At 48.3% G+C, this 279720-nt stretch overlaps 13 protein-coding genes, 1 non-coding gene and 4 pseudogenes across 41 annotated transcripts in view; 10 read left to right on the top strand and 8 right to left on the bottom strand.

Moving 5' to 3' along the window:
- TIMM50 (translocase of inner mitochondrial membrane 50) overlaps positions 1-7738 on the bottom strand; it is a 9316-nt gene extending 1578 nt beyond the window's left edge. The window contains exons 1-10 of the mRNA XM_059666563.1: positions 7582-7738; positions 6528-6684; positions 5870-5901; positions 5617-5638; positions 2962-3020; positions 2750-2869; positions 2334-2438; positions 2136-2234; positions 897-1053; positions 480-586 (exon numbers count right to left, since the gene is read on the bottom strand). Of these exons, the coding sequence (XP_059522546.1) occupies positions 480-586; positions 897-1053; positions 2136-2234; positions 2334-2438; positions 2750-2869; positions 2962-3020; positions 5617-5638; positions 5870-5901; positions 6528-6684; positions 7582-7689 (966 nt within the window). The 5' untranslated portion in view covers positions 7690-7738. The remainder of the gene's footprint in view (positions 1-479; positions 587-896; positions 1054-2135; positions 2235-2333; positions 2439-2749; positions 2870-2961; positions 3021-5616; positions 5639-5869; positions 5902-6527; positions 6685-7581) is intronic.
- A 3548-nt stretch (positions 7739-11286) lies between these two features.
- Positions 11287-48819, bottom strand: SUPT5H (SPT5 homolog, DSIF elongation factor subunit). 4 transcript variants are annotated; one of them, XM_059666559.1, is made up of 30 exons: positions 48705-48819; positions 48381-48458; positions 39967-40132; positions 34297-34362; positions 33735-33746; positions 33202-33271; positions 33010-33078; positions 32833-32898; positions 32512-32542; positions 32127-32195; positions 26948-27199; positions 25728-25817; positions 25551-25621; positions 23595-23700; positions 23057-23150; positions 22830-22966; positions 22224-22379; positions 21971-22117; positions 19940-20086; positions 19736-19861; positions 15867-15951; positions 15454-15573; positions 15268-15370; positions 15049-15176; positions 14849-14954; positions 14262-14420; positions 13983-14151; positions 13662-13865; positions 11786-11881; positions 11287-11704 (listed from the first exon to the last, which is right to left on the bottom strand). In XM_059666559.1, exons 2-30 carry the CDS (start codon positions 48453-48455, stop codon positions 11561-11563), a joined length of 3264 nt encoding a protein of 1087 aa, XP_059522542.1. In that variant the 5' UTR covers positions 48456-48458; positions 48705-48819; the 3' UTR covers positions 11287-11560. The 4 variants fall into 4 exon arrangements, with proteins under 4 accessions (XP_059522542.1, XP_059522543.1, XP_059522544.1 ...); XM_059666560.1 differs by having other exon boundaries at positions 48726-48796; XM_059666561.1 differs by having other exon boundaries at positions 48381-48463; positions 48705-48768.
- LOC132216899 (PRELI domain-containing protein 1, mitochondrial-like) lies at positions 42995-43620 on the top strand (annotated as a pseudogene).
- A 7786-nt stretch (positions 48820-56605) lies between the features above and the next one.
- On the top strand, positions 56606-59137 carry RPS16 (ribosomal protein S16). Its single transcript, XM_059666574.1, has 5 exons — positions 56606-56668; positions 56801-56902; positions 58552-58648; positions 58759-58806; positions 58937-59137. The coding sequence occupies exons 1-5, from the start codon at positions 56621-56623 to the stop codon at positions 59080-59082; spliced, it is 441 nt and encodes a 146-aa protein (XP_059522557.1). The 5' UTR covers positions 56606-56620; the 3' UTR covers positions 59083-59137.
- Positions 59138-64806: 5669 nt separating this feature from the next.
- PLEKHG2 (pleckstrin homology and RhoGEF domain containing G2) lies at positions 64807-76567 on the bottom strand. Of its 8 annotated transcripts, none has more exons than XM_059666573.1 (19): positions 74617-76567; positions 73873-73960; positions 72760-73028; positions 72583-72683; positions 71474-71540; positions 71314-71360; positions 70974-71124; positions 70517-70654; positions 70123-70323; positions 69633-69725; positions 69458-69544; positions 69068-69101; positions 68876-68977; positions 68707-68754; positions 68589-68627; positions 68408-68424; positions 67828-68004; positions 66813-67731; positions 64807-66729 (listed from the first exon to the last, which is right to left on the bottom strand). In XM_059666573.1, exons 2-19 carry the CDS (start codon positions 73937-73939, stop codon positions 65165-65167), a joined length of 4122 nt encoding a protein of 1373 aa, XP_059522556.1. In that variant the 5' UTR covers positions 73940-73960; positions 74617-76567; the 3' UTR covers positions 64807-65164. The 8 variants fall into 8 exon arrangements, with proteins under 8 accessions (XP_059522556.1, XP_059522554.1, XP_059522549.1 ...); XM_059666571.1 differs by having other exon boundaries at positions 72760-73031; XM_059666566.1 differs by having other exon boundaries at positions 72760-73031; positions 73831-73960.
- TRNAI-UAU (transfer RNA isoleucine (anticodon UAU)) lies at positions 75759-75852 on the top strand. The gene is made up of 2 exons: positions 75759-75796; positions 75817-75852. It is a non-coding gene; the product is annotated as a tRNA-Ile (tRNA).
- Positions 76568-82627: 6060 nt separating the features above from the next.
- On the bottom strand, positions 82628-95020 carry LOC132216905 (mediator of RNA polymerase II transcription subunit 29). 2 transcript variants are annotated; one of them, XM_059666584.1, is made up of 5 exons: positions 94763-95014; positions 94184-94242; positions 93812-93896; positions 85032-85121; positions 82628-84255 (listed from the first exon to the last, which is right to left on the bottom strand). In XM_059666584.1, exons 1-5 carry the CDS (start codon positions 94976-94978, stop codon positions 83317-83319), a joined length of 1389 nt encoding a protein of 462 aa, XP_059522567.1. In that variant the 5' UTR covers positions 94979-95014; the 3' UTR covers positions 82628-83316. The 2 variants fall into 2 exon arrangements, with proteins under 2 accessions (XP_059522567.1, XP_059522568.1); XM_059666585.1 differs by lacking the exons at positions 82628-84255; positions 85032-85121 and adding an exon at positions 91069-91383 and having other exon boundaries at positions 94763-95020.
- Positions 95021-95285: 265 nt separating this feature from the next.
- PAF1 (PAF1 homolog, Paf1/RNA polymerase II complex component) lies at positions 95286-108140 on the top strand. Of its 5 annotated transcripts, XM_059666581.1 has the most exons (14): positions 95289-95571; positions 95889-95918; positions 104352-104444; positions 104766-104887; positions 104980-105046; positions 105138-105239; positions 105322-105427; positions 105516-105584; positions 105670-105773; positions 105859-105975; positions 106062-106190; positions 107119-107224; positions 107332-107422; positions 107502-108050. In XM_059666581.1, exons 1-14 carry the CDS (start codon positions 95525-95527, stop codon positions 107915-107917), a joined length of 1599 nt encoding a protein of 532 aa, XP_059522564.1. In that variant the 5' UTR covers positions 95289-95524; the 3' UTR covers positions 107918-108050. The 5 variants fall into 5 exon arrangements, with proteins under 5 accessions (XP_059522561.1, XP_059522566.1, XP_059522563.1 ...); XM_059666578.1 differs by lacking the exon at positions 107119-107224 and having other exon boundaries at positions 95286-95571; positions 107502-108140; XM_059666583.1 differs by lacking the exon at positions 95889-95918 and having other exon boundaries at positions 95286-95571; positions 107683-108140.
- On the bottom strand, positions 100423-103730 carry LOC132216907 (intraflagellar transport protein 20 homolog; annotated as a pseudogene).
- SAMD4B (sterile alpha motif domain containing 4B) lies at positions 103998-151679 on the bottom strand. 3 transcript variants are annotated; one of them, XM_059666576.1, is made up of 13 exons: positions 151551-151679; positions 137905-138304; positions 122804-123274; positions 116989-117228; positions 116574-116683; positions 116332-116418; positions 115245-115590; positions 114482-114567; positions 113953-114071; positions 113189-113387; positions 112877-113000; positions 110590-110673; positions 103998-110378 (listed from the first exon to the last, which is right to left on the bottom strand). In XM_059666576.1, the coding sequence occupies exons 2-13, from the start codon at positions 138098-138100 to the stop codon at positions 110350-110352; spliced, it is 2091 nt and encodes a 696-aa protein (XP_059522559.1). In that variant the 5' UTR covers positions 138101-138304; positions 151551-151679; the 3' UTR covers positions 103998-110349. The 3 variants fall into 3 exon arrangements, with proteins under 3 accessions (XP_059522559.1, XP_059522560.1, XP_059522558.1); XM_059666577.1 differs by lacking the exons at positions 122804-123274; positions 151551-151679 and having other exon boundaries at positions 137905-138261; XM_059666575.1 differs by lacking the exons at positions 113189-113387; positions 151551-151679 and having other exon boundaries at positions 137905-138260.
- LOC132217759 (U6 spliceosomal RNA) lies at positions 112596-112713 on the top strand (annotated as a pseudogene).
- A 356-nt stretch (positions 151680-152035) lies between the features above and the next one.
- GMFG (glia maturation factor gamma) lies at positions 152036-160756 on the top strand. Of its 5 annotated transcripts, none has more exons than XM_059666586.1 (8): positions 152039-152350; positions 155657-155724; positions 156150-156246; positions 156367-156416; positions 157193-157242; positions 159839-159921; positions 160350-160423; positions 160569-160756. In XM_059666586.1, exons 2-8 carry the CDS (start codon positions 155722-155724, stop codon positions 160638-160640), a joined length of 429 nt encoding a protein of 142 aa, XP_059522569.1. In that variant the 5' UTR covers positions 152039-152350; positions 155657-155721; the 3' UTR covers positions 160641-160756. The 5 variants fall into 5 exon arrangements, with proteins under 5 accessions (XP_059522573.1, XP_059522569.1, XP_059522570.1 ...); XM_059666587.1 differs by lacking the exon at positions 152039-152350 and adding an exon at positions 152487-152509; XM_059666590.1 differs by lacking the exon at positions 156150-156246 and having other exon boundaries at positions 152036-152350.
- A 6393-nt stretch (positions 160757-167149) lies between these two features.
- Positions 167150-180568, top strand: LRFN1 (leucine rich repeat and fibronectin type III domain containing 1). 7 transcript variants are annotated; one of them, XM_059666598.1, is made up of 6 exons: positions 167150-167276; positions 169825-169857; positions 172292-172346; positions 172755-174197; positions 176194-176280; positions 178837-178974. In XM_059666598.1, exons 4-5 carry the CDS (start codon positions 172792-172794, stop codon positions 176237-176239), a joined length of 1452 nt encoding a protein of 483 aa, XP_059522581.1. In that variant the 5' UTR covers positions 167150-167276; positions 169825-169857; positions 172292-172346; positions 172755-172791; the 3' UTR covers positions 176240-176280; positions 178837-178974. The 7 variants fall into 7 exon arrangements, with proteins under 7 accessions (XP_059522581.1, XP_059522578.1, XP_059522575.1 ...); XM_059666595.1 differs by lacking the exon at positions 176194-176280 and adding an exon at positions 171393-171453 and having other exon boundaries at positions 167151-167276; positions 178837-180568; XM_059666597.1 differs by lacking the exons at positions 167150-167276; positions 176194-176280 and adding exons at positions 167323-167572; positions 171393-171453 and having other exon boundaries at positions 178837-180568.
- A 36975-nt stretch (positions 180569-217543) lies between these two features.
- On the bottom strand, positions 217544-218033 carry LOC132216910 (translationally-controlled tumor protein-like). Its single transcript, XM_059666599.1, has one exon. The coding sequence runs from the start codon at positions 218001-218003 to the stop codon at positions 217572-217574; it is 432 nt and encodes a 143-aa protein (XP_059522582.1). The 5' UTR covers positions 218004-218033; the 3' UTR covers positions 217544-217571.
- A 17063-nt stretch (positions 218034-235096) lies between these two features.
- On the bottom strand, positions 235097-237259 carry LOC132216351 (interferon lambda-3-like). Its single transcript, XM_059665515.1, has 6 exons — positions 236941-237259; positions 236658-236839; positions 236040-236117; positions 235652-235795; positions 235467-235550; positions 235097-235379 (listed from the first exon to the last, which is right to left on the bottom strand). The coding sequence occupies exons 1-6, from the start codon at positions 236948-236950 to the stop codon at positions 235281-235283; spliced, it is 597 nt and encodes a 198-aa protein (XP_059521498.1). The 5' UTR covers positions 236951-237259; the 3' UTR covers positions 235097-235280.
- Positions 237260-251547: 14288 nt separating this feature from the next.
- Positions 251548-253579, top strand: LOC132216352 (interferon lambda-4-like). The gene is made up of 5 exons (XM_059665516.1): positions 251548-251715; positions 252103-252174; positions 252261-252404; positions 252632-252706; positions 252875-253579. Exons 1-5 carry the CDS (start codon positions 251548-251550, stop codon positions 252971-252973), a joined length of 558 nt encoding a protein of 185 aa, XP_059521499.1. The 3' UTR covers positions 252974-253579.
- A 5389-nt stretch (positions 253580-258968) lies between these two features.
- LOC132216353 (interferon lambda-3-like) lies at positions 258969-261098 on the top strand. The gene is made up of 6 exons (XM_059665517.1): positions 258969-259367; positions 259469-259650; positions 259975-260052; positions 260297-260440; positions 260542-260625; positions 260713-261098. The coding sequence occupies exons 1-6, from the start codon at positions 259358-259360 to the stop codon at positions 260809-260811; spliced, it is 597 nt and encodes a 198-aa protein (XP_059521500.1). The 5' UTR covers positions 258969-259357; the 3' UTR covers positions 260812-261098.
- Positions 261099-271088: 9990 nt separating this feature from the next.
- LOC132217350 (interferon lambda-1-like) lies at positions 271089-274538 on the top strand (annotated as a pseudogene).
- The last annotated feature ends 5182 nt before the right edge of the window (positions 274539-279720 follow it).

Consider the following 279720-nt stretch of genomic DNA (forward strand, 5'->3'; position numbering starts at 1 on the left):
GTCATGTGCCCTTGACAGGGATTGAACCCAGGACCCTTCAGTCCGCAGGTCGACACTCTATCCACTGAGCCAGACCGGTTAGGACAATCCATACTCAGTCCTACTTCCAAGTCACCGGGATCACAACAGACCACCCGAACTCAATCCCTGAACCCTGGGGCCAAATGTTCATGGATCCCTTTCCAGACCTGATCCAACCCATGGTCCACAAAACACTGGGGCCCCCAGAGCAGTTCAAGACCACCAAGCTGGCATGAGCTCCCAAATCTATCACAAATGCTTGGTGTTTCCTGCCTCCTTTTCTCAGAGCAGGTGCAGAATCAATTTGTCCGTCATTACAAGAGCCCCACAGGACAGGTGGTATGGAAGAGAAGGCATCTGTTCAGGGTCACAAAGCCCAGAGCAGAGCCAGGCTGCTCCAGGGCTCCACCTTCAGGAGCTGCCATGTCCCCCACCTGGGCTGGGATCTGAGCACCCACCTGCTCTAGCCGGCTTTGCCGCTGTTTGAAAGCCTCCAGCGGGTCATCCTCCAGGGCATAGTGTTCCAGCACGGTCCGGACATCCTCCACACCATTCAATGCAATAGCTGGGGACACAGCAGGCAGGAGTCAGCCAGGCTGAAGGCCAGAGGCAGGCAGGCCCACAAGCATAAAGGTGAAATACTAGGGGATCAGTACTACATGGAACACTTCTCAACAATTTAAAAGGGCTCCCCTAAATATTCCTGAAGAGCACCCCAAACATTCTAAGCTTCTAAAGACTGCAAGATGCTCATGGACCTTCCACATCTCAAGTACCCAGTTTTACATGAAAAACAAGTCAAAATCAAGTGACTATCATTCCTCTTGAGGATCAAAGGCTCTGGGGTCAGAAGTCAGGTCAGGGGTCAGCCTCACTCTTGAGGAAGGCGGACAGGTCCAACAAGACCCGGTCATCAGAGTTGCCGTCCCAGGGCCGCAGTGCGACACCATTGTAGGGCTGTAGGCGGAAGGCTTCCTTCTTGCAGTCCACAACCACCACACGGGCTGGGTCCCGATTCAGACAGGAAATGTCCTAGGAGTGGGGAGTAAGTTAGTTAAAGCCTATGCCCCTTCCCCTTCCACCAAGAACCCACAAAGAAAGAGACAGACACAGACACACACACACCATTGCACATCAGGATCATCATGATGGAGCCTCCCAAAGACCAAGCTGGGAGGATAGCATCAAATTCCCCAGGGAGCTAGTCACACTGATTCCTGGACCCAGGGCCTGGTACACGGACAGGTTGATTTGGGAGGAAGCCAAGCACTTGTGTGTTCAACCACTGCCCCAAGTGACTGTGACATGTTGAAAGTTTGTGAACCTCTCGCCCAGATTAAGAAGTACAGATCGCACTAGCCGGTTTGGCTCAATGGGTAGAGCGTAAGTCTGCGGACTGAAGAGTCCCGGGTTTAATTCCAGTCAAGGACACGTACCTCGATTGCAGGCTCCATCCCTTGTCCTGGTCAGGGCCTGTGCAGGAGGCAACCAATCGATGTGTCTCTCTCCCTGCCTTTCCCCATTCCTTCCACTCTCTAAAAATCAATTAGGTGAGGATTAACAGCAACAAAAAAAGAAGTGCGGACAGATCTGTAGCCACACTGGGACTCACTCAAAGACAGGCACCCAGACACAGGCCCTTCAAACCCTCAATCACAGTTCACATCGTTCTGAACCTTGAAGAACTACGTAGATCCACCAACATACAGTGAGAAAGCCAACAGGCACCTAAACATATGGGAACTTGGACCTAGAGTCACAGAGACCCACGAACTCCTGTTTCCATGGGTATGTTGCTGGTGACAGCAACAGACCCAGGTCAAACAAACCCCAACAGGATCTCAGATAAGATACTATAATTACACAATCCCAGAGACACTCAGTTCCAGACACAGAGAAATAAAAACAGCCTCCTTTCCCCCCCACTTCCATTGCCAGATTCTGGGGAAGGGAGAGGACCCAGAGGCCCAGTCTAGGCTGGGGACAGGATCAGACCTGGAGCAGCCCCAGAAGCAGGACTGACACTAGGGTCAGAGCTGGGTCCTCTTTCCCTCAGGAAGTGCCAACTCCCCACCCCCATTCCCAGAGATACACCCATGGCCCCGATATGGCACCTTAACATGGTGCCCATCCATGTATCGTGTAGCATCCCGGAAGAGGCGGTAGGAGATGAAGCCGTGGGGGTCCACACTGTCGATGAGTGGAAATGCAGTCTGGGGTACAATGGAGGAGGAACGAAGTCAGGCTGAGCCCTGGCCCTGCAGCTCTCATACCTCCCACACGACCACCCCTCCCTTCCTCCAGGGCCTCACCATGCCAGTCTCTGATGTAAAGATGACGATTTCATATAAAGGGGCAAGCTGTTGGAATAAGGTCTCTATGCCTGGACGCTTCTTAAACCTCCAGCCAGTGGCCAGCTGGGGAGACAGTGAGAAGAGTAAAGCACTGAGACCCAGAGGTCCCCAAAAGAACAAAGACCCAGCCTGAGGGGTTCCCAGAACCAGCCTGCTCTTCCCCTGTCCTTATGGCTCTTGAGGGGTTCATGGTGGGGAGCATCACATTGAGGATAGAGGCAATTAGACAGAGTGACACCTCCTTCCCAAGATCACACAGTGGAGCTTGGGCTGAATCCAGACTGGCTCCAGTCTATGCTCCTAACCACATCATCAGGATCTGGCCACCCAGGTCTATCCAGTGTCCCCAACCTGCTGCCTTCCCCAGGACACACCGACCACTCAGGGTGCAAGAGGACGCCAGTGAGCTCCAAGACCAGCGTGTAGGGCGGCTGATAGTACGGCTCTCGCAGAGGGTCTGGGAGAAGGCAGGGGCTAGTGGGCTCGATGATCATCTGTGGTACAGGGACAGAATGGGGGCATTCAGACAAGGAGCAGGGGGCTGGGGAATGGAGGGATAGGGACTGGGCCCAGGGCTCCTGCTCACCTGTCTATAATCTTTGAAATATTTGTATGTCCGGCGCAACTGCTGTACCAGAATTGGATCTAGAACACCGGGGCACAAAGGGATTCCAAGATAAGCCACTGTTCAATCTCTGGACAAACCATGGCTTTACTTACGTACCAGATCTGTTTTGAACCAGCTCATTTCTAAGTCCAAAGGTAGTAGGCAATGACATAACCAGACAGGAACAAATATATTTATTCACCTGCCCAATTTTAACTTAAATACTTCTATCCACACACCACCCCAGGTATAAAATAGAATATTTATACATCTGCCCACTTGAAGCCCACCTATAGCTCTGCTGACATGATGCCATTATAATTACTTAATTTGTAAACACTAGGCTTCCAGATCTGCCTGCTTTAAGTCAGTATGCTGAGTCTAGTTAAAAAATGATGGATAGACAGTCCGGCAGGTGTTGTCCAGTGGTTGACCCATGAATCAGGTCACAGTTTGATTCCCAGTTGGGGCACATGCCCGGGCTGCAGGCTCGATCCCCAGTGTAGGGCATGCAGGAGCCAGCCAATCAATGATTCTCATTGTTGGTGTTTCTATCCCTCTCTTCCTCTATGAAATTAATAAAAACTTTTTTTTTTAATGATAGCATATACACACATTTGTGTACTTTAAACCAGTGGTTCTCAACTAGGAGCAATTTTGTCTCCCCCTCTCCCCAGGAAATTTGGCAATGTATGGAAATATTTCTGATTGTCAGGATACTAGCATCTAGTACAGGGGTGGGCAAACTTTTTGACTCGAGGGCCACAATGGGTTCTTACACTGGACCGGAGGGCCGGAACAAAAGCATGGATGGAGTGTTTGTGTGAACTAATATAAATTCAAAGTAAACATCATTACATAAAAGGGTACAGTCTGTTTTGTTTTTTGTTTTTTTAGTTTTATTCATTTCAAACGGGCCGTAGTTTGCCCACGGCTGAGTATGTTGAGGCCCAAGAAGCTGCTACACATCCTACAATGCACAGGACACTCCCCCACAACAAAGAATTATCTGATCCAAAATATCAATGGAGCCAAAACCGGTTTGGCTCAGTGGATAGAGCGTCGGCCTGCGGACTGGGAGGTCCCCGGTTCGATTCCGGTCAGAGGCATGTGCCTGGGTTGCGGGCACATCCCCCGTGGGGGGTGTGCAGGAGGCGGCTGATCGATGTTTCTCTCTCGTCGATGTTTCTGGCAGCTATCTCTCTCCCTTCCTCTCTGTAAAAAATCAATAAAATATATTTAAAAAATAGAAATAAAAAAACAAAAAACAAAATATCAATAGGGCCAAGAATGAAAAATCCTGGTTTAAGTGGATTTACTGAATCCAATTAAAAGTACAAACTTACATAACTGCCTACTTCAAAGCAGTATTTTTAGTTTTAAAAACCAAAACATTGGAACCAATTGTAAATACAAATTTTATTCTTTTTAAGTATATTTTTATTGACTTCAGAGAGGAAGAGAGAGATAGAAACATCAATGATCAGAGAGAATCATTGAGGGGCTTCCTCCTGTATGGCCCACCCTGGGGATAGAGCCCACAACCTGGGCATGTGCCCCGACTGGGAACTGAACCTTGACCCCAGGTTCATAGGTTGACACTCAATCACTGAGCAACACTGGCCAGGGGTAACCAAATATTTTAAATCTGCTTGTTTACCTAACCAGTGAAAATCAGTATACTGATTTGTTTAAACCAGTATGATTCTGTTTCTACCCAGTTAAAACATTATATTTATCCACCTGCCCAGTTTAAAATAAACAATGTATCAACATGCAAGTGTGCAAACTTCCCCAGCACAAACAGGTAACTTTCTGCACCTACCAACTTTACTTTTCTCCTGGGAAGGGCCAGGTGTGACAAAACTGACAACTGCTCTAGTCAGTTTGGCTAAGTAGATAGAGCGTCCACCTGTGGACTCAAGGGCCCTGGGTTCAATTCCCTGTCAGGGCACATGCCTGGGTTGTGGGCTCGATCCCCAGTAGGGGGTGTGCAGGAAGCAGCCAATCCATCATTCTCTCACATCATTGATGTTTCTATCTCTCTCTCTCCCTTCCTCTCTGAAATCAATAAAAAATATGTTAAAAAAAAGAAACAGAAAAAAAAATAAAACCATGAATATGATATATTCTTTAAAAAAACACACAACAAACCTGACAACTACTCTCTACTGTCCAATCTGTCAGAAACTCCCCACCAAAAGCTAACTAAAAGGGGGAGGGAGGAAGGAGGCATTGTTTTGGAAATGAGGAGCTCCATGAGGTAGAGGCTTGGGGAGGGGGTGGGGGTGGCGAGAAGAGGCTGTTATAAAGTGGAGGGACTTAGAGGCTGCATATGTTCAGATCTAAGGCACAGAAAGCCATGTGTGTCTGGCAATAGACAGAACCTTCTCCCAACGCACTCCCACCCCAGACTCCCCTCCCCCCATCTGTCCCTGACCATCTGCTCCTGGGCTGAGGGGCCAGAGAAGGGGACTGGGGCTTTGTAATGTCCTTCCCCCAAAAGCCATCCAGCTACTGACTCCCCTACCCCCAGTAGAAGGAGGAGGGGCACCATATGGACAGGGCAACATCCCTACAAATGGCCGAGTAGGGAGGTTCAGGGGACCACGTATTTTATGATTGTTTACTCACCATTGTCGAATTCATCGGGAATCTATGAGGTAGAGAGAAAAACAGAGAGTTTGAGATAGCAGAGGCAAAACCCCATCACACCCAGAAAAGGAATCTCCAGGGCCCTGGAAGGAGTAGGCAAAAGTGCCTGGGGAAGGAGCGACTCACCCCAGATCAGAAATGAGCCTAAAACAACCAAGGGGGGCGGTTGGGGGAGGGGAGCATCCACAGGATGAGACCCCTGGCAAGGCCTCTGGGTGTCTTTCCCCCTTACCTTGGCACCAGTTTCATCCACAGAGTTGTTTCCTGCAAGGAAGACAGAGATGAACCAGAGGAATTGGGACCCCCATCTCTTGGGTCTTGAGGGAGAAAAAAAGCAGGGGGCCTGGATTCTTGGGTGTACGGGAAGAGGGCTTGAAACATGGTCTCCTAAGACTGAGAGAGGAGGGGGCTTATAGCCAGGATGCCGGGTCTCTGAGAAATGAGGGAATGGGGCCACATCTCCTGGGCCTGAGTGATAAAGGGACTAGTGGAGGGCTGGAGTTTTGGGTGCAGAGGAGGCAATTTAGGAGGCTGATGCAGGCCTATCCTTCCCCATTTTCCCCTCTTCCGACTTCTTCCCTGTAGACTAGTACAAAAACCAACTAAAAACAGTGGAACCTTGAGCACAGGGGATAGAAGAGAGAAGAAAGGAGATTTCCCACTTTCCAAGGTAGATGTTCTAGTTCAGCGGCCGCCAACCTTTCGGACCTCAGGGACCACCAGCGGTGGGCGGTCCACGGGTTGGCCACTGCTGTTCTGGCTGACTGTCCTACTGTAGGAGGAGCCATGGGATGATGATGGGTGAAGCCCTGAGGGTAAAGAGGGGAAGCTTCTGCAGGAGAATAAAGAGCCAACAGAACAAAACTGCAGGACAGGAATATGTCCCTCACCGAAGATATAGACGACACTCACGGTTCCACCAGCCCCAAGCAGCCCAGCAAGCCAGAGTGCGACTTTTTTGGCATAGCTGGGACCCTCCGCGCCCTGCTGCTGCTGGGACCCCTGCGCCTGGGCCTTAGTGCTCGGGCGGCTCCCAATCCCCTTGGCCTACAATGAGAAAGGGGTGGTTAGCCAAATGAGAGAGAGAGATGTCAGGATGGTTCGGGCACCCTGGTCAGGTGAGAATCAAGGCCCGGAGCCAGGAGGCAGCCACCCACAGAGCCTCTGGGGCTGTGTCCCTGGAGGGGCAGCCAGGAGTTTGGGCTCTCCGAGGGGTCAGGAAATGCTGACCGAGATTCAAGAGCTGACAGGCCTGGTGCCCAGACACTGCAGGCAAAGGCCGGGAGAACCTGGAGCCCAGAAAAGCAGGGCAGGGGAGTGAGGTCAGGAGCCTGGCTGGACACTGGGAGGCCGGGAGCAAAGCAGTGGAGGGCACAGGGGATCGAACGGGCAGTTAAGGCATCCTGACGCCTGGAGCTCAGGCTCTGGCGGGGAGAGGTTGCAGCCGGACGGGGAGCTGGGGGTGGGGGCGCTGTCGCTTGTCGGGGATCGGGGAACAGGGCACGGAAGTGATGGACCTGAAGGTCAGAGAGGCTGCTTCTCAGTCACATGGACGCAGGTCGGATCAAAAGCCCGAGCGTCTACTTCACCGCTATCACCACCGGGGGAAACACCGCCAGGCCAGGCAGCGAGTCCAGCGCCCCAGGTCCCCTCCCCTCAAGTTATTCCCTGAGCGGCCACTGAGTTGAGGAACAGGTGACCCTCCTCCCCGGCACCCACGTGGTGTCCAAAGGAAGTGGAGTCCAGAGAATGTCCTGGAGGCCCGAGCCCACCCCACCCCTGGGGAGCAAGTGTTGGTCACCCCGAGAGGCTGGGAAAAGCCGAAACACGGGCGGCGTTCCATTCAGCACGCTGAGGTGCCGCGTCCCAGAACCCTGCAGCGGCGGTGCGCCCGGAACTCCAGGAAGGGCCTTCGCAGCCGGAGCCCGCCACCGTCCCGCTCACCTGGTCCGAGGCCCGGGGGGGCGGCGTCACCAGCCTCGCGCACAAGCCCCGCGCGCCGAGGGAGAGCCCGCTCCGCCAGCGCAGGGCCAGCGCCGCCGAGGTCGCCATCTTGCGCTGACGTCACGCGGCCTCCGCCCACTCGCCCCTCTTCCCTCCTTCCCGGGCGGGGCTCCGGCCAATGGGGGCGCAGGGGCGGGGCGGGTGGACGGCAGCCCGAGAGAGACAAAGGGCTTCGGGCGTAGCTGCGGCCGTGCTCGCCTGCAGCGGCCCTTCCGCCGCCCCCGCGCGCCCACAGGGATGGAGAGGCAGCCCGCTCCACCGCCCCGGCTACAGGGCCTGCTCAGAGGCAAAGCTGAGCCCATACTGAAACCCTGAGGCTGCCAGCCCTCACAAACTCGCTTCCTCAACGTGGAGGCCATCTGTCTCCTCTCCTGTTCTCAGACCCCTTTCTCGCCCTTCCTCCCATTTCATGGGAACCTGCCAAAGGAAGGAGGCCGCTTCGGGCGGGCTCGGGAGTGTGCGAAATCAACAAATTAGTGGCCACAGGTAGCCACAATGGATCTCCTTCAAATTAGTTTGAGGGGAAAAAGTCTGGTAGTATTTATGTGACCTTTAAAACATGCCAAACGACCATATAACATTTAGGGGTAAATACTGTGGTGGTAAAAGTAACAGAGTCAAAAGACAAATGGGCCCTGGCCGATGTGGCTCAATGGTCAGAGCATCAGACTGCACCAAAGGGTGGCGGGTTCCATTCCCGGTCAAGCACCCACTCTCAGTACCTGGGTTCGCTCCCGCCCACCCTACCCCTGGTCGGAGCGTGCTGGAGGCAACCAAGCCATGTCTTTCACATGATTCTTTCTCCCCGCCCCCCCTGCAAGGCAATGGAAAAATATTCCCAGGTGAGGATTAACAAAAGATAAATGCAATTAAGGGTTGTGGATACCTATGGAAGGGAATGAACTGTGGGTGCTGCTAAAGTGGGTGCTATTTGGTACATACTGTTTCCTAAACTGGGTGGTGGCGACACAGGTGTTCCTGGTATATCTTTTTGAAATATAATACATTGTTACAGTTGTAAAAAGACATGAATACCAAACGAGGAAGGTGAAGGAAGGCCATAGTATTACTAGTAAGCTCCATTGTCTACATGCCCATGCCATCAGACAAGCTAGAGTTCTGGGGTCACCACTATGTAGGCTCAAGAGAAAGGACAGCACAACAGGAGGAACTTGGGTTTCCTGAGTCAGGATACTGACTGATTTTCACATAGCTCAAACATGAGTAAGACGTCACTTCATCAATCGCATGGCAGGTTTTGTTCTAATAACCTCTTTACCATGTTTTCTCAGACATTCCTCTCAAGTGCCCCCTGGGGTAGGCAGAATCATTTTCTACATGGGGAAACGGAGGCTTAGATAGGACCTAGTTATCTGCCCAAGACCACACACTATGGAAGCAAGTGGGATCTAAAAATGACCCCACTTACAAACACATTAAGGATGAAAAAAAAGGCCACATGCTAACCTGACAAGCTCAGGGAAGGCCTGCATGGCGGTTTTGCAAACTCAAAGACATAAAGTAACTACAAAGGATGGTCTGAAATTAACACTTTTAACTAAAAGCATTTATGGTAGGTAGTCATGTCCTAGACCAGTGTCTTCCCTGACAAAGTCACTCTTTATCTTAACTGAGCCTATTGTCTTTTTGCATCTTTGATAACATATTAGAAACATCAAGTTTACTTGTACCCTCCTTTTTTTCCAGACCCCTTAAGGCACAACCAAATGCACCTGGGTGCCAGGACAGAGACCATAAATTCCTTCACTGTTATTGTTATGTTAGTCATTGACTGTTAACTATCCTGCACCCACCTAAAAAGTATGTGTCTATCATTTTACTTTTTATCCAATCCCCAGAGGGTCTCCCCCCCGCGCCCCCACCTCTTTGCTTTCTCCCGCCTGTCACCAATGGATTTCATGTAACCCACTTACATCTCCTTTGATTATCTTACCTAATAATAGACAAACATGGTAATTGACCATACCTTCGCTACACCTCCCATTGGCTAATCAGTGAGATAATGCAAATTAACTGCCAACAAAGATGGAAGCTGGAACGAGCAGGAGGCTTGCTTGCTCCAGTGATGGAGGAAGCCAAGGTTCCCCGCCAGCCGCGGCCGGCTCTAAGCTACACTCAAAGCAACAAAGTTTCAATTATAGAAGGTAAATAATTCCAGATACCTGCTTTCAGCAGGCCGTGGCCACGGAGCTGGAGCGCAGGAGGCTTTCCCTCCCACCCGACCTGGCCATCTCTGAGCTGCACTCAGGCAACAAAATTTCAATTATAGAAGGTAAATAAACCCCAGATACCTGCTTTCAGCAGGCCGTGGCCATGGAGCTGGAGCCTTGGGTTGCCCCTGGCGATGGAGGAAGCCAAGCCCTGAGCCGGCTCTGAGCTCCACTCCAGGCTACAAACTTTCAATTATATAAGGTAAATAAATCCCAGAGAGAGAGAGAAAAAAAAAGGAGAGGCTGGGAGCTTCTGTCGCTGGGGAGGTTTGGCCAGCCTGAATACAGCCCTCAGCCCTTCACCCAGACTGGCCAGGCACCCCAGTGGAGACCCCCACCCTGAAGGGCAAACCAGCCGGGCCCCACCCATGCATCAGGCCTCTATCCTATATAATAAAAGGGTAATATGCAAACTGACCCTAACAGCAGAAAGACTGGGAATGACTGGTCACTATGACACACACTGACCACCAGGGGGCAGATGCTCAATGCAGGAGCTGCCCCCTGGTGGTCAGTGCGCTCCCACAGGGGGAGCTCTGCTCAGCCACAAGCCAGGCTGACAGCTGCCAGTACAGTGGTGGTGGTGGGAGCCTCTCCCATCTCCTCAGCAGCACTAAGGATGTCCGACTGCAGCTTAGGCCTGCTCTCCACTGGCAAATGGACATCCCCCAAGGGCTCCTGGGCTGCCAGAGGGATGTCTGATTGCCAGCTTAGGCCCAATTCCCCGGGGAGCAGGCCTAAACCTGCAGGTGGTCATCCCCCGAGGGGTTCCAGACTGCGGGAGGGCACAGGCCAGGCTGAGGGACACCCCCCACCCCCGTGCACAAATTTTTGTGCACCAGGCCTCTAGTCCTATATAATAAAAGGGTAATATGCAAATTGACACTAACAGCAGAATGACTGGTCGCTATGACATGCACTGACCTCCAGGAGGCAGACGCTCAATGCAGGAGCTGCCTCCTGGTGGTCAGTGCGCTTCCAAAGGGGGAGCGCCGCTCAGCCAGAAGCTGGCTCATGGCTGGCCAGCGCAGTGACAGTGGCAGAAGCCTCTCCCGCCTCCTCTGCAGCACTAAGGATGAGGGCTCCCGGGCTGCCAGAGGGATGTCTGACTGCCAGCTTAGGCCCATTCCCCCGCAGGGAGCGGGCCTAAGCCGGCAGGTGGACATCCCCCGTGGGTCCCCGACTGCGAGAGGGTGCAGGCCGGGTTGAGGGACCCCCCTTGAGTGCACAAATTTTCGTGCACTGGGCCTATAGTAATGTATAAAACAAGGTGAAGAACTGCCATTCTCCAGAGCATTATCCCAATCTGTTGAGATTCTGCTTTCCGGCAATTGTCAACACTGTGGCTCAAATAAACTCACAAAAATTCTTTACAGGTTTGAGTTTTTACATTAGCACACACATACACACGCAGGACTTTTGACAGCTTTTTATTGAAAGACCCTAACATAAAAGCAAGCTGAGGAAGGGGGGATACAGGATGGGGACCCTCCCCCAGACTCTACTCTGATTCCCATAAACATCAAGGAGAAAGATAGGAATCCTGAAAGGAAAACAAAGAATACTGAACAACCAGGCTAGGGTGTGCTCCATGCCTGGATCCTATGTCTGAACCAAGGACTAGGGAAGGAAGAAGGGACACCCTCTATCTGCCAGATGTCTGCCAAAGTTCACCAGCCCTGCCTGCCTCAAGCCTCCAGGAGCTTCCCCAGGAAGCGGAGGTTGAGGATCTTGAACTGTTCATCGAGATCCATGTGTACGATGCCATCCTCACCATCGATGCTCAGCAGGACCCCTGTGGCTTCCCGATCCTCGCCCAGGATGACCTTCACCTGGAGAGTGGGCATGGTGTCAGGTCCATGTCCACAGCCCGGTGCCCGAAGCCCAGTGCCCACAGCCATGCCCTTCCTTACCTTATTGTTCTTGGTGGGGGTGATGGGCTCCAGGTGCTCACTGGAGATGCTGACAACCTTCTCACTGTCTTTCAGGTACACAGAACACATGCCTCCCTGAGGGTGGGGACAGCCTGGTTAGCCTGACCTGCTCCCAACATAGGACTGATGCTCACAGGCAGGGGACTCAGGCTCAGTGCTCATTCTGAGAAGTCACTTTTCCAAGGTGACACAGGGCAGGAAAGGCCACAGCTAGACCAGGTTCCAAGGCCTAGACTCTGTGGTATGTGGGGGCAGGGTGACCAGATCAGCAAGGCAAACACCAGAATGAAGCCACCTTAGGCCACAGGGACACTGATTCTCAGGCATTTAACTCTTCATGTCCTAAAATGTCTTCAGATTTTTCCATACACTTGCTCCTCCTGGGCCCTGTCTCAGGGATGGCCCTACAATCCCTCAGTCCCCAGCCAGACTCTGAACCTTGTCTTGGCTCCTTCACTGACAGCCTCCAGCTCTGAGGCCTGTCCATTCAGCCTCCTGAGCGTGTTCCCCCACTCTCTCCTCCTACCCCCCCTCTTCCGCAGGCCCTGTTGTGACCTTCCCCCAGCTTCCAGCCCCAGGCTCACCACCCATAACCTATCCTTGATAGAGCAACATAGTGAATGAATCCCAAACAACATATCTGATCCCTGCTTAGATTCTTCTATGACCTCCATGTCCTCAGCACACAGTCCACATTCCCCAGGCTGACACATGACCTGGCCCCAGCCATTTCTCTGGCTTCATCACCTTCCAACTTGGTTCTTTATGTTCCAGACATGATGAACATACTTCAATTCCCCAAAATGTGCCAGGCCTTCCCTCACCTCTAGGCCTTTGTGAGTCCTCTCTGTTTGAAACATACTTAACCCCTTCTCCAGCCACTTATTCCTATGCATTCTTCAGGTCTCAGTACAGATGTCTCCTCCAGGAAGCCCTCCTTGACCCCCTCCAAGTAGGTAAGGTGCCTTCTCTGAGTTTGCATAGCTCCCCTTGCCCTCTGGGCTTCCCATATTCCAGCTCTGGACACTAGGGCAGTGACAGGGGCATGTCTGATAACATGTCCCACTAGAATATGAAATCTGTGAGGGCAGAGCCAAACAAGGTGCCAGTTCTTCATCTAAGAACTGGGACTACTTAGTAATAAAACACAGGATTAGTAATTGAAGAATCACCAGGGCAAACTTTAAGCTTTTAGGCAGAGGTCCATGAGGAAGAATTATGGGGACCTCTAAGATATAGACCTGAAATAGCCTAGGTGCTTTCCTGAAGTAGAAGTTAACTAGACAAAGAATGAAAGGAAGAGAGTTCTAGACAGAAGAAAGTGATGAGCAAAGGTCCTGAGGCTAGAGCAGTGATGGCGAACCTATGACACGCGTGTCAGAGGTGATACGCAAACTCATTTTTTGGGTTGATTTTTCTTTGTTAAATGGCATTTAAATATATAAAATAAATATCAAAAATATAAATCTTTGTTTTACTATGGTTGTAAATATCAAAAAATTTCTATATGTGACACGGCACCAGAGTTAAGTTAGGGTTTCTCAAAATGCTGACACGCCGAGCTCAAAAGGTTCGCCATCACTGGTCTAGAGGGAACTCAGTGACTAAAAAATGCAGAGGCCAGTAGTGCTGGAGCAGGGAGAGCCCAGGGGCTGTGGGTGCCTAGGGCTGTGGGTGAAGCCAGGCACAACGGAGCATTCAGTCCATGTTACTTGAAATGATCTCAGAAAAGTATATCACAAAGTAGCCATACTCATAGGTGTCAATTATTCCAGGCAGCGGGAACCCCAGTCATGAACACAACAGGCTTTATGGAACATCCAAAGGAGAGGATGCCGGCCTGGGCCCCACTTACCATGACACTGCGGATGACCCCCGTCTGCCCCACCACTTGCGTATCCAGATAGGTGTCCCGCACTTTCACCTGGATGTCAGTGGTTACCCAATCACTAGAGTTCTGCTCAATGCCTGAGCCTGGTGTATGTGGGTTGTAGCCACCAGGGGAGGGGGCTCCAGGTGTCATCGGACTGTAGCCAACAGGGCTCGGACTGGGGCTGGCCTGTAGGGGAAAGAGGGGCAGTACTGTTGGGAATAGGTCATCTGAGCTGGTTGTCCTTAAAGGCCTGAGACCCACCCTAGGCCACCACCCTCAAGGAACATGCCAGCTAACCAGCACCTGATAGGCCATGGGCGAGGGTGTGGGGTGGTAGCTGGCCGGAGAGTGGGTGTTCTGGTAGCCAGCTGGGCTTGGTGCCACCTGGTGGTAGCTCTGGGGACTAGGGCTGGGCTGGTAGGAGCCTTGTGGAGAGGGGGCAGCATAGGGGGAAAACTGGTCTGTGTTGTACCTGCAGAGAAAAGGAGCAAAGGGGTCATTTGTTGGGTCCAGGGAAGAGGAAGTGATGGCACTGGGGAGAGTTTGGGCAGGGGTTAATTAGGGCTACCCCAGTGGACTCACATGGCTGGCGTGCCTGGCGTCTGTGGGTTGTACTGCGGGTTAACCTGCGGAGATGAGGGGTCTGGGTAGCCAGGTGTTTGGGGATTGGGTGTACCCCCATAGGCCTGTGGGGATGGAGTAGGTTCGTCGTCGAAGGCATACTCATATTCTTCCTCAGCCCTGTTGGAGAAAGAAGTCTGTTTAAAATGGTGATCCTAACAATGTAGCCAATGCTTCCAGAACAGCACTGTAACCAGACAAACTGAGGCAACTTCACCCTCACAACAGCCTCATCTGGAGGCCTCCATTTCATAGCTGAGGAGAATGGAGTCAGAGATTAGGTTGCCCAGAGTCACACAACCTGTCACATGACCAAAATCACACACACTGTCTCCAAACCCAGGTTTTAACATGTGCTACTATTGGGTCGGAAAGATTATTTTGCCACAGCCATGCCTACTCCTTCACAGACCAGCTGGGGCTGGAAGCAGAGAATTCAGGGTGAGCTATACAGACCCCTCTACTCCCCAGACACCCAGCATAACTCACACATGGCACACACTCCCATTAGCTCAGAAAACCTTGTGCCCTCAGCAACTGGTCCTCACCGTGATGGCGTATTAGGGTTGTTGGGGTCCCAGGCCCCACTCTGGGCAGGAGTACGGCTGCCATCATGCAGGGGTGTCTGCGAGCCATAATGCGGAGTGCGGCTGCCTGTAATAGGAGGGATGTATGTGTCCTTCAACTCTGTCCTATCTCCAGTTCCCCCCATATCACCCCTCCTCCCTGTCCCCTGGGGAGCACTCACCATCCTGAAGAGGTGTCTGAGAGCCATACATGGGTGTGCGGGAGCCAGAACCATACATGGGTGTCTGGGAGCCATACATGGGCGTCCGCCCATAGGTTGAGTTCATGCCACCCGGGCGCCGTGAGCCCCTGTGGACAGAGACAACTAATGGGATGAGTAGGCCTTCTCACCACGTGATAACCCACTCCCAGCCCTGCCCTACTCCGTCCCAGCCCGTACACTGTGGTGAGCCGCTGACGGTCTACAGAGATGGTCTGGCAGGTAGAATGCAGCTCCACTCGGGCTGTAGACTCTGTGGCATCCTTCACCACACCAATGTAGCCTGGTGGAGAGTAGGTCAGACTGGGTGGGGCTCTCCTTCACCATGCCCCCTCCCCAGGCCTCCACATGGCCTTCGAAGATCACCTTTATAGGGCCCCTGGGAGATGCGCACAGTCTGGCCGATGAGCTCATTGTCTCTTCGCCCCCGGCCCCTGCTCATGCCACCACTGCTGCCACCTGGGCTACCAAAGCCACCACGCTGACCTGGGGAGGGAAAAGAACATTACCATGCCCTCGCCTCACATTCTGTGCCACAGCTAGGGTACCCACAAACCCTCTCTTTAGTTTGACTCTCCTCCCCTGTTGGGTTAGAAGCCTTCTCTGGGGTTCCCATCACAGCCCTGACCACCCTGGGCTGTCACTAGGGGGTGAGGCCTGGTCTCCAGTAGCCTGTGAGCCCCATCTGACTGAGCCAGCCCAGAGCAGGCACTCAGTGACTAAGAGCTGAACCTCCCTCCACAATCCCCAGACACAGCCCCATCCTGACTCCCCCTCACCTCCAGCACTGGGGTGCATGGGGCTGCTGATCCGGGGACTCATTGGGGCAAAGCCACCCAAGGTGAAGTTGGTCACATCTCGTGGCTAGAGGAGGAACAAGAAGTGAACTGACAGGCAGGGTCTGGGTGACAGACTCCCAGCCCCCTTGCCAAACTGCCTGCCTGCATTTGAGAACAGTTCCTACTTGAACCTTCCAGCCGCCATCCCTACCTCCTCCTGGTGACAATGCCTCAATTTCCCTCTGGGGAAACTGCCACACCCCTATGCCATTATGGGCCTGTTAATCAAGAGGCTCTAGTCAAGGACTAGTCAGGAATTTAAACCCCTAGTGACACAAAAACTGCATGCCACGGACTTCATCATCCCACTGACAGGGCCCAAAGGAAACCACCTCCTAGTCCCAGCTACCCAGATCCCAGGCCTGATTTTTTTTCTGATACCCGGTTCTACAGAACCTTCCTGCAAATACCACCTCAGGGCCTTTGCACTTGCTGTGTCCCTGAGATATTCATGCGGCTCTCCATAAATATATTCAGGATCTGCTCAAATATAACCGAAGGCCTTTCCTTAACCTCCTCTATCTAAAGCAGCAGCCCCCATCATTCTCTATCTCCTATCCTTATCCTTTATAGACCATAGTAGTTAAAAAAAAAAACTAAGGAAAAAGCTAGGAAAACTTTCATTTATAAATGCCTAGACATTTTTCTCTTCAATGCCAATAAACTTCCTTTGGGTTTCTCACAAACACCAAGAAAGTAATGTAAGATGAAAATGAAATATATCATGTTAACAATGTATTAATGTATATGTTACCAGTAATATTTCGCCTTTAAAACTTACAGGTTTTTAAAAAATCAGAACCACTTTTCATTTATTAATGGATTAGAGCAGCAGAATAAATTTAAATTTCAAATTCCATCATGAAATTTTGTATTACTTTGAAAATAAACACACCTTGCCCTAGCTGGTTTGGCTCAGTGGATAGAGCATCAGGGTCCCAGGTTCGATTCTGGCCAAGGGCACATGCCCTGGTTGCAGGCTCGATCCCCAGTAGGGAGCGTGCAGGAGGCAGCCAATCAGTGATTCTCTCTCATCATTGATGTTTCTATGTCTCTATCCCTCTCCCTTCCTCTCTGAAATCAATAAAAATATACTTAAAAAAGAATAAATAAAAAATAACCACACCTCTGGCAGAGAGAATCCTCTCCTTTGTAGTCCACCTCCCTTTCCTGCCTCCCACAGGGGCAGCATATACACAGTTCTAGCAGAAAATATGCAAGTTAACCTAAACAGCACATATAACTCTCTAAGGAAGGAAGCTCTGTTCCATTGACAAGGACAACTGCAACAAAATTAACTACTTTTGTTTTTTCTTAAGGTTTTTTGTTTGTTTTTTAAATATTTCTTTTTATTGATTTCGGAGAGGAAGGGAAAGAGGGAGGAAAGGGGGGAGGGAGGGAGGGAGGGAGGGAAGAGAAGAGAAGAGAAGAGAAGAGAAGAGAAGAGAAGAGAAGAGAAGAGAAGAGAAGAGAAGAGAAGAGAAGAGAAGAGAAGAGAAAGAAACATCAGTGAAGAGAATCATTGATTGGCTGCCCCCTGCACAGACCCTACTGGAGATCAAGCCCACAACCACAACTCGGGCATATGCCCTGCCTGGGAATCTGAACCATCACCTCCTGGTTCATAGGTCCATTCTCAACCACTAAGCCACACCAGCAGGGCAAAAATGAAATACTTTTAGATAACTAGTTTTGGTAACCAGATTTTCTGAAATTTAAAATAGGTATTATGTTGCCCCCAAACTATTTTGGATCATTTTACAACATTCCTAAACGAAATAGTATTCTAAATGTATATTATTATATTGACCCAGGATAAAATTCACTTAAAGAAAGCAAGCAAATTAGAGTAATGGAGTCAAGGGAAATGAAGCAGGGATTATTAATAGCACCATCAAAACTCATACTGTTACCTCAGCCATACACCCAGAGTAAAGACTATTGCAGTAAGAAGTTCTATAGCAGTCACAAATATCAACTATATAGACTGTGGAACAAAATCAAATACTTATATTTGAATATGTCTATGTTTGATCATCTTAAAACAAAAGTTATTTAGATATACCTCATATTCAATGAAATCCTAAGAGCCTCCCATTAGATCAGCGGTTCTCTACGTGTGGGTCGCAACCCCTTTGGCGGTCGAACGACCCTTTCACAGGGGTCGCCTAAGACCAGTGATGGCGAACCGTTGGAGCTCGGCGTGTCAGCATTTTGAAAAACCCTAACTTAACTCTGGTGCCGTGTCACATATAGAAATTTTTTGATATCTGCAACCATAGTAAAACAAAGACTTATATTCTTGATATTTATTTTATATATTTAAATGCCATTTAACAAAGAAAAATCAACCAAAAAAATGAGTTCGCGTGTCACCTCTGATACGCGTGTCATAGGTTCACCATCACTGCCTACGACCATACTGCATATCAGATATTTACATTACGATTCATAACAGTAGCAACATTACAGTTATGAAGTAGCAACGAAAACAATTTTATGGTTGGGTCACAACATAAGGAACTGTATTTAAAGGGCCAGAAGGTTGAGAACCACTGCATTAGATGAATGAATAGTATCACTAACCAGATTAATGAAAAGTATAAACCAGCAGATCTATCCTCTCCCTGTCTGAACCAATCCTTCTTTAAAACACAGAATTAAACCTGGCCCTGTGTGGTTCAGGGGTTGAGCGTTGACACATGAACCAGAAAGTCTGGTTTAATTCCTGTTCAGGGCACACATGCCCTGTGGGGGGCATACATGAGGCTGCCAATCAATGATTCTCTCTCATCATTGATGTTTCTATATCTCTCTCCCTCCCCCCTTCCTCTCTGAATCAATAAAAATGTATTTTTTAAAAACACAGTAATAAATAAAATGATTACATTTCAAAAACCTTCCCTGTTAAGTCAGCAGGCAAAACACAAAATTATCACATTTACTAAGGAGATATCTTAAAAGTGAGGTATATCTTGAGCCTTGGTGTATTGGTTAGAGCTTCATCCCAATACACCAAAGTTGCAGGTTCGATCCCTGGTCAGGACACATATTAATGAATACATAAATAAGTGAAACAACAAATATATGTTTCTCTCTCTCTCAAATCAGTAAGTAAAAAAAAATTTTTAAAGGTGTATTTCTAAAATATAAGAATAAAGATAAAATTTAAAAATAAACAAAATAGCCGAGACCGGTTTGGCTCAGTGGATGGAGTGTCGGCTTGCGGACTGAGGGGTCCCAGGTTCGATTCTGGTCAAGGGCATGTGCCTGGGTTGCGGGCACATCCCCGGTGGGGGATGTGCAGGAGGCGGCTGATAGATGTTTCTCTCTCATCGATGTTTCTAACTCTCTCTCTCTCCCTTCCTCTCTGTAAGAAATCAATAAAAAAATAAATAAATAAATAAAAAATAAACAAAATAAAAATAAAGCAGCACCCCCCCATTATCTCCTTTTCCTGTTTTATTTTTCTTCCTAGTGCTTGTCATCACTCCATATTGCATGTTGTGCCATGTATGTACTTATCTATCTGTTCACCTCCAAAGTAACAGCTCTAAGCGGACAGGTTTGCCTCTTAGCCACTACATCTGGCACTTAACAGGTGCTCAATAAAACCAAATGAATGAATGATTTGGTAAACAGCTCAGACACCCAATAAACCTTTTTCTTCACACTTTGCTGAAGACCTGACACTGACATCTGCCCCTCTAATTCTCTACAAGTCCATTCTTTGTCTCTCCTGGGGTCAGTGAAGGCTGGAGAGCCAAGTCAGATACCCATTACACAAGGTGCCACCATGCCCACCTTACCTTCGAGCCCCCAGCCAGCACCAGGTGACGTGTCTTGCAGACAAACATGCCCCCGTTCTCCACCAGCTTTTTGCAATGCAGGAAGGCAAAGCTGCGGAAGAGATGGCGAATCTCACCTTCCCGGCCCTGGAGAAAAAATCATGGTCACTCACGGCTGTCTCCCACCCCTACTCTTTCAGACGCAGCTGATGGGCTCATACTTACCGAGTGAGGGCCGTCAATGACCTTGACGATGTCTTTCACATGGATGTTGTTCTGTTCTGAGTCCAGGGCCACGGCAAATCGGTTGTCCTTCTTCCGAGTCACAGCCTGGTGCCTGACAGTCACCACCTTCCCATACATATTAAGCACCTACAGAGGGAGAGGGGGGATACTGAGGGGTAAAAGTGGAAATGGTGGCCTGGAGTAAGGCTTCCCTTCAGTGGGATGATCCTTCCTTGTGGGAGACTGCAGGATATCTCGGTTCCCTGGCTCTGGGTCAACCAAAATGTCAGAGTGCCAGCCCCTTGGTACTGGGTCAACCAGTAATGTTCCCAATCAGACTCCAGCCCCTTGACTGAACACTGGGAACTGGAGAGATGGGCAGAGTAGATCTAATCTAATAAAAGAGAAAGATGCATATTGACCGTACCTTTGCTACGCCCCCAAGCCACGCCCACCAGCCCATCAGAGCAACTATATGCAAATTAACCCAACCAAGATGGCGGCCGGCAGCCATGGAGCTGGAGCAAGCAGGAAGCTTGATTGCCCCGGCGACGGAGTAAGCCAAGCTTCCCACCTGCCCTGGCCGGCTGTGGCCTCTGCTAATGGCAACAAAGTTTCAATTATAGAAGATAAATAAATCCTAGATACCTGCTTCCAGCCAGCCTACACTGGGAGCTTGGGTGGCTGGGGGCCGTGGCCAGCCTGCAAACAGCCATCAGCCCCTCCCCAAGGCTGGCCACACCCTCAAGGGGTGAGGTTCCCTGCTGGGGGGGCTTGACCAACCTGCAAACAGCCCTCAGCCCCTCACCCAGGCTAGCCAGGCACCCCAGCAGCGACCCCCACCCTGAAGGGGGTGTGGCCAGCCTGAAAATAGCCATCAGCCACTCACCTAGGCTGGCCAGGCACCCCAGCGGGATCCCCACCCTGATCTGGGACACCCTTCAGGCCAAACCAGCCAGCCCCCACCCACGCACCAGGCATATAATAAAAGGGCAATATGCAAATTGACCCTAACAGCAGTAAGACTGGGAATGACTGGTCACTATGACACACACTGACCACCAGGGGGCAGACGCTCAATGCAGGAGCTGCCCCCTGGTGGTCAGTGCGTTCCCACAGGGGGAGCTCTGCTCAGCCACAAGCCAGGCTGATGGCTGCCAGCACAGCAGTGATGGCGGGAGCCTCTCCTGCCCCTCAGCAGCACTAAGGATGTCCGACTGCAGCTTAGGCCTGGTCCCCGTTGGCAAGTGAACATCCCTCGAGGGCTCCTGGGCTGCCAGAGGGATGTCTGACTACCAGCTTAGGCCCAATCCCCCCCAGGGAGCAGGCCTAAGCCAGCAGGTGGACATCCCCTGAGGGGTCCCAGACTGCGAGAAGGTACAGGCCGGGCTGAGGGACCCCTCCCCCCGACTGTACAAATTTTTGTGCACCGGGCCTCTAGTATTAACATAATAGCTCATGTTTACCTGTCATTCTGTACCAGGCAGGCCCCTGCTAAATTCTTCATACAAGATTTTACTGAAGCTTCAAAACTTCCCTCTGAAATGGATGCTGTCATGATTCCCATCTTACACAGGGGGTGTCTCAGGCCAAGAGAGGGCAAGTGAGCAGCCCAGGGTAACATAGCACCAAAGTAACAGCTGAGATGTGAATCCAGAGTGCAGGGTTCTAAGCACTATGCTGTGTGGTTCCCACATCCATGAGGATGGGTGAAGGGGAAGAGGGTACCTGCAACACCCCTTACTTCAACAAGCACCGAATGCCAGGGTGCATATCTGACTTCAGAAATTCATGCACAACTAATTAAGTAGATGCTGCCACTGTCTCCATTTTACAGGTGGGAAGCTGAAACACAGAAAGGGTAACGGACTTGCCACTTGCCTAATCTCACATAACCAGCCATGGGTGACAGAGGCTGGTCTACAACACACAGCCGTCTGGGCTCTTACCTGCCATATTCTGCCACCTCCCAGGATGAAAAGAGAGGAAGCCCCTAAAAGTAAGTCCTGCCAATGAGTGCAGCACACACACCTGGAAGGTCTCCCGCTCCAGTCGCACGATGACACCCACGGTCTGAGGGTCCAGCTGTACCAGCTCCCCCCATTCATGTTGGCCCCCAACATCCACACCTGATGCCGTCTCTGAGCAGAGCTGCAGGTCCCGGGGGAGCACTTTCAGCTGCCAAGAGAGGGAAAGGAGTGAAGCAGGGCCCAAGTGGCTGGCCTGCCTTGCCTGGGTCTTCTCTTCTGAGCATATCCAGCCAGCTCCCACTCTTCTGACCTACCTCATGCATGGTGAGGTCAGAGAAGAGGATGACAAAGTTCTCCTCCACTCGCACAATGAGGCCCGTGTCACCCTCGAATCGGCCAGCAATCACCTTCACGTGATCCCCCATCTTGAAGTACTTCCTAAGTTCCTGGGCCGGGAACTCTAGCATGTCCTGGGGATTGGGTGTGGGACAATGAGCAGTTAAAACCACCACAAATCGCCTGCCCCACCCATCTTCAGTATCCATTCAAGTTCTTGAAAAGATCCTGGCCAAGACCTACTCCAGGCTCACACCAGACTACCTTAGGCCAGCGGGACAACCCTCAGACTGACCCAGAGACAGTTGAACTCAGACAGGATATCAGCGTAGACAACGCTTATCCCACAGAGCCAGCCTGTCTCCAGACATGACACCAGACTCGACACTATCTCAGACCCACCTGGAGACAGCCTCACCCTAAACCCACCATGCTAGCCTAGACAAGCCCTCGGACTCACGGATAGACACTCACATACATACACACTCCTACGCAAACTAAACCCAGCACCCACCTCAGGTTACTCATGGTTACAATGTCATGCCCTCATCCCAATATATACATGTGGACAGTAGGGTACCCACCTTGAGGTCCTCATGCTTGGGCATGATGGTGATCTTGTTGCCGTCCACACTGAGAATCTTGCCCTGCAGGTTGATGAGCTCACCCTCACATACCTCCACATTGTCCCCAGGTTGGAAGTTATGCTCCCTTTCCTTCCCTGCAGGGGTAGACATGGGGCTGACATGGGGGCTGCCCGCCATGAGCCACCTGCTCCTCCTTGGCCTTAGTTACAGACAAAAGCAAATACCTGTGCTCTCAGTCACCACCTCCAGGTCAATGCCCTCCGGCTGGTCCTCAAACTTCTCCAGCTCAGAGAGTGTGGGCTTCACACCCTCCGTGATCTGAGCCCCAAGAGACAAGGGGAAGAAGAGGACGTTAAGTGTCACAGACCAGCTGAGTGGGCTGAAGACAGTGGGAATTATTCCCCTAGAGCAGCCGTGGGCAAACTACAGCCTGCGGGCCGGATCCGGCCCATTTGAAATGAATAAAACTATTGAAAAACAAGACCGTACCCTTTTATGTAATGATGTTTACTTTGAATTTATATTAGTTCACACAAACGCTCCATCCATGCTTTTGTTCCGGCCCTCCGGTCCAGTTTAAGAACCCATTGTGGCCCTCGAGTCAAAAAGTTTCCCCACCCTTGCCCTAGAGACACTCCCGACTTGAGGGTTACCTGGACAGAACTGGATAACCCACTGCTCCAGGGCCTGGGCTGCAGGAGGGAAAGCTTGGCCTCCCCACTCCCCACTGCCATTTAGCACGACCCCCTCTGGGACCCTCACCACAGCAGACATGGCGAAGCTCTTAAACAGAAAGCCCTTCCGGCTGTAACGGTTCCCCTCGAAGATGAGGAAGTCACCATCAGAGGCAACATCACCCCCAAGGGACCTGGGATTTTGTGAGGGAGAGAAGATTGGAAGGGAAGGTTAAGAAGAGAATCTGCTAAAAAGGGACATATGTAATACTTTCAACAATAACGGTTAAAAAAAAGAACCTGCTGTACCTGTCTCCTCCACTGGCAAGGGGTTATAAGAAACTTCAAGATGACCATCCCATGCCATCCCAACACATACCCTCTTGGAGTGATCTCTCACAGAGAGGGGCACACAGCCCCCACCTTCCTGCACTCCACTGCCCCTTCCCTGCTCTGTTTGTCACCACAGCCCATCATGCTCTGATGAACTACTGTTTGATTAATCTCCCTAGCCAGAATGGTAGCTCCAGAGGGGCAGGAACTCGTCTTTTTTTCTACTTTTTCCCCTCTAAGTGTCTGCACATCACAGACACACAGTAAATACCAGTTGGACAAAATTTCAGAGTTAACATTCATGGAGCACTCAGCCCGTGCCTGGCCTGGACACACTATCTCACTGACTCCTCCCCAAAGCCTGTGACATCAGTAATATGCTCTTCATTTTCCAGGGAAATGAGGAAATGAGGCTCAGAGAGGCCTACCACATGGCCCAGCAATGAGCCGGAGTCAGGATTCAAAGGCAGGGGGAGGGACAGTGAAGCCTGTTCCTTAATTCCACTGGCCCTGCATGTGGGGTGGGAGAGACTTAGTTCTTGTTCCATGCTTCCGGAGTGGAGAGGGAGAGCCTCTCCCATTCCCCAAAAGGGAAATGTATGGATGAGCAGGCTGAGCTCCTCCTGCCATTCACTCAAACATCTGTTCATTCACATGGTGCATTTGGGAGAGGGACAAGCATGCTCTGCTGGGTATGTCAGGGCACTGTTGCCTCAGCTCGCTGGGGGGCAGGGAGGGGTCACTCTGGTTTGCTCTCTCCTACACAGTAAAAGAAGGTTCAGTCGGGTGGAGACCAGTGGTGTAAATGTGTCAAATTCACTCATGGGAGGTATTAGCCAGGTCCTTGGATCCAGATGAAAAGGCACATTCTAAAATGTAGATGATGCCCTGACCGGTTTGGCTCAGTGGATAGAGCTTCGGCCTGCGGACTGAAGGGTCCCAGTTTCGACTCCAGTCAAGGGCATGTGCCTTGGTTGTGGGCACATCCCCAGTGGGGGGTGTACAGGAGGCAGCTGATCGATGTTTCTCTCTCATCAATGCTTCTGACTCTCTATCCCTCTCCCTTCCTCTCTGTAGAAAATCAATAAAATATATGTAAAAAAAATAAAAAATAAAATGTAGATGATGAAAAACTGTCTGCCTGATTCACAATGGGTTCCAGAACAAGATCAGAGGGAAACTGTCACTGGCACCTCTTGTTTTCCCATATGCTCCTCTCCTGTCCTTCCTGTTGGAAATCCTGCTAGACCTGGAATGCTGGAATCCCTGAGCTGTTCTGAGTTCCATCCAGCTGGGGAGGGGGAGTGGGAGGAAGACACCCTGAGGGGTAGGGGCTCTATACCCTCATCTTGGTTGCCAGGATATCAGGGAGAGAGACTTTATAAAACCTAGCATGTCGATAAATCCCATTTCAATATATGATACCATTAATCATGCTTACTACATGCAAAGTGATACTCTGGGAACACATGCATATTAATTCATTCATTCTCCCTACAATCCAAGGAAGCAGGGGTTGTTATTATCAATGTTTGTAAGCAGAGGAAACTGAGGCATGAGGATGTTAAGTAACTTGGCTGAGGCTATACTCGCAGCTAACCACTCCCAAACTAAACCTGTCAGGGCTCCATCCCTGTGAGGGAAACTGCAAAGGCACATTCTGCACCACAACTCTGGGGACCCAACCCAGACAGTCCCCAAGGACACTCACCTAATCTTCTCAGCATCAAACAGCCTCTGTGGAGGCCGTTTAAACTTCTTCCTTTTAGCAATCCAGTCTTTCTGTGGAAGAAAAGGGGCAGGGGTGGGAAGGTGAGGTAGGAGGGCTTGGCCACCAGCTGGGATAAAGCATTCCCTCTCCCCCAGAGGCATCACATCCCCAGGGTACCAAGCTCATGCGGGCCTTGATGCGGTCATAGTCAATGCGTGGGATCATCTTCAGAGAGATGGTGTTTTGGCTGGGCTCCACATAATCCACCTGAGAAGAACAGGTGAGTGATCAGGAAAGGCCCAGCCCTCCCTCCCTAACCCTAGACATAGGAAAAAAAAGATATCAGGAAGGATAGGGATAGAGGGTGATGGGAAACCAGATTCCTGACAACTCCCAAATTCTCTCTCCTGCCTGTCTCCCCTCAACTCTAAAATTGACTATGCTTGCTTGACACCTCCACTTAGATGGCTAAAAGGTCCCTCAAACCTAACACAATGACAACTCACCTCCTGATTTCCCCCAAACCTGCTCATCTCTCTCTCTCCTCCCATTCCATTCTTCCTTCTGCTCAGGCACACCTAGGAGTCATTTTTAACTCCTTTCTTCCTCCATATCCAATCTGTCGCAAATCCTGTCGGCTCTGCTTTCAAATACTCTGACCTCTTTCCCCTCCTCTACTACTCTCACCTTATTCCTGAACCACCGTCATGGCCACCTCCACCGTGGAATCACTAGTCTCCTCACTGCCTCCCTGCTCCTGTGGTTCCATATAGTCTATTCAAGGGTAAATTTTTTTTTCATTAAATTTATTCAAAGGTAATTCTTTATTGTGGAGGGGGCTGTTCCATGAATTGTAGGATGTTAGCAGAATTCCTGGCATCTATCCACTAGATGCCAGAATCAACTCTGCAGTTAAAATAACCACAAATGTCTCCATATATTGCAAAAACACCCCTGGGGGTAACGTCCCCCTGCTTGAGAAAAGGTCACCTGAGTAATCCTATTAAAATCAAAGTCATGCTGTGTCCCTTAGAGCCCTCCCATCTTACTCCAGTAAAAGCCAAAGCCCAATGGGCCTCCCTGAGCTCATGACCTGCCACTCTGCTTCAGCTAGAGATGGTCCTATCTCACGTCACAAAACACTTCCCCAATAACTCCACATGCCTCATTCCCTCACCTCCTTCAGATCTTTACTCAACATGCTTTCATCACACACAGAATTGTCCTCCATTTCCCGTGTGCTCATGACAAAACCCAGGCTCGGCTTCACCTAATCTGAGTGGGGTGCTGCTCTCTGCACTAGGAAAGGGGCTGGAAAGGAGGAGGGGACAACAGAGGAGCAGAAGTGTGAACATGAGTCCTGACCCCCTTGGCCACCCAACCCCATGCAGAGGCACCTGTGCGATGTCATCCTTATAGATGCCTCGCTTGAGGCGGACCCAGGATTTCGGTTTCAGGTTGGCCACCTCCTTCACCACTTTGAGCACATCTGTCATCTCCTTGATGGGCACCATCTGCTGGTTCCAGTAGCCAAGACGCAGGTTGCCCACGCCCTCGATGGCCTGCTTCACGTGGGTCTGCTTATAGGCCTCCACGTAGATGTAGCCCTTCACATGCTCTGGTGCCACTACCGATTTAATCTGCAGGGGCTACAAGGCCGAGCCCATGGAAGAAAACAGTGAGACACAACTGCTAATAACAACTGTCACCTAAGCAGTCTCTCTTCCAGGAATGTATCCAACAGAAACATGTTGGCCCAATGACATGAATACAAGGATGTTCACTGCAATTGTATATTATAGTAAACAAATAAGACTGGAAACAAAACATACATACTAAAAACTTACTAGAATGTGAAGACAACCATGCTCAGAAGTTTACAGCTGTAAATGCCAACTTAAAAAAAGGGAAACAGCACTGGCTGGTTTGGCTCAGTGGATAGAGCATCGCCCGGTGGACTAAAGGGTCCTGGGTTCAATTCCGGTCAAGGGCACATGCCTGGGTTGCAGGCTCCAACCCCAGTGGGGGTCATGCAGGGGGCGCAGCTGATGGGTGATTCTCTCTCATCGTTGATGTTTCTATCTCTCTCTCTCCTTCTCCCTTCCTCTCTGAAATCTATAAAAAAATGTAAAAAATAAATAAATAAGCGTAACGCAAATAAACCTATTTAAAAAAAAAAGAATGGGGAAAAAGAAAAGATTAGAATGGGAACAAATGAAATAGAGAATAAAAAAACCAATAGTGCCACCCTAACCAGTTTGGCTCAGTGGATAGAGCGTCAACCTACAGACTCAAAGGTCCCACGTTCGATTCCAGTCAAGGGCATGTACCTTAGTTGCGGGCACATCCCCAGTAGGGAGTGTGCAGGAGGCAGCTGATCAATGTTTCTCTCTCATCGATGTTTCTCTCTATCCCTCTCCCTTCCTCTCTGTAAAAAAATCAATAAAATATATATATATATTTTTTAAAAAAACACAAAAAACAATAGTGCCCTGGTCGGGGAGTTCAGTTGGTTAGTGTCATCCCAATATGCCTAGGTTGTGGGTTCAATGCCCAGTCAGCCCAGATATAAGAATCAGCCAATGAATGAATAAGTGGGACAACAAATTAATGTTTCTCTCCCTCTCAAATCAACTTTTTAAAATTTTAAGAAAAACAGCAGTGAAGCCCCTACAACCAAATGTTGCTTCTTTGAAAAGATCAAAAGCTTTGACAAACATTTAACAAGAATGACCAAGAATAAAAGAGAAGGCTCAAATGACAAATTCAGAAATGAAAGAAATAACAAGGCAATACCATGGACAACTGCCTGCCAACAAATTAGATAACCTAAATGAAATGAACGTTTTCCACAGAAAGACAAACTACCAAAACTAACTCAAAAAGAAATAGAAAATCTGAGTAGGCCTGCAAGAAGCAAAGATACTGAATTAATAAAAAAAAACAAAAAAACCTGCCCTAGCCAGTTTGGCTCCGTGAATAGAGCATTGGCCTGAGGACTGAAGGGTCCCAGGTTTGATTCCAGTCAAGGTCAAGGGCATATGCCCAGGTTGCGGGCTCAGTCCCAAGTGGGGGGCGTGCAGGAGGCAGCCAATCAACAATCCTCTCTCATCATTGATGTTTATATCTCTCTCTCCCTCTCCCTTCCTCTCTGAAATCAATAAAAATATATTTTAAAAAACCCTTCCACATAAACACAAAAAGCCCAGAACTAGATGGCTTCACTGGTAATCTACCAAACTTTTAAATGATTAACATCAATTCTTCAGGAAACTCTTTTGAGAAGAGAAGGAAGCATTTCCCAATTCATCCTATGATTCAGTATTACCCTGAGATCATCATAAAAAAAACTACAGTATCCCAATATCCCTTATGAACATAAATGCAAACATCTACACTAATAATCTTCTATACTAATAAAAGGGTAACATGCTAATTAGACTAGATGTCTTCTGGACATCCTTCCTGACAAAACCTGGGCATGGCCGACCTGCAAACTGCCCACGGCCCCTCACCCAGGACAGCCCCTTCCCCAGCAAAGAACCCCCCCCCACCCCAATGGGGAGCATGGGTGGCCTGCAAACCACTCCAGGCCCCTTGCTCAGGCCGGCCCTGACCCTGAGCAGGGACCCCCCACCCTGATCAGGGGCATGGCCAGCCTACAAACCCCCGACGGCTCCTCACCAAGGCCAGATCCGCCCCCCAGTGGCGACCCCCCACCCCATCGGGGGCGTGGCCAGCCTGCAAACCCCCAGCAGCCCTTCATCTAGGCAGGCCCCGTCCCAGCAGGGACCCCGACCCTGATTGGGGGCCCCCTTCAGGGCAGGCCCCCACCTATGCACCAGGCCTATCCTATATAGTAAAAGGGTAATATGCAAATTTACTCTAACAGCAGAATGACCAGAATGACCACTGGACCAGTCACTATGAGGCACACTGACCCCCTCTTGGTCCCTTTCCCAGGCCAGCAGGCTCCGATCGCCTAATGGCCACCCGCTGCAGGGGTGGGGCCGGCGAGCGGGCAGAAACAGCTGACCTCTCAGTTCCTTCCCCCGGCCATCAGGCACCGGCCATCAGGCACCGATCACCCGATGGCAAATGCAAACCAAGGGTGCATGGCAGTGGGGGGGCAGGGCCAGCTGCGGGCAGCTGGGGAAGATAGCCCTGATCGCCAGGTCAGGCCTAGGGACTGTACACGTGCACAAATTTTGTGCACTGGGCCTCTAGTCTTTAATAAAATAGAACACCAAATCCATCAATAAATAAAAAGGATCATCCACCATGACCACAACTTTTATGGAATGTAAATTATATCTCAATTTTTTAAAAATACGTTTTTATTGACTTTAGAGAGAGGAAACATCGATGAGGGATAGAAACATCAATCAGCTGCCTCCTGTATGCCCCCTTTGGGGATAGAACCCACAATTTGACAGGGAATTGAACTGGTGACCTCTTTGTTCATGCTCAACCACTGAGCCACACCAGCTAGGCTACATCTCAATTTTTAAAAAAACACACAATTAGCCCTGGCGATTTTGGGTCAGTGGTTAGAACGTTGGCCCAAGAACCAAGGGGTCAGAGGTTCAATTACTGTCAAGGGCATGAGTTGTAGGTTCCATCCCCAGCCCCGGCTGGGGGGTGTGCGGGAGGCAACCAATCGATATGTCTCTCTCAAAGTGATGTTTCTCTCTTTCTTTCTCTCCCTCCCTCTCCTTTCCATTTCCTCTAGAAATCAGTGGAAAGAATATCCTTGGGTGAGGATTCATAACAACAAAAAACATACAATTAATTTATTTCAGCATCAGTTGTGACAGTGAAAAATGGGAACAGCCTTCTATTTACTGGGCATGGAAAGATGATTATGGCACTGCCAAGACCGGTTTGGCTCAGTGGATAGAATGTTGGCCTGCGGACTAAAAGGTCCCAGGTTCAATTCCGGTCAAGGGCATGTACCTTGGTTGCGGGCACATCCCTAGTGGGAGGTGTGCAGGAGGCAGCTGGTCGATGTTTCTCTCTCATCGATGTTTCTGACTCTCTATCTCTCTCCCTTCCTCTCTGTAAAAAATCAATAAAAATATATTAAAAAAAAAAAAAGATGATTATGGGACTGACAAAAGGCTTGCTGCAGAATTATGTGTACAATAAAACACCATTTTGTGTTTTTTAAAAAAGCAAGACGTATTTTTCAACATGCAGAGAAAATGGTCTGGAAAGACATACAAACCAAAAGTAATTAGTGAAAAATGGGACTCAGCTATGGAAAGATCTGAGCTTTAATAGTACCTGTGTACTATTTTGCTCATTAAAAACAAAAACAGTCCTAGTTGGTTTGGCTCAGTGGATAGAGCATCGGCCTACAGACTGAAGGGTCCCGGGTTCGATTCTGGTAAAGGGCACATGCCTGGGTTGCAGGCTCAATCCAGTAGGGGGGATACAGGAGGCAGCCAATCAATGATTCTCTCTCATCACTGATGTTTCTATTTCTTTCTCCCTCTCCCTTCCTCTCTCTGAAATCAATAAAAATAAAAACAAAAACAATAATCAGAGTCATAACTCAAACAGGGTCACTAGAATTTTGCCCAGAGCACAATGTCGAGGTTTGTGCACACTTAAAATCATAATTTACAAATCCTGCAACTGTCCACTTAGCCTCACTAATGCACACCCACAGCTTCGGCAGGTAAAGCAATGCACTCATCCAAAACAAAGCATATTAAATAAGAAAGTTACTACACCATATGCAGTTAACAGTAACCCCAAGTTTCACAAATTTTGAGGACACTCTTCATAAGGTTTATCCTGGTTCCAAAACTGAGAATTATACCTGTGACAACAACTACATTTATTGAACACAAGCTGCTGGACAAGTCCGCTGAGAGTTGGACATGTCCCCAGCTATTTAATCCCAATGATGCTGAGGCACTAGCAGGGCCCAGAGAGGAAAGTGATTTGATCAAGGTCACAAAGATAGGAAGTAGCAAGGACAGGATTCAAACCCTGGCAGTCTGAAGAAAGATCTGTGCCCTTAATGCAGCATTTGCTGCCTTGCATGCAGATGGCATTACTTCATGTTTTGTGCGCTGAGTGAGCCCTGGAAGGGCAGGGATCAGCTCTGGCATGGTTACCACTGTATCCTCAGCATCTCCCAGTGGAAGGACCAGCCCAGAGGAAAAGCTCAGCAAATGTTTGATGACTGTGTGAAAGGAAGGAATTCTCAAGACAGGCCTGTTCCCTGACCCCCTTAGTCAAACTGTCCCACGGTAGGACTCTCAAATAAGAGATGACAGCTACCCAACAGGGTTGGTGAATAGGCAAAACTCACTCTCAGGTAGAAAAAGCTCAGGAAGCTAAATGGCTGACTTCCAAAGGGCTACAGGGGCTTGGGAACCCAGCCAGAAATGCAGAAAGAGAGAAGACAGGGCACATAGAAGAACGCTTCAATTCAGGGAGTGGTTTTTTTTCTAGCTGAAGCAACTCACTTAACAGGCAGTGGTACCCTTGAATCTATACTCTCCCTCCCTCTGGGCTTGCACCCCGCCCACCTGCCCCCCAAAACTGCCTGCCTACACGTACCGTGTCTGTGAACTGGTAAGCAATGAACTTGCGCATCAAGGAAATGGCTGTGGCGCGTTCCTCCCCAATCTGGAAGAGAGGCAGACTTATGAGACAAGATGAGTTGGAGGGCAGGACATGGGAAAGGGGACAGGAGGTAACAGTAAGAGTCATCAGGCAAGAAAAAGTAGGAGAGGAACATGAGAGATGGAGAAATACAGAGCGAGAGGGATGAACAGCCTAAAAGACAAAGGTGGGAGATAGTGAGGCGGAGGGGAGAGAGAAGAGAGGATGGAAAGGCAGACAGGCCAAGGAAATTCAGGACAGACATATGGACAGTTCTCCCAGACAAAGCCACCTCCCTCATTTCCCTGTCTCCCCTAAGCCATGACACCAGAGCACACACCTTACATTTGACAGTCCACAGATTTGGATCCCTAGGTAGGAGAGGGAAAGAAAGCCCTTAAGTGAAATTGTCTCCTCATCATGAAGCATACAAATAATCACACCCATCCTTCCTCTTGCTCCACACCCTCTCCTTTCTCCATTCTTCCATACATAAGAAGGAGAGAGAAAGGTGCCATCTCAGCCCTCCCTCCCTCCTCCTCTCATCCACCACTGCCTGTGTGGCTGTGTCCTGATTTATTTTAGGCAATGACCTGTATGGGCACATCACCCAAGTACAGTACAGGAGTTCCACCTCAGCCCTCCTGTCCCACCCTCTTACTTGACTCCTGGGAGCAGCTGCTGCTGAGTGATGTCATCAGAGAGCTCATCAGACCCTCCATATACTCTAGAGAGAGAAGGGCAGTTGGGAAGAAGAGGTGAAGCTCTGTCAGACCCCTGACCCTTCCCACAGGGGACCACCTCTCCTGTCCCCCAACCCCCCATCCCATGCTCTTACGTCTCTCCCACAGATGACTTGGCATATTTCTTCATGTAATACTCCCCTAATTCTTCTTCTCGCTGGTCCCTGGGGTGCGTAGGAAGAGGGGGGGATAAACATGAATGGAAGGTTGAGGCGAAAAGATGGGCTGACCCGTCCCTAAAACTCCCCGTGGGAGCCAATTTCACCACTTTCCCCCTCCCTGCTGACCTCCAGAGGTTCTGTAGGCGGCGAGCCCCAGAACGATCTTCGTCCAGGACAACATTATCGATATTGGAGGCTGCAGAAAAATGGGCAGGTGGGTAAGAGAAGGTGAAGAGCAGGGCCTAGAGAAAGTAGTGGGGCTAAGAGGGCCAGAGGTGGGCCTTGGGGAGAACATACCTCACTGAGGAAACCCCCAACTCTCACCCCCCAAATCCTGCTCAGGTTTCTGCTTCTCATGAAAAGACTGTCCAGCTGTTCTCCATCTCACAGCCACTGACTAAACACACCCTGAATTCCATCCCTCACCACCCAACCCTGCATCCCTGCCTCCTACAATACTCATACACAAATGTACACCCACTTTCCCCGGCCAACCACAGCTAGAGGCCGGACTCAGAACCCCCTTACTCTGGACCCTAACATGAGAGAAAGACCCCAGGGACGAACAGGGATGAGGGATGAGGGAGGGTGTCAAGGGCAGGAAAGAGATGTCAGGATATGGGAGGAGGATTGAGGAATCACACTTTTCAGATTCTTACCTTCAATCTCTTCTACTTGGAGGAAGAGGAGGTGGTGGTGGTGGTGGTGGTGGTGGTAGTGGTGGTGGGCGAGGGCAGACAAAGTATGAGCCAAATTATAGCAGCAAAATCAACCAATGGGTTGGGGGAAGGGGAAGGGAGGGGCACAGAAGGTTGAAAATCAAAAGTAAAGGCCAGGCACCAGGTGGTTGGGGAAGAAGCCGAAATGTATGAGGCGCACAAAACGGAAAATAACAGGGAAGGGGGGCACTGGCCCAGGAAGTGGGGGGTATCTTGGGACAGGGAACACCCACCCTATAACCCCCAGAAAGGATTTACTGGGGCCCTGGGATCCCAGAGTCCTCTCCCCACAACCCTACCACTCTATAGCCCCCGCCCCCCAACTCATGGGCCTCAAAGGAAAAGGGTACGGAGCTAGCTGATCTCTCTGGCAAGGACAGAAAGAAGCGAGGTGAGGAGGGTGGGGGTTGGGATGTTGCAGGGCATGGGGGTGCAGGACGGGCTCTCAAGACCCCCTGGGTCACATCCCCTAGTGGTCTTCTAGAGGGGGGCCCACACACACCTTTCTCTAGGATGTCCTCTGCTCCATCTTCCCATTGGTCCTCATCCTCATACTCATCGTCCACATCTGAAACAAGGCCAAGTGGTCAGGGGCCAGCAGGGGGAACCTCATGACAACAGCTTCCAGGAAAACTCCTTTGGGAGATGGGCACAACAAACCCCCATCTTCCAGGTCAGGATACTGAGGCTCAGAGAGGTGAGATACTCCCTGAAGCCATAGGGCTGCTCCAAGCAGCAGGGTCAGGTCTCCTTATACAAATCGCCCTGGCTCTAAACCACCCCTCCCCTCAATCCCTCCTAGAGATCTATCTTAAAAAGAAAGATCTAAGTAAGCAAGCAGAAAAGTTTCCTCTCAACTATCAAGGGAAGACAGGTATGTCATTGTTTTTTAAAGACAGAATTCATGGTTGATTTTATTATTATGCTCTTACATTATAATGGCTACCACTTATTGAGATTGTACTATGTGCCCTGCCCTGCTCTGCATACCTGCTACAGATTCCTCACTGAATCTTCCTGGAAACCCTAAGAGAGTTATCATTGCTCCAATTTTATACGGGCTCTGAGACCCAGAGAGGTTATCTAACTTGCCCAAAGACTCAACTGGTACCTGAGAGGCAGCCTAGCTTCAGGGTCTATCTATGCATTTAATCACTTCAATACATTACAAATACTCTTCTGTATGCATCAAATTATTACACTAAAAACTTCAACAACGGCGATACTAGCACATGATGAAAAAACACAAAGTGTACAGATGACGTAAGTGTAAAGCACGTCTCCCTCCCATTTGTAACCCCCACCATCTCAGTCTTCTTTTTCAGAGGTAATTCTGTAATACTTCTTGTCCAGAAATAATTTGTGCATATATAAGAAACCCCCATCACTATTCTTTCTCTCTCTCTCTCTCTCTCTCTCTCTCTCTCTCTCTCTCTCACACACACACACACACACACACACACACACACACACAATTTTTTAAAACACTGTTCTGTACCTTCCTTTTTCTGAGCAGTAACACTACCTTGGACCTCTTGCATAGCAGCACATGCCTCATATGCTGTCTGATTTCTGCTCCATAATTTGTTTTTCCAGGCCCTTATCATCAATGAACATTTACATCACCAAACATTTGTAATTGCAAATAGGATTGCAGCAAGTGTCTTTGTCTTCATGTCTTTATGTATCTCTGTGAGTTTAACTGTAGGTGAATTCCTAAAAAGGAACTGCTGGATCAAAGGGACCCTGCATGTTAAACATTAATGAGTACAGCCACGCATATAGCCTTTTAATAGGCAGTGACCGCCCTAGCCAGTTTGGTTCAGTGGATAGAGCGTCAGCTTGTGGACTGAAGTGTCCCAGGTTTGATTCCGGGTTGCGGGCTTGATCTCCAGTTAGGGGGCACTCAGGAGGCAGCCGATCAATGATTCTCTGTCATCACTAATGTTTCGATCTTTCTCTCCCTCTCCCTTCCTCTCTGAAATCAATACAAATATATATTTAAAAAAGTCAGTAACCCAAACACTCCCATCACCTACGCATAAGTATCCCTACTGGCCCACATCTTGGTCATATGGCATATTATCCATTCTTTTCTCTTGATTTGGGCCCATCTGCTATCTAAGACCGTTTCTCTAAGCAAGGACTCCCTGCCCCTCAACCTTTGAGAAAGGACCGAAGCTCTCCGAGAACAGGAACACCCAGAGCCTCTTCTGCCCCTCTGCTCTGTTTTCCCCTGGGGTAAGAGAGTCCCCAGAAAATGGAGGGTGGTGTTCCAAGTCACTCCCCTTTACATGGGTGTGGGGAAATCAAGTATTCTCATGTATGGCTGGTGGAAGCATCAGCTAGTGACTTTTTCAGAGGCTGATATTTGGCCACAGATATCAAAAGCTTTAAAAACATATGCCTTCTCTTTGCCCAGCAATTTGACTTGTAGGGATTTACCATGTAAAAATCTGTGAGGTATGTGTTAGATGAAAAAATCATTTTCACTAACTGAAACTTAGCATTTCCCATCAATTATAATAATGACAACAAACCACAGTAGTATTGGCAGTGAAATCTGGTATTACAGCTACAGATATATCAAAATCATTCACTCATTGTTACTTCAAAATTAGATTCTTACCAGACCCTCCCTCCACTAAACATAGTTAATTAAATGTGTTAATGATGTTCTTTTAATAGTTCGACACTGTGTTTTAATATAGTTGTTCTCTTTGGAAACCTATGTACTTTGCTTTACACATTTTAAAACATAACTCTAAAAACAGATCCATAGACTTTATCAGACTGCAAGAGGCCACAATAAAATTTAAGACCCCTGATCTAGATAATAACTTGCATATGTGTGTCAAAATACATGAAGATGCTCACAACAGTGCTACTTAAAATTCTGACAAATGGCCCTGACCAGTTTGGCTCAGTGGATAGAATGTCGGCCTGCAGACTGGGGGGTCCCGGGTTCAATTCCAGTCAGGGGCATGTGCCTTGGTTGCGGGCACATCCCCAGTGGGGGGTGTGCAGGAGGCAGCTGATTGGTGTTTCTCTCTCAATGCTTCTAACTCTCTATCCCTCTCCCTTCCTCTCTGTAAAAAATCAATAAAATATATATTCAAAACTAAAAATACTGACAAATGTAAACTTCAATGTCTAACAAGAGACTGGTTAATAAATAAAACACATTATGAAACACTATGCAGCCAGTGGAAAAAGTAGCTATTTCAGTGATAATGATAGTAGCTAACATATACTGAACACTTAGGTGTTACAGGTTGTTCAGAAAACTTTAACACCAATTAACTTTTTTTTAAAAAAATATATTCTATTGATCTTCCACAGAGAGGAAGGGAGAGAGACAGAGAGCCAGAAACATCGATGAGAGAGAAACATCGATCGGCCGCATCCCGCACACCCCCCACTGGGGATGTGCCTGCAACCAAGGCACATGCCCCTGACCGGAACCGAACCTGGGACCCTCCAGTCCGCAAGCCAACGCTCCATCCACTGAGCCAAACCAGTCAGGGCCAAATTAACTTTTCAACCTAAATTATTTATGTTATATCCACCGCCACAAGCATTGAGAAAAGCAGTTTATAGAACAGCATATATAATGTGGGCCTAAATAAATGTAAATAAAAAACCACCCTGTTGTCTAAAGGCCCACTCTAGGCTGGGCATTACACTTTGTGTTGCCATCAACCTTAAATGCTTTATATGCATGGTCTCCCAAATCCTCAAATTATTCCTGCTGAGCCCTAGCTGGTTTGGCTCAGTGGACAGAGTCAGCCTGCAGACTGAAGGGTTCCAGGTTCAACTCCGACCATGAGCACATGCCTGGGTTGCAGGCTCGATCCCGCTTCCCCCCCCCCCCCAGTAGGGGGCGTGCGGGAGGCAGCCAATCAATGATTCTCTCTCACTGATATTTCTCTCTCTATCCCACTCCCTTCCTCTCTGAGATCAATAAAAAAAATTTTTTTTTTTAATTATCCCTGCTGAAGTAGGAAGAACTGTGTGTCCCCTTTGTACAGAGGGGACAAGAGGCTCAGAGAGACATATAGCAACTTGCCCAGAGTCACATGGAGAAAAAAGCAAAGCCAGGCCAAGAGGGACAAAGATCTGTTGGCCTCTACTACACTGTCCTGTTGTCTATCTCTAGATCATCTGAGCTTTCTATGACAAGCACAGAGTATTTTCAGTTTTTTAAAGGGTAATAATGGTATTGTGATTGTGTGCGTGTTTTGTTTTATATATATTTTATTGATTTTTTTTACAGAGAGGAAGGGAGAGAGATAGAGAGTTAGAAACATCGATGAAAGAGAAACATCGATCAGCTGCCTCCTGCACATCTCCCACCGGGGATGTGCCGCAACCCAGGTACATGCCCTTGACCGGAATCGAACCTGGGACCCTTCAGTCCAGAGGCTGACGCTCTATCCACTGAGCCAAGCCGGTTTCGGCTGTGACTGTGTGTTTTAAAAGGACCTACCTAGCCCTGTGTAGGTAGCTCAATTGGCTACAGTGTTATCATCATGACAAGGTTGCAGGTTCAATTCTCAGGGCACATACAAGAAACAATCAATGAATGCATAAATAAGTGGAACAACAAATCAGTATCTCTCTCTCTAAAAAATTTTTTTTTAATTATTTTAAATCAATTCATTTTAAAAATAAATTAAGTCTTGCCCTGACCGGTTTGGCTCAGTGGATAGAGCGTCGGCCTCCGGACTGAAAGGTCCCGGGTTTGATTCCGGTCAAGGGCATGTACCTTGGTTGCGGGCACATCCCCAGTAGGGGATGTGCAGGAGGCAGCTGATCAATGTTTCTCTCTCATCAATGTTTCTAACTCTCTTTCCCTCTCCCTTCCTCTCTGTAAAAAATCAATAAAAATATATTTTAAAAAAAAAGAAAAAAAGAAATTAAGCCTGGCTGGTGTGGGTCACTGGTTGAGCACCAACCCATGCACCAAGAGGTCCCCAGTTTGATTCCCAGTTAGGACACATGTCCAGGTTGCAGGCTCAATCCCCGGGGGGGGGCAGCAGATAGATGCTGATGTTTCTCTTTCTAAAATCAATAAAAACATATTTCTTTTAAAAAAGAAATTTTAATAAAATAAAAGGACCTATCTTTTAGGAATACACACACACACACACACACACAGAAATATTTGGGGGTAAAATTATGTAAATTATGTATTTGGGATTTGCTTCAACATCATCCAACAGTGAGTGGAGTGAGAAGGAATAAGCAAAATAAGCTGGTACTGTTAACTGTTTTTTTGTTTTTATTGTTGTTAATCCTTACCTGAGGACGTTTTTCCATTGATTTTTAGAGTGAGTGGAAGAAAAGGGGAAAGACAGAGAGAGAGAGAAACACTGATGTGAGAGACACACATCAATTGACTGCCTTCCGCATGGCTCTCCGACTAGGGCTGGGGATTGAGCCTGCAACCAAGGTACGTGACCTTGACCAGAATCAAACCCCAGGACCCTACTTCGGGCCAACGCTCTATCCACTGTGCCAAACTGGCCAGGGCATATTTGGTTTTTAAAAAATACATATTTATCGATTTCAGAGAGAGGAAGGAAGAGGGGAAGAGACAGAAACATCAATGATGAGAGAGAATCAGCAATCGGCTGCCTCCTACACGCCCCCCACCAGTGATTGAGCCTGCAACCCAGGCATGTGCCCCAACCCAGAATCGAACCATAACCTCCTGGTTCATAGGCTGACCCTCAACCACTGAGATACATTGGCTGGGCTAAGCTGCTAATTGTTGACACAAGGTGATGGAACATGGGGGCTCCACATACCATCCTACCATTGTGTTTGACATTTACCAAATGTTGTTTTAAGTACATTCAAGAAATAGAACTGGCCTGACCGGTTTTGCTCAGTGGATAGAGCGTCAGCCTTCGGACTGAAAGGTCCCGGGTTCGATTCCGGTCAAGGGCATGTACCTTGGTTGCAGGCACATCCCCAGTGGGAGGTGTGCAGGAGGCAGCTGATCGATGTTTCTCTCTCATTGATGTTTCTAGCTCTCTATCTCTCTCCCTTCCTCTCTGTAAAAAATCAATAAAATATCTTTTTTAAAAAATTAAAAAAAAAAAAAGAAATAGAACTGAAGTGGAAATCCAGCCTCTGCTCAGCATTCGCCAGCCCTGGGACATACCAGCCTCATCCAGAATGAAGCCACCATGACGGGGTTTCTTGGGAGGCCGGTCATCATCTTCTTCCTCTTCTTCCTCATCATATTCTTCCTCCTCTTCCTCCTCTTCTTCTTCCTCGGGCTCTTCCTCCTTCTCACTGCCTGCTGCACTCCGCCGCTCCTCCTCTACCTGCAGAGTCAGAAGGGATGGGACACCAGAGTTCTTTAACCCCCAAACAGACACCAGTCTCCCTCCCCACAAATGTGCCTGCAGCCCACTCTGCTCTGTGTGCACACCCTTCCACTCTGGCCAGGTCTCTCTGGTAGCCATCCTCTCAGTGACAGCACCACCATCTAGCTGACCAATATCTGGGAGCTGATCTGGACTCCTCCCTCCACTAGACCTCCTTGCTAGCCCCCACCAGGCCTTTAAATTTGTTAGCCCCATGAGGTTTGGTTCTTGGCTCTCTGTACTCTACAACTCCCTGTGCCATCTCACCCACTCTCTTGGCTGTGAAAGACATGTCTGTGCCAATAACTCCCGTATTTCTGTTTCCAGACCACAGTGCTCAAATTAACCACCTCTTGCTGCTAATTCTGCAGACACTTTTTGGTTGGTCCTTACCTACAAGACATTTCAATATGCTCCCCTCCCTACCAATATGCTCTTCCCTTGGCATCTGTCACACTATGCTCTCCTGGCTTTTCTCCAACCTCTTTGACTGCCCCTCTGCAGGTCCCTTACTCTGTTCACCCCTCAAGGGACCACTTTGTTTCTCACGCCATACACTCCCTCCCTGGCCATTTTACCTTCCACAACTTCAGTTCCTCTCTCTGCAAATGACGCCCGATCTGTCTCCAGTCCCCCTTTTTTCCAGAACTAAAAACCACCATATGCCAGCAGCTTCCTGGATGCTTCCCCAGGATGTCCTCTGAGCCCTTCACATTAAATCCCAAACTGGCCTTCATGTCTTCCCCAAGACTGGTGCTGGTCTTCTAGTTCCCATTAGGCATCAAAGTCATGACCCTTCTGCTTTTTGAACTTCATCTTCCCATGCATCCCTTCTTTCTCATCCCCACAGCCCCCATTCTAGTCCAGAACATTGCCCTCTAAAACTTGGATCCCTGCCCAGCCTTCTTTCTGGTCTCTTGGCCTATAATCCCTCTTCCCATACCAGTCACAGAAGGCAGTGATCCATACAAAACAGTGTTCCCCCAACTGTAATATTTTCCTCATTAATGTTATAATTTCCTGCCATGTCCACATCAGTACAACCCATTTGTCTGATATTTTCTTTAAATTCACTTACATTTTTACTTACTTTACAAGAGAAATGTTTGTTTTAAAATAGTTCATAATAAAAAATTTTGAAGGTTATCTTGTCATAAATAGAAAATAACCATAAAGATATGAGCAAAACAATGTTAAGTTTCAGCATGATATTTTGCTTGCTGTAGACTCTAAGCCAAAGTCCTGTTCTCCCTGATAAATAGAGACTAAGAAATTTCAGAAAGGTTGCCAGAGGCACAGTAGCACCAAAGTGAAACTGTTTCTATGCCAATTTCCATGACCCAATCAAAAGATAGGACACAGCCGAAACCGGTTTGGCTCAATGGATGGAGCGTCGGCCTGCGGACTGAAGGGTCCCGGGTTCGATTCCGGTCAAGGGCATGTACCTGGGTTGCGGGCACATCCCCGGTGGGAGATGTGCAGGAGGCAGCTGGTCGATGTTTCTCTCTCATCGATGTTTCTAACTCTCTATTCTCTCTCCCTTCCTCTCTGTGAAAAATCAATAAAATATATTAAAAAAAAAAAAAAAGATAGGACACAAACTAAACTGAAGAAAAAAACAAAAAACTTTTTCACTTGATGATTCCATGTGGCTGAAGGTCTTGTCCTTATTCCACCTATAGCATTTCTTCTTCACTACCACCCCAAACCTAGAGTGCATCTATAGTCTTGGGAAACTATGATCTAAAACATGAATTTAATCATTTGGTCCCCTGCTTATAACATGGCCATAGCTCCCCTCAAACCTCAGGTAAAGAATAAGCCCCCTGCCCTGGCCAGATGGTTCAGTGGTTGGAGCATCAGCCCAACACCAAAAAGATTGCAGGTTCAATCTCCGGTCTGAGCATGTACAAGAGGTAATCAATCGATGTTTCTCTCTCACACTGATTGGTGAGGATTAAAAATAATAATAATTTTAGCCTACCTGGTGTAGTTCAGTTGTTGAGCGTTGACCTATGGATCAGGAGATCATGATTCTTATTCCTGGTCAGGGCACAGGCCAGGGTTGTGGGCTCAATCCCCAGTAGGGGGCATGTAGGAGGCAGCCAATTGATTCTCTCTCATTATTGATATTTCTATTTCTCTCCCTCTCCCTTCCTCTCTGAATCAATAAAAATATATTTTTTAAAAAACACCACCATTCTCCTCTGCCTCTCATTCTTACTTCAATCAAAATGCCCACCCCCGCCCTAGCTGGTTTGGCTCAGTGGATAGGGCGTCGGCCTGCAGACTGAAGGGTCCCAGGTTCAATTCCAGTCAAGGGCACATGCCCGGGTTGCAGGCTCGATCCCAGGTGGAGGGCATGAAGGAGGCAGCCTATCAATGATTCGCTCTCATCATTGATGTTTCTCTCTCTCTCTCCCTCCCTCTCTGAAATCAATAAAAATATACTTAAAAATAGTAATACCCACTGCCTTCCAGGAAGTCATGCCTGCCCTCTCCCCCTCACACCCTAAGTAAAGCTAGGCACATCCTCTGGGCTTCCTCCATCAAGGCCCTGACTACTGAGAGCAGGGCCCAGGCTATCTCAGGCATCACGGAGTCCCCAACATCACCCAGCCCAGGCCTGGGACAGAAAACAACTTTAGAAATGTTTGCGCCTGGCAACTCATGGCAGTGGCAGCTGGTGGGGCGCAGTGGAGTGATGACTGAGCTATGTGCCTGGCAGACATGCCCCAAGCCGTGGCTTGGCCACTGTGTGCCTCGTGGGCTCTGCAACCCTGTTGCTGCTTTGGGTGCTGATCCTACCCCACTGGGACAATGGTGAAGTATTTCCTGAGCCAGAGCGTGCTCTGGAGTTCCTGGGACCAAGTGTTCGCTGCCTTCTGGCAGCAGTGCCCAAATCCCTCTAGCAAACATGTCCTGACTGAAGACACAGTGCACCGGGAGGTGATCCCTGACCAGAAGAAGCTCCTGTCCCAGAGATTCCTGACCAAGACCAACAGGATGCCCCACTGGGCCAAGTGAGTATTTCCTGCCAATGTTGCTCACTCAGTAGACATCCTGGAGGATTCTACTGTGACCAGACCATGACCACCGTCATCTAGAACGTCAACTACGCCTGGCTGATGGCTGCGGAGGAACAGTTTGTTTACTGTGTGAACTCTTGATAAACAGCGGCTGGACCGAAATCCGCCAGGAAGCTTGGGTCTCCACTAGCTCATTTGGCATCTCCAGAATCTGGTCTTGTCCCATTCAAAAGCAAAGTGACCCAGACAAGAAAGGGTTTTGCATACATCTTGGCCAAACTGCAAGGCGAGGCTCCTTCCAAAACCTTTGCTGAGACAGGCGAGGAGAAGGCAAAGGAGACAACACTGGCAGCTACAGAGAAGGCCGAGGACCCTGACAGTAAGGCGGCCACCACGGAGCAGCAGCCGTTTCTGTAACAGCCCAGGCCCTGCGCAGCAGCACACCCCCCGACCTGGCTGCACTCCCTCTGCCCCCCCTTGTATTTTATTATTAAAACTCAACCTCCAGCCTGACCTATTTTTGGGTAGTGGGTTGGAGGTGGTATCTGTTTGGCATCTACAGTGCCCCAGATACATTACCATGTGTGGTCCAGGCCTGCTTCTTCCCACATTGGATAGCTAAGGAAAGATTTGCCCACGGTCACAGACAGCGAGCAGGCAAAGTGGTCATAAGCCCTAGACTGTAAACTCCATGAGGGCAGGGACCTTTCTTTTGTTCTCTGCTGTGTCCCAAGTACCTGGAACAATATCTAACGCATAATGGGCACTCAATAAATATTTGTTGAATTCAATCACCCTCCCCCGAAAAAACAAGTATTTTCTTAGCACATAATCCTAACTAGCCCACAAAGCCCCACTTTTTTTGAAAGAGAGAGGAAGGAAGAGAGAAACATTGATCAGTTGCCTCCAGCACACGCCCAGACCGGGGATTGAGCCCACAACCTGGGTATGTGCCCTTACTGGAATGGAACCCGCCACTTCTGGTGTTCGGGACAATGCTCCAACCAACTGAGCCACACCAGCTAGGCAAAGCCCCACATTTTAACAACTCAAACTATAAGAATTACAGCATAATTTCTAGAAATCTTGTCTTCATCCCCTTGGCACAGTCCCAGCAAAGCCTTCTTTCCACTCCCTGAAGAGAGAGCCCCCACTACTTACTATCTTTTTTTTTTTTTTTAAATATATTTTATTGATTTTTTACAGAGAGGAAGGGAGAGAGACAGAGAGTCAGAAACATCGATGAGAGAGAAACATCGATCAGCCGCCTCCTGCACATCCCCCACTGGGGATGTGCCCACAACCCAGGTACATGCCCTTGACCGGAATCGAACCCGGGACCCCTCAGTCCGCAGGCCGACGCTCTATCCACTGAGCCAAACCGGTTTCGGCTACTTACTATCTTTGATACCTCAGGACTTGAACGTGCTTACACCATCTGTTCTAAGCATCCCCCTCAGCAACCATCCCTGTTTATGAAACTCTCTACCCCAAAACAGAGGGCTCCATGAGAAAGGCTATGATCCAGACATGATAGGAACTCAAGGAACACTTGTTGAATGACTGAGCAAGTTACTGAAGCTGAGCCTAGTGAACCAACTGATCCCTCCAATAAGTGGCCCATTATTTACCATCCCTACATGTCTATCCACAGGACCCCGTCCTTCAAGGACCATGCCAACATCTGGCTGTCTGAAAAGCCCATCCAGTCCTATCTCTTCCGCCTCACCTAGTGACAGCAGGCGAGCCTGCCTAGTGTGGTGTTCGGGAAGTGAGACCTGCACAGTACAAACCAAACTACCCCAGCCAGGAAAAGGAACCGAGGATCCCGGTCTCATTACCATCAGGCTTTAACCAGAAGCAAAGTATCCTGAAGCCCTGACCCAGCACTACAACTTGAAGCAAAGGCCCTTCCTGGCATTTCCCACTTGCCCCGACCCCACCATGATATCCCAATTCCTCCAACTCTTCAGTGGAAGCTGAGGGCTTTCCAAAGGGCACAGGGATTGACAATCAAATGTCTACTCTCCATCAACAGGTATAAGAAATCTTTCCTTTTCTTTAAATCTGCCACAAGACCCTGAACGGTTTGGCTCAGTGGATAGAGCGTCAGTCTGCAGACTGAAGGGTCCCGGGTTCAATTCCAGTCAAGGGCATGTACCTTGATTGCGGGCACATTCCCAGTTGGGGTGTGCAGGAGGCAGCTGATCAATGTCTTTCTCATCGATGTTTCTAACTCTCTATCCCTCTCCCTCCTTCTCTGTAAAAAAATCAATAAAATATATTTTTAAAAAAATAAAAATAAATCTGCCACAAGACAAGCATGAGGATAAATGGCAACTGATATATCCTGGAACTAGAGAAAATTCCCTGCTCTAAAGAGGGCTGTCACTTCTTGAGCAAAGAGCTACTGTGTAGAACAATCCTTAGTCTCAGGTTGCTGGCTCCTCCCAATTTCCCAGAAAGCTGGAAATCTTGATTTTTATTGAAATCGCCCAAGTGTTAGCAACTTACAAAATAAATTTACATTTCTGTAGGTCAAATGAAATCTCTATCATCATGTCATCTTCTTTATTAGTTTGTAACTGTTGTCTACTAAACTCCATGAAAGCAAAGATTTGCCTTGTTCCACTCTCTCTCCAACACCTAGGATGTATCTGGAATAGTGTAAATGCTCAAACATTTATTTGTTCAACAAACGAGTAAATCAGAAATAAACAAAAGAAATAAAGAGGCCCTAGCCGGCTTGGCTCAGTGCATAGAGCATCAGCCTGCGGACTGAAGGGTCCCAGGTTTAATACCAGTCAAGGGCACATGCCTGGGTTGTGGGCTCGATCCCCAGTAGGGGGCTGCAGGAGGCAGCCGATCAATGATTCTCTCTCATCATTGATGTTTCTCTCTCTCTCTCCTCTCCCTTCCTTTCTGAAATCAATAAAAAAAAAAATATTTTTTTAAAAAATAAGAGAGGATAACAGTGAATAAGAGAATATCTGAAATCAGTTATATCCCAGGAAATGTTTAACAGTTCCTGAAACGGGACAGTCAACAGACCCAAAAACCGGCTGATCCTTTCAAAACATTAGATCACATTCCTCCTTTGCTCAAAACTCTCATGGCTCCGTCTCACTCAGTTACGGCCAAGTTCCTCACCACAGCCTTCAAGATCCTATATACCATCTGATTCTTCTTATTTCTCTTATTGTTGAACTCACTCTGATCTGCCCAACTGGCCTTCTTGTTACTTCTTTTTTATATATATATATATATATATATATATATATATATATATATATATATATATATTATTGATTTTTTACAGAGAGGAAGGGAGAGAGACAGAGAGTTAGAAACATCGATGAGAGAGAAACATCGATCAGCTGCCTCCTGCACATCCCCCACTGGGGAAGTGCCCGCAACCCAGGTACATGCCCTTGACCGGAATCGAACCCGGGACCTTTCAGTCCGCAGGCCGATGCTCTATCCACTGAGCCAAACCGGTTTCGGCATTCTTGTTACTTCTTGAACACCACAGACACGCTCCCAACTTTGCACGTGCTGTTTCTCCTTACGGGAACACTTCCATATGACAGGACTTACACCTCCACTCCAAGTCTTTTGTCAAAAGTCACCCACTCATGCTCACCCTGACCACCCTATTCAAAGTGCAACCAGGATTCCTATTCCCCTCCTCTACTTCAGAATACCTTCTAGCTTACTAAATGATTTACTCATCAATTAAATTTATGTACATTCACAAGGCCAAAGTGTGTTTTTTTTCCCCACAAGGACAAAGATTTTTTTAAATGTTTGTTGACAGGGGCAAAGAATTGTGCTTAACACATACTACCAGCCATGGGCAAACTATGGCCCGTTTGAAATGAATAAAACTAAAAAAAAAAAAAAAAAAAAAAAGACCGTACCCTTTTATGTAATGATGTTTACTTTGAATTTATATTAGTTCACACAAACACTCCATCCATGCTTTTGTTCCGGCCCTCCGGTCCAGTTTAAGAACCCATTGTGGCCCTCGAGTCAAAAAGTTTGCCCACCCCTGCTTTATACTAAACACACTAAAAATGTGTTTCTGGCATGACTGGGCATGCCTAAAAATAAAACCTAATAACGAGTGCTTACTCTATGCCCAGTCCTTTTGCGCTGGGTGTTAGGTCCGAGAGAGCCCAGGATCAGATACATGCAGACATGTGATGAGACAATGGACTTCCCCTGGAATTTCTCACAGATCAACATGCCAGAGACAGATGCCGGCTTCTTCTCCCTGAATCCACATACCCCCACACAGATACGGACTTCTTCTGAATACCCCCGCCCATCCCCTGCGACAGAGAATTCCTCAGTTCATGTCCCCGCCCCTCACCCAACTGCAGTATGAAAAAAGCGCCCCCCTCCCTGTTGGCGTGAATCCACGTGCCCTGTCCTGGGGGTACGTGGGTCTCCCGGGGACACAGAATAAACCTTTTCCTTTCCTTTCTTTTCTGATTCACTGGACTCTATTTCTTGCGCCGCCTCCTGAGCCACCTAACCTAACACTGGGCTGCATATCTGGCGCTTTGGCCAGACGGGTCATGCTGTGCTGTCTGTTCCTAAAACACATAGATAGGAAGGTACTGACATCAGGCCAGGCCTTGGGATATGGTCTCATGGCCCCTTCGCAGCACGCAGGCCTTCTTTCTCAGAAGGCCCGGAAGTCTCATTCCAAATCTGGGAGACAAAGGACTGGGAAAAGTATAAATAAAGAGAGTTTCCTCCATATTGGGGGGCCCAGAATTTGAAAGACACATTTTTCTCTGGGCCTCCACAGAACTTAATAATAAAATGTAACTCTTGCAGTCAGCGCTGCAGTTCAGCCCCTGCTTCGGCAGGGTGCTGTGACTGGTCAGCTGGCCAGCTTAATAAAGGCGCTCACATTTAAATTCTGAGTCGGTGGTCTATCTCGCTGAGTGAACCCATAACATTTTCACCACATCACCCGTCACCTCGCTGTGCCTGGCGCACCCCTGGCTCAGTACCTGTCCCTTGCTTGCCTCCTTCTCTCCCCCGACAACCTGAAAGTCCCATAAACCAGGGCTCATTCTGATCCCCCCTGAGCTCCCACAGGGGCCTTTCTGCCCGGGTCCCGTCCCCGCCTCAATGCCTCCCCCAGCGTCCCAGCCACAGACCTCGGCCTCCTCGCCGTCACTGCTGCGCTCGCTGTCCTCCTCCTCAGAGAAATTGCTGTCCTCGCTGTCCGACATATTCTGTTCTTGCAGGGAAAAGACGGCGGGCTCAGCGTACCCCCCAATCCCCCCCACCCCCCAGCCTGTTTCCCCGGAGAGAAAATAAAAAGCCTCTTAGCGCACTTCCGGCAGCCTCATTCTGGCAACCGTGAACCCGAAAGGTCCCTCCTTGCACCACCCGCTACACCTCCAGAGCCCCGAAACCCGGTCTCCCTGGCTCCGTGGCTCCCGGCGACCCCCGGGCTGGCTCTGTCGCCACCCAACTACCCCGCACCCGTCCGGTCCCACCTCCGCCTTCGGAACCAGCTGCAGTTCACACGACGCCCGGATGGGACTGACGTAACCTCTCGCGAGAATCTGCTCGTTGGCTTCGCCTACGCGAAATTTCCGGGGCGCGTCCTAATGACGCACTTCCTGTCGCCATCTTGAGAGCGGCACAGCTGTCTTCATGTGGAAGCTGGAGCCGACATCTTGGGAGAGTCGAGTGGGAGGTAAGTTATTCCCTCTGGGCCCCGGCCTTTTCCAGCCCAGAACAAGTGCTGGAATGTAGCCCAGACCACTAACGCGGCGTGCCACGCGTAAGAAGGGAATCGCAGGGAATTAGCAAAACAAATTAGCAAATAAATTATACTTCATCTCATGGGTCCTTCTAAAACGTTCCTAGGAGGCGGGTAGCCCCATTTTGCAGACGGGGAAACTGAAGTCAGAAAAATTAATCGGAAAGTGGCAGACCCAGGATTCCTCCCCAAGTTTGGGTGACCTCAAAGCCCTTGTTTTTGTTTGCAGTGTCCCTAAGTTGATTAAGTGTGAATTTATGTGTTAGTCCAGTGATAATTCGTCAGGAGGTGTCAAAGAGAACCAGGCATGAGGGAGAGATATGAAAAATTAACCTGATGGCAAAAAAACTTTTGAAGCTTTCAGAACACATGCTAATTCATACGCATGGATTCAATTTACAGAAATTTACTGTACATCTAGTTAGTTACGGGGGAATGTAGTGCCGTTACAGGCTCACAAGGCAATTACCAGAGTCAAAACACATGGATGCATCTCTGCATGAGTACAAACTCCCCAATCCAACAATCCCCCCCAGAGAAATGGTGCCCTTTCTGTAAGCTTGCTTCCTTCACACAGCAGCTCTTTAAAATAAGATTTCATGCTTCCTTCCTTCCTTTCTTTCTCTTTCTCTCTCTCTCCACCCTCTCCTCCCCTTCTACTCTCTCTAAAAAAAATCAATAAAAACATATCCGTGCGTGAGGATTAAAATAAGCTTTCACACCCTTGCTGGTTTGGCTCAGTGCATAGAGCGTCGGCCTGTGGACTGAAGGGTCCTGGATTGATTCCCAGTCAGGGCACATGCCCGGGTTGTGGGCTCCATCCCCAGTCGGGGGCGAGCAGGAGGCAGCCGATCCATGATTCTTTCACATCATTAATGTTTCTCTCTCTCCCTCTCCCTCCCTCTCTGAAATCAATAAAAAGATAGTTAAAAAAATAATAAAAACGTGTAATATCTTAATAAAGGGAAAATAAATAAAATTTTAAAAAATAATAATAAAATAAGATTTCACGTATAAAATGCCTATTGAGCCAGCACCGGTTTGGCTCAGTGGATAGAGCGTCGCCCTGCGGACTGAGGGGTCCCAGGTTCGATTCCGGTCAAGGGCATGTACCTTGGTTGCGGGCACATCCCCAGTAGGGGGCGTGCAGGAGGCAGCTGATCGATGTTTCTCTCTCATTGATGTTTCTAACTCTCTATCCCTGTCCCTTCCTCTCTAAAAATAAAATATATTTTTAAAAATAAATAAATAAATAAAAAATAAAATGCCTATTGACACTTCTGCAGAAAGACATTTACTGCAGGAAAGAGAAGGAACACTGATTTTCTCCCTGTGGAGAATTCTTCCCTGGTGTATCTGTGGTTCTCAACTCTCAGCCCTAGCAGCACATCAGAATACATAAAAATATCAGAGAGAGAGAGAGATACATGATAGCCCCAAACTGGAAACAACCAATATCCATTGTAAGGAGAATGGATAAATAGTTGCTGCACATCCATGCAGTGCAATAGTAACAAGCTACTGATACACACTTGCATACATTTCAGAAGCATTATGCTGAGTGAAAGAAGCCAGCATTAGGATATGTAGATATGATTCCATTCATATGAAATTCTAGAGGAAACAAAATTAATCTTTACAGACAGAACGCAGATTAGTCAGTGCCTAGGACTGGAGGTGGAGACTGACTTCAAAGGAACATGAGGGACGCTCTGGGGTGATGGAAATGTGGCTACCTGTCGTAAAAGTTTGTCAGAACGCACTGAGCCCTGGCAGGTTTGGCTCAGTTATTAGAGCATCGGCCGGTGGACTGAAGGGTCACATCAGGGGTGCAATTCCTGGTCAAAGGCACGTACCTCAGTTGTAGGTTTGATTCAACCAGTCAATGTGTCTCTCTCACATCGATGTTTCTCTCTCTGTCTCTCCCCCTCCCTTCCACTTTCTCTAAAAACCAATGGAAAAATATCCTTAGGTGAGGATTAACAAAAAAAATTAAAATTAAAAAACACTATACTTAAAAATTAATAATAATGAAATAAAGATCGCCCTAGCCCAGCGGTCGGCAAACCGCGGCTCGCGAGCCACATGCGGCTCTTTGGCCCCTTGAGCGTGGTTCTTCCACAAAATACCACGTGCAGGCATGCACGTACGGTGCGATTGAAACTTCGTGGCCAATGCGCAGAAGTCGGTTTTAGGCCTGGGCAAGTCTATTTTGAAGAAGTGGCATTAGAAGAAGTGGGGGTACGTTCGCTGAGGTCGACCCCTCAGATTGAGGACGTTTTTAGCAAAGGCCAGCTTAGGCGTACCCTAATAAAGTTAATAACAATGTACCTACCTATATAGTTTAAGTTTTAAAAATTTGGCTCTCAAAAGAAATTTCAACCGTTGTACTGTTGATATTTGGCTCTGTTGACTGATGCGTTTGCTGACCACTGCCCTAGCCAGTTTGGTTCAGTGGAGAGAATGTCGGCCTGCAGACTGAAGGGTCCCGGGTTCGATTCTGGCCAAGGGCAATGCCCGGGTTGCGGGCTCCATCCCCAGTAGGGGGCGTGCAGGAGGCAGCCAACCAACGATCCTCTCTCATCATTGATGTTTCTATCTCTCGCTACCTCTTCCTTCCTCTCTGAAATCAACAAAGAAATATATTTTTAAAAATAATAAAATGGCCCTAACTGGTTTGGCTCAGTGGATAGAGCATCGGCCTGCGGACTGAAGGATCCCAGGTTCGATCCCGGTCAAGGGCATTTACCTTGGTTGCGGGTGCATCCCCAGTGGGGTGTGTGCAGGAGGCAGCTGATCTATGTTTTTAATTCTCCCTCTCCCTTCCTCTCTGTAAAAAAATCAATAAAATATATTTTTAAAAATAATAATAACATAAAATAAAGATCAATGGAAAAAATGTCCTCAGTGAGGATTAAAAAAAAAACCCAATGCACTGAAACATACACTTAAAACAGGTGCCTTTCACTCTATATAAATTATATCTCGCCCTAGCTGGTTTGGCTCAGTGGCTAGAGCGTTGGCCTGTGGACTGAAGGGTCCCAGGTTCGATTCCGGCCAAGGGGACATGCCTGGGTTTCGGGCTCAATCCCCAGTAGAGGACCTGCTGGAGGCAGCTGATCAATGATTCTCATCATTGATGTTTCTCTCTCTCTCCCCCTCTTCCTTTCTCTGTGAAATCAATAAAGAAATATATTTTTAAAAAATTATATCTCAATAAGGTTGATTTTTAACAAAATACTTTTAATTGATTTGAGAGAGAGGAAGGGAGAGAGAAAAAAATGTTGATTTGAGAAACATTGATTAATTGCCTCCATATCCACCCTGTCCAGGGATCAAACCTGCAACCTGGGGATGTGCCCCGACTGGGAATGGAAACTGCACAGGACAATGTTCCAACCAACTGAGCCACAGCAGCCAGGGCTAAAGTTAATTTTTAAAAATATAGATGTCCAGGACCCACCAGAATAATTATTTGCAGCCAGGGAAGTGAACCACAAGACTCGCCCTGTCCTTAAGGGATAGGGATGAGGTTAAAAGGCACCTGTGCAGCCCTAACTGGTTTGGTTCAGCGGATAGAGCGTCGGCCTGCGGACTCAAGGGTCCCAGGTTCGATTCCGGTCAAGGGCATGTACCTTGGTTGCGGGCACATCACCAGTAGAGGGCGTGCGAGAGGCAATTGGTCGATGTTTCTAACTCTATTCCTCTCCCTTCTTCTCTGTAAAAAAATCAATTAAGCCGAATCCGGTTTGGCTCAGTGGATCGAGCGTCAGCCTGCGGACTGAGAGGTCCCAGGTTCGATTCCGGTCAAGGGCATGTACCTGGGTTGCGGGCACATCTCCAGTGGGAGATGTGCAGGAGGCAGCTGATCGATGTATCTCTCTCATCGATGTTTCTAGCTCTCTCTCTCCTTTCCTCTCTGTGAAAAATCAATAAAATATATTTTTAAAAAAATCAATTAAAAGGCACCTGTTTGAAAAAAAAGGCACCTGTGCAGTGTTCTGTCCCTTCCTGGAAGAGGAGAGAGGAGGGAGTATCTGAAAGAGGCAGAACAGCAGCAGGTGGGGCCAGTTATCCAGTCTCTTGCTCCAGTAGGTCAGAAGCTTCAGGCTTCAGATCTCATCATATTTCCCATCTTCTCTCCTCTCCCCCTTGGCTTCTAGTGCTCCAGGGGCATCTCTGGTCTAGAAGGAGAAGGCTTAGGGTTTGGTACCAGGGAGTCTGTCCTTTAAGGCTTATCTGAGGGCAGGTCCTGAGCACAAGCTTCCTGTAATAACTCCAAGAGTTTGGCCAGGAAAAGAGGGACTGGTCTCTGAGGATAGTCTTCACAAGGTGGACAAGGGCCGTGGGCTGTCACCCACAGCCGGGACCGCAGGGCATCCAGCTGCTGCTGTAGCCTGAACACAGCAGTCCCCACGGATGGGCCCTCCTCAAACCCAACATAGCTCCAGCCAGAAGCAGCTTGGAGTCTCAGCAGGACACACCTGTGGGGACAGAGTGACTTGGTGTCTCTGGGCAAGGGCCTGATCCCAAATTCCCACCCCCAAGGTTTCTGACTTCTGGCCTGGAACGAGTCCATTTCACCTCTTTGGGTATCAGTTTTCTCATCCGGAAAAGGGAGCTCTGAATAATCCCTATTTAAATATATATATATATATAGTTTTATTTATCTCAGAGAAGAAGGGAGAGGGAGAGAAACATCAATGAGAGTCACTAGTCGGCTGCCTGCTGCATGCCCTACACTGGGGATCAAGCCCACAACCTGGGCATGTGTCCTGACCAGGAATTGAACTGTGGCCTCCTGGTTCATAGGTCGACGCTCAACCACTGAGCTCTGCCGGCTGGGCACTAATCCCTATTTTGAGGGCTGACACTAGCTCATTCTGTGCCTGTGTAAGTTAGAAAAGGACATCCATTCCTTAAAACATTTCCAAGTGCTATTTTGTTAGGAAAAAAAAGATATTTACTGCCATCTGCTGAAAATTGACTACTATGTCCAGGACGTGAATACTATCCTTGTGTATGTGGGATCCTTGTGCAGTGTACAACCTTCACATCCATACATACAAGGCTCACACACACACACACACACATGAGGGCCCTGTCCACCTTAGAGGATCAGTGTGAAGAGTTAAATAAGCTAATATACTTAAAGCATTTAGACTAGTATCTGGCACAGAGTAAACACTATTTACGTGTAGCTATAATCGTCATTATTTGTTATTATGTGCCATCGTTGTTCTAGACTTCAGAGACAGCAGTGAACAAAATATATTTGTCAAGGCTGGGGCTGGGTCATGGACTGGACACCCAGAACACTTGTGCCAATGCCTCTGCCGCTAACAGTCATGTCTTCCAAGCCTAATGGATTCTTCCTAAACTTCCAACTTCACTAAGAAGCTAATGAAATACTCACCAAGAGATCATCTGGGGTGTAGAGACTGCCATCCTTTTTGTTTCACTACAATTCTGAGGTAGGAAGGAGAATCAGATCTTGGAGTGGGAGAGCCTGAGCTTCCTCAGACATGCCCCTGCTTCCCCTCCCTGCCCCTGATTGCTGACTCTCCCCTCCTGCTCCTCACCAGCATCTTCATGATGGCAACCAGGAAGTAGAAAGGCTCCTGAGGACAGAGGGGTGGTCCTGGGCCCCCTGAAGGCCTTACCAGCAGGAGAATGATCCAGAGAGGCCGCATGGGCACCCTGCCTATCCCCAGGCTTTCTCTAGTCCCGTGGCCCAGGGTCCCCGAAGCAAGAGGTACAGAGAGAGGGAGCAAGTTGGAAGACTGGAGGGGGTGAGGGGAACTGCCCCATTCCCTCCCTGTCCAGCTCCACTCAGTCCACAGATACTCAGGGAATGCTCTCCAAGAGGCAGGGGGAGACTGTGACTCTAGAGTAGAGAGGGCCTAAGTCAGGGGGCTTACTGACCCCCCCCCCCAAGGCAGATAGGAGACTTGATTAGTACGTGAGGATCAGCCTGGAGCGTTTGGAGCCTCCTCCGCTCCCAAACGGGCCCATAAGATAGTAGCGTGTGGTGTGAGTGTGGGCATCCTGTGCCAGGCCTTATCCGTGTCTGAAGGTGCATAACCGGGGTCTTTGCTCTCCTTTCTGCTTCTACTTGTCCCACGGATCTTGGATCTCTGTGCCTGCCTGTCCCTGTCCGTCTCTTTCTGAGGGTTTGGTCTCTGTCTCAGAATCTCCATCGCTTGTCTTTTCTGACTGACAGGTGTCTCCTTTCTCCTCCTCTCCTCCCTTGGCCCCTGTCTTTCTGCTCCACGTGTGCCTGTCCTCTCTAGGACTGTTATGTCTGTGTGTCCCTCCAGGTCATGCTGTGGGTGCTCCCTTCCTCCTGCCCCTTTCCCTCTCTCTCTCTCACCCTTTTGGAGCTGGACTCTAGGCCCACCAACCTCTGCCACATCTCAGGCCTCCAGGCAAAAGGTGAATTACCACACCCCTTTGAACCCTGGACCCGAGGCCCAGTGCTGCCAGAGAAACTGAGGCAACGGTGGGCTCCCTCCACACAGCCTAGAGGAGCCTCCTGGCTGGGAAGGGAGCATCCTGAGTGGGGGGAACAAGGCAGGTGGCCCCCTCCTGAGGTTGCTCAGATGGGAGGGGGTGGGGGCGGGGGGCACTGGGGCTGGAAAATTCTGTGGAGCGAGGCCTGGGGGCAGAGAACGCGGAGATGATCTAGGGATTCCAGGTAGGGAGCCTGAGAGGGAGATTCCGGAGGCAGGTCTCTACGGAAAGGATTCTGGGAGAGGAATTCCAAGGACACTGGTTGCTGGGGAAAGGAGGCTCTGAAGGGAAATAAATTCTTAAGGATGGTCGATTTTGAGGGAGAGGGCTCTGAGAGAGAGGAAGATTTTGTGAAAGGAGATTCTAGGGGGTTGGTTCTAGAAGGTGTATTAGGGGAAAGGGAGATTCCGGAGGAGGGGGTTCTGAGGAGGTTGTGGGGGGAACGATGGGGGAGAAAGCCCCTGAGTGGAGGGAGATGAAGGGAAAGGAATCCAGAGTGAGGGACCCCAAGAGGCAGGCAGGGGAGTGGACTTCTGAGAGGATTCTGGAGAGGAGACCCTGGTGAAAGGTGGGTTCTAGGGGAGGGGCCTCCAGGAGGAAAAGGACTCTGGGAGAGGACTCTCCAAGGTGGGCTCCAGCGGGTAGGAGGACTCTGAATCCTCAACCTGGGAGTCCTGCCTGATTGCCGGCTCCGGAGGGGAGATTCCGGTGGGGGAGGCTTTGGGGAGGAAGTCTGCGGGTGAGGAGGGTTAAGAAGGGCCTCTTCCTCGGGGGCTTGGGATCGGTGTTCGCTGGGGTAGGAGGAGGGAGATTAGTAAAGACCGGCATGCAAATAACAACTGTGACCAATGGGGGCTGAAGATGTGAAGAACGGCGTGTGCTCCTCACCCTTCTTTGGCCGCACTACACCCTCCAGGCCCCGCCCCTTCCGTTCCAGGTCCCGCCCACCGCTCGTGGGATCCGCCCTCCTGCCGCCACAGCCGTAAAGCTCCTCGTCGCGACGCTGTGCTCAAGGCGCCTGCGCACACCCTGTAAAGCCGCCGGGGTGGCCCCGCGCTTTCCTTTTCCGGTGTCGGCGCCGCGCGGTGAGGATCTCTGTGCACGCCCGCAGTCATGCCGTCCAAGGGGCCTCTGCAGTCTGTGCAGGTCTTCGGACGCAAGGTGGGCCGGGAGCCGGGGAGAGGGGTCGGGGAAGCCGGGGTCTGGAAGAGGCCGATGGCAGGTTCCTGGGCCTACACGGGAGCCGGAACCGTGGTCTCACGTGGCCCTCGTCTCTCCCCTCGCTTTCTGTAGAAGACGGCCACAGCCGTGGCGCACTGCAAACGGGGCAACGGCCTCATAAAGGTGAACGGACGGCCCCTGGAGATGATCGAGCCGCGGACGCTTCAGTACAAGGTGCTGGCACTGACGACGGGCGTTTGGGTTGAGTGGGACTGTGGACAGAGATGTTGAAATAAGCAGGTTCCTGGAGTTCGTTGATCTTGGAAGCTGAGGAATCTGGTATCAACAGGGATGTTTAGAAGCTGAATTGGGATCAGAAAAATGGGGTATTTGGCGATGGTGTGGGGTTTGGGGGTACAGAAGATGTGATATAAGCTTAGAGTGAGTGAAAACCTGGATTAGAGGGGGAGGTAGAAGAGGGTAAAAGGATAAATAGTGATGGAAGGAGACTTGACGTGGGGTGGTGAACACACAGTCTAATGTGCAGATGGCACATGACAGAATTGTACACCTGAAACAATTTATTAACCAATATTACCCCAATAAATTTAATAAAGTGAATGTTGAAGACTGAGAAGGTGCTTTGAAAATGGGTATTTGGAAGCCCACTCAATTGGGGACAAGAGACAAGAGCATTACCAGAGGTTTTTTTGGCCTGATTTCTCAAAATTAGTTAATGAGGGATAACAGTTTCCACTCCTCTGGACTTTGTAGGTACTCAGTAAGATTTAAAAGAACAGGAATGGAATTTGGGTTTATTTTGCTTGGCTGAGAAGGGGCTCCTCTCTGTTGGAGCCTCAGTTTCTTTGAGATTGGAGTGTGATTTCTGTCTCTGATAGCCTATGTTGAGGCAACTAACTACTCTTCCTTGGTTGAGTTCATCATCTGTAAAATGGGGATAAGTTTTACCTTCAAGGGCTGTTGTGAGGATAAATTAGAATATCTTCCATAAAGTCTATTACTTTTAAATGTAAAGAATAACATCCACATTTCGGGGTTAGTTAGAATTTAGAGGTAGGGTCTAAGATACTTGGTATAGCAGACATTACGTATTGTGGTTTACTCTTTCAGTTTATTTGAAGGCTTTGTGTGCACAGCCTGTGAGTGCTGGGGACAGCAGTGGTCCAAAAAGCCCCAGGCCCTGCCCTCAAAGAGCTGTCAGTCTACTGGGGGAAACAGAATGGATCTAATACCAGACACTACTCCCAGAGTATTTGGAGTTGGGATGGGGGGACCCAGGCAAGGATTCTGGCATCTGAGTGGGTCAGGGCAGGATGGGGGGCAGTTTGAAGGGAGACCTGCGATCTGAGACCTAAAGTAGGTAAAATAAATGTGTCCAAGCACATGCAAGATACTTATGCCTGGCACAATGAGGGTGTGGCACACATTAGTGTGGTTGTAATTCCTTTGGAAATCTGTGGGGCTCAAAGGGAGGATGGAGAAGTCAGGTGGGGAACCCAGAAAAGGCACCTGATATAGCCCTAGAGTGCCTTTTGTTGTTTGAGGCAGCTTTGGTAGCAGCAAAGGTTTCCTTACTATTGAGCTAAAAGTCAGAAGTCTAAGAACCAGTCTGAGATGGGGAATCTGAGATGCAGGGAGGTTGCCTTCTTAGGTTTCTTTGAACAATCTCATCGGTCTTCCATTCCTCCCTGTTCCTGCCTGTGTAGTGATAGCTCAACCCTCCCACAGCCACTAGTACTTTGAGGTCAGTGGTGGCAGAAGCTACATGAAGAGAGAGAAGGATGCTCAATGAAGTGGCTCAGTCGCCCAGATTGTGGTCTAAAATCCTATCATTGCACCCCCCCCCCCCCCAATTCCTCCAGCTGCTGGAACCTGTTCTGCTTCTTGGGAAGGAGCGATTTGCTGGCGTGGACATCCGAGTCCGTGTGAAGGGTGGTGGTCATGTGGCCCAGATTTATGGTAAGTCCAAGGACCTGGGTAACATGGGTGGGAGGTGGCTCTGAGAGCAAGGTCCTACTCCTGGATCTTCTTAAAACTAATGTACCTTATTTTGTGTGTTTTTCTCACAGCAATCCGCCAGTCCATTTCCAAAGCCCTGGTGGCCTATTACCAGAAATGTGAGTGAGTGGGTCCTTCCCATTGGCGTGGGGGTGGGTGCAAGTCAAGTGCCAGCTCTGGCATTTAGCTCCAGACAGTAGGCGAATGCTTCCGTGGTCATCTAAATCTTTATCCCATTTTTTACCCCAGATGTGGATGAAGCTTCCAAGAAGGAGATCAAAGACATCCTTATCCAGTATGACCGGACCCTGCTGGTAGCTGATCCCCGTCGCTGTGAATCCAAAAAGTTTGGTGGTCCTGGTGCCCGTGCTCGCTACCAGAAGTCTTACCGATAAGCTCATCTGGGTTTACCTTTATAATAAACAATGGTCATGGAATTTAAGGTTTCAAGGATTGTGCTATCTTTTGTGGTAGTCTTTGGCTAAAAGAAATACAGGAAACACCCCAAACCCACTGCCAATCTGGATTTAAAGCCCTTGCATAAGCCACCACTCTGGGGTTAGTGTGGGTGGGTGGGAGCAGACCTGGCCCCTTTCCCTGCACCCCAGAGGAATAGAGTGTGTGGGCACAGCTGAGATGGGGAGTTTCGGGGCTGTTGGTTGTGTAGGGTATCAATGAGTTGGGCTTCATTTCAATTCTTTTGCTGCTGGTTAGCACCTCAGGAAAGAGCAGGGGAAATGTATACCATCAATAATCTTGAATAGAAAGAAAGATGGCCTGGGTGGAGTCTGAAGTCAGCAACTAAGGGCATGATGGCTGGGAAAGGAATTTTAATATATTTTTATTGATTTGAGAGAGGGAGAGAGAAACACCAATGATGAGAGAGAATCATTGATTGGCTGCCTCCTGCACACCCCCAACTGGCGATCGAGCCCACAGCCTGGGCATGTGCCCTTGACCGGAATCAAACCCTGGACCCTTCAGTCCGTAGGCCCACCCTCTTATCCATTGAGCCAAACCAGATAGGGCAGGGATTTTAATATCAATCTGTAGCTTAGATCAGATTAGGGGGCAAGGGCCCTAAACCCCACTGGGGCTTCATCTGGCTTCAGCCACAAGTCAGTACTGCCTCCTGGGGAAAAGTAAGTCCCAGTTATGCTCCCTAGTAACTGTCCTAATGGGGCTCAAAACATGGCTTTGAGGTCTTCAATGTGCCTGCCTTTCAACGAAAGCCAACAAATGGGCTTTCAGTTCCTACATTGGGCTACACCGTGATAGGACGTTTCCACTGTCAAAAAAAATTCTGTGGGATGGTGCGTGTATATGTACAGCTGGTATAGGTTCCAGGACCACCCACAGATACCAAAATCCTGGGATGTTCAAGTCCCTCAGTCTTCATATCCAATGAAGAATTCCACATGGGAGTTCAGTTCATTCCCCCATCCCTGCCTTTTTAAAAAAATATATTTTTATTGATTTTTTACAGAGAGGAAGGGAGAGGGATAGAGAGCTAGAAATATCAATGAGAGAGAAACATTGATCAGCTGCCTCCTGCACACCCCCCACTGGGGATGTGCCTGCAACCAAGGTACATGCCCTTGACCAGAATTGAACCTAGGACCCTTCAGTCCGCAGGTGGAGGCTCTATCCACTGAGCCAAACCGGCTAGGGCCATTTGCGCTGGTAAGGCACCTCACTTGCGCTGGTAAGGGCATCTCTTCATGCCAGTCTTCTCAGCCAACCTAGATGTCCCAGCCATCTGCTGGGGGTGGGGGAGATACTCCCCCTGCTGAGTACTGGTAGCATCTTACCACACTAGACTGTTAATTGAGGGGAAAGTTACACAAATTTTTATAGCAGAAAGAACTTGAGATTTACTGTCCAGTTGCCCTATTTTGTATCTGCCCTATCCAACACAGCCGTGTGACTACCAGGCTGAGCTGCACAGGCGAGAACATTTTCCTTGAAAGTTCTATGGCCATGGTTGGCAACTGCGGCTCGTGAGCCACATGTGGCTCTTTGGCCCCTTGAGTGTGGCTCTTCCACAAAATACGTGCGGGCACGCGAACAGTGCGATTGAAACTTCGTGTCCCACGTGCAGAAGTCGGTTTTCGGCCTGGGCAAGTCTATTTTGAAGAAGTACTGTTGATATTTAGCTCTCTTGACCAGTGAGTTTGCCGACCACTGTATCTATGGGATAGCACTGATACATAGGGAATAAATACAAATACAGTCACGCACCACCCAACAGTGGAGATATGCTCTGAGAAATGCGTTGGTAGGTGTTTTCATTGTGCAAACTACTTGACACAAACCTAGGTGGTACAGCCCACTACACAGCCTGTCGTGTAGGGAAGGAAAAATAATTTTACCTCTACCCTTCTGGGTTGTTGGCTGACACATCGCCATAATAAAAGAATGACAGGAAGAGGGAAAAAAAAGTATTCCTGTATATAAGGAAGAGGCCCAGGAAAACAATAATTCATCAAAATGGTTGTGAAGATGCTTAGCATGGCACCTAATTGGTGCTCAATCAACCCCACTAAGTTGAACCTATGAAATTCTGTTGCTTATGAGCTAGTCCTTGTAATATAGTTGAAGCCAACCTTGGATACCTTCTTCAGTTGAAGATCAAAGACACGGGTTTGGTGGTGGTGTGGGAGGGGGCTCAGTTACAGATCGCCAGGAATAGCACAGTGAACAAGGGTAAGGGTGTTAAGTCCTTGTCTCCATTGAATTTCCAGGTAAGGTCATCCCCCTCTTGCTGGTCCTTACCAATGGAGACTTCCAATTTACAAAAGTAAATGTCCTACAGAGGGTAACCTCTGCTTGGTTTTCAGAGCTGCCCCCATGTCTGCTATTTCTTTAACCAGCCTGAAATAATCCTCATGCCAAACGGGCATACTGTGAGGTGGCAAGTTCTGTTCCCCTCCAGCTCCTCGGCTGCAAACCTATACGGCACATCACTGTGCTGAAGACTGCAGGCAATTCTAACAGAGGTATCTGAGGAATGCATTGCACGGTATTCCAGATGAGAAAATGAGCCCAGTGGCAAAAGGCAGCTCAGCAAGCTTTTTGCATGGGAGCTGGAGTTCACTTGGGTTAACTTCAGTTGACTGGCACTAACCTAACGCTCCCAAGGAAGATAGCAGTATCCCCCTCCTTTGTTTTTTGTTAATCCTCACCAGAGGGTATTTTCCCACTGGTTTTTAGAGAGTGGGAGAGGAGGGGATTGCCTCTTGCATGCTTCCCGATGGGCCAGGGATCGAGCCTGCAACGAGATGTATGCCTTGAGCATGCATGCCTTGAGCGGAATCGAACCGGAGGCCCTTCAGTCCACAGGGCAACGCTCTATCCACTGAGCAATCCAGCTAGCCTCCACCTTTCCCTTTTAAAAAAAAGAATATATTTGTATTGATTTCAGAGAGGAAGGGGGAGAGATAGTAGCATCAGTGATGGTAGAATCAGTGATCAGCTGCCTCCTGCACACCCCACTCGGGATCCTAGACATGTGCCGAACTGGGAATTGAATCGTGACCTCCTGATGCTCAACCACTGAGTGACACCAGCCAAACCTCTGCTCTTGCCTGTTTGAGCCTGATTTTGCAGAAGCTCTGAAAGCGGCTTACAACAGGCAAACTATATTCCTGAGGCTTCAGAGCTGGCCTATGAAGCAAATATAATTGGGCAGGCAGGAGGAATGGAATTTAGGGGCAGGGAGCAGGAGGGACTAAGGCAAGCCTGGTGCCCATAGTTTTCCCACAGGATCTAGAGATACCCCCCTCATTCCACCTCGTTGAGGCTCCTGGCTGCCTCCCAGAGGCACAGCTGGGATGCATCTGGAGGAGCTGAAGGCACTTGCCTCTTTCCCTGCCCAGGCCTTAGAGTAGACAGCCTTTTCTCCCTCCCTGACGCCTCCTCAAATACCGGGAATTCCGGCGCTGCTGGGAGCCCAAGTCAGGCTGTGAACTTTCCTTCAGCTGGGAATGTGCAGCTGGGGGTGGCTGGGAATGTGCAACTGGGGCTGAGAGGAGGGCCTGCCTCTGTCCTGACCTTGGGGAGGCTGCAGCGGAGCAGGCCCAGGCCCTGGTGTAGGGCATGGTTATTGCTCAACTGAATAGAAGCCAGCAGCTAACATTTATTAAGCCAGGCCTTGTCCTGGCTACCTTATCACCTAGGGCCCTTGGAGTACTGGGCTGTGTCTCAAGTTGGGGGTGGGGGTGGGGATGGGGGGTGGGGAGAGTGCTCCTTATTGTGCCCCCAGTGGCAAAAACAGTGTCTGGCACAGGATAGGTACTCAAGAGTATGGGCTCCGTTGGGCTGCAGGAAATGGGAGTCCCAGCTCTGCCCTTGCCTGTGTGACTGGGCAAGTTCCTTATCCAATCTGTCTTATTATCCTCATCTCTAAAGCGGGGATTAAAGTCCTCACTTGCCTTTTAGGGCTGTTGTGAGGACTCACAGTGATTGAGTTCATATGAAGTGACTAATGCCCATGGTATGCCATTAGGATTCGATAAATCTCAGCCTTCTTTGCTGTTGTTAGGTGATTGCTGAAACTTCAGATTCCTAGGCTCCGGTCCTGGAGGTTGTGATTCTATAGTCTGGGACTAGATCCTGGGACATCTGTGATTTGAACAATGTGCTGTGAGTCAGAGACTCAAACACACTTGGGAATTGGTTACCTTCACTGAATCTTTTTTGTTGTTGTTAATCCTCACCTGAGGTTATTTTTTCCATTTTTAGGAAGAGTGGAAGGGAGGGAAAGGAGGAGGGGAGAAGAGAAACATCAATTAATTGGTTGTCTCCCTCATGCATCCCAGCTGGAGCCAGGGATCCAGGGATTGAACCTGCAATCCAGTTATGTGCCCTTGACCAGGAATCGAACCTGTGATCCTTCGGTGGGCAGTCTGGTGCTCTAACCAGTGGATCATACTGGCCAGGGCTCCTTCATTGAATCTTTGCAGTGATCCTACAAGACCCCTACAAGATGGGATACTATTGTCCTCATTATACATGAGAAAACCCAGGCTCAGAGAGAGATTACATTGACTCTGGTGCCTCAGAAAATTCCAAGAAAGGTTAAATAAGTTGTGCAAAAGCACAAGAGGGTAAATGTTCAATTAAAAAAGCTAATGTTACCAAAGAAATTGATTAGGTTATGCTTCTCACAGGGCATGCTGCAGCGAGGAGGGCATAAAGGATCCTTTGGCCCTGGACAGGTAGCTCAGTTGGTTAGAATGCTGTCTCCATAGGCCAAGGTTGCAGGTTCGATCCCCAGCAGGACACATACAAGAATCAACCAATTAATGCATAAATAAGTGGAACAACAAATTGAGGTTTCACTCTCTCTTCCCCTTCCTCTCTAAAATCAATAATTTTTTTAAAAAATTGTTTTTGGAAAAAGCCTTTGTCTCTATAACCTGAATTTCCTGGGGGTTGAGGGGGCACACTAAGGCACTGTAGAGGTCTCAAACTAGAGAAGCGGGGAAAGGGTCTGATTATGTGTGGGTGAGCACAAGAACCAGAATAGTCATGAAGGTGGGAGTGTTTGCCAGGATTGGACAGATGGGGGACAAACTTTTCTCAGAATCTCAAACCTGATCCAATTTGGTGTTAGCATGGAACTGTCTTTGAAGTTCTGTAGTACCAAGACCCAGCAGAATCCAATGAAGGATAGTGGTCAAGATGGTTGAGGAGATGGTTATGTGAATAAGATGTATGCTGAACAGATAGAGATGGAAATATGGAGAGTTACATGGATGAATGGAGAGGGCTGGGTGGGAAAGATGAACAGGTGGGATGACAGAGGGATCAATGGATTAATGGACGAATGAATGCTAGATGGGTGGGTAGGATGGATGAATAGAGATGGTTGAATAAGTCAAGGCGTATGGGTGGGATGATGGATTGAAAGATGGGTGAAATAGATGGAAAGACAGCTGCATGGAGAGATGTAAAGGTGGCCGAGCGGATGAGATAAGTGGGTGATGATGGGACACACGGACTGGATAAATTGCTAAGGGAATGAATTTGTACTTGGAACAAAGCTTCTTAGCTTTTCTGGATGGGCATAAAGCAGTTCATAAACCCTGTGAAATCACACACCAAATTGAAATGGGTCCAGGTGCCAGTAATTTTTGAAAGAGTTTGAGATTTCCCAAATTTTCAGAACCACTGAATTGTACTGTGACAGACCTTCCCACTCATCGTCTTCTGTTATCCCCCACTATCTCCAGAACTGGAAATGATACATACTGTCATAATATTAATTAACAAAATATTAATGAAATCCCCATCCCCATCCCTGCTGAGTTAATCAAGGTAAGTAATAAGGACCACTTGTCAAAGCGGACCTAGAAGTTGGAAGGCCGCAGCAATTTTAGACTTGTCTTCAGTGCCTGGACTTCTGGGTGAAGTTCTGAGAGTCTGTGGCGTTTGGTTGAAGTCCTTGCTTTTTAAGAAGTCTGATATCCTGGCTCATGTGTGCAAAGGGGCATCAGGAGCCCCCTGGGCTCTGCGAAAGCCCGCAGATTCCTGGGTAGAAGCTAATAGAGCAGGGTGGTTCAACCTGACCTGGGCCTTGGCTGGCCGTAGCCGCCCGCCACCCCCGACATGGATGTTGACTGTGGTGGCATAGCTGAGCCTCCTGGCTGGAGGTGGTGGGGGCTGGGGTTGGGGCGGCGGTGAAGGTGCCCGTGATGTGGGGGCAGAAGAGGACCAGGAACCCCGGAAAGCTTGGGGGGCCTCTCCCCCAGGCCCCTGCCTCCGAGCTAGGCTCTGGCTGATGTATGAGGCTGCCAGGTATCTTGAGAGAGCAGCTGCATTGGGACCCAGGAGCTGACGGGTTGGGGGTGAGGGACTGTGGGGTGGAGTCAAGTCTGAAGACTCTGACCTGGCAATGGGAGAGACAGGGTGGCCTTCTGGTTTCGACAAAGCCACAGTGGTCTGAACTGGGGTGGGTGACAGGCCCTGAATGTCCCATGAGCTTCCTTGTTCAGGCAGAGGAGTGGCAGCTGTACAATGGATGTCTGTGAGGCTCTTCTGCTCCAACAAAGGTGTAGGTTTGGGGACCTGAAGGTCTGTGAGACTTTGCTCCTGGAGCAAAGGTACAGCAATGGCAGCCTGGATGTCTGGCAGGTCTCCGCGCTTGGGCAAAGGTGCGAGTGCTTGGACCCGTGTGTCCATGAGGCCTTGCGGCTGGGGCACGGCTATGGCAACCGGAGCCTGAATGTCTGGGAGATCCTGGGGCAAAGACAATGGAGCATTGGCTGGGATCTGGTGGTCTAGGTGGCTTCCATATACAGGCAAAGGTGAGGTATCCAGAACCTGAATGTCTGAGAGGTCAGGTTCCAAGGGCAGTGGGGCGTTGGCTGGGATCTGATGGTCCAGGCTGCTTCCATGCAAAAGCAAAGGGTCAACGGCTTGGCTGCAGACAGTGGCTGGGGACCGAACATCCATGAAACCTCCCTGCTTAGTTAATGGGGTGCTGGCTGGACTTTGGCAGTCTCGGTGGTCTTCTTGCTTGGGCATAGGAGAGGTGGCTAAACCTGTGACACGAGAACAACTTCCCTGCTTCAGCAAAGCCGGGGTGGTTGGAACTTGGATGTCCATCTGACATTCTTGCTGAGGGAAAAAGGTGGTAGCCGGAAGCTGTATATCCCTGTGGCCTCTATGCGCAGGCAAAGGAGTGGTCATTGAAATTTGCATTTCCGGGTGGCCTTCTTGATCAGGTAGAGATGCAATAGCTGGGACCTGGACAGCTGGGCCTTCCTGCTTGGGAAAAGGTGTGGTGGCTGGACTCTGGACGTTCCAGAGGCCTCGCTCAGGCAAAGTGGGAGCATCTGGAATCCGGATGCCCCTACGGTCTTGCTCAGGCAAACTGGAAACATCTAGGCCCTGGCCACCCAGGCAGCCTCCCTGCTTAGACAGGGGTGCAGCAGCTTGAACCTGGGCAGCAGGGCCCAGGGGGACAGATTCCTGGGCCAAAGTCAGCGGGAAGGCCAGTTCACATACCAACACGTGTCCAAATGCAGGCAGGGGCCCTGTATCCAAAGAAAGGAGGACTGAGTCAGGTATTGGCATTCCAGCATGGGCTGCCTCTGCCAACCACATACCCGGACCTCACCTGGCTCGGCCTGCTCGTGGGGCAGGCAGGGGGACAGCTGGAGTTGGGCCAGAGCCCGTGGCCTGCGGCGGGGGGCGTTGGCCGATGCCCGCGTCTCGGCCCGCTGCATCTGCTGGATCCGCTCGCTGTACAGCCGGGCCAACTCTCGCACTCGGGATGCGGCCCGCTCTGTACTGGGGGCTCCGGCCTTTCCGCTCCCACTCCCTCCTCGCAGATCTGAATCTTCCAGAATCAGCAGCGGTTCTGGGAAACCTGGCCGGGCCAAATGCCCCTGCTCCAGAGCCTGCCAGGCACTCCGGATTTCGGAGCAAGAGCGGAATCCCAGCTCATCCTGATCTTGGGCACCATCCTGGGGCCGGAAATCTGGAAATGATACCCCATCCTCCTCCTCCCTTGCCTGCCCTGCCCTGCCCTCTGAGGAGGGCTCTCCCAGTTTCCCAGCACGGGCCCCAGAGAACAGTTCTCTCCTGGTGGCTAGAGCCTCATCTGGCTCCTGCAGCGGGCCATGCAGCCAAGAGTCACAGGGAAGGGTGGGAGGGCTGGAAAGACCAGGAATGCCGGGGACACTGGGTATGACTGGAAGGCAGGGCATTTCAAAAACACTGGAAATGTCAGAGAGACTGGGAAGGCAGGGCATTGGAGGAATTTCAGAAAGGCTAGACCTCTCAGGGAGGGTGGACACGGCAGGATTTTTGGTAAGGCCAGGAATGTCGGGAACTTCAGCTGCACCGGAACCTTCAAGTCCCTCCAGGACATGGAGTGGGGAAGGGCCCCGTTCGTCCATCTCCAGCTCTTCATCCTCCTCTTCTGAAGAGTCCCGGCTGGGCAGGGCTGGGAATGTGAGGCTTTCACCATCACGTGGTACTTGGGAGTCTCCAGGGAACTTGGGAATGTCGTGGGGAGGTGGCTGTAGCGAGCACTGGGGGAAGAGACCAACAGTATCAGGTGCTTTGGCTGCTCCGGTGCCCGCCCAAGCGAGAGCCCCAAGGACACTGTGATGGGATGCCCAGCTCACCCCTGCATCTCGGAGGCCTCTTTGGTTCAGCAGTTCCAGGATTTCTTCAGTGATTGAGGTCCCAGAGGGGTCCAGCGTCGGGGGTCCAGTGTCTTCCAAGTCCTCAGCAGGTCCAGAAGCTGGACCCGATGGCTGAGGCTCTAAAGAGGGGTAGAGCTCCCCCTCACTGCCAGCTTGCTATGAGGAAGGAAAGAATGGAGGGCAAGCACCCAGAGCTGTCAGCACCCCTGCTTCCCAGTCCCCTTCTTCTTTTTTTTTTTTTTAAATATATTTTATTGATTTTTTACAGAGAGGAAGGGAGAGAGATAGAGAGTTAGAAACATTGATGAGAGAGAAACATCGATCAGCTGCCTCCTGCACATCTCCTACTGGGGATGTGCCCGCAACCCAGGCACATGCCCTTGACCGGAATCGAACCTGGGACCTTTTAGTCCGCAGGCCGACGCTCTATCCACTGAGCCAAACCGGTTTTTGGCCCCAGTCCCCTTCTTATTCAAACCCAGGAATTGATAACTCAAGCTCCCTCCTCCATCAGATTCTTGTTTTGGGTCCCCAGACTCCATCCCAAGAGACTTCTTACCTTGAGTCTAGGCTTAGCTGGAAAAGAAGAAATGAGAAAAAAAGTGAGATGTAGGAATAAGTTTACTCCTTATAATTGATGAGTTGCCCTGTCACCCCTCCCCCGTGAACACTGGGCATCCCATGGGAAGAGACAGACAGACAGACAGGGCTGGACCGGGCTGGGCTGGGCAGTCACTTACCATTCTGTGGAAACATGACATAAGGGTCCTTCACTGGCTCTGGGGAGAGGACACACTGATGTCAGGGGCCCAGCTCCCACCCCGATCCCTAGTTAACCTTTCAGTGGAATCAACTCACCAGACTGTCTACGGCCATGGCGGGCAGTGGAGGGGCCTGGAGACGGAGCTGTGGGAGAGGCAGATTAGAACCTCGTTATGAGCCCAACCCCAGGCTTCTAGGAGAGGAAGGGCTGGGGGTACGTACATTCCTGAGTCCTGGGGGAGAAGGGGGCGGAACTCTTCTTTACCTGTGTTCCTTCGTCCAGGGGTGAAACTTCTAGCATCTCGAGGTCGGGGAGACCCAAGTAGGGGGATCACAGGCTCTGGGATAGGCTTACTTTTAGGAGCACCTGTGGGGAGAGATTTGGGGCTAAGAATCTACTCTTTCTTGGAAGTAACCCCTCTACTTCCATACCTACCAACCCAAGGCCCCAACTCACAGTGCAGGCTGTTTTCAAGAAGAACTTGTTTTGCCTGAAAGACACAAGGATGAGGGTTGAGGAGCCGGTCTCTTGAGCACCTGAGTCATAGTCCCATTAGTGAGTGCTGCTACATGACAGGCACATTACATGACTGATGACAATTATTCCTCACCACAACCCTATGAGGTTGGTGCTATTATTCTTCCTGGTGAGGAAACTGAGGTCAGAGAGGTTGATCAGAGTCACCAAGCCGGGACACAGTGGAGCTGAAATTCAAACCCAGGCAGCCTATCTGCAATTTAACCGCCACGTTTTAAGGGAGTCCCCTGCACTCAGTGTCCTCCAGAACCACTGGGGGGCCACAGTCTGTGGCACTCTGAGAACCCCCATCTGTGGCAGGAGCTGTACCTTGGCTGGGATAGAGGCAGGGTGGTTCTCAAAGAAGAGACGCTGGAGACAGTGAATCCACAGTCTCTTCTCTTCTTGGTTCTTGGCCTGGCGGTAGGTGGGGGTGGAGTGGGAAGTCAGGTGCGAGGTCTATGAGCTGGAGGGAACCCTGCCCACCCAGCCCCAGTCTCCTCACCTGAAGCAGGTGCCTGTGCTTGGGAATGGTCAAATCGGCCACCTTGAACCCTAGAGGGTCACGAGGATTCTCGCTCACACTCAGGTTGCAGCACTGAATAGGCGAGCAGAGAGGGTGGCAGGCTCAGAGCCCTTGGACTCAACAATGTGGCCCTTGCATTTGGGTTCCTACCCCCTAGAAATATGTGCCCTGTATGGTTGTATGGGGTCCCCCTTCCCGTTGATCCTCTCCTCCAGGCTGGGCTCTGCTCTCCCTCACCAGCCCTCCCTACCCCCATCTGAATCAAGACGTGCTTCCCCCGTGAAGACACTTGTCTGGTGAGCAAATCCAGGTCCTCCCCCTCTGCATTCTGCTGGCCTCACCATCCTTATTACACCCTCAGACTCAAGAAAACATGGCCCTGGTTGTCCCTCCTTCCAGACCCTGCCCCTGGTCACCCCTTTAGAGATACAGGTATCGGTATATAGAATATAGTTTGTAGGTAACTCACAAAGATGTGACCCTTGTAGGTGTATTCTGGCCCCCGGCGTTTGGCCACGAGCAGCATCCGTGAGAATAGAAAGAGCAGCCGCTCACCCCCTCGAAGTCGGGGGCCACCCCCTCCGCCACCTCGGAATGAGCCTTCCAGCACCAGCTCCCCGAAAGCACTGAGCTCCGGGCCGGTCCAGCCGCCCAGCTGCCGCTGCACTTCCTGCCAGGACCCCACCAGGTACACGGGACACAGAAACATCACGGGAGGCACACACATCCCAGCACGGGGGGGGGAGGGGATAACAAGGGGCCGGGCTGTCTGAGCCCACCTTCTGAGGCCGCTTGTGAAGCATTGACCATCCCCACGAAGGCCCTCATGCCCACTCCTCCCATCCAGCCCACCCTGGAGTCACCTGGAGGCGCGCAGCGTGTTCCTGCTTGCGCTTCATGTCGTTAATGTACCAGGCAACGGCTGTCATGGACACAATAGCCTCCTCTACCATCTCGCGGCCCCCGGTGCCCGGGCCCTCAACCCAGTGCTTGCCCAGCTCCTGCCAGGCAGTCACCGGACACCCGGGGGGGGGCAGTAACAGAGAAAGAGAAAGAATGATAGAGACAGAGAGACATATAAAGGTAGGGGCAGAGATGGAGATCCAGAGGCAAAGAGAGATAAACAGGAAGAGATAGAAAGTCGAATCAGCTGATGCCAGTCCCCATTGCCAACAAGACCCTACCCCAAGCACTGGCACAGTCTGTAGGGACCAAATGCCTCCCCAGACCTTCCCCAGTTCGTCCCTCTAGATGAACCCCTGGGTGGTCCATGGGCAGGACCTGTCTCCCCCAAGCAGACCCTCAAGGGCCACAGCAAACCTGCAGCAACAGGTGGTACTTGAGGATGCGCTGAACAGGTTTCAGGAGGAAGCTCTGCAGGGGCAGTGAGTGGTGGAGCTGGGCCTGGCGCTCCTGCAGCCACAGGGCTGCGGGTGGAGACAGCGACAGCTCCCGGAGCAGGGCTAGGGAGCTGGGGGCACAGAACAGGTCAAGAGAGGGCATCTCTGGTGGGCAGGGGTGGGAGGGTTGGGGGCAGGCAGGGGTCAAGGGCAGGCTAGGGAGAGTTCAGTTACTATCACAGTCTGGCAGGGGTAGATGGGTTGAGTGGAGGGAGGTTGGCTGGCACAACAGCTCCTGGGCACAACCTGGGACCCCTCACCTTGGGTAGTTCATGCAGTACAACGTGTAGATGTCAAAATCTTCACTCTGTGGGTGACAGGGGAATGAGCACCTCAGACTGCCCATGACCCCCCTAGCACAGGCCTGCTCCTCACTTACCCAGGCACCAGTCCAGATTGAGCCCTGGCACCCCGACTCACCCTCTGCACGAAGCACTCTGCAATGCCCACTGCACTGCTGCTGCCCTCCAGGTCCTCCAGGAGCTGGCTGTGGGGAGAGGGAAGGGTGAGAGACCGCCCTGACCCCAGACCCTCCCAAGGGAGGACTCCGAGAGGCTTGGTGGGGGCTTGGTGCTGCCAGGATCTCTCTAGGGCAGCGGTTCTCAACCTGTGGGTTGCAACGACCCTTTCACGGGGGTACCTAAGACCATCCTGCATATCAGATATTTACATTACGATTCATAACAGTAGCAACATTACAGTTATGAAGTAGCAATGAAAATAATTTTATGGTTGGGTCACAACATGAGGAAGTGTATTTAAAGGGCCAGAAGACTAATAACCACTGCTCTAGGGGCTGTCATGTCCAGAGGAAGAGGCCTCTGATTCCTACATGGAACATCACAACCTGCTCAGACTTCCTTGGACTGAATCACATTCCTCAGCCTGAAATCTTGTCACAGCTGGCTGGAGCCTGGGTGTCTCATGTCATGACCCAGGGACAACAGTGTCATAACATTCAGAGCTGTGATAATCTTAAGATTCCGTTGTGATTCTGAGATCTTGTCATGACTCAGACCCCCTGCAATAATGTTATAATCTCAGCCGTGGCCGAATATTTCAGTTGGTTAGAGCATTTGGTTTGATTCCCGGTTGGGGCACATACAAGAAGCAACCAATGAATGCATAAATAAGTGGAACAACAAATAGGTGTTTCTCTCTCTCTCTCTCTCCCTCAATTTAAAAAATAATAACTGCATGATCTCCTGATTCTTGAAACCCAGCGTCCTGCTCACTGGGGACCAACCATCCTGATTTGTCCGGGACTGAGGGGTTCCCAGGACACAAAGGCTCGCACTGTCATGATCTCCAGGCTCCATCTGGGCCTTAGATATATTGTTCTCCCAAGTCTGACACATCGCTAAAATCCATCCAGATGCCTGGACCCATCCCCTTATTTGGACTTGGACCTCATCCAGATCCTCAGGCTCCATCCCCTCCTCCACACTCTGGGTCCTCCCGCCCCATCAAGATCCCTGCCCAATGTTTCGACATTTAGCCCCACTCTCCTGGCCCATCAAGCCCCTGACCTGCTGAACTCGTAGATGTCCTCGATGTTTGCAAACAGCGTGCCCACCTGCTCCGTGCTCAGCCCCAGGACCCCGCCATCCAGCAGGGGGCCCAGGTAGTCCTGTGGGGATGACTGGGGTTACTGGGGCAAAGGGCTGGGCTGGGACCCACTGGCCTCAGGTGCCCTCCTGCCTCACCTCCACGATGCTGCGGAGGTCCCGGACATAGGCCCGCTCCGTCTCCACGATCTCACGGGCCACACGCTCCAGCCTTGAGGGTTTCACCAAACCAGGGGTCCCCACAGGCGACAGATGCAGGCGGATGGGGGGCCCTGGAAGGGGCTCTGGTCTGGAGGCTAAGCAGGCAGGGGTGGGCCCTGGGGCCAGGTCCCCCTCCGAGCCCACTGTGCTCAAGGATGTGGAGCTCCCAGAACCTCGAAGGGAGGCCATGGCGGGGGTTGCGGAGGCTGCTGGGGGTGTGGAGCAGGAGGTTAGGGTGTCTCCCCAACTGAGTGAGTGCTCTCAGCCCTCACACTCACACACCTTTGGTCAGTGTCTTTCCCAAGGCTCCCTTCTCCCCTTTCTGCTGTGCTGCCTTCATCCATTCCTGTCCTCTCGCATCAGGGTCCTCCCTGGGCTTCTGGCCTCCACTTCTCTAATCCACCTCCATGTATCAGCCTGGGATGTCTATCAATTTGCTGTCTGACCCAGTCACTCTCCTGAGTACAACCCCTTCCTGCCCTCAGGATAAAGTCCAAACTCCTCAGGTCCACAGGACCTTATGCCCATTAGACCATTCCAGTCTGCTCTCTCGCCACAGCCATGCCACTTCTCACACTCCGGATTCGTCACACGCAGCTTCCCCTTACTCGGGGCCTTTGTACACACTGCTCCCTCTGCATGGAATAAATACTCTGCCTTGCCTTTCCCAGCTCTTCCTCCCAATCTTCCTGTTCTGTTTAGATGTTGCCGCCTCTGACTTCCCAGACTAGGTTCCCACAGCCCTTTGGGCCCCCCCATGCTGGCTGTGATCACTCTGTCCTGAGACACCCACTCTGGTCGCTATCTGATACCCTAGATAGGTCACTGTCTAGGGATAGGCCCATCTTCCCCACCAGACTTGGAGCTCTGTGCGGGCAGGACTGGGGCTATTTTGGTCACCCTGTGTTGCCAGCATTGCCCAACGTTGGGCCAGCCAGAGGGCTGCACCGTGTCTGGAATAAAGGAATGAATGCCCAGCAGGCTCTGCCCCCCCCCTTGCATGCTCACCTGTCTGAGTCTCACACACAGTTGCACAGTCACACACTTCACCTCTGTGGCGGGGGCTAAGGCGAGGGCTGGGTTTGGACAGGCTCAGTCCACGGGCTCCCTCTGGCATGGCTGCGTGGCTCAGCGGCTTCTGCAGAAAGACCCCCTTCTTTGATACCAAGACGTCATAAGCCTCCAATTGCCCACACTCACAGTTTGGGGGCTGAGAATCAGGAGTGTGGTCTAAATCCAAGGAGGGGCCCCAGGGAGTAGTAACTCATGGGGCAGACAGACGCAAAATGATAGAAAGAGGGGGACAAGGAGAGAGAACATAGAGAAAAAGATGGGAAGGCAAAGACAAAGAAGAGTGAAGAGAGCAAAAGAGTCGCTGGAGCTGGGAGTCTGGTCTGTCTGGGGCCGGAGGCTCAGGGATCCTGGGAACGGCTGGGCTCTGGCTGCAGCCGAGGGCGAGGGGCAGGGCTGGGAAAAGCCGTGGGCGGGAGGCCGCGGGATCCCAGGGGAGGGCGGAGAAGGCCGAGGGACCGGATGCCAGGGTCCAGCAGACGGCTCCCTCCCCCACCGAGAGCGGCGAGCTGGGGCGCAGGCCCTGAGGCCTGGATCCCCCCCGCCCCTCCGGCCAGTCACTCCGCGATCTGCTCTCTGAACCCTCCGCCTTCCCACCCCCCACCAGCCCCCCACTCCCGCCGGCGCCTCCGCGCGCGCCCCGCCGGCACGCCCCCTCATTGTTTAGCTGCGAGGCGCCGCCCCCTCCCCCAGCCCATCGGGGCCTCTTGCCTTCCCCCTCACCTCCCGGGGAGTCTCCGGCCCCGAACCGAGACAGCCCAGCTCCTATCTGACCCCTAGCATGGTCCCTGGGGAGGCGCGGAGCCGACTCCTGGGTCCGTGGATCTCTCTGCAAGTCAGGGATGTAAACTTCGGGCTCTCAGGCTCCGGGAACCAGAATCCGAGTTCTCTTGGAAAATGGGCTGCCGAGGTCCGAATTTCTTGGTCCTCTAAATGGAGGATGCTGGGAGCCTGAATCTTGAGTCTCAGATGGGGATGCTAGGGACCCAAATTCCTGAGACTTCTAGATAGGGCGGTGGATGGCACGGATTCCTGCGTTCCCCTAACTCTAGTAGCAGGAATTCCACCACCTCCAGGCTGAAGTGCAGCGAGTCCCAAACTCCTGGGTGCCCTGAAGTAGTGGGCACAAGTGGTTGGGGCGCTAGCAGTCCATAACCCAAGTTCTTCCAACCCCGGGAGTCTCGGGCTCAGGTTTCTGGGAACCCCGGGAGCTCGCCCTCCAGGGTCGCGGGGGCTGATGCCCCGGGCTCTTGGCTCCTTCAGGGAGGAGGCGCTGGGCACCTGGGTATCTGGAGTCCTCTAACCTGCACGCGGAAGCCTGTGCTTCGGAGCCTCTCTAGACCCGGTGCAGTGACTAGGGTCGCCCGAGCTCGCGGCTCTGGAGCCTAAGAGGTCCGGGATGGGCGGCACGGGTCGCAAGCAGCAGCGGTGGCAGCGCCACTTCTGCAGTGGGAGACCCCGTCCCAGCTGTGGGGCTGGGGACGGTCGCCTTGGGCTTCCCCTCCCCCTAGCCGCCTGGGCTCACATCCTGTTCCCGCCCGCGGCGGTGGGGGTGTCGGGGGGAAGGGGCCGGCTTCCGGCCGGCCAGCCGGGGGTTAAAACGCCTTCTCTTTAGGTTCTGAATATTCATAAGGAGGCGAGTCCAAGGCAGGCTACACGCCTTCCACATTCCAAACGCCTCGCAGACTTTCCCTTTTTTCAGCAAGGGCCTTCCAGGCGTGAGAATCAGGAGCTGGTCACACACTTTCTCCTATTGACCAACCAAAAAATTTATATTTGCATATACAATGCGAAACATAACTGTCCAGGGAGGTCATGTGGCCGAGAATAACTGAAGGACCCCACGGCGAAAGGGTGCGGCCAGAGCTCCAGTGGCGCAATCGGTTAGCGCGCGGTACTTATAAGACAGTGCAAGGCGGAGCGATGCCGAGGTTGTGAGTTCGATCCTCACCTGGAGCAGTTTTGACTCTTTTTTTGCTCCTCAGCTTTTATAAATCTTAAACGTTGTATAAATCTGTATCACTTAGAGGAATGAACATTTCGATTTTCGGGCTGGAAAGACTCCAGGGATTCTGGTGATCATCGGTTAAGGAGTGTTCTGCAGCATGGGGAGGTGCCGTTTTTATAGGCCACTAGAGGGTGGTATCGCCTTTTAGATGCCTGCACATTTCATAGGCTCTGCAGATCTCAGTTAAGGCCCGTATAAGTATCAGGCTGTGGGTCCTCTACTACTATATGGCCTCTTGCCTCGAGTTTCTGTCTTGGATTTTTTTCCAGTTTCACTTAGATATAATTACCATATAACATTGTACTGTATTAGCCCAAGGTCTACAACATAATTATGTGTAAAATGTGAAATGATTATTACAAGTTTAGTTAACATCATTTTTTTTTTCTTGTGTGTCTTGAAGTTTTAACTCTTTTCCTCTCACCATTTCTGAATCGTTTTTTTTTTTTTTTTTTCCAACAAATACTGAACATCCATTATGTGGCCAACTACTATTTAGGGTTTCGACATGAGTGATACTGCAGGGAACAAGGCAAAGTCCCTGTCCCTGAGGACTTGACATTCTAGTGGGGAAGGCAGATTCCTATAAACATAGGAACTAAATACATTTCTTATGTTAGGTGGTGATAAATGTCATGGAAAAAGTTGAGCAAGATAAGGAGGATAGCCGAAACCGGTTTGGTTCAGTGGATAGAGCATCGGCCTGCGGACTGAAAGGTCCCAGGTTCGATTCCGGTCAAGGGCATGTACCTGGGTACCTGGGTTGCGGGCACATCCCCAGTAGGAGATGTGCAGGAGGCTGCTGATCGGTGTTTCTCTCTCATTGATGTTTCTGACTCTCTGTCTCTCCCTTCCTCTCTGTAAAAAATCAATAAAATATATTTTAAAAAAAAGATAAGGAGGATGGTGGAATGGGAGGTGGGGTGTGGGTTACAGTAAGAGTAGTCAGGGACCTCTCACTGAGGAGACATTTGAGCAGAGACCTGAAGTTGGGAGTGAGCATAGGGATACCTGAAGGAGTATTCCAGGCGGAGGACACAGACAGCATAAAGGCCCTGTGGCTGAAGCATGTCAGATATGCTACTTATTGGTGGAGCAGTTAAGCCAGTGTGGCTGTAGCAAGACTGACCAAAGATAGAATCAGTCCAGGAAGCTTAGAACTTTGCCCTGACCAGTTTGGCTCAGTGGATAGAGCGTTGGCTTGTGGACTGAAAGGTCCCAGGTTTGATTCCGGTCAAGGGCACATCCCCAGTAGGAGGTGTGCGGGAGGCAGTGATCTGACTCAGGTTGTCTAGTGGAGGCAGTGGGGAGAGACTGGGGGCAGAGGTCTGAGGCAGGAAACTAGGAAGGGGCTGAAGTGACAGTTCAGGTGGGAGACGATGCTGGACAGGACCAGGGTGAGGAACAGAGGAGGAGCCAGGAGGATGGACTGTAGATTTAGGTGAATCAAAGAGGACTGCTGTTGGACTAGGATGTGGGTTTGAGAGGGGAGTCAAGGGGATGACCAGGTGTTTGGCACTGATAGTTGGTGATAGGTGCCTTTTTTTTTTTTATTCTCACCTGAGTAGTGAGGATATTTTTTCCATTGATTCTTAGAGCAAGTGGGGGGAGGAGGGGAGAAAGGAGAGAAACATCGATTTGACACACCAATTGGCCACCTCCACATGCACCCCCAACGGGGGCTGGGATCAGACCTGCAACCCAGGTAGTTGCTCTTTTTTTTTTTTTTTTTTTTTACCATGTTTCTCTTTTATTAGATAGGATTATTTTTTTTAATTAAATCTTTATTGTTCAGATTATTACATTTGTTCCTCTTTTTCTCCCCCCATAACTCCCCTCCTCCCAGTTCCCGCCCCACCCTCCGCCCTCACTCCCCACCCACTGTCCTCATCCATAGGTGCACGATTTTTGTCCAGTCTCTTCCCACATCTCCCACACCCCTTTCCCCCCCAAGAATAGTCAGTCCATTCCCTTTCTATGTCTCTGATTCTATTATAATCAACAGTTCATTCTGTTCATCAGATTATTTATTCACTTGATTCTTAGATTCACTTGTTGATAGATGCATATTTGTTGTTCATAATTTGTATCTTTACCTTTTTCTTCCTCTTCCTCTTCTTAAAGGGTACCTTTCAGCATTTCATATAATCCTGGTTTGGTGGTGATGAACTCCTTTAGCTTTTCCTTATCTGTGAAGCTCTTTATCTGACCTTCAATTCTGAATGATAGCTTTGCTGGATAAAGTAATCTTGGTTGTAGGTTCTTGGTATTCATCACTTTGAATATTTCTTGCCACTCCCTTCTGGCCTGCAAAGTTTCTGTTGAGAAATCAGCTGACAGTCGTATGGGTATTCCCTTGTAGGTAACTGAGTTTCTTTCTCTTGCTGTTTTTAAGATTCTCTCTTTATCTTTTGCTCTTGGCATTTTAATTATGATGTGTCTTGGTGTGGTCCTCTTTGGATTCCTTTTGTTTGGGGTTCTCCGCGCTTCTTGGACCTGTAAGTCCATTTCTTTCACCAGGTGGGGGAAGTTTTCTGTCATTATTTCTTCAAATAGGTTTTCAATATCTTGCTCTCTCTCATCTTCTGGCACCCCTATAATTCTGATGTTGGTACGCTTGAAGCTGTCCCAGAGGCTCCTTACACTATCCTCGCATTTTTGGATTCTTTTTTCATTTTGCTTTTCCGGTTGGATGTTTTTTGCTTCCTCGCATTTCAAATCATTGACTTGATTCTTGCGCTCCTCTGGTCTGCTGTCGGGCATCTGTATAATATTCGTTATTTCAGTCCGTGTATGCTTAATTTCTAGTTGGTTCCCCAATATAAGATCGAGGGTCTTATTAGTTTTTGTGTAGAGCTCATTAAGTTTATCGGCAGCTTCTAAACAGTTCTTGAGAGACCTTAAAAGTGTGGTTCTGAACTCTATATCTTCCTTTGACAATTTTGTCCTGTTTCTTTGTCTCCGCATTTTGTTATGCTTCCTTGGTGCACCCCCTAGTGGTCTTTGTTCGCAGTCTTATAGATAAATCTTGATTGTTGTAGCTAATCCCAGGGAGGGTTTGACCTCCAGGCCAAGTGGCTATGAGAATCAGCTGTGTCAGCAGTGAGAGAACTTCTGTCCTCTAGGGAGGTGCTAATCTAGCCTTTGCCTGAGGCTATCCGGCAAAGGCCTCTGTGCAGGGCTTGGGCGGGGCGGGTCGCACAGGATCAACAGGGTGGGCCGGAGAGAGCAGTTATGGCGGCTCTCAGTCCTGTCCCCAGGGGCTCTGCCTCTCTGAGTCCCAGCACCCGCTGCAAAGCTGGGAGAGAAAGCTGCACTCGCTCTGACCGAAGCCAGACAGTCCCGCTTCTCCCGTTTGAGTCTGGGTCCCTAAAGACTCGCCCAGATCTGGAGTTCAGAGTCTGCGACTCCCTCCCGATTGAAAACGCCAACCGCGCCCTCTGCCGCCAGCCCGCTCCGCGCACTCCGCACCTCAGAATTTGACTTCAGCACTGCGCCTCCTCTGAGTGTCCGTGTGCGTTTCTCTTTCCTCCTAGTTGTAGGACTTCCACTCAGCCAGCGTTCCTGTGGTTCTGGGTGATGTCCCTTCCGTTTTTTGGTTTCACTTTTGAAGTAGTTGTTCAAAGCAGCAAACTCCGGCGTTAACCTATGCCGCCATCTTGGTTCTCCCCAGGTAGTTGCTCTTGACTGAACCTATGCTGGATCATCCAGTGCACAGGCCGACACTCTAACCACTGAGCATACCAGCCAGGGATAGGTGCCATTTTTTTTAAATTTCTTTTTTGGGAAGGGGCAGAACAGAGATATGTTTCTTATTCTTTTTTTTTTATAGTTTTTTTTTAATATATTTTATTGATTTTTCACAGAGAGGAAGGGAGAGAGATAGAGAGAGTTAGAAACATCGATGAGAGAGAGACATCGATCAGCCGCCTCTTGCACATCCCCCACCGGGGATGTGCCCGCAACCCAGGTACATGCCCTTGACCGGAATCGAACCCGGGACCTCTCAGTCCACAGGCTGACGCTCTATCCACTGAGCCAAACCGGTTTCGGCGTTTCTTATTCTTTCAGTGTCTGTAAATGTCATTGCAAACCCTGCTCTTCTTCTCTGCCTCCCCTATGTCTTTAGGTTTCTGGGTTTCTATCTTTCCCAACACCCCCCCCCCCTTTTTTTAAAATATATTTTATTGATTTTTTACAGAGAAGAAGGGAGAGGGATAGAGAGTTAGAAACATCGATGGGAGAGAAACATCGATCAGCTGCCTCCTACACACCTCCTACTGGGGATGTGCCTGCAACTTAGGTATATGCCCTTGACCAGAATCGAACCTGGGACCCTTCAGTCAGCAGGCGGATGCTCCATCCACTGAGCCAAACCCGTTAGGGCTCCCAAAACCCTTTAAAAATTTTTTTTTAATTGATTTTTTTTTTTTTTTTTTTAGAGAGGGAGAGGGAGAGAGAGAAAAATATCTATGTGAGAGAAACATCGACCGGTTTCTCCTATGTGTAACCCGACCCGGGACGCTCAACCAACTGAACCACACCGGCTAGGTAGGGCAACACTTAAAAAAATTTTTTTTTAAAAATTGATTTGAAAGAGGAAGGGAGAGGGAGAGAGAGGGAGAGAACCCTTTTTTTAATGTATGGGGGCGAGAGCCCTTTCCCACAACAGTGTCCAGAAAGAGATCAAAGGTGAGAGCGGTCTATGGGGAAGGGGAGGGCCAAGGAGGGGAGGGGTGAGAGGGCCAGGAAGCATGAGGACGGGAGGGGGGAGGAGCTGGAGGAGAGGAGGAGAGAAGAACACTACCGGGCGGGGGTGGGGAGGGAAGGTTGGGGAGGGAGTGGGGAGGGAACGAGTGGAGAGGGTAGGGGGAAAGGAGAGAGGAACTTGAAGGAAACAAAGGAGGGGGCAGGGGACAAGGGCTCGGAGCGGGAAGGAAAAGATACATTAAAAGGGGAAAAGGAGGGGAGAGAGGAGAGTTGAGAGGGTGAGGGAAGGCGGAACTGGTCGGTAAGGAGGGGAGGGACTGAGAGGGAGGAGAGAAGGGGTGAGGGTGGGGAGAGGAGAGCAGAGGGAAGTGGGGGGCGGGGAGGGGAGAGGAAAAAGGGGGGAGGAAGGGGTCCAGAGGGAGGGGCCCCGGCGGAAGGGAGGGCGTGGCCCCTGACGCGGAGCGTCTTCCGGGCTCCGGCCGCAGGGTGGGTCCCGCCGCCTCTTGCCTTGTATGGTCCGGGGTGCCGCGGGCCGCGCACGTGACCCCGCACCGGCAGGCGCTTCGCAGTCGGAGCCCAAACTTCTGGGCTCCGGGCAGCCGAGGCGGCGCCCCCGAAGCTCGAGGCTCCCGAAAGCCAGGAGCTACAGCTCCGCCATTTGTGTAAGCGCCGGGGCGCCAAGCCTAGACTTCTAAGTGGCCGGACACTAGCTGTGAGATTCCAAAATGTGTCCACGTAAGAAACGTCCAAACCTGGAAGAATTTTTAAAAAATATTATTACTGATAGTATTACAGGTATCTCCCTTCACCCTCCTGTCGCCCCTCCCGGGCCCTCCCCTCCCCTGCCCCCAGGGCTCCCCCTATGGCCCGGTCCAGGGCTGTGCTTGTAAGTATATAAATCTCAGGTTTATCTCTTCTCCTCCCCCAACCCCCCTGGTGGTCGGTCTGGCTGGTCCGTGCCTCCGAGGCTCCGGGTCTTATTTTGTTGGTCAACTGAATTGACTCAATTCACTTTGTTCTTTAGATTCCACAAGTAAGTGAGATCATGTGATATTTGGCTTTCTCAGTTTGGCTTATTTCACTTAACCTGTAAGAATTCTTACGAGTTTATTTGAGTCAAACTGACGACAATTGCTACACTTGATCTTAGCCAAAAGGCCGAGAAGCGATGACGACAATTGCTGGGAAGGAAAATCTCACTGAGAAAATGCTCCAGAGAACAGCAGATTTGCATCTTAGACATTACAATCAAAGGAGCAGGGGTAGGTGGGTGGGAGAGCCGGGAGAGGTCATTGGGGGAAAGGAGACAGATGTAATACTTTAAACAATAAGGAACTTAAATTAAAAAAAAAAAAAAAAAAAAGAGGAGGCCCTAGCCAGTGTGGCTCAGTGGGTGGAGCGTAGGCCTCTCCAGATTTCAGACCATCCTATGTGGTTTAGTTGGGTCTCTGTAAGGTTTGCATGCAGGCCTCCCCTGAGCTGTGGCCCCTTTTCATCCACAGCTGTGATTCCAGAGCCCTGAGATTTAACGCTGCCTCCCACGAGATGGCGAGATTCTGAGTCCCCCAGCCCCTTAGGTCCTGGAAAGCTGGGTGACGGACCCCCAGACGTCAGTGCCCCCCGCCCCGCCCGCCCCCGCCCCCACCAGCTCTCCGGCACATTCCGTTCTCCCAGCGCAGCCCCGCCCTCCCTACTCCGCCAGCCGGACGGAAACACCCCATCTCCACCCGCCCCGGGCTGAGAGGTCGGTCGAAGAGCCGGACCGGGAGCGCGGGCGTCCCCCACGCCCTGGGAACTGGCTCTCCCGGTTTCTATCTGGTGACCTCACCTGGCCCCGCCCTCTCAGGTGAACTGCTGGTCCAGGTGACATCACTTCCTGCCAGGTAAGAGCGGAGGGCAGTTCTGCTCAGGAAATGTTTGGAGGAACTATGGATGGACTCTCCCCGATTCAAAACAGGGCCACACCATCCTCCCCACTCCTCACTGCCTCTAGACCGGAGAAAAGCCAGGACTGGATTTTACACACAGATGACTTTTATTTAAAAATTCCAAAAAACACAAAAATAAACTTTAACAATATATATTACTTAATATAGCATACTTATAATAATAATTATTCCATCATTTCCAACATTACAAAAAAGAGGAAGAAAAATATAAGGGAAGCAGACGACCCGATATATATAAATACTATAAAATCTATTAGAATAAATAAAGTCGTCATAAATAAAGGTCCCAATGGCTGGGGAGAGGGGATTGGCAATGACTTTGGCTACTTGCTTTTGGAGGGAAATTTGAGCACCAGGATTGACCCTCAAGGGGAAGGCTCCAGTCACCATCAGTCACACCAGAACCTCAGGGGTCTAGGAAAAATCCGGAGGGGGCGGTAGGGGCCTATTATTCACAGCATTGGGAAGGGGAGCGTGGTGTGGAGAGGGTTCACTGCTACCCTCAAATTTGCTACATATTAAAAAAAAAAGACTCCAGAATACACTCCTTCCTCCAACACCAGGAACGCTGAGCTTGCCCACTGGGGACCTGCCCCAGAATAGGGTCAGGGGAGTAGGTTAATGCATTTGGAAGGCAGTGAGGCTACTTGATTGAGTTCCCCATATCCCCACAGCCCCAGGGCTTCTGTGGAGACCATAGCACAAGAGAAATGGCCCCCCTTGAGATACAGCTGATCTGTACTGGGCAGGCACTTGTCACTCAGACACTGAGATTCGATTGAAGATGGGGAGTCGCCGAGGGGCTACAGGCTGGGGAGGCCCAAAAACTCCAGCCTCGAAGACGGGTGAGTCAGACCCTCCCAGGCTGCTGCCGCTGCTGGCATAATCGTCGGGATCAGATCCCAGGGACTGTGCAGAGGGGCTCCGGGCCAGGCCACCTACAGGTCCCCAAACGCTGCTAGGGGTGGCCCTTCGGCAGGAGGGACAACAGGCTGGTGTGGGATCCCTTAGGGCCACAGGAGTCCCAGGGGCAGCAGAGAAGGCAGAGGGTGAAAGTGGAAGGTCCCCAGGTGGTGGTGGTGGGGAGCTGGAGGGCGAGAAGGAGCATGAGGACAAGGAAGGGCCTGCCAGGCCTGCTGGTGGCGGCGAGGATCTTCTGCCAGAGGGCAGGCCTGAGAAGCTGATGCTCTGTCGCAGCATATGGGGGTGGCCAGGGGAGGCCAGGTCTTCACTGGGGTTGTGGATGAAGTGGCAGCGTGAGCCGTAGGGGCAGCGGCCCTGGAGGTAGAACTTGTGGCAGAATTCTGTCTTGTACTTGGGGTGGCGACTGGCTTGGCGCAACTCGCCCAAACCATGGGCAAACTGGCACTTAGCCCCATAGCGGCAGCGCCCACTCTCTGAGAAGGTTCGACATAGCTCAGTCTTGTATCTGGATGAGGTGGTGGGGGTGGAAGTAGGTGAGAGAGACAGCTCAGTGCCTGGGCGGGGAGCCAGGGGTGCGAAGCCTGGGGGTGGGGGCACCCAGCCACAGCTTCGACCCTCTACCAGGCTGGTAGAACGACCAGGCAGGTGGGCAGCGACCCCAGCGGGACTGGAATCTGATGAGCTGAGGCTCCAGAGTCCAGAGGCCCAGCCTGGGCTGGACTCAGTATCTCCTTGGTTGGATGGCAGGTCAGTGCTCAGCGACAGGAGGCTCTGTGGGAACAGGGATCTGTTATAACACCGAAAATGCAAGTGGCGCCCCTCCCCAGCTGCAGGGCACCTCAGAGCTTGCCAGTCCAGTTTGTGGGTTGCTGGCCTGAGCCCCACCCGCCCGCAGAAACCCATGGGTTAGAGATTGTGGGGATCCCAAATTGGAAGTTGTGGTTTTTTTCGGGACAGAAGCCCATCTCGAGGGGCCCAGGAATCCCGGCTCCCCCCCCCCCCCTCAGGGCACACCACTGTCCACCAATTTTGAGCCTCTGGGTCTCTCGGGATTTGACCCCAGCGCTTCGTGTTCTCGTTTCACAACTGGCGGGGCGGCAAAGCTAACCCAGGAGTGCGATCTCTTCGGTTTTGGAATCCCAGAGTTCTCTTGGTTCATAAATCGCCTTTTTCACCCCAAGATTCCAGCCCCTGAAACGTCTCCGCGTAAAACCGCACCCTCAGCAACTACTGGGGCCAGGTGTGGGGCCATTTCCGCCTCCAGACAGTCCTAGTTTGAGAAAACTCCTCCAGCTTTCCATCGCCTAGGGACACCCTATCCAGGTTTGAGCCGAGACCCGAAAGTCGCAGGCTCCTTTTTTCACCTCCAGGGAACCGCACTGGGAAGGGAGGCAGGACCCCGGGCCCGAGCGGGCGGCGCTGAGGAGCTCCAGTTTGAGTAGAGAGCCAGGGGTCCCGGCCGGAGTTGGCGATGCCACAGAGCCCTAGTTTGAGGAGGGAGTCCGTTGGGCACGGGGACCCCAAGGTGCCGGTCGGCGGGGACTCACCTTGTAGAGGGCGCTGAGATCCATGGCGACGCAGAAGGGAGATCTGCGGGAAACCCGGGAGAACGTGCGAGCGCCGGGGCCAAGCTGCCGCTGGGTGGAGGAGCCAGCGATTTTATAGACACAGGGGCGGGGCGACCGCTGGCGGGCGGGGCCAGGAGGGGCGCTTCCCGGACGCGCACCCCCCAGCGCAGCCCGCCCGGCCCGGGACTGGCTCCCTTCCGCCCCGCCCCCTCCCCCGGCCCGGACGCGCGGGACCTGGGCCCACCAGCGGCCGCGACCCTGCGAGGAGTGCGTGGGATGGGGGTGTCGGCCCCGTTTTCAAGGCTGGAGTCCGAGGCTCCGGGAAGGGAACTGGGACGGAGGTGGAGGCAGGGCTCCAGGGGAAATCGACAAGGGGAGAGGCCGAGGCAGTGGGCGTGCGCGTGGGAGAAAGACTGACGCCGGCGGCGGGGAGCAGTGAGAGCCAGAGACCCAGAAATGGAGAGACGCAAAGAGAAACACATAGATACACAGCAGAGGGAGGGAGGGACCCACACAGGGAGGTATACGAAGAGAGGGAAAAACAGGGTAAGGAGAGGTGGGGACACAGGCAGAAAAGACTTGAAGAGACAGTTCCAGGGACAAATTCATAGCGAAAAGCTAGAGGGGAAGTCAAATAAATAAAATGAGGGAGGAAATAAAACAAATAACCCACAAGACAAAAATACGCAGGAGCAAAACAGAAGCGACCAAAGGCCTGGCAGAGAATTCTCTTGGGAGACCGACCCGCCTGCCTTGGTTTCGCCCTCAAACAGCCCAGATCCGCAGACCTCGGCCCTCCGCACCCTCACTCGCAAGGGGTGGGGACCCTGGTATCTGGCAAGACTGGAAAGGGGCCTCCCTTCCCAATTCCAGAGCCGCTGTAGCCTCCCGTCCTCCCGCAGATAGGGGCACTTCTGATGGCTTTCTCTGGGCTAGATGCCGTCATATGAAAGTGCTTTTAAGTTCGTTAACTCAAGGAGGGGTTATTGTGTTCATTTTACACACGAGGAAACCCAGGAATAGAGGTCAAGTTACTCTCCTTCTACTTAGTAAATGGCAGCAGCCTAAAACCAGGGCATTAAATCATGTTAAGAGATTGCTTTCTGGGAAAACCCAAGATTGGAAATCTCAATCTTTTATTATGGTGGAGGGTTACCTTGATTAAAAACTGTTTTGAAATGGAAGAAATGGGTCATCCACAACTGATGGTCCTGGGACTTAGAGAGAGGCGTGCCTTGAGGGAATTCTCAACTTGCCGGGAACCTTTCCCACATTCTCAAGTGGTTTGTTGTCAAAGGGTTGCCCTGCGCGAGAACTTTGTGATCTGGGAAGAAAACTCGTTTCTTAAGGGAGTCTTGGTGAGCTGGCTGCCCTGCGTGAAAATCGGGGCAGAAATCATTGCCACGGAGCGCAGTTACAATGGTGCAAAGTTCATTGTGGCAGGCTGACTGCTGGCTTGTGTGGAGGTGGGAGATTCGGTCAAGCACGCGGACCTGCCTCGTCGGACAGAGTTCAGGGGAATCCCTGGTGCGGCGCCTTCTGGGGCGACAGACGGGCCTTCCCGGCCGGTCCCGTGAGTTGGGCCGCTTCGGGCGGCTCCGCACGGTTGCAGCCTCCCGTGACTCACTCGCAAGGGGCGGGGGAAGGGGGCTTCCTGGAAGCCGTGACGCCGGTTCCTCTCTGTAACCAGGGCTTCGGTCGCCTGTAAACAGAGGCTCGAGGACAACGGGAAAAGGTTGAAAGGGGAGGTGTCTGGCACCCGCCCCCGGGCCAGGCTCCAGACCCCTCCGCCGCTAGTAGGACGAAGGCGCGGGAAGCAGGGGTGGGGGACACCCTGGGGTCTTGGAGCGATCCTGGGGGAGGGATTCCAGTGTCGATTCCCAGGAGCCTGGGAGCCTTTCCCAGCCTGAGTCAGGCTGACCCCCTCCCCTCGTCCCTGTGCTGAGTCAACGACAACCTGGACGCTGGGACGGGGCAGCCCTCCTAGAGGCTGGAGGGGGCGGGGGCCTTGGCACCGGCGGGCGGGCCCAGAAGCCCGGGCTCCGGCCACTCCTTGCCCAGATCTAGGGGTCCGGTGTCCAAGCCACCTCCACTCTCAGACCCAGGACAGCCGGCCCCTAGCCCAGTCCTTCGTCAGACCCAAGTCCGAGCCCCCAGCCCCTTTCCTCGGACTTGGCAGCCCGGCTCCTATCCCCCCTCCAACTTGGCCCGGGCCGAGGAGGAACTTCAGGGCAGGACTCCTCCCCACTCCCCACGTAGCCAGCGGGAAAATCCGGGGCCCCGCCAGCCGCCGGGAATCCCCTCTGGAATGACGGTGGGGAGGGGGATGGCCGGGGTACCCCGCGGGGCACCGGGGGCAGGTCTTAGGCAGGCAGAAGGGGGAAAGGGGCGGAAACCAGAGAGGCTAAAAATACAGCGAGCACTTCCGGCCTAGGGGGAGGGGAGTGGAGAGCAGTTTCCAGAAAAACAAGCGGGGACGGGAAACGCGGGGGTGTGAGAGCCTGCGAGAGTGCGCGGGCGAGCGGGCCCCTGCGCTGCAGGCACGTGCGGGTCCCGGCCGGGTGTGCGCCCGGCTGGATTGACTGGGCGTGAGCAGGAGCGGGGGGGCTGTGTGCAAATGCGTGGGGCCACCGGGGCGTGTGTATCGGTCGCTGTGTGAAGTGTGGGCGCTGCAGGTGTGAAGATGTGCACCTGGTTTGACTGGGCTTGTGAGACCCGGGGTGCCTGCGGTCCATTTGACTGTGTGAGGCCCGGATCTTCCAATCCCACTTGACATGCCTGTGAATAAATGTGGGAAACCGCCTGGACCTGTGTGATTGATTCTACAATGTTACTTTAACCATCTTGAGTAGGTACTCAACCCTAACTGCCTTTGAGGTGGCATTCATGACAGTGTGACTTACCCATTGCACACCTATGTATAGCTCTGAACCACTGTGGGATCTGGAGTGACGAAGTGTAACTCCTTGAGGGAGCCTAGTGAGGGTATGACTGCCCTCATGTACGATAAAGATCTGTGCACACACTTCAAAGTTGAGTGTGTATCTGTGAGATTAAAATCTGTTTATTTTCAAGTATCTGTGAGATTACAGGCAGTTGTAGCTGTGTGCAAGGTTCCTGCAGCTCAGTGTGTGTAGTGAACGTTATGTGTCTGTGTCCTTATTGAGGGGTGTTGCTGAGGACATGTGAGGCCACTGTCTGGATCCGGTTCCTCTGTGGCCAGTCACAAGGCAGTGAAACTGGTGAACTTTGGTTCCTGACGTCTAGAACCAACATGATGACGGGGCGGACAGCTGGCGCACACCCCACTCCATTTCGCTGATCCTGGTGGCCTCTGTGGACCAACCAGACACACAGGCACACACATTGCCACCTGGGAAACTATCTCTCCCCAGCCCAGGCTGCTTTTGATAGTGTTGACTGAGGGCAGGGCTGAGTCAGCCTGTCATGGGCAAAGTCTGTGATGGGGTGAGAGATAGCAGATTAAGTGGTGGTTAGAGGGTTGTTTATATATTTTACATGGTTGAATTGTTCCTTTAGTCTGTGGGCTTGTGCTAAGACCATGAGTACACCATGACTGTAGGATGGCGGGTTATGCTGTTCCCTGCTGGGTGGGGTGTGATAAGTCCCTATGTCCCCTGACTGTACAATCTCCTTCTGGGTTGAATAATCCAGTGCAGATCTAAACCAAGGTCCTCCATAACCTGTCTTGGCTTCTATTCCAGCTCCTTCACTATGGTCCAGGCCTCCACATTATTCCATAAACACTGTCCCATTCCTGCCTCAGGGCCTTGCGCTTGCCATTCCATGCCCTCTTCCTGGAATGCTGTTTCCCTCAATGCCCTTATATTCATAACTTATTCTCTCTCCTTCAAGTCAATCTTGTCAGTGAGGCCTTCATATCCTCTGTCAAAGATTAAAAAAAAATATTGCTGTCTACTTAACAAATAATAAATACATGGGACATCTATTTACAGACCATAATAATGAATACCTATGAACCACTACCCAACCTAAGCTCTCAAACTTTCTCAATAAAGTAACAATTCTTCTCATGCAAGTCTTGCATGTTATTTATTCCTACTCCCCACCCCACTCCCCCCAATCAAAAGTCTCTATTTTTGATCCCAGTTTTCTGCTTTATTTTTCTTCTTGGAACTTCTATTTGACATACTGCTGACCCAATGAACTGGGCAGGTCCACTCACATGTGGATTTTTTTCAATAAATACTGTATTTTTCATTCCTTATGATTTTCTTAGTAAGTTTCTTGTGCTGACTCCACCTCACAGGACAGGTGTGCATGTCTCCTAAATGTGTGTGCTGTGACCTACATCTCCCATTAACATACATCATGTACCCCAGGCTGGGAGCCAGGGGGCTCTTTGGGGTAAAGAGTGCATTTCTGGCTGTACACAGGTTAATTGCATCATGTTAGGTGGGAAGATGACTTTGTTCTTGTATTTAATTAGAGATTAACTATGGTTAATTAGATGTGTATGGGTGCCAAATCGACAAGGACTAGATTATGATGGTCAGTTTTACATGTCAACTTGGCTAGGCTACAGTCCCTTGTTGATTCAATCAAACAGTAATCTAGATGATGCTGTGAATTTTGTACATGTGATTAAAGTTTATAATCAGTTCACTTTAAGTAAAGGAAATATCCTAGATGACCTGGGGAGTTGATTCAGTCAAATAAATGGGCAGAAATGTGGCTTCCCTGAGGAAGAAATTCTACCTGTGGGCAGCAGCTTCAGCTAGTGACCCAGAGATCTGCTGCCCTTCCCGTGGGCCTGTCCTACTTGCCCCACACCCACACGGCTGGCCATTTCCAAGGACTCCAGTGTGGGGACTTGGGCTTTGGGTAAATCATGGGTCTCCATGTTCCTGGGCTTTCCTTGCAGATGTGGGGTCCAGAACAAGAGGCCTCTGGGCAGGAACATGGGAATCAGGGCACAGAAGATGTTGGGTGGGGCAGTTCCCCAACCAGGCTGAGTCACTGGAGCCTCTCACACCCCTCCAACTAGGCCTGGGCTGGCAGCTACACCCTACACTTGCCCAGGCCTGAAGGCCATGGCTGAGATCTCCAAAGCTTGCTCTCAGAGAAGTGGGGAGCCTGGTAGGGCACTCCCTCCTTGAAGCCCCTTCCCCAAGGCCTGCTTCCCAGAGCTGGGGCCCAGGCAAGGCACCTGGGTTCTTCCCCAGGACAGATGATTCACCCCTTCTGAGGCCTTTTCACTTCTCCTTTGGGCCTAAAAATATGGTGACCCAGGCATCCAGCCGGGCCACGGCTTCACCACAGATTGCACAATGCCCCCAGTTTAAGTGATGCTGACGCAGGCCCTGGGTACGGGTGGGGGCCTGAGTTGCTCCCCAACCAGGCATGCTGAGGTCAGGGCTTGGACCCCATTACTTCCCCTTTCCTGGGCCAAGGATACTGGGGGCTGGGCTGACATGGGAGGTGCCTGGGATCCCTCGGCTTGGCTGTTAGCTAGCTCCTGGAAATGAAGCTCCCTCCCCTCGCCTTTGGTATCCCAGAGGTTCTGGCTCCCAGAATCTGGTCTTCTTCATAGACACAGAGTTCCAGTGAGGAGTTGGGGGCGGAGGCCAGCAAAGGGGGACTGAAAGATGGTCAGAGATAGGGAGACACGGAACCAGAGAGACATATGGACAAAAAGGCTGAATGAGAGAGATAATAGATACATGCAGCAGAGACACACAAGGGGACAGCTAGAAAAGGGAGCACAGAGACCACACCCATACTGGGACAGAGTCAAGTAAGGACAGAGGGACAGGGGCACAGTTAGGGTTTCAAACTCAGGGCAGATAGTGGAAGCATCCCAGGAAGAGGTTTTCCACAGGCACAGTCCGAAGTCCACACTCCCTCGGGAGAGCAGGTCACCCACAGAGTGGCTCCCCACCCCCTCTTCCCCATGCACTCCCTGCTGGCCTCTGCTGCCCCCTGCTGGCTGCCACCCAAGCACTCAGGTGGGAAGAAAAGACAGAGACAAAGCTGCTTTGAAGTCACTCTTCATTCCTTCCCTGTCCCTCTCCCCCACAAGTTGCTCACTCCCAGCCCTGCCAGCTCACAAGGCACCCCCAGAGCCAGTAGGTGGTGCAGAAGTCTTCCCAGTAACCTTGTTGGCACAGTCTAGCAGAGCGGTGTGAATGTCCTTGGCACAGGCAATCTGGGCTTTGATGACTGCCAGGTACTGAGGATAGGGTAGGCTGTCAGGCTGTACTGCATCTGGCTTGGTTGCTGTGGGCACCAGCGTGGGAGAGTGCTTGGCACTGTCGCAACTCTGTGATAGGCACTCATGTGCCAGGCGCTGTGGACAGGCAGGCAAGGTGCAGCATCAGCCTCATTCTGGGTACTCCCAACCCTGCCCCAAGAACCAGCCTGGGGTAGCATGCAGGCTTCTGAACTCCTATGTACTTGCTCTATCCAAGCCTTAAATGCAGCATTTTGCATGGCCCACCTCCTCCTCTCATTCTTATGCCCTCTTGGGGCTATCCCATCCCCACACACTACTCAGTACCCACCTCTGCACTGACGATAGTACATGTATGTCCCCAGCCTCCCCTGAAATTCCAGAGCTCTGACGCTCTCTCTGCAACCCCAAACTGCTCCTCTTCCTGGGTCCCTGTCTAACAAATGACCCAACCACTCCAACTAGAGCCCTGGGCTGCATCCTGGAGGCTCCTCCTCTCACCACCCATCAGTTCCATGGCTGTACACAAAACCTGAGTCGCTCATTTGCCCTTGGCCAGAGCCTTGCCCATTAAATCCTGCCATGGCTATCTTCTTGAAATCCCAGCCTCCACCCTTGGCCCTTTTAACCCATCCCTCATTTGGGAGCCAGAGGAATATTCTTTAAAATGCAATGGATCATGTTCTGAGAGGTTGCAGGTTTGATTCCCGGTCAGGACACATGCCCAGGTTGCGGGCTCGATCCCCAGGAAGGTGCATGCAGAAGGCAGCTGATCAATGTTTCTCTCTCTCTCTCTCTCTCTCCCTTCCTCTTTCTCTAAAGAGAAATAAAGACATAAAATAAGCCCTCGCTGGTTTGGCTCATGGATAGAGCATCGGCATGTGGACTAAAGGGTCCCAGGTTCGATTCTGACAAAGGGCACATGCACAGGTTGCAGGCTCGATCCCCAGTAGGGGGCGTGCAGGAGGCAGCCAGTCAATGATTCTCATCATTGATGTTTCTGTCTCTCCCTCTCTCTTCCTCTCTGAAATCAATAAATTTAAATAAATAAATAAAATAAACAAACCCAAAAATATAAAATGCCCTAGCCAGTTTGGCTCAGTGGACAGTGTTCACCTGAGAACTGAAGGGTACCAGGTTTGATTCCTGGTGAAGGGCATGTGCCTCTGTTGCAGGCTCAATCCCTGGTCGGGTGTGTGCGGGAGGCAAACAATCGATGTGTCCCTCTCACATCGATTTCTCTCTCTCTGTCTCTGCCCCTCCCATCTACTCTCTCTAAAAATCAATGGAAAAAAAAAAAATCCTTGGGAGAGGATTAAAGAAAACAACAAAAAGCAATGGGTCCGTGTTCTTCCAAGCTTGAAACCCTGGATGGCTTCCCAGCACCCTTAGGGCTGTTTTCCACATTCAACAACATTGGAGCAACCTCCCCTTCCTTCCCTCAGGCCATATATATGTATTTAAAATCTTTATTATTGAAAGTATTACATAGGTTCTCCTTTTCCCCCCATTAACCTCTTCCAACCTGCCCCCATTCCCCGGCCGCCTCCTACCCCCTGGGCCATATTTTGCTTTCTTTTCTCCTAAACTCTAAGGGTCCCCATGAGCCTTGCTACTGGGGGTGCAGTGGGCTTTAAAGACTCTCCTTTTGCTTCTTAACTTTCCTTTCTGAGTTTAGGCATCCCAGTCTAGGTTTATTCCCATTGCTATGATCTTGCCTCTTTTATCCTAATAAATCTTACCACTAGCACTTAAAAAAAAAATCAACAAACCCAATGCCAAATACACCTCAGTCAGACTGTATTTCATGACATTCCTAAAGCAGAAGCTGTTCCTTTTGGTTGGAATACCTTTCTACCACTACCAGTCTTCTCAAACTCTGACTTTAAAATCTAATTCAAAATAATGATGACGATGATACTACAAAAACAATGATGACAACATGATACTACAGGAAACATTTGTCATGTGCCTAGTACATGCATGAACTTGCTGAGTTTCTCCTGAAAATCCATTTTCCTAGGGAGGAACCCATGGGTCAGAAGTAGAGGTTGGAGGTCCATGTGATTTCAGATGCTGTGCTCTTCTCAATTCCTGCCCCTCTTCAATTTTTGTTACTGCCTCGCCTCTAATCTGCTCTCTACCAACAGCCTTCCCTGAGCCACTCTCTCCCTGGCACCACCCCAGGCAGGGTTAGATGCCTTTTCTGGGTTTCCACAGCCTTCTGAGCTTCCCTGATTTTAATTCTGACCTCTCTAACCGTGTCCCCAACCCCATCTGAGCCCTGAACTCTGAAACCTAGGCTTCTCCCATCACAACTCTTAGTGCTCTGAGCCATCATTATTTGGGGACGTATGTCACCGCACTGAACTGGAAGCTCTGTGAGGGCTAAGATCAGGGCAACACCGGGTGCCCAACATCAACTGAAGCACAGGTTTGGCCACAGCAGGTGCTCACTGTGTGTTGTGTTGACTGACTGAGAATTCCTGAAGACCCAGGGATTGAGTTAGGGTTGTGGTCACCCCGTGTCTAGGAAGCTGCTTACCAGGCAGAGTTCCAGCTGGTCACAGAGTGCGTAGAATTCCTCCAGACACTTGTCAAAGCGCTGTATGGGTCCGTCACTGCTTTTTCTATAGCCCGGGAAAAGAAGGAGACTGAGGGATGATTTTCAGTCTCTGGGACATGAGTGTCTACGTAATCAAGTGTCCGTGAGGAAATCAGGTAAAGGCACAGGTTCCCAGAGGCAGGCACTAGGGGATTGGCAGTAGTAGCAGAGGCAGAAAGAGCAAGGCCAGGAGCTAGGGAACTGGGCTTGAAAATAGGAGGAAAGGAGGGTGAGTGGGTGGGGCTTGGGGAATGAGTTTCTAAGAATGGGGTGGACATGGATGGAGAACCTGGGAAACGGGAATACACTTACTGTCCGTTGTCTATGTTAGTGTTCTGAATCAAGTTCTGGGCTGCAACTTTCATCAAAGTCTAGTTAAAAAAAAAAAAAAAAGATGCGGGAGATGGAGAAAGAGAAGGGGACACGTGTGGTACTCTACACTCCTCAGACCCAACCTCAGGCCTCCTCTTCACTTGCCACTTCTCCTCCTGTAACTCCAGAGTAACTCCCGTTTCTATCTCTATAGCTTTAAATAAACACCTGCATTTTCCCAGCGGCCCGCTGTCATCTGGGGTTCTCGTTAATGACCTCCCGACATAGCTTAGGGTCCCCCCTCATCCACCAATCACAATCAGAATCTCTCTGTACAAGCCGTCAATTCCTCAGGCCTTAACGACCAGAGCCCGGCGTCTCCTTTAAACTCCCTCCCACTCGAGTTCTGGCCAATCCCAGGCTCAACACTCGCATTGCTCCCACGAAGACCAAGTCTCACCCCTTTTCCCTTGCCTAACGCTCCTTCTGCTCGCTGCTTCCCTAAGCAGTACCCCCGTCTGCCTCCTTTGAGTCAGAGAACCAAACCCCGCTAGACTCTAGCAGCTCTCGGCGGATCACCTGCAGACTCTCCTTCAGCTGTGGGATGAGCATCTTGTACCGCTGCACAGGGTCGAAGTCTTGTTGCTGTTGCTGCAAAAGCCCGCTCTGGGCAGACCCCACCAGTTGCGTAGGTGGCTGCGGCTGCTGCTGGGTACCTAGGCCACCAGCTGAACCTGGACCCGACACACCAGCAGCGGAAGAAGCCGCGGGAACCTGCGGCTGAGACGCAGCCATTTTCCCCACTTAGCGCGCCGGAAGTGCGTCATAAGTAAGTCACAAGTGCGTCTTCAGATTTCTTTTTAGCGTCTTCCGCTCCAGGCCCGGTTTGCTAGTTAGCGCCACTCAAAACAATTCAGCCAATGGGAGGAAAGAAGGCGCTTCCAAGACTTGATTCCCAAATCCTACGTCCCATACTAAAGATACCTATTCACCAATCACAAAAGCCTCTTCTCTCGCTCCGCCCCTTTCCCAGCTGCTGACCAATCCGGGTGTGGGTTTAACCCGGACTCTATTTCCCAGAAGAATTCGCGGCTCAAGGAGATTGGTCCGTGCCCATTCTCCTGGCGGCGGTTGGTGGATCCGCAGCTGAAAGTCGGCGGCTGCGCGTTTACCTGTCTCCCCTGGAACTCCTCGCACTGGCCCACCTCAGCCCGACGCTGGCCTCACGGACCCGGGCGCCGGCCCGAGCGCTGCCTCGGATTAGGTGTCGGTCGAGGTCGGCGCGCCCCACTTTGTCTCCCCGCGGCTCGGCCAGGTCCGGACTGCTGTCGCCTCGTCGCCATGGCGCCCACCATCCAGACCCAGGCACAGCGGGAAGATGGCCACAGGTAAACGCTTCACCTTATAGCTTTATTGTCTGTCCAGGTTTCGGCGAGGCGGGGGGTCGGGCTCAGAGTCTACTTCTAGCGTCGCAACCCCCCCAGGTCTGTCCGTGATGTCACGGAGCACTCAGAAGAGAGGGGTTTCTTTAGGGATGGGGTGTTGTCCCCCCCCACCCCCCCCAATGGAGTTCGAGAATTAAACTCTTGGAGATTTTATTCAGAAAGGCAATCCTCTTTTAAAAACTTGGAGATGCCCCCTTCACTCCTGTCAATTTCGTCTTCTCCATCTTTCTACCAATGTTTCTCTCTCTCTTACCCACCAGGCCCAATTCCCATCGGACTCTGCCTGAGAGGTGAGCCCCATTCTGTTTTCCTAAGAGGGGTGGGGCCAATGGGGGGTGGGAAACAGGTGGGCAGCAAGGGCCAGTTTCCACACCCAATGTATCAGCGGTTTTTATTTTTTTATTCCCAAACCCCCATCCTCCTCCCCTTTGGCAACCATTAGCTGTTTCTCTATATCTATGGGTCTGTTTCTATTTTGTTTTGTTTATTCATTTGTTTTGTGTGGGGTTTTTTAGTGGAATCATGTGGCATTTGTTTCTCTATTTCATTTAGCATAACACCGTCTGGATACACCCCTGTTGTCCCAAATGGCAAATTTTTATTCTTTTTTATTGTTGAATAATATTTCAATATATATATTGAATCTTCTTTATCCAGTCATCTATTGATGGACATCTAGGTTGCTTCTGTATCTCAGCTATTACTAGTAATGCTGCAGTGGACGTAGGGTTTAATGTTTTGAGGAATCTTTGTATTGTTTTCCATAGTGGCTGCGCTAATTTACAATCCCACCAACAGTGTATGAGAATTCCCTTTTCTCCACATCCTCACCAGCACTTATTTGTTCATTCTGACAGGTGGTGACAATCATTGTGGTTTTAATTTGCATTTCCCTGATGATGTTGAGCATCTTTTCATATGTCTGTTGGCCATCTGTTTGTCCTCTTTGGAGAATGTCTATTCAGGTCCTCTCCCTATTTATAAATGGACTAGTGGCCAGTGCATGAAATTCATGCACAGAGGAGAGGGTTCCCTCAGCCCAGCCTGCACCCTCTCCGATTGGGGATCCCTTGGAGGATGGCTGACTGCCCGATTCCTATGGGATTGGGCCTAAACCGGCAGTCGGACATCCCTCTCACAATCTGGGACCGCTGGCTCCTAACCGCTCACTTGCCTGACTGCCTGATTGCCCCTAACTGCCTCTGCCTGCCTGCCCCAACCCCTCTGCCTGCCTGCCCCGACCCCTCTGCCTGCCTGCCTGATTGCCCCTAACCTCTCTGCCTGCCTGTCTGATCGCCCCCAACTGCCCTCCCCTGCCAACCTGATCTCTCCCCCAATGGCCTTCCCCTGCCAACCTGATCTCGCCTGCCCCCAACTGCCCTCCCCTGCCAACCTGATCTCTCCCCCAATGGCCTTCCCCTGCCAACCTGATCTCGCCTGCCCCCAACTGCCCTCTCCTGCTGGCCTGATCTCTCGTCCTCAATGGCCCTCCCCTGCTGGCCTGATCTCGCCTCTCAACTGCCTTTCCCTGCCAGCCTGATCACCCCCAACTGCCCACTCCTGTAGGCCTGATCTCGCCCCCAAATGCCCTCCTCTGCTGGCCAATTTGGTTCTGATTGATCGGTTTCTATGCCAGTCAGCATCTCTGGGCCTATCAGCAGGGCCTGATCAGAGAGGCAAGTGCTGATCAACAGCTGCCACAATGGCTATGGATCAGACCCTGCTTTTCTCTTCAGGCATCTCACCGGGCCTGATTCACAGCCCCCTCAGCAGTCAGCGCTGGGTCACCATGCCTGCAGCCACAGCTGTCAGTGCTGGGTCGCCATGGCAACCCAGTGCTGACGGACCCAGGGTTTTTATATATTAGGATTGTTTTTGTGTGTGTGTTCGTGGGTTTTGTTTTTGTTTTGTTTTGATAAGTTGTGAGTTCCTAATATATTTTGGATATTAACCCATTATTGGATATATCATTTGTAAAAGTCTTCTCTCAGTAGGTTGTATTTTCATTTTGTAGATGGTTTCTTTTGAATGTGCAAAACCTTTTTAGTTTGATGTCGTCCCATTTGTTTATTTTTATTTATTTATATTTAAAATTTATTAGTATTTTTCAATATATTTTATTGGTTTTAGAGAGGAAGGGAGCAGGAGGTAGAAACATCAGTGAGAGGGAATCATTGATTGGCTGCCTCCTGCACACCCCCTACTGGGGATTGAGCCTGCAACTTGGGCATGTGCCCTTGACCGGAATTGAACCTGGAACCCTTCAGTCTGCAGGCTCTATCCACTGAGCCAAACCGGCTAGAACTATGTTTTGGCTTTTTTTTTTTTTTTTAAATATATTTTATTGATTTTCTACAGAGAGGAAGGGAGAGAGATAGAGAGTTAGAAACATCGATGAGAGAGAAACATCGATCAGTTGCCTCCTGCACATCCTCCACTGGGGATGTGCCCGCAACCCAGGTACATGCCCCTGACCGGAATCGAACCCGGGACCCTTCAGTCCACAGGCCGATGCTTTATCCATTGAGCCAAACCGGTTTCGGCTGTTTTGGCTTTTTAAAATATATTTTTATTGATTTCAGAAAGGGAGAGAGAGAGAAAACTGTCAAATGATGATAATCATTGATCGGCAGCCCCCTGCACACCTCCCATTTGGGGACTAAGCTTACAACCCAGGCATGCGCCCTGACAGGGAATGGAACCTCGACCTCCCGGTTCATAGGTCGGCACCCAACACTGAGAACACTGGCTGGGCGATCTGTGTGTTTTATTCTAGTACCATACTGTTTTGATTATTGTAGCTTTATACCATAGCTTATCAGGGAGTATGGAACCATCTTCCACTTCGTTCTTTTTCAAAATTTCTTTGGCTATTTGGAGTCTTTTGTGGTTCCATAGAAATTTTAGGATTCGTTATAGTTCTGAGACGAATGCCATTGGTGTTTTAATAGGGATAACATGGACTCTGTAATTTGCTTTAGGTAGTAAGGACATTTTAACAATATTAATCCTTACAATCCATGAGCAAGGTATGTCTTCCATTTATTCACATTTTCAACTTATTTCTTCAGTGTCTTACAGTTTTCTGAGTAGAGGTCTTTTATGCCTTTGGTTAAATTTATTCCTAGGTGTTTTATGCTTTTTGATGTAATTGTAAATGGGTTTTTCTTAATTTCTCCTTATCATTTGTTATTGGTATGTAGAAATGCCACAGATTTCTGTATATTGAGTCTGTATCCTACAACTTTACTGAATTCATTTATTCTAATTTCTTTTTGGTGGGATTATTTAGGGTTTTTTATATATTGTATGTCATCTGCAAATAATGAGAGTTTTAGTTCTTCCTTTCTGATTTGGATGCTTTTTTTTTTCTTTTTCTTGTCTGATTGCTGTGGCTAGGATTTCCAATACTACGTTGAATAGAAGTGGTGATAATGAGCGTCCTTGTCTTTTTTCTGATCTTAGAGGAAAAGCTTTCAGCTTTTCACCATTGAGTATATTAGCTGTGGGTTTGGCATATATAAGCCTTTATTATGTTATGTCCCTTCCATAAGCACTTTGTAGAGAGCTTTTATCATAAAATGATGCTTAATTTTTAAAGATAATGTTTTTATTGATTTTAGAGAGAGAGGAAGGGAGGAGAATGGAAACATCAATGAGAGAGAAACGTTTATTGGCTGCCTCCTGTACACCCCTGTCTGATTGCTGTGGCTAGGATTTATTATATATTCTTGTCTCCTTTGGTGTAGATTAGCCCACAACCTGGGCACGTGCCTTCACTGGGAATTGAACTGGTGACCTCTTGGTTCATGGATCAGTGCTCAACCACTGATCCACACACTGGCCAGGCAAAATGATGCTTAATTTTATCAAACACTTTCTCTGCATTTATCCTTTTTTTTTTTTTTTAACTTGATGTGTCAAATTGATTTACTGATATTGAACCATCTTTGCATCACTGGGATAAATCCCACTTGGTCATGGTGTATAACCCTTTTAATGTATTGTTGAGTCCAGTTTGCTAATATTTTGTTGAGAATTTTTGCATCTGTGTTCATCAAGAATATTAGCTAGTAATTTTCTTTTGTTGTTGTTAATCCTCACCCAAGGATATTTTTCCACTGATTTTTAGGGAGAGTGGAAGAGAGAGGGAAAGAGAGAAACATGGATTGAGAGAAACACATCTATTGATTGTCTCCTGCACAAGCCCGCAACTGAGGTATGTGCCCAAGACTGGAATTGAACCTGGGACCCTTTGGTCCGCAGGCCGACGCTCTATCCACTGAGCCAAACTGGCTAGGGCTTTTTTTTTTTTTTTTTTTTTTTACTTTTTATAAGAGTTTATTTGAGCCAAGCTAACATGCAGGAGAGCAAGATCTCAAATGCTCCCTTTTTGTAATGTCTTTGGTTTCAGTATTAAGGTAATGCTGTCTTTGTAGAATGAATTTGGAAGTGTTCCTTCCTTTTCAATTTTTGGAGATAGTTTAAGGATTGATGTTAACTCTTTGAATGTTTGGTGGAATTCACCTATGAAGCCATTTGGTCCTGGACTTTTATTTGTTGAGAGTTTTTTTTTTTTTTTAAATATATTTTATTGATTTTTTACAGAGAGGAAGGGAGAGAGATAGAGAGTTGGAAACATCGATGAGAGAGAAACATCGATCAGCTGCCTCCTGCACACCCACTACTGGGGATGTGCCCGCAACCAAGGTACATGCCCTTGACCGGAATCGAATCTGGGACCTTTCAGTCCGCAGGCCGACGCTCTATCCACCGAGCCAAACCGGCTAGGGCGAGAGTTTTTTTTATTACTACTTCAATTTCATTGCCAGTAATTGCTCTGTTTAGATTTTCTATTTCAATCTGGTTCAGTCTAAGGAGGTTATGTTATTTCTAGAAATTTATCCATTTCTTCTAGGTTGTCAAATTTGTTAGCCTATAATTGTATTTTTTGAGTGACTCTGTTTATCTGTGGTGTTGGCTGTACCTTCTCTTTCATTTATGATTTTATTTGGGCCTTCTTTACTAAAGGTTTGTTAAATTTGTTTATCTTTTCAAGGAATCAGCTTTTAGTCTAATTGATGTTTTCTACTGTTTTTAAAATTTCTATTTATTTCCATTCTGATCTTAACTATTTCCTTCCTTCTGTTTACTTTGGGTTTTATTTGTTCTTTTCTAGTTTCCTTAGGTATAGAGTTAGATTGTTTATTTGGATTTTCCTTTTTAAAAGATTTTTAAGAATTGACTTTTAAAAATATATATATTTTTTATTGATTTCAGAGAGCAAGGGAGAGGGAGATAGAGACAGAAACATCAATGATGAGAGAGAATCATTGATTGGCTGCCTTCTGCACACACCCCTATTAGGGATCCAGCCTGCAACCCAGGCATGTGCCCTTGACCAGAATAGAACCCAGGACCCTTCAGTCTGCAGGCCATTGCTCTATACACGAGCCAAAATGGCTAGGGCAAGAATTTATTTTTAAAGAGAGAGAGAAACATAGATGTGAGAGCGAAACATCGATTGGCTGCTTCCTGTATGCCTGCTGCTGGGACATGTCCCCTGACTGGGAATTGAACCAGCAACCTTTTGGTGCCCAGGATGACATCCAACCAAGAGAGCCATACTGGCCAGGGCTATTGGGATTTTTCTCATTTTTTGAGGTAGGCCTGTATAACTATGAGCTTCCTTCTTAAAGCTGCTTTTACTGCATCCAGTAAATCTTGAAAAGTTTTCTTTCAACATACCTATGTTGTTTAGTCTCCATGTTTTTTTCCCTAGTTTTCTTCCCGTAGTTGATTACTAGTTGGATGATATTGAGGTTAGAAAAGATGCTTGATAATGATTTCAATCTTTTTGAATTTGAGGCTTGTTTTGTGGTCCTAGTCTGAAGGGTGTGCCATGTGCATTTAAAAAATGTGCATTCTGCCCTAACTGGTTTGGCTTAGTGGATAGAGCGTTGGCCTGCGGACTGAAGGGTCCCAGGTTTGATTCCGGCCAAGGGCATGTACCTTGGTTGCAGGCACATACCCAGTAGGGTATGCAGGAGGCAGCTGATTGATGTTTCTCTCTCTCATCGATGTTTCTAACTCTCTATCCCTCTCCCTTCATCTCTGTAAAAAATCAATAAAATACATTTTTTAAAAAAGTGCATTCTGCAGCTTTTGGGATGAAACGTTTTATAAATGTCCATTAAGTCCATCTGGTCTAATGTGACAGTTAAGGCCATTATTTCCCTATTAATTTTGTGTCTCAATGAACTTATCCATTGATGTGAATGGGGTGTTAAAGTTACCTACTGTATTTTATTACTGTGGATTTCTCCCTTTATGTCCATTAATATTTGCTTTATATATTTAGGTGCTCCTATGTTGGGTATGTAGATATTTACAATTGCTTTATTCTCTTCTTGGATTTACCCTCTGTAATTATGTAGTGTCCTTGTTTGTCTTTACATTTTTTGTTTTAAAGTCTGTTTTGTCTGATATGGTTATTGCTACTCCATTTTTTAAATTTTTTTTTCCATTTGAAAACAATAATTTATTGCTTTTTCTGCCCTCGTGCTATATAATGGAATTTTCATTTCATTTCTGAAAAATAAATTGGCCAATAAATTCATTTTGTTTTGCTTCTACTTTATGCAAGGCTTCCTATTCAACCCAGTGTCTTTCAAGCTGCATTTTCTTTTCTGCTATTAGTCCTTGGAGTTGGGCTGTTGGGCTTCTCTCTGTTTTGCTATAAATTTGAGCAAATTCTGAGCACCAAAGGCCTTCATCTTCTCCTTTTCTGCTTCTTTTGCAAGTTGGTCAGCAAGCTCAAGTAAACCACCAACTACTAGTATTTTCTGAAATTGGCCAATTTTGTCCACAAAGCCCTTCCTTGAGCTCTATGGTCTGGGTAACCTCTGGTTCCAACACCCGCAGCTTGTTTAGTTCATCAAAGTGTAGCCCTGCTTCACCCAGGATGTCCTTGGCCATAGCTTCCGACCCTGCAGCGGTGGCAAACAGCCCAGGCTGAAGTTGGCAGGTAGTTTCTCTCTGGTCCGCAGCAGCGGTACCTGGCCCACCAGTCTCAGCTGCTGCCATGGCTACAGCAGTTTATTTTTATTAAAAATTTATAGCCTGGCTGATGTGGCTCAGTGGATTAAGCATCATCCAATTCCCAGTCAGGGCACATGACTCAGTTGCAGGCCCAATCCCCAGTAGGGGACGTGCAGGTGGCAATTGATTGATGTTCTCTCTCATAGATGTTTCTATCTCTTCCTCTCCCTTCCTCTCTATCTACAAATAAAAACATTTTAAAAAAACATTTTATATTTCCTGATTTTTAGAGAGAAACACTGATTTGTTGTTCCACTTATTTATGTATTCAGTGGTTGATGTGTCCTGACTGGGGATTGAATCTGCAACCTTGGCATATCAGAACAATGCTCTAACCAATTGAACTACCTAGCCAGGGATCCAGCTTTCCTTTTGTTTCTATTTATATGGGGTATCTTTTTTCCATCCTTTCACTCTCAGCCGGTATATGCCTTTTTTTCTTTAATATATGTTTTTTTATTTCAAAGAGGGAGAGGGAGAGAAATACAAATATCAATGATGAAAAAGAATCACTGATCTACTAGGGATCGAGCCTGAAACCCAGGCATGTGCCCCGAATGGGAATCTAACCATGACTTCCTGGTTCATAGGTCAACACTCAACCATTGAACCACACTGGCTGAGCTGGTATATGTATTTTTTTTTAAATGTTTTTTTGATTTTAGGGAGAGGGAGAGATAGAAACATCAATGAGAGAGAACATCGATTGCCTGCCTCCTGCATGCCCCCTACTGGGGATCGGGTCTGCAACCCAGGCATGTGCCCTGACTGGAATTGAACCCGTGTCCTCTTGGTGCATGGGTCAACGCTCAACCACTGAGCCACACTGGCCAGGCATCAGTCTATATATGTCTTTCAATTTGAAGTGAGTCTCTTGTAAGCAACATGTAGCTGTGTCATGTTTTTGTTTCTTTTTTGCTGCTACTGCCACCACTACCCTTGTTGGGTCATTTTTTTTTAACTTACTGTCTAAGGTTTTACATATGTCTCCTTTTTCCCTGATTGACACCCCCACTCCCCCGCCATTCCCACCTTGGGCAAACCCCCACCGCCCCAGTGTCTGTGTCCATTGGTTATGCTAATATGCATGCATACAAGTCCTTTGGTTGCTAACACTTCCCCCACCCCCCATTGTCTCTGGATCTATTTTCTTTTTTTAAAAAATATATTTTATTGATTTTTTACAGAGGAAGGGAGAGGGATAGAGAGTTAGAAACATCAACGAGAGAAACATTTAAAGTAATTATTGGCAAGTATGCACTTACTGCCATTTTGTTCACTTTTTGGTCATTTTTATAGCTCTCCTTTGTTCCTTCTTGTGGTTTGCTGGCTTTCTTTAGTATTTTGTTTGGGTTCCTTCTCTTCTTTGTATAACTTTTGTAGGTTTTGTATAGCTTTTGAGGTTTATGGCTATCACTAGCAGTTTGTTTTAAGCTAATAGGCATTTAAATTCAAATATATTCTATAAGGATTACATTTTTACACCCCCTCCACATTTTGTTATTGACGTTATGTTTTCGGTTTTTTTTGTGTTGTCTCCTCTCTACTTACTGTAGTTTGAGTTTGATACTTTTTCTTTTGACCTTCATAGTAGCTTTTTAAAGGAGCTGTTCTATTCATAGATCTGGAGTGGTCTGCCGAGTCAAGTACTGCAATAGCCTCCCTGACATCCCCTTCGACCCCAAGTTTATTACCTACCCTTTCGACCAGAACAGGTGAGACTTAAGATTGGGAATGGGAAACAACTCAGAGTATGAGCTCTTGCAGGCAAGGACTGCTTCTCTTATTGATTGTTCTCTCTTCTGGGCCTAGAACAGTACCCTGCACATACTACAGTAGTAGGTGCCTGATAAACATTTGGTAATGAGCAAGCAGTGTCCAAGTCTCTTTCCATTGGAGAGCAAGTGTTCGGACTTGGACATGGGGGAACACTCCACTCTTGAGTTCCTCCCTATAGAAGTTTAGCCTCTGTGAAGCAGGGATTTGAGGGGTAAAGCTGAGTCAGGAAACCATAATGGGCATGTTTCCCTACCCAGGTTCGTTCAGTACAAAGCAACTTCCTTGGAAAAACAGCACAAACATGACCTCCTGACTGAGCCAGACCTGGGGGTCACCATTGACCTCATCAACCCTGACACCTACCGCATTGACCCCAATGGTATGTAGCGAGGCAGGGAGGACCTGCTTTAGACTAGCAAAGGCCAGGCCTGGACCTCCATCATGGTTTCTTACCCCCTTTCTCTCCTCTAGTACTCTTAGATCCAGCTGATGAGAAGCTTCTGGAAGAAGAGATTCAGGCCCCCACTAGCTCCAAGAGGTGAGGGGGTAGGATGCTGAGTGGGGACTGGGGACTGGCTCCAATGGAAGGAGGGTGGTGAGGTCCTGAAGTGTCTGATCCTCCACCTTAGGTCTCAGCAGCATGCAAAGGTGGTGCCATGGATGCGGAAGACAGAGTATATCTCCACTGAGTTCAACCGTTATGGCATCTCCAATGAGAAGCCTGAGGTGAAGTAAGTTGTGGTAGGTAGGGAGGGAAGGTAGAAATTTCAGATGTGTCCAGTGGTCCCTAAAGGCCTTTCTCTTCACCCGTAGGATTGGGGTTTCTGTAAAACAGCAGTTCACTGAGGAAGAAATTTACAAAGATAGGGATAGCCAGATAACAGCCATTGAGAAGACTTTTGAGGATGCCCAGAAGTCGGTAACTGAGGGACTAAGATGGGGAGGCAGAAAAAGAGGTGGCTTCAAGCTCTTCATCCTCCTTCTCACCCTGTTTTTGTCCCTACCAGATCTCCCAGCATTACAGCAAGCCCCGAGTGACACCGGTGGAGGTCATGCCCGTCTTCCCAGACTTTAAGGTCAGATTTGGTACAGGAGGCAGAGCGAGATAGCCTGTCATCTCTGCACATCTCACTTCTAACTCCAGTGTCCTCTGTCCAACAGATGTGGATTAATCCATGTGCTCAGGTAATCTTTGACTCAGACCCAGCCCCCAAGGACACGAGTGGTGCAGCTGCATTGGAGATGATGTCTCAAGCCATGATCAGGTAAGTGTCCCTGCTGCCAACCTTGGCCTATTTCTCATTGCCCTTTGTCCTCATTTATCACTGCTCTTCCTCTTCCCCCAACCAGGGGCATGATGGATGAGGAAGGGAACCAGTTTGTGGCCTACTTCCTGCCTGTGGAAGAGACATTGAAGAAACGAAAGCGGGACCAGGAAGAGGAAATGGACTATGCACCGGATGATGTGTGCGTGGGTTGGGGATTGAGAAGTGTGTCTCTCTTTCTCCCTCAAAGGGAAGAAATGGGGCTAACCCTGTCCCCCTCATCCTCAGATATGACTACAAGATTGCTCGGGAGTACAACTGGAATGTGAAGAACAAAGCTAGCAAGGGTTATGAGGAAAACTACTTCTTCATCTTCCGAGAGGGTGATGGAGTTTACTACAATGAGTTGGAGACCAGGTACTCAGCGCATATACCTCAGATTTCTACCTCAGAGTAGCCTGGGCCCATGCTTCAGGGTCAAGACCCTAGGATATGCCACCTTGGAGGTCATTTGTACCCAAGGATTTGTCACATGCATTTGTAAGCGACTAGCAGAAGCCTGCTCATGCATGTGGGCTAGATCTGTTTCTAACACAGTAACCCACTAGAGATATTTAGACCTTTTATGCAGGGTAGACAGCCAAATTTCCTGATATTAAGAGACTTCATGTGAAAGTAAACATAGCTAAAGTATGGGGTTATACATAAAATTAGCATATTTAAAATGAAATCCTGGATACCCAAGTTAAAAAATGTGACCCCAAAACTTTTCCCTGATGGCTAAAAGATTATTTTTGGCTGGGGCCTTTGGTATAAGGGTTGGGAAAAAGTGTGACCTTGAATTTTAAGTAGAGATTACAAATTCTGATCCTGTAAGCCAACGAGGAAATGTGAAAGAAGGCACAATGGGCTGGTGGGGTCTGGGTGACCTAGAGCTCTTGGCACTCTCTAAGGGGCACCACAACCCAGCTCAACAAAAGATTCCAACCCATTGCTGACATGCTGTAGAAGGCTAAGAGGCCTGTGTAACGGGGCCATAGATTCATATTTTCCCTAAACCAGAGATCTAGGTTCTATGTTTTTAAGTGTTGGTAACTAATTCATATTAAAGTCTATACACACACTTTATAAAGTGCAGAGCAATCAAATTGGTATCTTGGGAGCAATAACCTTTCCCCTCGTCTGCCCCAAACCAGAGTTTAGTCTCCCTTATTAAATCTGTATTTATTCTTATCTGTTCTGGGCTAAGCATTGGTGAGGAATTGAAGAACCAAGTTGAACCATACCCCTCACTGGGGTTTTTAACTGCATCTTCCTCGCCCCTCTCCCAACTTGCCCACTGCAGGGTCCGCCTAAGTAAGCGCAGGGCCAAGGCTGGGGTTCAGTCGGGTACCAATGCCCTGCTTGTGGTCAAACACCGGGACATGAATGAGAAGGAATTAGAAGCCCAGGTAACAATTACCACTGGTTCAGGGAACCCATGGGGAGTGTGGTGGTGGGTAAAGAGGGAAACAGAAGCCTGATAGAATACTTTCCCTCCCCTCCTGCTGCTTCCCAGGAGGCACGGAAGGCCCAGCTGGAGAACCATGAACCTGAGGAAGAGGAGGAAGAAGAAATGGAGACAGAAGAGAAAGAAGCTGGGGGCTCAGGTAAAGCTGCATAAGCTAATCCCTGGAAACCCTGGGAGGGTGGAAAACTGGGTCTCACTTCTTTCTGTTCCCTCAACAGATGAGGAGCAAGAGAAGGACAGCAGCAGTGAGAAAGAAGGCAGTGAGGATGAGCGCTCAGGCAGTGAGAGTGAGCGGGAAGAGGGTGATAGGGATGAAGCAAGTGACAAGAGTGGTAGCGGCGAGGAGAGCAGTGAGGATGAGGCCCGAGCTGCCCGGGACAAAGAGGAGATCTTCGGCAGTGATGCGGACTCAGAGGACGCCGACTCTGATGACGAAGACAGAGGACGGGCCCATGGTAGTGACAATGATTCAGAGAGTGGCAGCGATGGAGGTGACCAGCGGAGCCCCAGTCCCAGCCGCAGCCCCAGTGGCAGCGCCAGTCCCTTCCCCAGTGGCAGTGAGCACTCAGCCCAGGAGGATGGCAGTGAAGCCCCAGCTTCTGATTCCAGCGAGGCAGACAGTGACAGTGACTGAGTCCTGTCCGGGCCGGCGCAGACATGGTGATTCTGTGCAGGAAGGCACTTCTCTGTGGTGTATTTGCGAGCCTTTCACTGTTTCCCTTCTCTCCTCCAACCCTTTGCTGTTAATAAAACCAGTTTCTCCCCTTCCCAGTCCTTATGGTCTCCTTCTGTCTACATCGCCCCCCTCGCACTCCATCAGCTTCTCCATCCCCCCGGTACTCAGTGGCCTCAGCTAAACGGCATAGAAGCAAAGGCCCAGGTTTTAAAGGAAATGTAGCATAACAAAGATCAGAATCCTTTTTTTGTTATGTTGTTTCTTTTTTTTCTTTTTTTCCAAAATAAGCCCAGACCATTAAACAAGTGAAACGCCAACAAATAAATCTCCAACAGCGAGAAAAACTGTACAGTTACTCAAAGCTGATTCTGCCAGTGGGGCTGGGGATAGAAGGGAGGGTGAAATCATGGCGGGGGTGGGGGTGGGGGTGGGGAGTGTCTGGGGGCTGGAGCTGGAGGGTCAGGGTCCTGCCCATCAGAGTGAGGCCGCCAGCGTCCTGCACACTCTGGTCAGGTTGGGGGAGGGAGGCAGCATTGCCTCCCATTGTGTGTGTGTGTGTGTTGGGCGGGAGGGTGTCCCTCACTACCTCCCAGTGCCAGGCAGAGCCAGCTCACCCTGATGAATAGTGAACAAGATGGGACTGGCTGGGAGGAGGTGAGGGTCCTGTAAGAGGGACACCCTGCAGATTCCAAACGAGGTGGCCCCTGTCCATCCCACTTCCCTGGGCTAGTGGGAGGGGAATTGGGGAAGCCCTGGGAGTTTGAGGGGAATGAGCAAAGGCACAGAAACATGGAGGGGCCGGGGTGGGGGACTTGCATAGGTTGATGAGTGTGCAAGAGGTACATAAATAAACCTGACACCCCACCCAGCCCGGCACTGGGAGAGGAGGTAGGGACCTGGAGCAGGTCCCCAGGGCTACACCCCCTCTCCCCCAGGCTTTTTCCCTCTCCCTGGGCTCAGAGTTGAGGGAGGTCCAGACCTGGAGGGCAGGGGCAAAAATAGGGGAATGGGGTGAGAGTGCTGGGAGGGCGGTGGTTTTAAAATTTTTTTGGTTTTTTGTTTTTTCCCAACATCTTTAATAACATACACAATGGTTACCAGCCATATTCATAACAAAAGTTATTCATAAAATGTATCTAAAAATAACATTTTTTCCCTTTCGGTGTGAAAAGCTTGAGAATGTCCCAGTGTGTATGGGAGGGTTGAGGGGGGAGGGAGTTGGAATAGGGGACCCTGGCTTCCCCACAACCTGAACCCTCAAATCCCCTCCCTCCACCTGGGCCCCAGCACAACCCAGCAGTAGGAACAGGGACCAGAGGCTCTGTATGACTCCAGGGCTGGGGGAATCTCTGGGTTATGATATAGTGTTCCACTTAATGAGGTCATGACATAATGGGGAGTGGGGGAAGAAACCAAAACCAAACAATCCCCTTTCCCTTATTCCTTACCCCCAAGTCTTTCAGCAACCAGACCTGGGAGTGAAGAGTATGTTGATGGGGGAAGGGGATGTTAAGGCAACAGACTTCCTGACCTCATTGGCTGTCCTGGCTCCCCACCTTCAACTAATGCATCTGGGGAGCCAAGGCTGGGGGGAAGTGGGGAAGAGCTAGGGGGTCTGGAGGAGGGGGCTCTGCCCCTCTCCCCTCATAAAATTCAGGTTCCCCCTGCCACTTTCTTGGCTCAGAAAGAGGCCTGGGGATTCTAAAAATGAGAGGGAATGATCAGAGAAAAACCGTTAAGAACTATATAAATATGTATCTTAAATAGGCCTAAGAAATTAATTGTAGAGAACCTCTGATAAACAGGGCAAAAGGAGGTGAGTGAGAAGAGGATGGCTCCTGTCCTCGGGGAATGATGGAAATTGGGAAGGAGAAGAAGGTGGCGAGGAGAAAGATTCCTCTCCTCACCTACCTTCTCCTTAGCGCCTCTCAAAATAATCAGGAGAGCAGGTTATCTTACCCAGCTTGTCTCTCCCCAAATGTCTGATGGTTCTGAGCAGGCCCCATAAGATAGTGGGTCAGTGAGTCTCAGGGGATGAGGGAGCTGCTCCCTCAGGAGGGGCAGGTGAACATTCTGGAGGAAGCAGGGGTGGGATGGGGCCAGGTGAGCTATAAGGAAGAAAGGGGGGCCGGCAGGCTGGCCAAGCTCCTGCCCCCTTTATTCTGGCTGCCCCTACCTTCCGGGGCCTCGGCAGAGATCCCTCAATGGGCCCGAGAGTGAGCAAGGCAGGTGCCAATGTTAAACAAAAGTTAAAAGGATGAGAGAGTAGAAAAATATTAGAATGTATAGCTGAGCCAGCCCACCCTCTCGCTGTCGCAGAGAAGCCCGTTGGGGGTTGGCCCCCGCCCGCCGCCCAGGGAGCCTATGGGTGCGCTGGGCTGTGGGTCCCGTCAGATGGTGGAGGTTTTGTCTGTCCCATCTGTGGTAAGAAAGGGAGGAAGGGAGGAAGATCAGGAGCTGGTGGGAGGCTTGAGAAAAGATGCTCAGGTAGCCTGCCATCCCAGTCAGGTCCTCCCTGAAGTACAGCCTCCCCGAGGGCCCCCTCAAGGATGACTATGAGTTGCTCAGTTCAGAGGTGGAGACGCTGCTGGGTAGGTGGGAGCTGGGTCAGGGAAAGAGGAAATGCTCACCACCCAAGGCGTGTTCTGTCATGCTCAGACACAGAGACTCCAGAGTGGGGTTGATCTCCAGGTCAGGCCCAGGGACCGGACAGTCTGTATGGGACAGAGGAGAATGAAGGTGGTAAGGACTGGACTTAGGTGGAGAGTAAAGCTAGGAAGACAAAGGGGACAGTCTGTATGGGACAGAGGAGAATGAAGGTGGTAAGGACTGGACTTAGGTGGAGAGTAAAGCTAGGAAGACAAAGGACAGGATAGGCTGGCATTGGGGAGAGGCTGGGAGAGACAAGGGGGAAAAGGAGGGAGAGAGAGACAGAGAAACAGCACATGAGACAGGCACACACTCGGATGGAAGGTGCAAACTAGGCAGAGGTAAAGGACAGAGACAGGCCTGGGTGTATCACAAAGCGGGTAGAGCCCGAACCGGTTTGGCTCAGTGGATAGAGCATCAGCCTGTGGACTCAAGGGTTCCAGGTTCGAGTCCGGTCAAGGGCATGTACCTTGGTTGCGGGCACATCCCCAGTAGGGGGTGTGCAGGAGGCAGCTGATCAATGTTTCTCTCTCATCAATGTTTCTAACTATCACTCTCCCTTCTTCTCTGTAAAAAAAAAAAAAAAAAAAAGCAGGTAGAAATGGCAAGGGCAGAGGCTTGGCCAACAAATAGAAAACTTGACCTGTAGACAGAGTAATGTGTAGCTGAGGGAGCTTCCTGGAGGCCACACAGCCTGTGACTATTGTGGACACATACTATACGTTGTCTTCTTGGGCACAGTCTGGGTATCTACTGTGGGTGCTGGGCAGCCACTGTGTTCCCTGACTGATGACCTGCTCTATACTTCATTTAGAAGCTTAATTAGAACTCTTCCCATTCTTTCTTGGACTTTCTCCTCGGGGATGGATTCGATCGGGCAGGCCACGCAGATTGGGCAAACCAGGGCAGCAGCCACGGAGCTTATCCTCAAACCACCTCTCAAAAGGGCTTCCTCTTCTGGAGTCTGGGAGACAGCCCCCTCCCTGGGCGGACTCAGACACACCCCACACTGCTTAAAACCCTTCCTGGCTCCTTACATCTGAACTTTTTACCTGGGTTTAAAAGACCCTGCTCCCACCTCCAGCTTCACCTTTCATCATGTCCCCTCTGAACCCTGAACTCAGGCCATGTCAGACTACCTAACTGTCTTCTCTTTTGACCTTGGGCAAGTTACCTATTTGTGTCTCAGATTTGTGACTGATCAGATAGGAATGAAATCAGTGCCTCACTTGCAGTTGGGAGGGTTTGATTAAACAGTGCAGTAAAACTGCCTGACAAAAGCCCGGCACATAGCACACCAGTAAAAAGAATTGTTCATTTTTGTTGTTGTTGTTCCTGCAGTTCATCATCTTATAACATCATTTACAGGTGCTAGGCCCTGTGCAAGGATGCACACAACTAACAGGGTCTCTTACCTTCAACAGATGGCAATCCACATTATCTTATAAATTAAGAATACCTACTGATTTGGCAGTTTATGACATGAAGAGTTTAGGGTCACCTGCATACCTAAGGTCTCTCCAGCAGCCATTCCAGAGTAGCCTTATCTGCCTCGGCAGCCTCGGTGCCCAGCATCGGGCTTGGCACAGGAGGCGTCATCCTCACTGGTTGAGCAAGGGAGGGCTAACACTTCTCTACCCTTCTGTCCTCTTCACTCTCATTCTGATCTATCTCTGGGCTGGTCTGTGAGCACAGGAAAAACAGTTCCTCCAACTCAAACACCCTTTAGGTGTTTGATCCAAGAAAAATCTGTTCCAAGAGATAAATGGTCACCTGGCTTCTGAAAGAATGCCAGATTGATAGACACCTCCAAAAAAACCTCATTGCTTTGACTCTCATCCCCTCAACCCCTTTCAAACTGAGTATTTAATGATCCTCTAAAAAGATGGTGACAGAGACCGACATGGATACCAAAATTATGACAGGGAGAGATGTGGACATGCGGGAGTAGAAGTAAGGGGTGAGAGAACAAAGAGAAAGGAAGGCAGTGCTCGCTTTGGCAGCACATGTAATAAAACTGGAATGGTACAGAGAAGATTAGTATGGCCCCTGCACAAGATGAAATGCATATTTAAAACCAAGAGAGAAAGGAAGAAAAGATCTTAGAGAGAAAATTGAAATGGGGGTGGGGAAGAGTACAAGAAAACCCACGATGAGAGGAGGTTGGAAGGATGGGGAGAGGTGCTCGAGTGTAAAAGAAATAGGAGAGAAGATAAAGGCCAGCTAAGGGTGTTGTGCAGGCAGAATCCCAAGGGCTAGGGCACTTACCTGGAGGGAACATGAGAATGGCCTGCGGCGAGGAGTGGACTGGGAGCGAGTGCGTGCGCTGCACAGAGCTACGGCTCTGGCTGGGCATGCTGTTGCTGCCTCCAGGGTTGGCAAACCATAAGTTCTGAAAAGGGCATGGGAAGAGAAAAAGTGGGTGAGTGGTGGAGACCCAAGCCCAGGAGTAATGGAACTGGCAAAGGAGCCCCTCCCCTCTAATCCAGGCCCAGATCAAAGATACGGACACACACATCCCAGGCACCAACACCCACCTCAACCCCAGAAGCACCAGGCCCTCTATATCTAGCCGCTCACCTGTCGGCCTTGGCCCCCAAGGTTGGGGCTGGTGAGGGCATGTCTGGGGGAAATGCCCCCAATGCCCGAGGGGCTTAGAAGGCCCATTCTGCCGGGTGGAAGGGCCCGGGGAGGCATTGGGAACTGCCGCTGGGTCCGCCGGGCCACCCCCATCCCCACAGAGCCAGCTATGGGGAGTGAGTTGGAGCCAAACGCCCAGCTGTGAGAGAGCAGAAGGCACGGTGTCAGTTTAGGTGGATGGGGCCCATCTTTCCACCCCTCCTCAGGTCCCTGTACAATCCCAATGGGTAGGACACAGCACAGACCTGCTCTGAGCAAAGATTTCCTGTCCAAGTTCCTGCACCACACATTCTGTCTCCTCCTGCCCAAGGGGTTCCCCCAAGATAGAGACAGGAAATGTTCCTCATCTCCAAGCAAAGCAGTTCTCCTAACTTCAATACACATGTGTGATATTCCTGTTATTTGTTTGGGAGTGAGAAGGGACCTCAGAGCCCTCTGCACACAAGGTGAAGAGAACAGGGACAGGCAAGGGTCTGCTATCAGGACATAATCTGGTTTTGCCTGCCTAGTACCCTATTTTAGCAATAAGAACATCCTGATTTTCTTCTGGAAAAGTCTTCACTGGGTGATGTGTGTAAGTCACCCAGTGATTGAATGAGTCCCATTGGATTCCCAGCCCAGAATGCAATCACCCCTCTAAGCACTAGCTGTCAATCAGCAAGGGCCTAGGGAGGGACGGCCTGCATACCCGGCTGCCTGCCTACCCTTTCTGCTGCCGGTAGTTCTGCATCTCTAGTGCGGCTTTGCGCGGGAAGGTTCGGAGGAGCTTCAGCACTTGCTGTTTCCAGGACAGCAACCGTTTCTTCTGCGTCTCCGTGAAAGCCTAGATACAATTAGGGAAGTTAAGCAGGGAGGGGGTGTTTCTTTCAGATCTGCCTTCTGTCCATTTGCTCAAATATTTATCTACTGCCTGCTCTGTGCCAGGCAATGCTGGGACGCAGAGGTTACCCGTGCACATGAAGCTTACAGTGCAGTTGGGGGGATGAGTGATGAGTGCTGTGAGGGAGAAACACAGAAGGCACAAGAAACTTATCTAGTATGAGGGGCCAGTGAAGGTGTCCCTGAGGTACAAACGTTTGAACTGGGAGCTGAGGGGCCAGTAGGTGGTGAGATGAGGGCTGGAGAAGTTGGCAGAAGCCAGCCAGGTAGTGCCCATTGGCCACATAAGGAATGTTGGCTCTGACAGTGATGGGGTCACCTTGCTCTTCTTGGGAGCTCTAGGGAAGGACTCACCTCATGAGTCAGGCACTTTTCGATTAGCTGGAGGTAACTGGTGATGTTCTCCTCATCTGGTCGAGACACCAGCAGCTGGGTGCACACTGGGGACATAGGAAAGGGTAGGAGGTTAACCCCCAGCATGCCTTCTGCCACAGAAAGAGAGTCAAGAAACTCAGGCTGGATGAGTACTAGTTATGTGCCAAGCATGATACCTGGCTTATGAAGATACATAAAGCACCCAGCATAGTGCCTGGCATAAGGCAGATATGAGGTCAACGATACCGTTTTTCCTTTGAACTCTTATAAGAATCTCATCAACCGGCATTTTTAGCATGAGGAACCTTGAGGCTCAGAGAGGCTGAGTGTGTCCCAGGTCACACAGATAAAGGGATCTAGACCCAAGTGTTATGTATGCCGTCATGCTGCCCTTTGAGAGCTTTATCATATTCATCTGTGGATTTCAGTCACCTCTGAGAGAACCAACAATTCTCCTTATCTGTTCACTCTGTACTGTATGTGGTTTCCACTGACATACTGTTCTCTTCTTCTCAGGCTTGAGATGCTTTGAGTGTGAGCATTGTCTCCCACCACCAGCCGGGACACACTAGAGGGCAGGGACCTTGCCACCTCAGTCTCAAGTCACTCTCTATGGTGTTCTAGTCCCCAGGGTTCTTTAAAAAGTTCTGCTTCCACTATTTAACTTGAATTTGACTCCTAATGCCTAGGTTCACTTGGCTCTCTGTCCCAGAACTTTTTGCTGGGCCCTGGGCGGTCTCACCTTTGCCCATCACCCGTGTAAACTGGCTGGGAATGTCTCCGTCAGCAACGGGAGCTGGGGCTGGCTCGCTGCCATCAGTGGGAACTGGAGCTGGTGGAGGGGGGTAGCTCTCTGCAGCTGGAGGATCCTTGGCCTCAGTGCCCTTGTCTGTGCTGGGATGAGCCAGGGGAGACTCAGCACCTGGCAGCAGTGGCTCCCCCTGGCCTGCATCCCTGGCAGTCGAGGTGGAGGTGGTGGGGGTGGGGGCCACAGTGGCCTGGAGAACACTGTAGGCCTTGATCGGGGTGACGATGACCTGCTGCAGCTCCTGCAGAGCGTTACGCAGGTTTCCTCCTTCCAGCACGTCCTGCAGGGGAGGGCATCGCTGGGGTCACATGCCGACCCCACATTTATGTAGAAGGACTACACAAATGCGGAGAGACGGCTTGGAGAGTGCTTGGCAGGAACCTGGGTTCCAGCACATAGAGAAGGAAGGTAAAGGTACCACAAGTCCACACACATGTACACATTTGTACACACATTCCCTCTTCCCCCTTCAAGGTGGGGTCCCAGGGAGCTCAGGAGAAGGTGGTCTAATCCTGGGTCCTTCGGGTCCCACCAAAGGTGGAACCAGATTCGAATGTAGAAATCTGGACTATGAACTGAGGGGGTAAAACCAGAAGGCAAGTGGCAAGGAAGGGGTAAAAGGAATGCAATTGGACAGATATGGAAGGAGTGAGTAGATGGGAAACAAACCAAATGGAGAGATCATGCACCCAGGGAGATGCTCTGCTCTACCAGAAAGACCAGTCAGAAATGGGAGTGAAAGAAGAGAGAAGAGATTGTCAACAGACAGTCTGGGGACACATACCAGGACAGACAGACAGGGAGCCCAGGACAGAGGTATCAAGAGAGCCCTGTCATCCAACTTAGACTTGGTCCCCAGAGTCTGGTTCCCTAAGGCTGAGGCCACTGCAGATCAGACCCGAGGGCTGGGGAGGTCCTGAGGAGAGGCCACATGGGTAGCAAGGATGCCCCAGAGCCTTCAGTCTATTGGTACCCCTGGGCAGCCAACTAACCGTGGAAATGGGGAATACCAGGTCCTCACCTTCTCCAGGGACTTGAGGACGCTCTGCCTCTCACGCAGCTTCTGGATGCTCAGGGCTATCTTGTGGCGGGCACCTTTGGTGACATTCTGTGGTAGGGCAGAAGGGGACAGGAGGCTGGAAATAGCAGGTCAAGGTACTTAGGGTGCCCCAACAAAGCTCAAAGAGCTGGAGGAGGCTCAGGTCACAAGGATAGTGTCAAAATAGTACCCTAACTCTATCCTGATGGTCCCCTGAGCTTTACCTGAGACTCCAGATGCTGTTCAGTCAGTGTCATCATCTCCTCGTAGCTCATCTGTGAGAAAAGGGCTGCGTACTTGTGCAAACGGAGGCTCTTGAGCCATGAGGGCACATCTGTTGGAAAAGGAGGGAGGGCATAAGGTCAGGAGTCTGTTCTATCAGTTACCTCTGTGTCAGTTACCTCAGACACTGTGGTGTCTGAGGGCAGGGGCATCAGACCAGGGTTTGTGGTGGTCTCTCAGATCAGTCTGAACCCAAAGGACAGGGACTTCTACTCCCCTCGGACTTCTCCCTTCCCTGGGAGGGGAAGTTGAAGGTTGGGGGGATAGGATAGGCAGGGTGGCAGCTACAAGCTCCTTTCTGTCCATTAAGCTCTGCAGAAACCTTTGGAGGGTCCTAGCACTGCCCTCCCGTTATACCTTTCATGCCACTGCCATCCTCCTGGAAAGTGTTCCGGCTGGAGCCCTGCTCCTCCGTCTGCTCACTGCCAGAGGAGGCCACGCTACTCTGGGGCGAGAGGGGTGCGTGGTCGGGCGTGGTGAAAGCAGCTCGGGCCCCGAGCTCCTCTGGACTCGGCCACTCACCAGGGGCCTGGGCGCTCGTGGGAATGAGCGACATGGAGCGCTTCAGCGGGCTGGGGTGGATTTGGCAGGGGAGACCTGGCCAGAAAGGAAGAGAGGCAAAAGGTCAGGCTTGGGGATCTGACCACAGTAGACCATGCCACCCTGGTCAGTGCCATGGATGGCGGCTCAGCCCCAGACTCCAAAAAGGAGAAGGGGCCCTGGCATCTGCAGGGAACCACCTACCAGATACTGCTCATTCCCTCACCCTTCATACCTAACCCATCAGCAAGCTATGAGCTACTTCTTTGAACTCCACTTCCTCTGTTGGCACCCTGGTCTGAGTCAATGGCATCCATACTGGAATTACTGCCACAGCCTCCTCACTGGTTTCTTTCTTTTTTAAAAAAAAATGTATTTCTTTGCTGATTTCAGAGGGGATGGGAGAGGGAGATAAAACATCAATGATGAGAGAGAATCTGATTGGCTGCCTCCTGCATGACCCCTACTGAGGATCAAGCCCACAAGCCGGGCATGTGCCTTTGGCCAGAATCAAACCCAGGACCCTTCAGTCTACAGGCCAATGCTCTAGCTACTGAGCCAAACCGGCTAGAGCATCCTCACTGGTTTCTTGTCTCCTATTCATCTCATAGCAGCACAATGGTCCTTCTAAAAATGCAATCTGACAAAGTTAGTCCCTGCTTAAATCCCACCAATGGCTTCCCTTCATGCTGAAAATAGAATTTAAACTCTTCCACACACACCACTACAAGACCTTTCTCAACTCTGACCTCTTATCTCCCACTCACCCTTTGGATCAAGTCTAAAAGCCTTTGCCCCCCACCTCCATTTGTTCCGAAAACATTCAAGCTTGTTCCAGCCTCAATACTTTTGCACTTGCTCTTCTTCTTGTCTCCCTCAGGTCTCATCTTGGCAAGTGTCATCTTTTTTTTTTTTTAAAATGTATTTTTATTGATTTTTTACAGAGAGGAAGAGAGAGGGATAGAGAGTTAGAAACATCGATGAGAGAGAAACATTGACCAGCTGCCTCCTGCACACCTCCTACTGGGGATGTGCCCGCAACCAAGGTACATGCCCTTGACCAGAATCGAACCTGGGACCTTTCGGTCCTCAGGCCGATGCTCTCTATCCACTGAGCCAAACTGGTTTGGCAAGTGTCATCTCTTCTAAGGCCTTCTCTGAACCCTCAATATGAAGTAGTTGTCCCTACCAATTCTGGTTACTATATCATATTACTCTGTCTTATCTTTCTTACACTACCTATCACAACCTGAAATGATCTTATCTAGTTATTTGTTTACTTGCTTATTAACTATATGCCCTGATGCAATAACCTGTGATAGCAGGGACCTATCCTGTCCTAGATAGCACTGCATACTCAGTGATTACAGTGCGGCCTAGAGCAGAGCAGTTTCTTCAGAAGTACTTGTAAAGTAAATGAATGAAGTACATAAACTATGGGCTCAACAGCCATATCCTTGGGCTTCCCCGCTCCCACAGATTTTTCTTAGACTACGCCCAAAAAGGGTGAATCCAGGCCATCTTCCACAGATGTTGCAAACCCTCCATTCATCCGTTTCATTTTTGAAGTAGGAAGAAGAATCCAACTTGACTTTTTTTTTTTAACCATTCTCAGGATAGGGTAGATTCCCACAGCTTCCAGACCTTTACACATGCTATCCCCTTTGTCTAGCTCACCACTCATCCACCCTTATTTGCCAGCCACTTCAGCCTTCGCTCCTCCCTCTGAATTCCTTTTTCTGGGAGTCCTTCCTCTGCATTCCTCCCCCAACCCCCAAATATATATATATTTTTTATTGATTTCAGAGAGGAGAAAGAGATAGAAACAACGAGAGAGAATCAGTGACAGGCTGCCTCCTGCATGCTACCTACTAGGTATCAAGCCCGCCATCTGGGCATGTGCCCCGACTGGGAATCGAACCGTGACCTCCTGGTTCATAGGTTGAGGCTCAACCACTGAGACCCATCGGCCGGGCCCTCTGTATTCTCTGGACCCCTGAGCTGCTGCTGCCTCAAGCCCTGCACTTACTGCCCACTTCATTAGCCTGCCTCTCTCACACTGGACTCTGGGCTCGTATAGGATGGCAACCTTTTCTGCACCCCCAGGATCAGGAGTAAGGGCACAATATACAGGAGTCTTCAAAGTTTCCTAAAGGCCAAAAGGGGGGCACCCATGATCCTAAGGGTGCGAACATGGCCTCTGAGCTCGACACAGGGAATCTGGAGTATCCCAAATACAATTAAAAGGAAAGGAAACAAAGCCAAATGTCTCACCCTAGGTAGGTGAGAATATCAAAGCCCAGGGAACTGAAACCCTTTGCCCCAGTTTCCAGAGTTGGGAGGCAAAGGCATAAAATGGAAAGGCTGGGATTCCTGCCAGCACTACACTGACACCAGCCCAGAAAGGAGGATCAGCCTGGTACAGGCCCCAAAGCACCTTCCCCCACTGTGACAGTATCTATGCTCCTAGTCAGGAAGTCACCTGAGGCAGAGGGCAGTGTACTGACCCGCTCCCTAAGCCAGCTCTACCCTTGCCCATAACCTCTAAGGTCCTTTGCTCAGGGCTCCTTCTGAACTCCCAGAAGAAAACGGCACATGTTGGGCCCTGAGGGACTGGGGAACCCTCAATATAGGCTATTTTACACCTGCTTTGATCCCTTTGGCCTCTTCCTTCCTCCCTTCTTAGCCAAGGAGGCAGGGAAGACTGAGAGGGCAGGAAACTATCCTGATTGGAATGATTGTGCAGTTTCTTTTTCTTTTTTTAAATATATATACTTTATTGATTTCAGAGAGAGTAAGGGAGAGGGAGAGAGAGGTAGAAACATCAATGATGAGAATCACTGGTCAGCTGCCTCCTGCAAGCCCCTCACTGGGGATGGAGCCTGCAACCCAGGCATCTGCCCTTGACCGGAATTGAACCCAGGACCCTTAAGTCCACAGGCTGACGCTCTATCCACTGAGCCAAACTGGCTAGGGCGATTGTGCAGTTTCTGAGGAGCCCTGCTTGGCCCTACAATAGAGTGGAGGCTGACCACAGCATGAAAACTGAAAACTATAAAAACAGGAATGCTGGCCAGAGTTCCAGGGCCTCTCTTTCTCCAAGAAACCTGGTTTGTCCTTTTGTCCTTGGCAGCACCCCAAACCTATTGTGCCTGCCTTTACAGGCCAATCCTTGCTCCCCACTCAAAAAGATTTAAATGGTTTCCTGCAACTGCTTGAAATTGAAAAGTTTCAGCCTATCCTTCACCCCCCCGCCCCCGCCCCGCCATGTGGCCCTAACATGCTGTGAGATTGGGGAGTCAAGACAGACCTGAGTTTAATCCTGGCTTGGCCACCTATTAACTGCATGATCCCAGGTAAGTCACTTCATTTGCCCCCCGCCTCCATGAGGTATGAGTATCTTCGGGAGATCACTTTTAGGTGGAGCCATTGTAGCACAGTAGTTAAGAGTATGACTTACTCAGTTTGGCTCAGTGGATAGAGCATCAGCCTGCAGACTCAAGGGTCCCAGGTTTGATTCCGGTCAAGGGCATGTACCTTGGTTGCGGGCACATCCCCAGTAGGGGGTGTGCAGGAGGCAGCTGATCGATGTTTCTCTCTCATCAATGTTTCTAACTCTCTATCCCTCTCCCTTCCTCTCTGTAAAAAATCAATTAAAAAAAAAAAAAGAGTATGAGCTATGGTCCTAGCTGGTTTGGCTTAGTGGATAGAGCGTTGGCCTGTGGATCGAAGGGTTCCGGGTTCGATTCTGGTCAAGGGCACATGCCCAGGTTGTGGGCTCGATCCCCAGTGGGGGGCGTGCAGGAGGCAGCCGATCAATGATTCTCTCTCATCATTGATATTTCTATCTCTCTCTCCTTTCCATTAAAAAAAAGAAGTATGAGCTATGGAGCCAGTCTGCTTAGATTTAAATTTTGGCTACACCATGGCTGGTTTGGCTCAGTGGATGGAGCATCAGCCTGCGGACTGAAGGGTCCCAGGTTCGATTCTGGTCAAGGGCATGTATCTTGGTTGCAGGCTCCGTTTGGGCCCTGGTCCGGGCCTGTGCAGAGAGGACCAATTAATATGTCTCTCTCACATGGATGTTTCTCTTTCTGTCTCTCCTTCTCCTTTCCACTCTCTGAAAATCAATGGGGAATATCCTTAGGTAAGGATTAACAACAACAACAAAATAATAATAAATTCTGGCTACACTACCTTGGACAAATGGACTTTTCTGTGACAACTAATGAATGTATAGGTATAAAGTTCTCAGAACAGCTCTTGGCAAAGACTAAACACTTAATATATTTTAATTAGAATTATCATTAATATATCCTCCCAACCTGGACCCAGAAATTGTCATGCTCTGAGATTGGAAAACACCTTGGTTTGCTATATTTCCCAGAAATGCCCCCTATCCCTCTATCTTCCCTGATTCTCACTAGCACCTGGGAGGGAGGAGGGAGGCTACCAGGACATACATATTTAACTGAAGAAAGAGGCTCAGGGGGTAACTGTTGTGTGCTAGGTGCCATACAGCTGGGCACCAGAGACCCAGGGTTCACCCCATCCACTGGCACAAATGACATGTCACTGCCACTCTTTCCTGGCCTGCTTTAACCAGAGCCCCCCACAGTGAGGATCTTAGAAACCTCTTGCTTTGAGTCAGGTCATGTTACTTTACCAATCCTTGAAAATACCACTCTCTTATCCTGTTCAACTAACATTTCAAAAACTCATTGTAATACCAGCTCCTCCTGCTCACCCCAGCCTTCAGGGTGCTTAATAAGAGAGCCCTTTCAAAACCACTTAGTTGGAGGCCAATGCAATGATCAGAGGCAGGCTCTGGTGGCAGAATGCTTGGGTCTGAACCTTGGCCAGGTCCACCACTTGTTCTATGTGTGAACTTGAAAACATGATTTTACCTCCTAGGTCTCAGTGTTCTCATCTGTAGAATGGTGATAATAATATGGTTGTAATGAGGATGAAATGAGATCATGTGTGAAAAGTATTAGGTATAGTCAATGCTCAACAGTGTTACTTACTATTACTAATGCATAGCAGCATGAGTTACAGCTTAAATGAACAGGCTTGGAAACATTTCATAGACACAATGCATTAACCTGAGGCCAGATACAAAAATCCAAAACGTCTGAACTAGAAGGGACCTCAGATTATGTCATTAATTTATTGCCTTCAGAGGCCAGGCAGGTATCAGATATCACCAAAGAAGGACAGTGGTGGAGGCAGAGGCTGACTGGGGCACATGTGTAGGGTGTAAAAGGGATGATCAATGTTAAATTCCATCTTACTGTTGCCACCAGAAATACAGGCCTTGAGCTGCCAGATCTTTTGACTTTTCAAGAGAAGCTAAAATGTGGATTTTTAGGGAAAAATTCTATTTCTTATATTACCAAATTTATTTAAAAACACAACAAATAAAATCAAAGTTGAGTCTGGGCTCAACAAAACATATCTGTAGGTCAGACATAACTCTGGGAATGCCAGTTCACCACCTCTGCACTCCCTCATAAGGTGAGGCCCAGAGAGGTTATATGACTTTCCCAGGGCCACAGAGCAAGTAAAGAGATAGCCTAATCTGTCCCTTTTCAAGTAGGCATGACCTCCTGGGACTCACTACCCCCATCACCTGCATTTGCGTTGCTCCCAATACTGTTGATGACTGGCGGCACAGAGCTGGGTGAGTGGAAGGGAACGTGTCCATTTTCCCGGGGTGGCTTGTCCTGCCAGCCTGACCCTGCCTCCCTAGGGCCCAGCTCTGCAGGCCCCCCCCACTCATCTGAGCCCTGGCGAGAGTGGTAAGTGGGCTCGGGCCGGGTGCGGAAGCCACTAGCCAGCCGCTCTTCCAGGTGGCTCAGCCAGAGGGCCAGTGAGTTGCGGTCCTCCAGTGTGGTGGCCGGGTGGATGAGGGCATAAGAGAGCAGCTGGCGGCTCTCCTCGATGAAGGCATTGCTCTCGATTGAGTAGGCCAGCACTTTCTGTAGCAGCCTCATGTACTCCGACTTGGCCTCCGTGTTGCGTGGCTGAAGCAGGGGCAGATGGGACAGCAGGAGAGACACTACCTTCTCTTTGGACTCCTGCTGCCACTGGCTGACGATGGCTGCAAAGGAGATGAGAGAATGTTAGGGGAGCCAAAATGGTGAACTCCTATAAACCCAAGGAGAGGAACCTATAGCCTGCTCCCTCAGCTCCAATCTCTTCTCCCTTCTTTCATGAACTCAACCTTGATCCTTATATAGGTGAGATCAAACATATGCACCCTGCTTTCAGAGTAATTTTTCCTGGTTCCATCACTCCTACTCTCGAAAAACCTGCTGTAGCTCCCAAATTTGCTGAGAATTTGATATGAGCTCCCTATCTCCAAGGCCTACTCTTACTTTTTTGTTGTTGTTAATCCTCATCTGAGGATATTTTTCTACTGTTTTTAGAGAGCGTGGAAGGAAGGGAGGAGAGACACAAAGAAACATCGATGTGAGAGGAACACATCAGTTGTTTGCCTCTCAGATATGCCCTGACTGGGGTTGGAGATCGAACCTGCAATCCAGGAACGTGCCCTTGACCAGAATGGAATCCAGGACCCTTTAGTCCGTGGGTGGACGCTCTATTTACTGAGTCAAATTGGCTAAGGCTACTCTTCTTATTCTTTATTTTAGGGCCCCTACCCACTTTCCATATAAAAGCAGCCTCCTTCCTGAGGACAGTGATGCCTGGCCGATGTGGTTCAGTGTGTGAGCTTCGACCCATGAAGCAAGACGTCATGGTTCCTGGTCAGGGCACATATGCCTGGGTTTCAGGCTTTATATCCAGTGGGCAGCGTGTAGGAGGCAGCCGACTGATGATTCTTGGTTGCGGGCACATCCCCAGTAGGGGGTGTGCAGGAGGCAGCTGATTGATGTTTCTCTCTCATTGATGTTTCTAACTCTCTATCCCTCTCTCTTCCTCTCTGTAAAAAATCTCTAAAATTTTTTTTAAAAAATAAAAATAAAAAAACATTAAAAAAAGAGAGAAGACAGTGATTAAAAGCTTGGAGTCTAGAATCATATAGTATAACCCCCCCAACTTACTAGCTAGACCAGGGGTGGGCAAACTTTTTGACTCGAGGGCCACAATGGGTTCTTAAACTGGACCGGAGGGCCGGAACAAAAGCATGGATGGAGTGTTTGTGTGAACTAATATAAATTCAAAGTAAACATCATTACATAAAAGGGTATGGTCTTTTTTTTTTTTTTTTAGTTTTATTCATTTCAAACGGGCCGAATCCGGCCCGTGGGCTGTAGTTTGCCCACGGCTGAGCTAGACCTTGGGCATGTCACCTTAAACCTCACTAACACTGATTTCTTCACCTAAAAAATTTTGGAGACAATTACAGCATCCAATTCACAGTGTTGCTTTGAGACTCAGTAAGTTAATAAAGAATGGAAAGTGGCCTGGGATACAGAACATCAATATATATAAAAGCCTAAGCGACAATCTGACTGGTTGCTATGACGTGCATTGACCACCAGGGGACAGACACTCAATGCAGGAGCGGAAACCACAGACATGGAAACATAGAACAACTGATGAATCTCAGAGGGAAGGGGGAAGTGGGGAAGGTGGGAAGAGATTAACCAAAGATCTTATATGCATACTAGAGGCCTAGTGCACAGATTCTTGCACTGGTGGGGTCCCTCGGCCTGGCCTGCACCCTCTCACAATGCAGGACCCCTTGGGGGATATTGGAGAGTTGTTTTCGGCCCAATCTCTGCAGGCCAGGCTGAGGGACTCCACTGGTGCATGAATCCATGCATCAGGCCTCTAGTAAAGGGTGCCCCAAAATTCACGCAAGAAGTAATTTTGATAGAAAACACAGGTTTATAATTAAAAATTGTAAATTTTTTATTGATTCATAAAGTATACAGTATAGGGTTATGTATGGAATAGCATATTGGGTAAATGGCCTCCACGGCACAAAAAACTGGATTATCATGCTGCGATAGCGAGCACCATTAACTATTATTGCCTGAGCAGCCTCATTTCGGTCATGGAAAATTTCAACAAAAGAGTGCGTATGTGCCAGCAAAACCGTGGAGGCCATTTACCCGATATGCTATTCCATACATAACCCTATACTGTATACTTTATGAATCAATAAATAATTTACAATTTTTAATTATAAACCTGTGTTTTCTATCAAAATTACTTCTTGCGTGAATTTTGGGACACCCTTTATTTAATAAATGCTCATTGTTGTTTAACTAGTCTCTGCCTCTACATTCCCCTCCTTCAACCTGTCCCATAAACCCAGATGAATTTATCTTCCTAAAGCACACCAAGATGCCATGTTCCTGACCAGGAGGTTGCAATGGTAACCAGCACCAATAGACTAAAGTTCAAGAACTCCTAACCCTACATCACCATCATTTCCAGGACACTCCTTACCTCTTATCACTCCAGATAAAGACTTAACTCAGGATATCCTCATCTTCGCTGGGCCTTTCTCCAGGCCACATTCATCTAAGCTTCCACTCAAGCTAAGATTCAAGGATTTATCCTACAACAGTCTCTTTCCTCCTATCCAAATTCTATGTCTTTTATGACTGCCAAAACCTATCTTCCTCTGAGAAGTCTCTCCTGGCTATTCCATGCCATGGTGATGTTTCCTCCCAATCCCACAGTCTGAAGGCCTGAGTCTGTCCTGTGGAGATGAGCCAGGTTTCCCCTCTTGACCCAGAAGAGAGCTCCCTAAGGATAAGGCCCCAGGCTGGTTATAAAAGGAGGCTTTGGGAGAACTGTTACAGGTCTATCTTCCTTGAAAACCCTGTTACCCAGCCCAGCAAGTATAGCTCAATGGTTGAGGGCTGATCTATGGTCTCAGTTCGATTCCTGGTCAGGGCACATGCCCAGGTTGCAGGTTTAGTCCCCAGTGGGAAGTGTGCAAGAGGCAGCCCCATCAATGGTTCTCTCATCATTGATGTTTCTATCTCTCTCTCTCTCTCTCTCCCTCTCCCTTCCTCTCTGAAAAAAACCACACACAAACAAACAAAAAAACCCTGTTACCCCTTCCATGACTAGCTCAATAGAGTAGAGGATGGCATGTAATGCTGACAGGGGAAAAAAAAAAAAGGTCCAAGAATACCAATACCTGAGTAAAGAGATAATGATCAAGGGCTGGGGCCAACTCTGCTAATTGAGCAATTGAGCTAATACCTGCAGCGAAGGCAACAATTTGCAAATATCTAACAAGGTTGTTCTGAGATGAGCTATTGGGCTACTGGTAAGGTCCTGGAAAGGGGCAAAGGAGGTGGCTCTAACCAACAGAGCTAGCACTCTAGTTAGGTGGGTCATGAAAAAGAAAAGGCAGCCCTGGCCGGTTGCTCAGTGGTTAGAGTGTTGGCTGAGGACCAATAGGTCAGAGGTTCAATTCCCGGTCAAGGGCATGTACCTCGGTTGCAGGCTTGATCCCCGGCCCCAATCGCAGTGCAAGCAGGAGGCAGCCAATCGATGTCTCTCTCACATCAATATTTCTCTTTCTCTCCCCTCCCTCCCTCCCCTCCACTCCCTCTTTAAAAATAAATCAATGGAAAAAATATCCTTGGGTGAGGATAAAAAAAGAAAAGGTAGAGACATAGCTTAGGTCCCTTCTCTCCCACTTAATGACCATGGGACTCTGGGCAAATGTTATCACTTCACTGAGCTCTACTTTATCTGTAGAGTGGGGCTCAGAATCATTTCTACCTGGCATGGCTGCTATGAATTAAGTGAGACCATAGCACACAGTGAGTCCTTAGTAAACATTAGCTGCTATTTCTAGGATCAGTTATTATATCTTATCATGGTTCCTTCCCTTCAAATACCCAGTGGGCACAGCCAACTCCCAGCACAGGAAACAGACAGGCTGGGAATAAGCATGTATTATAAGGAGAGCCCCAGAATTCTAGGCATCTGGATTTCAAGTGAGCCCTGCATCTGACAGTGTCTCAACACAACTTCCTTCGGGCTTAAGGTTCCAGGGACCTCGGGTCTCCTACACCTGGCCACTGGGAACTTTGCATAAAAACCCTTTGCACCTCTCTTTCTTTTAATGACCTGTTTGGAAATCTATGGCTTAGGAATTCACATAAACTTCTAATTCTGCCTAAGTTTGTAGCTCTGGGAAAATGACTCACACACACAACTACCAACTCCTGGCCATATATAACTGCACATTTTCTTGGCCTGGGACTCTCTGCTCTAAGCTTCCTAGAGAACACCTGTTGAAGTGCCTATGGATTCATCCATTTATTCAGATTATCAATTCATGCTATGCCCATATTACTGACCAAAATAGAACATTAATACAGCAATCCCCCACCTTATCCATGGAGTTTCCAAGACCCCCAGTTGATACCTGAAACCACAGATAGTATGGAACCTTTATATACTATTTCCCCCCATACATACATAGTATGATAAAGTTTAATTTATAAATTAGACACAATAAAAGATTAGCAACAATAATAACAGAAGAATTGTTAACAGTACTAGAGGCCTGGTGCATAAAAATTCATGCACTGGAAAGGGGTCCCTCAGCCCGGCCTGCCCCCTCTCACAGTCCGAGAGCCTCAGGGGTGGGAGGCAACCTGGCGATCAGGGGAAGGCGACACCCCAGCACACCTCTGCTGCTGCTGCTCCGGCAGCACAAGGCTCGGGCCAGCCCTGGGCGGCTGGGCAGTCGCCATCCGAGGCTTGCCTGTGCCTCAGGCCGGCCCTGAGTGGCTGGGGGGCTGAGGGAACTGGGGGACTCCAGAGGTAGGTGCGCGAAGCGGCTGCACCTGCCTGGGGGCGGGCCCGGCCTTGCCACGTGCCTGCCACCTGGGCAGGGCTGAGGGGACTGGGCACCACCATCTTGTGGCTGTGGGCACTGCCATCTTTGAGGGCGGGGCAGTCAATTAGCATATTCCCTCCTTATTGGCTGTGGGCACTGCCATCTTTATGACAATGTGAGCGTCAATTAGCATATTCCCTCTTTATTAGATAGGACTAGAAGCCCGGTGCACAAAAATTTGTGCACTCGGGGGGGAGGGGGGTCCCTCAGCCCGGCCTGTGCCCTCTCGCACAGGGACCCCTCAGAAGATAACGACCTGCTGGCTTAGGCCTGCTCCCAGTTGGCAGAGGGCAGGCCCAATCCCTAGGTGCAGCCCCTGGTCGGGCTCAGAGCAGGGCCGATTGGGGAGTTGGGGTGCTGCCCCATCATGCACAGAGCAGGGCGGATTGGGAGGTTGCGATGCCACCCTCAGTCACGCTCAGGGTAGGATTGATTGGGGGGTTGGGGCACCGCCCCGTCACACTCAAGGCAGGGTCGATAGGGAGGTTGCGGCGCCACCCCCTGTCACGCACAGAGCAGGGCCCATCAGGGGGGTTGGGGCTCCGTACCCTGTCACGCACAGAGCAGGGTCGATCAGGGGGTTCGGGAGCTCCCCCCTGTTACGCACAGAGCAGGGCCCATCAGGGGGTTGAGGAGCTCCCCCCTGTCACACACAGAGCAGGGCCGACCAGGGGGTTGGGGCGCCGCCACTGTCACACTCAGGGCAGGGCCGATGGGGAGGTTATGGCTCTACCCCATCACACACAGAGCAGGGCCCATGGGGGGGAGGGGGGTTGAGGCGCTGCACCCTGTCACACACAGAGCAGGGCCGATCAGGGGGTTGGGGCGCCGCAGCCTGTCACACACAGAGCCGCAGGGCGATCAGGGGGTTGGGGAGCTCCCCCCATCAGGCACAGAGCAGGGCTGATCAGGGGGTTGGAGCGCCTTCCCCTGTCAGGAACAGAGCAGGGTGGATAGGGAGGTTGTGGCCCTGCCCCCTGTCACACACAGAGCCGCAGGGCGATCAGGGGGTTTGGGCGCTGCCCCGTCACGCTGATCCCGGTGCTGGGAGGCCTCGCGGCTCTGCTGATCCTGGTGATGGGAGGCATGTTACCCTTTTACTATATAGAATAGAGGCCTGGTGCATGGGTGGGGGCTGGCTGGTTTGCCCTGAAGGGTGTCCTGGATCAGGGTGGGGGTCCCCACTGGGGTGCCTGGCCAGTCTGGGTGAGGGGCTGAGGGCTGTTTTCAGGCTGGCGGGTGACTGACGCTCCCAATTGCTCTTTTTTTTCTTTTTCTTTTTTTTAAAATTCTGGGCCAGCTTTAGCTCTGGCTCCAGCTCTGAGGCCTCTGCTGCTGAAAGCAGGTATCTGGTTTGTTTAGGTTCTATAATCGAAACACCGTATCAACTCCAGCTCTGAGATCCCGGCCGGCTGAAAGCTGGTTTCTGGGGTTTTGTTTAGCTTCTATATTTGTTACAATGTTTCAAACTGCAAGCTCAGAGGCCGGCAGCGGCAGGCGGGGAACGTTGCAGTCCTCCGTCACTGAAGCAAGCAAGCCTCATGTTCAGTTTAAGCTGCCTGGCTGCCGGCCGCCATCTTGGCTGGCAGTTAATTTGCATATCGCCCTGATTAGCCAATGGGAAGGGTAGCGGTCGTACGCTAATTACCATGTTTCTCTTTTGTTAGATAGGATACTGCAATAAATATTATGTGAATGTGGTCTCTCTCCCCCAAAATATCTGATAACCAAGATGGCTACTAAGTGATGAATGAGGTAGTCAGTGTTTACAACACAATACACTGGACAAAGGGATGATTCACATTCCAGGTGGGACGGTGTGAGATTTCTTCATGATACTGAGAATGGTACACAACTTAAAACTTAGGAATTGTTTATTTCTGGAATTTTACATTGAATATTTTTGGACCATGTTTGACTGTGGGTAACTGAAACCATGGAATGCAAAACCACAGATAAAAGGGGGGACTACTGTAGTATACAATCTATAATAATAAAAGCATAATATGCAAATTGACTGAACGACCAAACAGCACAACGACCACCCGGACAACCTTCCAGATGACCATGCTATGACACGCACTGGTGCCAGGCCAGCCAAGGTGGGTGCAATGCAATTAGTTGGGGGGCCCTGCCATCACCCTGCAATCACCCCACAAAGGGAGGCCCAGGCCACCGGCCAGTGATGCTGTGGCAGGTGTGTGGGGCTGACCAGCTATCGCACCCCACTGATGGGTGGCGGGGGGGGGGGTGGGGATGGGGGGACAGTGCTGCACAGATGGCAAGCAGTGGCAGCAGCGGGGGCAGGGAAGTCCCGATAGGTCCTGATCGCCGGCCAGGCCTGGGGACCCTACCTGGATTGCGAGAGGGCATAGGCCGGGCTGAGGAACAACCCCGCCCCCTTGTGCACAAATTTCATGCACTGGGCCTCTAGTAATAGTGATAACTGAGCATTTACTATGAGCCAGACTCTATGCTAAGAACATACTTGCTTTTCATTCTCAACCCAACCCTGTTTTAGCATCCCTATCCTGAAGATGAGGAAATGGATTTGGAAAGGTGAAGTCACTTCCCCAAAGGGAAGAGCCAAGATCCAAATCCAGGGCTGCCTGCCTCCAGAATTGGGAGGGACTTCACCTATAATCCTCTACTATCTCTCCAATGCCAGGTATCTTTTTTTTCCCCCTGTCCCTGGCTTTGCAGATTCCCTTTAGGACCTGCTACTCAAGGCTAGAAAATTTCATCCTCTCCATCTGTCTCTTCTCTCTTTAAAAAAAAAAAAATCTTTCTTTTTTAATGTTTTTATTCATTTTAGAGAGAGAGGAAGGGAAAGGGATAGATAGTAACATTGATGAGAGACAAACATTGATTTCCTGCCTCCTGCACACCCCCTACTGGGGATGGAGCCTGAAACCTGGGCATGTGTCCTGACTGGGAATTGAACCATGACCTCCTGGTTCATGGCTGGAAGCTCAACCACTGAGACACACCGGCCAGGCAATCTGTCTCTTTTCTTGAACTAGTTCCCATGACCACAAAGCTGTCTCTTAGATCATCTCCAGATCTAAGGCTCTTCCAAGGTCAGATAGGCCTTCCTGACTTCAGAGAGCCTTCACCTTTCCAGTCCTCCCAGCTCCATCTGGCACTGAATCACATGGGAAGGAACTCCCTGACACTTTATTTCTCTGACTTAGTCCCTGGGTTTTTAGTTCTTGATGAGAGGAAGAAAAAATAGAGTGATTAATATTAGGGACAAAGTCAAAGACTTGTATCCCAGCTGTGTCACCCAGTTGCATGGGTAATATGCTTCCTCTGTAAAAGAGGGATTATAGGGCTGCCAAGAGGATTTAGGGAAACAATGAAATGGAAAGCACCTGACAGTCTGCCCATAGTAAGCACTCAGTATGTGACTCAAAGATTGGTGTTTTTCTCCATTCTCCAGCAGTCAGCCTGTCCTTTCAGCCCTATCCTGATGTTCTCAATCACTGTTGTTTAGGCCTTCAGGACTGCCAGAAGCATCTGGGACAGAGAGAAGCCTTGTCTAATCCCTCCCCCACCCCAGGGTACTGCCGGGACCCCAAAGTTAAGGGACACAGATTCTCCTCTGGTACTGCCATGGGATGTGACAGAACAGCCCCAAGGATTGGGCTCAATGAAGGACCTTGTTCTACTGTGGACCCTAGGGAAATGTGTGTTTATGTGTCCGTGTGGTGGTGTGTTGGGAGGGTGGGCCTCCCATGACTGGGAAGCATCAGTAAGCAGTGGAACTGGTCCAAAGAATTTGTGCAGCCTCAGGCCCCTTGGGGTGAGCCCAGCTGGGGCTGCAGATGAGGGGTGGGGATGGAACTTCTAGTTTCCTGCCCAGATCAGAAAAGTCTGGCTCAGAGTTGAGGCATAGCAGAGACCCAATGAATACCTGCACAATTGAACCCAGATGGTCCCCCTGAAGATAGTGGTGTCTATGTGTGTATAATGTGTTCTTTCTAGGATCCCCTGACCTCAGGTTACCCTCTCTTGTGTCCCAGCAGAGTATACTAAGTAAGAGCACAAGTTTAACTGGCAAAGTTGCCTGGATTAGAAAAACCCAGCTCTGTCTCCATGACCTAGGTTAACATAATCGCAGGCCATTCCTTTAACCTCTCTGAGTCTTGGTCTCCTTTTCTGTACAATATGGGGTAGTAAAAACCCCTTCATCACAGGACTCTAGTAAAAGTCAATGAGACAACTGTGCATAGCACCTAACATGTATAAAGTGTTCCATACATTTTAACTGTCATTGCTGTTCCTGGCTAAAGATTTAGAGCCCATGCTGTTTTGGGGGCTGGGGAAGGAGCAATTTATATAGGAGGGCACATCTGAGCTCTTAAGATTCCCAACAGGATCAGGGAGTTTCATTCAGTTATTTACTAAAACATAAACATCTCTGATTCTTCTGAGCCAGAAGCACAACAAGCCATGATGAAATTCTGGAAGTGGGTGGGGAGAGGGGCTAAGGGATGCCATGATGCCAACTGCTGCTTCTCACCAAGCTGCCAACCTGGACTCCACAGGCATAGAGAAGATGAGGTAGACTGCATAAGAGTGCCCTTTTTGGCCAGGTGATCAGAGCTAAGTAGGTCATGAACCTGGGTTCTGGCAAATCACAGGAGCCAAATATATCTTGGAGACTGCCATAACAGCAAACCCATTTTTATGTGCTGGCTGTTGCAACAATCGTGGCAGCCTCAGGCACTAGTTAGAAGGGCTGGGGTTTGGCTCCAAACATGGCCTTCTCTGCCTCACTCCAGCTCACACAAACATGGGGGATTCTGGGGGCTTACATTTTTGTTTGATGAAGTATGTCAGTAGAGTTTTGAAAGGGGAGGGTATAGGCATCAGAGTTGAGCTCTAGTGACTCACTCAGCCATGGCCCCCTCCTGACCTCAGTTTCCCCACCCAGTTTCAGTGAGCCAGGGAGGGAGGGGCTTAAACCTGCTGGATATTGGGACTCTGACTCAGAGGACAAGAGGAGGAAATAAATGCAGGAAATGTGACTCAGGAAGCTATAGGACCAGGAGAGAAGAGGATTTCAGCTTCTCTGGCCCTACCCTTCTGGTCCAAGTCAGCATCAGGGGAAAAGAGAGACAAAATTACTGTTATAACTCCAAACAGGCAGGGAAGACAGCATTGTGAGAAGGAACAGGGATGACAAAAAGGAAACCTGGGGACTCTCCTTGCCTGTTCAGATTCTGCTTCCATGAAACCAACGCTAGCTGCCTAGGTTGGGGGACTTCCCAGTTGCTTGAGAGGAAGAGACAGCCCAGACCAGAGCCCTCTTCTACAGCCCCCACTCTCGACATGTCACAAAACAGTACCCTAAACACCTTTCTGGGCCCACCCAGAAACAGTGTCAACATCAAGACAAATGGTTCTCCACTGGATGCACACAAGAGTCAACTAGGGAGCTTAAAAAATATCAGAATCTCTGGAAATAGGACCCAGGCCACAGGTTCATTTAATAAAGAGCCTTGATGATTCTGACATGAAGCCAGAGTTAGGACCCACTTTCCTTAATCAAGTCCTCTGCATTCCCCACACTTTCTGAGGAGATGGACAGGTGGGCAGCTCTGATCCAAACTCAAACCTGAACCCAGAGTTTCCCTGGGAGAACTGGAGGAAGTACCAGGGTTGGGTGGGTGAGATATGGAGTATAAACCCAGAAAATGGCAGAGGATCTGCCTTACTGTTTTAGCCCTCATGGCCCGAAGGGATCTGAAAAAGCTGAAGAACTTCAGATCCTGTAATAGACAGGGAATTAGTGGACTGACTGACCCAAGATTTGGTTTGTGGAGCAGGTGGACATCTTGGTGGGGATGAGGAACAGATTCACTGATGGATCCATCTCATAAAATATTAAGAACGACTGTTTTAGAAGAATGTGCTGGGCCCCCAAACAAAGTAATATGCAGGTCATAGGTCTGTGTTCTTTGCGCATTCTTTCAGAACCCAAAAGGTACTGGGAGAGTATCTATAACAACGTCTTCACTCTCCAGATGTAGATCCTCAGGCCCAAGAGGGGTGGAGCTGGCCCAGGTCTCAAGAGGTGTTAGTGGCAGAGCTGGATCTGGAACTCCTGGATGTCCTGATTGCTAGTCTCACTTGTCCTATGACAAATGAATCATCCAGCAGGGCTTCATTGTTCAAACTGCCGGTTCAGCAGAAGAACCTGGGTACTTGTTCCCAAACCTATCCCGTCAGGATTCCAAGTTAGTGGGTCTGGGTGAAGGGCCCAGGAATATGAATTTTAAGTCACTTCCTCTCCCACCAGGTGATTCTGCCAATGAATTAAGTTTGGGAAAAACCAGGGAATGGGAAGGCCATATGAAGAGAGGAGGAATAACAGAGGGTGCATACAGCTCCTTTCACGAGGCAGGCACCCAAGCCCAGGAAGTAGCTCCTTCCTTCACCAAGGTGGCTGTTCTACTTGACTGTGGGAGCAAGTCAGAAGACACAGACTTCCTTAGTCTTTGAGCCCCATGACTATTAGGAAAGAGGCATTAAAGGCCCGACAAAATTTACCTTTTAGGAAAGAGGCATCCAAGACTCTACCAAATTTCTTTGTTGTGCTTTGCTCTAATCCTGGAAGGCTTCCTGCTGACTCTGGAACATACGATGGCTCTCCCTCTTTTCTCATTCATTCTAAGTTTTCCCTACTTCTCTATTCATCTAAGTATTAGCTTGTTATATTCTCTGACATGGGGCTCAGGATAAAAACCTTGATTCATATATTCATTCATTAGTCAATTCATTCCACAGCAATTCTCAACACTAGTTAGGCATTCACTCCAACATACCAATGCAAACCATCTTGGATGGGCCTCAGGTTCCTTGTACAAAGGGCAATGTGGTAATAATAAATACTGAAATGCATAGAACTTCAAATTTAGCAATCCCACAGCATTCTAGGAATTTATCCTACAGATGATTAAAGGGTACTCATTACAGTACTGTTTATAAGAGTAAAGCTGAACATAGCCTGTGGTAGAGTCTACTGGTCAACAGCAAGACTTCTATAAAGTCAAATTCTAGCTCTACTTCTGACCAGATGACTCTGGGAAGTCACTAAACCTTCCCAGACCCCAGTCTCCTCATCTGTAAAATGAGGAAGTAGTGAGACCTACCTCACAGAGCTATTGGGAGGGTTAAATGAGTAATAAAGGTAATGTACTGCTTGATATACAGGTAGGATTCTATAAATGTTACCTATTCTTACTACTAAGCCACTATTAATAACAATGAGATATACATGTATGTGCTGAATATGTAATGATCTTCAAGTTATTATTGTTCAAGTGAAAAAAAGCAACTGGTTAATATGCTCAGTGTTCTATGCAATAAAACAATCAAAACAATGAAAAAGCTGGAGGAAAAATATGACTATGTTCATACAGAATATCTCACAAAATACACAAAAATTGGGAACATGGAAGTTTGGGAGGGAGACTTTACTTTTCGCCTTTCAAATGGTTTGATTTTATCACAAGTTTTAAAAACAACTAAAGAACGAAAAATGCTCTAATAAACAAACAGCATTTTTATTTGGTGAATCTGATATGTAGTCAAGACTGGCACTCAGTGCTCATACAACTGCCTGCTCAAGATGGGATTGTGAGGATATGTATAAGATACTGGCCTGCCCCAAAGCAACCCCCCATTCTGGGTGCAGAGCCATATTACAACCACGAAACTCCTGCCCCTGGTGCTAGAGCAGAGGGGAGTCCTCCCTGCTTGCGAGGGTGAGAAGGATATCAAATGGCTGAGCTCTGGACCTGCTGCAGCTAAGCTGGGTTACTGCTGCTCACTGTCCACCAGACTGGGACTTAAGCTGGTATGACTCCTGGCCTGAAGAACCATCTTCTCCTACAACCATGGTGCTTCTGCGATTTGTACCTAAAGACTGGGTAAAATACAGGTGACTGTTTCTAAGGCAGGTGGTCCTGGGGAGATGAGGGAAGCACGGCAGCTGTGGTTCCCCAAATCCTAATCCTAGCAGCCCATGCTGACTTCTTCACCTATACCCGTGGTCGGCAAACTGTGGCTCGTGAGCCACATGCGGCTCTTTGGCCCCTTGAGTGTGGCTCTTTCTAAGCCTTAGGAGTACTCTAATTAAGTTATTAACAATGTACCTACCGATATAGTTTAAGTTTAAAAAATTTGGCTCTCAAAAGAAATTTCAACCGTTGTACTGTTGATATTTGGCTCTGTTGACTAATGAGTTTGCCGACCACTGACCTATACAATGAGGATAATGACAGTATCTATCTCATGGGTTTGTTGGGAGGACTACATGAGTTATTGACAATAAACACAACAATTTACATTTATTGAGTGTTAACTACATGACAGGCACTAGTCTCAGAGTTCACAATCACCTAGAAGGTAAAGTCAGTTATCAACTTGAGTTTAAAGACAAGGAAATCAAGGCTCAGAAAGGTTAACTATGGCAATAACAGAACTGGGACGTTTGACTTTAGAGCCACCAAAGAACACTGCTTTCGAAGTTATTATAAAAGTAAAGCCAGGCCTGGCCGGTGTGGCTCAGTGGTTGAGTGTCAACCTATGAACCAGGAGGTCACAGTTTGTGGGCTTGATCCCCAGTAAGGGGTACGCAGGAGGCAGCCAATCAATGATTCTCTCTCATCATTGATGTTTCTATCTCTCTCTTCCTCTCCCTTCCTCTCTGGAAAAAAAACAACAAAAAAAGTAAAGCCAGTACTTGGCTTGCTGTGCTGTAAGGGCTCAGTGTGAACTATTATTATGGGGAAGAAGGTGGGAAGGGTCTAGACACACTTTACATGGGGTCCCTCTCTCCAGCTAGCTTTCAGGTGTGCATGACTCGACCTCTTTTCTCGCCTCCATCTCTCTCACCTGTTACCAAGGGCAACAGGTCTCCATCAGGCCTGTGGGGATCCAGAAGGCCAAAATGGCTTCAACAGAGTCTCTTGAGATGGTTCTCTTACCTGACTCCTGTTTATGCCCAGGGCCCTAGGGAGAGGCTCTAGAAAAATCTGGCTTACCCATACCATTGCTAACCTCACGGGACAGAGCACTCTCTACTGCAGCGGTCACCAACCACTGGTGGTCCATGAGGTCCAAAAGGTTGGCGACCGCTGCTCTACTGAGTGGTAAGGGAACTGAAATGGACTAATCTTAAATTCAATATTCTCTTGAAGCTGTTTATGATTTAAGTCCAACTTATTTTTCAGGGGTTAAGGATAGTATAAGATGACTTGTAAATTTGGAAGAGTTCTAAAATATCCTCCTAGCTCTGATGTCCTAGAGCAGGGGTCCTCAAACTACGGCCCGCGGGCCACATACAAATACAAATATTGTATTTGTTCCCGTTTTGTTTTTTTACTTCAAAATAAGATATGTGCAGTGTGCATAGGAATTTGTTCATAGTTTTTTTTTTAAACTATAGTCCGGCCCTCCAACGGTCTGAGGGACAGTGAACTGGCCCTGTTTAAAAAGTTTGAGGACCCCTGTCCTAGAGCCTGAAAAATGAATTAATGCTCCCCTTCAATCCCTCTTTCATAGGTAATGACTTTAGTCTGTTTGTTTCAACTTCACAGACAAGCCACCCTACATGATTCTTCCTTTGCTGTGGGTAGTTTCCAGTTTGCACTGCCCACCCTCAGCAGTCCCCCATTCCATGACTGAGGATAATTAGCAATAAAGCCCCAGGAAAGCCACGATGATAATTTGGGAGGTCAGGGACTCCCCACCCACCAAATCTAGAACCCACATTTCTTAGCACCATTGTTGGGTAGGCCTCCTCAACCATCTGACATCTGTTCCTGTTCTAGGTCTCCCTCCTACTCCCATCTCTGGGGGTGGACACTTACCAGCACTGTTGGCCTCTGACTCCAGCAGGTGGATGTCATTGCAGTCCGCCAAGGAGTGTTCTAGACAGAGCTGCAGGAAGCGAGCCTGGGTGCGAGTGACCCGCTTCAGAAGTGACAGCAGGGCCACTGTCTGCTCACACTCATTCCAGCCCTTGAACCAGCCAGCGAGGATGCCCACCTGGTCTCGGAACATCATGGTGCCGGGCCTGGGGCCAGGGTGGGGGGTACGGCGGTGGCCAGGGCCAGCGCCGTCACATGGTCTCGGCTCCGGGTTCCTGTTACCTCTTCCCTGAAGGCCAGGGCTTACGGACGTTCCCTGGCGTGGTGGCAATAGGTGGTGGGGGGAGGAAACCTGCTCACATCGGGGAAGGTCTTGGTCCAGCCACACCTCTCCAGGCTCCTGCAAAAGGAAGCAAAGGGTCAGATAGAATGAAGGAGCTGGAAATGACCTGGTGCTGAGGGGGGAAGGAGTCTTCATGCCTTTCTCTTTCAGGCTATCCACTCTGTGGAGTTCCCAGGAGAAAGGTGAAGCCAATACCAGATACTAAACCAACTATCCCTCCAATCTTCAGATCCAGAAAAAAGGCTTGATCAGGACTCAAGAGACCTACCCTAAGATGCTACCCCTCAGGCTTGGCTGTCATAGGGCCAAAAGATGTGAATTTATTTATTAACATATTTTAATTGGTTTCAGAGAGGACGGGAGAGGGAGAGAGAGATCGAAACATCAATGATGAGAGAGAAAATCATTGATCGGCTGTCTCCTGCATGCCCCCTACTGAAGATCAAGCCGGCAACCGAGGCATGTGCCCTTGACCAGAATTGAACCTGGGACCCTTCAGTCTGCAGGCTGACACTCTACCCATTGAGCCAAACTGACTAGAGCCAAAGGATGTGAATTTAAAGCAGAGAGTAAGTTGGTAAGGTTTTCCAGAAGTGGGAAATAGGAGAGGCTGCACATTATAGGAAAAAAATCTGAATTAATGGAGACCTGGCCCCAGGTGACTTGACTACACAGGCATATGACCCCAAGCACATGCCCTGCCTTTGTTGGTCTCTGGCCACCTCCTCTGAGATCTGGACAGAGTGACTACTCACCTGCTGAAAGGACCCTATGAAGTATTTATATTATTTCAAGCTAAGACTTACAAAGCTAAGATGTGGGTGGGTGGTGAGGTGGTGACACCAGTGGAGATCTCAGGTATGTGAATACCTGATTAGTAATTGTCTGAGTACCTAAGGGTAAGGGTATGGATAGAGAGGCCTTTTCAGAGATCTCAAACAGGCTGGGGGGGGGAGGGCGGGGGGTGGTCACCTCCTCCACTCTAGCTCTTACTCTAGAAAAGGTGCAACTCTGATTTTAAGATCCCATCTATCCCTACTCTGAGGTGAATCTCTTCCAGCTCCCTTCTTCATTCCCCTGAAGACTAACCCTGACCAAAGTGCTCTGGGTGGTGAAGTCCCTTTGGCTCCCAGAGATCTGAGGATGTCACCTAAAAGCCAAGGGGATGTCAATCTGAGGACAAGGGGGACACTTCAAAAGTCAAAAACTCCCAAGTAAGAAAGTGTCCAAATTCATCTTAGGCAGGAGCTATAAAGGAGCTGTGTCAATTGGACAGACAAGACAACAGGCCTGTTCTTCAGTTGACTGGTTTGTGGATACTACTCTGAAACCTTTTTCTGACTGTTTCCAGCTCCAGGTCCCTATTCACATTTCCCATCTTTCTTGCTATCACTACCCTTGCCTCTACCCTCAAACCATATTCAGCTCCATCCCCCTCTTGCTGCCAAGAGGACTGAGAACTCCATACAAAGATCTATTGAAGCTGCTGTGCTCAGGTCTTAGGGAGCTACTGCCATCTCCTTGAACTTTCATGCTTCTGCAGAGGAAGGCTGCGAGGTACACTTGACAAAGGCTGTGACTAACCTCAACAATCCTCTGTGGGACAACTGAACAGAGCAAACTGGCCTGGCTATCAATCCTTTGGATATACAAAACAAGTGTGGAAGAAAATAGAACCTCCAAAATCTTTTTAAAAGGGAAATCAAATGTTGCCTCCCTGGCTTAAAATCCTCAATGACTTCCCATTGCACTTAAATAAAGCTTACACTAAACCTGAACGTCTTATCTTGTCCTACAGGACCCTGAAAGGTTCCTGTTGCTTCTCCAACTTATCTTGTACCAAGTTCTTTCTTCTTTCCTGGAATCCTCTTCCCCAAGACCTATCTATAGCTGGCTCCTACTTATCACTTAGGTCTTAGCTCTATGTCACTTCCTTAGAAAGATCTTCCCTGACCAATCTCACTCTCAGTCACTTTATTATGTTAAAAGTATTTCATTTCTATATAATTCAGCACCCTCAAATACCATCTTATTTATATGTTATTTTTCTCTTCCCCCCAAAATACAAGCGATACCATCATCACTCAGAGTCCAGACAATGACTGACACATAGAAGGTGTTCACAAATGAATGGATAAAAAAGGTGAGCATGGAGGTCACACTTGGGATTTCTACAGCCCTGGGGGAGAAGACAGAAAGAATGGCCCACAGGATGGTAAAGGGATTCGAAAATCCTGAGAGAAAAATTTGAAGGCATTGAGGAAATTTCTCCTGGTGAAGGGAAGACTCAGGAGCAATTTCACGATTGACTTCAAATATCTGAAGAGGTAGCACACAGAAGAGGAATTAGATTTATTTACTTACTCCAGAGGAGAACCTGGGTAGACATTTCTAAGTGAGAGGCAACACAGGATATGGGAAATGTTGAAAGTCAAGAAAATTCAGTTCTAGTCTTGCCTCAGAACAGATTCCCCTGGATCTTTGAGCTTGTCTGCTCTATTCTCTAGATAGAATGTGTGAAATAAGCTAGATGGATCACACATGACAAAACAGGTTTTACTTCTCAGGCTAACTCAAATTCACTGGTAGTAGCTGCCTGGAGCACTGTGGTGAGAAGGATCCTGGAGCAATGAAACGATGGGGGAATGATTAATAATTTGGGCATACCTCAAGGAATGGGATATTATGTAGCTATTAAAAATATGCTTGCCCGGCCATGGTGGCTCAGTGGTTGAGCATCGACCTATGAACCAGATCATCACGGTTTGATTCCTGGACAGGGCACATGCCCGGGTTGTGGGCTCGATCCCCAGTTGGGGGTGTTTCTATCTCTCTCCCTTCTTCCTTCCTCTCTGAAATCAATAAAAATATATTTTAAAAAAATGTTTGATTTTGATAGCACAATACAAAAAAAAATCTTTATATAGTGTTTGATCTTTACTGACCTGGAGTAATGTCCATAAGCTGCATAGTAATATGTACAATGTGATGTCATTTTTTTGTAAAAAGAAAAAAAAAGCCATATACAAAAACCATTATATATCATATCTGAATATATGTACACATATGTATATATGAATATAGAGAAATGTATAAAGGGATAGACCCTAAGGCTGCTCACACTGGTTATCTTGGAAAGGAGGCATTATTAACACTCTCAACATAACTTTTTACTATTTCACTAGTTACAAGTAAACACATATTACTTCTATAAATTTTAGAGGAATTTAATTTAATTTTTAAAGTTTTAAAGGTACATATTACTTTCTGGCTCAGTGAGAAAGAGTACTGATTATCAGTGCTTGCCCTGGATGCAGGATAGGTGAGTGGTAGCTCACGTGCCTGGAGACAGCCTTAATGTAAGGAAAAGCTTTAAAATAATGTTCTCTGTCCAAGAATGGAGCTGGCTGCCACGTGAGGAGGTGATCCGCTCTCTGGCTGCTGGAAGTGGTCAAGCGGAGGCTGAATGAACATCCCTCGGGAGTGGGAGGGATTCCTTCACTGGACAGCAACTTATAAGATAGAAGACATGTTACTATTTCAGAGGGAACATTTGTGATGGGAGGTTTGATATGCCAACAGCATTTACTGCAAAAGATGACCAAACCCACAAACAGACCTAAGTTGTGCACATTCTTTTCCATAAACTCTTATTGAGTTGTTACTTTTCCTAAGCAAAAGCACTGTGTGTCCCAAATAAACTGTTAACTGCACATCAACCCAGCTTCTTTCCACAAGTCAAATGCTAGAAGCAAAGCCTTGGAACAGAGTGGGGTCTCAAACATGAGGCTTTACACCGCCAGGTTTTAAACAGCAGGCTGGTGAAGACTATGGTGAGCTGGAAAGCACATAACCTGTCTAAAGGGAGAAGTCACAGTTTAGCTCTAATTAACTGGTGCCATGGGGGAATGTGGGTCTAGTACTGTTAGGCCTTTTATTATTTTTTTAAAGAGAAACCGGAAATCTGTAATTTTAAATAAAATTCCTCTACTTTTAAATGTTGGAAATTAATTCGCATTAAAATAGCAACTATACAGAACAAAGCCTGTGGCTTATGGTCCTTTGACTAGATGGACACATACAGAGAAAAGACCAGAAGTCTCCTGATAACTATCCCTCCCTCAGGCCTCTCTGATTCACACCTTCAAGCCACCCCGCTACTCAAGAAACATGACTGATGGAGAGGATCTAGTACCGAAGAATAGGTTGGACAGTTCTCAATAAACCCTGGGGCTTTAGGCTAACAGTCAGTTTTAAGAATATAGTGTTAAAAAAAAAATCAGCCTTAAAGGAGGAATTCCTATGCTCTGGACCGAAAGAGGTTTGCTCTGGATGATGACTGGATGGCCTTTTTCTATCAAAGGGCCAATTACCTCAATATCCTGGGTGCCTGGCAGCAGTGAGAAAGTAAGACCTAGCTTGGTGAGATGGGTCAAGGGAGAGGCACCAGCATTGACTATTCCAAGGCATCTTACTGTGATGGATTTTGGTGGATCTGCCTGCCAAATATGCATTCCCATCTTCTAGTACCAGCCCCATAAGATCCCTTTGGAAATTAACTGCCCTTCTTGGATCCAGAAGTAGACATGGAGTAAAGCCTAGACAAGGAAAAGTCCTCCTTGAACTTTTGCTGGAGCCCCTGGGGAAAACATGTTCTCTGTTAGGGTTGCCCAGATTACACCTCTCCTGATGCTACTGGTTGCCACTTCTGCTGCCTCACAGTGAGAGCCTGACATAGAATGAAGCCAACAAAGATGAAGGCCGAATCAAGAAATTAGGGGAGGAAAATGGAGACCTGTTCACATTTGAAAACCTGCACACAGCAAGTCTAAAGCCCCCTAACCTCACATTTTTTTAATTACATGGACCAAAAAATTTCTTTTTGACTGAGGCTAGTTTGAATTGGGTTTCTAACATTTAAAGTTGAAAAAGCCTTGATGTTCCCATACAGAACAATTCACTACTGCTCTGGTCTCTTCTGTCTTCATGTGACCAAAAATGACTCCCTGCCTTTGAGGAAAGATATGAGAGTGGAATGTCTACAGCAGTCTCTCAAAAAGCCCAACAATATTGCTGCCATAACTGGTCTCCATGGGACCAAGTAACCTTCTTGGGAAGCATCTACCAACCCTGGAGGGTAGGAAATGGAGCCAAAAATTGGCTAAAGGTTCCAGGAAAAAAGTGCCCTCTAAGCTCCTTCCTTGGCCCCAAAGAGTGAGAAGCAGCCCACATCTCGAGCAGGCACCACTCGAAGTCAACTCTACACACTCAGAGCAACACTGTGGAGTGTGTCAAACCTGCTGAAATCTGGGCTCTCATGCTGATACATACTTGCTGTGTAACCTGTGGCAAGTAACTCAGTTTCCTCCTCAGTAAAGCTCGTTGTAAGAATGAAATGAAACAATGTATATAAAAATACCTAGCATGATGCTTGGCGTATCTTCATATATTGTCAGGTCCCAGACCCTGTGATAACAGCTTTCCATGGAAGAGCTCATTTGATCTAAAACTATATATATTCTATATCTGTCTTATATATGTATATAATATCCACATTTTACAGATGGAAAAACTGACGCATAGGTTAAGGCATTTATCCAAGACTGCACACAACTAAGCTGAGATTTTCAAGGCCAGACAGCCTGTCTTTGTAACTCTTGGCTGTTCCTGAGAATAATGCTAGTCTCCTGTAATTTCTATTCCATGCCTAGAAAGTTGGGCTGAAGGGTACGCCATTTAATGCCAATATCTCTGGATAAATAAGAGGCATCCTTAGTCTCCCTACACATTCCTAGCCCTTCTTCAGCACCTACCTAGGCCAGTGGTCAGCAAACTCATTAGTCAACAGAGCCAAATATCAACAGTACAACGACTGAAATTTCTTTTGAGAGCCAAATTTTTTAAACTTAAACTATATAGGTAGGTACATTGTTATTAACTTAATTAGGGTACTCCTAAGCTGGCCTTTGCTAAAAACGTCCTCAATCTGACTGAGGTACGTACGCTGAGGTCGACCCCTTCCAACTCTCCCATCCACACTCGTCTTGTATACTTGTTTCGTCTATCTCCTTTCATTTATCCTCTCTAGATGTCCAAACGATCTCAACATACCTTTCTCAATCCTCAACACTACATCTTCTTTCACTCCACGTTTCCTAAAATTAACTTAATAAACTTTAAAGTTTTAAGTCTTAGTTAAACTATAGGTACGTTGAATAAAACTTGATATCATACTTAAAACAATATTATTTATTGACAAAATTAAATTCCTTACAATATCCATAAAATTAAATCATGACAATGACTGACAAACACTAATGTGAACAATGGCCTTGCATCTCCTTGGAAAGTTTGGGTAAGTCAGGTTTGTATGTTGTTGTTTTTAATTTTAGGCACGATTCCAGGTTCTCATCAATAAGACGACTTCTCATTTACTCTTGATAAGGTTCATGCTTGAAAATGATTGTTCGCATAAATATGTAGACCCGAATAAGGAAAGAACAGCAAACGCTAGTTTTTTCAGTTGATTATATGAGTCAGGAATACTATTCCAGGTGTTAAAAATCAACATATCTTCCTTCTCCAGGTCTTTCAAAGCAGACCACTTGTGCTGTGAACTAAGTTCACATTTGTTTTTCTCTAATATTTCCATATCAGCACAAAGACGTTCAAATTTCGAGCTCCACAGCTGTTTTTTAAATCCAGCAATTGCATTTCAAAGTTGCCAATGTCAATATTAAAGGGAGAAAAATTTAATTCTGTTACAGTAGCATTGAGAGGTTTTTTTTTAACAAAGGCTAACATCGCTTTGCTGTTTCTGAATTTGTTGAGAAAAGCTTCCCTCATATTTAAAATACTGCACGTGGAATTTTGTGGAAGAGCCACACTCAAGGGGCCAAAGAGCCGCATGTGGCTTGCGAGCTGCGGTTTGCCAACCACTGACCTAGGCCTTTGATTAACTCACACTTCATGAATAAGGTAATACGCTAGTTACCTAAGGTTAACTCACTATTCTGACCTGAGAAGAACAGGAGAATGTCAGAAGCCGAGGGAGCCCAGTGTCCCTCTTATAGAAACCAACCAGCCTTGGGGGGCATGCTCATTAGAGCATCAGACTGCGCACAGAGGGTCTCGGGTTTAATTCCCCGTCAAGGGCATGTACCTGGACTGCGGGTTTGCTCCCTGCCCCCAGCTGGGGAGCGTGTAGGAGGTAACAATAAATGTGTCTCCCTCACATCAATGTTTCTCTCTCTCTGAAAAGCAATGGAAAAGAATCCTCAGGTGCGATTAACACCACCACCACCAATTAGTATTTTCAGAAACTCCTGAAATATGTATACAAAATATGTACACTATTGCTTCAGCCAAGTATGAGGCTTTTGTAAATGGTCCTGGGGAAGGGAAGGAGAGGTGAGGCCAGGCACAGCCTCCTGGAAATAACGGCCTAGAGAGCTCTGGGAAACCCTGAAGTAGAGAAGCTGGTGTCCCATATCAACCCCTACCTCCTTTCAACGTACTGCAGTCTCCTTTATTTCTTCCACTCCTAAATATGCCACCTCTTCCCTCTAAAACTCTGACTTTCCTTCCCTTCTTCTTCTTCTTCCATAAGATCTAGTCATTGAGTCTTGATAACTTTTTTCTTTTTTAAACAGACACACTTTATTTTAGAGAAGAGAGAAACACTGATTTGTTCTCCCACTTATTACACACTCATTTGTTGAGTCTTGTAGGTGCCCTGACCAGGGATTGAACCCACAACCTTGGTGTATTGGGACAAAGCTTGAATCAACTAAGCTACCCAGACAGGGCGATAATTCTTTTTTCTTAATGTCAGTTAAACATGCCCTCCTGCCTTTTTTTCCCCCAAAACTCAAGTGGCTCTGGGACCAGATGGCCTGGGTTGGAAATATAACCCTATCACCTACTGCCTTCCTTAATTTGGGCGAATGAATTCATCTTGCTATACCTGTTTTCTCATACGTAAAATGTAGTTAAAAATAGCTATTCTCTTAGAGTTGTCAGGCATAAATACTCTCATAGTGTTGTGGTCATCATGCTGGATTCTTCTTTTTCTAATGCCATCACCAAGTCCCATGAAATTGTGAAAAATTTCCCCACCTTGCAGCAGTTCTTTCTCCACATGTAACAATGCTTGGATTAGGTTGCCCCACGAACCAGATCATCCACAACTGGTGCCTTCTCATCTTTTAGGCTATTAGGCTCAACTGTCACCTCCTCAAAGAGGCCAATTCTGACCACTTTGTATACAGTGGCCATCCTCACCCTCATTCACATTACTGTTTTAATTTCTTCACAGCACATATCATTATCTTGATTTACTTGTTTATATATTCTCTCACCCATCAGAATATAAGGTCCATGAGATCCAAGACCTTGACTTTTTCATTCACTGCTGCGTCTCTAGTACCTAGAAAAGTATCTCCATAAATTGTTTAATTGCTAGAGATAAGAGACTTGCATGTTCTGCTGTTCTGTGACTTGTTCTCAACTAGACTCTATTCAACAAATTTGCACCCAAACAAAACAAAATCAACTCACTACTTAACTCTCTTACAAAGTTGCGGGCCCTAAAAACCCAAAGTTGATGTAGGGAACTGAACACCAGTACTCCTGGATTCCTCTGCCTCGAGGCTACCACCAAACCATGCCAGTCATTTCATCTCATTTCTATTTTTCCTAGTGAGATCCCAAAGGAAAGTCTGGTTGGGTCAGGCTAGCCATAAACTCTCTCTGGATCCAAACAAGCACAGATTGGGGCTAGGGAAACAGTGAGGAAGGGGACTATCATTGATGCTCAGAAAGGTAATGGGATGGAATCAGTCTTATCTGGCTCCACAAGTGAGCAGTTCCAGGTTAAAGAGCCAGGTTAAACGTCCCTAAGGATCTTCTGTCATCATCTCACATTTATTCAGGGAAGGACCTTTTCAAACTAAGGGCTCTCAGGAAAGAATTCTCTTTCCACTAAGGCTGCTAAGGATGTAGGATTTAAGCCTAGGGTTGCTGAGAGCCTTTTTCACCACAAAGCAGAAATCTGTTGAGGATGAAGCTAAGTCAGTGAAGAAATGGAGAGAGATTATTGAATTGTTTCAACTCCTGGATGTAACTAGTTCTGAAGCATCCTATCTCTGGACTTTTTAGCAACAAGAATCAATTAATTCTTCTTTTTGATTAAACTAGTTTGAACTAAGGTTCCGTCACTTAAGTCTTTAGAGTCCTGGCTGATATGAGGTTTGTTTGTTTTGTTTTTCCTTTTTTGTTAACACTTAGAACTTATGTGCAGGGCATTGTCCTAAGTACTTTATATGTACTAACTTACTTAATTCTTATAATAATTCTATGAAGTAGGATATCATTATTACCTTCATTTTTAAAAAAATATATTTTATTGATTCTTTACAGAGAGGAAGGGAGAGGAAGAGGGATAGAGAGCTAGAGACATCGATGAGAGAGAAACATCAATCAGCTGCCTCCTGCACACTCCCCACTGGGTATGTGCCCGCAACCAAGGTACATGCCCTTGACCGGAATAGAACCCGGGACACCTGAGTCCACAGGCCAACGCTCCATCCACTGAGCCAAACCGGTCAGGGCAATTACCTTCATTTTTTAACTGTTAAAACTGAAGACCAGAAAAGTTAAGTAACTTGCCCTAGGTCACAAAACTGGTAAGTGATAATATGGGATATAAATCCTTTTTGGCTCCAAAGTCTGCATACTTAGCCACTACACTACAATGCCCTATTGCTCCCAACCCTATCAGAACATAAAATTCAACTCCCTGACTCCAGACACTATCATCTTGGGACAGACAGGGGCCAGAGAGCTTCTATTTGTCCCACCTGCACTCAATTTCATCCTTTATAAAATGAGGATAATTGTAGTTTACCTACCTCATAGGTCCTGTGAGACAATACATGTAAAGCACTTAAATGGTGACTGGTAGATAATAACAACTCAATGAACAGTAGTCATTAGTATTACTGCTCTTTGGGTCACTAAAGTGCAGCTGGCAAATACAATGCAGATGGGAGAAATCTCTTTTCTTTCATCGCTGTCCTTTAGGGGAAGAGAAGAGATGCCATGGATGAGAGATGAAGACACTTTCTTGTCTTCCACCCATTGCAGAAGCTGTTTCCTTTCTTGGGAAGGCTAGCTGTCATTGTCCCAATTCTTATGGAATATCACCCAGCCCAAATACCACCTTTTCTATGAAGTATTTCCAGATAAAGTGCTGAGTTTCACTTAATCTTAGTGAGAAAAGCAATCTCTCACTGCTGAATTTCTACAACATATAATTTGTACCTCATGTTCTGCCCTGTGTGCCTGCCCAACCTTACTGTATTGGGAGCTCCCTGAAGGCAGGCCCCAGTGTTTACCCTGTGATTTCTGTTTCCTCTTCTTGACCCTAGAGAGAAACAGAATCCCTTAGAGAAAGCTGAGGGCCCAAAGGAGGGCTGAGAAGTCAAGTAGGATGGGGTGAGGCAGGTCACCACGAATAGGACTTGGGGTAGCTTGGAATTAGGAGGAAAGACAAAGAAAAGTCCCACAGATAGAGCAGTTGGGGCAGAGAGCCTCTCCTTGGGCTAGGTAGAGAGAAGAGAGGAGGGTGAGGGGAGGAAGGTGTGCTGAACCTGAATGAGGTGTGAGATCTGAGAAATTTAGAGATTTCTAGCCAAACATAAGAGCTGCCTGTGCTCCAATGATTCCCAATAATTTACAGAGGGCAGATCCCACCTTGTGTGATTCAGAGACTAACAAGACACATCCCCACTATTTCCCAAATTCCGAGTCCAGTGAGGGTGGGTGAAAAACTGTAAAGATGATGATGAGTGGTGCTCTAGGAAGTACAATAAAGGGCTCTGGGCAGTAAGACACAGAGCACGAGGATTTGCAGGTGCCCTAAGGGGAGGGTGCCTCTGTGGAGAAGGACAGATGAGTAGATAGAAGAGATGGACATGTGTTTGAGGAGATAGCAATTTGAAGCAGAAGCACCAAAGACTGGTGTGGAGGGGAAGCCAGAGGAGAAAGTCCTAGGAAGATCTGAAACGAAACCATTTAAAAGTAGAATCTGAAGTAATTGCTCAGGGGCAACTTTGTGGAGAAGCTAGAAGCGTTTTGAAGGGGTCTTTCTGGAGGGTGGGTACTGCACAAAGAGTGCTCCCAGGAAAACAGGAGTGGGCAGGAGGGCACAGTGGGCATCTTTCGGGCTTTCTGTGGGGAGCGGGAAATTCTCCGTGAGGCAGTGGTTCTCAAACTGGAGCACGCGTCAGAATCACCAGGAGGGCTCCTGAAATCAGGCTGCGGGCCGACTCCCAGGTTTGTGACTCGGTAGGACTGGAGTAAGGCCCAAGAACATGCATTTCTAGCAATTCCCAGGCGATGCAGACGCTGCTGGTCCAGGGAGCACACTTTGAGGCCCATCACTATAGGGGAAGAGCTTCCTTCGTGAGGAGGCCCTCCGAGGGGAGTAGGAAGGTGGGGGCTTCCGGAAGGAAAACAGGGGCAGTCCCCAAGGAGTCTCTAAGGAGGGTGATAAGGGTCCCGCCATCTCTGAAGGGAGGAGGGGTCTCTGAGGATGGAACCTAAGAAAAACAGCCTGAAAGGTCTTTGAGGACTGGGACTTCAAGGGGTGGAGCATGTCTCTTAAAAGCCTTATTGAAAGGGGACATGGAGCCTCTGGGGATGGCTGTCTGGAGGATGCTGGGGCCTCGGAAGGGATGATGGGTGAGGAGACTCAGATCTGCACAGGCCCTCTCGGGTTGATTTGAGAGGATAGAGAATGGAGACGAGAGGGTGCTAAAGGGAGTGGAGCCCAGGAGGGTCCTGAACAAGGTTTCTGGGCGGCGGGAGGGCCCGAGGAGGTTCTGAGGAGCCTGCAAGGTGCTGACTCAGGCGGGCGTCGTGGGGAGGTTCTCGGGGCCTGGGAGGCGTGGTCTGAGAGGAACCCCGGCCCAGAACCCCGCCGATCCTCAAAGGGCAGCGGGGAGGGGTCTTCCCAGGGGAAGCCACCAGGGTAGACGGGGCAGAGGGTTCCTCAGAGCAGGCGCCGACGGCCATGCTGAGGGAGCGAGAGGCCTCGGCGGGCGGGAAAGCCCCTGCGGCGGCAGGGAGGCAGGAGACCCGGGGTGAGGCAGGGGACCCGGGGTGAGGCAGGGGACCCGGGGTGAGGCAGGGGACCCGGTGTGAGGCAGGAGACCCGGGGTGAGGCAGGGGACCCGGGGTGAGGCAGGGGACCCGGGGTGAGGCAGGGGACCCGGGTGAGGCAGGGGCCCCCGGGGTGAGGCAGGGGCCCCCGGGGTGAGGCAGGGGCCCCGGGGTGAGGCAGGGGACCCCGGGCAGCCGCACCTCAGAGGGTCCCGAGAGGCTTTAGGATGTACAGGGCTTGTGAGGGTGCGGGAAAGTTCACCTGAAGTAATGGGGGGGGGGGGGGAGGGCTGAAGAAACTTCTAAAGGAAATTTTTGGAACATTTGGTGTGGATTACTGGGACAGATTTAGGATACACAAAAGGGGTTTGGAAGGGGGTTTTGGAACGTGGAAGGAGAGTTCTCTATAGATGTGAGAGACTGAGGAAGATCTTCAGGGCACATCTGGGCACTCTGAAGGAGTCGGGGTGGCAGCTGTGAGATTTGGGGTTCTGAGCGACTGCTGGGATGGGGAGGCGGGAGGGTAAATTCCTGGGGCGGGGGGAGGGAAGGCCGGGGAGGCTGCGTGAAGTCGGCCTTTGGGGGAGATTTCGGGAATGCCCAGGTCTGGAGGGGATCTGAGGGACACTCTGAGGGGAGATTTTCGGGGTTTCGCAGGGAGGAGACCTCGGGTACACATGCTGGATACCCGGCAGCGGCCTCGGGGCCACAGCGGGTTCTCTGAGGCCGATTTCCAAGACCCAGGGCAGTCTCCGGAGAAACCTGTGGGAATGGAGGGGTGGGACCCCGGGAAGAGCCGGGACGGCGGACGGGGTGGGAGGGGAGTGTCGGGGTCTCTGCGGTCGCCGGGACCGCCCTCCAAGGAGGCTTCTGAGGCGGACGTGGGGGTCGATCCCGAGGATGTGAGGGGATCTGGGGGGAAGCTCCGAACGGCCTGTGGGAGCCATTCGGAGGCCGGGGTGGGGGCTCCGCGCAGGGGTCGCGACCCTTCAGGCCCGCGCTCCGCGCCCGCCGCCACCCGCGGCTCGGGGTCCCTGAGGGGGCGGGGCCGCCCGCGCGGCCTGGGACGCCCTGAGGTGAGACCCGCGCGCCCCGACCCGCCGCGGCCCCCGGCCGCCCGACCCTGCCCGCGACTCACCGCCTCGGCCGCCGCCGCCGCTCGGGCCTCCTCAGGCCACCGCCACCGCCGTCGCCCGCTCTCCAGCCCGCGAGCTCCCCTCCCTCCTCCCGCACCGACCACCGCCGCCGCCGCCGCCGCCGCCGTCGCGCTGCGTCACCGCGCCGTGCGTCACCGCCCCTGGTCCCGCCCCGGCGGAACCGCCGCGCGCCGGCATTAGCAGAGGCCGCGGTGACGAACCGCGCACCCGCCAACGGGCGGTGAGCGCGGAGGAAGGCCGGGTCCTGGCGGCGAGGGGAGCTCCGGAGGCTGGACGAGGTCCGGGAGGCCCGCCTCTTGCTCCGTGGGATTGGTCGGTCGGGAGGCTGACGGTCAGGCGGCCCACGGGAGGGGAAGGGGCGGGGCGCGCCCGGCGTTGCCACGGGCGACGGGCCCGGCAGAGCCCGCACTGGGCCTCCCGGCCGGCAGGGGGCAGTGCCGTGCCGCCTACCTCAGCGGCCTCGCGCGAAGTCACAATTCCTGATTCTGGCGTCCAAGCCGCTCCCGCCCGCGGCGCGCCCCGCCGGACGTCTTGGCCTGGCGCTGCCCCCGACCGTCCCTGTGGGCGCTGGGCTTCCGGAGTCTCCGCTCTCTCAGCACAGCCCTCTCTGAGCCTGTTGCTTCTCTCTCAAGCAGGATAGGACCGAAGAGGCCATGCATGCACAGTGCTGGGCACAGAGGCAGCCATCAATAAATGGGAGTCGTTGCTCCGGCTATTGTAATCTGTCGGTTCATTCTACAGGCTTCCCTGGCTCGGGGTGAACTGCACAGACGGCTCTCAGGTGACTGAGACGTGGCTTGTTAGAGGAACTCGGGGGGTGCAGTCGGGGTGCAGTGTAGAGTTCTAGGCTGGGGGGCTGGGGCGGGAGCTGCCGCCAGGCGTCTGGCCACGAGGGGATTTGGACTTGTCCTTTGGGCGCTACGCGCTGGGAAGAGTCATGGTGAGTTGGGGGTTTGGAAAGAAGCCGCTGGCTCTTATATTGGAGGGAATACAACTGGGGACGAGTGCAGGGAAGCAGCAGGGATGGGAGAGGGGCGTTTGCAGGACGGCGAGGCTGTGGGAAGGGGAGGAGGCACGCGGAAGGATGGCGAGTGAACTGGCTGGCGGGGGACTGGGTGGCTGCAGCGGGCGATGGAGGCGGACATCTCAGATAAAGCCGTCTGGCTGGAGGTGGGGGCCTCCCTGAGAAGGCGATCCAGAAACGATTGTAAAGATTCTGAGCCCAGTGTGGGCCGCCCAGCGGCAGGGTCCAGGAGACTGCACAACTCCTGTGTCTGAAGCTTAAGAGAGAAATTGGGGCTGGAAACCAAGATTCGAGGGGCATCAAAGAGGGTAATTGAAGCTGTGGGAATTACTGACCTAGGCTGGGGAGGGTGCGGAGGATGAATGGAGACCAGGACCCAACAGAACCCTGAGAAAACCGGGACCTGGAAGGTTTGAGCAAAGAAATCAACCAAGATTGAGAAGGAGCAGCAGAGAGGAGGAAAACCAGAGGTGGCATCACGATGCTGTGAGGAAAGGCCATTTCAAGCCAGGGTGGTTGATGCCACAAACCCCATCCACGACCCCTTCGCCGAAGCAAGAGTTTTCACACCAGATAGAGTGTGCACCATACATGCTGCTTCATTTACGCATTCCATAATCTTCCTTCTGTACCTAATAGGTGCCATGCATTGCTTAAGGCACTGACTGGAATTTCAACAATGAACAAGGCAGACAAACATAGCTGTCTTCAGGAAGCCTACGTGATTGGGAGGTGGGGCACAAACAATATAAACACAGTGTAACTTGGTGATAAGTGTATGGAGAGAAATACAGCAAGCTGACAGGATGCAGAAATGGGGTCAGTGCTCTTTTAGATGAGGAAAGACCTCTTTCATCAGATGGGATTTGAATAGGAATCTGAAGGAATTAAGGGGTGAGCCTTGAAGGAAAGAGGGTTCCTGAGTTAATGGCAAGGGCAAAGGCCCAGGGGCGGGATTATTCACAGAATCACAAAGGCTAGCGTAATAGCTGCAGTGAGCACAGGGGAGAGTAGTGGAAGACAGGGTCCAAGAGGTAATGGAGGAGAGGGGATGGCAGCTAATTTCGTTCTAAAGGCTACTGTAAGGGCTTTTGCTTTTACCCCAATAATATGAGCACCATGGGAAGGTTTTAAGAGAGGCAGTATGTCATCTGACTTGGGTTTTATAAGGATCCTGCTGGTAATCCTGTGAAGATTAGAGTGTGGGAAAAGGGGAGTAGGGAAACAGTGCAGAGGGGAGAAGGGGGCTTCACTCCTTTCTGCTTTAAGTGTTCAGGCAGAAGATGAAGGTGGCAGGACCAGGGTATGGTTTGTGGAGGGGGAGAAGTGGGCAGGTTCTGGTTGCAGTTGGAAGATCTAAGCTGACAAGTTCTAATGTATGTTGTCAAAGGAAGGAGAAGGGTCAAGGATGACTCCAAGATATCCAGGTGGAGATGTCAGGTTGGCCACTGGATGTAAGAGTCTAGAGCAGCAGTTCTCAACCTGTGGGTCGCGACCCCTTTCACAGGGGTCGCCTAAATACACCCTGCATATCAGATATTTACATTACGATTCATAACAGTTATGAACAGTTATGAAGTAGCAACGAAAATAATTTTATGGTTGGGGGTCATGAGGAACTGTATTAAAGGGTCGCGGCATTAGCAAGGTTGAGAACCACTAGTAGAGGTGGGGGGCATGCCCAGATGGAGAAATTATTAAGGTAACCTCTTTGAAAGGCAAGAGACTGATGAGAACAGGAAGGGAGGAAGGTAGATGGGAAAGAGAAGGGGGCACTCCACTGTCAGGAGGAGGAGCAGACGGGAGTCGGGAGTCGGAGGGAAACCTGGGGAGGGTGGTATCCTGAAAGCCAAGTGAGAAAAGCCCAGAGCGCAGGGCGCGATGATGGTGTCAGATGAGGAATGAGAGTTGACCATGAGGTCTGGCACCATGCAGGTCATTGGTGGCCCTGTCAGGGGAGAAGGACAGGAGTGAGAGTCTGCTGGGAGAGACTAGAAGGGAAAATTGGGAAGAGAAATTGCAAATAGCAAGCGTAAGCAATGCTTTCAAGAAGTTTTGCTGAAAAGGGAAGGAAACGAATGGGCAGTGGCTGGGCAGGAGATAGGGTTTATAGTTTTTAAGATGGAAGAAGTAACACTGCCTATCTGAGGGACAGATCCAGGAGAGATGGGAACATGATGATGCTGGGAGACGGGGGATAGCTGCAGTGATGCCCTTGAGTGGGTGACGGGGTGGGATCCAGTGTGAGGTAGTGGGGAATAGAAAGGCTTGTCCACTACTATGGAGGGAAGCAGCCATTATGGGGCTGGGATCTGCAAAAATTCTCTTTTGTTTGCTTGTATTTCCTTACTGAAATGCATAGGGTTTTCCTATAAATTACTTTTTCATTTCTCCTTTATATGACAGAACATTATATTGATTTTTTAAAAAAATGTATGTGTGTAAGTAGGGTACATTATCCAGGAATTTCATTTCAGGATGAGACAGGAAGCAATACAAAACACTTAATAAAAAAGGGGTCCTAGTCTGACAAGATTGAACACCATTGTTGTAGGGGCCATTATAAAGCCTGTGAGGCTGAATAACTTCAGGAAGAAATTCATCACTACTCTGCTGCTATGGTGTCTCCTGTGTCCTCTCCATTTCCCCATCAACATAGTAGGTGACAGTTTGACTAGCAGCTCTCCTTTTCAGCTCGAGTTAAAATACTCTAAGTGGGGGGAAATCCAGGAAGGCTTCCTGGAGGAGGGGAGGAGATAAAGAGCTCATTATTATCTTTTGTGTGTGGAGAATGTCCACCTTGCCTGGAGACATGTGAAGCTATTTTATCCTCACAATAATCCTGAGTCAGAGGGTGAAGTTACTTAGCGATGGTCACATAGCAAGGCAGCATTTGAACCCCAGTCTAGGTGATTTCAAAGGCTCGGAGGTCCTGGCAGATTAGGGGAAGGAAGGAGGGGGAGGAGCCTTCTGCAGCAGTTGTCCCAGAATGGGCATAAACAGGATGTGGTGTTGTATGAAACCTTTCCCCTACCCCACACCCTGCCCCCCTTCTTTCCCCAGCCCTCGTCCCCACCCCTAGAAGACAGCGGAACTGAGAAAAGAAGAGGCCTGTGGACAGAAAAGTCATGGTCAGGGGGCCAGGGGTCGTTTGGGTTGGGGCTGGGGCTGGGAGGATGCCTTGGTGAAGGCCAGGCTGTGTGTTGGAGAAAAGGGGCTGGGAAGGGGACCCCCACGGTGGCAAAGGACCAGGCTGGGGAAAGAGAGATGGTGGTTCCTGGTTTAGCCCCAGGTAAATAGATCTCGGGGTTTCCTTGAGTTTTGCCCAAGGATACCTGCTGGAGGGCTGGAATTTGGCCTCTGCTCTACAATCCAAGTATGTGCCCTGGTGAGGGGCAGCGTCTGCCTGGGGAAAAGGTGCCTTTCCTCATGTCATGAAGGCCTCATATGGGCTGTCAGAGCGTTCCTCTTCATTATTAGATAGAGGCACTGAGGCTTGGGCAGGGGGCAGGGACTGAGGCGAGGCCTGCTCAGCGCTTTTTGGGCTCTGCTGCAGTCGGACTCCCTGGTGGTGTGCGAGGTGGACCCAGAGCTAAAGGAAAAGCTGAGGAAATTCCGCTTTCGAAAAGAGACAGATAATGCAGCCATAATAAGTGAGTGTCCTTTTCCCTGGAAGGATGGGAGGGAGGTGGGGACATACGACGAGGGCTGGGCTAGAGTCACTGAATTAGAAGGGGTGTCCTCACTAAACCCTGTGTGCCATCCCTCCCTAGTGAAGGTGGACAAAGACCGGCAGATGGTGGTGCTGGAGGAAGAATTTCAGGTGAGGAGCTGGGTGGATGGGACCTCCCAGAAGTGGGTGGGGCTGGGAGACCCAAGGGTCTGACATTGGGGGCCAGAAAGACCTGGAGGTCAAGTCCCCGCTCAGATGTGATCTTAGGCAAGAGACTGTATGGGTCTCTGCTTCCTCATCTTGAAATGGAGATAACAGTACCAACCTCATGGGGTTGTTTGTGGATTCAATGATTTAATCTTTGTAATGGGTTTAGAAAGCCTGGCCCATAGTGCTCAATAAAATGATAATACTTCATTGGCACTTAAATTAAAGAATTTCCAGATAAGTTAATAAAAAGTTAGCAGACATCCTTTACAATATATAACCTTACCCTCTCTTGGCCTCACTGTCTTTATCTATAACATGGGAATGATAATAAGGCTTACTTCATAGTGTTGTGGTAAGGATTTAGGGGGGTGCCTATGGAGACAGCCTGGGCTGTTTGACAGGAGAGGGGGATTGGCTAGGAGTTGGGCTCCCTCTGGTCTGAAAGGAGGTATAGTAAAGTGGTTATGATTTAAACCCAGATTCATATTTGAACTCCTCTGCTCAGAGTTGCTGTGCAATCTAGGGCCAGTGTCTTAACACCTCTGGGCCTCAGCTTGCTCCCCTGTAAAGTAGGGATAATAATAGGACCTACCCCACAGAGTTATGGAAGAGCTCAATGAATTAGTCCATGTGTGTTAATTAGACCAGTATCTTGGCACATAATAAATACTTGTTTAATGGCAATATTTTCTTCTGTTTTTTCCCTCCTCCCCCAGAACATTTCTCCAGAGGAACTAAAAATGGAGTTGCCAGAAAGACAGCCAAGGTATCCTGGGGGAAGGAACAGGAGGGTCAGGCCATGGGGAGAGGGTGATGATGGGGGTGGAGACTGAGGGGACTGCTTGGGCTCCAGTCCTATTCACCAGCTTGGGATCTCTGTGTTTGAGGCCAAGAGTTCTTATCCTAGGACTTTGTGTACAGTATACTAATATTTTGTTGCAGAATTTTACATTGATAATCCTATGTGAAATGAGAGCTTGCTTTTTTAAAAATACAAACCTCGATAGGTTTCGGCCTTAACATTGCTCTTGCTTCATTAAATAAAAAGAAAGAAAATGTCCTTCCTCTGTAATGCTGCAGAATATTTCTGGTAACAGATAAATTATTTGACATTTAACAATTGGGGAAAAGCTGTGTGAAGCCACGTAAGTCTGGTGCTCTGTGTGAGTGGAGGGACACTCTGACACTTCTATGGTAACCGGTCTGTTTAGATTTCCCTCTCCCCTGAGGTGAACTTTGGGTGCCTGAGGATTTTGAGCCTCCATCCCAGCCAGAACCAGCTCCTGGGTGTCTGACAAGTGTAGTCCCCAAGGGCCCCATATCCGGAAGGCAGCCTCGAATGTGGGAGGTGATGCTCTGCGGCTGCCTGCTGTCTAGAAATCCTTTATAGTTTTATCTTTGAATTTGTGTTTTTTTATGAAGTCTTCTGAGACAATAGAGCATGTGCTAGGGCTTGGGGCAGTGCCACCTCCAGCCCTGGACCGGTTCTCTATCCACTCCCTGCACCACCCAGTGATGCCCTGGCAGGGGGCCTGAGTGCAGATTCCAGGAGGGTTAGGGTCAGACACCTCCTGCTCCTGAATGAAAGTTCCAGAGTGTGCCTGTAAGCATCTGCACTCCCCTTTCAGGTGTTCCCATGTCCAAGATAGCAAAGCTTGCAGAAGAAAGGAAGAAGTTTTTCTCTTGTCTTTTGAACAAGGGCCCCCAATTTTCAGTTAGCACTGAGCGTGGCAAATTATGTAGGCAGGCCTGGTCTCAGCCCCAGCTGGACAGTATCACATAGTGGTTGAGCATTTATAGTCTAGGTTCAAATGTACCCATAGACCTGTGGGCAAGTGACTTCACCTCTCTGGGCCTCAATGATCCCATCTGTAGTATAGGCATAAAATAGCAACTTCATCATAAGGTTGTTGTGAGTTAATAAGCACTGACTTTTTGTTTTGTTTTGTTAATTCTCACCTAAGGATATTTTTCCATCGACTTTTAGAGAGAGTGGAAGGGAGGGAGAGAAGGTGAGAGAGAGAGAGACTGAGAAAGAGAGAGAGAAACATCAATGTGAGAGACACACATTGATTAGTTGCCTTCTGCAGGTGCCTGAACTGCAGCCCAGATTGAATCTGCAACCCAAGTATGTGCCCTTGACCAGGAATTGAACTCATGAACCTTTGGTGTGTGGGCCAGCAGTCTAACCACTTAGCAACACTCGCCAGGGCAGCACTGACTATTTTTTTTAAGCCATTATGTTTTTCTTTTTAAAATGTTTTCATTGAGGTCTATTTGACATATGACATTACTGTATATGTCATTACTGTTTCAGGTGTACAGTGTGATTTGATATTTGTATATATAGTGAAATGATCAGCACAATAAATTTAGTTAACATCTGTCACCACACATAGTTACAAAAACATTTTTTTTCTTGTGATGAGGACTTTTAAGATTTACTCTCTTAGCAACTTTCAAATATGCAATACGGTATTATTAATTACTAGAGGCCCAGTACACGAAATCTGTGTATGGGTAGGTTCCCTAGGCCTGGCTGGCAATCAGGGCCGATTGGGGCCTTCCAGCTGCCAGCCAGGGCCTTCCTTTGTTCCACACTGCCCCCTGGTGGTCAGCACACGTCATAGCGAGCCATCGAATTCCAGGTTGAACTCCCTAGGGGACACTTTGCATATTAGCCGTTTATATATATAGATAGTCACCATGTTGTACATTAGATCCCCATGACTTATTATTTTATAACTGGAAGTTTGTACCTTTTGACCCCCCTCACCCATTTTGCCCACCACCAACCCCCCTCCCTCTGGCAACCACCAATCTGTTCTCTGTATCTATGAACTTGATTTTTTGTTTGTTTATTTTTTTTAATTCCAAATGTGAGATCATAACAGTATTTGTCTTTCTTTGTCTGACTTATTTTACTTAGCATAATGTCTCAATGTTTCATCCATGTTGTCACAAATGGCAGGATTTCCTTTCTTTTTAATGGCTGAATAGTATTCCATTGTATGTATAAACCACATCTCCTTTATCTATTTATTCATCGATGGACATTTAGTTTGTTTCCATATTTTGCTATTGTATATAATGCTGTGATGGACATGGGGTGCATATATCTTTTCAAATTTGTGTTTCATTTCCTTTGCATAAATACTCAGAAGTGGAATTGCTGGATCATATGGTAGTTCTATTTAGCACTTACTATTATCGTTATTTTTAATCATTTATTGTGTTTGAGGCCAGTACCTTCAGTCTCAGTTGTTAACCCTAGGTTCTCAGACTCATGCAAGATTTCAAGGTTGTAGACTTAGGTAATCGGCATTGAAGTCCTGAATTTGAATTCCTTTTCACTGGTGTAGGTTCGTGGTTTACAGCTACAAGTATGTGCACGAAGATGGCCGAGTGTCCTACCCCTTGTGTTTCATCTTCTCCAGCCCTGTGGGTGAGACTCAGCTCTACCCATCCTGAGAATAGGGTCTTAGATTCTGTGTGGGGTGTGTAAGATAGTGTTTGAGAGTGCAGGTGTGTGTGAGTGTGTGTGTGACTTGGTGAGTACTGGGAGGGCAGTGCATGGAAGTTGGGGGCTTAGATTTCTCATGAGCCCAACTCATCCTCCTCAGTCCCAAGATGTGTAAGTAATCCTTTTTTCTTTTTTTAACCTAGAAACTCCTGTCTGGGAGTTATTCTGAGGGTCCCATCTCCAAGGACCCTCAGAATAACTTCAAGCCCCTAGACAAAACTGAAAACTGGGACTCCTTAGAACAGCTCCTAGGACCCTTAGAAAACTCCAGGGCCTGCAGGAGATTACTGGCCCCTTAGGGAATACCCCAGGATCCCCCAGTTATGTTTCCTTCTCCCTTTTCCATGCAGGCTGCAAGCCCGAACAACAGATGATGTATGCAGGGAGTAAAAACAGACTGGTGCAGACTGCAGAGCTCACAAAGGTCTGGGCCTGGGGCCGAGGATCCCAGAGTGTTAGGGAGGAGGGGTCAGGGAGTCTAGCCTCCTGGGTCTGAGGGAGGAAGGGGCTGGGGCCTCGCTCTCTCAGTTCCAGAATGGGTCGTGATATTGAGAACTCTCCCCGCCCAGGTGTTTGAAATCCGCACCACTGATGACCTCACCGAGGCCTGGCTCCAAGAGAAGTTGTCTTTCTTTCGTTGACCTCTGGGTTGGGGATCTGAATTCCTGATGTCTGAGTCCCCAAAGGAACTGGGGGTTCAGACCCCTAGGACCTGAACATCCGAGACCCCGAAGAAATTAAACTGCAAGAACTCAGAGATCCTCCGTTCTGGCTCAGTTTCTGTTTCTCTTTGCGGGCGCCAGCTGACAGTCCCTGCAGTACCACCTCAGGCCGTCAGAGGGCAGGCAGACCAAGTGGATGTCCGCTGAATTCCGGGAGGAAAGGAGGATGCCTGCTTCTCTGAAAGAAGCCTGTGGGGTTTCGCCCGTCTCCTGGAGGAATTGGGGGAATATTTGAATCCATGAAGGAGCCACTCCGGAGGGGATTAAGAATACCTGGGTCCCTGAGAGTAAAGGAGATTGTCCGTTTCCCCTCCTCCCTTCCCTTCCCTTCCCTTCCCAGCTCTAGGGGTTAGCAGGCATTAGCTTACGCTGAATACTACTTTTCTCAGTGAGGCCTCAGTCAGGAAGAATTTAAATGCAGAAAGTTGTTGAAAGATCAAACAATTGTTCAGGGGCTTGGGAGTTCTTGGGGTGGGTTGTTTGTGTGGTTGGGTAGACCTAGAGGTTCCAGTGCTGGGGAAGGCAAAGAAGATCCAGGATCCTTAGTGGACCGCTAATGGGTATGGTGTTGAAGGGGCAGGAAAGGGACAGCCTATTCGTCCCTGTCTGGAGATTCTTCTTTCTTCTGGCGTCCTCGGGCATTTGACTCCCTCAGACTCTTTGTTTCTGTCTCTGAGGGACATTTATTGAGAACCAACAGTGTACTAGGCTCTGAAAATTCCAAGACAGGCAGATCTTCATAGTTATAAATCACTCTTTCTGTCTCATTGCTTCTCCTTCATGTCTCAGTTCTTCTCTATGTCCCCAGATTCAGGGACCTGGCTCCCTCCTCCACTCCTTTCCAGGTTCCCTATAGAGGTGGCTGTTGCCATGGTAACAATGGCATTGTGACCTAGGGCCTGGGCTGCCCCTCCCCAGCTCCAACTCTTCCCCATTCTTCCCAGCCAGAATATACCATCCCCTCACCACCTCACTTTGTCCATCCGTTGCCCCCTTATTCCCAAAGCAGGACAAGGCCTTGCTTGAGGGATTCAGCATACAATCACTCTACATAAAGAAATCCCCTGCCCTCAATTTTCTGTGGGGGAAGGGGGGTGAGAGGAAGGTTAGGGTGTGATGAGCTCCTTTCCTCTGACACTTGTCCTGGTGCCCTATCTCATCTTTCTGCCAGGCACGTCTCAACCCCTCCCTCTAATCACAGCCTGAGTCCCTGATGGCTAGAGATGGAAGAGGAGGAGGGCTGGGGATAGGAGAAGTCATTCAATTAAGAGGTCAAGCAATTCCCTGGCCTGCAGAGGTCAGAGAGGCAAAAGGAGTAGTTCAAGGTTGTGCACTTACATGTTCAAATTAATAATAGCTAATCCTCTGACTGAGGGCTTCCTCTGTGCTAGTACTTCTATAAGCACTTTATAGCTATTATTAACTCATTTAATTCTTACAATGTCCCATGAAGAAGGTACATTATCCCCAATTTACAGATGAAGAAACAGGCACAGAAACTAAAAATGGTTGCCTGAAGTTCCACACCTAGGATTCTATAGTTAGAACTTTAACCCAAGGCTATTCTGTGGCCAATTGGCCACTCACTTTCTTAGGTGGGCCATCTCCCCCTCTTTCTCCTCCTCCCTCCCCTCCCACTTGTCCCTCTTCGTCCCCAATAGTCCAAGCTTATTATTGCAAACCATCTAGTCAGACAGAGGCATGTACAAGGAATTACCCAATCAGAAGCAGGGAGTTTGGAAAACGCACCAATCAGAGAGTGATTCTGAAGAGCAGCCCAATGCAGAGTAGGTTTGGCCAGAAGGATTATGGAAGGACCAATCAGAGAAGCCAGAACAGAATACACTATCTAATAAAAAATCAGCACAGAGGCGGTGGCTTTGGGTTTGGGGCCCCTCCTTCCAGGGCGGTACAAATCAGGGACTGTCTCCCCTCTTTCCACTAACCTCCCCTCTAGGCTCCCACAGATCCAGGCTCCTTAGTTCGTTCTCTCTCTCTCTCTCTCTCTCTCTCTCTCTCTCTCTCTCTTAAAAGAGAAAGCATATCCCTTTTCAGTGTGTTCCTTCAATTTTTCAAAAAATGTTTTTATTGATTTTCAGCAAGAGAAAGGGAGAGAGAGAGAGAGAAACATCAATGATGAGAGAGAATCATCCATTGGCTGCCTCCTGCACCTCCGTACTGGGGATTGAGCCTGCAACCCAGGCATGTGCCCTGACTGGGAATCCAACCGTGACCTGCTGGTTCATGGGTCGATGCTCAACCACTGAGCTACACTGGCCAGGCAGGCTCCCTAATTTTTGAATCCTGGCCATAGGCTTTCCTAGGCACTTCTCCGAGCTAATATAGAATATAAGCAGGGCTTAGATTGGAGAGGTGGAGACTGGATTTTAGGTAGAGCTGAGAATGGAGGACCTCGACTAGGTCTGAGGGACCAGTATCCAGGCTAACAACTAGCTGCTTATGGGGTGGAGCCTAAGACGGAGGAGTAGGGCTTTGGCTGTGGAGTGGGGCTCAGACTTGTTGCAGGGATACAGTTAAAGAAGTCTGGTCCCACTAGTACCAGGAGGTCAGGGTTCAATTCCCAGTCAGGGCACATGCCTGGGTTGCGGGTGTGCAGGAGGCAGCTAATCAATGATTTTCATCATTGATGTTTCTCTTCTTTGCCCTTCCTTTCTCTGAAATCAATTAAAAAATTAAAAAAAAGAAAAAATCTTAATACATACTATATACTTTAGGGCGGGCTTAGACTTCGGGTGTGGGACCTAGAATTCGGGTGCTTTGCTTAGATAAGGCTGGGATTTTTGCTTTGGAGTGGAGCCTTAGAGATGGGCTTGGGGATTGGGGGTAGATTGGTCTAGGGCAGGAATTAGGGCCCTAGGGAAATAATCACACTATCTACTTCTACCCCTCACCCTCTTTTTCAGGCCAACTCATACCTCCTGACCTTAAGGGTACACCCTAGCCCAGCCGTGGGCAAACTACGGTCCGTGGGCCGGATCCGGCCCGTTTGAAATGAATAAAACTATTGAAAAAAAAGACCGTACCCTTTTATGTAATGATGTTTACTTTGAATTTATATTAGTTCACACAAACACTCCATCCATGCTTTTGTTCCGGCCCTCCGGTCCAGTTTAAGAACCCATTGTGGCCCTCGAGTCAAAAAGTTTGCCCACCCCTGCCCTAGCCACTGGCTTATACCCCTTCCCTTCTAATGACCTCAGGCTAGGACAGTGATGGTGAACCTATGACACGCGTGTCAGAGGTGACACGCAAACTCATTTTTTTGGTTGATTTTTCTTTGTTAAATGGCATTTAAACATATAAAATAAATATCAAAAATATAAGTCTTTGTTTTACTATGGTTGCAAATATCAAAAAAATTTCTATATGTGACACGGCACCAGAGTTAAGTTAGAGTTTTTCAAAATGACGCCGAGCTCAAAAGGTTCGCCATCACTGGGCTGGGAGAACACGTTTATTCCTGAGTGTGGTCTCTACGGTGAGTCTGTAGTGGGCCTAGTTCCCAGATCCTCTCCCAAGAGGCATTCAAGAACCTCTGTTTACTGAGCACCCATTGGGGTCAAAGGTAGTTTAAACACTGGAAAAAATTGGCGCCCATGCCACTTCCCTCTGAAGTCTTACATTTCAATGACTACCAGGGGTGGGCAAACTTTTTGACTCGAGGGCCACAATGGGTTCTTAAACTGGACCGGAGGGCCGGAACAAAAGCATGGATGGAGTGTTTGTGTGAACTAATATAAATTCAAAGTAAACATCATTACATAAAAGGGTACGGTCTTTTTTTTTTTTTTAATATATTTTATTGACTTTTTACAGAGAGGAAGGGAGAGAGATAGAGAGTTAGAAACATCGATCAGCTGCCTCCAGCACATCTCCTACTGGGGATGTGCCCGCAACCCAGGTACATGCCCTTGACCGGAATCGAACCCAGGACCCCTCAGTCCGTAGGCCGACGCTCTATCCACTGAGCCAAACCGGTTTCGGCCGGTCTTTTTTTTTTTTTTAGTTTTATTCATTTCAAACGGGCCGGATCCGGCCCGCGGGCCATAGTTTGCCCACGGCTGGGCTAGACAGTAAGCAATAAACAAACAAGTAAACAAATAGGTAAACAAACAAACAGACAAGATCATTACCAAGAGTAATGAGTGTTCTGAGGGAAATCTAATGAGGTGATGTGGTAGAAGTGGTGGGACCTGTTGGGACTATTTTTTGTTGCCTCTTTAGTCTCTAGAAGAGTCCTCCTGCCTTTGTCCCCCTCCTAACATTATTTTGAAACATTTCAAACACGCAGCAAAGTCAAAATAATTTCACAGTGAATACCCATATGCCCACCACCTGGGTTCCACCATTAACATTTTACTGCACTTGCTTTGTCACATATCCATTCATCTATCCATCCATCAACCTCTTTTATATATATTTCAAAGTAATTTTCAGATATCAGGACCATTGGTGGGGGTGGGGGTGGGGATGTAAATTACAGGTGGGAAAGGAGAGCCTCTCTGAAGAGATTACATTTGAATTAAGACTTGTATGAAAAGACAGAATCAGCCACGGAAGGGGAGTACCTCCAAAGACCGAAAAGTCATCACTGCGGCCGAAGACAAGAATGGTCGGATATGAGGATGAGCGCTCACAGGGCCAATTATGCCTGTGAGTGAGGTTGCCCTGCCTTTGTTTCTCATCTCTGTGTATCTGTCTCTCTTATTATCTTTCTTCTCACTCTCTCCTTTTCCATCCCAGGTCTGCTCTCACCCTCTTTCCCCTTCACCTCCACCCTGTTCTGCCACTTACTGTGTGTGTGAGATCTTAGGCAAATGACTAAACCTCCCTAAGGCTCAATTTTCCTCTTCTGTAAAATGGAGTTGGTGATGAAACCTCATCTGGCTGCTGTGAGAGTGAATGGAGCATTAGAACCATTCCTGGCGTGAGTAGTACTGGCCATGTGTCCACTTTTGCTGTTGCGATAAGTCTCCCACTCCTGTTTTCCCAGCCCTGGACCTCCATGCCCTGGCAGGGAGCACCAGGAACCAGGGTGGGAGGTGGAATCTGGAGCTTGGTGCGTGTGGGGATTGGTTGTGAGTGGGCTCAAGGTCCACCAGAGATAGGCTCTGCAGAGGTGCCCCTGATCGGAGGGGCAGGGCAGGCTTCCTGTGATGACCTGGAAAGGAAGAATTTAGGGAAGGGGGTTTGGGGTAGGACCTTGATACAGTGGGATCCAAAATGAAAAGTGCTCCGGCCTCCAGGGATCTGGGGGGCGGCAATAAGACAGACTTTGAGGTGAGGCCTTGCTGGGTTTGGGGGCACAGTGAATATCTCAGAAAGAGGTGAAGAGTGGCCTGAGATACTCAGTGGGGTTTCGGAGAGGGCCGATGGTCATTGGGTAGGAGTTGGACGAAGGGGTCTGAACAAGGAAGGAGCACGAAATCCTGGACTACACTGAAGTCACAGAGAAGGGGAAGGCTCTGCTGGATCCAAGAGAGAGAACAGGAGCAGGGAGGAGGCAGGGTCCTCATGAGGATAGGACCGGTGGAGAGGATGGGAAAGGATCTGGGGCAAACCAGGGGTTCTGGAAACCAAGGAGTGCCTTGCGGGGGAGGATGGTCTGGGTCTAATGGGGGAAATGGGGAAAGCTTAGGGTCCCCATGGGCACAAGAGACATAACTGAGCCCTCTAGAACTTAGACATAGTTGGGAATCCCTATTGGGGGTTAGGGAATGGTTTGAGGTCCTAGAGTGGAGGACATGGCTGGGGGTCCCCAAGGAATGGGATATGGTTTGTGGTCGTGGGTGGCTGTAGAACATGGGCTGGGTCCCCAGCGAGAGTAAGGCATGATCTGGGGTTTCCCTGGATTTGACATATGGCCTGGGGTCTCTGAGGGATGGGGTGTGGATCCACCTGAATGTTGGGGTATGATTTGGTGTCCCTAACAGGGGTGGTTTGGATCCCTGGGATTCTGGAACCTATGGCCTGGGGTCTTTGATGGGGTGTGAGGAGAGTCTGAGGTCACCAAGGAGAGTAGGACGTGGTTTGTGGTCCCGGGTGGCTGTAGAACATGTTCTGGGTCCTCAAAGGAGGTAAGGCATGGTCCGAGGTCCCCCTGGGTGTTGGGACCTGATCCGAGGTCTCCGTTTAGAAATCCGGGATCCCAAGCCAGTCGGGGCGTGGTCTGGGGGTCTCTTGGGAAGCCGGCGGGGCTGGAGGTGGGGCTGGGAAGAGGTTGGGGGCGGGCCGGCGGCTCTGCAGTGGAGAGGGGTCTGCGGCGGCCCGGGCTGGGGCGGGGGTCCGGGTGTCCCGCCGCCCCGCCCGCCCCCTCCGGTCGGCGCCCCCTCCCCCCTTGCGGCGCTGGTGGCGGCGGGGCTTGGGTGGCGGGCGGCGCGGAGGGCGGAGCTCTTCCGCGTCCAGGGAGGGAGGGCGGGAGGCGGGCGGGAGGCGGCCCCGCAGCACCGCGCCCCCTCCCCCGGCCCTCCCCCCACCATGGCGCGGAGCGAGGCGGCGGCGGCGGGGCTGGGCCCGGGCCCCCCCCCGGGCTGGGTGAGCGCGGCCCGCAGCGGCCCGGGAGGTGGCGGGCGGGGGTGCCGGTGTGAACGCGGGTGTGAGCGCGAGCGTGTGAGTGTGTGTCCGCGGCGCTGCGGCGGCCCGGCGTGCGCTCGCGCGGCCCTGTGTGTGCCCGGCGCCGGCGTGTGCGGCGCCTGCTTGTGTGGCCATCGGGCGTGTGCTGGGTGTCGAGCCGGGGTGCTGGGACCGGCCGTGCGTGTGTGTCTCCGAGTGGCTGCCCCTCCGCTGTGTCTTCTGGGCTGCCGCGCGCCCATCGGAGGGGCTGTGTGCAGGTGTGTGTGCGTGGGCTGTGTGTCCAGGTGTGAGTCCCCCCAGCCAGTGTGTGCGCTTAGCTAGCTGCCTTGGGCGTTTGTGTCCGGGTTGGATGCCCATCCGAGGGTCTGTGAAGGCGGGTGTGCCCGCTCTGGTGTTCATATTGTGTGTGTGTGTATGTGTGTGGTCTGCGGGTTGTATGTCTCCGAGGGTGTGTATCTGTGCGTCCACGTCAGGTTCCGGGCCAGGGCTGGGACTCAGCGCCTTGTGGGTCCAGGCCGCTGTGTGGTTTGGGGGAGGGGAGTTTGCCTCTCCCTCGGTGCAGGTCAACTGGTGTGGGAGGGGGAGAATGGGGGGGTCCTCAGCGGTCCTTGGGGGAGACGGCCATATCTTCCCCTTCCCGGTGGCTGGTGGTGGTGGTGGTGGGGGGGGATGGGCGATTGGTAGGTGGACAGATGGAGGGATGAGAGGCCGAGGGATGGACAGATGGGCCCGAGGGGAGGCATGCAGACCTGGCCCTTCCCCACCCACCCCACCCCAATCCCCACACCCGCCAGATCTCCCCAGATGGGGCCAGAGTTGCCTGCATCCAGATGGCCAGGCTAGGGGACCTTTGGGCTGCTGGTGGGAGGATCGCCTTGGACTAGTGCTTTAGGATTCAGCTCCCCAACCCTCTGAGATTCGACCTGCTGAACTCTGACCTCTGGCCCTGGCTTTTGCTGTGGTGGTGGGGGCAGGTATGGTGGGAAGGAGGGATGTTAGGATTTCTTTGGCCTGCAAAGTAGGTGGGCAAGAGTGCCTCCGGACTGGGAGAGATGTGTCCATGTATGTGTGTGAGTGTGAATCTGTGCCTATCTGTTGACTATGTCACTGTGGTTCAATATTTTGTGTGCATTTGTAAGTGTAAATCCCTTACAGGGCTGTGTGTGTGAACATTTCTGTTATGAGTTAACATCTCAGTGTCTGTGCAAAAGGTAGATCTTTTTGTACATTGTGCTTGTTTGAGTGTGTATCAGGCTTGTAAGTGTCTGCATACTTGTGGTTTTGTGTATGTGTGTGAGGTGTATATCAGTTAGTGTGTACATTTGTGCGTCTTTTGGTGTAGGAATATATCAGCTTTGTGACTGCATCATGGGGATATGTGAAGTTGTCTGAGCATGTTTGGGCATTTAAGAGTGTGTCTGTGTATCTTTGATCGTGCAAGTGAATATCTGTTATATGTGTATGCCTGTATGTTGGTGCAAGAGTATATCTGTTATAGGTGCATGTACCTGGTTGTCTGCAAAGATAGATACGTGTGTGCGTGCGCACATCTGTGTGCACATCGGTGTGTGTGCATTTGTGTATGTGAATGTGCAAGAGTCAATATTGTACATGTGTGGTTGTATGTGGGTGTGACAATCTTGAGGGTATGTGTCTGTCTATATTGTGAGTTCATTTATGCATCCGTGTTGGTCTCTCAAGAGTGAGGTTGTGTGTGTTCAAACATTATGTGCAGGATTGTATGCACACACATGCCTGTGTCCCTGGCACAAGGCTGACCCTGCTTCTGGACCCAGTGAGATTGGGGTTCACGTGGCGTGATCTGTGGTATGCTGGGGTCCAGCCTGGGGCTCATGGACACAAATGTGTCCACATCCCAGGCCAAGAGCCAGGGGAGGGTGTGGGCACAGAGATCATGCTGGTGTGTCTATGGAAATACAAGTGTAGAGACTTGAGTTGTGGGCCCATGTGAGTTTGGTGTGTCTGCACATGTTGGTGTGACAATGATTTGATGGTGAGCATGGGAACCTTTTGATTCCTCCCCAGCTCCTGGTACTACTTAGGTCCTTGAAGTTGGGGGACTGGGATGTGAACTCTGGAAGGAGGAAGCTGGGATCTGGATCTGAAGGAGGAGAATGGGCCCAATTTTTGGGTCTTGAGAATGGAAGGGGCTGAAACCTGGGCTCCTGAGTCTGAGGGAGGAGAAGGGTGGGGTTCCAGATTCTAGGTCTAGGGAGAAGGGAGCTGGTGTCACTGGCTTCTTGAGACCCCAGAAGACAAAGGCTAAAGTCCTGGACTCCTGAATTTTGGAGAGTAAACAATTCTGAGGCCAAGACTCCTTGATTTCTAGAGATTACTCTCTGGGTCCATCTGCATTTATGCAGAGCCTGCAGCAGGAGGGCTGAGAGTGTGATCACACCGGGGACTTCCTTGGCTGAGATGGTCTCTGAGGCAGGTCTCCAGTGAGGAACCAGAAGGATGCTAACAGGGTCATTTTGTTTCTTTGTAGGTACTGGCCCAGGCCCTGACTCCCTGAAGAGAGGTGAGTGGGGTCCCTCCTGCTGGGGAGACGTGGAGTGGTTGGTCTTGTTCTGAGCCCCTCTGGAGGCCTGGAGCCCTGCCTCATAAGGATTTCAGTGCAGGGTCTGGCAGTGTCCTGAGGGGCCAGGTGCCACCCGGGCTAGGGGTGGGGTGGTGACAAGGTCAGGAGCATCACGTTTGGGTAAGGGCTCATAGAACCAGGGCATGGATAGCAGATGGAAGGGTTTCCTCATGATAGCAGTAAAGGGTACAAGAGAGTTCATGACATGAACTGACCCCTGCATTTGGAGAAGGACATGAATGTGGTTGACCATTTTGTGTGTGTGTGTGGGAAGATCTCCTGGTAGTCCAGCCTGCTGGTGGCTGAAAGAGCCAGAGGGAAATCACAACAACACTAGCAGTCGACATTTGTGTAGTGTTTACTCTGTCAGGAGCGATTCCAATCAGGTTACACTGCATTATCTCGTATAATCCTTACAATAACCTGATGAGGTAGGTACTCCTATTATCCCCATTGTACAGAGGAGCACACTAGGGCACAAAGAAGGTAAGTCACTTGACTAGAGTCACACAGCAGGGAACTGGGGTGTGAACCTGGGCAGCTGGGTCCAGTTTCTGTCCTGCAATGCTGCACTGCTTCTCAATAAATGTTAGCTATTTTCATTGCTATTGTAGTTCCTTCAACTTGAGTCTCACCCCAGAGGTGGGAGGCGAAGCTCTCTACTTCTCTCTAGGGCTCAGATTGGGGTTCTGAGCCCTAGAGACCCACAGCCAGACAGGTGCAGAGCGGGTCTCCTAACTCAGGAGTTCCACCTTCCAGGCCAGGGTTTTCTGTCCAATACAGTGTCCCAGAGGGAGTGCAAGACAAGGTAGTTGGGGGCCTTGGAAATGGTGGGACCCCCTGACGGGGCCTCTTCTTCTCTCTTTAGCCCAGTTACTGTCTCCTTCAGTCTCTGCCTCACTCTTTGTCTCTCTATACAACCCGATTCTCTCCTCTTTCCCTCTCTCACTTCCTCTCTCCATCTTTATGTCTTAGGCTCTATTTTTTGTTTCCTCTACTCAGTTTTTCTGTCTCTCAATCCCTGTCTCTTCACCTTTCTTTCAGATCTCTCTCTCTCTCTCTCTCCCCCCCCCCCCAATCTATCTCTTCCTCCCCCTTGTCTCTCACTGTCTCTTCACCTCTCTCTGAGTCTCTTGGTCCCTCCTGTCCACATCTGTAGTCCCTCTCCCCATGGGCTGAGGGATCAGGGCCACATCAGGTCACCGCCCCAAACTGCAGATTCCTGGGAGGTAGGCCAGTAGGGACTGGGGTACAGGATGGAGTGAAAACAGTTTCAGGGATGCCCCCTTTGCATTCTTTTCTCTTCACCCCCACCAACCCCATGTTGTGATGGGAGCTGACATGTCGTGGGCTGCAGCTGCCACAGGGGAATCCCTGCTGGAAGGTTTTGCCTGGAGCAGAGGAATAGCATGAGTGTGTGAGTGAATGTCTGTGTGGCTGTGTAGGCATGTATGGGGTCTTGTATGTGTCCACAGATGTGAGCACAGAAGTCTTCCCCCTGCTTGGGAGCTCAGAAGAGCCCAGGATGAAACCAAGGTTCGAGAAGGACTTCCCAAGGCTGAGCAGGGAGACTGATGTAGTTTTCTCAGCCTCTTCCACCTTCAGACTCCCTTTACCTCTGATAAAGGATGGGGGGGGGGGTGGTATTATCCATAACATTTAATGAATACTTACTGTGTGCCGGGCCTGTGCTCAGGGACCCCCTAGAATGAGTTTACTGAACCCTTGCAACAACCCATTGAGGATGGTACAGTTATCATCCCATTTTATAAAACAGGCAAGTATGGCCTAGTTAGGGGAAATCATTGGTTTGGGGTCACAGAGCTAGCAAGTGGGTAGAACCAAGACTTGAACCTGAATCTGTATCTGTCTGATTTCAAAATATATATATATATATATATATATATATATATATATATATATATATACATATATATATATATATATATAGCTATTGATTTCAGAAAAAAGGGAGAGGAAGAGAGAGATAGAAATATCAATGATGAGAGAGAATCATTGATCAGCTGCCTCTTGCATGCCCCCTACTGGGGATCAAGCCTTTGACCCAGACATGTGCCCTTGACTGGAATTGAACCTGGGACCCTTCAGTCGGCAGGCCGGTGTTCTATCCACTGAGCTAAACCGGCTAGGGCCAAAGCACTTTCTTTTAATAATAGTGCATACTTCTATACCTGGCCCATAATGGACACTCAATGATGATAATAACACTTAACATGTATTGAACACATTTTATGTGCCAGGCATTGTTCATAAGTAGTACACCATTCTCATTAATCCATTTAACCCTCACAGAGGTAAGGCCTGTGTTTTTGTTTTGTTTTGTTTTGTTTTGTTTTTTATCTCCTTTTTACAGATGAAGAAACCGAAATTCAGAGAGGTTCAGACACTTGCCCGAGGTCACACAGCTAGTAAGTGTCAGCTGGAATTTGAACCCAGGGAATATGGCTTTGAAATCCATGAATTTAAACCCTAGTTAGCAGTGATTTTTCAAAATGTTCAGTGGGTGCTAAAAGGCCCAGTCAGGGCAGGTGTCACCCTTCTGGTTAGGAGATTATGAGAGGTCTGGGAACCCCTAGGGGAGGGGCAGAGGTGGGGACAGGGCATTCAGGGGTGGGACAATGGTAATTTATCAAGCAGCATTAATATATTACCTATTAACAAATGCATGCCAAGTGAGGATCAGTGCTGTTACTGTCCTACAGAACCTGGTTGTCAGGAAGGGAAGGATCTGGGTCAGACTCCTAGCAGAACATCCCAGGGTAGCCAGGCCGGCAAGCAAGCTCTATGCCTGGGTAACCTGTCTCCTTCTCCTTCAGGTCTTATTGTCCACTCCTCCCAACTTCCCACTGCACCATGGCTCCCGGCCCCTTCTCCTCTATGCTGCTCTTGCCACCACCTGCAGCCCTGTCTTTTTTGCTGCTACTCTGGGCAGGGGCATCTCGTGGCCAGCCCTGTCCTGGCCGCTGCATCTGCCAGAATGTGGCGCCCACGCTGACCATGCTGTGCGCCAAGACTGGCTTGCTCTTTGTGCCGCCAGCCATTGACCGGCGTGTGGTGGAACTGAGGCTCACAGACAACTTCATTGCGGCCATCCGCCGCCGAGACTTCGCCAACATGACCAGCCTGGTGCACCTCACCCTCTCCCGTAATACCATCGGCCAAGTGGCAGCTGGCGCCTTTGCTGACCTCCGTGCCCTCCGGGCTCTGCACCTTGACAGCAACCGCCTGGCCGAGGTGCGTGGCGACCAGCTCCGCGGCTTGGGCAACCTCCGTCACCTGATCCTTGGCAACAACCAGATCCGCCGGGTGGAGTCGGCGGCCTTCGATGCCTTCCTGTCCACTGTGGAGGACCTGGATCTGTCCTACAACAACCTCGAGGCCCTGCCCTGGGAGGCCGTAGGCCAGATGGTGAACCTGAACACCCTCACGCTGGACCACAATCTCATCGACCACATCGCTGAAGGTACCTTCGTGCAGCTTCACAAACTGGTTCGCCTGGACATGACCTCCAACCGCCTCCATAAACTGCCCCCTGATGGGCTCTTCCTGAGGTCCCAAGGCCCGGGGCCCAAGCCGCCCACGCCACTCACGGTTAGCTTTGGTGGCAACCCCCTGCATTGCAACTGCGAGCTGCTCTGGCTGCGGCGGCTGACCAGGGAGGATGACTTGGAAACGTGTGCCACCCCTGAGCACCTCACTGACCGCTACTTTTGGTCCATCCCTGAGGAGGAGTTCCTGTGCGAACCCCCGCTGATCACACGGCAGGCGGGGGGCCGGGCCCTCGTGGTGGAGGGCCAGGCAGTCAGCCTGCGGTGCCGTGCTGTGGGGGACCCTGAGCCGGTGGTGCATTGGGTGGCACCTGATGGGCGGTTGCTGGGGAACTCTAGCCGGACCCGGGTCCGGGGGGATGGGACGCTGGATGTAACTATCACCACCTTGCGGGACAGTGGTACCTTCACTTGCATCGCCTCCAATGCCGCTGGAGAAGCCACGGCGCCCGTGGAGGTGTGCGTGGTGCCTCTCCCTCTGATGGCGCCCCCGCCGGCTGCCCCGCCGCCCCTCACTGAGCCTGGCTCCTCTGACATTGCCACGCCTAGCCGACCTGGTGCCAATGAATCTGCTGCTGAACGCCGGCTGGTGGCGGCGGAGCTCACCTCCAACTCTGTGCTCATCCGCTGGCCAGCGCAGAGGCCGGTGCCTGGCATCCGCATGTACCAAGTCCAGTACAACAGCTCCGCTGATGACTCCCTTGTCTACAGGTGGGTACTTCAGCCCCAGAGCCTCCTCCCACCTCAAGGCTCCCTTCTCCCTTCTGTCTACTTCCTTGGCCTTCTTGCTCAGCTGGAGTTCTAGATGGCCATACGGAGTTGCTCTATCTTCTTCTGTCTCACTTTCTGTCTCACTGTCTCTGCTTTTCATGCATTTTGCAAATCTTTGTTGAGCACCCATGAGTCAGGCTGGGCATTGGAGTTATAACAGTGAGTGTACCCCGCATATCCCCACTCCCATGGAGCTTATGGTCCATCTTCCTGCTCAGCAAAGGTGTTTGATTGTGTACCTTGTCAGTTAAACATTTTGGAGCATGAAACACACACACACACACACACACACATTTAACGATGACATTTATATTTATAAATTATATGCCAGTGGTTCTGTATCAACACTTTGGGGACATTATAGAACAGAAAACCAAAACATATAAATTTAAGTTATTTTCATTATCCACTGGGTTAGAAGCCGTTGCCCTGGTATGGACAGACATTAAAGAGTTACTTTCTCCTGTCATCTCTCTTATTTTCTTAATTTAACATCTGCCTCTGTCTGTCCCTTCTTTCCCTCCTGTCCTTGTTGGGCACTGAGGCCCTGCTCTGTGCTAGGCCTGAGAGCGCTGGGGACACTGGGAGACCAAAAGACCAGTTCCCACCCTCAGGGACCTTATGGTCCAGAGGAAGGAGGCAGCTAGTATTCGCTGAATTATTGCCTTGGCCTTGCAGTGTCCTTCATCTTGGTAGCTTTTTAAGTATGACTCACAGCCATAGCACACAGTGGGCACTTGATAAGTGGTTGTGGGCTTTGTGAATGGCTCTCCTTCCTGGCTCTGTCTCCTTCAGGTGCACTGTAGAGCATCTGCTCCGTGCTTAATCCTGTGTTTGACTTCACTTGGTAATGCCAGAGGTTTTAAAGCCATTTTTGGGAGCCCCATTTTTTGGTGTGCTCAGACCTACACCATAAAGTCTGCCTCTTGGCCTCCATCTTCACCTTTCCCAGGGTTCTCTTGGCCACAGTCTTGGTACACAGTAGGTGCTTTCCCATTGTTGGCTGAATGAGTAAATGCCTTTGAAAACTTTGTCTCTGTCATCCTCATTTTCTTTTCTTTTAGAATCTGGTTATCAAACACTGAATAGATGCCTATTGCATGTCAGATTCCATGCTGGGCCCTGGGGCCACTGAGATAGATCAGACACTGGCCCAGTTTTACAAACATGAGGGCAAACAAATGAACAGAACAAAACCCTTTATAAGGTACTACCAAAGATGCTACTTCATTTGATCTTTCCAACTCTGATGTGAAGCAGTGATGATACCCTTCCCATTTTATAGATAGGGAAACTGAGGCCCATGGAGGGAAGTCACTTGCTCAAGGTTACACAGAAAGTGGCAGAACCAGGATTCCAGCTCTTACCCTTCTAACTCCTAACCCTGACCTTTTTATGTTGAACACACATTTATTGAGTACCCACTGTTTGCCAAGCAGGGATTAGTGGAGCTGGATAATACATTTCCATAAATAACTTTTGGGTTGTGACTCTCTACTTTTCTCTTTCTTTCTTTCTTTCTTTCTTTCTTTCTTTCTTTCTTTCTTTCTTTCTTTCTTTCTCTCTCTCTCTCTCTCTCTCTCTAACCTGTGGTCACTACTTAGTGCAGGGAGGTTTCCAGGCCCCAGACCCAGCATGTATTCAGATGTTGATTCCCTTCTGTCCCTAGCTAGGCAACAGATCTGGGGGCTCTTCCCTTCCCCTGAGGGCTACAGTTCCAGTCCTCCCTCTCCCACTGCAGATGCTTGCACTATGGTGCTGTAGGGGTTAATTTCCTCACTTCTGCCATGGGTGGAGGTGACATCCAATCAGAAGCCTGCTTTGCTGCTTGCTTGGGTCTTTCAGCCTATCAGAAACATGTGGGCTCAAGCTTTCTTAAGGAGCCAGCCTCTGTCCTTGAAAGGGGGGAGCCCCTAGCAACTGTTTTTTTTTTTAGGGAAAGGAACAAGAGGAATCCTAGTCTCTCTGAGAGGGGAGATTAAAAGAAAAGGAAGACTTACAGCCTGGGGCTCAAAGTTGGGAGGTATGAGGTGGAGGGGGAGGAGTGGTCTGTTAAATGGCAGGCAAGGGGAGAGTTGGAGAAGTGGGTGGGTCTTTTAGAGGGAATAGGGCCCTCACTTGAAGCCTTTTGGTTGGAGGGTGGCTTTTGGTGGTGGGGAACCTTCAGGAAGTGGGACAACTGCCGTAAGCTTCAGGACCAGAAGGTGGCCGGACTGGAGGGAAGGTGGAGCATCTGAGAGGTAAGATGCGGGCATGACCTCTTAGAGGAGGTGAGTTCCTGTTTCACGGTCCCATGCAGGTGACGGTCCTTGTCTCTGGTGACCCACTAAGACCTTTGTAGGAGAGGAGAGCTTGTGAGGTTGAGTGATGAGCATGCGAATCTATGTGGATGTGGCAGTCCCGGGTTAGCCAAAGCTGGACTTGGCCGACTGTGGAAGGGTGTGCCCAACAGAAGGAGCAAGGCCTAGTGGGAATGGTCTTATAGATGAGGGAGGGTGCAACTGGCAGTAGAGTGTGAACCACAGCAAGGGTACTGGCCAACATAGAGTGGAATGAAAGCTAATAATGATGAAATTATTAAGTGCCAGGCTTTGGGTATGTTAACTAATTCATACTCACATCATCTCTATGATGTACTAATTCTTTATATCCCCAATTGGGAGAAGTGAGGCTCAGAGTGGTTAAGAAACTTGTATAAAGCCCTAGCTGGTTTGACTCAGTGGACAGAGCACTTGCCTGCGGACTGAAAGGTCCCAGGTTCAGTTCCAGTCAAGGGCACCTGCCTGGGTTGCAGGCTCAAGCCCCAGTAAGGGGCATTTAGGAGGTAGCCAAGCAATGATTCTCTCTCATCGTTGATGTTTCTATCTCTCCCTCTCCCTTCCTCTCTGAAATAAAAAAAGAAAGAAAGAAACGTTTGTAAGGCCCTAGCCAGTTTGGCTCAGTGGATAGAGCCTGTGGACCGAAGGGTCCCAGGTTCAATTCCAGTCAAGGGCACATACCTCAGTTGCAGGCTCCACTTGGGCCCCAGCCCTGGTCAGGGCGCAAGCAGGAGGCAACCAATCTATGTTTTTCTCTCACATCGATGTTTCTGTCTATCTTTCCCTCTCTCTTCTAACTCTCTAAAAATCAATGGGAAAAATATCCTCGGGGAGGATTTAAAAAAAGAAAGAAAGAAAGAAACTTGTATAAGATCACAGCTAGCAAGTGGCAGGAGAGACTCAAACCCAGGCATCTGGCTCCCAGAATGGTCAGTTTAACCACTTCTCTGCACTGCTTCTCGTTTGAAGGCAGGGGCCTAGAGCAAGGAGGGGGCATGTTTGCTTGGCTACATTTGACCCAATTACTTATTTGGGGTGTGAGTTGGTGACTTGTGGCAGTATAGGGTAGGGCGCACACAGAGAGGTTTCAGGACATGCAGAGTGGACACGGCCCTAGGCACAGTAGGGGAATCATCCCCAGTGGCTGTTGTGGGGTGTGGTGCAGGAATATGTAGTTGAGGGGCTTGGGAATTGTCTCAGAAGATATATGCAGCTAGGAGATGAATTTCCCCAAAGATGGGACGTGCAGATAAAGGGAGTGGCCTGTACACACATGGTTTCCCTGAAAGGACAGGGATATAAGAGGAACTAGAGGGCCCTGGCTGCTTTGGCTCAGAGGATAGAGTGTTGGCCTGCAGACTGAAAGGTTCCAGGTTTGATTCTGGTCAAGGGCACATGCCCAGGTTGCAGGCTTGATCCCCAGTGGGGGATATGCAGGAGGGAGCCAATCAAAGATTCTCTCTCATCATTGATGTTTCTATCTCTCTCTCCCTCTCTGAAATCAATTATATATATATATATATATATATATATATATATATATATATATATATATATATATATATATATATATATATATATATATATATATATTTAAAGAAGAAGTTGGTTGGATAGTCAAGGTTGCAGGTTCAATCCCCAGTCAGGGCACATACAATAATCAAGCAAGGAATTCAGAAATAAGTGAAACAACAAAAATCAATGCTTTTCTTTCTCTCCCGCCCCTCCTCCTCTCTCCCTTCCTTTCTAAAGTCATAAAGACAGGGGGTGTGAGTTGACCACTTGTGAGGGTGGGGCATGCTGGTAGGGGGTGGGGCTTGTAGTAACGGGGGCGCCTCAAAGGATGAAAATATGTACATAAGAGACCTTGAATGGCAGTTGTTGCTACCCTAATATGGTGAGACACTGCTAGGGGGCGTTTCCCTTTAGGGTAGAGCATAAAAGCTATAGCACTCCTCTCATTCAAGAACTGGGATATGTAGATGAGGGAATATGATTGACAGATAGTGTTCTAACTAGGCAATAAGACAGACGGGGTTGGTCTGAGGGCAGGGCATGCAGATGAAAGGCGTGGCCGGTAGCAGGGATCCTGAGACGTTAGAAATTTGTTGCTTGAATGGCTGCTGTTGTCCTGGTAAAGGGTGAGATACTGGTAGGAACGCACGGCTTGGTTCCCACTGGTCACCAAGGGTGGGACATACAAGTGAAATGGCTGGTTCAGAGTAGAGCTAACTCCGCGCTGATCCTGCCCCTTCCCACAGGATGATCCCCTCCACCAGCCAGACCTTCCTGGTGAATGATCTGGCGGCGGGCCGCGCCTATGATCTGTGCGTGCTGGCGGTCTACGACGATGGTGCCACAGCGCTGCCAGCCACGCGAGTGGTGGGCTGCGTGCAGTTTACCACGGCTGGGGATCCCGCGCCCTGCCGCCCGCTGAGGGCCCACTTCTTGGGCGGCACCATGATCATTGCCATCGGGGGTGTCATCGTTGCCTCGGTCCTCGTCTTCATCGTTCTGCTCATGATCCGCTACAAGGTCTATGGCGACGGAGATGGCCGTCGTGTCAAGGGCGCCTCTAGGTCACCCCCGCGGGTCAGCCACGTGTGCTCGCAAACCAATGGTGCAGGGGCGCCGCAGGCCCCACCGCCAGCGCCAGAATGCTACGTGGCATTACGCGAGGAGGCGTCCCCGGCTGCGGCAGCCCTGGCGGTGGAAGCAAAGACCACGGTGGTAGAGACGGCAGCTTCCGCAGACCCAGAGGCCGTCTTTGGACGCTCCCTGGGTGGCTCGGCCACCTCGCTGTGTCTCCTGCCATCGGAGGAAACCTCTGGGGAGGAGCCTCGGGCCGCTGTGGGTCCTCCGAGGAGCCGTTCTGGGGCCTTGAGGCCGCCGGCTTCAGCGCCCTCCACTCTAGCTCTGGTTCCTGGGGGGGCACCCGCTCGGCCTCGGCCACAGCAGCGTTACTCGTTTGACGGGGACTATGGGGTGCTCTTCCAGAGCCACAGTTACCCGCGCCGCGCCCGGCGGACAAAGCGCCACCGGTCCACCCCGCACCTGGACGTGGCTGGAGGGGGCGTGGCCGGGGAGGACGGGGAGCTGGGGCTGGGCTCCGTCCGGGCGCGCCTGGCCTTCACCAGCACCGAGTGGATGCTGGAGAGTACCGTGTGAGCGGCTGCGGCGGGCGCCGGGACTCCTGGTGCCACGGACAGGACCAACTCCGAGCTGCCCAGACCCGGGGGCAGGACTGGAGGGAAAAAGCACAGCGCCAAGACCTCTGACTGGAGGGGAGGTGGGCCCTTCTCCCCGAGGGGGCGCTGCGGCCTGCAGCTAAGGCTCGAGGCAATGCACCGTGTCCTGGGGAGATGGGGAGCGGGCCGCTGGGCTCCTCCCGTGAGAACTCCTCGCCCCACTTGTCCCTCCCCCAGCGCGCTCGCGGACCTCGCTGGAGCTGGTGCCTTACACAGCGAAGCGCGGGGAGGGGCAGGGCCCCCCCACACTGCAGCACTGAGACACGAGCCCCCTCCCCCTGCCCGGGACCAGGGGCAGGGACGAGGGGCCCATTTCTTGTATCTGGCTGGACTAGATCCTATTCTGTCCCGCGGCGGCCTCCAAAGCCCCACCCCGAGCCCATTCACCTCTCTGATCCCGTAGGGTCTGGCTTGGGGTCCCCTTTTCTCTGTCCCCCTCTTTTGTGTCTATCCTGCTCTCTGTCTTCTCTGTCTTATGTCTCTGCCCTTTTCTATTTGTCTCTTTTTTCTCTGTCCCGTCGTCTCTTCTGCCCTCCCATGTTTTGCCCAGTCTCTTTGTCTCTCCGGGATTACCTCCCCCCACCACACATTCTCCCGGGCAGGTCCCACTGGAAGGACCAGACTCCCTATTCCTTCCTCTTTCCTCAAGTAAATCCCCACACGAATAAAGTCCAAAACGAAGTCCTCCTCCCCACCGGAGCCAGGACCCCCGCCGCAGCAGAATTAAACTTTTTTCTGTGTCCGAGGGCGCTCTACTGACCTCTGTGTGTGCCCCTGTGTCGTGTGTGCGTGCGTGTGTGTGTGTGTGTGTGTCCTAGATTACAGCGTAAGGGTTAAGTGAGACTGAAGGAAAGATGGCTAACTGGGACCAGGGAGACTTGCAGACAATTTCCTATCCTCTGAGAGATTTAAAGGTGGGAAATAATAATAAAATGATAATAGCTAACATTTAGTGAGTGCTGACTGTGTGCCAAGCACTTAAGTAATTTAATCCTCACAACAACCCTAGAACATATTACAGGTATCCCATTTTGCAGATGAGGAAATTGATGCTCAGAAACATCTCAAAATCACATAACCAGAAGGTGGCAAAATTGGGATTTGAAAAGGCAGGCAGCCTGACTTCTGAACCTGTCCTCTTAACCACAGAATTCTGCTGAGCAGTTAGTGAATGCCATTCCACATACAGGCATTGTGCTAAGCACAGCTCCTCTTTCTGAGGTTGGGCAACTGTCCAAGGTAGGTATCTTTGGTTCCGTTTTATAGACAGGAATCTGAACCAGGGAGAATTGAAGTCACTTGCCCAAAGATCCCCAGTGAGAAAATAATGGAACTGGCAGTTTGATCTCAGTGTCTTATCTGTTCTTACCACTACACTATGTTGCATCTAGAGGCTGGGAAATGACCCCAATGACCTTAGCTGAGCACAGGTATACCAAGCCAGCCTCGTGAGGGAGGAAGGAGGGAAAGAGCTCATTGGTTACTGCCTGGAATATGAGGGATTGGAAGTGGAGAAGGGGTCTGCTTGGAGCACAGAAGATGGTATGGGGAGGGGAGTTTCAGTTAAGGCAGAGGATTGTGGCTGGGGAAGGAAAGTCGGTTGGGGGCTACCCCAGTCTTGGGGGGCGCTGCAGTGAATACTTCCTGATCCTGGAGAAGGAAGAGACTCCATGCTAGCCAGGGGCCCCCTGAGGCCTGGGGAGGAGGAGAGAAAGACAGAAATAGAAACAGCAGGAGGAAGGGGGAAGATCTGGGCAGATAGGGTGGGAGGCATCAAGGACAAAGGCGCCAGAGAATCACAGGCCGGGAGGCTCCCTCACCCAGTGACCCAGCCACACTTATCTCTCTTGGTCATCATGACTCCTGGGCACTGAGGGCTTCCCACATACTAGGCACTGTGCTCACAGACCCTCCCTGGTGCATGGGCAAGGTGGGGGGCAAGGGAAGGGACATCTGTAATATGTGGGTCCTCTCAACAATAAAGATTGGAAGAAGAGCATGCAACCCAGCACCAGGCACATAACATTCACAAAAGGAAGTTACGTTCATAGTAAGCATGATCACATTTATACTCTGCAGCTGATGTGTAGTGTGTGCATCTATGTTTCTAGAAGAAGAAATAATTTAGAGGTTAAGGAGCTTGTCCAAGATCATAACAGCCAGTAAACAGCAGAGTTGTGATTAGAAAGTTTACTGCCTTCAAATTCTGCATACCCAATCATCTGACTATATTGTCTGAGTCACCCGATAAAACTTTATTGAGCATGTACTATGTACGTGGCTCTGCGTAGGAGATACAGCAGTGAACAAAATAGACAAAATAAGAAACCCCTGTGGTCTAGTCAGTGTGGCTCAGTGGTTGAGTGTCGACCTAGGAGCCAGGAGGTTAAGGTTCAATTCCTGGTTGGGGCACATGCCCGGGTTGTGAGCTCGATCTCCAGTAGGGGGCTTGCAGGGGTAACTGATCAATGGTTCTCTCTCATTGATGTTCTATCCCTCCCTCCCTCTCCCTGAAATCAATAAAAACATTATATATATAAAATAAAGAAACCCCTGTCCCTTGGGGGGAGGCAGTAAACAAGCAAGTAAATATGTAATGCGTGTCTGGTGGTAAATAAATGTCTTGAAATGAAAACAGGGTGTTGGGACAGAGAATGACTGGGAGGTGTACTTTAGATGGGGGAGGAAGGAGTATCAAGAAAGGTGATATTGGAGCTGAAGAAATCCATTCTGAAGAGATCCATTGTGGGAAGAGCATTCCTGGCAATGAAAATAGCATGTGCAAAGGCCCTGAGAAAGGATTGCGCTTGGTGTGTTGGAGGCACTGTGCCTGGACTGGAGTGGGAGGAGAGTAGGTGGGAGAGGCAAGCAGGGAGCAGATTCTGCAGAAGCTTGTGGTCTGTGGTCAAGAGTCAAGATTTTATTCTCAGAGCTGTAGAAGCCAAAAAAAGGTTGTGAGCAGGGGTGGTATATGGTCTGATTTCTGACCCCAGCTGTGGGGTGTGCCTGCCTTCAAAACAAAATCAGGCCCTGACTGGTTTGGCTCAGTGGATAGAGCATTGGCCTGCGGACTCAGGGGTCCTGGGTTCGATTCTGGTCAAGGGCATGTTACCGAGGTTGCGGGCACATCCCTAGTGGGGGATGTACAGGAGGCAGCTGATCCATGTTTCTTTCTCATGGATGTTTCTAACTCTATATCCCTTTCCCTTCCTCTCTGTAAAAAAATCAATAAAATATATTTTAAAAAACCCAAAAAACAAAATCAGGAACTGTCATCTCAGAACATGGCATCCATCCTTTAACATATTTGGGGTCCACATGGTCCCTGGTTTAGCCCTCTGGAGGACATCCACCACCTTCTTTCCCTGTAACCCTAAGCCCTTTGTTTAATAGAGAATAAATGCCAATGATATGCTCTTCAAAATTGAGAGCTTTAAAACCAAGGAACAGGTACAGTAATGAGAGAGGTTCATTGGATTTTCCAAGGGGAGTGTATGAACATCTGCTCTGTGCCTGGCCCTGTGCTGGGCACTGTAGACCCAGCAGTGACCGAGATCAATATAATACCTGCCCTCCTGGACAGACAGATGACAATAGGACTGTGATGAGAAGAAAAGGAAACTGGGAGCCCCGAGGAGCTGCCTTACCCCACCTGCAGGCTCAGGGACATATATTAATCAAAGTCTTTTGGTAGCAAGTCACAGGAACATAGCTTAACAGAATAGACCTAGAAAGCAGAGTTTATTGGCTCATGTAACTGGGAAGGAAACAATTTAGGGTAGAGCCATAAGGAACTTGGCTTTAGAGACTGGACCCCAGACTCAACTCCATCAGGACACTTCCCTACTCATTTCTCTGTCTCAGCTCATATTCATTCCTTTCAACTGCATGTGCTGGGAAAGCGGCCATTTATTTGCAGACACAAACCCAGCCCTTCCAGTACCATAGCCCAGTGGGAAATGGCAAAATCTCCAGTGTAAGTGAAACAAAACATCCCCGGGAAGGGCTCAGATTGGACTGATTGGGGTCACACCAGTCCAATGATTGGCCAGGTAGGGGTTGGTTTAGCCCTCAGTATTCGGGTGTCCAGGTTGGGTGGCCTGGGAGAGGGGAGTAGGTCAGAAATGGCAGAATATTGGCAACTTCATATGGTCGATCCCAAGTTCTTACCAGATGGGAAAGCGTTCGGGCCTATAAAAGTAATATAAATCCCAGTGGACCATTCCGAAGGGTTATTTGGAAGAGGAAGTGATATTAACAGACATAGGGATGAGTGGATATCAGCCAGGTAAAGACATGGTGGTGGCGGGAGAGTAGTAGGGCATATTTCAAGCAGAGGAAACAGCTTATACAAAGGCCTTCATTAGGGAAGATCAGAGAAGGCTTGTCACTGTGATCTGTAGAAGGGGTAATCTGATTGAGCAAACCTGAGTCTTGTGTCCAAGCAAATGAAGGATTGGGAAAGCGAGCTTTAGCAGGAGAAATGGATGCTGAGCAGGTAAAACCTAAATATATCCAGTTCAGAATTTCTTTTTAGGCCTTTGCTTCTCCAAGTGGATTTGTAACCTTATTTTTATTACAGCGTTCATACCGAAGAGGGCCATATGCCTGAACTCAGACATGTCCCACAGGATTCAAATTTTTATTATCAGATATTAATTGACCACCTTCTTTGGGGTCTGTGCTGGGCATGCAGAGATGGATTTGTGAGGATTCACTTGGCTGCAAACAGAAAACTCAAGTACACAACTAAAGACATTTGGTTTTCTTACTGAATAAGAATTCTGGAGTTGGGGGGGTTGGGGTTTGGTGCAACGGCTTATTGATATCAACAAGGACCCATTTCCTACCCTTCTGTTTTATCTTCCTGAGAAGGATAGATTCATATTCTAGGCTTGTTGTCTCATGGTCACAAAATGGCCATTAGAGATCCAGGTCTTACATCCTCATACCAATGAACTAAGTCGGAAGGAAGGGAACAAATGGATGTTCTTCTTTGTGTCAAGGAAGAAAAAATTCTAAAATAATAAGAGTAACAGTAATAAACACATGCATCAAAAATTGTTTTAAATTCATTATATGAAGTAACTAATTTAAGAAGCCTTTGCCGTGGCTGGTTTCCTCAGTGGTTAGAGTGTTGGCCCACGGACCGGAGGGTCACAGGTTCGATTCCAGGTCAAGAGTGTTTACCTGGATTGCATGTTTGATCCCAGGTCCTGGTCAGGGCGTGTGGGGGAGGCAACCAAACATTGTGTTTCTCTCATGTCAATGTTCCTCCCTCTCTCTCTTTCTCTCTCCCCCCTTCTTCCCTCCCTTCCACTCTCTCTAAAAAAAAGAAAAGAAAAGAAAAGAAAAGAAAAGAAAATCAATGGAAAAAATAATCTCAGGTGAGGATTTTTTAAAAAAGGAAAAAAACGGAGCCCTTTAGTCACATGACCATTCCAAACTGCAAGGGAGTCTGGGGAAGCAGGTGCTGAGGAAGGGGAAAGAAATGTATGCCCTGGGTTGGACACCTTGCTGCCCCCATCCAAACTGGGGTTCTGCCACTTACAAACCATATAATGCAGTGGAGTGGCTGTGGGATTGTATGTAATTTCTAGTGCATGGCTGTACTCCTGTCTTTATCTCCTAATTGAGAAAACATGAGAATGCAAAGGTCTGAGAGTTATAGGATTATGGGAATGATTCTGAAACCCCTATAATGTGAACAAAACTCAACCATTTAGAAATTTCAGTGGGTTACTCTTGGTAATACATTTCTTGTGACATGCCTCCTAAGGGACTGTGGTGTATTGCCTCATTAAAAACACACACAAACTTAGTGGCATAAAACAAAAATTATTTTATTATACTCCAAGATTCTGTGGTCAGGAACTTGATCATGGCAGAGTAGGAATGGCTTGTCTCTGCCCCAGTTGGGAGCTGGAAACCTTTGCACACTTGTTTACTCACGTGTCTGGTTACTGAGGTGGGATGGCTGCAAAGCTGAGTTCAGCTGTGATTGTCAACCAGAGGATGTCCGTGTGGCCTGTCCGTGTGGTTGGGTTCCTTGCAGCATGGCAGTTGGGTTCCAAGAGGAACAGTTTGAGATGTGTGTTCTGAGAGAGCTAGGTGGGACAGATGAAGAAGTGACAAATACAGGTTCAGTGAGAGGAGCACATTGACTCTACCTCTTGAAGGGAGAAATGTCAAAGAATTGGTGGTCACTTTCCAAAAACCACAACACATATTGTGTACAAGCTGGAGATGCCAGCAAGCTATTTAACAACTACATTGTTATTAGAACCGGAGTGCACACTAGCCACACATTGGAGCAGATCATGGAACACCTCTTCCACGCCCATATCAGATACTAACTCTTTGATGTCTGAATTTTCAGGGGGAAGGCTGGGATGGCATGGGTAGGGTGGATCTGCTTAGGGGGATCTTGGGGACATAGCTATTTTCCAGCTGGTATGAAAGTGTTTCAATATTTTAACAACTGAAACAGTGCTCCTATTGGGGGCCACTGGATATCAGGCCTGCAAGAGATTCACAGCCTTGGAACCTCCATGTGCCATCTTAGACTGCTCCCTAGCTCTGCCCCCCGCCCTTTACCTTCCGGAAGAGCTCTAAGTTCGTTTAGGTATTCACTCTCCCTGCAACACATTTTCCCTAGCCTCAGAGGTGGGTTTTGATGAGTCTAACACCATCCTTGTAATTATATCTTCCTTGCCAGTGATTGGGTTAGACCTGGGCATATGACTAAATTTAGCCAATGAGGCAAGCATGTATATCCAACAGGGAGTTTCTCTGGAAGATTTTCTTTGCTTCTGAAAACTGTGAAAGCGCTAACCAGTTTGGCTCAGTGGATAGAGCATTGGCTTGTAGACGAAGGGCCCGGGGTTCGATTCCTTGGGTTGCAGGTTCCACCCTGGCCCAATGTGTTATATTTCTCTCTTTCCCTCTCTCTTCCACTTTCTCTATAAATCAATAAAAAAATATCCTTGGGTGAGGATTAAAAAAAAAATCAACATTTACAGCACATAAGAGATGGTATTTGAGGAACAAGATAACAATGAGGAGTGCAGTGGGTGTGCCTGAGAGGTCTTAGAAAGGAGATTACTTTCCAAGGTATGACCTTTCAAAGGTATGATATCTTAGATGCAAAAAGACAATAAACAGGCTCATTTAAAGTAAAGATTGACCGTTGTCAAGGACTCTATAAACCTAGGATGTGACTACCTGCTGTGACCTGCTTTTAGTTAGGAGTTTTTATGTTCAGACCATCGTAAGTGGTTACTTTTGGTCTCCGAGTTTGTTAGGTCTGTCATGTAGGTCTCCTCTGAACTTGTCAGGTGTAGTATGTGACCCCCCCCCTTTTTATCCACACTTCTGAAAACTAAAGACAAAGAAAGAATCTTGGAGGAAACCAGACATAAATGACATTACATTTTATAGGGGGACAATAATTTGACAGGAGAAAGTGGCACATTTTTCAAGTGCTGAAGGAAAAGAACGGTCAACCCAGACGTCCTTATCCAGTGAAAATATTCTTCAGGAAAGAAGGTAAAATAGACATTTTAGGCCGGCCAGTGTTGCTCAGTGGTTGAGCTTTGACCCATGCACCAGGAGGTCACCTGTTCAATTCCAGGTGAGAGCACATGCCGGGTTGCGGGCTCAATCCCCAGTAGGGAGTGCGCAGGAGGCAGCTGATGGATGTTTCTCTCTCTCTGAAATCAATGTTTCTATCTCTCCCTCTCCCTTCTTCTCTCTGAAATCAATAAAATGTTAAAAAGAAAGAAAGAAATATACATTTTAAAATAAAGAAAACTAGGAGAATTCGTTACCAGCAGAACTGTATTATAAGACTTGCTCAAGTTCTTCAAACAGAAAATAAAAGCCAAAGAAAACTCAGAACACTAGAAATGAAGAAAGGCTGATGGGGTGAATAAATCTGTAGGTAAATATAATAAACAATCCTCCTTTCAAGTTTTTTAAAAAATATTTTTATTGCCTTGGCAGGGATGTGCGTTCAATTCCTGGTCAAGGGCATGTACCTGTGTTGCAGGTTCCATTCCTAGCTCCAGTCAGGGTGTATGTGGAAAGCATCCAATCAAATTGTCTCTCTTACATCTATGTTTCTCTCTCTCTATCTCCCTCTCTCCCTTCCATTCTCTCTAAAGAAATCAGTGGGGGAAATATCCTCAGGTGAGGATTAATCAGATAAATAAATAAAAATAAAGTAAAAAACTATATATATATATATATATATATATATATATATATATATATATATATAGTTTTATTGATATTTTTTAAGAGACAGAAACATCGATGTGAGAACCAAACATACAGAATATTCCATTAACCCCTGTAGAATATATACTCTTTTCAAGTACACATGGACAGTCAACAAGACAGACCACATCATCCTGGGTTATAGAACCAATACAGAGAGACAACAGGAAAATCTCTAAACACTTAGAAATTAAACAGTGCACTCCTAAACAATCCATGGTCAAAGAAGAAATCTCAAGGCAAACAAAAAATACACTGAACTGGACAGAAAATAAAAATAGACCATGTAGCCCTAGCTGGTTTGGCTCAGTGGATAGAGCATCGGCCTGAAGGGCCCAGGGGTTGGTTTCCATCAAGGGCACATACTTTGGTTGCAGGCTCCTTCCCATACTCCTCCCTCACCCGGGCCCTGGTCAGGGCACATGCAGAAGGCCACCAATTAACACATCGATATTTCTTCCTGTTTTCCCTTTCTTTTCCACTCTCTCTAAAAATCTATGGAAAAATGTCCTCAGGTGAAGATAAAAACAAAACAAAATGGACTATATAAAAATTTTAAAGCAGTTCTTAAAGAGAAATTTATAACATTAGATCCTTATATTGAGAAAGAAAAAGGTCTTAAATAAACAATCTAAGCATCTACCTCAAAAAACTAGAAAAAGAAAAAACAAACCCCCAAAAACCAATAAAGAAAATTACTAAAATGAAAAGCTGGTTCTTTGAAAATATTAATAAAATTGATAAATATATATATATTTGTGTTTTTTTCCCCATCTGCTGCTTTATTTAAGGGCTGGTGACCAACAGTCCCCAACCCAGCCCCTTCCTCCTCTATAAAAGCAACTACACATGAACTGGGGCCACCCTGTCAGATAAAGACAAGAAAATAAAGAAAAGAAAAAAGAAAAGGAAACTGTAGATTAATATTCCTTATGACTATAGAGGAAAAAAACCCCACCTCCCAAATTAGCAAATTATGTCCAGAAATACAAATACATATAATTGTCAGTATATACTCACCCCACAAGAACTGAAAACAGTGAGTCAAAAGATACTTGTATGCCTATGTTCATAGCAGCATTATTCATAATAGCCAAAGGTGGGAATAAGCCAAGTGTCCATTATCTATATATAGAAAAGGCTAATATGCTAAGTGTCCCATCTGACCACTTGCTATGACAACTCACTGACCACCAGGGGGCAGACGCTCAATTCAGGAGCTGTCCTGACACACACTGGCCATTTACAGAGAAACAGCACCGAGGACCTAGTGCCCACAAAGCAACACTCAGCTTCCCCCAAGTGGGACACAGGCCCCGCCACCACCCCAGAGCAATACCCCACCAAATTGCAGCTGATGCTGCCAAGACCCCATGGTGCAAAATGCAGCCCACAGCCCAGCCCAGTCCAGCCTGGAAATGGTGGCTGTGGGCACCGGGTAATGACAGATAATGACGTCACATAGCAATGCTCTGCTTCCTTTCCCTAGTGACTAGCCTCCTTGGAGTTTCTTCAGCCCAGGAACATGACTTGCTTTATAGCCAGGTGGAAATATTTTACACTTTAACCAAATGTTTGTGAAGCGTTTTCCCATGCCTCATCTCATTTGATCCTCACAGAAGTCATGGAGTAGGTAGATAGGAGACTCGGTAGAATCCTATTTTCTTTTCATTAGCTGGAAAACGGAGATTTAGAAAGCTTAGAAACTTCACTCGAGTGAGAAGAAGTAAGAAATGGTGGACCTTGAAAATGACTTCAGGTTTTCTCACTGCACAGAATATAGTCAAACACTGCTGTAGTTAAATATTTTACTCTTTGTTCTCCCTGTGTGATCTACAATAATAATCTGCATCGTGTTGATATTTACTGCTGTGTTGCTGACAATAACCTGAAAGAGAAGCTGGGGTGCTTCATTTGGCTGGAAAAAGTTTAGCTAAGTCAAAAAGCAGGTCTAATTAAGCAAGTTTATCTATATATATAAAAGCCTAAGCGACTGGTTGGTAGCTATGATGCTCACTGACCACCGGGGGCGAGGGGAGACGCTCAATGCAGGAGTGGAAACCACAGACATGGAAACATGGAACAGACTGATGAATCTCAGAGGGAAGAGGGGAGGGGAGAGGAGAGGGTGGGAAGAGATTAACCAAAGATCTTATATGCATACTAGAGGCCTGGTGCACAGAACCCTGGGGGATCAGGGTGAAACCAGCTCTCCGACATTCCCCGAGGGGTCCTGGATTGCAAGAGGGTGCAGGCCAGGCTGAGGGACCCCATGGGTGTATGAATTCATGCACTGGGCCTCTAGTTCTATATATAAATATGTATATCTAAACAACTAGAGGTCCAGTGCACAAAATTCATACTTGGGGAGTCCCTCAGCCTGGATTGCAAGAGGGTGCAGGCCAGGCCGAAGAACCCCACTGATGCATGATCGGGGCTGGGGAGGGACGGGGGCGGGTGGTTGGCCAGCCAGGGAGAGAACATGGGAGGGCTCCAGGGCATGTCTTGCCTGTTTTGCTCAGTCCCAATTGACTGGACCCCAGCAGCAAGCTAACCTACTGGTTGGAGTGTCTGCCCCCTGGTGGTCAGTGCATAGCAAGTGGTTGAGCGGCCTTAGCATATCATTAGCATATTACGCTTTGATTTGTTGAATGGCCAACTGGACGACTGGACACTTAGCATATTAGGCTTTTATTAAATAGAAAGACTAAGTTGACTAGCACATGCGCGATACATATAAAGCTCTCACTGGTGCCAATCGCATGCGTGTGTTTCAATCTATCATTGTTCATGTATTTGGTTGACACTTCTATTACAGAGAAAGAGCAAATAGCAATATTAAAATATTTCTTCTAATTAATTTCCTTTCAATGTGCACAAATCCGTGCACTGGGCCACTAGTTTAACCATAAAAAGGAAAGAAATTCTAATACATGCTACAACATGGATGAACCTTGAAAACATTATTCTGTATGAAATAAGCCGACACAAAAGGAAAAACATTGTATGGTTCCACTTATAAGAAATATATAGAATAGACAAGTTCATAGAGACAGGAAGTAGAATAGCAGTTACCTAGAGCTAGGAGGATGAGAGAAAGGAGAGTTATTGCTTAATGTGTACATAGTTTTTATGTTGAAAAGTTTTGGAAACAGATAGTGGTAATGGTTGTACAATATTGTGAATTCCCTTAGTGCCATTGAATTGTATACTTTAAAATGATTATAATGGCAAACTTTATGTTATATATATTTTATCATAATTAAGGGAAAAAACAACCTTATTGAAAGTATGGTAGTCCAAAGCAAAGAAATATATTTAAAAAAAATCATAATCCATGACCAAGTTACACTTCATGAATGGAATGCTGGTTCAATATTTGAAAATCCATCAGTGGAATCCACCATATTAATAGGCTAAAGGAGAAAAAGCATATGATCACATTGATCAATGCAGAAAAGGCCTTTCACAAAATCTCACATCCATTTCTTTTTAAAATTGTTTTTATTTTTATTGATTTCAGAGAGGAAGGGAGAGGGAGAGAGAGATAGAAACATCAATGATAAGAATCACTGATCGGCTGCCTCCTGCATGCCCCCTACTGAGGATCGAGCCTGCTACCTGGGCATGTGCCCTGATAGGGAATCAGACTGTGACCTCCTGGTTCATAGGTCAATGCTCAACCACTTAGCCACACCGGCCAGGTGAAATTTCATATCCATTTCTCTAATTAAAAATTCTCAGCAAACTAGAAATAGAAGGAAACTTCCTCAACTTGATAACGAGAATCTATGAAAAATTTTCAGCTAACCTCATAATGGTGAAATACTAAATGCTTTTCACCCTAAAATCAGGAAGAAGGCAAAGATGACCACTTTCATCATTCTTGTTATTATTTTTTTAATACTCACCTGAGGATATGATATGTTTATTGATTTTTTTTTAGAGAGAAGGGGAAGAGGAGATAGATAGATAGATAGATAGATAGAGAAACATCAATGTAAGAGAGAAACATTGATCAGTTGCCTTCTGTATGTGCCCCGACTGGGTATCAAACCCCTAACCTAGGTATGTGCTCTGACTGGGAATCGAACCCACGACCTTTTGGTGTATGGGGTGATGCTCTAACCAACTGAGCCAACAAGTCAAGGCAAACTTGTTATTTTTACTGTGGTAAAATACACATAACATAAAATTTACCATATTAGTCATTTTTAAGTGTACAACTTAGTGACGTTAAATAGATTCACAGTGTTGTGCTACCATCACCACCAATTATCCACAAAACTCTTTTCATCTTGCAAAACTGAAACTCTGTACTTAATAAACAATAACTTCCCATTCCTCCTCTCCCCCCAGCCTCTGGCAATCACCACTTTACGTTTTGTCTCTATGAGTTTGACTAGTCTGGGTACCTCGTATAAGTGGAATCATACAATTTTGTCATCTTGCTTATTTAGGTTAGTCTAATGTCCTTAAGTTTCACCCATGATGTAGAATGTGTCAGAATTTCCTCCTTTCCTAAGGCTGAATAATATTCCATTGTATGTACAGGGTGTCCCAAAAATATACACACATAAACAACTCAATTTTGAAATGAAATGTACTTTAATAACGCTGCCTTTATAATTATCCAAGGTGTGTGCATACATTTTTGGGGGACACCTTATATATATCACATTTTGCTTATCCATTGATTAGTTAATGTACACTTGGGTTGTTCCCATCTTTTGGCTATTGCAAATAATGCTATTCTGAAAATGGGCATACAAATACCTGCTGTCAATTCTTTTGGTTATGCACCCAGAAGTGGAATTGTTGAATCACATAGTATTTTTAAGTTTCTGAGGAACTGCTATGCTGTTTTCCACAGTGACTGCACCATTTTACATTCCCACCAACAGTGCACAAAGATTCTAATTTCTCTAATATTCTTGCTATCTCTTAGGCTGTGTGTGTGTGTGTATGTGTGTGTGTGTGTGTGTGTGTGTGTGTGTGTGTGTGTGTGTGTTTAATAGTAGCCATTCTAATGTGTGTGAAGTCTCATAACTCTTCCTTCACATGGTACTGGATGTCCTAGACAGTACAAAAGAATAAACAAACAAATGGCATGAAAATTGAAAGGGCAAAAATAAAGCTTCCTATTTGTAGATGGAATGGATGTTTATGTATAAAGCCACCAGGAAACTACAAAGACTCCTAGAACTTATAAGTGAGTTTAGCAAGGTCACAAGATATAATGTAAACACAAAAAATCAATTATATTTATTTGTACTATCAATAAACAATGTGGTGGGCACACAGTGCGACGTACAGATCTTGTAACATAGAAACGCACACTTGAAACCATTATGTTCATGTTAACCAGTGTCACCCCAATACATTTAATTTAAAACACTCAAAATAAAATAAAATAAAATAAAATAAAAATAAAATAAGTAAACAGTTGAGCCCAGCTAGAGTGGCTCAGTTGGTCAAGTGTTGTCCTGTGCACCAAAAGGTTGCCAGTTTGATCCTGGTCAGGGCACATGTCTGGATTGCAGGTTTGATCCCTGGTTGAGACAGGTACGGAAGGCAACCAACTGATTGATGTTTGTCTCTCACATTGATGTTTCTTCTCTCTCTCTCTCTCTCTGTCTCTCTCTCCCTCTTTCTCTCCCCTCTCCTTTCTCTAACCATGTAGACTTACACACTCCTGGGCATTTATCCTAGAGAAATAAAAATGTGTGTTCACACAAAAATATGATACAAATATTCATAGCAGCTTTAATAGCCCATTAAATAGTACTCAGCAATAAAAAGGAAGGAACTAGGGATCCACACAACTTGGATGAATTTTAAGGTTATTGTGCTGAATGAAAAAAGCTAATTTCAACAGGTAACATGCTGTATAATTTCACTTAAATAACATTCTTGGCCTGGTGGGTGTGGCTCAGTGGTTGAATTATGGACCTATGAACCGGGAGGTCACTGGTTCAATTCCTGGTATGGGCACATGCCCAGGTTTCTGACTCAATCCCTAGTAGGAGGTGTGCAGGAAGCTGCTGATTAATGATTCTCTCTCATCACTGATGTTTTTTATCTCCCTCTCCCTCTCTGAAATAAAAATTATTTAAAACAAAAATAACATTCTTTTTTTTTAAATTAAATCTTTATTGTTCAGATTATTACAGTTGTTCCTCTTTTTCCCCCCCATAACTCCCCTCCACCCAGTTCCCACCCCACCCTCCACCCTCACTCCCCACCCACTGTCCTCATCCATAGGTGCACGATTTTTGACCAGTCTCTTCCCGCATCCCCCTCAGCCCCTTCCCCCTCCAAGAATAGCCAGTCCACTCCCTTTCTATGCCCCTGATTCTATTATAATCACCAGTTCATTCTGTTCATCAGATTATTCACTTGATTTTTAGATTCACTTGTTGATAGATGTGTATTTTTTGTTCATAATTTGTATCTTTACCTTTTTCTTCTTCTTCCTCTTCTTAAAGGATACCTTTCAGCATTTCATTTAATACTGGTTTGGTGGTGATGAACTCCTTTAGCTTTTCCTTATCTGTGAAGCTCTTTATCTGACCTTCAATTCTGAATGATAGCTTTGCTGGATAAAGTAATCTTGGTTGTAGGTTCTTGGCATTCATCACTTTGAATATTTCTTGCCACTCCCTTCTGGCCTGCAAAGTTTCTGTTGAGAAATCAGCTGACAGTCGTATGGGTACTCCCTTGTAGGTAACTGGGTTTCTTTCTCTTGCTGCTTTTAGGATTCTCTCTTTGTCTTTTGCTCTTGGCATTTTAATTATGATGTGTCTTGGTGTGGTCCTCTTTGGATTCCTTTTGTTTGGGGTTCTCTGCGCTTCCTGGACTTGTAAGTCTATTTCTTTCACCAGGTAGGGGAAGTTTTCTGTCATTATTTCTTCAAATAGGTTTTCAATATCTTGCTCTCTCTCTTCTTCTGGCACCCCTATAATTCAGATGTTGGTACGCTTGAAGCTGTCCCAGAGGCTCCTTACACTATCTTCGTATTTTTGGATTCTTTTTTCATTTTTCTTTTCCAATTGGGTGTTTTTTGCTTCTTCGTATTTCAAATCGTTGACTTGATTCTTGCGATCCTGTAGTCTGATGTTGGGATTCTGTATAATATTCTTTATTTCAGTCAGTGTATGCTTAATTTCTAGTTGGTCCTTTATCACAACCTCGAGGGTCTCATTAGATTTCTTGTAGATCTCATTAAGTTTATTGGCAGTTTCTAGAAAATCCTTGAAAAACCTTAAAAGTGTGGTTTTGAGCTCTATATCCTCCATTTCTGTCATGTTTCTTTGTCTCCGCATTTTTTATGCTTTCTTGGTGCACTCTCTTGTGGTCTTTGTGCGCAGTCTTGTTGTAGTTGAGCCTTGATTGTTGTTGGTAATACTGGGGGTGATTTGACCTCCAGGCCAACTGGCTATGAGAATCTGGTTCTCAGGTTCTGAGCCCCAAATGTGGGGCTTAGTGGAACATGGAAGTTGCTGGGATTAATTAATCAAAGAGTAGGTTAGTAGGCTTTTCCTTTTTTTGAACACTGATGTCTGGGTATGTCAGTGAAGCGATGCATTCTGGGATTGTGCAGCACTTATTACAGGATTCAGGAAGAAAATTTCTCAACTAGGTATTGAGTTGGTCCCTGTGATTGATGGCTTGGCTTTAGATCTGAAAAACAAACTTAAAAGAAATCAGAGTAGATTCTGGACCATTGTTTTTTATTTAAAAATCTTTATTGTTGAAAGTATTACATATGGCCCCTTTTCCCCTCATTGACCCTTTCTAGCCTACTCCTGCTCCCCACCCCAGGCCTTCACCACACTATTATCTGTGTCCATGGGCTATGCATATATTCAAACAAGTTCTTTGATTGATCACTTCCCACCCACCCACCCTTCCCCACTTCCCTCTGAAGTTCTGCAGTCTGTTCTTTGCTTCTATGTTTCTGGATCCATTTCGTTCATCAGTTTGTTTTGTTCATTAGATTCCACATATGAGTGAGATTATGTGATACTTTTCTTTCTCTGACTGACTTATTTCACTTAGCATAACACTCTCCAGTTCCTTTCATGCTGTCTTAAAGGGTAAGAGATCCTTCTTTTTTTACTGCTGCATAGTATTCCATGGTATAAATGTATCACAGCTTTTTTATCCACTCATCTACTGATGGGCATTTGGGCTGTTTCCAGACCTTAGCTATTGTAAATTGTGCTGCTATGAACATAGGGGTGCATACATTCTGATTGGTGCTTTGGGTTTCTTAGGATATATTCCTAGAAGTGGGATCACCGGGTCAAATGGCAGGTCCATATTTAATTTTTTGAGGAAACTCCATACTGTTTTCCATAATGGCTGTAACAGTCTGCATTCCCACCAGCAGTGCACTAGGGTTCTCTTTTCTCCGCATCTCATCAGCACTTGTCATTTGTTGATTTGTTGATGGTAGCCATTCTGACAGGTGTGAGGTGATACCTCATTGTCATTTCAATTTGCATCTCTCTGATGATCAGTGAGTTTGAGCATGTTTTCATGCCATCTTTATGTCCACTTTGGAGAAGTGTCTACTAGTATTTAGGTCCTTGACCCATTTTTAAATTGGATTGCTTGTCTTCATTTTGTTAAGTTGTATGAGTTCCTTATATATTTTTGGATATTAACCCTTTATCAGATGTATCACTGCCAAATATGTTCTTCCATACAGTGGGCTCCATATTTTGTTGATGGTTTCTTTTGCTGTCCAGAAGCTTTTCATTTTGATGTAGTCCCATTTGTTTATTTTGTATCCTTAGCCCTAGGAGATGTATCCATAAACATATTGCTATGAGAGATGTCTGAAATTTTGCTGCTTATGGTTTCTTCTAGAATTTATATGGTTTCACGACTTACATTAAATCTTTTACCCATTTTTAGTTTATTCTTGTGTATGGCATAAGTTGGTGGTCTAGTTTCATTGTTTTGCATGTATCTGTCCAATTTTCCCAATACTATTTATTGAAGAGACTGTCTTGACTCCATTGTATGTTCTTGCCTCCTTTGTCAAATGTAAGTTGAGTGTAATGGCTTGGGTCAATTTCTGGGTTCTCTGTTCTGATCCATTGATCTATACGCTTGTTCTTGTGCCAGTACCAGGCTGTTTTTTTAAAAAACGACATTTTTATTTATTTCAGAGAGGAAGAGAGAGAGAGAGAGAGAGAGAGAGAGAGAGAGAGAGAGAGAGAGAGAATACCAATGTTGAGTGAGAATCATTGATTGGTTGCCTCCTGCATGCCCCCTACTGGGGATCAAGCCCACAACCTCAGCATGTGCCCTTGACCAGAATTGAACCTGGGACCCTTCAGTCTGGAGGCTGATGGCCGATGCTCTATCCACTGAGACAAAAAAACTAGGGTGAAAGTTTTTTTTTAATTAATGCTTTGATTTCCTCAGTTGCTATTGGCCTATTCAGGTTTTCTGATTCTTCCTGATTAAGTTTTGGGAGATTGTATTTTTCTAGGAATTTGTCCATTTCATACACATTTTCCATCTTGTTGGCATATAGTTGTTCATAATATTTTCTTACAATCTTTTGTATTTCTGTGGTGTCAGTTGTTACTTCTCTGCTTTCATTTCTGATTTTATTTATTTGAGTCCTCTCTCTCTGTTTCTTGATGAATCTGGAATGTCAATTAAATACATCTGCTATAATGTGTCATATAGGTCACTAGAGGCCCAGTGCACAAAATTTGTGCACTGGTAAGGTCCCTAGCAGCTGCTGGCTGCCGCTACCGGCCAGGGCCTCCCTCCCTTCCCCGGCCACCTTCCAGCGCCAGGGTCTCCCTTCCTTTCCCCGGCCTGCCCACCCCCTGGTCGAACACCCGGAAGAACTCTGGTCAAGGGGACAATTTGCATACTATGCTTTTATTATATAGGATTGTTTCCTTGTTAATTTTTTGTCTGGAAGTTAGTGGGGTGTTAAAGTCCCCTATTGTATTGACTGTATTGTTGTTGATCTCTTCCTTAAAATCCTCTAGGATTTTTAAAAAATATATTTACGTGTTCCTATATTAGGTGCATATATGTTTACCAAGGTTATATCCTCTTGTTGGATTGATCCCTTTAGTATTATGTAGTGACCTTTGTTGTCTCTTCTGATGGCCTTCATTTTGAAGTGTATTTTGCCAGATATGAGTACTGCTACCCCAGTTTTTTTGTTTGTTTGTTTCCATTTACATGGAAAATTTTTTCCCATCCCTTCACTCTCATCCTGTGTGAGTCTTTTGTTCTGAGGTAAGGCTTTTGTGGACAGCATATAATTGGGTCTTGTTTTTTTAAATTTATATATCTATATATCTATATCTATATCTATATCTATATCTATATCTATATCTAATTTATTTTAGAGTGGGAGGAAGAGGGAGAGAGAAAGTGAAACATCAATGATGAGAGAGAATCATTGACTGGCTGCCTCCTGCATAGCCCCTATTGGGGATTGAGCCCATCACTTGAGCATGTGCCCTGACCTGGAATTGACCCATGACTTCTTAGTTCATAGGTCAATGCTCAACCAGTGAGCCATGCCAACTGGGTTATTTATTGCCATTTTAATTCTGTATGCCTATGTTTTTCTCTATATATTTCTTCTCATTACAGGAGTCCTTTTAGTTTTTTTTTATAGTGCTGGTTTGGTGGTGATAAATTCCATTAGTCCTTTTTTTCTGAGAAGCTCTTCATTTCACCATTTATTTTCAATAATAGCCTTGCTGGATCTAGTAATCTTGGTTTCAGATCCTTGCTTTTCATTACCTTGAGTACTTCATGCCATTACCTTCTGGCCTGTAGAGTTTCTGATGAGAAATCAGCTGACAGCCTTATGGGAGCTCCTTTGTAGGTAACAAATTGCTTTTCTCTTGCTGCCTTTAAGATTCTCTTTTTGTCTTTAAATTTTGGCATTTTAATTATGATGTATCTGGCATGGGCCTGTTTGGGTTCTTCTTGCTTGGGACTCTCTGTGCCTCTTGGACTTGTGTGACTTTTTCCTTCCCAGGTTAGGTAAGTTTTCTGCCATTATTTCTTCAAACATGTTCTCTTCCCCTTGCTCATGTCCTTCACCTTTTGGAGCACCTATTATGTGAATATTGTTACATTTCATGTTGTCCCACAGCTCCCTTAAATTGTTTTCCTGTTTTAATTTTTTTTTTCTTTTTGGTTTTCTGTGTGATTTTTTCTATTGTGTCTTCTAATTCACTGATCTGATCTTCGGCTCCTCTAATCTGCTGTGTATTCCTTCCATGGTGTTCTTTATGAGTGCTGTGCCATTCTTCATAGTTACTATATCTTTTCTTGTTTTGTTGAGCATCTTTGTCATCATTATTCTGAACTCTATGCTTGATAAATGTCTTTTTTTATATATTTTATTGATTTTTTACAGAGAGGAAGGGAGAGAGATAGAGAATCAGAAACATCAATGAGAGAGAAACATCAATCAGCTGACTCCTGCACACACCCCGCTGGGGATGTGCCCGCAACCAAGGTACATGCCCTTGACCAGAATCGAATCTGGGACCCTTCAGTCAGCAGGCCGACACTCTATCCAGTGAGCCAAACCAGTTAGGGCTATGTCTGATAAATTTCTTATCTCCATTTCATTTAGCTCTTCTTCTGGAAAATTCTCTTGTACTTATTTTGGGGTTGTTTCTTTGTTTCCCCATTTTTGCTGCCTGTTTGAGTTTTTGGCTATGTATTAGGTAGATCTGCTATGCCTCCCAATCTCTAGCACAGGATTGTGTCTAATGCTGTTTCTGACTAATTAGATAAGGCAGAGGCTCATAGCCTCCAGAGACCCACTTCTGTCTGCTGACTGATTGGATTCAGTCTTGAGTAGCCTAAGACAATCATCCACAGGTGGGGGAGAGGTTTTTCAACAGGGTGGGGCAATCACTTCTGCCTGGAGACTAATAGTTATCCTCTGTGAATATTTCTCTCTTCTCCGCATCCAGTGCGGCTGGAGAGTGGTCAGGTTCCTGAGTAGTGGCTGCTGGGGATTGAGAAAATGAAAGAAAGAGACAGACACAGAGATGGAAGGAAAAATATGGGGCTGGGTGGGACCACTGTCCTTTGATAGAGAGACAGGGACAGGGACCCAGAGCCAATACAGTGTGTTTATTTTATACAGCAAAAAACAAGAAGTTTTACTAGAAGTCAAAACAAAAGATTATGTGCATTCTTGGGTGGGCCTGAGTTGTTTTCATTCCTGGTGCTTGGCTGGATTTAAATAACAAAACCCACCCCCTGGTACCTGGGCTGAAGGTCAAGCTGACAACATTCCTGCCTTTTGGCAAAGTGTGTTTCCAGGATGTGGCTTTGCCAACGCCACTGGACTTAGCTGACAATAATTAAAGAAATGCCCATGTTTCTTCTCAGGCACACTTCAGAAACCCCAGAGGGTGGGGTAAGGGGTTTTCCTGTAGGGTGGGGTAACTGTCTCCCCCCCCCCCCCCGCCCCCGCCCCGGTAAAAACTGCCTGGATAGCAAAGGTCTGCCTGAGAAAGATGTCCTCCGCAGCATGAGGGAATGACTCAGCACAGGAAACCGGGGTGTCTTCCCTCCGAGTTCTAACCCCAGAGCCCCCAATCCTGGACTCTCCTCACAAAGCTCCAGCCCACTTTGCTCTCCCTTTGCCAGAGCCCAAGGTGAGTGGCTGCACCCAAAATTTTGTGCATTGGTCCTTTAAGAGGATGCCTGCATTTCCAGCTGTCTCTCCCTGGCAGACCAACCCTGCTGCTTTTCATAGCCAGATGTTATGTGGGCAACTTTCCCAGTTCTGGTGCTCTCTGCTGGGTGGCCCATCTTGTGGTTTATACTCCAGAGTTCGCAGTGGCAACCCCTCCTACTGCTGAGATATCTCTCTTGAACTTCAGCTGCTGTCTGTGGGAGCCCGGCCAGCCCTTTCATGCCTCTGCCCTTCCTACCAGTCTCTATGTGGTCTCCACTTTCCATCCTAGATTATCAGGGTTCTCTCCAGCTAGTCTTCAGTTGATTATCAGGATGGTTTCTTTGTATTTTATTTGTAATTCCAATTTGTTCCTGGGAATGTGTCTGTGTAGCATCCACTTACTCCACCACCATTTTTAATCTCTCTGGATCATTGTTTTATAAGTACCTATAGTTCTGGCAGGGCTTAACTTGATGGAGCAATTTGTTCTGATAGGGCTTGACTTGATGGAGCAATTTTGGGGAACATTTTATTTGACCTGTTTCAGTTGTATGAGAGTGACATCAGTCACACAGAATCCATTTTTATGCAATTTGCTTTTCTGGTTTTGCAGTGCTCCTAGAAAAGGCTGAATTTGTCCTGGGTGATTCTGCTAGGTGATGGGGAAGAAATACAGGGCATAGGTTTCTATATGAGAGTGGGGGGGGGGCTGTGTCAGCAGACCTTGACTGGTATCTTGGACCCTTCTATTGCCCAATGCGCCATGATACCCTGAAATCTCTGGTCAGTCTCTCTGTGGGGTGGGGGGCACTAGGGCTAACACAAGGGTGAATTCTAAAGGGAAGAGGGTGGGAGATGGGCAGAATGGGGCACTGAGATTCAGCTGGAGGTAGAGGAGGTGGATCAGCTCCACCAACTTGCTCTGCAGAACCTCGCACCCCATACCCAGATCCCAACCACAGGACCTCCACCCATCTCCTCCAAGCATTCTCTCCACCTCTAGCCGGTCCCTCCTCTGCAGGTCTGAGATGTCCTGATACCCATGTCCCTTTTTAGCCTGATGTCCACAGCCACAACTCTCACCTCAGGGTGCCCAGAAACCCTAAGGGCCATTGAGGGCTTCTGGGCAGGAATAGAAAGCTGTGCTGGCAAAAAGGATATGCAAGAGAGGTTAAGAGAAGAATAAGTGAAGGGGGACAAATGAGAAAGACAGAGGAGGAGGGTTAAAGGTGAAGGGGAAGATCTGTGAGGAGTGACTTGGGAGGAGATGGGTGGGAAAGGCAGGTAAGGGGAGGACTACTGGATAAGAACAGTTCAGAAAGTTAAGTGAGGGGTTTGTGTTGGGACAGGTGAGTGAGAGAGTCCAGGGGAAGTTAGGGGAGGGAGAGAGGTGATGAGTGACGGGTTAGAGAGACTGAGGAGGAGAACCAGATGAAAGGGCCGGGTGAGGCTGGGGAATTAAGAGTCCTATTGGATTCTCATCCTTCTCTCACCCTTCCTGTGTGTGCCACCTGGGCCACTCAAGTATGTCTGCTTGCATGTCTCTCTTCAACCTCACCTTGTTGGTCTCCTTCTCACTAATCACTTGTTTCCTTTTAGCTGATCCCCACCATCTGCTCACCTTAGCCCCTCACATGTATCCATTCTTTAAGCTCCCAACTCCTCACTTGCTGTAGCAGACCCCAGGTTTTAGAGCCTGTGGAGGGGTGGAGCCATGACACACTGAGTTTCTAAGAATTCTCTCATCAAATATTAATGAGTCTCTATTGTGTTCCTGGGACAACCAAGTGCAAGCCCTATCCATTGTTTCTATGCATCTAGGTTAACACACCTTTGAAATGTCTTTTTTTAAATTTAAATTTTATTTTTTTAATGTGTGGTAGCAGTTTATTATTATTATTATTTAATTTAAATTCTTTATTGTTTAAAGTATTACATAAATCTCCCCCCCCCCATTGACCTCTCCCTGGCTGCTCCATCCCCCAGCACATGCCCTCACACCCCTACTGTCTGTGTCCATTGGTTATGCTCATATGCATGGAAATGCCTCTTTTTTAGACCCCTGGGAAGTATAACCACCCTTAAGAGAGCACATAATCTTGTTAACTAACTTATAATCCAATCCTCAACTTGCTTTTTCCCACCCTCATGTAATCTTCCTCACATCCCTTCCTTAATTTCAAATGCATAAAAGAAACCGCAAAACTGTTGTTCTCTGGAGCATTTGAGATCTTGCTCCCTGGCATATGTCCTCAGTTTAGCCCAAATAAACTCATAAAAATTCTCTACAGGTTTGGATTTTCTTATGTCAACAGTGCTTATCCTATACCAGGCATAGCTATATTTATGTGAACTCATTTAATCCTTACTACCACCTTATATATTACCCTCACTCTACAGATGAGGAAACTGAGATCTCAAGAACCTGCTTCCAAACCTCACAGTTAATAATCAGCAGAACTGGGATTGAACCCCATGCTCCTTAAACTTTAACAAGTGTACAAATGGCCTGGGATTGGTTAAAATGCAGATTTCTGATTCAGTAGGTTGGAGGTAGGATCTCAGATTCTACATTTCTAACACTTTCCCAAGGTGATGCCAAGGATCTGTGGATCATACTGAGGAGCAAGAGTTTGATTCATTATATGTTACTGTCTCTTGGCACAGAGCAGCAGTTCTCAAAGTGTGGGCCATGGACTAGCAGCATCAGCTTCACCTGGGAACTTGTTAGAAATATAAATTCTCTGAGTTATCTAGTCAGAAATTCTGGGTGTGGGGTCCAGCAACTTATGTTTTAGCAAGAGCTCAAGCTGACTCAGATACACCTTAAAATTTGAGAACTACTGATAGAATGCAATGAGACCAATCACATCTCTGGGATAGCAGCCCAGACTTTGTTATCTTTAGAGTTCCCCTGGTGATTAGAACAAGGCCATGAACCACTGAGTTGGCCAGAGGGACAATTTCAGTTTATGTAAGTAAAGCAAATACACCACCTGAGTTTGGAATTTGCCACAGGGTTTGGCAGGACTGGGGAAATCCAGGTGGGTGTGGCTAGGAGATGACAGATGGGAGACTGAATTTGAAAGAGAAACAAAGGTGGCTAGAGCAGGGAGCCTGGATTTCTGGAAAGAGACCTGTGGACTGGTAAATCCTTAGAACCCATAGAGTGGTGGGAGGGGAGGAAGTTCCTCTTAGTCACCTCTGTTTATCTTGTGAAGGGCAGATGATTTTGAAGAAATTGGGGCGTAGTAGAGGCCTTTCTTGGAATCTTAGGAGACACAGAGACATGTAGGGTTTTGGAGGTGCCAGAACAAAAAGGATGGGTTTGAATGAGTTGTCTCAAACACCCTATAAGAAATAATGTCAGTGGTACATAAATGTGTATCAGTAAGTGCTTTATACCCATGATTATATAGACTCCTTATGATGACCCCATGCAGTTAGTAGTGTTCTCCTTTTCCTGTTGATGCATTTGAGGCTTCATTGTAACCATCAAGTCATCCTTGACCAACATTATTCTCTTTCCCTTCTCTCTCTCTCTCTCTCTCTCTCTCTCTCTCTCTCTCTCTCACCACACAACACACACAGACAATTCATCAGCAAAACCTGCTGGTTATACTTTCAAAGTGTTTCCAAATTCACCCACTTCTCATTCTCTCCACACTCTCATCCTTGTCCTGTCTATGGTCACCTCTTACCTGGATGATCATAGCAGCCTCCACCCTGGTCGCCCCCTGTTTAGCATGTTTTCAACATACTAGTACAGTCAAAGATTATGTACCCCCCTCTATTTAAATTCCTCTCGTGGCTCCCAGTTCACTCAATAAAATTCAAACTCCCTGCCATGGCTTACACAGCCCTTTAAGGTCTGGCTCCTCCAGGCATTCTAACTTCATTTCCCCTCTTCATTCCCCCTTTGCTACCACATGGCCTCATCACTGTCTCTTGAACAAACCCCTTCCTGCCTGTATCCATCAGGGCTCTTAATTGTCAGGAACAGAATCCACAATGACTAGTTTGAGCAGTAAAGACATCCAGTTAGAGACATTGGGAAGCTCATAGATTATTAGAGAGTTAGATTATAAAGCTAATAACCTGGAATAATACCCAAACATACCACAAGGGCCTCTTGGGGGGAGGGGCTATATTGGCTGCTTAGAACCTTAGAACCTCTGATGGTCAGGACCAGATTCAAGGAAGCTCCTTCACAATCTCCCTCAAAGAACCAGAGGCTTCTATTGCAGAGGCCACCAGCTGACTGCTCTCCATTTTGTGGCCATTTCCTCTTGTGGCTCACATTTTTTTTTTTTTAAACAACAAAACCCAACATTTTTTTAGCACTATCATCTCTGAGCTACTGTTATTTGCTTCATTTAATTCTCACAATCACTCCATGAAGTAGGTATTATTTTTATCCCAATTTTATAGATGAGAAAGCTGAGGATCAGCGAAGTGAAATAACCTACTCAAGGTCAAACAATTTGTAAGTGGGAAAGCCAGGCCACATACTCAAGTCTGCCTCAGGTATTTGATACATCTTATTCCTACCTGACATTGTATTATATATTTTTTGGTAATAGCTTTATTGAGATATAATTCACATACCATATAACTCATTTAAAATGAATAATTAAATGGATTTTAATATAGTCATAGAGTTGTGAATCTACCACCACAATCAACTTTAGAATATTTTCATTACTCTCAAAAGAAATACTATATACTTTAGCAATCACCCCTCATTTCTCCACACCCCTTCCCTGAACCCAGCCCAAGGCAACCATTACTTTACTTTCTAACTCCATGGATTTGCTATTCTAGACATTTAATGCAAACTGAATTATATGTATGTGGTCTTTTATGTCTGGCTTCTTTCACTTAAGTTTAATGTTTTAAGGTTCATCCATGTTGTAGCATGTGCCAGTACTTCATTCCATTTTATGGCTGATAATATTCTATTGTATGTCTATAACACATTCTGCTTCTCTATTCATTAGTTGGTGGACTTTGAAGTTGTTTCCATTCATTGGCTATTATTACCTGAGGTGGATACTCTTGGTGCACCCCTTTGTGTGCTGTGTGCACAGTCTTGTTGTAGTTAAGCCTTGATTGTAGTTGGTATCACTGGGAGGAATTGACCTCCAGGCAAATTGGCTGTGAGAATCAGCTGTGTCTATGGTGGGAGAACTTCTATGCTGGAGACACCCTTCTGGGGCAAGACTTGCTTCAGTGGGTTTTGGTGCTCACTGTGTCTGCCCTCTAAGTGTGTCCCTTATGGATCTGAGGAGTTGTAATCTGGATGGTCCCACTCTGACCACTGGGTACACTGGCACTTGGATCTCTAAGGAGGTGCTAATTTAGCCTCTGCCTGAGGCTACCCAGCAGGAGCTACGGAGAGATCTGCAGGTTCCTCTTCCTTGTTTGGGATTTGGAGGTGCCCAGATGAGGCCCAGCTGTGAAGCAATACAAGCTTCTGTGGGGCCTTGGGCCTTCTTTTGGATGTTCTGGGTCTCTCTGACCCAGCTGCAGTTTGTTAGGTCATTTTAGATCTCAAAGGGCCAGCCCATTCATATGCAAAAGCCTCTGGGCACAGCTTGGGTGGGGCGGGGTCTCAGGGAATCAACAGGGCAGAGCAAACAGCTATGGCTGGTCCTCAGTCCTGCCCTAAGAGGCCCCCAGGTCTCAGTGTCCCATGGTAATCCCTGCAAGCACCTCTGAGAAAGCTGCCCTCGAGTTCCAACCGATGCCAGACAGTCCAGTTTCTCCCCATATGAGTCTGGGTCCCCAGAGACTTGCCCAGAACTGGAGTTCAGAGCAGTCTGGAGCGTGTGACTCCCTCCCGATTGAAAAAGATACCGACGTCCTCCGTAGCTAGCCCTTTCCGCACTTGTGCCTCTGCCTCCGTACCTCTGCACTTTACTTCTGCACCTTCTCTGAGTCTCAGTGTGCTTTTCTCTTTCCTTCTAGTTGTAGAATTTCCACTCAGCCAGCCTTCCTGTGGTTGTGGATGATGTCTGTTTTATCTTTTAGTTGTAGTTTTGAAGTGGTTGTGCAAGGCAGCAATTTCAAGTGTTTACCTATGCCGTCATCTTGGTTTCTCTGGATCGATTTTTGTTCATCAATTTATGTTGATCATTATATACCCACATATGAGATCAGATGCTATTTATCTTTCTCCGACTGGCTTATTTCGCTTAGCATAATGCTCTCTAGTTCCATCCATGCTGTTGCAAATGGTAAGAATTACTTCTTTTTTATAGCAGCGTAGTATTCCATTGTGTAGATGTACCACAGTTTTTTTAATCTATTCATCTGCTGATGGGCACTTAGGCTGTTTCCAAATCTTAGCTATTGTAAATTGTGCTGCTATGAACATAGGGGTGCATATATCCTTTCTGATTGGTGTTTTGGGTTTCTTGGGATATAGTCCTACAAGTGGGATTACTGGGTCAAATGGGAGTTCAATTTTTAACTTTTTGAGGAAACTCCATACATCCATTTTTTTGCATGTATCTGACCAATTTTCCCAGCACCATTTATTGAAGAGACTGTGTTGACTCCATACTGTTTTCCACAGTGGCTGTACCAGTCTGCATTCCCACTATCGGTGCACTAGGGTTCCTTTTTCTCTACATCTTTGCCAGCCCTTGCTGTTTGTTGATTTGTTGATGATAGCCATTCTGACAGGTGTGAGATGGTACCTCATTGTTTTGATTTGCCTCTCTCAGATGATTAGTGACTTTGAGCATGTTTTCATATGTCTCTTGGCCTTCTGTATGTCCTCTTTTGAGAGTGTCTATTTAGATCCTTTGCTCATTTTTTGATTGGATTGTTTATCTTCCTTTTGTTAAGTTGTATGAATTCTCTGTAAACTTTGGAGATTAAACCCTTATCTGAGATAGCATTGGTAAATATGTTCTCCCATGCAGTGGGCTTTCTTGTTGTTTTGTTGATGGTTTCTTTTGCTGTGCAGAAACTTTTTTTTTTTAAAATATATTTTATTGATTTTTTACAGAGAGGAAGGGAGAGACATAGAGAGTTAGAAACATCGATGAGCTGCCTCCTGCACACCCCCTACTGGGGATGTGCCCACAACCAAGGTACATGCCCTTGACCGGAATCGAACCTGGGACCTTTCAGTCCACAGGCCGACGCTCTATCCACTAAGCCAAACCGGTTACAGCAGAAGCTTTTTATTTTGATGTAGTCCCATGTTTATTTTCTCCTTAGTCTCCATTGCTCTAGGAGCTGTATTGGTAAAGATATTGCTATGACAAATGTCTGATATTTTGCTGCCTATCGAGTCTTCTAAGATTTTTATGGTTTCTTGTCTTACATTTAAGTCCTTTATCCATTTTGAGTTTATTTTTGTGTATGTTTTGGTGATCTAGTTTCATTTTTTTTGCATGTATCTGACCAATTTTCCCAGCACCATTTATTGAAGAGGCTGTCTTGACTCTATTGTATGCTCTTGCCTCCTTTGTCAAATATTAATTGAGCATAAAGGCTTGGCTCTATTTCTGGGTTCTCTGTTCTGTTCCATTGGTCTATATGTATGTTCGTGTGCCAGTACCAGGCAGTTCTGAGAACCGTGGCTTTGTAATATAGCTTGATATCTATCTCTTATATTTAAAAAAATATATATTTTTATTGATTTCAGAGAGGAAGGGAGAGGGAGAGAGAGATCGAAACGTCAATGATGAGAGAGAATCATTGATCGGCTGCCCCCTGCATGCCCCACACTGCAGATCGAGCCTGCAACCCGAGCATGTGCCCTGACCAGGAATCCAATTGTGACCTCCTAGTTCATAGGCCAGCACTCAACTGCTGAGCTATCCTGGCCAGGCTGTCTCTTCTCTTTATGTTTCCTCAGGTCACTTCCTATATCTGTCTTCCTGTTTCAGTTATTTACAGATTCATGACAAATGACCCCAAAATATTGGTTGATAAAAAACAATGGTGATTTATTATTTCTCAGGGTTCTGAATGTTGACTGAGTGGTTCTTCTCCTGGTCTCTCTTATGTTCACTCAGGAGCTGTAGTCAGCTGGTGGATTGGCTGGGTGCTTGGGGAAGCTGGAATGCTTATATAGGTGAATGTCTTTCCTGGTGGTCTTTCATCATTCAGTAGTCTGGCTGGGCTTCCTTTTATGGTGGTGAGAGCATTTTCAAGAGCCCAGGCCCCACTACACAAGCATTAATTAAGTTTCTGCATTAATACCCCATTGACCAAAGCCAGTCACATGGCCAAGTACTAGTCAATGTGGGAAGAGAACACAATGGGACTACTGGAAGAGCAGATCATCAGGGCCACCCAGGTAAGCCCATCACACTGCCCTGGGACTCCCCCTTGTTTTTGAGGTAGTGTAGTTAGCTGTATGAGAATGGGCTCAGGTGCCAGATGGCCCAGGTCATAGCCTGGCTTCACCATTTGTTAGCTGTGTGACTTTGGCCAAATGATTCAACTGCTATGTATCTCAGTGTATTCACCTGTACAATGGGTTGAGCCCAGTCTGTATGGCTCAGTGACTGAGCATCAACCATGCACTAAGGTCACTGGTTTGATTCCTGGTTCCAGCACATGCTTGGGTTACAGGTTTGATCCCCAGTGAGGGGTGTTCAGGAAGCAGTCAATGGATGTTCTCTCTCATTGATGTTTCTATCTCTCTCTCCCTTTCCCTTCCTCTCTCTAAAAAAAACAAAAAACAATAACAATATGTTTAAAAAATAAAATGGGTTGATATTAATATAGTTCATAGTGTTGTTGTGAGGATCAAATGAGTTAATGCATGCAAAAATAATTAAATTAATGCTAGGCTTGTAGATTACATTCAATAAACAATGGCCATCATTATCACTTTCCCCCATCACCTCTGGCTAATTTGTTGGTGTTCCTGACTGCTCTCCTGTCAGTTGTGAATGATAGTTAACTGTTAGAACAGAGACCAGCTACTAGAAACAGGTTTATTTCTCTCCCAGAAGAGTATTACAGATGACCCCTATTACCCCCGCCACCCGCCCCATAACCTCCCTCCACCCATCTCCCACTCCATCCCAGGCCTTCACCTGTCTATGGTTTTTTTTTTTTTTTTTTTTTAAATCCCCTCCCAGGGACATGCTTTCGTTGATTTTATTTTTTTTTTAAATTAAATCTTTATTGTTCAGATTATTACATTTGTTCCTTTTTTTCCCCCCCCATAACTCCCCTCCTCCCAGTTCCCACCCTACCCTCCGCCCTCACTCCCCACCCACTGTCCTCATCCATAGGTGCACGATTTTTGTCCAGTCTCTTCCCACATCTCCCACACCCCTTTCCCCCCCAAGAATAGTCAGTCCATTCCCTTTCTATGTCCCTGATTCTATTATAATCAACAGTTTATTCTGTTCATCAGATTATTTATTCACTTGATTCTTAGATTCACTTGTTGATAGATGCATATTTGTTGTTCATAATTTGTATCTTTACCTTTTTCTTCCTCTTCCTCTTCTTAAAGGATACCTTTCAGCATTTCATATAATCCTGGTTTGGTGGTGATGAACTCCTTTAGCTTTTCCTTATCTGTGAAGCTCTTTATCTGACCTTCAATTCTGAATGATAGCTTTGCTGGATAAAGTAATCTTGGTTGTAGGTTCTTGGTATTCATCACTTTGAATATTTCTTGCCACTCCCTTCTGGCCTGCAAAGTTTCTGTTGAGAAATCAGCTGACAGTCGTATGGGTATTCCCTTGTAGGTAACTGAGTTTCTTTCTCTTGCTGTTTTTAAGATTCTCTCTTTATCTTTTGCTCTTGGCATTTTAATTATGATGTGTCTTGGTGTGGTCCTCTTTGGATTCCTTTTGTTTGGGGTTCTCCGCGCTTCTTGGACCTGTAAGTCCATTTCTTTCACCAGGTGGGGGAAGTTTTCTGTCATTATTTCTTCAAATAGGTTTTCAATATCTTGCTCTCTCTCATCTTCTGGCACCCCTATAATTCTGATGTTGGTACGCTTGAAGCTGTCCCAGAGGCTCCTTACACTATCCTCGCATTTTTGGATTCTTTTTTCATTTTGCTTTTCCGGTTGGATGTTTTTTGCTTCCTCGCATTTCAAATCATTGACTTGATTCTTGCGCTCCTCTGGTCTGCTGTCCGGCGTCTGTATAATATTCGTTATTTCAGTCCGTGTGTGCTTAATTTCTAGTTGGTTCCCCAATATAAGATCGAGGGTCTTATTAGTTTTCGTGTAGATCTCATTAAGTTTATCGGCAGCTTCTAAACAGTTCTTGAGAGACCTTAAAAGTGTGGTTCTGAACTCTATTTCTTCCATTGACAATTTTGTCCTGTTTCTTTGTCTCCACATTTTGTTATGCTTCCTTGGTGCACCCCCTAGTGGTCTTTGTTCGCAGTCTTATAGATAAATCTTGATTGCTGTAGCTAATTCCAGGGAGGGTTTGACCTCCAGGCCAAGTGGCTATGAGATTCAGCTGTGTCAGTGGTGAGAGAACTTCTGTCCTCTAGGGAGGTGCTAATCTAGCCTTTGCCTGAGGCTATCCGGCAAATGCCTCTGTGCAGGGCTTGGGCAGGGCGGGTCGAACAGGATCAACAGGGTGGGCCGGAGAGAGCAGTTATGGCGGCTCTCAGTCCTGTCCCCAGGGGCTCTGCCTCTCTGAGTTCCAGCACCCGCTGCAAAGCTCGGAGAGAAAGCTGCACTCGCTCTGACCGAAGCCAGACAGTCCCGCTTCTCCCGCCTGAGTCTGGGTCCCTAAAGACTCGCCTGTATCTGGAGCTCAGAGTCTGCGACTCCCTCCCGATTGAAAACAACAACCGCGCCCTCCGCCGCCAGCCCGCTCCACGCACTCTGCACCTCAGAATTTGACTTCAGCACTGCGCCTCCTCTGAGTGTCCGTATGCGTTTCTCTTTCCTCCTAGTTGTAGGACTTCCACTCAGCCAGCGCCCCTGTGGTTCTGGGTGATGTCCCTTCCGTTTTTTGGTTTCACTTTTGAAGTAGTTGTTCAAAGCAGCAAACTCCGGCGTTAACCTATGCCGCCATCTTGGTTCTCCCTATAGCCTATTTATTTACTCCCTGACCTGTCTATTGTTGATGTGTATGGGCTATGACTAATTTATGCTTCTAAATCCTTTCACTTTTTTCACCTATCCCCCAAACCTCCTCCCATCTGGCAACTGCCAAAATGTTCTCTGTATTTGAGTCTGTTTCTGTTCTGCTTGTTTGCTTATTTTGATTTTTAGATTCAGTTGTTGATAGATATGTATTTATTGCCATTATTTCTATTCTTGATCTTTTTCTTTTTCTTTTTCTTCTTCTTGAAGAAGACCCTTCAACATTTCATGTAAATCTGGTTTTGTGGTGATGAACTCCTTTAGCTTTTTCTTAACTGGGAAGCTCTTCATGTGATCTTCAATTCTAAATGAGAGCTTTGCTGGGTAGAGTAATCTTGGTTATAGGTCTTTGCTTTTCATCACTTTGAATATTTCTTGTAACTCCCTTCTGGTCTGCAAAGTTTCTGTTGAGAAATGCGCTGACAGTCCTATGGGTGCTCTCTTGTAGGTAGCTACCTGTTTTTTTCTTGCTGCTTTTAAGATTCTTTCTTTGTCTTTAAACTTTGGCATTTTAATTATGATGTGTCTTGGTGTAGACCTCTTTGGATTCATCTTCCTTAGGACTCTTTGTGCTTCCTGGGCTTGTAATTCTATTTCTTTCACCAGGTAAGGGAAGTTTTCTGTCATTATTTCTTCAAATAGGTTTTTAATTTCTTGCTCCCTCTCTTCTCTTTCTGAAACCCCCATGATGCAAATGTTGGTATGCTTGAAGTTTTCCCAGAGGCTCCTTACACTATCTCCATAATTTTGGATTCTTTTTTCTTTTTGCTCTTCTGATTGAAGTATTGTTTATTCTCTGTAAATTATTCTTTATTTCAGTTAGTCTATCCTTCATTTCTGATTGGTCCTTTTTCATGTTGTTGATGTTCTTACTATGTTCCTTGAAGTTCTCTAAGTTTCTTGAGCATCCTTATAACCAGTGTTTTGAATTCTGTATCTGGTAATTTGCTTGCTTCCATTTCATTTAGTTCAGTTTCTGGAGATTCCTCCTGTTCTTTCATTTGTGAGATGTTTCTTTTTAAAAATGTTTTTATTGATTTCAGAGAGGAATGGAGAGGGAGAGAGAGACAAGAACATCAATGATGAGAGAGAATCATCTATTGGCTGTCTTCTGCATGCTCCACACTGGGGACAGAGTCTCAACCTGGATTTGACCACAACCTCTGGTTCACAGGTCAATGCTCAACCACTGAGCCATGCTGACTGGACTGTGACATGCTTCTTTGTCTCTGCATTTTGGCTGTTTTCCTGTGCTTGTTTCTATGTATTAGGTAGATCTGCTATGTCTCCCAAACTTAATAGAGTGGCCTTGTGTAGTAGGTGTAATATAGGCCCAGTGGCTCAGCCTCTCCAGTCACCTGAGCTGGGTGCTCCAGGTGCACCCCTGTGTGAGCTGTGTGCACTGTCTTGTTGTAGTTGACCCTTCATTGGCATCACTGGAAGGGATTGACCCCCACCCCAGGCCAATTGGCTGTGAGGACCAGCTGTGACTACAGTGAGAGATGCTGTGCAGGAGCCAACCCTATGGAGCAAGACTTGCTTCAGTGGGGCTTTGGTGCTTACTGAGTCCGCCCCTTGAATGTGTCTATTGTGGAGGTGGCAGGGTTGTAATATGGTGTGGTTGAAACTGACCACTGGGAACACTGGCTCTGGAGCCTCCTGGGAGGTTCAATGTCAGCCACTGCCTATACCTTGCCCAGGGCCACCCAGCATTAGCTACAAAGCAATCTGCACATGGCTGCTGCTTGTGTTGGGCTTAGAGGTGCCCAGGAGACACCAAGCTATAAACCAAGGTTAGCTGTGGCTAGTTCTGGGTCTGGGGCCACTTATTGAGAGGTATGGGACATGCTGATGCCAACGATGCTTGTTTGAGATATTTTAGGAAAATCCAAAGCATGAGGCAAGAGAGGCCAGTTGTATGGAAAAGCCACTGGGAATGACTTGGATGAACCAGAAAGTAGGGAGGGGTGCGGTCTCAGGGAATCAGCAGAGTGGGGTGAAAACTGTGAGTCAGGTTAATGGAGATTCAGATATTGTGCCTGCCTGCTGGCTCTGTAGTGGGGAGGGCTCAGCAAAGAAACACTGGCCTCTGTCTGGGAGAAAGCTACCCCTCCAGCTCTTGCCCTGATTCCAGATAAGTTAGTTCCTCCATGAATGTCCCAGGTTCCTTTCAAGCTGCTGCCCCAGTGCTGGAGCTCAGAGTGAGTGAGTCTGAATCAGTCTGTGCACCCCTTTAAGAGGAACTGCCTGGGACTCCAGCAGCCTCTGTGTCTCTCAGCCACAATCCTCTCTGATTTTTACAGCCAGAAGTTGCAGGGATTTCTCTTTTCAGTACTGGAATCCTAATGTGGGGTTGGGACCCCTCCCTCCTTAGGGAAACCTCCACAACCATGATATCCCTCCCTATTTTAAACTGCCACATTTGGGTGTGGGACCACTTAGTTCCTCGATTCTGCCCCATGTCTCTGCCCCTCCTATCTGCCCCACAGTCTCGATGTGCTTCTTTAATTCCCTAGTTGTAGGACTTCTATTCAGCTAGATTTCAGATGGCTCTGAATGATGGTTGCTCTGTATTTTAGTTATAATTTTGGTGTGGTTGTAGGAGGTGGCATGTTCCTCATTTACCTATGCCAACACCTTGACTGGAACCTCTGAGAACAAGGTTTTTTGTGTTTTGTTCACCACTGTTTACTTACCCAGTGCTTAGCACACAATAGACACTCAACAAGTGTTGAATGAGTTATTCAATGTACTCCTGGTTAATACTCCAAGGAACAGAAAATAATGTAACTTTTGGAACATGGTAGAAGGTTTGAAAAGAAATACTTATTGATTTACTCCCAATTTTTTATTTCAAAAATGTTCACTCTTACAGAAAAGTTAATACGAGCACTCATATCCCCTTCACCTAGATTCACCAGTGTTAACATTTTGCCTTCTTTTATCTCTCTCTCCCACTTGAAAGTAAGTTGCAGGCACCACACTACCTCAGACCTAAATAATTCCTATGAATCTCCTAGAGAGAATCACAATACTCCAAAATTTTAACATTATAGTAACATTATCAACATTATATTACCTAACATGTACTCCACATCCAAATTTTTCTAATTATATCAATAACTAGAGGCCTGATGCATGAAATTCACGCAAGGGGCTCAGCCCGCTGGCTGCCGTGGTGGCTGCCTCTGCCTCGGCCCCCTCCTGCCCCCCCGAGGCCGCTTCGGTCTTCGCAGCCCAGGCTTCGGGAAGGACATCCAGTCTAATTAGCATATTACGCTTTTATTATTATAGATAGCTTTGTTCTTTAAAAATATATATATTTTCCAATCCAGGATCCAGTGCAATCAAGGACTGTGCAGTGCATTTAGATGTCAATGTCATATCTCCTTCTGTCCTTTGATCTGGAGCAGTTCCACAGTTTTTGTTTTGTTTTATTCTTTTATGACATTGACATTTTAAGAGTCCAACTAGTTGTTCTGTAGAATATATTTTGTAGAATATGCTTGGATTAATCTGGTTCTTTTTTCATGATTTAAATTCAGTTTAAACATTTTTTTTTTTTTTTTTTGATACACAGAAGCTCCACGGCTTCATTTAAAAACAAACAGACACGCCCACGCTCAGGCTCAGGCCTCTGCCCGAGCCCTCCGACCTGAGGAGCCGCACCTGCCGCGCGGGGCGAGCGGGAGGGTGGGGCTCGGCCGCCTCCCGCCTCCCCGCCCGCCGGCCGGCGGCTCCTCCGCGCACCCGCGCTCGGCCCCACCGGGGCGTCCGGGTCTGGGGGGGCCTCCGCCCGGCCGGGGCCGCTCCCCGTGCGTCGCCCACCGCCGCCGGCTCTGCCCGGCCGCGCCCGGCCTCACTGGAGCGCGGGCCGAGGTGACACCCTCGCTCAGGGCCCAGAGGGGCCTCCGGAAGCCCCACCGGCCCCGCACCCGGGACGGGCGTCCCCGCTCCGCGTCCCCAGCTCCCCCACAGCCCGCACCTTCTCCTCGTGATGGAAGTCTCCCGGTCACGGACGGCGAGGCCCACGACCTACTCCACCGGGACCCGAGCGCGGCAGCCAGTCCCTACCACCGGCTCCACCGGGACCCGAGCGCGGCAGCCAGTCCCTACCACCGGCTCGCACAGGATCTGCCACTCCGCGAGCCGTTAGACACCCGCGGGATTTCAAACCAGGCGCCGTGGCCAACATTTTTTACAAGAATATTTAGATGATATTGTGTCCTCAGTGCACCATGTTCATGAGAGCATGGTGTGAGTTTGTGTCCTTTCTGGACTGGGTTAAGGTGGAGTCTGCCAGATTCCTCCACTGTAAAGGTTCCTTCATTCCCTCTAAGTCACCTGTGGGATGATACTGGAGATTATGTGACTATCCTGTTTCTCAACAAGTTTTCAGCTAAAAGTTTTAGCATCCAGGGATGATCGTTATCTGAATCAATGGTTTCATTGGTGGTTACAAAATACCTGTAATTTATATATATATATTTTAAATCCCCACCTGAGGATAGTTTCCCATTGATTTTTAAAAATTATTTATTTATTTATTTGCAGATGTCCACACATTTATTTTAGGCCACATAGGTCTGTCACTCATCTTTGCTCTTGCAGTGCCCAGAGCCAATCTATAAACAAGTGATCATGGCAATGTCCTGATAAAGCTGAACACCAAAGTAGACCTCATATCCTATAAACTACTGACTTTTCCCATTTACAAACACAGCCACCTTAGTCACACAAAATTTGCCCATCCCATTTCATGAAATCTAACAAAAGCTTGCAACACAATTCCAGGAGACCTAGATTTCTATAGAGCTTGGTTCTAACTTGACATGATAAATAAGCTCAGACAAGCCTTTGCTTCCGGTTGTATTAGTCTCTTTATTCTTTTGGTAATCTCTTCCAGTTAACTACTTCTGTTTGTAGATGATGAAATGTCTAAGGAATCCACTTCAAATGTTGATTCTGCTGTGAGCATGGTCTTTTCCTTTACTTCACCTCAGAACTAAGGCTTTGATTCTTGTTTTTTTCCCCCTCCAGTCTCAGTAGTAGTTTCCATTGTAGAAGTTATATGCTTTACAGTAGTGATCTACAACTAGGCTCTAGCTTCTCCAGGAACACTACACAGGATAGATTTTAAAATGTATTAAACTAAGAAGCATTCTCTCAAATGAATTTAAATGCATTTTATTTTTAGACAACCTACATGACATGTTTTTTTCTTAAAAACAATGCCTCCGCTCCAAATGAATCAAGGTCAAAATAAAGGAAGAGCTCAAGATAACATCAGTCCCATTTGTCCTAGTCTTGGTGTGTGGATGAAAAGCAGCAGCTAGTTATGATGACAGGTGATGGAACCAAACTGCCCAATTTGTTGACATTTTTCCATTTCTAAACCATCCTTTTTTTTAAAAAAAAATATATTTTATTGATTTTTTACAGAGAAGAAGGGAGAGGGACAGAGAGTCAGAAACATTGATGAGAGAGAAACATCGATCAGCTGCCTCCTGCACGCCCCCCACTGGGGATGTGCCCGCAACCAAGGGACATGCCCTTGACCAGAATCGAACCTGGGACCCTTGAGTCCGCAGGCCGGCGCTCTATCCACTGAGCCAAACCGGTTCGGCTCTAAACCATCCTTAAAGAAAATCATATATGGAGTCACACCATCCTCATGGTAGTCCAGCAGAGCACCATGCCATCTGGATTCATGTTTCCACCAATAAAGAAGTGGTAGTTTTTGAAGTTGGCAAGGATGTGCTTGATTTGTTCTGCAGCCCCTGTCATGAAAGGCTTTACTCTTTCTGGTCTCTGTTCTTCAAGCTTCCCTTTGATAGATTTCATGTAATCTTTGATGTACTTCTTGTCGGCTTCTGTTGTGAAGCTGGTTTCCTGCAAGTGATGATTCACGAAAATGTCAACACCAGTGATTACTGTGCATTCGGTACCTTCGCCCTCAGGGCCTTCAGCGGAGGCATTTCCACCAATAAGCGAGTCATCAATGTTACCCTCTGCCCTACCGACCATCTTCCCCTCTACCTCCAGGCACAGCCCATCCGCGATCTCCCGGATCTTGTAGATATCAGAGAACATCTCATCATCTGCTCAGACACACAAACCCATCGACACGATGCGCCCGGAGGTCCGGCGCCGGCGCCATTTCCCGCGCTGGCGGGCCCCACGCGGTCCGCACCCTCCCCCAGGCGCTCCAGACCCGGGGCCGACCCTCCTCGCCCCTAGGGAGGTCGCCGGCAGCCGCGAGGTCCGAGACAGCAGCGGCGCCCGCCTTCCCCGCCCCCCCCCCCGCCCCCATTGATTTTTAGAGAGAATGGAAGAGAGAGGGAAAGACAGAGAGAAATATCCATGTGAGAGAAACACAGCCATTGGTTGCCTCCTGAATGAGTCCGGACCAGGGCCAGGGCCAGGGAAGAGCCTACAACCGAGGTACATGCCCCTAACTGGAATCGAACCCCAATCCTTTAGTCCCCAGGCCGACACTCTATCCACTGAGCCAAACCAGCGTCTGGAAGATTTGAAATATCAATTATGGGCCTAGTATAAACAGCCCAGATTTCCCATCAAGATAGACAAATTTTCAGTACTCGGGTTCTTTTACAACAATGTAAAAATACGTATCTCTGCTCTTTTTCTTGAAATCTTTTTGCAGCTAGATTTTGTCTTTCTCTGTTCCCTTCCTTATTCCTGTTGTCTTTTACCTCTCCTGGTTCAGAATTCCATGGAAAGACTGGCCAACAGCCCTTATATTCCAGTGTTTGGAGAAATCATCAAGCTCGAGTGGGGGGATGAAGCTCCAGGACCACAGACAGGTGATGCTAATGATGAGAATTAACACTGAGCGCTGATGATGTGCCAAGAATTATTCTAAGTAATTTATATGTTAAATAACTGCATATTTTAATAACCTTGTGAGGAATATGCAATTTTTAAAATATATTTTTATTGATTTCAAAGAGGAAGAGAGATACAGAAACATAAATGATGAGAGAGAATCATTGACCGGCTGCTTTCTGCACACCTGCCACTGGGGATTGAGCCCACAACCCAGGCATGTGCCCTGATCGGGAATCAAACCGCAAACTCCCGGTTGTCAACCGCTGAGACCTACGGGCTGGGCGGCATGTGCTATTTTTATCCTTATTTCCAAGGAAAGTGAGGTACAGAGAGCTTAGATCATCTGATCAGTCACATATCTAGTAATTGGCAGATCTGGGACCTGAACCCAGATATATATGTCAGTGTTCATTTGTAAGAGAAATAAACCACTCTAGTTATTCTCAACAAAAAAGGATTTTATAGCCCTAACTGGTTTGGCTCAGTGGATAGAGCGTCAGCCTGCGGACTGAAGGGTCCCAGGTTTGATTCCGGTCAAGGGCATGTACCTTGGCTGCAGGCACATCCCCAGTAGCGAGTGGGCAGGAGGCAGCTTATCAATGTTTCTCTCTCATCCATGTTTCTACCTCTCTATCTCTTTCCCTTCCTCTCTGTAAAAAAATCAGTGTATCTAACTTTCCAGTCCATCCTGAAGATTTTGGATTTGTAAGCTTTCATAATCATCAGGTGAGACAATGCCTTAACATTTTTATCTATCTATCTATCTATCTATCTATCTATCTATCTATCTATCTACCTACCTACCTATCATCTCTATGTCTACCTATATATTATATTTATGATTGCCCTCATGGAATGGATAGTGGGCAGAGGGGTCAGTCAACCCTAGAGTTTCCTTAGAGAAAATAATACACATGTAGCTAGAATATATTGTTTAAAATTTTGATTCCCTCCCTCCCCCACATCATATTAACAGCCTAATGGTGTCAGAAGCACTGAAAAAATTAAGTAATAATTTGATGCTGGACATCTGATCAATCCCAAATTATCTGACTGAGTGAATGGTCTTTAACTATCCTAGGCAATCACTGATTATATCACTTAGAAATATCTTTGAGCGCTGGCTGGTGTTTTCAGTGGTTAGAGCATTGTCCCATCCACCAAAGGGTCTTGGGTTTGATTCCTGGTCAAGAGGCATGTACCTAGGTTGCAGGTTAGATCTCTGGATCCGGTTGGGGTGGGTCGGGGTGCATTTGGGAGGCAACCGATCAATGTTTCTCTCTTTCTCTCTCTCTTCCCTCCTCCTTCCTTCCCACTCTCTCTAAAAATCAATGGAAAAAATATCATCAGGTGAGGATAAACAAAACAAAACAAAACAAAACAGCAAAAGAAATACCTTTGGCTGCAAGAAATAGAATATCCTAAAATTGGGATTTCCCCCCTCACATAACAGCAAATCTGGAGGAGATGGCTGCTGCTTTAGTTTAGTGAATCAATGTCAAAACAGATTTTCTCTTATTAGTGACAAAATGGCTGTATAACTCCAGGCATCATTTCCGCATTCAAGGAAGGGAAAAGGATATGGATCAGTCAGTATCGTACTTAATAGTGAAAGACTAAATATTTTCCCATAAGATTGGGGACAAAAGAAAGATGTCCATTTTCACCAGAACTACTCAACACTGCAGTGAAAAGTCTAGTTAGTGCAGTAAGGCAAGAAAGAGAAAGAGAGGCACACATATTGGAAAGGAAGAAATAAAAATTGTCTTATTCATAGACAACATGATGTCTACATAGAAAATCTTGAAGGATCAAGAAAAGCTATTATATTTAATAAGTTTAAGAATGTCACGGGAACAAGCTCATTATTAAAAAATCAACTATATTTCTATATGCTACCAATTAAACACTGAAAATATTCAAGTCCTACTTAAAATACCATCAGAAATATGAAATACTTGGAAATAAATCTAACAAAATGTGTGCAAAATGTATATGCTAAAACCTAAGAAATATTAATAAGAGAAATAAAAAAAGATCTAAAAACAAATATATATGTTTATGGATTGGGAAAGCTCAAAATTGTTATGATATCAATTCCTCCTAAATTAATCTGTAGATTCAATAAAGTCCCAATCAATAGCATAGGATGCTCTTTAAATAGAAGAAACTGACAAATACATAAACTTATATAGAAAACAAAAAAAATAATTTTGAAAAAGAAAAAATTAGAAGATCTACACCATCTGATTTCTAGATTTATGATAAAGCTAAAGATATCAAGACAATGATGTAGCATTGGTCAAATATAAATATATAGATCAATGGAATAAACTAGAGTCCAGAAACAGATTCACTCATATATGGCCAACTGATTTTAGCAAAAGGTGTCAAGGTAATTCAATGGAAAACAAAAGGAGTGGAAATAATTGAGCATCCATGTACAAACAAACAAACAAAACCTCTCATATCATACTTCATACCATACACAAAAATTAACCCAAATTGAAGCATAGGCTTAAATGTAAATTTTAAAAGTAGGTTCTAGGAGAAAACCCTTGTGATCTAGGATTAAGCAGAAATGCTTTTTAAAAAATATGTTTTTATTGATTTTTAGAAAGAGAGGAAGGGAGAGGGAGAAGGGAAAGAGATTGAAACATTGATCGGCTGCCTCCTGCATGCCACCTACTGGAGATCAAGCCTGTAATCTGAGCATGTGCACCAACTAGGAGTGGAACCAGCAACCTCTTGGTGCATAGGTCAACACCCAACTACTGAGCCACACTGGACAGGACAGAAATGCTTTGATAGAATACAGAAAATACAAACTATAGGAAAAAATATTGATAAGGTGAACTTCATCAAAATTAAAAACTTCTCTTGACAGTCTCTGTTAAGAAAATAAGAGAAGCCTGGCCAGTGTAGTTCAGTGGTTGAGCATCAACCTATGAACCAGGAGGTCACAATTTGATTCCTGGTCAGGGCACATGTCTGGGTTGTGGACTCTATCCCCAGGAAGGGACATGCAGGAAGCAGCCAATCAATGATTCTCTTTCATCATTGATGTTTCTTTCTCTCCCTCTCCCTTCCTCTCTGAAATAAAAAGAAATGTATGTATATATGTAAAAATAAAATAAGACAAACCACAGACTAGGAAAAATATTTGCAAAACACATATCTGATAAGGGACTTGAATCTAGAATATATTAAAAACTCTTAACTCAACAGTAAGTGTGGTAGGCAGAATGTACCTGCCCAAATTTTGGTATCCTAATTCCTGGAGAGGCTGAGGTAAGTTTGAGCAAAACCAGGTTGGCTGGAAGATGAAGCAAGGTCTGAGACACTTGTTGGGTGAATGAGAAGACAGAAGTAAGTGACAGAAGCATGTTACATGCAAAAATACTTTATAGATGTAATTAAGGTTTCAGACAATAAAATGGGAGATTGTCCTGAGTTAAGTGGCATAATCTAATCACACCAGCCCTGACAAGCAGAGAACTTTCTATGGCTGCAGTCAGAAAGCTCTGACAGAGGGGAGTTTAGAGAGATTCAAAGTGTTAGAGAGCCTGGGCGGCGTGGCTCAGTGGTTGAGTATCAACCTATGAACCAGGAAGTCATGGTTTGATTCCTGGTCAGGGCACATGCCCGGGTTGTGGGGGGGGGTGGTGGTGGTGGTGGTGGTGGTGGTGGTGGTGCAGGAGGCAGTTGATTGATGATTCTCTCTCATCATTGGTGTTTCTCTTTCTCTCCCTCTCTGAAATCAATAAAAACATAAAAAAAACCCACCCCAAAGTATGAGAGGGATTCCACCCAGGGCTGCTGGGAGGAGCCACATGGAAATCATGGGAAAGAATGCAGGCAGCCTCTTGGAGGAAAGACCCATTTCATGCATATCTTGGCTATCTATATATATAAAAGCCTGAATGACTGAGCAACCAAACAACTGAATGACTGAACGACCGGTTGACTGGTCCCTATGATGCACACTGACTACCAGGGGGAAGACGCTCAACTACTGAGCCACACCAAGTGGCGTTAGCAGTGGCAGGTGCAGCGGGGCTGAGATGAGTGGAGTGGCGCAGACTCCTTCCTGGCCACCTGCCTCTTCAAATACTACTATATCCCTTGGGGCACGTCGGACTGCCGGTTTCTGCTCAATTACTGCAGGCCACAGGCCAAAACTGGAAGTCCGACATGCCCTGAGGGATCATGGGTTGTGGGAAGGTGCAGGCCAGGCTGAGGGACCCCACTGGTGCACAAATCCATGCACCAGGCCTCTAGTTGTAAATAATGCTGCAATGAACATAGTGCATATATCTTTTCAAATTAGTGTTTTCATTTTCTTCAGATAGATCCCCAGAAGTGGGATTGCTGGGTCATATGGTAGTTCATCAACAGTTGAATGTATAAAAAAGATGTGGTACCTATATACAATGGAATATTACTCAATTATAAAAAAGAATGAAATCTGGCCATTTGTGACAACATGAATAGACCCAGAGGGTATTATGTTAAGTGAAATAAGTCAGAAAGTGAAAGAAAAATACATTATGATTTTACTTATATGTGGAATCTAAAAACCAAAATAAATGAACAAACAAAACAAAACAGAAAGCAAACTCAGATACAGAGAACAAAATGATGATTGCCAGATGGGAGGGAGTGGTGGCTAGGGGAAGGGGATTAAGAAGTACAAATTGCCAATTATAAAAATAGTCAGGAGGGTTGGGTGGTAGTTCCTGTCAAGATGGCAGCATAGGGAAACTCAGGATTTGCTCCTCCCACAACCACATCAAAATTACAAGAAAATAAGAAAATAAAACAAGCCCAGTCAGTGTGGCTCAGTGGTTGAGCACCAACCTATGAATCAGGAGGTCACAGTCTGATTCCTGATCAGGGCACATGTCTGGGTAGCAGGTTTGATCCCCAATTAGGTGACATGCAGGAGGCAGCAGATCAATGATTCTCTGTTATTATTGATGTTTCTATCTCTCTCTCTTCTTTCTTCTCTGAAATCAATAAAAAATATATTTGAAAAAAATTACAGCTAAAATACAAAACAACCATCATTCAGAAACATCTGAAAATTAGCTGAACACAAGTCCTATAACTAGGGAATTAAAGAAGAAGCACATCGAGGCCAGTAGGAGGGACAGAAATGCAAGGTGGCTTCACGGAACCGGCTGGACCCATACCCACATTTGCCGTTTTAAAATAGGGAGGGATATCTTGGCTATGGAGGTGTCCCTGAGGAGGGAGAGGATCCAGTCCCAGTCCCATACCAGGCCTCCCAACCCAGGGTTCCAGGACCAGGAAGAGAAGTCCCCACAACTTCTGGCTGTAAAAACCAGCAGGAATTGCAGCTGAGGGACACAGAGGCTGCTGGAGTCCCAGACAGTTTCTCTTGAAGGCCTGGTGGTGCACAAACTGATTCGAACTCACTCTCTCTGAGCTCTAGCACTGGGGCAGCAGCTTGAAAGGAACCTGGGACATTCATGGAGGAACTAACTTGTCTGGAATCAGGGTGAGAGCTGGAGGGGTAGCTTTCTCCCAGACAAAAGTGCTGGCAGAGGCCAGTGTTTCTTTGCTGAGCCTTCCCCACCACAGAGCCAGGAGGTGGGCACAATATTTGAATCTTCATTAACCTGGTTCACAGTTTTCACCCTATTCTGCTCATTCCCTGAGTCCCCACCCCTCCCTACTCGCAGGCTCATCCAAGTCATTCCCAGTGGCTTTTCCATACAACTAGCCTCTCTTGCCTCATGCTTTGGATTTTCCTAAAATATCTTAAACAAGCATCGTTGGCATCAGCATGTCCCATACCTCTCAATAAGTGGCCCCAGACCCAGCACTAGCCACAGCTAACCTTGGTTCATAGCTTGGTGTCTCCTGGGCACCTCTAAGCCCAACACAAGCAGCAGCCCTGTGCAGATTGCTTTGTAGCTAATGCTGGGTGGCCCTGGGCAAGGTATAGGCAGTGGCTGACATTGAACCTCCCAGGAGGCTCCAGAGCCAGTGTTCCCAGTGGTCAGTTTCAACCACACCAGATTACAACCCTGCCACCTCCACAATAGACACATTCAAGGGGTGGACTCAGTAAGCACCAAAGCCCCACTGAAGCAAGTCTTGCTCCATCGGGTTGGCTCCTGTAAAGCAGCTCTTCCACTGTAGTCATAGCTAATCCTTAAAACCAATTGGCCTGCAAGTCAATCCATTCCAGTGATGCCAACAGCAATCAGGGCTCAGCTACAATAGGACAGTGCACACAGCTCACATAGGGGCACACCTGGAGTGCCCAGATCAGGTGACTGGGGAGGATGAGCCACTGGGCCCTATGGGACATCTACTACACAAGGCCACTCAATCAAGTCCATGAGACATAGAAGCTCTAATACATAGAAACAAACACAGGGAAACAGCCAAAATGTGGAGACAAAGAAATATATCATAAATGAAAGAACATAAGAAATCTCCAGAAAAAGAACTAAATGAAATGGAAACAAGAAAACTACCAGATACAGAGTTCAAATTAATGGTTATAAGGATGCTCAATGGACTTATGGAGAACTTCAAGGAATGTATGATAATATCAACAACATAAAGAAGGACCAGTCAGAAATGAAGGATAGACTAACTGAAATAAAAAATTTACAGGGAATCAACAGTAGAGCAGAGGATGCTGAGAATCAAATCAAGAGTTTGGAATATAAGGAAGCAAAATATACCCAATCAGAAGAGTAAAAATAAAAAATAATAAAAAATATGGAGATAGTGTAAGGAGCCTCTGGGACTTTAAGCATACTAACATTTGCATCATGGGGATTCCAGAAGAAGAAGAGAGGGAGCAAGAAATTAAAAAAAACTATTTGAAGAAATAATGACAGAAAACTTCCCTTACCTGATGAAAGAAATAGACATATAAGTTTAGAAAGCACAGAGAGTCCCAAACATGGTGAATCCAAAGAGGCTCACAGTAAGACACATCATAATTAAAATGCCAAAGGTTAAAGGCAAAGAAAGAATCTTAAAAGCAGCAAGAGAAAAACAGGTAGCTATCTATAAGGGAGCACCATAGGACTGTCAGCTCATTTCTCAACAGAAACTTTGTAGGCCACAAGGGAGTGGCAAGAAATATTCCAAGTGATGAAAACCAAGGACCTATAACCAAGGTTACTCTACTAAGAAAAGCTATCATTTAGAATTGAAGGTCAGATAAAGAGCTTCCCAGATAAGAAAAAACTAAAGGAGTTCACCACCAAACCAGAATTACATGAAATGTTGAAGGTCTTCTTCAAGAAGAAGAAAAGATAACAAATATGAACAATAAAAAGTCAATAAATACACATCTATCAATAATTGAATCTGAAATAAAAATAAATGAACAAGGAATCTAATTAATAAAATAAACTGATCAGTAAAATAGAACCCGAGGCATGAAAACATGGAACAGATTGATGAATCTCAGAGGGAAAAGGAAAGGGGAGTGGGAAGGATTAACCAAAGAATTTATATGCGTATATGCATTACCCATGCATGCAGACAATAGGTGGTAAAGGCCTGGTGTGGGGCAGGATCTGGGTGGAGGAGGGCAAATGGGGAGCATCTGTAATACTCTCAACAAAGATATTAAAAAAAAAAGAAAATACAAAAATAAAAAAGAAAGCTTATTTGAAAGAATCCTGAAAAAAAAAAATCAAAATAAACAAGCAGAACAAAAACAGACCCATAGAGAGAGCATTTTTACCATTGTCAGATGGAAGGGGGTTTGGGGGATGGGTGAAAAAGGTGAAGGAATTTAAGAGTACAAATTAGTTATAGGCCATGGACACAGACAATAGACAGGGGAAGACCTGGGATGGGGTGGGAGATTGGTGGAGGGATGCAAAGGAGGGAAATGGGGACATGTGTAATACTCTCAACAATAAAATAAATTTTAAAAAATGGTTAAAAATAAAGATAGTCATGTGGATATAAAGTATGGCATATGCAATATAGTTAGTTATTGCAATAATTATGAATAGTGTCTGATAGGTAAAAAATAAACATTAGGTTGGTGATCATTTTGTAAGGTATATAAATGCCTGATCACTATGCTGTACACCTGAAACTAATATAATATTGTATGTCAACTATAATTTTAAAATAAAAAAACAAAATGCACCAATACCATCCCTGTCTGACACCCAGTGAGGAAGGAGAATTGGGCCAACAACCTGGATGAGTTTAGAATGGATTCTTTCCCAGAGCTTACAGTAGGGAAGGCAGCCCCTGACAACCTCTGATTTGGGCCTTATGAGAGCCTAAGTAGAGGTCCTACTTGACCCCATTCAAATTGCTCCTGTACAGGAACTAAACGAATAAATTTGTGTTTTAAATTACTTAATTTGTGTTGACTTATTAAGGCAGCAACAGAAAACTAATAAAATAAGAGGAAAAAAACCCCAAAGGTAGGCATTCACCTTGCCTGGTGATCTCCATTTATCTTACTGGCAACTGGTTGAGGAAGGATTGGCCCAGACTGAGAAATTTCTGGGGCCAGGGTGGGCCAACCTGGCATAAGTCCTGACAGTCTGATCTCACTTGTGTTCCTATAAATGCAGTTGTGCATGATGTAGCCCCTTTCTGGCCTATTTTAGGAGTAAATTACTAAGCAAGGAAGGGAAGGAGAGAAAAGTTGCAAAGTAGCCTGGGGAACTTAAGGGGCTGCTAAATATATTTATTATTCTGCTTGTGGTGATATTTTCACAGATATATTCATATGTCAAAAATGATCAAACTGTAAACTTAAATATGTGCAGTTTATTATATGTCAATTATATGCCAAATCAACTATGTATAGAAATAGACAAGGTTAAGACACGAAAAGCCAAACCATAGATGGGAAGAAAATATTTGCAAAACAATGATCAGATAAAGTCTTTTTACCCAGAATATAAAGGTATATTTTAAAACTTGCAACTCAATAATAAGACAAAAAACCACACCAATAACAATGAGCAAAACTTTTGAAAAGAAACTTCATCAAGGAAGATATATAGATTGCAACTAGCAATATGAAACCATGCTCATCATCATTAATCATTAGGGAAATGCAAATTAAAATTATGAGAAACCATTATTCACCCACCTGAATGTCTATAATTAGAAAGATTGAAAATGGCAAGTACTGGAGCTTGAGAATAACTGGACTGGGAACTCTGTGAAGGCAAGAGCTGGGCTCTCTTGGTTATATTGTGCCCCACTGCCACCCAGTTCAGGGCCTGGCACAGAGAAGGTACTCAGTAAATGTTTATTGAATAAATAGACCAAATACTTTCAGAGGCCTTTAAAAATCATTTTAAAATATATTTATTGATTCTAGAGAGAGAGGAAGGGAAGGGGAGAGAGAGAGAAACATCAATTTGTTGTTCCACTTACTTATGCATTCATTAGTTGATTTTCATATTGACCAGGTATTGAACCCTCTGACCAGTTATTGAACCCTCAGCCTTGGGATATGGGGATGATGTTCTAACCAATTGAACTACCCAGCCAGGGCACAGAGGACATGTCTTTCTTTTTTAAAAAAATATATGTTTTTATTGATTTTTTTTAGAGAGAGAGGATGGGAGAGGGAGAGAGATAGAAACATCCTTGAGAGAAACATCCATCAGCTGCCTCCTGCACTCCCCCTACTGGGGATGGAGCCCAAAACCCAGGCATGTGCCCGGACCTGGACTCAAACGAACCCCTTGATGCGTGGGCCAATGCTCAACTACTGAGCCACCCCAGCCAGGACTCGGAACTCATTTCTTGATAACTGGGGTCCCAGCGCACTTGGATCCCCTCTCCTAAGGGATCCCCTGAGCTAATGTCTCACCTCAGGAGTGATGGCCTCACAATAGTTGCTGATTAATTCCTTCATCTATTAATTGTATATTCCTGACATTCTCCAGAGCTCAGGCCTGGGTCTTTTATAATGGGATCCAATGTGACCCACTGTTTCAGTTCTCTGAGAGCTCAGAGTCCATACACTCCGTAAAATGTTGGGCACAAAGTACATAGGAGGAAAGGTGGACATGGCTTACTGGTGGGGCCATTGAAGGCCTCTCAGAGGAGTAGGTGATAACCTTAGTTCTAAAAGAATGGAGAGAAATATGGGAAGCTTTGTGAGGACAGGAGAGATCTGTCTTACCATCACTGTATCTCCAGTGACCTGCACAGAGACAGACAAAAACTGATAAATATTTACATAAAAGAAGTACACTATTTTGATACGAGGCCCTTCTATTTTCACACAGAAAGCATGTCTGTGTCAAGTCACCAGACAAAGGCAAAGCATGTCTTCATCTGCAGGTAACTGAAAATTCTGTCACACCTGGCTCAAGCATTAAAAAAATACATTTTGGCCCTACTCGGTTTGACTCAGTGGATAGAGCGTCGGCCTGTGGACTGAAGAGTCCCAGGTTCAATTCGGGTCAAGGGAATGTTCCTCGGTCGCAGGTTCCTCCTCAGCCTGGGTCCTGTTTCTCTCATATTGATATTTCACTCTGTCTTTCCCTCTCTCTTCCACCCTCTCTAAAAATCAATGGAAAAATATCTTTGGGTGAGGATACAAAAAACGATTTGTCACAATTAAGAAGTCTTTTTATTTTTATTATTTTTTATCGATTATTTTTTTTAAAAAAAATATGTTTTATTGATTTTTTACAGAGAGGAAGGGAGAGGGATAGAGAGTTAGAAACGTCGATCAGCTGCCTCCTGCACACTCCCCACTGGGGATGTGCCTGCAACCAAGGTACATGCCCTTGACCAGAATCGAACCTGGGACCCTTGAGTCCGCAGGCCGACGCTCTATCCACTGAGCCAAACCAGTTAGGGCAAGGAGTCTTAAATTTAGGTGCTCTGGAGGGAGGATAGTGCATTTTAGAAGATGGAGGAAGTAAGGAGAGCTTCAATCCCTTCTACCGCTCAGATCTGCTTGTTCTCAGACCCTCGTGGTCCCAAGATGGCTACTGAAGTTCCAGGCATTATATGAAGACACACTAGTCATCAAGAAACGTCCTCTGAAAGTATTTCATCTATTTATTCAATAAACATCTACTGAGTACCTGCTCTGTGCCAGGCCCTGAACTGCATGGCAGTGGACACAGTGTAACCGAGAGAGCCCAGCTCCTGCCCTCACAGAGCTCCCAGTCCAGGTGCTCTTAAACTTGAGCACTTGTTATTTTCAATCTTTTATTTCCTTTTTCATTGCAACCCTTATCTACCTCGAGGATTTTCTAAGAACAGCTCAAGTAAAGCCATGGTCTGCTACTTACAGCAAGGAGGCCCACAGTTCCGAGAGAGACTCCCCCAAGTTCACCCAACGCAAAGCAGGGAGCCAGTGGGCACCATGGGCCCTTGCTTATCTCTAACTCCAGGTCCAGGTCCACAGGGTGGGCTTCTTCAAACCCTGCTGACCGCTCCAGGTAAATGTTCATGTGAGAAACAGCCGAACCTGTAGAGGATTTTAATGAAATTATTTGAGCCGAACAGGCCACATATGCCGGGGAGCAAGATCTCAAATGCTCCCTCTATCTTACCAATTTTAGCCATTTAAGTGGGTGAGTGATGGTGTCTCCTGTTAACAACCAGGAAACCTGTCTTGAGAGTGGTGGGTTGGTGCTGAACATCCATTTCAACTTCCCTCTTGTCTGCCTTCCTGCATGCAGGGGCCGAAAAGCTGAAAACTATATTTCTCAGACTCCCCTGCAGTTAGGATCTGCCATACATTTTGGTTCTTCCAATCTGATGCACTCACACATTTGACTGGTGGACATGGGGTGGAGGCCATGCTTCTGGCTCCACCATTGTGGAAGCGTCTACTTTCCCCTTGTGATCTTTCTGATTAGAGCAGTTTCCTGATGGCTGTCGTCCCATCATTGTGACAAATTCCTGGTTGTGCTGCCTTCCTGATCATGGCAGTGGAAGCCAATTCCTAAGTAAGCAGTCAAGATCCTGAGTATATTTTCTTTAAATTGATTTCACAGAGGAAGGGAGAAGGGGAGAGAGAGATAGAAACATCAATGGTGGGAAAGAATCATTGATCAGCTGCCTACTGGGGATAGGGCCGTCAACTCAGGCATGTGCCCTGACTGGGAATCAAATCTTGACCTCCTGGTTCATAGGTTGACCCTCAACCACTGAGCCACACCAGCTGGGCCTGAGTATATTTTCTTAAAGTTCCACTTAGTCCTTATCACTAAAAAAGAGGTGGGCCATTGAAAATCCCAGGTTTATGGTCTGGCTTTGAAGTGGTACCTAAATGGTCAACACAGAGTCTATTTGTTCAACCTTTCTGACACTTCTATAAGTCACATAACACTGTATAATAAATCCCTTTCTGCAAAAATGAGCTAGAATGGGTCCTGGTCTCTGTAATGATCTGGGTAAATTTGTCATGGTTAATGTAACAAATTACCACAAACTGTTGCATAAAACAACAGAAATTTATTCTCTCAGTCTGGAGACCAGAAGTCTGCGATCAGTATCAGCAGGTTAAAATCAAGGTGTCAGCAGGGCCATGCTCCCTCTGGAAGCTTTGGGGGGAACCTGTTCCCTGTCGCTTCCATATTCTGGTGGCTATTGGAACTCCTTGGCTTATGGCACATCACTCCAGTCTTTGCTCCTCCTCCTCTTTGTATATGATCTCCCTCTATCTCTCTTTTATAATTAGGACACTGGAAATAGTATTTAGGGCCCCACCCTGATAATCCAGGGTAATCTCATACTAAAATCTTTAATGTAATCACATTAAAAAGACCTTTTTTTGCAAATAAGGTCACATTTACATGTTCCATGGAAGAGGACATGGCTATCTTTTGGAGAGCATTTTCAGCCTGCCACACAAATAAACACAAAACCTTTCTTAGAACTCCAAACTCCACAGTTGACTCTGGATATCAGAGTTTGGGGGCTGCAAGAGCAGTCGGAAATTGAGAGGAGGGAGCCCATCATGGAGGGAACCCCAGAGAAACAGGATCAAATTCAATGTCCTGAAAGAAAAAGAAAGCTCTCAACACAGGACTCTGTAGCCACTGCACATGTCCCAGACACTGAAGGCAAAGCGAGCTGGCTGCTAGCACTTCTGTCATTCAGCAAGAAAGGAGAGAGGTGACGAGGAGGGCATGGCATGTCCTTAAAGGAACAACTCAAAAGGGGCTCAGATCACTTTCACTCGTGTGTATGGGCCACAACTTCATGCCACAGGTGCAGGGACGGTCGAAGAATGTTGTTTTAGTGGAACACTCTTGAATCCACTTCAAGTCCGGGGTTCTCCAAGTAAAGGAAGAAGAGGAGAAGAAGCACAGAGAGCGCTGGCTGGAGTCTCTGCCACTCCAGCTCTGTGGGCGGTCATATGATTGTGTGGTGACTGGAGCTGTGGCGTCCATATTTCAGTCATGAGGGGAGACAGTACTAATACACTGAGGATGGAGCACCAGCCAGAGAGTAAGAGCGTGGACCCACTATGGCAGCCTGTCCTCTAAGGCAGCACTGTTCACATCTAAATATTATGTGAGCCACGTGTGTCATTTAACATTTTCTAGCAGCCACATTTCAGAAGTAAAGAGAAATGTGTGAAATTACTTTTACATATATTTTATTTGACCCAATATATTCAAAATATTAATGTTTCAACATGTAATCAACATGAAACGTATTATTAGTGAGATTTTACTTTTTTACAGTGGATAAAAATTCTGTACATCCATCTAGTTCTTAGCTTTGTCCATTGAGAGTGGGTAGAAGCAACAATATTCCTGTAGCAATCAGCCCACCTAGCACCCAGATCACCATTTTTTAATACTGTCTCCACGAAGAGGAACCAGAGCTCCTTGAAGAAAAGGCTGGTTACAGAGCTGAGGCAGGGACAGTACAAGGTGAGCCTGGAACATCTTATTCCAGAAAGCAAGGAGGTGCTCAAAGGATGAGGGGACACATGGAAAGGGCTTAGGAGCCATCTTGAAAGGGTTCCCATTGGCCTAATTGAGGACAGTTCGAGCATCAACTGAAGTTATAGCAAAGAATTATAATGCACTGAATGAAATAAGAATTCAGTAGTCCATGCTGTTATAAATCAACTAGAGGCATGGTGCACAAAAATTTGTGCACTTGGGGGGATCCCTCAGCCCAGCCTGTGCCCTCTTGCAGTCTGGGACCTCTTGGGGGATGACCACCTCCTGGCTTAGGCCTGCTCCCTGGGGGATTGGGCCTAAGTTGGCAGTCAGACATACCCCTGGCAGCCCAGGAGCTCTCGGGGGATGTCCCCTTGCCAGCGGGGACCAGGCCTAAGCTGCAGTTGGACATTCTTAGTACCGCTAGGAGGCTGGAGAGGCTCCCACCACCACTGCTGTACTGGCAGCCATCAGCCTGGCTTGTGGCTGAGCAGAGCTCCCCCTGTGGGAGTGCACTGACCACCAGGGGGCAGTTCCTGCATTGAGCATCTGCCCCCTCGTGGTCAGTGTGTGTCATAGTGACCAGTCATTCCCAGTTGTTCTGCTGTTAGGGTCAATTTGCATATTACCCTTTTATTATATGGGAGTGCCTGGCCAGCCTGGGTGAGGGGCTGATGGCTATTTACAGGCTGGCCACAGCCCCTTCAGTGTGGGGGTCCCCACTGGGGTGCCAGGCCATCTTGGGTGAGGGGCTGAGGACTGTTTTCAGGCTGGACACAGCCCCTTCAGGGCAGGGGATCCCCCTGGGGTGCCCGGCCAGTCTGTTAGAGGGGCTGAGGGCTGTTTGCAGGCTGCCCATGGCCCCCAGCCACCCAAGTTCCCAGTGGAAGCTGGCTGGAAGCAGGTATCTGGGATTTATTTGTCTTTGATAATTGAAACTTTGTTGCCATGAGCGGAGACCACAGCTGGCTCAGGGCAGGCGGGAAGCTTGGCTTCCTCCATCGCCCGGACAACCAAGCCTCCTGCTTGCTCCAGCAACGTGGCTGCTGGCCGCCATCTTGGTTGGGTTAATTTGCATATAGTTGCTCTGATTGGCTGTGGGGTGGCTTGGGGTGTAGGGAAGGTATGGTCACTTAGCATCTTTGTCTTTTATTAGTGTAGATTAGCAAATACATGCATGACAGAGGTGAGCAAAGCTCTTCCTAAGAGTAGAATGCCAATGAATAATGCAAGAAGAATGATGAAGTTATTTGATAACTGACATAATATTAACATTCAGGCTGTGGCTCTGAGCACCCATATGTCCCTCTCTGTCCGAGACCCTTTGACACCATCAATGGACGCTAAAATGAATGAGTTGCAGTTTGAAAACTAACAGGTATTTGCGTAGTCTCAAAGTCGCTCCACATATTTATTATAAAGAGAAAAATAGTATTTTTACAGAGGAGAAACTTGGCAGGCACCATCTAAACATTTTTTAAAAAATAAAATCTATTCCAATTCCAGGGTCTATTTTATACGTAGAGCACAGCTCAACCTGCACTAGCTACATTTCAGTGCTGAGCTCCATGTGGCCTGCGGAGCAGGTTAAATAACGTAGCTCTAAATGGACCCTGCTGTCTACACTTCTCATCACGTGCAATGATAAGTGTTGTTATAAGGCACTTTTATTTCATGTGCTTTACATATAACAGAAGGCATCTCAGTGATCCACTCACATACCTACCCACAAAGAAACCACACACGCACACAATCACTCACGTTCTGTGGTGGGAGAATAGTGGCCCCAACGCCCAGCCCAAACCCTGAAACCGTGAATCTCTTATGTGACCTGGCAAAAGGCCCTCGCAGAGGTAACTGAGCTTTATAGATGTGAAAAGAGAGAGGTTGTCCTGGATTATCCCCGTGAGCCCCGTCTAAACACCGAGTCCTTAAAAGCAGAGAACTTGCTCCAGCTGGAGGCAGAAGAGAAATGTGGCGGAAGGAGCAGTCAGAGGGATTCCAGGCGTGAGAAGGATGTGACCCGTGGCTGCAGGCTCTGAGATGTAGGCCCATGTTCGAGGACTAGTGAGAGGCTGGCAGGAGCTGCGGATGGACTGACGCTTTCTGCCAGCGGGAACGGGAACCTCAGTGTTACCACTGCAGGGAAGAGAATTCTGCCAACAGCTTGACTGAGCTTGGAGGTGGACCCTTCCTCCCAAGGCCTCCCTAGCAGAATCCCAGCAGCCACCCTTGGACTTCAGCCCTGTGAGACCCCTGGCAGAGAAAGAGCCTGGCCACCCAGAGCTCTCATCTATGGAGCTGTGAGATACTAAACTTGTGTGGTCTGAAGATGCTAAGTTTGGGAAACCTTATGGCGGCGGGAGAAAACTAATCCGCACAATCATACCCACACCCCCACAGCACAGGAAACATCATTTTCTTATCATTTATTTGAACAATTCTTACAAAAAGTAGAAAATAAATATTTTATCGGGTCTGAGTTTGACAATTCACCCACATAAATACATAAATAGTGGTTGGGTGGCAATAAATTAAGAAACGTGAGGGACGCATAAATAAAACCCAAGATGCTGGGACAGGAGGCCGGTGGGCCTGAGGGTCACGCACACAGGTCTCCATCAGCAACACATCTCAGGTCACCGACGAGGAGGCGGAAGAGGTTGGATATGACAGAGGCTTGAAGGCAGCCACGGGATTCCTGTGGAGAGGAAAGGACAGGTCAGTGGCCGTTCATCATCTGGGCCCCAAGTTGTCCTCAGAAACTGGTCCTGCCCCAGTCACTCACCTTCTCCTCAGCCTCCTGGAGGCGATGCAGCCATTGGCGGAGGCGGCCCCGGGGCCTGGGGCCTGCTGTGGACTGAGCTGGGACCTGTGGGCGAAGGAGGGTGGTGAGTGAACAGGGTCTCAGACACACGGGGACATACGGGTGGTCAGAACCCACAGACGAGCCTGGGAGCCCAGAGCACTCACACAGGCCTGAAGCTTGGAGTGGATGTGGCGCAGCGTGTGAAGGGGCTGGTCCAGGAGGTCCCCCAGGGTCGAGTTAGCCACGGTCTCCAGGACCTTCAGTGTCAGGGCCAGCTCAGCCTCCAAGGCCACAGGGCGCTCCCACACCTGAGCAGGGAGAAGGACAGGTGAGAGAGAACAGGTGAGGAGGGCGGAGGGAGGAACAGGTGAGGGCAGGAGACAGGAGAGAGGGAAGGTCAATGTGAGCAGGTGAGGAGAAGAGGTCAGGGGGACTGCTGGGGAGGGCAAAGACACAGAGAACAGTGAGAAGGAGAAGGTGAAGGGGCCACCTAAGGAGCCAGAGGAGCGGGGCCAGGTGAGGGCAGGGCTGGGCCTGAGTCTCCCAACTCACCTGCAGCTGCCTCAGGTCCCAGGTCGTGGGGAGTAGGCGGGAGCCGCAGCTCTGGTTCCTCAGCAGGAGGGACTCTTCCTGGAGAGCAAGGACAGAGGTCAGCCACCGCTGGAGAGCTGGAGGTTGACCCCGCTGTGGGGTTGGAGGATGGCTAGCAACAGGAGCAGGGGGCTAACGTCCTAAACCAGTGGTTCTCAACCTGTGGTCCCAGCCCCTTTGGTGGTGAAACGATCCTTTCACAGGGGTCGCCTAAGACCATCGGAAAACACATATATAATTACATATTGTTTTTGTGATTAATCACTATGCTTTAATTATGTTCAATTTGTAACAATGAAATTGGGAGTCACCACAGCATGAGGAACTGTATTAAAGGGTCACGACATTAGGAAGGTTTAGAACCACTGTCCTAAAGGATGGTAGAGGCATCTCCAGGGCAGAAGAGCAAGAGTCAGCCCCCAAATCAAGAGCAGGAGGTAGACCATGTGCGAAGGGTGGAGGTTAGCCCAGGGAAGGAAGGGTACAGGTCCACCTTGAGCCAAATGGGGCTGTGACCCACAGAGGGAAGGGTGGAGGGTAGCCCACAGCATGGGGGTGGGGAGAGGGAGGAAGACTCACCAAGGCGTCCTTGGCCCTCCTGAAGGCCTTCATCTCTTGTGGGGGCAGAGACTTGAACTGGGCCATGTTGCAGCCCCTTGCACCCAGGAGGGTCGCGAGGGGCGTGGTGACGGGAACTGCTCCTGTGCTGGTCAGCACCGTGGTCATCAGCATCAGCACCAGCGCACAACACAGAGCCAAGTCTGTGTTAGGGAAGGATGGGCAGATGAGGGGACAGAGTGTCAGGGGCTGTGGGTGGGGGCTGTGGCGAGTGAGGGTCATGGACAATGATGTGGAGGCTCACCCAGCTTCATCCTGGTCTCTGGTCTCTGGTCTCTGGTCTCTATTCCAAGTGGGGATCCAAGTGTCCTCTCAGAGTTTGTCACCTGGGTCTCACTCAGCCTTGTGTGGTGTCTCTGGCCTCAGTCTCCTCTTCCAGGTCTCAGCCTGCTGCTCAGTCTGTGTGCCCGAACTTCCAGCTAGGCAGCGATGCAATACCTCACTGAGCTCCATGGTGCAGCTTTTAGCCTGCACAGGCGGGCAATCCCAGCTGATGTAGGAAAAATGGAAACACACCTGCCGCTAGGGGAGGCCCCAGGCTGGGAAAGCCCGTGCAGGGCGGGGCCTTGAGCCAAGTGAAACAGAAAGTGACACACACTCAGGCTCACCTACAGGAGGTGAGGTCCCAAGAGGAATCTCAGGATAAGGGCAGCCTCAGCCCCACAAAGAGGGGTTGCCTTTCTGCAGGACACCCTCGTGCAGGGAGAGGAGGAGGAAAGCACCTTCAGGGGTGTTGCCACTTCTGAGAAGGAGGAAGGAGGCTGTCAAGGGAGGAGAGAAGACAAAGGGAGAAGGCTACTGGAGGATGGGGGGCGGGGGGACTGGGACGGGGAATGTGTATGGGAGAGTGGGCAACACAAAGCAGCCCAGAGTTAAGAGATCAGCTCTTCCCTCCCTTCCCCGACCAGGGGCTGTGAAAGAAGGGGAGGAGAGGAGCTTGACAAACAAACATCTTTAATTGTCCAGACACAGAGGGACCCAGGGATAGGTGTCTCTGCTAGGGAATCCGGGTGTAGCCAAGGGCTTCAAGGGATCCTGTCAGTGTGACAGATGCCTTCATTCATTCATCAAGTATTACCCAGCCCCTACTTTGTTTCAGGCACTGCTCAACGTGCCAGGATCAGAGCATTTAAAAGACATCCCATAAAACAACACTGGTCGGAGCTTTTTAAAAAACAACAACCTTACTGTATTGATCTTTACAGAGGGAGAGGGAGAGGGAGATGGAGAGGGAGAGGGAGAGGAAGAGGGAGAGGGAGAGAGAGAGATCAATGTGAAAGTGAAACACTGATCGGTGGCTTCCTTGCACGTGTCCTGACTGGGAAGAGAACCCAAAACCTGGGCATTCCTCTAACCAGGAATTGAACCAGTGACCTTTCATAGGGGAGGACGATCCAACCCTGAGTCACACCAGCCAGGGCTCCTGAGCCTTTTTACTAGAGCAGAGTAGGGGAGGGGCAAGCATTCACTGTATATTACATCAGGTAACAGAAAATGAAAGCACAAAAGTGAGGTGACAGCAGAATGTAGGAGGGGGCTGCACTGAATGAGGCCAGAAAAGTCACATTTGAGCAAAAACATAAAGTGAGAAGTGAGGGAGTGAACGATGTGAAGATCTGAAAAGAAAAAAAGACACCCCCTACTCCTGATCTGGGAGTACTTGATGCCTCACTCCATCACGGAGGCTTTGCCACAATATAGTACTGAACCCATGATAACATCAGGGGCACAATGTAGTTTGCCTACATCTATATATACTTGAGGCCCAGTGCACAAATTCGTGCATGAGTGGGGTCCAGCCAGCCTTCTCTGATTGGGGTGGTGGGGGCCAAATGAGGTCAGGGCTGGCCAGGGGGAGGAGCCATGGGCAATTGGCCAGCCCTGCCCCTGGTTGAACTCCTTGTGGAACTCTAGGTGGAGAGGAGGGTTTGCATATTAAGCTTTTATTATCTATATATATAAAGAGCCAGAGGCCGTCACATCCAAAAAAACCAAATGGATGATGGAACAGGCTGAGTGGGGCAACAGGCTGGCAGGGGTGATAGTGAGGTATGACCAAACGACTGAGCAGCAGGCTACGTTGGGTGATCAGGCAGGCAAGGGGATGGTGAGGGATGACCAAATGACTGAACAAGCAAGCTGCGTGGGGCAACCATGCCAACAGAGGGGACAATGAGGGGTGACCAGGCTGGCAGAGGGGGGCAGTGAGGGGCGTTCAGGCTGGCAGGCAGGTGAGCAGTTAGGAGCCAGTGGTCCGGATTGTGAGAGGGATGTCCGACTGCTGGTTTAGACCAGATCCATCATCGGGCCTAAACCGGCAGTTGTACATCCCTTGAGGGGTCCCAGTTTAGAGAGGGTGCAGGCTGAGCTGATGGGACCCCACCTTACATGAATTTCGTGCACCAGGCCTCTAGTACAGGATAAAAGCCTAAGCAGCCCTTACAACCGAATGACCAGAATGATCGGAACGACCAGTCAACCAGTCACTATGACAAGCACTAACCACCAGGGGGCAGCTCCTGTGTTGACTGTCTGCCCACAGGTGGTTAGTACACTCCCACAGTCACCCTCCCACAGCTGACCAACCTTCCCTGTTCCCTCCCCCTGTTCCTACCTCTCGCCAGCAGGCCCCTATTGGGGCTGGGTGAGATGGCCCTATTCAGCCCTGATCACTGGCCAGGCCTAGGAATCTCACCGTGCACAAATTCATGCACCAGGCCTCAATTTTTAAATATAAATAACATTGATAGAGTGAGCGAGAAGCTTAGTGTTGTGACATATTTTAAAAATAGTCTCTGGCCCAGCCTGTGTAGCTCAGTGGTTGATGTCCACCTATTAACCAAGAGGTCAGGGTTGGATCCCTAGTCAGGGCACATACCCTGATTGTGTGCTCAGTCCCCAGTAGGGGGTGTGCAGGAGGCAGCTGGTCAATGATTCTCTCTCACCACTGACGCTTCTATCTCTCTCCCTCTCCCTTCCACTCTCTCAAATCAATTAAAAATATTTTATTTTTGTTTTTTATACTAGTATATTTGTATTGATTTCAGAGAGGGAGCTAGAGCTAGAAACATCAATGAGAGAGAAACATTGATTGGCTGCCTCCTGCACTCCCCCAACTGGTATTCCAGCCCCCAATCTGGACATGTGCCCATTACCAGAATTGAACCCAGGACCCCCCAGTCTGCAGGCCAATGCTCAATCCAGAGCATGGACCATGGAACTAAAGGGTCTGGGATTCAAACCTGGCTCTATCCTCACCTGCTGTGTGACCTTGACAAGGAGCCCTGCAGTTGGCAGCAAAGCTCTCCAGCCCACAGGCTTGGACAAATAAAGAAGTGCAATCACTTGTGTATTGAGGTGTGTGTGGTTATTTAATAGAGACCATCCTATGGCCTCCACTGGAAGCTGAATAAATGCTACTTCAATGAACACAACTCGTCCACAAAGGAAGGATGATAATGCCATGATATAGATGAGGAAACTGAGGCCACAGAGAAGTAATTTTCCCAGTCACACCATGATTAAGTGGCAGGGTCAGAGTTGCACTCAAGTCACCTGATTGCCCTGGCTAAGCATTTTTAACTGAAAAGTGCTGCTCAGTGTGATCACAGGGGAACAACCAGTGTAAATGCAAGAGTCCTATCTAATAATAGACAAACATGGTAATTAACCGTACCTCCGACATGCTTCCCATAGGCTAATAAGGGCGATATGCAAATTAACTGCCAACCAAGATGGCGGCTGGCAGCCAGGCAGCTGAAGCAAACAGGAGGCTTGCTTGCTCCAGTGACGGAGGAAGCCAAGGTTCCTTGCCTGCCACTGCCGGCCTCTGAGCTTGCACTCTAAGAAACAATGTTGCAAGTATAGAAGCTAAACAAACCCCAGAAACCTGCTTTGAGCCAGCCGGGCTTCAGCCAGCAGGACCGCAACATTGTTTCAATTATAGAACAAACCCAGATACCTGCTTTCAGCAGCTGAGGTCTCAGAGCTGCAGCAGAGCCTCAGAGCTAAAGCCAGCTCTCAGCTCCAGTGACAGCCACAGAAGGTAAATAAATCCCAGAATAAAAAAAGAAAAAGAAAAAAAGGAGAGGTTGGGAGCTTCAGTCGCCCACCAGCCTGAAAACGGCCCTCAGCCCCTCAGCCAGACTGGCCAGGCACCCCAGTGGGGATTCCCCACCCTGAAGGGAGTGTGACCAGCTGCAAACAGCCATCATGCCCTCCTCCAGGCTGGCCAGGCACCCAAGCGGGACCCCCACCCTGAAGCAACAAGATGGCAGCTAATTTGCATACTGAAGGCAGGCAGCAGCGGGCAAGGCTGTCCACTGTCCCGGGACCCGGATCTGTGACCCTGCCAGGAGGGGGCAGTGCTTGAGGCTGTCCACAGTCCGGGACCCGGATCCATGACCTGCTGGGTGGGGGGCAGTGCTTGAGGCTGTCCACGGGACCAAGACACGAATCTGTGACCCTGCCGGGCGAGGGGCAGTGCTTGAGGCTGTCCACTGGATCAAGACACGGAACTGTGACCCTGCCAGGCTGGGGGGAGTGCTTGAGGCTGTCCATGGTCCCGGGACCCGGATCTGTGACCCTTCCTGGCGGGGCGGCAGCTCGCACAGCGGATTGGCCAGGATAGGGCAGGGCAGGACGCCTGGCTTCCGCCCAGCCCCAGTCACTCTGGGCAGGTGAACAGCGCAGAGAGCCTCTGGACAGGGGAGAAGGGCCGGCGGAGGGTGGCCTGTACTTCCCACATGGCGGTGGTGACAGCTGTGAGCACGCCAAGCAGAGCCTGCAGGCTGAGCTGAAGTAGCGCCTGCAGGCCATCAGTGCCCAGGAATGGCTGCGCAAGATCTGCCTCCTGGCCCAGAAGGTGCAGGATCGCAGGGACAGCCACCGTGGCGGGCCAGACTGACGTCCTCCTGGCCGCACCACGGGGGTTTGCGAATCTGCAAAGCCAGAGGTCTCTGGTGTGCACATCCCCGCCTGGCGTGTGAACATCCCCCAGCACACTGTCACCCTCCTGCATCTGCAACAGTTGCAAACCAAGGCGTGCACAAGTTCCCCCCGCCTCTCCACCGCACTTCCATCAACCCAGCATGCCTAACACCCCCTCTGATGCGCTCACGTCCTTTGGAGAGTGTCTGGGTGTTCTGGGTGTTGAGGGTGGGCGCCTGTGAGATGACAGTGAGAGGGTGGAGTGGTGATGCTCTGTTCCCACGGAGGCCAGTGCAGCTACGAGATCACCTCTAGAGGGTTAATGCAGGTGCTGAGGCGGGAGCAGGTGCAGACAGACACACCTGGTGGGCGCGGGCGGCCCTCGCTGAGATGCCTTCCATCAGCATTCAAGATCAAGAACCCAGAGGCAGAGAGGAATTCCGTCCTCTCAGTGAGACAGTGGGATAGTCGGGGCGACTGTAGAAGAGGAATGTGCACTTTGGGTGCCAGCACCCATGAGCGAAGGATGCCCTGACTGAGCCTCGCTTGCTTGGGGCCTAGCGCACTCCTGCCGGGCAGCAGGTGACAGGACGTGCTTTTCCGAATTAATGAGAGAAAATGTTGATATTCCTGCTGCCCACGAAGGTGGAAAGTGAAGTGGGGAGACATGTGGGGAGTGAGCGAGGTTCCCTATCTGCTGTTGGTTTCTTTCACCGCTGACTAGAGATATATAGGGTGTCCCCCCAAAATGTATACACACTTTGAATACCTACTAATTCCAATGGTTTTAAGCATAAGAAAGAAACAACAATGGAGCTGTTATCTGTTAAAAGTGTGGGCACAAACAGGAAGTTGGACATTCCCTGAGGGGGTCTCAGATTGCAGAAGGTGAAGGCCAGACGGAGGGGCCCCTTTCCTCCCACCCCTACCCCAGTGCACGAATTTCGTGCACCAGGCTACTAGTATTTAATAACGAAAGACAGAGTAGCCCATTACTCAGGGATTTCACAAATACAAAAGACACACGGATGACAGAATCCAAAATTCTGCAGTAACCTAAGGACTTCGTGCGCTGTCACTGCCTCATCCCTGAGGGACCAGGCCTCTCCAGTGGAGAGCTGCAGGAGTCACAGATTCATAGAATCTCATAGGAGACACTGAAGGCTCAAACCAGGGCGTGGGAACTGTCCTGGAGACTCGGTTCTGGGCTGCTGGTACCCAGAGAAGTAGAGCCTCGCCCATGGTACGTGGGGTCAGCGTCCCCCGTGGACTCAGGACTCAAGTCTCTTCCTGCCACACAAGGCCCCTGGCGGGTCTTCAGGGCAATGCCTTCCACAGACATGTCCCTGCTTCCAGGGGACGCGATGTCCTCTCCGGAAATGTCCCCGCACTTCACGGTGCGCTCAGCGCAGCCATCCAGGTGAGGCCAGCGGCGGCGGCAGAGTCTCCTGAGCGCGGGCGCCCATTGGCTGGAGACCTGCCTGGACCAGAGGGCAGCACAGAGCCCCGACCTAAGCCGCCCGCCTGCAGAGCCGCGGGTCCCGCCTCACAGTCGGGTCAGAGGCAAGGCCCTGAGAGCGCGGCCAGCTTCAGGTCCCACGTGAGCAGGCGCAGGAGGTTGAAGATGATGGTGGCTTCATGGCACCGAAGCGAGTCCTGGAACCCGGGAAGGAAGCGAAGCGGGGCTGAGGCAGCGATTTCCTCATCGAGGGACCCTCGGCTCCTGGCCGCTCCACCACACGCGACCCCCCACCCCCACCCCACCCCACCCCCGCACCCTGCCCCACCCCTGCCGGCTACCCGCTCCGCGCCCGCCCCACTCACAGGTCTTCGCCTTTGGGGACGCCTCCTGGGTGCCCGCGGGGACTTCCTTGAGGAACCTGGCCGCACCAGCTCCAGCTGGAGGGGGCACAGGAGGTAAACCAAGGAGGTGAAGGGACCCAGTCTCCCACCGACCGACTCAGCCCACTAGCCTCCCAGCCCAGCCCTGCGGACACCAGCCCTGCGGACACCAGCGGGACATGAATTGTGTCTGGACAGGTTGGGGCTCCGTGAGACAGATGGGACCCGGGTGACCTTCATACAAAAAGATACAACTTGGAGAATTAAAGGAAGTCCTCAGTAAACCTCCTTGGAGGTCATTCTTTTGAACAATTAGTAGCTATTACTCCTCCTTCCCCCTTTTATGAGCAATTTCTGCCAAAATGGAACCAGGCTGTGGAGTGTGGTTGCCTGCTTTTCATGTCTCATTTGCATTCACCAGATCTTTATTATGTTGTATCAGTTAGGATCCCCAGCAGAAAAACGATGGCCCAGTCCATTTAGGATAATTTGAGGTGGGTTTAATACCAGGAGTATTTACAAAGGGATTGGATAGTGAAGGGGAAAGCCTTGGGGCCTTCTGGGAGGAGGTCTGTCATCCCCAGGCCTGAAGGAAGGGGAGAGGGGAGGGAGCAATATTTTTATTCTCTTAATAGTGTCCTTCAGAGAATTGAAGATTTACATTTGAATGAAGTCCTATTCATAATTTTCTTTCTTTCATGGATTATGCATTTGATGTATCTAAAGTCATCACCAAGCAAGCCCAAGGTGCCCTCATTTTTCCCTCTGCTATATTCTAGTTTTATAGTTTTGCACTTTACATTTAGGCCCATGATACATTTTGAGTTAATTTTCATGAAACGTATAAGGTCTGTATCCAGATTCATGTTCTGTGCAGGTGAATGTCCTGTTGTTTCAATACCATTTGTTGAGAAAACTATCCTTTCCCCTTGAACTGCTTTTGCTTTTCTCAAAGATCAGTCGATTATATTTGTGTGGGTCTACTCCCGGACTCTCCATTCTGTTCCATTGCTTTGTCTCTCCTTTCTCCAATACTGTCTTGATTACTGTAGCTTTACAGTAAGTTTTGACATCAGGTAATATCAGCCCTCCACTTTTGGTCTTATCCTTTAATGTTGTGTTAGTTATTCTGGGTTATTTGAATTTCTGGGTAAACTTTCAGTTTGTCAATATCCACAAAATAACTTGCTAGGCTTTTGATTGGATTGCATTGAATCTATAGATTAAATTGGGAAGAAATGACATCTTGACAATATTGAGTCTTCCTATCCATGTACCTGGATGGAATATCTCTATTTTTAGATCTTTGATTACTTTCACAGAGTTTTGTAGTTGTTCTCATCTAGAGTTTGTTCATATTTTGTTAGATTTGTATCTAGGCATTTCAACTTGAAAGGGCAAATGTAAATGGTGTTTGTTATTTCAAATTCAATTTGTTCATTGCTGTTATACAAGCCAGCAATTGACTTTTGTACATTAACATTGTATCCTGCAACTTTGCTATAATCACTTATTGGTTCATACATCTTCTTAAATGCATAATATTAAATACACAGGACTATGAAAGAGATAATTGATTAATTAGACCTGCTTTTTGATTTAGCTAAACTTTTTCCAACCCAGTGAAGCACCTCAACTTCTCTTTTGGATAATTGTTAGCAACACAGCAGTAAATAATCAACACGAAGCAGGTTATTATTGTAGATCATGCAGAGAAAACAAAGGGTGAAATATTTAACTGCAGCAGTGTTTGACTATATTCTGCACAGTGAGAAAACTTGAAGTCATTTTCAAGGTCCACCATTTCTTACTTCTTTTCAGTCAGGTCAAGTTTCTATACTTTCTAAATCTCCATTTTCTGGCTAATGAAAAGAAAGTAGGATTCTATTGAGCCTCCTATCTACCTACTCCAGGACTTCTGTGAAGATCAAATGAGATGAGGCACGGGAAAATGCTTCATAGGCATTTGGTTAAAGTGTAAAATGTTTGCACCTGGCTATAAAGCAAGTCGTGTTCCTGGGCTGAAGAAACTCCAAGGAGGCTAGTTGTTAGGGAGAGGAAACCAGGCATTGCTACAGTGATGTCATTACCTGGCACACATAGCCACCGTTTCTGGGCTGGGCTGGGCTGTGGGCTGCATTTTGCACCATAGGGTCTCGGCACTGTTGGCTGCGATTTGGTGGGGTGTCTCTCCGGGGTGGTGGTGGGGCCTATGTCCCACTTGCAGGAAGCCAAGTGTTGCTTTGTAGGTGCCAAGTTCATGGTGCCATTTCTCTGTCAATGGCCAGTGTGCATCATGGCAGCTCCTGCGTTAAGTGTCTGCCACTATAAACACTGTTTATGCCACTATAAGTTTATGCCACTATAAACACTGCATTTAGATTATTAGGTGGTCAGTGTGCATCATAGTGACCAGTTGGACAGTCGGACACTTAGCATATTAGCCTTTTATATATATAGATTGTGGTATATTGCTATTATTGGTTACATTCATAAAGGAAAGAAAGATGAAGTTTCAGGTAGAGGTTAGTGAAGATAAAAATCATCTTTTCCTCATGCAAGTCCACTCTTCCCTGAAATCAATTGCAGAGGTGGTTCATGAACCCCAAGTTTAACTAGACCTATAACAGTTATATAGGATGACCATGGGAAAACCTTTAAGGCATTTTACAGAGTGAAAAAGGTAAGTTGCTGAACAATACACTTGGTGTGACACTACAGGCATTTAGAAAGACTCACACATGCGAAAGCAACTCAATGGAGAAGAGTAGCCTTTACAACACATGGTGCTAGAGCAGTTGGAAAGCCATAGTCCAAAAAATGAACCTGAATTCAAACTCCAAACCTAAACTAAAAATGACCTCCAAATGGATCATGAACTTAAATGTAAAATATAAAGCTATAATACTTTTATTAAAATTGTGAGAACATTTTCAGGATCTAGGGCTAGGAAAAGGGTTTTCAGACTTGATGCAAAGGGTTCAATCCATTAAACTGAACTCGAACCAAAACTTTGGCTCTGTGTAAGAGGATGGAAAGATGGGCTAAAGACTGTGAGAAAATATTTGCAAGCCACCTACCTGACAAACGACTGGTGTCTAGAATAAATTAAAAACTCAGCAGTAAAAAATTAAACAATCCAATTAGAAGATGGACAAAAGACATGAAGACATATTTTACCAAAGAGGTTGCACAGATGGGAAATAGCATGTGAAAAGGTGCTCAATAACATTAGCCATTAGAGGAATGCAAATTAAATCCACAATGAGTTATCATTACGCACCTAGCAATATGGCTAAAATAAAAAATAGTGACATCATCCAATGTTGGTGAGGACGCAGAGAAACTGGATCATTCATACACCATTGAGTGAATATCCCTGGATATTCATTTAGGTTGTTGTGTATATAAATTGTTCATTCCTGTTTCATGGTATAGAAGCACCAGAGTTTGTTTAACCATTCCCTTTCTGAAGGACATTTCTAGGTTTTGGACAATTACTAGTAATGCCACTATAAACACTGCATTTAGATTATTAGGTAATCATAAATTTTTATTTCTCTGCAATAAATGTTCAGGACTGTAACTGTCGGGTTGACTAGCAGTTGCCTGTTTAGTTTTATAAGGAATGGCCAAGCTGGTTTTCAAATTGGCTGTACCCTTTTCACATTCCTACCAGTAACGCAGGAGTGATCCAGTTCCTAGAGCGTGTTTGAGTTGTACTCATAAGAAGAAAGTTCTCCAGAGCTTTTGTTGTTGTTAAATTCTTTAAAAAATATTTTTATTGTTGAAAGTATTACATATCCCGCCCCCGCCCCCAGCTCCTTTGCCCCCAAACTTCACTACCCTAATGTCTGTGTCCATGGATTATTCATATATGCATACAAGTTCTTTGGTTGATCTCTTCCCACCTCTGCCCACCCATCCCCACCATCCCTCTGAGATTCCATAGTCTGTTTGTTGAAGCAGTTTTTGTAATTGAATAGGCGTCTCTAACAGCAGGTCACAGGAAATCTTTCTATAAGGACAGTATTTGTCTCTTACCAGTTGGGCTGCTATAACAAAACATCAGAGGCTGGGTGGCTTGTAAACAGCAGAAGCTTATTTCTCAGTTCTGGAGGCCGGGAAGTCTAAGATCAGGGCTCCAACATGGTCAGGGGAGGGCACTCTTACAGGAGGCCAAGTTCTCCTCACATGGTAAAAGGTGCTAAGGAGCTCCATGATTTCCCTTTTAAAAGAGAACTAATCCCTTCTTGAGGGTTCCACCTCCAGAGTTATCACCTCCTAATAATCCCTCCTACCAATACCATTATCTTTGCCTGTTAAGACATCAACCTATCAATGGGGCAAACACGCAGACCACAGCAGTACAAAAGCCATGAATGACCCAGCTCCTTTTCCAAGGTGCCCTCCTGATTGCTGTGCTGGCAAAATGGAGAAACATGTTTGGAGAATAACAGACCTTTCAAGACTTTGCTTACTATTTGATTGTGCTCCCAGACCTCCTCCTTTTATTGGTGATTTCATCCCAATATCAAGTAGTGTTTCTCCCTCCAAATGTCACCTCTTTGGTCCAGGCAACAGATCAAGGACTTATAGCAGCTCTTAAGGCCTACTACCTGAGGAGCTTTCCCCAGCTTTTGCTGCAACTGAGGAAGACACTGATACAACACCTGTGACTGTATCAAGAACTTTGCTTGGCCTTGGGGTGATATCACCAAGGAGTATATGACTGGCATCTGGAAGAAGACACTCAAGAGGTTAGTCCATGACTTCAAAAAATTTGCCAAGGATGACGAGGTTGCAAAAATACACAAGGCTGCAATTAAGATGGCAAACAACCTTAACCTGGGTTGGGGGAGGTTGACATTGAGAGTGATATTGAGGTGGTTCCTAGGAACTGATTAATGAGGGGCTGTTGGAACTGAAACAGGAACTCATGGCTGAAGAAGAGAAAAGGGAACTGCAGGAGAAGAAGATGAAGATGAACCCCCAAAATTCACAGTGAAGTTTTTTAACAAGCTTTTGCAGAGCTCACAAGCTCCTTAGCAGGTTTAAAAACATGGACCTGAACTCTGAAATGTTTTCATAGAGAGGAATGTTCATGATATATTATCTACTTACAAGCAAATCAATGATGAAAAAAAGAAACAAACCAAGCAAGGCATCATGGACATATTTTTGAAATGACTGACACCTCCTCAAGAAGAGCCTCAGGAAGGTCCTTCAGGAGGTTATTCCAGAAGAAGTCATTGCTATCAGCCCCATGTGTATTATTGACCCAGAAGACCTTCCAGTGGGATGAGGTGATATTGATGAGCCTGACTGTAGATGAGGGGTGGAGAACATCACGTTCGAAGGCGGTAGAAGGCCCACGAAATCATTTGGTCTGGCCCTGCCAAGGCATTAGGAATTAGTTCATTAAATATTAGACCAAATATAGCAGGTAACTTTTAAGTTGATGATTTTGAATGGCCCGAGAATGATGTTATAAATAAACAAATGACTGTTGGCAGGAAAAAGGTTCCCTACCCCTAATGTAGACCTAGGGTAATGTGTGCATTTCTGTTTTAGTTTTTAACAAGAACATTTAAAAAGTAAAGAAAACAAATAAACAGAAAAAACTTACAGAATAAGGATATAAAAAAGAACATATTTTTGTACAGCTATACAATGTGTGTTTTAAGCTAAGTGTTGTTAAAAAGACTAGAAAAGTTAAAGTTCTCTTTAAAAGTTTATAAACTAAAAGTTACAGTAAACTAAGGTTAATTTATTATTGAAGAAAAATGAATTTAGTGTAGCCTGAGTGTGCAGTGTTTGTGAAGTCTACAGTAGTGGACAGCAATGTCCTAGGCCAGTGGTCGGCAAACTGCTGCTCGCGAGCCACATGCGGCGCTTTGGCCCCTTGAGTGTGGCTCTTCCACAAAATACCACGTGCGGGCGCACATGTACAGTGCGATTGAAACTTTGTGGCCCATGCGCAGAAGTCGGTATTTTGTGGAAGAGCCATACTCAAGGGGCCAAAGAGCCGCATGTGGCTCATGAGCCGCAGTTTGCCGACCACTGTCCTGGGCCTTACATTCGCTCACCACTCACTCACTGACGCCCCCAGGGCAATCTCTTGAGTGTCTTCTTCCAGATGCCAGTCATATACTCCTTGGTGATATCACCCCAAGTCCAAGCAAAATTCTTGATACAGTCACAGGTGTTGTATCAGTGTCTGCCTCAGTTGCAGCAATAGCTGGGCAAAGCTCCTCAGGTAGTAGGCCTTAAGAGCTGCTATAAGTCCTTGATCTGTTGCCTGGACCAAAGAGGTGACATTTGGAGGGAGAAACACTACTTGATATTGGGCTGAATCACCAATAAAAGGAGGAGGTCTGGGAGCACAATCAAATAGTAAGCAAAGTCTTGAAAGGTCTGTTATTCTCCAAACATACATCTCCATTTTGCCAGCACATCAAGACCTTCAAGGTCCACTCATGGTAAGCCCCCTATACAGGTGAACCAACTTTTATCTTTTTATACCATATTCTTACTGTACCTTTCCTAGGTTTAGAAAACATAAAAAACCATTGTGTTTTAATTGCTACAATATTGGGTACAGTAATATGCTATACCGGTTCGTAGCCAAGGCGCAATAGGCTACCATACAGCCTAGGCTGCACCATCTAAGTGTGTGTAGGGACACTCTACAATGCTCGCACATGATGGAATCACCTAACGATGTGTCCCTATGGTAAGAAATTAACTAGTAAAGTAAGAAATAGCCTATCTAATAAAGAGGGAATACGCTAATTGATCCTCACACTGTTGCAAAAGATGGCGGCACCCACATCCAACAAGAAGGGAATATGCTAATGGACTGTCCCGCCCTCAAAGATGGCAGTGCCCACAGCCCCAAGACGGCAGCGCTCAGTCCCCTCAGCCCCGCTGGGGCAGCAGGTGCCCGGCAAGGCTGGGCCCACCACCTGGCAGGCCCGGTCACTTCACATGCCTGCCTCTGGAGACCCCCAGTCCCCTCAGCCCCTCAGCTGCCCAGGGCCGGCCTGAGGTGCAGGCAAGTCTCAATGGCAGTTTCCAGCTGCCCAGGGCTGTCCAAGATGCAGGCAATCCTCAGGTGGGGCTGCCCAGCTGCCCAGGGCCCCCCGAGGCTCAGGTAACCAGGGCCAGCCGAGGCTTGCACTGCCGGCAGTGGCAGCAGCAGAGGTGTGATGGGGCATCACCTTCCCCTGATTGCCGGGTCGCCTCCCACCCTTGAGGGCTCCCGCACTGTGAGAGAGGGCAGGTCGGGCTGAGGGACCCTCCTCCAGTGCACGAATTTTCATGCAGCAGGCCTCTAGTAATTTAATAACAGACAATGGACATCAAAGAGAGTGTTGGTCAAAAACCTAGACGAGGAAATGCCAGCAAAAACAGAAGGGGGATAATCATGCTGATATAGAAAACAGAAAGAGACAGGCAGAGACGTAATGAAAGGGAGAAGCTGGAAACTCCCAGTACCAACTCCAGGCAGATCCTTCTACCAGCACTTCTGCCAAGGTGCCTTGGAAGATAAGGAAACGGTGTATTTTTGGTTAATTCCTAGAGTGCAAAAGAAAAACCAATACAGGCCGAGAAGACAAACAAATGTCCAGAAAAAAAGAAACAAGAGTTGCATAAGTCTGGTCAGGGCAGAGCCATTGCTGGCACCCTGGGACAGGCAGGCAAAGTCCTCAGGCCTAAGCCAGCATCCCAGTGGGCCAGCGTCCAGCGCTGATGTTCCGAAAACTTAACCTGGACGGGGAAGCCCAGCGGCTCACCATTCCTCAGTCAGGAGCATAAAAGCGGCGATGGAGGTGCAGACACCGCTGTCAAAGGTGGACAACACTCTGGACAGCTGGCAGGGGACAGAGGAAGGCAAGCCCAGCTCCAGCACGGAGGGCACATTGCAGGTGAGCAGTGAGGGGAGAGAGCCTGAGGGTAGGAGTGGTCGTAGCCACCCCCTGACATCGGTCCCCCTGCCAGTCTAACAGGAGGCAGGGGCTGGACCGGGGCCTTCCCTCGGACTGCCCGACGCCCCTGGCTTTGTGCAGGAGCAGAGATGAGGCCCAGTGGTGCAGCCGCGGTGTCCCTGGGGCTGTGGGTCTTGGTGACAGTGAACGTGGTGGCAGACCCCGGTGTGACCGAACCCAAGCGCTGCTCCCTCTCTCACTACCGCTGGTTGGACCCCAGGGCGCTGGAGGCGGTCAAGGCGCTGAGGGACCACTACGTGAGTGATGCCCAGACCCCCAGTCCCAGGGGATGCTGGTCCCGCCAGGGTCGGGATCCTGGTCCCTATCCCGAGGGCCCTGGCATCCTAGCGTCACGCAGGCGCATCTCGGATCTCAGGTCTGAATTCTGACCAGCTGCATCCTAAGCACAGAAAGCACCTTCCTGCCACTCACAAAAGGGCGCCCCCGGGCGGACCCAGCTCACGTCGGGGTGCATTTCATTCCCCTTTCCCGTCCTTGTCCTCGGGGAGCTCTGAGGCTCCGTGCACAGTACGCACGACCACCCTGCACCACACAGTCGGGTCACGGGCATGAATCCTCGACTTCCCCGCACTTCAGGGCTCAGGCGAGGGGCGCAGCCTCAGCCCCACCATTGTCCCGCCCAGGAGGAAGAGATGCTGAGCTGGAGGCCGCGGAACTGCTCCTTCCGCCCACGGAGGGTTCCCCCGCTGCCCTGGGTGAGGCCCGCGGGTCGGCGTGGGGTGGGCGTTGGTGGGCGCAGGGCGGCGGTCGCGGCATCTCTAACTCCGCCAAGTCCCCTCAGTCGTGCGCACGGCTCCGCCTGGTGGCCCGGGGCCTCTCGGAAGCCCAGGCCGTGCTGAGCAGCCTGCCCAGCCCAGAGCTGTTTCCCGGCGTCGCCCCAACCCTGGAGCTGCTGGCGTCCGCGAGGAGGGACGTGGTGGCCTGCGTGAGTGCCCCCCGCGCCCGGCCCCTGCACCCCGCACCCTCCTGCTCTGCGCTCTCCCCCCTCAGCTAGGTCGCCCGGGGCCCATCTGTCTCGCGGAGCCCCAACCCGTCCACACACAATTGGCGTCCCGCTGGTGTCCGCAGGGCTGGGCTGGGAGGCTAGTGGGCTGAGTCGGTGGGAGACTGGGTCCCTTCACCTCCTTGGTTTACCTCCTGTGCCCCCTCCAGCTGGAGCTGGTGCGGCCAGGTTCCTCAAGGAAGTCCCCGCGGGCACCCAGGAGGCGTCCCCAAAGGCGAAGACCTGTGAGTGGGGCGGGCGCGGAGCGGGTAGCCGGCAGGGGTGGGGCAGGGTGCGGGGGTGGGGTGGGGTGGGGGTGGGGGGTCGCGTGTGGTGGAGCGGCCAGGAGCCGAGGGTCCCTCGATGAGGAAATCGCTGCCTCAGCCCCGCTTCGCTTCCTTCCCGGGTTCCAGGACTCGCCTCGGTGCCATGAAGCCACCATCATCTTCAACCTCCTGCGCCTGCTCACGTGGGACCTGAAGCTGGCGGCGCTCTCAGGGCCTTGCCTCTGACCCGACTGTGAGGCGGGCCCCGCGGCTCTGCAGGCGGGCGGCTTAGGTCGGGGCTCTGTGCTGCCCTCTGGTCCAGGCAGGTCTCCAGCCAGTGGGCGCCCGCGCTCAGGAGACTCTGCCGCCGCCGCTGGCCTCACCTGGATGGCTGCGCTGAGCGCACCGTGAAGTGCGGGGACATTTCCGGAGAGGACATCGCGTCCCCTGGAAGCAGGGACATGTCTGTGGAAGGCATTGCCCTGAAGACCCGCCAGGGGCCTTGTGTGGCAGGAAGAGACTTGAGTCCTGAGTCCACGGGGGACGCTGACCCCACGTACCATGGGCGAGGCTCTACTTCTCTGGGTACCAGCAGCCCAGAACCGAGTCTCCAGGACAGTTCCCACGCCCTGGTTTGAGCCTTCAGTGTCTCCTATGAGATTCTATGAATCTGTGACTCCTGCAGCTCTCCACTGGAGAGGCCTGGTCCCTCAGGGATGAGGCAGTGACAGCGCACGAAGTCCTTAGGTTACTGCAGAATTTTGGATTCTGTCATCCGTGTGTCTTTTGTATTTGTGAAATCCCTGAGTAATGGGCTACTCTGTCTTTCATTATTAAATATTCTTGCATTTACACTGGTTGTTCCCCTGTGATCACTCTGAGTGGCAATTTCAGTTAAAAATGCTCAGCCAGGGCAATCAGGTGACTTGAGTTCAACTCTGACCCTGCCTCTTAATCATGGTGTGACTGCGCAAATTACTTCTGTGCCCTCAGTTTCCTCATCTATACCGTGGCATTATCATCCTTCCTTTGCGGACAAGTCGTGTACATTGAAGTAGCATTTATTCAGCTTCCAGTGGAGGCCATAGGATGGTCTCTATTAAATAACCACACACACCTCAATACACAAGTGATTGCACTTCTTTATTTGTCCAAGCCTGTGGGCTGGAGAGCTTTGCTGCCAACTGCAGGGCTCCTTGTCAAGGTCACACAGCAGGTGAGGGTAGAGCCAGGTTTGCATCCCAACCCTTCAGCTCCATGGTTCATGCTCTTTAAAATATATATATAATCCCTAGCCTGCTTGGCTCACTGGATTGAGCATTGGCCTGCAGACTGGGGGGTCCTGGGTTCAATTCTGGTAAAGGGCACATGCCCAGATTGGGGGCTTGATCCCCAGTAGGGGTGGGGGTTCAGGAGGCAGCCAATCAATGTTTCTCTCTCATTGATGTTTCTAGCTCTATTTCTCTCTCTGAAATCAATATAAATATACTTGTATATAAAAATAAAATATTTTTAATTGATTTAAGAGAGAGGAAGGGAGAAAGATAGAAGCATCTGTGGTGAGAAAGAATCATTGACCGGCTGCCTCCTGCACAACCCCTACTGGGGACTGAACACATAATCTGGGTATATGCCCTGACCAGGGATCCAACCCTGACCTCCTGGTTAATAGGTGGACATCAACCACTGACCACACAGGCTGCGTTGGAGACTATTTTTAAAATATGTCACAACACTAAGCTTCTCATTCACTCTATCAATGTTTCTTTTTTTTTAATTAAATCTTTATTGTTCAGATTATTACATTAGTTACTCTTTTTTCCTACCATAACTCCCCTCCACCCAGTTCCCACCCCACCCTCTGCCCTCACTCCCCACCCACTGTCCTCATCCATAGGTGCACGATTATTGTCCAATCTCTTCCCTCACCCCACACCCCTTCCCCTGCCCCCAAGAGTAGTCCATTCCCTTTCTATGTCCCTGATTCTATTACAATCGCCAGTTCATATTGTTCATCAGATTATTTATTCCCTTGATTTTTAGATTCACTTGTTGATAGATGTGTATTTGTTGTTCATAATTTGTATCTTTACCTTTTTCTTCCTCTTCCTCTTCTTAAAGGTTACCTTTCAGCATTTCATATAATACTGGTTTGGTGGTGATGAACTCCTTTAGCTTTTTCTTATCTGTGAAGCTCTTTATCTGGCCTTCACTTCTGAATGATAGTTTTGCTGGATAAAGTAGTCTTGGTTGTAGGTTCTTGGTATTCATCACTTTGAATATTTCTTGCCACTCCCTTCTGGCCTGCAAAGTTTCTGTTGAGAAATCAGCTGACAGTCGTATGGGTATTCCCTTGTAGGTAACTGATTTTCTTTCTCCTGCAGCTTTTAGGATTCTCTCTTTGTCTTTTGCTCTTGGCATTTTAATTATGATGTGTCTCGGTGTGGTCCTCTTTGGATTCCTTTTGTTTGGGGTTCTCTGCGCTTCCTGGACTTGTAAGTCTATTTCTTTCACCAGGTAGGGGAAGTTTTCTGTCATTATTTCTTCAAATAGGTTTTCAATATCTTGCCCTCTCTCTTCTTCTGGCACCCCTATAATTCAGATGTTGGTACGCTTGAAGCTGTCCCAGAGGCTCCTTACACTATCTTCATATTTTCGGATTCTTTTTTCATTTTTCTTTTTCGGTTGGGTGTTTTTTGTTTCTTCGTATTTCAAATCTTTGACTTGATTCTTGCGATCCTCTGGTCTGTTGTTGGGAGTCTGTATAATATTCTTTATTTCAGTCAGTGTATGCTTAATTTCTAGTTGGTCCTTTATCACAACATCGAGGGTCTCATTAGATTTCTTGAGGATCTCACTACATTTATTGGCGGTCTCACCAGTCTTCTTGAAGATCTCACTACATTTATCGGCGGTCTCACCAGTCTTTTCAAGGGCCTTATTAAGTTTATTGGCGGCTTCTAGACAGTTCTTTAAAGACCTTAAAAGTGTGGTTTTGAACTCTATATCCAGCAGTTTGCTTTCCTCCCATTCTGTCGTTTGTGTCCTGTTTCTTTGTCTCGGCATTTTTTATGCTTCGCTGTGTCGATAGAGTGCCTTTCTGTGCTAAGTGTCCCAATTACCTGAGGTAGACACTCTTGGTGCACCCCCTTGTGGGCTTTGTGCACAGTCTTGTTGTAATTAAGCCTTGATTGTTGTAGGTATCACTGTGAGGAATTGACCTCCAGGCCAATTGGCTGTGAGAATCAGCTGTGTCTGCAGTGGGAGAACTTCTGTGCTGGAGACACCCCTCTGGGGGTAGACTTGCTTCGATGGGGCTTTGGTGCTCACTGAGTCTGCCCCCTGAGTTTGTCTATTATGGTTCCATGGAGCTGCAAACTGGATGGTCCCACTCTGACCTCTGGGCTTCCTGGCTCCTGGATCTCTAGGGAGGTGCTAATGTAGCCTTTGCCTGAGGCTATCCAGCAAAAGTCTCCCTGCAGGGCTTGGGCGGGGCAGGTCCCACGGGATCAACAGGGCGGGGTTAGCAATTATGGCTGCTCTCAGTCTTGCCCTCAGAGGCTCTGCTTCTCAGTGTCCCAGTAATTGCTGCAAGCCACATGGAGAGAAAGCTGCCCTAGGGTTCTGAGCGATGCCAGACAGTCCCGCTTCTCACGTATGAGTCTGGGTCCCTAGAGACTCACCCGGAGCTGGAGCTCAGTGCCTGAGACTCCCTCCCGATTGAAAACAACAACCACGCCCTCAGCTGCCAGCCCGCTCCGCATGCACTCCGCACCTTAGTATTTTACTTCAGCACTGCGCCTCCTCTGAGTCTCGGTATGTTTTTCTCTTTCCTCCTTGTTGTAGAACTTCCACTCAGCCAGCCTTCCTGTGGTTCTGGATGATGTCCATTCCGTCTTTTAGTTGTATTTTTGAAGTGGTTGTTCGAGGCAGCAAACTCCGGTGTTTATCTATGCCGCCATCTTGGTTTCTCCCCAATGTTTCTTATGTTTAAAACTAGAGGCCTGGTGCATGAATTCATGCACAGTGGGATCCCTAGGCTTGGCCATCAATCACGGCTGATCAGGGATGTCTTGCCCAGTCCCGGGATAGGGGCCTGCTTGTCAGGGGGAGGGACAGGGGGAGGGGTCACGGGAGGTTGGCCAGCTGCGGGGAGGGACCAGGTGAGGTTGGTCAGCCCTGGGAGGTTGGCTGTGGGAGCTTACTGACCACCAGGGGACAGTTCCTGCATTGAGCATCTGTCCCCTGGTGGTTAGTATGCATCATAGCAACTGGTCGACCGGTCGTTTTGATCATTCTGGTCCTTCGGTCGTAAAGTTTGTTTAGGCTTTTATCCTATACTAGAGGCCTGGTACATGAAATTCATGCACAGTGGTGGGTCCCCTCAGCCCAGCCTGAACCTTCTCCAATCCGGGACCCCTCGGGGGATGTCCAACAGCCAGCAGTTGGATATTCCTCTCACAATCCGGGACTGCTGGCTCCTAACTGCTTGCCTGCCTGCCTGCCTGCCTGATCACCCCTAACTGGCCCCTCTGCCAGCCTGATCACCCTTAACCACCTCTGCCTGTCAGCCTGGTCGCCCTCAAATGTCCCTCCATGCCAACTTAGTTGCCCCCAACTGCCCCTCCTGCCAGCCTGGTCACCCCTAACAGCCTCCCTTCTGCCAGCATGGTTGCCCCTTACTGTCCCCCCCGCTGGCCTGGTCGCCACCACCTTCCCCCCTGCCAGCCTGTTCGCCCCTCACTGCCCCTCTGCTTGCCTGGTTGCCCACACAGCCTGTTGCTCAGTCGTTTGGTCATCCCTCACTAACCCCCCTGCTGGCCTGGTCTCCCCACTCAGCCTGTTTGGTCGTCTGTTCGGTTGCTATGGCCCCTGACTCTCTCTCTCTCTCTCTCTCTCTCTCTCTCTCTCTCTCTCTCTCTCTATATATATATATATATATATATATATATATATATATATAAAGCCTAATATGCAAATCCTCCCCTAGACTGAGAGTTCCACTGGGAGTTCGACCAGGGGGCAGGGCTGGCCAACTGCCTTCGGCCCCTTCCCCTGGCCAGCCCTGACCCCATTTAGCCCCCACCACCCAGATTGGGGCCAGATGGCCAGACCCTGCTCATGCACAAATTCATGCACCAGGCCTCTAGAATATATAGATGTAGGCATACTACACTGTGCCCCAGATGTTATCATGGGTTCAATACTCATTGTGGCGAAGACTTTGTGATGGGGTGAAGAATAAAGTACTCCCAGATCAGGAGTAGGGGGTGTCTCTCTTTCCTTTCAGATCTTCACATAGCTCACTCCCTCACTTCTCACTTTATGTTTTTGCTCAAATGTGACTTTTCTGGCGTCGTTCAGTGCAGCCCCTCCTACATTCTGCTGTCACCTCACTTTTGTGCTTTCATTTTCTGTTACCTGATGTAATATACACTGAGTGCTTAGCCCTCGCCTACTCTCCTCTAGTAAAAAGGTCCATGAGCCCTGGCTGGTGTGACTCAGGGGTTGGAGTGTCCTCCCCTGTGAAAGGTCACTGGTTCAATTCCTGGTCAGAGCATATGCTCAGGTTTTGGCTTCTGTTCCCTGTGGGGATACGTGCAGAAGGCCACCGATCAATGGTTCACTCTCAAATACATGTTTCACTCTCACATTGGTGTCTCTCTCTCTCTCCCTCTCCCTCTGTAAAGATCAATACAATAAAGTTGTTGTTTTTTAAAAAGCTCCGACAAGTGTTGTTTTATGGGATATCTTTTAAATGCTCTGATCCTGGCACGTTGAGCAGTGCCTGAAACAAAGTAGGGGCTGGGTAATACTTGATGAATGAATGAAGGCATTGGTCACACTGACAGGATCCCTTGAAGCCCTTGGCTACACCCGGATTCCCTAGCAGAGACTCCTATCCCTGGGTCCCTCTGTGTCTGGACAATTAAAGATGTTTGTTTGTCAAGCTCCTCTCCTCCCCTTCTTTAACAGCCCCTGGTGGGGCAAGGGAGGGAAGAGCTGATCTCTCAATTCTGGGCTGCTTTATGATGCTGACTTACCCATCGGCCCCCCACCCCACCCCCCCTGCAGCCTTCTCCCTTTGTCTTCTCCCCTCCCCTGACAGCCTCCCTGTTGGAAGTTCCAGGGTCTTGGTGGCAATAGCCCTGAAGGTGCTTTCCTCCTCCTCTCCCTGCACGGGGGTGTCCTGCAGAAAGGTAAGCCCTCTTTGTGGGGTTGAGGCTGCCCTTATCCTGAGATTCCTCTTGGGACCTCACCTTCTGTAGGTGAGCCTGAGTGTGTGTCACTTTCTGTTTCCGCTCCAGCTGCTCACTTGGCTCAAGGCCCCGCCCAGCACGGGCTTCCCCAGCCTGGAGCCTCCCCTAGCGGCAGGTGTGTTTTCATTTTTCCTTCATCAGCTGGGATTGCCCGCCTGTGCAGGCTAAAAGCTGCACCATGGAGCTCAGTGAGGTATTGCATCGCTGCCTAGCTGGAAGTTCGGGAACACAGACCGAGCAGCAGGCTGAGACCCAGAAAAGGAGACTGAGGCCAGAGACACCACACAAGGCTGAGTGAGACCCAGGAGACAGCCTCTGAGAGGACACTTGGATCCCCACTTGGAATAGAGACCAGAGACCAGAGACCAGGATGAAGCTGGGTGAGCCTCCACATCATTGTCCATGACCCTCACTCGCCACAGCCCCCACCCACAGCCCCTGACACTCTGTCCCCTCATCTGCCCATCCTTCCCTAACACAGACTTGGCTCTGTGTTGTGCGCTGGTGCTGATGCTGATGACCACGGTGCTGACCAGCACAGGAGCAGTTCCCGTCACCACACCACTCCCGACACTCCTGGGTGCAAGGGGCTGCAACATGGCCCAGTTCAAGTCTCTGCCCCCACAAGAGATGAAGGCCTTCAGGAGGGCCAAGGACGCCTTGGTGAGTCTTCCTCCCTCTCCCCTGCCTCCCCTCCCCACCCCCATGCTGTGGGCTACCCTCCACCCTTCCCTCTGTGGGTCACAGGCCCATTTGGCTCAAAGTGGGCCTGTTCCCTTCCTTCCCTGGGCTAACCTCCACCCTTCACACATGGTCTACCTCCTGCTCTTGCTTTGGGGGCTGACTCTTGCTCTTCTGCCCTGGAGATGCCTCTACCATCCTTTAGGACGTTAGCCCCCTGCTCCTGTTGCTAGCCATCCTCCAACCCCACTGTGGGGTCAACCTCCAGCTCTCCAGCTGTGCCTGACCTCTGTCCTTGCTCTCCAGGGAGAGTCCCTCCTGCTGAGGAACCGGAGCTGCGGCTCCCGCCCACTCCCCAGGACCTGGGACCTGAGGCAGCTGCAGGTGAGTTGGGAGACTCAGGCCCAGCCCTGCCCTCACCTGGCCCCGCTCCTCTGGCTTCTTAGGTGGCCCCTTCACCTTCTCCTTCTCACTGTTCTCTGTGTCTTTGCCCTCCCCAGCAGTCCCCCTGACCTCTTCTCCTCACCTGCTCACATTGACCTTCCCTCTCTCCTGTCTCCTGCCCTCACCTGCTCCTTCCTCCGCCCTCCTCACCTGTTCTCTCTCACCTGTCCTTCTCCCTGCTCAGGTGTGGGAGCGCCCTGTGGCCTTGGAGGCTGAGCTGGCCCTGACACTGAAGGTCCTGGAGACCGTGGCTAACTCGACCCTGGGGGACCTCCTGGACCAGCCCCTTCACACGCTGCGCCACATCCACTCCAAGCTTCAGGCCTGTGTGAGTGCTCTGGGCTCCCAGGCTCGTCTGTGGGTTCTGACCACCCGTATGTCCCCGTGTGTCTGAGACCCTGTTCACTCACCACCCTCCTTCGCCCACAGGTCCCAGCTCAGTCCACAGCAGGCCCCAGGCCCCGGGGCCGCCTCCGCCAATGGCTGCATCGCCTCCAGGAGGCTGAGGAGAAGGTAAGTGACTGGGGCAGGACCAGTTTCTGGGGACAACTGGGGGCCCAGGTGATGAACGGCCACTGACCTGTCCTTTCCTCTCCACAGGAATCCCGTGGCTGCCTTGAAGCCTCTGTCGCATCCAACCTCTTCCGCCTCCTCGTCGGTGACCTGAGATGTGTCGCTGATGGAGACCTGTGTGCGTGACCCTCAGGCCCACATGCCTCCTGTCCCAGCATCTTGGGTTTTATTTATGCGTCCCTCACGTTTCTTAATTTATTGCCACCCAACCACTATTTATGTATTTATGTGGGTGAATTGTCAAACTCAGACCCGATAAAATATTTATTTTCTACTTTTTGTAAGAATTGTTCAAATAAATGATAAGAAAATGATGTTTCCTGTGCTGTGGGGGTGTGGGTACGATTGTGCGGATTAGTTTTCTCCCGCCGCCATAACAAGATTTCCCAAACTTAGCATCTTCAGACCACACAAGTTTAGTATCTCACAGCTCCATAGATGAGAGCTCTGGGTGGCCAGCCTCTCCCTCTGCCAGGGGTCTCACAGGGCTGAAGTCCAAGGGTGGCTGCTGGGATTCTGCTAGGGAGGCCTTGGGAGGAAGGGTCCACCTCCAAGCTCAGTCAAGCTGTTGGCAGAATTCTCTTCCCTGCAGTGGTAACACTGAGGTTCCCGTTCCCGCTGGCAGAAAGCGTCAGTCCATCCGCAGCTCCTGCCAGCCTCTCACTGATCCTCGCACATGGACCTACATCTCAGAGCGTGCAGCCACGGGTCACATCCTTCTCGCTCTTGGAATCCCTCTGACTGCTCCTTCCGCCACATTTCTGTTCTGCCTCCAGCTGGAGCAAGTTCTCTGCTTTTAAGGACTCGGTGTTTAGACGGGTCTCATGGGGATAATCCAGGACAACCTCTCTCTTTTCACATCTATAAAGCTCAGTTACCTCTGCGAGGGCCTTTTGCCAGGTCACATAAGAGATTCACGGTTTCAGGGTTTGGGCTGGGCGTTGGGGCCACTATTCTCGCACCACAGAACGTGAGTGATTGTGTGTGTGTGTGGTTTCTTTGTGGGTATGTGAGTGGATCACTGAGATGCCTTCTGTTATATGTAAAGCACATGAAATAAAAGTGCCTTATAACAACACTTATCATTGCACGTGATAAGAAGTGTAGACAGCAGAGTCCATTTAGAGCTATATTATTTAACCTGCTCCACAGGCCACATGGAGCTCAGCACTGAAATGTCGCTAGTGCGGGTTGAGCTGTGCTCTACGTATAAAATAGACCCTGGAATTGGAATAAATTTTATTTTAAAAAAATGTTTAGATGGTGCCTGCCAAGTTTCTTCTCTGTAAAAATACTATTTTTCTCTTTATAATAAATATGTGGAGGACTTTGACACTTTGCAAATACCTGTTACTTTTCAAACTGCAACCCATTCATTTTAGTGTCCATTGATGGTGTCAAAGGGTCTCGGACAGAGGGGGACATACGGGTGCTCAGAGCCCAAAGCCTGAATGTTTATATTATGTCAGTTACCAAATAATTTCATCTTTCTTCTTGCATTATTCATTGCATTCTACTCTTAGGAAGAGCTGTGCTCCCCTCCGTCATGCATGTATTTGCTAATTGATTTATAACAGCATGGACTACTGAATTCTTATTTCATTCAGTGCATTATAATTCTTTGCTATAACTTCAGTTGATGCTCGAACTGTCCTCAATTAGGCCAATGGGAACCCTTCAAGATGGCTCCTAAGCCCTTTCCATGTGTCCCCTCATCCTTTGAGCACCTCCTTGCTTTCTGGAATAAGATGTTCCAGGCTCGCCTTGTACTGTCCCTGCCTCAGCTCTGTAACCAGCCTTTTCTTCAAGGAGCTCTGGTTCCTCTTCGTGGAGACAGTATTAAAAGATCCTGATCTGGGTGCTAGGTGGGCTGATTGCTACAGGAATATTGTTGCTTCTACCCACTCTCAATGGACAAAGCAAAGAAATAGATTGATGTACAGAATTTTTATCCACTGTAAAAAAGTAAAATCTCACTAATAATACGTTTCATGTTGATTACATGTTGAAACAATAATATTTTGAATATATTGGGTCAAATAAAATATATGTAAAAGTAATTTCACACATTTCTCTTTACTTATGAAATGTGGCTGCTAGAAAATGTTAAATGACACACGTGGCTCACATAATATTTAGATTTGAACAGTGCTGCCCTAGAAGACAGGCTGTCATAGTGCGTCCAGGCTCTTTATCTCTGGCTGGTTCTCCATCCTCAGTGTATTAGTACTGTCTCCCCTCATGACCGAAATATGGACGCCACAGCTCCAGTCACCACACAATCATATGACCGCCCACAGAGCTGGAGTGGCAGAGACTCCAGCCAGCGCTCTCTATGCTTCCTCTCCTCTTCTTCCTTTACTTGGAGAACCCCGGACTTGAAGTGGATTCAAGAGTGTTCCACTAAAACAACATTCTTCAACCGTCCCTGCACCTGTGGCATGAAGTTGTGGCCCATACACACGAGTGAAAGTGATCTGAGCCCCCTTTGAGTTGCTCCTTTAAAGGACATGCCATGCCCTCCTCGTCACCTCTCTCCTTTCTTGCTGAATGACAGAAGTGCTAGCAGCCAGCTCGCTTTGCCTTCAGTATCTGGGACATGTGCAGTGGCTACAGAGTCCTGTGTTGAGAGCTTACTTTTTTCTTTCAGGAGATGGAATTTGATCCTCTTTCTCTGGGGTTCCCTCCATGATGGGCTCTCTCCTCTCAATTTCCGACTGCTCTCGCAGCCCCAGCTCTGGTGTCTGATAACCTGAGTCAATGACTGGTTTTCTGCTTGAGTTCACCTTGTCCCTTGCTACATGGACAGAGGCCTGTGCCCAGAGGAAAAGCCAGAAACTTAGTCTCACACCATGGTTTGTTCTTTGAAAGATGGAATTGCCTCTTGTTTCTGCCTGCTTCTGGTCGCTCTCCAGTGCCTTCAAATAGTTGTGTTTCCAAACCCATTTGCCCAGAGTTTGTCATTATTATCCATGGGAGGCTAGCCAGCGCTCTTGCACTGTCCCTGCCTCACCTGCCTCTGTGTCGTGCTCACCCTCAGGTGCGTGATTGTCACTAGGGGTCTCTCCCCGGGTCACAGTTCGATGTCAGTGGGGTGGGTGTCAGTGGGGGCTCACTCCATAGCTGCCTGTCTCCTGGGAGCATAGCCGGGCTGTTGTTTCTCCATGTGACTCAGACTTTTCACAGCACCACAGTCCTTGAGCAGATGAACGTCTTACATGGGGCTGGCGGCCCCCAGAGCAGTGTTTAAGGGTCCAGAAGTGAAATCTGAAGGCTGGTTAATGGCTATGCCCAGAACTGACACTGTGTTCTATTGGTCCAAGGCGTCTTGGCCATGCCCAGATTCAAGGGGATGGTGAAAATAAGACTTCCTCTAGATCAACGGTTCTCAACCTGTGGGTCACCAACCTGTGGGTCGCGACCCCTTTGGGGGTCGAACGACCCTTTCACAGGGGTCGCGTAAGACCATCGGAAAACACATATATAATTACATATTGTTTTTGTGATTAATCACTATGCTTTAATTATGTTCAATTTGTAACAATGAAAATACATCCTGCATATCAGATATTTACATTATGATTCATAACAGTAGCAAAAGTACCGTTATGAAGTAGCAATGAAAATAATTTTATGGTTGGGGCTCACCACAAAATGAGGAACTGTATTAAAGGGTCGCAGCATTAGGAAGGTTGAGAACTACTGTTCTAGATGGTGGAGTGGCAGTGTCACCTTTCAGGGAGGGAGGTATTGCTGTTATTGTCACTGGTAAATACAATATAACCACAATAAACTCAGCCATTTTCCACCACATAATAATCAATACTCTTTTTGTTGTTGCTATTAATTCTCACTGAAGGATTTTTTCTTCCATTGATTTTTAGAGAGAGTGGACAGGAAGGAGGGAGGAGGGAGCGACTGAGGGAGGGAGGGAGGAAGGGGGAGAGGAGAAAAACATCAATTATGAGAGAGACACACCAATAGGTTTTAGGCATGGCATTGAACCTGCAACTCCAGTACATGCCATTGACCCAGAATGGAACCCATGACCCTTCAATGTGGGGTGCCAGAACTCTAGCCACTGAGCACACTGGCCAGGGCAATTACATTTGTCCCCTTTGTTTTTTGTTGGTCTTGTTGTTTTCCCATTTACTTCCTCTACCCTGCACCCGTCCCTCCCAAACCTTCACCACACTATTGTCTGTGTCCATGGGCTATACATATGTGCATATAAGTTCCCCAGTTAATCTCTCTCTTCCTATCCCACCCCCAACACCTGCCTTTCCCCTGAAATTCATCAGACGCAGATGAATTCTATGTCTCTAGATCTATTTTGTTCATCAGTTTATTTTGTTCATTAGAGTCCACATATGAGTGAAATCATACTTTAATTTTTAATGACTTTGTTTAACAATCAATTTGCAAAATTCCTGACAATTTAATCATCTCTCATGTATTGGTACAAGCCAGTTACAGCATGTCATGGATCATAGGTCCCTCTGGGGAGGAACTGGGGAAACCACTACTGAACACACTTGCTATGGCATTTCAGGGTCATTCTTCATAGGCAGCTGACCTCCCCCTGAAGTTTGGGATCTAAATACCTACTCAGGTATGGAAACAGGCAAAGGACCGTGATTGCTCATTAGGGCATCTGCCCCTCTGGATTATTCGCATAGAGGACAATGTGATGTGAAGATGAGCAGGGAGAAGTTTGGAGATACGGTGATGCGGCCACAAGCCATGGATGCTGGCATCCATCAGAGGCTGGAAGAGACAAGAAACAAACCCTCCAGAAAAAGTGTAGTCATGCTGATTTCTGTTGTTTAAGCCATGAAGTTAGTAGTAATTTGCTAAAGCAGCCAAAAGAAACTAACCCAGATGCCTTTTAAACACTTGTCTCATTTGATGTCTTTGCATGATCTTCAAGCTTCTCTGCATCTGCTCAAATATCCCCATTGTAAGTCTCTGGTCCCACATTGGAACAGGGGATTTGCAGGACTGGGTATTCAACTTTTCCTAAAACCCCACACTCTTTTTTTTAAAGCAATTTTATTTATTTATTTATTTATTTTTATTTTTATTAAAATATATTTTATTGTTTTTTTACATAGAGGAAGGGACAGGGATAGAGAGCTAGAAACATTGATGGGAGAGAAACATTGATCAGCTGCCTCTTGCACGCCTCCTACTGGGGATGTGCCCACAACCAAGGTACATGCCCTTGGCCGGAATCGAACCTGGGACCTTTCAGTCCGCAGGCCGACGCTCTATCCACTGAGCCAAACTGGTTAGGGCGAATTTATTTTTATTTTTAAAAATATTTTTATGTATTTCAGAAAGAAAGGAAGAGGAAGAAAGAGATAGAAACATCAATGATGAGAGAGAATCATTGATTGGCTGCCTCTTGCACGGCCCCTACTGGGGGTTGAGCCAGCAACCCAGGCACTTTCCCTTAACCAAAATTGAACCTGGGATCCTTCAGTCCATAGGCCAACACTCTATTCACTGAGCTAAACCAGCTAGGGCAAACCCCCACACTCTAAAGAAGAGCTCCTAAGTCTGTTCTTCTGCTTTATCTACCACCAAGGTGGACTCTGACCCCCACGTTCTGTTTTGAATTGGTGATTAATCACCTGAGCCTGTTATCTCTCTTCAGTGAATCAGTGGTCTCAGCAACCGCCATGTAATTCCATAGTCCTTGTTTTTATTTCCTTTGTGTTGCTTCAGTGCCATGGGTATTGCACTGGTCCAGGCCTCCCATTTCACCAGTATCTCATCACATTCACTGCAGGCACAAATTTTAACTATTGTTTCAGTAAGTGTGGCAGTGCTTCACCTGCCACCAGGAATGGGGCCCCCATTGCCAGCCAACCACGAAAAGATCTCATTCCCAAAGCTCATTGCTGAGTCAGCTGTCTAGGACTACTTAGCGTAGATTTGCCAGAAACACTCTGAAACAGAATAGAAGGCAGAAAGCTTACTGAGGAGGGGTCTCAGGAGATGCACCTGTAAGAACATGAGGGGAAGAACCAAAATGGTGGCATAGGTAAACATCAGTACTTGCTGCCTCTCACAACGACATCAAAATTACAACTAAAAGACAGAACAACTATCATCCAGAACCGCAGGAAAGCTGGCTGAGTGGAAGTATTACAACCAGAGAGGTAAAGAGGAAAGAGCATTGAGACTAGTAGGAGGTGCAGAGGCACGGAACGGGCTGGCACCTGGGTGCACTGCTTTTTTTTTTTTTATTATTATTATTATTTTTTTTTTATTGCTTAAAGTATTACAAAGGGTATTACATATGTATCCATTTTATCCCCCCGCCCTAGACAGTCCCCTAGCCTCCCCTATCACCCAGTGTCTTATGTCCATTGGTTATGCTTATATGCATGCATACAAGTCCTTTAGTTGATCTCTTACCCCACTACCTCCTGCCCCCCAACCCTCCCCGGCCTTCCCGCTGCAGTTTGACAATCTGTTTGAGGCAGCTCTGCCTCTGTATCTATTATTGTTCAAAAGTTTATAATGGTCTCTATTGTCCATGAATGAGTGAGATCATGTGGTATTTTTCCTTTATTGACTGGCTTATTTCACTTAGCATAGTGCTCTCCAGTTCCATCCATGACGTTGCAAATGGTAAGAGTTCCTTCCTTTTTACAGCAGCATAGTATTCCATCGTGTAGATGTACCACAGTTTTCTAATCCATTCATCTACTGATGGGCACTTAGGCTGTTTCCAGATCTTAGCTATGGTGAATTGGGTGCACTGCTTTTTTAATCGGGAGGGAGATACAAGCTCCTACTTGCTCTGAACTCCAGTTCCGGGTGAGACTCTGGGGGACCCAGACACATATGGGGAGAAACTGGACTGTCTGGCATCAGGGCAGGAATGTGAGGGCAGCTTTCTTCCAGACGGAAGTGCTCACAACGGTCATAGTTCCTGTGCTGGGACCTCTCTGGTGCAGGGCTGACTGGTAGACATTGTTGTTTGCTCCACCCTGGTGATTCCCTGAGACCCCACCCCACCCAATTTACAACCCCACCCAAGCTGTGTGCAGCAGCTTTTGCATATGAATGGCCTATCCTTTCTCAGCCTAAAACCTGTCAAATAGGCAGCAACTGGGTCAGGGAGCCCCAAAGCTATCAAAAGAAGGCCCAAAGCTGGCAGCAGCATCCTGCCTTGCTTCACAGCTGGGCACTTCCAAACCTGATACAAAGAGGAGGAATCTGCAGATCTCTCTGTAGCTCCTGCTGGGTGGCCCCAGACTGTGGCTGACTTTGCACCTCCTTGGAGATCCAAGAGCCAGTGCACCCAGTGGTCAGTGTGAGACCATATCAGATTACAACTCTTCACATCCATAAATGACACACTCAAGGGGCAGATTCAGTGAGCACCAAGACCCACTGAAGCAAGTCCTGTCCCATAATGGTGTCTCCTGCACAGCAGCTCTTCCATTGTAGTCACAGCTGGTCCTCACATTCAATTGGTCTGGATGTCAATTCCTGCCAGTGATACCAACAGCAATCAAGACTTAACTACAAGACTGTGCACACAGCCCACAAAGGGGTGTCCACCTCAGGTAAATGGGGAGGCTGAGCCACTGGGCCCTATAGGACACCTACCACACAAGGCCACTATATCAACTCAAGGAGACTTAGCAGCTACCCAATACATAGAAACAAACACAGGGAAGCAGCCAAAATGCAGAGACAAAGAAACATGTCACAAATGAAAGAAATGGAAGAAAGCAAAATACTGGATATAGAGTTCAAAACCACAGTTATAAGGTTACTCAAGAATCTTCGCCGAACCGGTTTGGCTCAGTGGATAGAGCGTCGGCCTGCGGACTAAAGGGTCCCGGGTTCGATTCTGGTCAGGGGCATGTACCTGGGTTGCGGGCACATCCCCAGTAGGAGATGTGCAGGAGGCAGCTGATCGATGTTTCTCTTTCATCGATGTTTCTAACTCTCTATCCCTGACCCTTCCTCTATGTAAAAAATCAATAAAATATATTAAGAAAAAAGAATCTTCTAGAAACCTCTGAGGAATTTAGTGAGACCTTCAAGGATCTTAGTGAGAATGCCAAAAAAAAAAAAAAAAAAGGGAAAGGACCAGTCAGAAATTAAGCATACATTGATTGAAATAAAGAATAATATACAGAGATTCAAGAGAAGACTAGAGGATCCCAAGAATCAAGTCAAAGATTTGAAATATGAGGAAGCAAAAATCACCCAACCAGAAGAGCAAAAAGAAAAAAGAATCCAAAAATATGAAGATAGTGTAAGGAACCTCTGGGACAACTTCAAGTGTACCAACATCCAAATTATGGGGGAGCCAGAAGAAAAGAGAGAGCAAGATATTGAAAACCTATTTGAAGAAATAATGACAGGAAACTTCCCCTACCTGGTGAAAGAAATAGACTTACAAATCCAGGAAGCGCAGAAAACCCCAAACAAGAGGAATCCAAAGAGGACCACACCAAGACAGATCATAATTAAAATGCCAAGGGCTAGAGACAAAGAGAGAATTTTAAAAGCAGCAAGAGAAAAACAGTTAGTAATCTACAAGGGAGTACCCATATGACTGTCAGCTTATTTCTCAACAGAAACTATGCAGGCCAAAAGGGAGTGGCAAGAAATATTCAAAGTGATGAATAGCAAGAACCTACAACCAAGATTACTCTACCCAGCAAAGCTACCATTTAGAATTGAAGGTCAGATAAAGAGCTTCAGACAAGAAAAAGCTAAAGGAATTCATTACCACCAAACAGTATTATATGAAATGCTGAAGGGTATTCTTTAAGAAGAGGAAGAAGAAGAAAAAGGTAAAGATAAAAAATTATGAACAACGAAGTGATAACAAATACATATCTATCAACAAGTGCATCTAAAAATCAAATGAATAAAAAAATCTGATGAACAGAATAAATTGGTGAATGTAATAGAATCAGGGGCATGGAAAGGGAGTGGACTGACAATTCTCAGGATGGGGGAAGGGAGTGTGGGGGGTGCGGGAAGAGAATGGACAAAGATCTTACACCTATGGATGAGGACATTCCGGGGGGGAGGGGGGGAGTGGCGAGGGCCTGGGGTGGGGTGGGAACCAGGTAGAGAGGAGCTATGGGGTGGGGAAGAGGAACATCTGTAATAATCTGAACAATAAAGATTTTTAAAAAAGAACATGAGGAAGGCAGGATTGTGGGGGCAATGTGGTTGCAACAGAGATGTTAGCCCATCTATGGTGAGCTCCGCAGCTGGGATGGCCCTTCAGAGGGGCCTGTGCTTTGGTATCTGTATGTTAGCTAACTACTGGGTAAGGGAAGTGCCCTGGGAGCAGGACTAATTTTGAGGCATTTCCCTTGGTCAATGGTGGGAGCAGAACTAATGTTCCCTGGGGCTGACAGCACTTCCTCCATGAGGGGAGGAGCCCAGAGCCTTCAGCAGCCGCATTCCTAGCAGCTGGGGCATGGTGCGGGTCCTGAACAGGGGGTCAGGGTGGTGCATCACCTGTCTACTACACAGCTCAAGCTTCAGGGTCTTGCCTTTGTGAGGTCTGAGAGGAGGCCTTCTCAGTGTCTTCAGATTGTCATATATTTTTGGAAACAAAATATCTTTTAATTCCATTGCTTAAAATTAGTCCCTAAATTGTGCAAGCTTCAAGCCCCACTAATCCTGGATCTGCCCCTGAAAGGGAAAACCACTCAAACTAATCAATCCGTGCTGAGTAGAGTTCCCACCAAGGCTGCGCTGCTGTAACAAAGAGACCCTCACAACCAGTGAGTTAAAAACCACACAAGTGTAATTCTCTACCTCCTCAGGGGAGTGGCTCAGTTGGAGCCCTGAGGGGAGTGGCTCAGTTGGGGCCCTGAGGGGAGTGGCTCAGTTGGGGCCCTGAGGGGAGTGGCTCAGTTGGGGCCCTGAGGGGAGTGGCTCAGTTGGAGCCCTGAGGGGAGTGGCTCAGTTGGCAGGATGACCCTACTCAGTCAGCCAGGGACCCAGTGTTTTGCTCCACAATCCCCTGGGGCGGGTGTTCTTAATCATTTTCATGCTCTGGACCTCATGCCACCTTGGCAAAGCTTCTCAGAAGAAAAGAAAATATAGAGGGCAAAGGGATCCAATGTTCACTGTAAGGCAGTCATCAAAGTATTTTCAAATGTGATGTAGTAAGGTATGTGCTTCTACATTAATGTGTTAAATAAAAAGTAACTCCTGGCAGCTTTAATGGCTACGGTAACTTACAAGTGGAGATGAGTATAAATGATGTTTTATGATGCCTGCTAGAAAATAACCCAATGTGAACATGTCTGTGATTTCTCCCCATGACAAAGTCCTAAGTTCTGCCAACACAATTGGGGTTTGTTGCCTACATTTGTAGCAGACGTGTGGCAAACCGAATAATGGCTCCCCGAAGATGCTCCTCATCCCTGGAACCTGTGGCCATGGCCCCTGATGTGGCAGAAGAGACTGTGAATGTGACTGAGGGTCCTGAGGTGGGGAGGTTACCCTGGGTTGTCCAGGTGGAGCCGAAGGATTCACAGGGTTCCTTACAAGGGGGAGGCAAGAGGGACGGTGGTGGGGGGAGGGACACTGGAAGCGAGAGACTGGAGATGGGAGCGATGTGAAGAAGGACACAAGCCCAGGAAGGCAGGTGACTTCTAGGAGCTGAAAGTGGCAAGGAAATGGATTCTGCTCTGAAATCTCCAGAAGAAACCAGCCCTGCCAACACCGTGGGTTTAGGATTCTGATCTCCAAAACTGTAGAATATAAGTCTGTGGAGCATTTTCATTTTGTTCTTTTCCTTCGGTGATGTTTCATTTTTATTTTACCATTTTAGTCATTTCTGAGTGTACAGTTTAGTAGTGTTAAGTATATTCTCTTGGACATCCAATCTCCAGAACATTTTCATTTATAAGAATGGAACTAGATACCCATTAAACAGAAATTGCCTGTGCCCCCTCCCCCAGACCCTAGCAACCACCATTCTTCTTCTGTCTCTATGAATTCGCCTACTCTAAGTACCTCAGAGAATCACAGGGTTTTTTTCTTGTCTTTTTGTGACAGACTTATTTCACTTAGCATAATGTCCTAAGATTCATTTATGTTGTAGCATGTGTTAAGAATTTCTTTCCTTTTTTAAAGGTGAATAATTTTCCATTGTTTGGATATTTCACATTTTGTTTATCCAGTCATTAGGTGATGGAAAATTTGTGTTGTTTTAAGTCAATAAATTTGTGGTAATTTGTTACAGAGGCCATAAGAATCTACTGCAGGAAGGAAATGTCAGATTTGGGATAGAGGTTAGTGAAAATAAAGGTTTTTTCCTACCCTTCCGAGTTCACAGGCCCACCCGAATTCTCAGGCCAGGTTAGAGCCCTGCCACGAGCACTGTCCTCATCTGCACTGTGGGGCCTGGCTCTCAGCCGTGCCAGGTTCCAGGTAATGGGGAGGGGAAGGAGCAGGGCTGCCCGCCCCAGGTTTGAAGGTCCAGTTCCTGGTGAGGTTGCAGTCACATGGCCACACCCAGTGTAGAGGATGCAGGAAATGTCATCTTATATTTGGTGGCCCATTTCAGCCTCCATTTCTAGTTCTGAGCAAGGAAGGATGAGAGGGTTTGGGTGGACAAGGCAAAGTCAGCTCCCAGATCCCCTTAAGGGACTCTCCAGGTGGGAGGAGTCAGGTGACGGAGAGTACAGCCAAATTTCCTCAATAAACCTCCGAGACAGGAGGCACTGGGGTTAGGGCTGCCTGCCCTTGGCATGCATCTGCTGTGTAAACCTGGTAAATCTCTTGATCTCTCTGAGCAGCAGCTTTCTCACTTTCAAGGTGGGAGAGAGAACAGTAGTTACCTCAGAGGTGTGAGAATTCACTGCTGTTGTGTGTGGAAAGCCTCCAGGACAGAGAGGTGCCAGTGAGAGAATCTCTTCATTGTACTCACTTTGCCCTGGCTGTTCCCACTGCCTGGGGTGCTGTTCCCCGAGCTGTCCCCAGGTTCCCTCCCTCCCTTCAATCAGATGCCACCTTCCCCAACTATCTTATAGAATGAAACCCCTTCTCTGCATACCTGACTCCATCTCCAGCTTAATTTTTCTCCAAAGCACTTCTTATTAGCTGACACCATCTATCTTTTGTTTATTATTTTGTTATTGTCTGACCCACCTACTGGAATGTCAGCTCCATGAAGGGCAGGAAGGATTTGGGGTTTTGTTCACTGCTGGATTCTTGGTGCCTAGAAGAGTGTTGGCCTATAGTAGTTGCTCAATAATTACATTCTTGAAGCAATGATTGACTGAACAGACAAACATAGGGATGGGTTGGTCACAATCAGTTGGTTGAAGACCTTGCTGTGCCTGAAATCCTGAGCAGACCCTCCATTCCTATTGGTGGCAGGTGGGGAGGGGTAAGGAGATCTGTCCTTTTCTTCACACTCTGCTGGCTCAGCCTTACTGACTTTCTCTTCCCACCAACAGAGGCCCTCACCTCCTGTGGTTTTCCCTCCCCTAAGCAGCTTCCCTCTGGGAGCCTCGAGCCCCTTCATGGAAATGCTTCCTGGGTATCCGCCCACCCCACCCTCCACATTTCAGCAACCTGCAGAGAGATGAGCCTTCCTGCCCCACCGCCCCCTCATTTGGGACCCTATGACCTCTTCTTGTGGGGCTGGATCTGCCCACCCTGAGGACTGTCCCCCTCCTCAGTTTCCCTATCCCAGGCTCCCCTGGTCCCGCCTGCTCCTGGTCTCCCAGCCCCGGTCTGCCCTTGGCTCCGTGCCAACCTCAGCCCCAGGCCTCCTGTCTGTTGCAATGTGGAGCGGAGACAACAATTATATCCTAGACACAGTTGGAGTCAGAGCATCGGGAGACTGAGGCCAGAGATCCGGACAAGACTGAGCCCTCACGGTGGATGCTCTGGAGCCAGAAATGAAGCCGGTGAGGGGCTGTAGGAGGATGAAGGACACCTTCAGGAGCCCCCCACTGACCCTCCAGCTGTGGCTGACCTCTGCCCTTGCTCTCCAGGAAGAGGCCCTCCTGCTGAGGAACCGGAGCTGCGGTTCCCGCCCACTCCCCAGGACCCGGGACCTGAGGCAGCTGCAGGTGAGTTGGGAGACTCAGGCCCAGCCCTGCCCTCACCTGGCCCTGCTCCTCTGGCTCCTTAGGTGGCCCCTTCACCTTCTCCTTCTCACTGTTCTCTGTGTCTTTGCCCTCCCCAGCAGTCCCCCTGACCTCTTCTCCTCACCTGCTCACATTGACCTTCCCTCTCTCCTGTCTCCTGCCCTCACCTGTTCCTCCCTCCGCCCTCCTCACCTGTTCTCTCTCACCTGTCTGTCTCCCTGCTCAGGTGTGGGAGCGCCCTGTGGCCTTGGAGGCTGAGCTGGCCCTGACACTGAAGGTCCTGGAGACCGTGGCTAACTCGACCCTGGGGGACCTCCTGGACCAGCGCCTTCACACGCTGCGCCACATCCACTCCAAGCTTCAGGCCTGTGTGAGTGCTCTGGGCTCCCAGGCTCGTCTGTGGGTTCTGACCATCCGTATGTCCCCGTGTGTCTGAGACCCTGTTCACTCACCACCCTCCTTCACCCACAGGTCCCAGCTGATTCCACAGCAGGCCCCAGGCCCGGGGCCACCTCTGCCAATGGCAGCACTGCCTCTAGGAGGCTGGGAAGAAGGTGAGTGACTGGGGAGGAGAAATCAATGTCTGGGGGCATCTGGGAGTCCAGACTTGCGAGCCATTGACCTGTCCCTTCCTCCTCATAGGAATCCCATGGCTACCTCAAAGCCTCTGTCACTTTCAATCTTTTCCACCACCTCACCCATGACCTGAAATATGTCTCTGATGGAGACCTGTGTGGCTGACCCTGAGAAACACCTGCAACCTGTCCCAGCATCTTAGATTTTATTTATGCACCAATTACCTCCCTTAGATTATTGCCTCCAGATGCTTATTTATTTATGAAGCCCCCCGAAGATGTTTATTTTTGCACTTTCTATACAATGTATGAAAATAAACAACCTGTCTATGACATTGACCCTGTTTGAATCAGTGCATGGCTGCATATGTGGCTGTGGCCCCCTGAGTGTGTGTGTACGAGTGTGGGAGGAGGAAGACAGGGAGTGAACAGGCATCAGGGAGGGTGGGAAAAAGATAGGAGGGGAAGCCCAGCTGGAGTGGCTCAGTGGTTGAGCGTCAACCTATGAACCAGGAGGTCACAGTTCAATTCCCGGTGAGGGCACATGCCTGGGTTTCAGGCTCAATCCCCAGTGTGGGACTTGCAGGAGGCACGTCATATGTCACATATATATATGAGGGAGAGAGGATGTGAAGGATTGAAAAAGGGAGAGAATATGATGGAATGAATGAGGAGTGAAAGGATCACTAAGGATGTTTTTAGCCACAAGTAATGAAAGATATCATTGCAAATGACTTAAATATCACAAACAGTCATTACACCAAGTAATAAGATGTCAGATCAGCAGGACAAGAGCTTCATTATGAACCTAAGGTCAGTATCTGCATTTCAAAGGATATGGTTCATTCACCCAGACCTCCTGTGACCCTAAACCTGGGGGGACTATTGTCAGGGTGGAGATCTGTTGGGAGAAATGTCGCAAAGACAGTTGTCACCAAAATGTCATTTAAGTTCCATTGTGGACATTGTTCTACACCGATACTTGTGTCATCTACAGGTTTATTTATTTATTTTCCAAACTATATGCCTTTATTTCCTTTTCTTGCCGTATCACACTGGCTAGAACTGCAGCTCCATGTTGAGTAAGAATGTTGAGAGAGGACAGCTTTGCCTTCTTCCTGATCATAGGAAAAAAGTATTTATTTTCTTCTCTTAGTGTAATGTTAATTGTAGCTTTTTGGAGATGCTGCTTTTTATCAATTTGAGGAACAAATGCATTTTCTGCATTGATTGTTATAATAATGTGACTTGTCTTTAGTCTGTGTTGGCGGACTATATTGATTAGTTTTCAAATATTAAATCAGCATTGCATTTTGGAATGAAGTCCATTTGGACATGGTGTATACTTCTTTTATTTATTGCTGAGTTCTATGTGTTAATATTTTGTTAAGGATCTTTGTGTCTGTGTTCATTACTTATTTTTGTGTGAGATAATAAATTTACCTCAATTTTAAGCTAGTAGAGTTAGGACTTTCTGTTATTTGCAGCCAAAAACATTATTAGTGATACACCTGGAAATGAAAGGCAATTTTCCCTTGAAGTTGAAGGATTCTGGCTGCATAGGTTGTTCTGCCTCGACCATTACCTGGGGCTGTGATTGGTATGAAGTAGCAAGGTGTCCACATATTCAGTATCCATAGAAGGGGATGAGAAGATGGATAACCGGGGCTGCATTTCAGGGAACCAGGCACTTCTGCCTCACCTCATCTCTGTGATATCACTATTTCTTCAAACCTCTGTTTTTTGAAAGTTTCACTGCAGGTCTTCCAAATCTGCTCTGCTTCCTCATATCCACTTCACCACTACATCCTCTCTGCCTCCAAAGAAATTCCTTTGTCCTCCCCCTCACACAAGCTGCCAGGCAGAGATTCCTCACCATCTACACTGCTCTCCTACCTGTACCCACCTGCCCTTGCTCCCCTGTCAACGTGGATGAGCTGCCTTTCTTCCTAACTAGGGCCAGTGCCTGATCATGGTCCCCATTATGTCATCCCTCCATAAATTACCCCTCTCTTACTCCCTATTTTTCAAAACTTCCTTTCTACAAGTACCTGCCCATTAGCAGTCTCCCCCATTATACCATCCCTTTCTTAATCCATGCTCTTTTCTCCTGCTACTACTTCTCCATCTCTCCTTTCCACTGGCTCCACTTCCTTACCCACTCCAGTCTCCACAGCCCTGGCAGCTGGTTTCTGCTCCTAGAGCTCCACTCAACACCAACAATCTCTTCATAGCTAAATCCTGTGACTGCTTTTCCAGTTCTTACCCCAGGAGGCCTCTCAGCAGCATCTAACCCATTCCTCATCAACTCCTTCTTGTAGCTGTCTCTCACGTTGATTTATGTGACATTACACTCTTCTTGTCTTTCTTTAACTTCTAGCTGCTGCTTCTCAGTCACATTTTCTGGTTCTTTCTTCTTCCCACCCGTTAAGTACTAGAGCTTCTCAGGGTTCTGTCCTGAACTCTTGTTTCTCTTCCCTGTTTACTTCTCTCTGGGGTCATCTCAGACTCCCTGGGGATAACCTGGAGCTGGAGACCAGCCACCTTCTCGATGATTACCCTTGTATCAGTCCACTTACATTGGATTATGCTATAGTAACAAATAGCCCTTAAATTTCAGTGGCTTATAACAACAAAGGGCTGTTGCTCAATCATGTGATGACCATCTTGGGTAGGCCGAGTCTCAGCTCCTCATGAGATCCAAGATGAAGGTGCAGCTCTTGGATATTTCTGGTCTTAGAGTAGAAATAAGAGCATTGAAAACAGTGGACTGTTCACTGGCCCTCACTCTGCTAAGAAATTATATGCACTACTTGTCCTCCCACCCCCATTTCATTGGCCTAAGCAAGTGATATAACCAAGCCTGAGGTCAACAGAACAAAGATTTGGATTCCTCACTTCTGAAGGAAAGAGGATATCTAGAAAGATAAGGTTGTTGAACACATCCTAAATTCATATCTTCAACTCTGATTTTAAAGACAAGGACAAATTAGCTTCATGATTGTTCATACAAACCAACTCAAGTTCAGATCCAAATTGGACCACCTAACCAGCCAATAGCAACAAAGACTCTGACCTTAAAGGGTTCTTTGCCATCCTCTGAATAGTGATTTGTATATAGGGACTAGCTAGTGGAAACCCCAAGAAAAGAGCTAGTCTACAGGGCAGAGAAGGCTGCACCGGTGGGATGATGCTCTCCATGGTCTTGAACATCATTGTCTGCTAGACTAGAGCAGGGTGGTTTCTTCCACCCCTGGGACTTTGGTGGATGCCTGCTAATTCCAGCACTTGTAGATTTTTGAAAAATGAAATGTTGTCACATCACATATGGTTTTAAAACAAATAGAGCTATTCTACTGTGTATGAAATGCGTTTTATCAGGGATTTTTTCCTTAAATAATGGAAAATCCCAACTCAACTTGCTTAAGCCAGGAATTTATCATCTCAACAAGAAGCCTAAGGGTGAGATAGATCAGAAGTTGGCTAATTTAGGAAATCACATTAATGCTATCAATAATCCAGATTCTTCCCATTTTTCAACCTGGCCATTCTCAGCATTTCAGTCTCCTCCTCAAGTTAGATCTCCTCATGGTCACAAGGTGGCTACCAGAGTTCCAGACATTGCATCCTCTTGGCAATGTCCAGAGAAAGAAAAGAGACAACATCTTACCATGTGTTGTTGTTTTTTTTTTCACTGAGGAAAATATTCCCCAGAAGACCCCTAGAAAACAGCCCAGACTAACATCCCATTAAAAATTGCAACCCCCTGTGTGTCCTCATATCCCTTACTCTGCTCTACTTTTCCCCCATAGTACATATCACCTTCTATATCAAATTTGCTTATTGATTATGTTGTTGTTTGTTATCTCTCTCTCCTTTCTCCCCCCCCCTCTCCCCCCCCCTCCATCAGGACAGGGATTCTTGTCTGTTACCTCTAGATTCCCAGCACCCAAAACAGTGCCTGGCACATGGTAGATGCTCACTCAATATTTATTGAAAAAAATGAATGACCATCATATAATACAAATAAAAATATATTTTAAAAAATAAAAATAATGTTATTGATTTCAGAGAAGAAGGGAGAGAGAGACACAGAAACGTCAATGATGAGAGAGAATCATTGATCGGCTACCTCCTACACACCTCACACTGGGGATAGAGCCTGCAACCAGGCATATGACCTGACAGAGAATTGAATTATGACCTCCTGGTTCATAGGTTGATGCTAAACCACTAAGCCATGCTGGCTGGGCAGACATTCTCCTTTCTAAGCCAAACTCCTCTACTTGGACCCTGAATCCCACCCCTTCCTCACTCAACAACACCCTTTACAATTTATCCCCCTTAGCCTGCATCATCAGTTTTTCTCTGTGTATTTTTATAATTTCTGTTAAAGAAATTATATCTCATCTCTACATCCCCCTCCAGCTACTATCTCATTTCTCTGCCTCCCTGTATTAGTCAAGTTTCTCCAGAGAAACAGAACCAACAGGAGATATATCTATATCTATTTACCTATCTATGAGGGGAGGGAGGGAGGGAGGGAGGAAGGGAGAGAGAGGGAGAGGGAGAGAGAGAGAGAGAGAGAGAGAGAGAGAGAGAGAGAGAGAGAGAGAGATCGAGAGAGAGAGAGAGATTATGATGAATTGGCTCACACAATTGTGGAGACTAAGTTCCAAGACCTTCAGTTAGCAAGCTGGAGGCCAGGAGAGCCAATGTGTAGTTCCAGTCTAAATTCAAAGGCCCGAGAACCAGGGGATCCCATGGTGTATGTACCAGTCCAAAGCCAGGAGGCTTAAGATCAAAAAAGGCAACGTTTCAGTTCTAGTGCAAAGACTATACAAGACTGATGGCCCAGCTCAAAGTTGTCAGACAGGTGGCGTTCTCTCTTTTCTCTCTTTTTCTTCTTTCAGGTCATCAAGTATATGCTGAATCTGACCATTTTTCACTTTGTCCACTGCCCCCACTGGTCGTGTCCACCCCCTCCCACCTGGACCATGGCAGCAGCCTCATCCCTGAGCTCCCACTCTTGGCCCCAACCCACCAGTCTGTTCCACACATGCAGCCAGAGGGACCCTGTGAACATGTGAGTCAGGTCAGGTCTCTCTCCTGCTCAGAGACCTCTCCTGGCTCCGTCACACTCAGGGTAAAGGACGAAGTCCTTATATAAACTCCCTCTGTGACCGCTCTGACTCCATCTCTTCCCCTTTCCTCCCACCTCTCCACTCTAACCACACAAACTCCTTGCCATTCCTCCAATATGCCTTTGCACTGGCTGTTTCCTCTGCTTGGAGTGCTCTCCCCCCAGTATCACCATAACTCCCTCCTTCCTCTCCTCAAGTCTTGGC

Source organism: Myotis daubentonii, chromosome 15 (genome assembly GCF_963259705.1).
Source record: "Myotis daubentonii chromosome 15, mMyoDau2.1, whole genome shotgun sequence".
Lineage (NCBI taxonomy): Eukaryota > Metazoa > Chordata > Mammalia > Chiroptera > Vespertilionidae > Myotis > Myotis daubentonii.

What these genes read in the sequence shown, in the direction of transcription:
- GMFG (XM_059666586.1), top strand. An exon ending in CATCTTCTCCAGCCCTGTGG is followed by an intron (nt 159,922 to 160,349) that starts GTGAGACTCAGC and finishes TTTTCCATGCAG; the next exon opens with GCTGCAAGCCCGAACAACAG. An exon ending in AGACTGCAGAGCTCACAAAG is followed by an intron (nt 160,424 to 160,568) that starts GTCTGGGCCTGG and finishes CTCCCCGCCCAG; the next exon opens with GTGTTTGAAATCCGCACCAC.
- LOC132216351 (XM_059665515.1), bottom strand. An exon ending in GGGACCTGAGGCAGCTGCAG is followed by an intron (nt 235,796 to 236,039) that starts GTGAGTTGGGAG and finishes CTCCCTGCTCAG; the next exon opens with GTGTGGGAGCGCCCTGTGGC. An exon ending in TCCAGGAGGCTGAGGAGAAG is followed by an intron (nt 235,380 to 235,466) that starts GTGAGTGACTGG and finishes TCCTCTCCACAG; the next exon opens with GAATCCCGTGGCTGCCTTCA.
- LOC132216352 (XM_059665516.1), top strand. Translation starts at nt 251,548, where the DNA reads ATGAGGCCCAGTGGTGCAGCCGCGGTGTCCCTGGGGCTGTGGGTCTTG. An exon ending in AGGCGCTGAGGGACCACTAC is followed by an intron (nt 251,716 to 252,102) that starts GTGAGTGATGCC and finishes TGTCCCGCCCAG; the next exon opens with GAGGAAGAGATGCTGAGCTG. An exon ending in GGAGGGACGTGGTGGCCTGC is followed by an intron (nt 252,405 to 252,631) that starts GTGAGTGCCCCC and finishes TGCCCCCTCCAG; the next exon opens with CTGGAGCTGGTGCGGCCAGG.
- PLEKHG2 (XM_059666566.1), bottom strand. Translation starts at nt 73,939, where the DNA reads ATGCCAGAGGGAGCCCGTGGACTGAGCCTGTCCAAACCCAGCCCTCGC. An exon ending in GACATCTACGAGTTCAGCAG is followed by an intron (nt 71,541 to 72,582) that starts GTCAGGGGCTTG and finishes CTCTCCCCACAG; the next exon opens with CCAGCTCCTGGAGGACCTGG. An exon ending in CTGCCTCTATCCCAGCCAAG is followed by an intron (nt 69,102 to 69,457) that starts GTACAGCTCCTG and finishes TGTGTCTTTCAG; the next exon opens with GCAAAACAAGTTCTTCTTGA.
- LOC132216353 (XM_059665517.1), top strand. An exon ending in GGAGGGCCAAGGACGCCTTG is followed by an intron (nt 259,651 to 259,974) that starts GTGAGTCTTCCT and finishes CTTGCTCTCCAG; the next exon opens with GGAGAGTCCCTCCTGCTGAG. An exon ending in ACTCCAAGCTTCAGGCCTGT is followed by an intron (nt 260,441 to 260,541) that starts GTGAGTGCTCTG and finishes CTTCGCCCACAG; the next exon opens with GTCCCAGCTCAGTCCACAGC.
- SUPT5H (XM_059666559.1), bottom strand. Translation starts at nt 48,455, where the DNA reads ATGTCGGACAGCGAGGACAGCAATTTCTCTGAGGAGGAGGACAGCGAG. An exon ending in TCAAGGCCCGCATGAGCTTG is followed by an intron (nt 25,622 to 25,727) that starts GTACCCTGGGGA and finishes TTTCTTCCACAG; the next exon opens with AAAGACTGGATTGCTAAAAG. An exon ending in GCTTCGCCATGTCTGCTGTG is followed by an intron (nt 23,151 to 23,594) that starts GTGAGGGTCCCA and finishes CTTGGGGCTCAG; the next exon opens with ATCACGGAGGGTGTGAAGCC.
- RPS16 (XM_059666574.1), top strand. Translation starts at nt 56,621, where the DNA reads ATGCCGTCCAAGGGGCCTCTGCAGTCTGTGCAGGTCTTCGGACGCAAG. An exon ending in TGCAGGTCTTCGGACGCAAG is followed by an intron (nt 56,669 to 56,800) that starts GTGGGCCGGGAG and finishes CGCTTTCTGTAG; the next exon opens with AAGACGGCCACAGCCGTGGC. An exon ending in CGCGGACGCTTCAGTACAAG is followed by an intron (nt 56,903 to 58,551) that starts GTGCTGGCACTG and finishes CAATTCCTCCAG; the next exon opens with CTGCTGGAACCTGTTCTGCT.
- SAMD4B (XM_059666576.1), bottom strand. Translation starts at nt 138,100, where the DNA reads ATGATGTTCCGAGACCAGGTGGGCATCCTCGCTGGCTGGTTCAAGGGC. An exon ending in GGATGGCAGTGGCATGAAAG is followed by an intron (nt 116,684 to 116,988) that starts GTATAACGGGAG and finishes CTTTTCCAACAG; the next exon opens with ATGTGCCCTCATGGCTCAAG. An exon ending in CATTCTCATGTTCCCTCCAG is followed by an intron (nt 110,674 to 112,876) that starts GTAAGTGCCCTA and finishes TGTCCCATACAG; the next exon opens with ACTGTCCGGTCCCTGGGCCT.
- LRFN1 (XM_059666595.1), top strand. Translation starts at nt 172,792, where the DNA reads ATGGCTCCCGGCCCCTTCTCCTCTATGCTGCTCTTGCCACCACCTGCA. An exon ending in GATGACTCCCTTGTCTACAG is followed by an intron (nt 174,198 to 178,836) that starts GTGGGTACTTCA and finishes CCCTTCCCACAG; the next exon opens with GATGATCCCCTCCACCAGCC.
- LOC132216905 (XM_059666584.1), bottom strand. Translation starts at nt 94,978, where the DNA reads ATGGCTGCGTCTCAGCCGCAGGTTCCCGCGGCTTCTTCCGCTGCTGGT. An exon ending in AGCTGAAGGAGAGTCTGCAG is followed by an intron (nt 94,243 to 94,762) that starts GTGATCCGCCGA and finishes TTTTTTAACTAG; the next exon opens with ACTTTGATGAAAGTTGCAGC. An exon ending in ACTAACATAGACAACGGACA is followed by an intron (nt 93,897 to 94,183) that starts GTAAGTGTATTC and finishes CCCGGGCTATAG; the next exon opens with AAAAAGCAGTGACGGACCCA.
- LOC132216910 (XM_059666599.1), bottom strand. Translation starts at nt 218,003, where the DNA reads ATGTTCTCTGATATCTACAAGATCCGGGAGATCGCGGATGGGCTGTGC.
- PAF1 (XM_059666578.1), top strand. Translation starts at nt 95,525, where the DNA reads ATGGCGCCCACCATCCAGACCCAGGCACAGCGGGAAGATGGCCACAG. An exon ending in TACCCTTTCGACCAGAACAG is followed by an intron (nt 104,445 to 104,765) that starts GTGAGACTTAAG and finishes TTCCCTACCCAG; the next exon opens with GTTCGTTCAGTACAAAGCAA. An exon ending in ATGTCTCAAGCCATGATCAG is followed by an intron (nt 105,774 to 105,858) that starts GTAAGTGTCCCT and finishes TCCCCCAACCAG; the next exon opens with GGGCATGATGGATGAGGAAG.